Source organism: Salvelinus alpinus, chromosome 5 (assembly GCF_045679555.1).
Source record: "Salvelinus alpinus chromosome 5, SLU_Salpinus.1, whole genome shotgun sequence".
Classification (NCBI taxonomy): Eukaryota; Metazoa; Chordata; class Actinopteri; order Salmoniformes; family Salmonidae; genus Salvelinus; species Salvelinus alpinus.
In genome coordinates, this window is record NC_092090.1 from 94,321,811 (window position 1) to 94,610,168 (window position 288,358).

Sequence of the window (288,358 nt, forward strand, 5' to 3'; positions counted from 1 at the left end):
CATAATGATGGGTCTGTTCTACTAAAACCTGGACCATAATGATTGGTCTATTCTACTAAAACCTGGACCATAATAATGGGTCTATTCTACTAAAACCTGGACCATAATGATGGGTCTATTCTACTAAAACCTGGACCATAATGATGGGTCTATTCTACTAAAACCTGGACCATAATGATGGGTCTATTCTACTAAAACCTGGACCATAATGATGGGTCTGTTCTACTAAAACCTGGACCATAATGATGGGTCTGTTCTACTAAAACCTGGACCATAATGATTGGTCTATTCTACTAAAACCTGGACCATAATAATGGGTCTATTCTACTAAAACCTGGACCATAATAATGGGTCTGTTCTACTAAAACCTGGACCATAATGATGGGTCTATTCTACTAAAACCTGGACCATAATGATGGGTCTGTTCTACTAAAACCTGGACCATAATGATGGGTCTGTTCTACTAAAACCTGGACCATAATGATGGGTCTGTTCTACTAAAACCTGGACCATAATGATTGGTCTATTCTACTAAAACCTGGACCATAATAATGGGTCTATTCTACTAAAACCTGGACCATAATGATGGGTCTGTTCTACTAAAACCTGGACCATAATGATGGGTCTATTCTACTAAAACCTGGACCATAATGATGGGTCTGTTCTACTAAAACCTGGACCATAATGATGGGTCTGTTCTACTAAAACCTGGACCATAATGATGGGTCTGTTCTACTAAAACCTGGACCATAATGATTGGTCTATTCTACTAAAACCTGGACCATAATAATGGGTCTATTCTACTAAAACCTGGACCATAATGATGGGTCTGTTCTACTAAAACCTGGACCATAATGATGGGTCTATTCTACTAAAACCTGGACCATAATGATTGGTCTATTCTACTAAAACCTGGACCATAATGATGGGTCTGTTCTACTAAAACCTGGACCATAATGATGGGTCTGTTCTACTAAAACCTGGACCATAATGATGGGTCTGTTCTATTAAAACCTGGACCATAATGAAGGGTCTATTCTACTAAAACCTGGACCATAATAATCTGTCTATTCTATTAAAACCTGGACCATAATAATCTGTCTATTCTATTAAAACCTGGACCATAATAATCTGTCTATTCTACTAAAACCTGGACCATAATGATGGGTCTGTTCTACTAAAACCTGGACCATAATGATGGGTCTGTTCTATTAAAACCTGGACCATAATGATGGGTCTGTTCTACTAAAACCTGTACCATAATAATCTGTCTATTCTACTAAAACCTGGACCATAATGATGGGTCTATTCTACTAAAACCTGGACCATAATAATGGGTCTGTTCTATTAAAACCTGGACCATAATGATGGGTCTGTTCTACTAAAACCTGGACCATAATAATCTGTCTATTCTACTAAAACCTGGACCATAATGATGGGTCTATTCTACTAAAACCTGGACCATAATGATGGGTCTGTTCTATTAAAACCTGGACCATAATGATGGGTCTGTTCTATTAAAACCTGGACCATAATGATGGGTCTATTCTACTAAAACCTGGACCATAATGATTGGTCTATTCTACTAAAACCTGGACCATAATGATGGGTCTGTTCTACTAAAACCTGGACCATAATGATGGGTCTATTCTACTAAAACCTGGACCATAATGATGGGTCTATTCTACTAAAACCTGGACCATAATAATGGGTCTGTTCTATTAAAACCTGGACCATAATGATGGGTCTGTTCTACTAAAACCTGGACCATAATAATCTGTCTATTCTACTAAAACCTGGACCATAATGATGGGTCTATTCTACTAAAACCTGGACCATAATGATGGGTCTGTTCTATTAAAACCTGGACCATAATGATGGGTCTATTCTATTAAAACCTGGACCATAATGATGGGTCTGTTCTATTAAAACCTGGACCATAATGATGGGTCTGTTTTACTAAAACCTGGACCATAATGATGGGTCTGTTCTACTAAAACCTGGACCATAATGATGGGTCTGTTCTACTAAAACCTGGACCATAATGATGGGTCTGTTCTACTAAAACCTGGACCATAATGATGGGTCTATTCTAAACCTGGACCATAATGATGGGTCTGTTCTATTAAAACCTGGACCATAATGATGGGTCTATTCTATTAAAACCTGGACCATAATGATGAGTCTATTCTACTAAAACCTGGACCATAATGATGAGTCTATTCTACTAAAACCTGGACCATAATGATGGGTCTATTCTAAACCTGGACCATAATGATGGGTCTGTTCTATTAAAACCTGGACCATAATGATGGGTCTATTCTATTAAAACCTGGACCATAATGATGAGTCTATTCTACTAAAACCTGGACCATAATAATCTGTCTATTCTACTAAAACCTGGACCATAATGATGGGTCTGTTCTAAACCTGGACCATAATGATGGGTCTGTTCTACTAAAACCTGGACCATAATGATTGGTCTATTCTACTAAAACCTGGACCATAATGATGGGTCTGTTCTACTAAAACCTGGACCATAATAATGGGTCTGTTCTACTAAAACCTGGACCATAATGATGGGTCTGTTCTATTAAAACCTGGACCATAATAATCTGTCTATTCTACTAAAACCTGGACCATAATAATCTGTCTATTCTACTAAAACCTGGACCATAATGATGGGTCTATTCTACTAAAACCTGGACCATAATGATGGGTCTGTTCTACTAAAACCTGGACCATAATGATGGGTCTGTTCTATTAAAACCTGGACCATAATGATGGGTCTGTTCTACTAAAACCTGGACCATAATGATGGGTCTGTTCTACTAAAACCTGGACCATAATAATGGGTCTGTTCTACGGGGAATGAAATTGTGTCATAATGAATTACATGGGCAATGGAATTGTGTCATAATAAAATGAATGTGCTTGATTATGAGGGGATTAACCAATATTAATAAAACAGATTAAACGGGTAAGAAAAAAAATAGACCATAAAAAGCAGACTTGTTGAGTGCAGTGATTTACACACATGTTTCTTTATTCAAAGCAGCGCAGGACAAGCAGCATCTGTATTCCATTAAGGGAATGTTACTATGTAAGAGATCCAGAGGTTGACTTAGTGCAGTTTAAGGTTTTCTAACAACAGTCACACCTACTGTAAACATTGGTATGATAAAACGTTAACAATTAAATTCAGATTCCATTTCTATTGGCCCTAAAAATCAGTCCATAAATTAGAGATGATCCGTTGTCTCTTTTGGATTAAGAGCCGAGATGAAAGCACATTGTAGTGGAGAGCATTGGCAGAGCCATCCATGGTTTCGTCAGCAATAAAATGGAACGCATAGAAGCATGTAAGGAACATAACTGCAGTTTTTAACATACATTATTAAAGTCTTGGGTAGTTTGAAGGACTCCTCAATTGTAATACTGTAGGAACTCATGATATTTCTGGATTGAGCTGGTTGCATGGAAGTCTATTCCCTGGAGCTTCACGTCTGTTTTCTTCGGATTACTCTCATTTTAGGTCAAGAAGTATTTTCACATTTTCAGCTCAAATAAATGATGAGCTGATCCTTTCTATTTTTAATCTCTCGTGAATTCTGCAGATGTCCCAAGAAAGTGCTACAGAGGGGGGTGCGGACAGCTCTGTACATCACAGGGCTGAGCTTCTTCCCTGCCATCCAGGACCTCTATATCGAGTGATGTCAGAGAAAGGCCTGAAAAATGTCCAAATGTCCAAAGACTCCAGCCACCCGAGCTATACACTGAGTGTACAAAACAATAAGAATACCTTCCTAATATTCAGGTGCACCCATCTTTTGCCCTCAGAACAGCCTCAATTAGTCGGGGCATGGACTCTACGAGGTTTTGAAAGCGTTCCACAGGGATGCTGACCTATGTTGACTCCAATGCTTCCCACAGTTGGTTCAAGTTGTCTGGATGTCCTTTGGGTGGTGGACCATTCTTGATACACATGGGAAACTGTTGAGCGTGAAAAACCCAGCAGCATTGCAGTTCTTGACTTAAACCGGGGGGGGGCTACTGCCATACCCCGTTCAAAAGCACTTTTGTCTTGCCCATTCACCCTCTGAATGGCACACATTACACAATCCATGTCTCAATTGTCTCAAGGCTTAAAAATCCTTCCTTTATCTCCCCTTCATCTACACTGATTGAAGTGGATTTAACAAGTGACAACAACAAGGGATCATAGCTTTCACCTGGATTCACCTGATCAGTGTATGTCATGGAAAGAGGTGCCTGGTTTCACCTGGTCACTGTGTCATGGAAAGAGATGTCCTGGATTCACCTGGTCAGTGTGTCATGGAAAGAGGTGCCTGGATTCACCTGGTCAGTGTGTCATGGAAAGAGGTGCCTGGATTCACCTGGTCAGTCTGTATCATGGAAAGAGGTGTCCTGGATTCACCTGGTCAGTCTGTGTCATGGAAATCAGTGCCTGGAATCACCTGGTCAGTCCATGTCATGGAAAGAGGTGCCTGGATTCACCTGGTCAATGTGTCATGGAAAGAGGTGTCCTGGATTCACCTGGTCAGTCCATGTTATGGAAATAGATGTCCTTAAAGCTACCATATAGCAAACAGACCCGGAGCATCGGCTCTCCACCGAGACAGCTTCTACCCCCAAGCCGTGACTGCTAAATAGCCATAAATGAATGAAATGGTTACCTGGACTGTTTGCATTGACCCTATCTTGCATGGACTCTATGCACACTCACAAGACTATACAGTGCATTCGGAAAGACCGCTTTACTTTTTCAACATTTTGTTACGTTACTGCTTTATTCTAAAATTAATTAAATTACATTTTGTTTACATCAATCTACACACAATGCGCAGACCAGCTGGCTGGAGTGTTTACGGACATATTCAATCTCTCCCTATCCCAGGTTGCTGTCCCCACTTGCTTCAAGATGTCCACCATTGTTCCTGTACCCAAGAAAGCAAAGGTAACTGAACTAAATGACTATCGGCCTGTAGCACTCACTTCTGTCACCATGAAGTGCTTTGAGAGGCTAGTTAAGGATCATATCACCTCCACCTTACCTGACACCCTAGACCTACTTCAATTTTTTAATCTTACCTCATTTGCACACACTGTATATAGACTTTTCTATTGTGTTATTGACTGTACGTTTGTTTATTCCATGTGTTACTCTGTGTTGTTGTTTGTGTCGCACTGCTTTGCTTTATCTTGGCGAGGTCGTAGTTGTAAATGAGAACTTGTTCTCAACTGGCATACCTGGTTAAATAAAGGGTACATGTAAAAAAAAAAAATGTTTAATTGCTTACCGCCCCAATAGATTCACAGATGTTGCAATCGCCAATGCACTGCCGCCCCCAGGTGGTGAAGGTAGGAAACAACACCTCCACTTCGCTGATCCTCAACATAGGGGCCCCACAAGGGTGCGTGCTCAGCCACCTCCTGTACTCCCTGTTCACCCATGACTGAGTGGCTACGCACACCTCCAACTCAATCATCAAGTTTGCAGACGACACAACAGTAGTAGGCCTGATTACCAACAATGACGAGACAGCCTACAGGGAGGAGGTGAGGGCCCTGGGAGTGTGGTGCCAGGAAAATAACCTCTCACTCAATGTCGACAAAACAAAGGAGCTGATCGTGGACTTCAGGAAACAGCAGAGGGAGCACACCCTTATCCTCATCGACGGGACCGCAGTGGAGCAGGTGGAAAGCTTCAAGTTCCTTGGCATACACATCACTGACAATCTGTAATGGTCCACCCACACAGACAGTGTGGTGAAGGAGGTGCAACAGCGCCTTCTGGCTGTGGTAGCTACTAACAATGGTGGCTGTGGTAGCTACTAACAATGGAGGACATCTTGAAGAGGCACAATAGCGCCTCCTCAACCTCAGGAGGTTGAAGAAATTTGGCTTGGCACCTAAAACCCTCACAAACGTTTACAGATGCACAATTGAGAGCTTTCTGTCGGGCTGTATCACCGCCTGATACGGAAACTGCACCGCCCACAACCACAGGGCTCTCCAGAGGGTGGTGCGGTCTGCCCAACGCATCACTGGGGTCATATTACCTGCCCTCCAGGACACCTACAGCACCCGATGTCACAGGAAGGCCAAAAAGATCATCAAGGACAACAAACACTGAAGCCACTGCTTGTTCACCTCGCTATCATCCAGAAGGTGAGGTCAGTACAGGTGCATCAAAGCTGGGACCGAGACTGACAAACAGCTTCTATCTCAAGGCCATCAGACTGTTAAATAGCCATCACTAGGCGGCTTCCACTCTGTTACGTAACAATGCACCTTAGTCTGCTGCCCCGTACACATAGACTTGAAATCACTGGCCACTTTAATAATGGAACACTAGTCACTTGCATAATGTTTACATATTTTTGCTTTACTCATCTCATATGTATATGCTATATTCTATTCTACTGTATTTAGTCTATGCCACTCCGACATTGCTCATCTGAGTCAGTATAGCAATGTATGTTATTGATCTGTCAGTTTCCCTAGCTAATTCCCTACTTTTCACACTGATGCGGGATTAACAGCTCTACAGACTACACTGTCATGGTGCACAGTCAGTACACAACACAATATTGATGATGATGATGAATGGATACATATATGTTTGAATGCCCAGACATGTTCACATAATCTCAGACATAAAATACTGCAGTTTAAAATCTCTACAGGATCGGTGTCCCCCCCCTCCCGCGGGACGGTTGAGCTAACGTGCGCTAATGTGATTAGCATGACATTGTAAGTAACAAGAACATTTCCCAGGACATAGACATATCTGATATGGGCAAAAAGATTACATTCTTGTTACAGTTTTTTACAATCGCTAGGACCTATTTCTCAATACTTAGGTCACTTTTTCAAAACTTTTCACACAGTTCTCCTAGCCAACTTTCAGCTTGGCACAGCAGTTCATTTCACGTTCAAAATGCGCTGAAACTACCAAAACACTTCATACACGTCTCAAATCAACTCATTATTCCATAACACGAGCAAAGGTTGTCACTCAACAAGCACACGTTGTCACTCATAAAACAATGACCTAAACAACACTAACAACAGGTAGCATTACACAATGTTTTCTTTACAAAACAAGAATGACACCTCTCTACTGTTTAGAATTCACTGTGGTATATGTTACAGGAATTAATCAGACATGATGCAATATGCTTCAATATGTTTTATGTCATTTTTTGGCATTGAGTGATTCCAAAATACAATAATTTGTACATACACCATCTACAGATACAGTAGCAATACTAGTCAACCCTATCTTATGCATTTGGCCACAGGTTCTCATCCACGTCACATCTTATGTCATCTTGGACAATACACCTAGGAAAGAATCTTTTGGCGTGCCTGGTCCATCCCTGGCAGTCTTCTGCAGAAATGTCCAGGCATCCAGCGTTCATTGCGTCCAGGAGGGACATTTGATCATGTGGATGGTGGTCATAAACCTTCTACCTCCATGAGGAAAATAATTCCTCTATGGGGTTGAGGAATGGAGAGTAAGGAAGGAGGAAAAGTGACACACCATCCTGGGATGGGCTGCAAACCACTCTGTGACTGCACAGGAGTGGTGAAATGCCACATTGTCCCATACAATTACAAACGTTGGCCGATTTCGCCTCACTGCAACCCTTTCCTCACCTGGCACGACCCTTCCATAGAGGTCATCCAGGAATGAAATGAGAAGCTCGGTGTTGTATGGCCCAATTAGCGGTTTGTGTAACAGCAATCCATTAGAGGATATTGCTGCACACATTGTGATGTTGGCACCCCTCTGGCCCGGGACATCCACTGTGGCTCTTTTTCCAATCACATTCCTTCCTCGGCTCAGTGTTTTGGCCAAGTTGAAACCAGCCTCATCCACAAAGATGAATATGTGGGGTGTTTGCCTGGCTTCTGTCTCCATGACTCTCTCTCTAGTTAGGCTATTCCGGTAGTTTACATTATACCTTAAAACATGCCATTGTGTGTCTCTGCCCTGTTTGGTTTTGTTCAAAACCAGTTCTGTATTTTATAGTCCTCTTACCTGGACATATTGGTTCCTGAGTTGCTTGACTCGTTCAGAGTTCCTCTCAAAGGGGACAGTGTACAACTGCTTCACCCTGACTTGATGTTGTTTCAGGACTCTAGAAATATTTTTTATGCTTACCGTACATTGTCTGCCAACACTCGTCCCGAATTTCTGTGAGTTTTATGCCATTGTTTCTGATGACCATATCAACGATTGCAGTTTCCTGCACAGCAGTGAAAATCCTACCTCTCCCGCCTGTAGGAGGTAACCGTTGGGTCCTAAGCAGAAATACAAAAACAATTACAATTACACACAAGTAGGTTTAGAGGCTTTGCTCAATTTACTTCTGTAATGTTTCAGTCAGATGCCCTTGCAGAATGCACATCTTACCTGTTGTTTTGCCGGAAATTTCTCAGAATAGATGCCACTGTTGAGCGTTGCAGATTTGTCTGCACTCTCAGACCAGCCTCTCTCATTGATAGCCCAGGATTTATTACATGATCAATTATAGTAGGCCTAATCAAGAGCTGTAGTCTCAGATGAGATCTTCCTCTCAGTCTTCTTCCACCACGCGTACGTACTCCTCTCCCTCTCTCTCTCCCTCTCCCACTCCCAGCCACTCTTCTTACTCTGTCAGCCACTTCTCTCTCTCTGGCTGGGTCCATGTTTACATTACAGTACAGCATTATTCCTAAAATGTCCCCTTTTGTATAGATGGTCATGTAATTGAAAGACTAACACCTGGGTAGGTGTTCAGCTACAATGGGAATCAGCTGTGGTTGGTCTAATTGTTTTGATAGTTTTTCATTTTTAAGATTTGTAATATAAATGTATGTCTTATTCAATTTTGTGTTATGTTAGGTTTTGAACTTAAGTTTAACAGTTTTGAAAAGAGTATGTAAACATGTGCAAATTGGCCTGTAGGTACATAGAGTTTTGGTGGTGGTTGTGTCTGAGTGAGAAAATAATTCACGAAATTTGAAAGATGTAGTCATTGAATGCATTTTGTGCCAAAGCAATGAAAATGATCCAAAGTTTAGCCCACATAGACTGCTGTTGTGCTCACTGTGTGAAGAGTTTTGAAAAAGTGACCTAAGTATTGAGAAATGGGTCCTAGCGATTGTAAAAATAAAAAAATAAAAATCTAACTGCACTGTCTAATGTACAGTAGCTATTACAGTGAAAGAATACAATGCTATTGTTTGAGGAGAGTGCACATGTACTTGAAAATGTATCAATAAACCAATTAGCCACATTTGTGCAGACTTGATACAACATTTTGAACAGTAATGCAATGGTTAATTGGATCAGTCTAAAACTTTGCACATACACTGCTGCCATCTAGTGGCCATAATCTAAATTGCGCCTGAACTGCAATAATACATGGTGGCCTTTCTCTTGCATTTCAAAGATGATGAAAATAAGAAAAATTCAAACGCATGTTTTTTTCTTTGGATTATCTTTTATCAGATCTAATGTGTTATATTCTCCTACCTCAATTTCGCATTTACACAAACTTCAAAGTGTTTCCTTTCAAATGGTATCAAGCACTCGCAAATATATAGTTTTTTTCATGGCACACAAGACACCTGTGTAATTTGTGCCTGTCTCAGTGGACTAATCCATTGAGGAAGAAGCAGGGATGCCACGGTCCAAGAATATGGGGATTGTGACTCCGATGCACAAGGCACGTCTCTCCAGAATGCGCTCTCTCCTGCCATTTCGTGGGTATTCAGTGTTTCATAACTTCATTGTGTGCATTATTTGTTGTGTCAATTCCCCATTACTTACATCACCAGTAGAAGCCTACATTTACCGTTAATACCCATCCTTTATTATCTGCAATATTTGTTTGGTTATGGTAATTTACCACATACTACATAATACTACATAATGGTACTACTCCATACCACTGCTACATACTACTACTACAACATAATACTACTACATACTATTAGATACTACTACATAATACTACTACATACTACTGCATACTACCACATACTACTACTACATACTAGTAGATACTACTACAACATACTATTAGATAATACTACTACACACTACTACACACTACTACATACTATTTCATAATACTACTACAACACACCTCTACTACATACTACTACATACTATTACATAATACTACTACATACTATTAGATACTATGACATAATGCTATTACACACTACTACATAATAAACTCAGCAAAAAAAGAAACTTCCATTTTTCAGGACCCTGTCTTTCAAAGATCATTTGTAAAAATCCAAATAACTTCACAGATCTTCATTGTAAAGGGTTTAAACACTGTTTCCCATGCTTTTTCAATGAACCATCAACAATGAATGAACATGCACCTGTGGAACAGTCGTTAAGACACTAACAGCTTACAGACGGTAGGCAATTAAGGTCACAGTTATGAAAACGTAGGACACTAAAGAGGCCTTTCTACTGACTCTAAAAAAAACAAAAGAAAGATGCCCAGGGTCCCTGCTCATCTGCGTGAACGTGCCTTAGACATGCTGCAAGGAGGCATGAAGACTGCAGATGTGGCCAGGGCAAGAAATTACAACGTCCGTACTGTGAGACGCCTAAGACAGCGCTACAGGGAGACAGGATGGACAGCTGACCGTCCTCGCAGTGGCAGACCACGTGTAACAACACCTGCACAGGATCTTGTTATGTTCATACAAATATTTACACATGTTAAGTTTGCTGAAAATAAACACAGTTGACAGTGAGAGGACGTTTCTTTTTTTGCTGAGTTTACTACTACTACATATTACTACATAATACTACTACGTGCTATTAGATACTAATACTACACACTAATGCATACTACTACACACTACTACATACTACTAAATACTACTACATAATACTACTACATACTATTACATGCTGTACTACTACATAGTCCTACTACTACATAATAGTACACACTACTACATGCTACTACATAATACTACATACTACTACTACAGTACATACTACATAATTCTATGCTTTAATTGAAGCCTTCATAAACACTTTATAAGGCATAACTTCTTCAGAAATCATAAGCATGTCATGCTGTATGAAGGGTGGCAAAGCACCCTGTGTAATGATATCACCTTTTATGCAGTATGGCTTTGCTTTTTTATAACAACATCATGTGAAGCACTTATGTAGTGCTCATAAAGACTTCATGAATGACATATACAGCCTTTTTAAATTGTAGTTCATTCAAGTATGACCAGTCTTTTGCTATTTCCCCTCAGAAGGGGTAGCATGGGAACAGTACTTGAACAATTAATAATGTTACTGTGAGTTACAAAAATACTCTTAGGTCATTGCTACAAAAAATACTCTTAGGTCATTGCTACAAAAATACTCGTAGGTCATTGTTACAGACATACTCTAATGTCATTGTTATGGAAATACTCTTATGTCATTGTTACAGAAATACTCTCAGGTCATTGCTACGAAAATACTCGTAGGTCATTGTTACAGAAATACTCTAATGTCATTGTTATGGAAATACTCTTATGTCATTGTTACAGAAATACTCTCAGGTCATTGCTACGAAAATAATCTCAGGTCATTGTTACAGAAATACTCTGAGCACAATGAAAATCAGATTCCCTCACAGCCTCACCAAGAACAGTGTGTCTCTGAACATGCTGCATAATTGATACATATTCTAAAATACACCAGTAGCGAGCGCAAGGCAGCTATTTAAAAATGTGTGTGTGTCATATGCTTAGTGACAGCAATTCAAAGTAAATTATGTTATATTATTGTATATTATTGAATAATGTAATCATCTGAATCTGGACATTTCTAAATGGCTACTGGCAGCACAACCTGACTAGAATTATTCATTCATCATTTATTAATTAACTAACACATTATTACAGTCACAAAATGTACTGTAGTGTCCTGCAGTTTGAGCTAAACCAGGGTCAAAATCACACTGTTTCATTGGAGATCATTCAACCATCATAAAGGGTTTGGTTTATCATCAGTGTTTATCAGCATATAAACTTCAATTACCAGGAAAAGCCAATACACATTATTTCATCACTCTAATGGCAAAGCCTTTTTACTGAATGTCTGAACATCTTGCTGGGTTTTGGGGATACATGTCTGCTCCTATCTTTAGCTAGCGTCCCAGATCTCCTCTTCCAGAAGACAGCATTTGCATACTCCCTGTCTTGGATTTAAATGCATACAGGATTTGGTGTAAGGCGCGGCGCATCGGAATGAAGGGAGTTTCTACTGTTGTTAAATTCAAGCGATAAAGTGGTCAAGTGCACAATTTGGAAGAAGGGTGGAGAATTAGGTCACAGATGCAGTGGAAATGAGAGTAGATTGTGTATCCCTGCATGAACAGCTAACTGGCCCGTCTGGCCCAGGGCGTGGACGAACGCCATTGATTTGTAGCATTGATATTATTGGTAACACCCAGCGGGGGAGAAACCAGGTCAAAAGAGGAATGTTGGGATGCGATGTGGCGTGACATTGCAGATTCACAAAATAATCTCCCAGCTGTTGATTAAAATCAAATGTAACCTCTATGTCTACTATTCAATGGCATTTGGGGATGTGAAATCATGCTCCCTTCTCTGCTGGAGTGCCCTTTTGATCTCATTCAAGAAAGTAGCTGCTGCAATCTGTTAATGGACATGCGTGTGATGTGCACCTGGCTCCATAGTTGGATAGAGGGCGCACTTGGCCCAAACGCCTGTTTTTCGCATGGGCAGCGCCATTGAGGGCTTTCACCGTTTTGAAGTAGTAATCTGGATGGGACTTTCTATGGGTTAAGGAAGGATCAAAGGGCAAACATTCCATAACTCCAGGTGGCAGTAAATCAACAACCTTGGCTTTATACCTGTTCAGACCGCAGGTATAAAGCCAGATTTGATTTGAAGATCCATCCTGGCATGTCAACAAAGCTATATGAAAAGAAAATCTATATATTTTTGCAACCCAATAGAAACAAGTGAAGTTACAGTGCACGACAACAAACTGTAGGGTGATGCTCAAGTGTCATTCATCACAGGGATGTCAAAAGACTCATCCACAGGGATGTCAAAAGACTCATCACAGGGATGTCAAAAGACTCATCCAAAGGGATGTCAAAAGACTCATCCAAAGGGAATTCAAATAAACATCTCATAACAAACATCCAGAGTAATAAACAGTCAGATTTTCCCAAGCCATCAATAGGTTAAGAAATTATCCAACGGAGGCAGTTCCTGCTGTGATTCTTGTTCTGTTCTTCTCTTTCACAGAAGGAGCAGTCAAGAGAAGGACTAGGTGAGACTCAAGCAGCTTCAAATGTGTCAACAGAAAAGTGTGTGTGTGTGGTGGTGGTGGGGGGGTTCTTCTATACTTGTGGGGACATGAAATCTCCAAAAGTCCCCACAAGGATAGTAGAACAAAGAAAATGTCTCCCTTGTACGAACATTTCCCACATTCCCCATGAGGACAAAGGTTATTTTAAGCTTAATGGTTAGGGTTAGAATTAGGGTTAGGGTAAGAGGTTTAGGAGTTAGGTTAGGGTATGGGTATGGGTATGGGTTAAGGAAAATAGGATTTGGAATGGAAATAAATGTTAGGTTCCCACGAGGATAGAAGAACAAAATGTGTTCGTGTCAAACCACCATTTTCTTTCACTGACTATTTGTGGAGGCAATTTTGTGAAATAGTCCACGTCAACCAGTCATTTTATTCTTAGCAGTCAGAAGGGGAGTCATTATTCAAAGATTTGCAGTAGGCCACAGACAAAATATATGATGACAAAATATATATAACGACATCAAAGGAACATCAAAAGGAACACGGCAAAAAAACATCATCTTCACAAAAGAGGGAACTTAAAAGCTGTGGCAATGTCTTCATTGATTTCTGTGGAATGCAGCAGTTACCATAGCACAGTGCAAATAAAACGGTAACATATTAGCTAGATAACGACTACCTGTTTGAACTTCATTGAAATCAATCACATTTTTTATTCCAAATATCTATCATTAGCAATGTTCTCTGGACATTGAGTATTATTTTCTGTTTTAAATCAAACATGAACATTTTAGCAACAAAAACTTTCCCAAAATCAGACAAAATATCAACACAGAACATTGTCAGAATGTCCTTGGTGGTGAACTTGTTATTGCAGTAAGCCTAGGCCTGAGATGACATGCTAACTAAATGTACTATTAGTATATGCGGTTTCCAATACACACAACTGGGGAAATTCATCAGGTTCAAAACAGGAGCGACAACACAACTAAAAGGCTGACATGTGCAGTACATCATATCAAATGAAGAGGGTGATAGTGTTTTCCACACATTATTTTGGTTGACTTATATCAGGGTTTCCCAAAACCCATCGGAACCTCAAAGGGTGCACGTTTTGGTTTTCGCCCTAGCTCTAACCAGCTGATTCAAATAATCAGCTAATCATCAAGCTTCGATCATTTGAATCAGATGTGTCGTGCACCTCTTGGGGTCCCGAGGACCAAGTTTGGGAAACGCTGGGGATATTCTTCTGTGCAATAATGATAGTGTCCATCTGGCATATTTCTTTGTCGTAGAGAAAAAGCAGAGAGACATGGATACTGAAAGAGGAAAATGTCCTGATATCCAGACAGGGGAAAGAAAGAAACACCTAGACACTCACAGCTGATCTTCATCACCTTCCAGCAGTGGAGGTTGCTGAGGGGAGGACGGCTCATAATAATGGCCGGAACGGAGTAAATGGAACGGCATCAAACACCTGGAAACCAATGTGTTTGTTGTATTCGATACCATTCCACTGATTCCGCTCCAGTCATTACCACAAGCCCGTTCTCCCCAAATAAGGTGCCACCAAACACTAGCAACCTGCAAACAACTCACATGAATTGAAGTTAAAAACACTGTAGTCTATGGACTGGTTGATACAGACACCACAACACAACAATCACAATAACATGACTCTGTGTGCCAAGAGCAGGCTTAAAAAATACAACTAAAAAAAAAGGTTATTTTTCTACAAACATCATGTCACTTCATCAAAAACATCCTTCATTACTACATCTTTTGGTTCTCCAAATCATCCAATAAGGATGTAGAAAAAAATATATGGATATCGTCGAAACCATCCCATGAAATTGTCCTTCGGATGTCAAAGTTGCAACCTTACATTTTCAGGAAGTTCTAGCAAGGTCTCTCCACTCCAGTCTGGTTGCACTTGTGCTATTGGGTCCTTTGGTGAACGTGTCTTGCTGCTGAGTGGACAGAAAGCCCAAGGCCCGTGTTCACAAAGCATCGCAGAGTAGAAGTGCTGATATAGGATCAGGTTCCTCCTGTCATGCTTTCTCATCTAAAAGGCAAAACTGATTCTAGATCAGCACTCCTACTCTGAGATGCTTAATGACTACGGGCCCTGGACACACAGGACTTTTAGTTGGTACAAGTGTTGATGTTCTTGCCGTCGGCAGCGTCCTCCACTAGGGAGAGGTGGTAGTCGGTGGACAGGGTGAAGTGGGAGACGCAGCCCACCAGACCTCCACTGTACTGCCGGTTAGTGTGCAGAGCAATCTCCTTCATCCCCCCTAGGCAGAGCAGAGACAGGCATTAAAGTTCTAATCCTACTCATCTTCATCATAATTACAATATGACATTTCTGACCATGACTACCCTTATCATCACCATCATAACCATTATCAACACCATCACCCAAATTGCCATCACTATCATCACGATCATTTTCTTTGTCATCATCATCGTCATCACCATCATAACCATTATCATCACAGTCATAACCATTATCATCACAGTCATAACTATTATCATCACAGTCATAACTATTATCATTGCTGTTATTGCTATCTTAACCATCATCATATCATGATCAACACAGGTTGTACTAGCTTACATTTAGTCTTCCAACCATCAGACAGACAGTGGAACCGCCAGACAGACAGACATTGGAACTGAGGAACCACCAGACAGACAGACAGACTGACAGACGGACAGACAGACAGACATTGGAACTGAGGAACCGCCAGACAGACAGACATTGGAACTGAGGAACCGCCAGACAGACATTGCAACTGATGAACCGCCAGACAGATAGACAGACAGACATTGGAACTGATGAACCACCATCAGACAGATGACAGACAGACAGACATTGGACCTGAGGAACCACCAGACAGACATTGGAACGGAGGATGCAATGAGAATCCAGGAGACTATCCATGGAAGGGAAAGGGAAAGGGGAATACCTAGTCAGTTGTACAACTGAATGCATTCAACTGAAATCTGTCTTCCGCATTTAACATAACCCCTCTAAATCAGAGAGTTGCGGGAGGCTGCCTTAAATCGACATCCACGTCATCGGCGCCAGGGAAACAGTAGGTTAACTGCCTTGCTCATAGGCAGAACGACAGATTTTTACCTTGTCAGCTCGGGGATTCGATATAGCAACATTTGGGTTACTGGCCCAACGCTCCTACCCGCCAGGCTACCTGCCACGGCTGCACCTACTTCACTGCCCAGTCACTTTTAACGGGGACTAACGATGATTTAGTGTAAACTACACAATAGTTTCTTAAAAATACGATGACATTGCACTTTGGATGAAATCTTAATCAGCGGCAATAGAGAATGGAGTTAGTGGAACTGTCAGCCGGGAGGCACAGAACTTTCAGAGGTGGAGTGACGCGATGTGCAACCCCAGGAATAATATAGGTGACTACATAGCTGTGGTGGTGACATACCGACATACAAGACCCCGTTGACGTTCAGCTGTCTCATCTTCCCAGGTGACCTGCCAGTCTGGGCCCCATAGTCATCCACTGTCAGCTTCCCAGTCTGGCCATCCCTGAAGAACACACAACAACAGGAAGGACGCGCAACAGAATGACACACAGCGAGAGAGGGGGGGGGGAGAGATGAATGGATGAGAGTTCCAGATAGGAAGAGTGTAATTACTTCTTTCATTTTTCTAATCCCCCCTGACACTCATATAATGGATGTTAGCTCAATAAAATGGAGCTAAGCAGGTCATGAGAGAATCAATCCACTTGGACCCCAAATCTGGATGTATTCTACATAGAGGAAGGGCTGTACATTGATGGGGTCTTGGTGTACAATACATGTACATTTACTGTCATTCCTGTCATTTACTGTCATTTCTCAGGTCTTTTTTGTGGCCCATGATGCCGCTGTACACTGGCCTAGAGACTACATTGAGATACGCACATACATCAAGGCAGAGAAACACACACACACACACACATACATACACACACAGTTTTATGTCTATTTCCCAGACTTGTCTAAAGAAGTCCAATTGAAGCAATGAGACAGACCTCCAAATTCTTCCCAAATGTCTTAGACACTGCCTGATTCCATATGCACAAAATGTTTCAACGGAATACAAGATCAAATGGGAGATTAATCTACAATGTCATACAAGTTTGCCACCTGCAATAAGACACATTATGTTGTATTCCCAGAAACCCTGGTAGAATGTAAGGCATTTTTCTTATTTTAATTTCCAAGTGAGAAGGCATTGAAAAGCACCTGACAGCCTTTACTCTGTGCCACCTCCCATCGCTGAATGTTCCGTTGACGATCACATTGGCCACACCACTGCCCAGGTTATAGCTACAGACACAGGAAGACAACATTGGAATTAACTACTGCTACAATAATCCCACAGCCAAGAATGAAACAATGCACATACGACAAGGCTCAACTCAAAGGGTTGGTTTCCCAGATACCGATTATGCCTAGTCCTGGACCAACAAAATGGTGTACGGAGTCTACTTTTTAGTCTAAGAGTAGTTTTAAGGCTTAAGCTGGGATTCATCCTTTTCGGGGCTATGTACCTTTTAAAGGCAATGTTCCCGCATTTGTGGAGAATGCATTCACGGTAAATGCTGCATATGTTAATCTCAATCGGAAATTACCTTTAAATGCAAATTGCGCTATATTGCGGATCTAACACGAATCGCAATCAATCCTGGCCTTAATCTGTATCCAGGAAACTGTCCCAAAGATACGGAAAGAAAAGGCTGGGCAATGTTTTTACCAGCCTGGTCCCAGACCTGTTTGTGCTGTCTTACCACAGCATGACCAGAGGAGTTTTTCATTCTGCAGGAAGCGTTAGGGAAAGGGAAGGTGTGGACTAGAGGTCAACCGATTCTGATTTTTCAACGCCAATACCGATTATTGGAGGCCCAAAAAAGCAGATACCAATTAATCGGCCGATTTTTATATATATATTTGTAATAATGACAATTACAACAATAGTGAATGAACACTTATTTTTCCTTCATATAATACATAAATAAAAATACATTTAGTCTCAAATAAATAATGAAACATGTTCAATTTGGTTTAAATAATGCAAAAACACAGTGTTGGAGAAGAAAGTAAAAGTGCAATATGTGCCATGTAAGAAAGCTAACGTTTAAGTTCCTTGCTCAGAACATGAGAACATATGAAAACTGGTGGTTCCTTTTAACATGAGTCTTCAGTATTCCCAGTTAAGACGTTTTAGGTTGTAGTTATTATAGGAATTATAGGACTATTTCTCTCTATACCATTTGTATTTCATATACCTTTGACTATTGGATGTTCTTATAGGCACTATAGTATTGCCATCCTAATCTCTGGGGAGTTGATAGGCTTGAAGTCATAAACAGCGCTGTGCTTCAAGCATTGCGAAGAGCTGCTGGCAAACGCAGGAAAGTACTGTTTGAATGAATGCTTACGAGCCTGCTGCTGCCTACCACCACTCAGTCAGACTGCTCTTTCAATATCAAATCCTAGACTTAATTATAATATAATAAACACACAGAAATATGAGCCTTTGGTCATTAATATGGTCAAATCCTGAAACTATCATTTCGAAAACAAAATGTTTATTCTTTCAGTGAAATACAGAACCGTTCCGTATTTTATCAAACGGGTGGCATCCCTAAGTCTAAATATTGCTGTTACATTGCACAACCTTCAATGTTATGTCATAATTATGTAAAATTCTGGCAAATTAATTACGGTCTTTTTGTTAGGAAGAAATGGTCTTCACACAGTTCGCAACGAGCCAGGCGGCCCAAACTGCTGCATATACCCTGACTCTGCTTGCACAGAACGCAAGAGAAGTGACACAATTTCCCTAGTTAATATTGCCTGCTAACATTAATTTCTTTTAACTAAATATGCAGGTTTAAAAATATATACTTGTGTATTGATTTTAAGAAAGGTATTGATGTTCATGGTTAGGTACATTGGTGCAACGACAGTGCATTTTTCGCGAATGTGCTTGTTAAATCATCACCCGTTTGGCGAAGTAGGCTGTGATTCGATGATGAATTAACAGGCACCGCATTGATTATTTGCAACACAGGACAAGCTAGTTAATCTAGTAATATCATCAACCATGTGTAATTAACTAGTGATTATGTTAAGATTGATTATGTTTTTATAAGATAAGTTTAATGCTAGCTAGCAACTTACCTTGGCTCCTTGCTGCACTCGCGTAACAGGTGATCAGCCGGCCACGCAGTCTCCTTGTGGAGTGCAATGTAATCGGCCATAATCGGCATCCAAAAATGCAGATTACCGATTGTTATGAAAACTTGAAATCGGCCCTAATTAATCGGCCATGCCCGGTCAACCTCTAGTGTGGACTGAAGTGATGTGTAACGTCAGGGGTTCACCATTAGGGAAAGGGAAGGTGTGGACTCGAGTGATGTGTGACGTCAGGGGTTCATCATTAGGGAAAGGGAAGGTGTGGACTCGAGTGATGTGTGACATCAGGGATTCACCATTAGGGAAAAGGGAAGGTGTAGACTCGAGTGATGTGTAACGTCAGGGGTTCATCATTAGGGAAAAGGGAAGGTGTGAACTCGAGTGATGTGTAACGTCAGAGGTTCACCATTAGGGAAAAGGGAAGGTGTGGTCGAGGGGTGTGTGAGGTCAGGGGTTCACCTGAAAATGAGTGCTCCATCCTGCAGTCCTAAAGACAGGAAGTCACTGTTGGGCCTCACTTGGCTGTCGCCTCGCCATAGCAACAGACCATCCTTCGCAGTGCTCTTAAAGCGCATAAACATGTTGGTCCTGACACCCGAAACCCTGGGGTGGGAAACACACAGGATCTGTCAGCACAGAGTGGCACACTCAGCACTTTCCTTAAAATCCCACAAACCCTGAGGGCTTTCTAGTTGACTGGGTTATACTCACATTGGCTGACTGTGTAGTGTACATCATCTGACTAAAGATAATTACAGAAACTATGTCATGCAGTATAACTCAACTACTGCTGAAGTCATAGTATTTCTGTCTGAACCTAATGCTTCAGAAAATACTATTTTAGTGGTAGTGTTTTCTCTAAAGCACACGTACACGCACGCACGCACGCACGCACGCACACACACACACACGTAGACAAACCTTTTCAGGATTTCACGATTGTCGTATGTGAGGTAGCTGCGGCCAATGAATTGTGGAATCTCAATGGCCTCTGTGACAGCTGAAAAGAAAATAACATTTACACAATGTGGCCACTAGATGTCCTCCTAAGCATGGTACTAACTGAGGGGAACCGGGACACAGACAATGCTGCACAGGATAATGAACTGGGGTGTATTCATTAGTGCACACTGTAGCAAAATATTTTGCAACTGAACACGTTTTTCAACGAATTTGAGAGTTTCTGATTTACAAATTCATGAGTTCCTTCCTGGTTTTTGCCTGTTTGTTCTGTGTGGTTCCTAGTAAATATACCCTAGGTAAACAAAAAAAGTGTACAAACAGCATTATTAAAGTCTGATATGGTAGATGAACAGAGGTAGCCTAGTATTTACGAACATAATGGTGATTGAAAACTTACTGTTTAAACAGTAATTCCCACATTCTGCACAGCGAAAGCATAAAACAGATAAGATAACGGCTTAGGAGAGATTATGTTGTTCAAATATATTACATACATTAAAATGTACATTTAAATGCAAAATATTTTCCACCAAAATGTTGAAAATCTACCTTGTCATACGGAATGTAGCCTACAGAGTATAACTTGTGAAAAACGTGGACGTGGGAACAATTTATTTTCCGTCTCTCACCCTTCTGGCAGTGCCGGCCATCGTAGCCGAGAGAGCAGTCACACTCGTAGCCATCCCATTTGGGCCTGCAGGTGCCGCCGTTGGCACAGGGACTCTGCACACATGGGTGGGCTGCGTTCTCCACATTCACCCCCAGAGCAAAGTCCTTGGTCAGTGGGATGCTGCGGTCATTCAGAACCAGCTGACACAACAAGTAGAGGGGAGGGTGGGGGGGCAGGTAGATGAGGAGAACGTTAAATGAACAATCATTGTATTGTTTCCTTCTCCTATACGAACAAATTAATGAATGAAGTACTGAATGAATTAACAAACAAATGAATAAATTAATGAATTGAGTTGACCATTGTAAAATATATGTCAACTTGCCACAGTACACACATTAACAACAATCGAGGAGAAATATACACAAAAGTCAAAATACTGTGCAGATGGGCCATCCCAACACTTTAACATGTATTTGAAAACCCAAATCAGTTGTGTTTGTGGGATATCTGGCTCTTTATCTGGCTCTTCATCTGGCTCTTCATCTGGCTCTTTATCCGACTCTTTATCCGACTCTTTATCCGACTCTTTATCCGACCCTTCGTCTGACCCTTCGTCTGGCTCTTCGTCTGGCCCTTCGTCTGGCCCTTCGTCTGACCCTTCGTCTGGCCCTTCGTCTGGCTCTTCGTCTGGCTCTTCGTCTGGCTCTTCGTCTGACCCTTCGTCTGGCTCTTCGTCTGGCTCTTCATCTGGCTCTTCGTCTGGCCCTTCGTCTGACCCTTCGTCTGGCCCTTCGTCTGACCCTTCGTCTGGCTCTTCGTCTGGCTCTTCGTCTGGCTCTTCGTCTGACCCTTCGTCTGGCTCTTCGTCTGGCTCTTCATCTGGCTCTTCGTCTGGCTCTTCTCTGGCTCTTTATCTGGCTCTTTATCCGACTCTTTATCCGACTCTTTATCCGACTCTTTATCCGACCCTTCGTCTGACCCTTCGTCTGACCCTTCGTCTGGCTCTTCGTCTGGCTCTTCGTCTGGCTCTTCGTCTGGCTCTTCGTCTGGCTCTTCGTCTGGCTCTTCGTCTGGCTCTTCGTCTGGCTCTTCGTCTGACCCTTCGTCTGACCCTTCGTCTGGCTCTTCGTCTGGCCCTTCGTCTGGCTCTTCGTCTGACCCTTCGTCTGGCCCTTCGTCTGGCTCTTCGTCTGGCCCTTCGTCTGACCCTTCGTCTGGCTCTTCGTCTGACCCTTCGTCTGGCCCTTCGTCTGGCTCTTCGTCTGGCTCTTCGTCTGACCCTTCGTCTGACCCTTCGTCTGGCTCTTCGTCTGGCCCTTCGTCTGGCTCTTCGTCTGACCCTTCGTCTGGCCCTTCGTCTGGCTCTTCGTCTGGCCCTTCGTCTGACCCTTCGTCTGGCTCTTCGTCTGACCCTTCGTCTGGCCCTTCATCTGGCTCTTCGTCTGGCTCTTCATCTGGCTCTTTATCCGACTCTTTATCCGACTCTTTATCCGACTCTTTATCCGACCCTTCGTCTGACCCTTCGTCTGACCCTTCGTCTGGCTCTTCGTCTGGCCCTTCGTCTGGCTCTTCGTCTGGCTCTTTATCCGACTCTTTATCCGACTCTTTATCCGACTCTTTATCCGACTCTTTATCCGACCCTTCGTCTGACCCTTCGTCTGACCCTTCGTCTGGCTCTTCGTCTGGCTCTTCGTCTGGCTCTTCGTCTGACCCTTCGTCTGGCTCTTCGTCTGGCTCTTCATCTGGCTCTTCGTCTGGCTCTTCATCTGGCTCTTTATCCGACTCTTTATCCGACTCTTTATCCGACTCTTTATCCGACCCTTCGTCTGACCCTTCGTCTGACCCTTCGTCTGGCTCTTCGTCTGGCTCTTCGTCTGGCTCTTCGTCTGGCTCTTCGTCTGGCTCTTCGTCTGACCCTTCGTCTGACCCTTCGTCTGGCCCTTCGTCTGGCCCTTCGTCTGGCTCTTCGTCTGACCCTTCGTCTGGCCCTTCGTCTGACTCTTCATCTGACTCTTTATCTGACTCTTTATCTGACTCTTCATCTGACTCTTCATCTGACTCTTCATCTGACTCTTCAACTGACTCTTCATCTGACTCATTATTTTCTAGGAACTCTGGGACACATGCAGTAAGAACCTAACAACTGGGCTGCGTTCTGTACGAGAACACATAATGCAACGTTCAATTAAAAACAGAAACAGGTGATGTTCTGAACGACCAGCTGAAAAAAAAACGGGGAGGGGTTGGGTTGTGGCTTTGGGAACGCTGTCGGGAATAGCCCCTGCCCTTTAAATACGTTCACTCACTGCCTCAAGCCACACCCACCAAAACAGAGCAAACGTACCTCAAAGTCAAGAATGTTCAAGAAACGTGTCGTTCAGTACAAGACGTTACACAATGTAGCAAAGATGTAATCGAACTGAACGGACCCCCGGAGAGACTGTGGCACCCTATTCCCCTACATAGCGCACTGTCTTTGACCAGAGCCCTAAGGGCCATTTGGGAAGCAGCCGGTGTGACAGGGCAGGAGGTACGGCTGTTTCAGCCCCTCAACCTGACTCATCTATACAGAAACAGTACCTTCTGGATGGTGCCGCTGAAGGGGCGGAGCACGGCCGCGGCCCTCTTGGTTTTGTCATATTGTGGAACTCCGCCGATGTACAGAGGAGAGCTGCACTTGATCTGAGTGAAGGCTCCCTGGAGGAGGAGGAGTCACAGTACAGTCACAGTACAGTAGAGTCACAGTAGAGTCACCATAGAATAGAGTTACAGTGTAGTAGAATTACAGTAGAGTAGAGTCACAGTAGAGTAGAGTTACAGTAGAGTAGAGTCACAGTAGAGTAGAGTCACAGTAGAGTAGAGTTACAGTAAAGTCACAGTGGAGTAGAGTCACAGTAGAGTAGAGTCACAGTAAAGTCACAGTGTAGTAGAATTACAGTAGAGTAGAGTCACAGTAGAGTAGAGTTACAGTAGAGTAGAGTCACAGTAGAGTAGAGTTACAGTAAAGTCACAGTGGAGTAGAGTCACAGTAGAGTAGAGTCACAGTAGAGTCACCATATTCACAGTAGAGTCACAGTAGAGTAGAGTCACAGTAGAGTTACAGTATTCACAGTAGAGGAGAGTCACAGTAGAGTGAAGTCACGGTAGAATTGTTCCTTACCATGCCTCCTGACCTAGGTAAACACTGTGCCCTAGAGTTTTTACCTGGTCAGGTTACATGGTCAAGTGTAGGGATGTTGTGGTGAACATATTACAGGCAGTTATGAGAAATGTAAAATTCAGTAAAAATTGGACAAGAAAAACGCAGTAAAATTCCACGTGAGCATTGAGTCACGGTAATCTCCTTTTATGCACTCTGGACACAGTGGCAGAATAAATTCAACCACACATTTGTTTCATTACAAAACCGGAGAGCAACATCTGTCCGGTGAAGTCAACAAAACATATGGCATGTAACAAACAGTTACATGACCTACAGCATGGTCAAGCAAGGTAATGTTTCCCTACATTTTCGGACAACTAAACAACTATTGATTTAGAACCACAGAGAGTTACCACAAGTCGCAAAGAAAACAGGAGCTGCCTCCACTATTCCAGCACTATTTCAACATCATCTAATCTCCTCTGCTTAGTCTAATACAGTGACAACTAAAAGATACCAAAAACGATTTAGTCCAATCAATGTAAGCTAAATATGATGTGGCTGTCCATGGTATTGATTTCTGTGTGTGTTTGTGTGTGTGTGTGCATGTATGTGTGAAAACATGTGGATTTACTCTACTTGCCAATGCCATCCTCCTCTTTCATGTTGCCTAAACAGTATATGACTATTTCATACAGTACACGCTATTATTTGTTGTTGTCCTAGGTTACCTGGCTAAAATACTTGCTCGCTAGCTTAACTTCATGGGCAACGGCGCGCCAGGCCAGCTAGTTAACATTAGCATACTAAGTCTAGCTACATGTTGAACTTCCATCCTCTCAGGCCAGGGGCAAAACAATGTACGAATGTATGGTTGGATCAGATTCGCCGTTATAATCATTGGCCAGTACGGAGAATTAAGTACAACCACAAGTTCAAATCCCTATCGCCAAATGTAATGGCTAATTTAGGAAAGGGACGATTTTAGCTAGCTAGCCACCGGAGGACAACAACACAATGAGATGCAACAATTCAAAAAGAAATCTGTCAATAATGACGTGATGCTCATGATGTGATTGGTCTGAAGACAAATCCAAACTGGCTTCCCTTGACACTTTTTTTGTGTGCACCAGGACCAATCACAGCTGAGCTCACTCAGTTTAGCTGAACGCTGATTGGCTATTATTTTATATATTTCTTTATCAAGGGAGGCCAAATGCTCGCTGGCTTTCCTTCCATTCAATGCTATGGGCGGCAACAATGTTTTTGTGACTTTCTCAACTCATCGATAGCCTATAGTCGCATCATGCAGCCCATATATGTCTTGATTTCTAAGACATTCTAAGGTTTGTATCATTCACAACTAACGTTGCCAAAGAACTCTAAATCCAGAGTATAGGATCTGTTTCAAATGATCACTTACTAAACGTGTTCATGTTAATTAACGGTCAATTCATGTTAATTAACGGTCAATTACCGTGAGACAGACAGTCTTTTGCGTGACAATAACCGGCTGACAAAATGTTTTCTGGAAATCCCAATCGAACAATTCCCAGAATCAGGATAGAAAAGGAAGGACATCTGTAATTCTCCGACCAGGATTTCTGGAAAACCTGGGAATTTGGGGAAAGTTATTGGAAATGTCAAATCCTAGTCCAGTCCTGTACCTCAGCTATGCCCTCCATGGGCCTCTGGTTGTCCACCTGCAGGATGCCACTCTTGGCTGTACGAGACACCCGCAGCTCATGCCATGCGCCTATACTGACCTGCTCCTCACTCCTACACACACATGCGCACACACGCACACAGAGACACACATACGCATGTACATAAACAGACATAGACACACAATGACACACAGACACAGACACACACAGACAGGAAAAGCATGGGTCAAACAGTCATCATTTCCTATACATATGAACAAAGAGTTGCCAGCACAAGTCTACAAACACTACAAAACAGTCGTAACAAAGTCATATCTTGTAAACATAGATCTTTCAATGAAGCCTGTACCTAATGACAGACCCTCCAGAGCCACAGTCAAAGCGGAACTCCACGTATCCTTCCACCAGGTTGATGGCCAAGAAGTCCCGGCTGCTGGCGTCGTCGCTGTAGAGCAGCGTGCCGTCAGGACTGGTCGGCTGAAAGGTGATCTCAAACTCCATGAAGGACAGGTAACTGAGGAGGGACTGGGGCCAAGGGGCGCTGGCGTACGAAAACATGGTCTCGTTGAAGAGCGGCAGAGACAGCAGGAAACCTGGCAGTGGTTTGAGATAAAGTGACAGGTTTGGGATAGAGTGACAGGTTTGGGATAGAGTGACAAGTTTGGGATAGAGTGACAGGTTTGGGATAGAGTGACAGGTTTGGGATAGAGTGACAGGTTTGGGATAGAGTGACAGGTTTGGGATAGAGTGACAGGTTTGGGATAGAGTGACAGGTTTGGGATAGAGTGACAGGTTTGGGATAGAGTGACAGGTATGGTATAGAGTGACAGGTATGGTATAGAGTGACAGGTTTGGGATAGAGTGACAGGTTTGGGATAGAGTGACAGGTTTGGGATAGAGTGACAGGTTTGGGATAGAGTGACAGGTTTGGGATAGAGTGACAGGTTTGGGATAGAGTGACAGGTTTGGGATAGAGTGACAAGTTTGGGATAGAGTGACAGGTTTGAGATAGAGTGACAGGTTTGGGATAGAGTGACAGGTTTGGGATAGAGTGACAGGTTTGGGATAGAGTGACAGGTTTGGGATAGAGTGACAGGTTTGGGATAGAGTGACAGGTTTGAGATAGGGTTAGGGGAGAGGAGTTGGAAAATGTTTCAAAATCGAAACGCTGATCTATCTAAGTAGAATACAGGGTGTGGCTGATCTTTCTAAGTAGAATACAGGGTGTGGCTGATCTTTCTAAGTATAATACAGGGTGTGGCTGATCTATCTAAGTAGAATACAGGGTGTGGCTGATCTTTCTAAGTAGAATACAGGGTGTGGCTGATCTTTCTAAGTAGAATACAGGGTGTGGCTGATCTATCTAAGTAGAATACAGGGTGTGGCTGATCTATCTAAGTAGAATACATGGTGTGGCTGATCTATCTAAGTAGAATACATGGTGTGGCTGATCTATCTAAGTAGCATACAGGGTGTGGCTGATCTATCTAAGTAGCACAAGAAAGAAACATGTCTATGTCTGATGTCAAGTATGATTGAATGGGCAGAAGTCAGTATTTAATATCTACATTTATTCACAATTGGCATTATACAGTTTGTGTTGTAGAGAAGTACAGTATGATGTATCCCAAATAGCACCCTATTCCCTACACAGTGCACTACTTTAGACCAGAGCCCTATGGAACCCTATTCCCTACACAGTGCACTACTTTTGACCAGAGCCCTATGGGCCATTTGTGACGCAGACTAGAGGACAGAAAGATGACTCACTCTCTTCACAGAGCATGCCTCTGAAGCCCAGAGGGCACAGACAGATGTACCCGTCCGCTCGGTTGGCAAAGCAGATCCCTCTGTTGTCGCAGGTGATCATCTCACACACACTGTCACTGCAGTCACCTGGAGAACAAACGGAAAGGATACACACAGGCGCTGCAGGGTTTAAAGAAACAGTACACAACAACAACAACAACAACAAAAGGTGTCCACTGTTAATACAATCCCAAGAAATTGTGCAGTCAAGTTTTCACTTTCAGAACAAAGCTACATTTCTGATGATGTGTTTTGTGTTTTATGATGATGATGAACTCTCTCTTTAACTGCCCCAAACTCTAAATGAACTATCCCTTTAACTGCCCCCATCTCTAAATTAACTATGCATTTAACTGCCCCCTAAGTCTAAATGAACTATCCCTTTAACTGCCCCAAACTCTAAATGAACTATCCCTTTAACTGCCCCCATCTCTAAATTAACTATGCATTTAACTGCCCCCTAACTCTAAATTAACTATCCCTTTTACTGACCCCTATCTCTAAATGAACTATGCATTTAACTGCCCCCTAAGTCTAAATGAACTATCCCTTTTACTGCCCCCTATCTCTAAATGAACTATCCCTTTAACTGCCCCCTAACTCTAAATGAACTATCCCTTTAACTGCCCCCTAACTCTAAATTAACTATCCCTTTAACTCCCCTCTAATTCTAAATGAACTATCCCTTTAACTGCCCTCTAATTCTAAATGAACTATCCCTTTAACTGCCCCCTAACTCTAAATGAACTATCCCTTTAACTGCCCTCTAATTCTAAATGAACTATCCCTTTAACTGCCCTCTAACTCTAAATGAACTATCCCTTTAACTGCCCTCTAATTCTAAATGAACTATCCCTTTAACTGCCCTCTAACTCTAAATGAACTATCCCTTTAACTGCCCCCATCTCTAAATTAACTATGCATTTAACTGCCCCCTAAGTCTAAATGAACTATCCCTTTAACTAACTGAACTATCCCTTTAACTGCCCCCATCTCTAAATTAACTATGCATTTAACTGCCCCCTAAGTCTAAATGAACTATCCCTTTTACTGCCCCCTATCTCTAAATGAACTATGCATTTAACTGCCCCCTAAGTCTAAATGAACTATCCCTTTAACTGCCCCCATCTCTAAATTAACTATGCTTTTAACTGCCCCCTAAGTCTAAATGAACTATCCCTTTTACTGCCCCCTATCTCTAAATGAACTATCCCTTTAACTGCCCCCTAACTCTAAATGAACTATCCCTTTAACTGCCCCCTAACTCTAAATTAACTATCCCTTTAACTGCCCTCTAATTCTAAATTAACTATCCCTTTAACTGCCCTCTAATTCTAAATGAACTATCCCTTTAACTGCCCTCTAACTCTAAATGAACTATCCCTTTAACTGCCCTCTAATTCTAAATGAACTATCCCTTTAACTGCCCTCTAACTCTAAATGAACTATCCCTTTAACTGCCCTCTAAATCTAAATGAATTTACTTGTACAGTCAGACTTGACCAATAGATGGAATGTGGATGACACTACCACAGACGAAGAGCCAAGCGTAAGTGAAGTCTATTTTTTTCACTGCTGTCTATCCCTATTCTACATACCATCATTATGGGATGGGATGTGTATTTCATATCATCTTTCTTTGGACGAATCACCGCATTGATTTCACCTATGTGGTGCTACAGTGTGAGTTACCACTTTGACACAGAGTGAGAACCAGCGGTGCATCTCCCTCGTTCTGTCGACTCTCATCAACATTGACTGTCCATTCAACTCCACACCCGGTATAAACGCACTAATCAATATGGTGTCTGACTGTTGACCTACAGAAAGCCAGACAACTCTCCAGCTCAAATCTGACCTGGGGACAGATTCATTCCACAGACATGGCCAAAGACATGGGATGATGGACTACAGTACATCAGAATATTCATGGTAATTGGACAAAGTGACATTTCTGTGAGAAGTGCTAGAACTAAAACTAGAGGTAAAAGACTACGATTATAAGACTTGAATGAAAAACATAAAGAAACATCAGAAACCATTGGGAATGAAGAGGATATATAAGCTAGCTAGACATCCAGACGTGTATGGATCGGACCCCGTCCCTTACCGATGTCTGCCCCGCTCAGAGCGCTGCCTAGGGGCCAGGGTCTGAGATCCGTGGCCTTGTTGTTGACGGTCAGGCTCTGGATGCAGCCCTGAAAGCCCCGGTTGCTCCCTGTGGCCCTGACCAACCAATAGGCACTGGGAGCCCCTCCCACGTACAACGGGCTTCGGAATGTGATCTTGGTGTACTGTCCCTGTGGGGGAGAAAGAGAGGGTCAACCATTACAGTCAAGCAAATCTATAGCTAATCCTGGCAAAACATAAAGAGAGAAATAGAAAAAGTGATGCACCAAAGCTCTCTAATGAGAGGGATTATCACCTGTCAATCATGGATGTGTGCATCCCAAATGACACCCTATTCCCTATATTGTGTACTACTTTAGACCAGGACTGGCACCCTATTCCCTACATAGTGCACTACTTTTGACCAGAGTCCATAAGGAAGCCCATCGGGCTATGGTCAAAAGTAGTGCACTATGTAGGGAATCGGGTGCCATTTGATACACAGACCATTATAGATCATACTTCTATCTCAGTGAAATATCGACCCAATCTAAAATATTGCTGGCTCCACTGGTGTGTTCTGCCCTCACCTGTGAGCGTCCTGAAACGGGCGTATCGTTGTCCATTCTCAGCCAGCCACTCATGCCGTCCCTGAATACGGTGACAGTGTGCCACTGTCCCGGCACCATGCGAGTCTCGCTGACTATCTGAGCTGCCCCAGTGCCACAGTTAAACCTGCAAAACCACAACACATTGTCTGTCTCCCTCGCCACAACCACACTGACCCTATCACAGCATGCCTAATCTCTGTCACACAGTCTGGGATGAATTTTCCCCTAAGTACAGATCTAGAATCAGCTTCTCCTCCCCCAATACTAATCTTAATTATTAGTGGGGGAAATGCAAGACTGGCACAAGATCAGCATCAAGGGGCAAATTCACCCTACACCCTGACAAACCCGCCGCAACCACACTGGTCACACACCTGTAATGCAGCTTGCCTCGTACAAGAGCCAGAGAGGTGAAGTCTCCACGGCCATGCTCATTCTCCCCACAGTACAGCAACAAGCCATCCTCCGAGTCTGCCTAACACACAACACACACACACAGATACAGACGGAAATACACACACACACACACATGCACGGACCACACACACAGACACACAACCAGTGGTATGGTACTGTACCTTGAATTCAAGGGTCATCTGAAATGTCTGGTAAGAGTTCTTCAGAGGTTCAAAGGTCATGTGGGAGTGGCCATAGAACCTTGGGAACTGCACCGTCACTCCTGGCAAACACAGAGCAGGAAACACCAGCTCATCACTGTGTTTTACAATGGCATCGATCAAGTCAGTGCGAACATGCAACACACTCAACTGAATTCAAATACTGGGGCTCAAAAATTTAGGAGTGCAAGGCAGAACCAGGTGGAAGATCATGATGGTATTCATTAGGGCACACCGTGGCAAAAGGCTTTACAACGGAAAGCAAAAAGAGCGTTGGTTATTGGACAAGCTCAGGTATAGTCCATCCTTGTTTTAGTTTGTTTCTTCTGTTTGGTGAATAATGAATACGACCCAGTTGAATATAGGTGAAACACAAACATATTTGAAACTCTGACCCCCCCCCCCCCCCCCCTTCTCCCTGTGCTCCACGTGATCAATTTATGTTCATGACACAGAATTAGGCCTACACCAGAGACACCCTATCCACAGACCCTATCTCCACTAGAGAGACGTTTTCAGAGAAAGAGAGGACACAGATCATTTCCAGAAGGATGTCTATAGACCCAAACTCAGCCACTGTCTCTGGGGTACCCCCCCCCCACCACCACCAATTACAGAGGATAGAACGCTCCGATTGCACAGGGTTGATCCATTCTCCCACGAGGAGAGGGGTTAAAAACACTCAATAAAGTCAGTCAAATTATTGTCAGGGTTTATAAGACTCAGGAGATAAGATGCTTTGAGTATATTTCTGAGGAGGAGCAGGAAGAGGAGAGGAGGAAGGGGAGAAAGAGGAGGAGCAGGAAGAGGAGAGGAGGAAGGGGAGAAAGAGGAGGAGCAGGAAGAGGAGAGGAGGAAGGGGAGAAAGAGGAGGAGCAGGAAGAGGAGAGGAGGAAGGGGAGAAAGAGGAGGAGCAGGAAGAGGAGAGGAGGAAGGGGAGAAAGAGGAGGAGCAGGAAGAGGAGAGGAGGAAGGGGAGAAAGAGGAGGAGCAGGAGGAGGGGGAAAAGCAGGAGAAGAGGAAAAACAGGAGGAAGAGGAAAAACAGGAAGAGGAGCAGAAGTAGAGGAAGAGCAGAAGGAGGAGGAGCAGGGGGAGGAGCTGGAGTAAGAAGAGCAGAAGGAGGAGGAGGAGCAAGAGGAGCAGAAGAAGAGGAAGAGCAGGAGGAAGAGCAGGAAGAGGAGCAGGAGTAAGAGGAGCAGAAGAAGAGGAAGAGCAGGAGGAGGAGAAGCAAGAGGAGGAGAAGCATGAAGAGCAGGAGGAAGAGGAGCAGGGGGAGAAGAAAGCTGGCAAGTCCCTGTCCTAATCCAAGGTCCAAGTCCTGTCATCACAGGGTTAACTCCCCCTGACCTGACCTGACCTGGACTGACTCACCGTAGGAGCAGATGTCACCACTGCGGCCCAGGTTGCAGTGGCAACGGGAGCCTCCGCTGTCGTAGTCACTGAGGCAGAAGCTGTCGGGGGGGCACACCGTGTCCTCACAGGCTAGGTCGTAGAGCCTGGGCACGGGGCCCATCCACTGGGTCATGGGGGGCGTGGGGGTGGTGGGGGAAGGGCTGTCGGTGGTGGGGCTCATGGTGATCAGCTCAGGGGTGACGGGGGTAAGTGGGGAGCCCAGCTCTGGGTCAGAGGGGGGTGAGGGGAGGAGGATGGCGTTGGGTGCGGCCGTGCCCATCCTGTAGATGACGTTCCCGCCTGGCTGAGAGGACGGCGTTCCAGACCGGGAACGGAGCTGGGATCTCTGGTTGTCACCGTTGGGAATGGCAGGGAACGGCTTCAGCTTCGAAACGGCAAGATGGAGCAAGATGCCACGGTTAGTTTAGTTTGCTGGATTAGTTATTGGACAGACTGGGTGCATGCCTAAAACAAACAGTGTTGCCAAATGTATAGTTATACTTATAGAGCTGCTTTCCTGGACCCAAATTAACCCTATTCCTGGACCCAAATTAACCCTGTTCCTGGACCCAAATGAACCCTATTCCTGGACCCAAATGAACCCTGTTCCTGGACCCAAATGAACCCTGTTCCTGGACCCAAATGAACCCTGTTCCTGGACCCAAATGAACCCTATTCCTGGACCCAAATGAACCCTGTTCCTGGACCCAAATGAACCCTGTTCCTGGACCCAAATGAACCCTGTTCCTGGACCCAAATGAACCCTATTCCTGGACCCAAATGAACCCTATTCCTGGACCCAAATGAACCCTATTCCTGGACCAAAAACCAATCTCAATGGATAATCTACATTGAAAGTGCTTTTTGAAAAAGGAAACTGGAACATACGGTTGTTAAATATTTGCCCTGAGAATAGCTTCCGGATTGGGATATGACTGAGATAAGGATAAGATTGGTAGGGTGGCTTTCCTGGGTTTCTAGGGCCCCTGTGACCGATCTAGGGTGAATTTGCTCCTAGACACTGATCTTGGGACAGTTTTTCCTTTCCCCCACTAATGGTTAAGGTTAGGATTGAGAGAGGGTAAGATGATCCTAGATCTGTACCTAAGGAAAACTTAACCCCAGAGCCCTGATGTACATGATGACCCACCTCCTCAATGAAGACATCGTAGTCAGAGTCGTCTATGTCAAATCCGTCTTCATCTTTGATCTTGCCGTCTGTGATGTAGCGCTGGCCATGGCCGCTGCTGCCAACCTCTGCTGTGCCTATGGATATGGACACTATTATGTATAGAATTAAATCGATACCGTGTACAGTACAAGTAACAATATCGGCATCATGAGACTATGACAAGAGCACAGTGAGTCACAATGTCACAGTTAGTCTGACTCTCCAGACAGATGGACAGGTGGGGGGACATAGAGTTGGAAATAGCTGCCCATGCTAACACAGGCCTTGTGGCAAGTACTCTATCCAACTCTATGGTGGGGACTTGGTCGAGTGGGCAGCAAACACACAGGGAGCCCATGGTGCTGAGGATGATAATGATGATTAGCTAATAAATGTTGGTGGATGATCCCCTTTATAGGGATTGATGATATACAGTAGTAGCCTGGTCCTAGATCAGCTTGTGCTGTCGTGTCAAAGTCATGACAAGGAGTTTACATAATAGCACAAACAGATCTGGGACCAGGCTAATACAGTAGTTGTCCCAGGTCTACCTGTCACAGTGTAGAGAGCTTGTTTCACCACATACTGGAACCTGTCCCCCAGATATACGACTGACCATGCAGACAGAGACCAGGCTGAGTCCGGCCAGACAGTAGGAAACAAAAACACCATGATGTTTAGAATCCCCAACCTAAATGTTTTATTTCACATATAATGCTGTGTGTTTGTGTGTGTGTGTGTGCAGAACAAACTCAAAATAATTACTCCTCACCATAACGTAGGAGTCAGGTAAGGTTACTACTGACCATAATGTAGAAGTGGGGTAAGGTTACTACTGACCATAATGTAGGAGTGAGGTAAGGTTACTACTGACCATAATGTAGGAGTGGGGTAAGGTTACTACTGACCATAATGTAGAAGTGAGGTAAGGTTACTACTGACCATAATGTAGGAGTGAGGTAAGGTTACTACTGACCATAATGTAGAAGTGGGGTAAGGTTACTACTGACCATAATGTAGGAGTGAGGTAAGGTTACTACTGACCATAATGTAGGAGTGGGGTAAGGTTACTACTGACCATAATGTAGAAGTGAGGTAAGGTTACTACTGACCATAATGTAGGAGTGAGGTAAGGTTACTACTGACCATAATGTAGGAGTGGGGTAAGGTTACTACTGACCATAATGTAGAAGTGAGGTAAGGTTACTACTGACCATAATGTAGGAGTGGGGTAAGGTTACTACTGACCATAATGTAGAAGTGAGGTAAGGTTACTATTGACCATAATGTAGAAGTGAGGTAAGGTTACTACTGACCATAATGTAGGAGTGGGGTAAGGTTACTACTGACCATAATGTAGGAGTGGGGTAAGGTTACTGCTGACCATAATGTAGGAGTGGGGTAAGGTTACTGCTGACCATAATGTAGGAGTGGAGTAAGGTTACTGCTGACCACAATGTAGGAGTGAGGTAAGGTTACTGCTGACCATAATGTAGGAGTGGGGTAAGGTTACTACTGACCATAATGTAGGAGTGAGGTAAGGTTACTGCTGTCCATAATGTAGGAGTGGGGTAAGGTTACTATTGACCATAATGTAGGAGTGGAGTAAGGTTACTACTGACCATAATGTAGGAGTGGGGTAAGGTTACTATTGACCATAATGTAGAAGTGGGAATAAAATGGGTTGTGTTTAGTAAGGAGAAAACTTTTTAAATCAGAGTGAAAACAGAATGAGTCCTCAATGTGTTATGGTAAAGATGAGTGGCATTAAAATGATCCTGCCCTCTTTATTCTTTGTTTTATGGGAGGGAACTACAAATAAGACAGTGGGGATGTGTAACGCCCCCCTCCCTGCCTCCCTCCCCTCACGTGCCCCATGTTTTTGGTCATGCAGGGAGGTAATTTGGAGATATGGGTGCTAGTCAAGTCCTGTACAAACCCGCCCTTCCCCGCGGGGGGCAAACCTCCCCCATCCCCCCGCTCTTAATCCTGTCTGATGAGGCCAGGGCGTAACCCGATTTTCGCCCTGTGAGGGGGGGCAGGCTTGTGACGCAGTGTGTTGGGACAGCCTCTCTTAAGATGCTTCATTCAGTCCAGTTTAACCCTGTGATTGCCACCATGTGTCGGCGCGCCAGCCGTCCACCCACATGGCTCTAGGAGTTGGATTGACAGGACAACAGGCCCCACAGTCCTCGTCACAACATGGCATCAGGAACCTCTCTCTGTTCTATAAAGGGTTAAACTTGTCTCCAGTACCTATTTGGGAGTCTTACCTCCAACCTGTATTTATAACCTTATGTTTACCTAATACAGTGTGTGTGCAAACAAACAAAAAACACACTTCCATACTTGCCCACGCACACACACACCAGAGTAAAGCATACTTGCTAATGTTTGCCCATAGACTGCCAGTCTACCATGGCCCCTCTCTCCCCTATAAAGACAGTACTGATCCGGAGCCTCGGGTTATCTCTGGCAGCCTCCTAAATGGCATCCTATTCTCTATATAGTGCACTACATTTGACCAGGGCCCATAGGGATCTGTCAAAAGTAGTGCACTATGTAGGGAATAGTGTGCCATTTGTGACACAGCCCCTTTCTCTCTCATGTCAATATCAATCAGCCCATAAACCTCCCTTCCCCCCCCCCACCACACCAATTGTAATTTACATTATAACAATAGGAAAATACAATTCTCTGGACCCGGTCTAAGTCTATCGCTTTATCTCCATAGACTTAAAGAAATGGACAGAAAACACATACGCTCTCTATGCATGCACACCTCTCTCTCCGTGCGCGCGCACACACGCAGGCACGCACGCACGCACACACGCACGCACGCACACACGCGCACACACAGTGGCGGGGCAGTTACCAGGGGTGCGGATGGGGTTGTTGATGGCGCTGGGAGGGCTCACTCCATGGACGTTGGCGGCTCGGACCACAAACTGGTACTCCGTGTCGGGGCTTAACCCTTTCAGTACCATGGAGTTGGCTTCAATGGGCTCCCTGATGTAGGTCCACTCTGTGTCCATCTCAGGCCTGTATAGAGGAGACCATTCATATAGGAATTACACTGGTGCACTGACTAAAACACTATTCAGAATATAAAACATTGAGAGAAAAAAATTATATCTCATGAAATAATGCATTTATTTATTTTTTTAAACTGGGAGGAATATGGAGTGTGCAACTTAATTCATGGTCTGTGTTAGTCTGCACCTTGTTAACGGGCGTGTTTCTCCAGCTTCATGCTCTACTTAACTAGAGGGCCACTGACTGCATAACTTCCAGGTTATCTTACAGGGTTCTCACCACGCACTGCACACCTGTCCTGCACACTTCCAGTCCCAACACGGTTCACAGGTCAAAGTTGAGTCTCAACACAGATCGTCTTAACACAGAAACACAACTCATTCTCAACTGATTGGCAGGCAACACCGGGATAGTGTTTTCAGCAAATGTTCATATGAAATTGAAAATATGCTGTGGTCTAAAAATATAAGAGATACGTATATTGATGTAGCTCCATTTAAACAACCGTTTCTACCTTTTTTCAAAGTTGCCATTTGATATTAGAATTCGGGCAACGGATCAACCCAAATCCAAGTATCTGCTTGTTCTAGCAGGCGTGAAACAGTATCTTACTCTATTGGCTGGGAACATGAGGATATTACAAATCAGACAATTTGCTTGGCAGGGTGAGGTGATCAGAGTTGAACATGTACAGCTGGTACTTTTAATACTGTCCATCTCGCTTTCCTCAAGTCAATGTTATTTTTTAAATCAATACTTCTCATTTTAAATGGACTGTGTGAAGAAAACGGCTGTTCAAATAGAACCACTGTAGTTTGGTAGAGTTGAGAATTCAAACTGAAACATGCATTCTAGAGTGGAACAAATCTGCAAAAAGGTATAAAAACATTACTGTCTTCAGAGGGCTAGTCTTTTCTTTCTTATTTTTCTCCCCAATTTCATGGTATCCAATTGGTAGTTACAGTCTTGTCCCATCGCTGCAACTCCCCTACGGAGTCAGGAGAGGCGAAGGTCGAAAGCCTCCAAAACACAACCCAACCAAGTCGCACTACTTCTTGACACAATGCCCACTTAACCCCAGAAGACAGCCGCACCAATGTGTCGGAGGAAAACACCGTACACCTGGCGACCGTGTCAGCGTGCACTGCGCCCGACCCGCCACAGGAGTCGCTAGTGCGCGATGGAACCCTCCCCTAATCACTCCTTCCGTGGCCTCCAACTGCTCTTACACGCTAGCAAAACCAAATGCATGCTTTTCAACCGTTCGCTGCCCGCACCCGCCCGCCCGACTAGCATCACTACTCTGGACGGTTCTGACCTAGAATACGTGGACAACAACAAATACCTAGGTATCTGGCTAGACTGTAAACTCTTCTTCCAGACTCATATCAAACATCTCCAATCCAAAATCAAATCTAGACTTATCCAAACTTACCCTCGTAAAACTGACTATCCTACAGATCCTCGACTTCGGTGATGTCATCTACAAAATAGCTTCCAATACTCTACTCAGCAAACTGGATGCAGTATATCACAGTGCCATCCGTTTTGACACAAAAGCCCCTTATACCACCCACCCACTGCGACCTGTATGCTCTAGTCGGCTGGCCCTCGCTACATATTCGTCGCCAGACCCACTGGCTCCAGGTCATCTACACGTCTATGCTAGGTAAAGCTCCGCCTTATCTCAGCTCACTGGTCACGATAACAACACCCACCCGTAGCACGCGCTCCAGCAGGTATATCTCACTGGTCATCCCCAAAGCCAACACCTCCTTTGGCCGCCTTTCCTTCCAGTTCTCTGCTGCCAGTGACTGAATTGCAAAAATCGCTGAAGCTGGAGACTTACATTTCCCAAACTAACTTTAAACATCAGCTATCTGAGCAGCTAACCGATCGCTGCAGCTGTACATAGTCCATCTGTAAATAGCCCACCCAATCTACCTACCTCATCCCCATATTGTTTTTATTTACTTTGCTGCTCTTTTGCACACCAGTATCACTACTTACACAACATCATCTGCTCATCATCATCTGCTCATCTATCACTCCAGTGTTAATCTGCTAAATTGTAATTACTTTGCTACTATGGCCTATTTATTTTCATACCTCCTCATGCCATTTGCACACACTGTATATAGACTTTCTTTTTTTCTATTGTGTTGACTGTACGCTTGTTTATTCCATGTAACTCTGTGTTGTTGTTTCTGTCGCACTGCTTTGCTTTATCTTAGTCAGGTCGCAGTTGTAAATGAGAACTTGTTCTCAACTAGCTTACCTGGTTAAATAAAGGTTAAAGAAAAAAGTAGAAGACTGACTAGAATTGTTTACCGCTAGCGTAAGCTAAATAGTCACTGTATAAACGTACCTGATGTAAGCAACAAGAAAGTGTAGAACTGGTGCACTTCCCTCACTCTCACCCTGTGTCCACGACAACGCAAGCTCTGTGTCCGATACGGCCGCGACAGTGGGCTGAGTGGGAGGGGACGGAGGCATACACATCTCTGCGGATGGGAAAGAACAACCCTGTCATGTGACATTTAAATGTCCCGCTGAACTCAATGTAAGATCATGCTCGATTTACAAAGTCAAATAAATTCATCCTAGAGGGGGAATTACAAGGAAGGAAACAATAAACAACAACAGGAAGAAAATTAATATACCACAACATACTGCATACCATACATGATATTAATATACCACCACATACTGTATACCATACATGACATTAATATACCACCACATACTGTATACCATACATGACATTAATATACCACCACATACTGTATACCATACATGATATTAATATACCACCACATACTGTATACCATGCATGACATTAATATACCACAACATACTGTATACCATACATGATATTAATATACCACCACATACTGTATACCATGCATGACATTAATATACCACCACATACTGTATACCATACATGATATTAATATACCACCACATACTGTATACCATACATGATATTAATATACCACCACATACTGTATACCATACATGACATTAATATACCACCACATACTGTATACCATACATGATATTAATATACCACCACAAACTGTATACCATACATGATATTAATATACCACCACATACTGTATACCATACATGACATTAATATACCACCACATACTGTATACCATACATGATATTAATATACCACCACATACTGTATACCATACATGACATTAATATACCACCACATACTGTATACCATACATGACATTAATATACCACCACATACTGTATACCATACATGATATTAATATACCACCACATACTGTATACCATACATGATATTAATATACCACCACATACTGTATACCATACATGACATTAATATACCACCACATACTGTATACCATACATGATATTAATATACCACCACATACTGTATACCATACATGATATTAATATACCACCACATACTGTATACCATACATGACATTAATATACCACCACATACTGTATACCATACATGACATTAATATACCACCACATACTGTATACCATGCATGACATTAATATACCACCACAAACTGTATACCATACATGATATTAATATACCACAACATACTGTATACCATACATGATATTAATATACCACCACATACTGTATACCATGCATGACATTAATATACCACAACATACTGTATACCATACATGACATTAACACAGGGTTTCTTGTACTTTTTCTGCACACAACTAAAAAGTTGACACTCGAAAATTCAGGGGATCGAACTTGGAGAATGTATATTCCTTAGTTACCGCTGTGTGTTCATTATTCACAAAATGTTAGGTCCCGCTGGTTATCCTTACACACAATAATGTAGAAGGAGTAAAAGCTTCTTAGTTGACACTGAAAGGTAGTGTTCTAAAAAACGAATCTTAGTTTGTTTGATAAGATTACAGATTTTCTCAAGGGACCTCATTTGAGTTTCAGACCCCACGTTTGGGAACCACTGCATTAACATATCAAATCAAATCCCATTTTATTGACCACATACACATGGTTAGCAGATGTTATTGATCACATACACATGGTTAGCAGATGTTATTGGCCACATACACATGGTTAGCAGATGTTATTGTGAGTGTAGTGAAATGCTTATGCTTCTAGATCTGACAGTGTAGCAGTATCTAACAGGTAATATCTAACAATTCCACAACAAAACCTAATATCTAACAAATTCCACAACAAAACCTAATACACACAATCTAGTAAAGGAATGGGATAAGAATATATAAGTATAAAATATATGGATAAGCAGTGACAGCACACCTCAGACAGGTCTAGCTTGTAGAGTAAAAATAAAAAAATAAAAATACAGCACAGTATTGTGGTCACCTTTGCTGTCACCTCTGCTGTCACCCTTGATTACCTTGTAAAGAAGTGCTGATGTCCCTGGGCATGCTAGGTCGGCCCTCGCCTGCCCATCCATACGCACCAACACTAACTCTGTACTGGGTGGCAACTTTAAGGTTACCAATGTCCACATCCTAGGAAAAAGGGTGAGAGAGAGTATAGTAAGCTTGTCTGCTCTGAAACTTGGGGTCCTTTAGTAGTGGTTTCTTTGCAGCAATTTGACCATGAAGGCCTGATTCATGCAGTGTCCTCTGAACAGTTGATGTTGAGATGTGTCTGTTACTTGAACTCTGTAAAGCATTTATTTGAACTGCAATTTCTGAGGCTGGTAACTCTAATGAACTTATCCTCTGCAGCAGAGGTAACTCTGGGTCTTCCTTTCCTGTGGCGGTCCTCATGAGAGCCAGTTTCATCATAACGCTTGATGGTTTTTGCGACTGCATTTGAAGAAACTTTAAAAGTTCTTGAAATTTCCCCGATTGACTGACCTTCATGTCTTAAAGTAATGATGGACTGTAGTTTCTCTTTGCTTATTTGAGCTGTTCTTGCCATAATATGTACTTGGTCTTTTACCATCTTCTGTATACCAACCCTACCTTGTCACAACGCAACTGATTGGATCAAATGCATTAAGAAGGAAAGAAATTTCACAAATTAACTTTTAACAAGGCACACCTGTTAATTGAAATCCATTCCAGGTGACTACCTCATGAAGCTGGTAGAGAGAATGCCAAGAGTGTGCAAAGCTGTCATCAAGGCAAAGGGTTGCTACTTTGAAGAATCTCAAATATAAATATATTTTTATTTGTTCAACACTTTTTTGGTTACTACATGATTCCATATGTGTTATTTCATAGTTTTGATGTCTTCACCTTTATTCTACAATGTAGAAAATAGTAAAAATAAAGAAAAACACTTGAATGAGTAGGTGTGTCCAAACTTTTTACTGGTACTGTACATACAAAGGCTGTGGATAAGATTACATTAGACAACAATTATGTAACTTTAAAGTTTTACACTCAAATATGTTTGGCACAAGTAGCACAGTTCTGTCTGAATACTACTTACAAAACTTGCTTGTCCATCCAATTGCCCCTAAGAGAGAATAAGAGCCAAAATAATAAATAATAAATTATGTTGGATTAAGTAGGATAAAACAGTCAACTATTTGTTTTCCAAGAAACATTATGTGACCTACTCAAAACGGATAAAAAAACGTATACTTTTAAAAGAATTCCACCAGATGCCTAATCATCTACTTCTATCACCCATTTATTTGTTCAATTACTGTAAGGACAAATCCATACTGTTAGAATTACTGTAAAGGACACGTCCATACTGTTAGATTTACTTTAAGGACACATCCATACTGTTACAGTTACTGTAAGGACAAGTCCATACCATTAAGGTTACTGTAAGGACACGTCCATACTGTTAGAGTTACTGTAAGGACACGTCCATACAGTTATAGTTCCTGTAAGGACACGTCCATACTGTTACTGTAAGGACATGTCCATACTGTTATGGTTACTGTAAGGAAACATCCATACTGTTAGAGTTACTGTAAGGACACATCCATACTGTTACTGTAAGGACATGTCCATACTGTTACAGTTACTGTAAGGACAAGTCCACCATACTGTTACTGTAAGGACACGCCCATACTGTTACCGTTACGGTAAGGACAAGTCCATACCATTAAGGTTACTGTAAGGACATGTCCATACTGTTAGAGTTACTGTAAGGGCACATCCATACTGTTATGGTAACTGTAAGGACACATCCATACTGTTACTGTAAGGACATGTCCATACCATTAAGGTTACTGTAAGGACAAGTCCACCATACTGTTACTGTAAGGGCATGTCCATACCGTTAAGGTTACTGTAAGGACACGTCCATACTGTTATGGTTACTGTAAGGACACGGCCACACTGTTATGGTTACTGTAAGGACACGTCCATACATATACAGCTAACAGTATCACTGCCATCACTCTGAGGAGAGGACACGTTACTTACGGTGGTCAGCATGTCCAGACTGAGAGGCACCTCCAGCGTCACGGCAGTACTCACTGGCCGACTGTTCCTCATCTCTGTGTAGAACACCTGACAAACACACACATACATACGAACGCACACACACACACGCACACACAGCCTGTGTTCAAGATTGTGCAGTATACTATCGTCAGGCTTAGAAAATGTACAAGGTGGCAACAAGGTGAAGTGCCCTTCTGTGAAGTGGAGAGAATGGTAAGTGGGATAGTGTATGGCAGAGGGTGCGTGTGTGTGTGTGTGTGTGTGTGTGTGTGTGTGTGTGTGTGTGTGTGTGTGTGTGTGTGTGTGTGTGTGTGTGTGTGTGTGTGTGTGTGTGTGTGTGTGTGTGTGTGTGTGTGTGTGTGTGTGTGTGCGCACATGAATGGTATGTATGCAGGTGTGTGTGTGCATGTGCGTGTGCGTGTGTGTGTGTGTGTGTGTGTGTGTGTGTGTGTGTGTGTGTGTGTGTGTGTGTGTGTGTGTGTGTGTGTGTGTGTGTGTGTGTGTGTGTGCGCACATGAATGGTATGTATGCAGGTGTGTGTGTGCATGTGCATGTGCTTGTGTGTGTGTGTGTGTGTGTGTGTGTGTGTGTGTGTGTGTGTGTGTGTGTGTGTGTGTGTGTGTGTGTGTGTGTGTGTGTGTGTGTGTGTGTGTGTGTGTGTGTGTGTGTGTGTGTGTGTGTGTTTGTTTGTGTGTGTGTGTGTGTTTGTTTGTGTGTGTGTGTACGTGTTTCACAGCTAAAGCCTGGGTCCAGTACAATAAGGTTCCCGTTATGTGAATGAGGAGCAGAAACAGTATCCTCTCTTCTCTTTATGTGAATGAGGAGCAGAAACAGTATCCTCTCTTCTCTTTATGTGAATGAGGAGCAGAAACAGTATCCTCTCTTCTCTTTATGTGAATGAGGAGCAGAAACAGTATCCTCTCTTCTCTTTATGTGAATGAGGAGCAGAAACAGTATCCTCTATTCTCTTTATGTGAATGAGGAGCAGAAATAGTATCCTCTCTTCTCTTTATGTGAATGAGGAGCAGAAACAGTATTCTCTCTTCACTTTATGTCAGTTTGAGAGGAGAAACAGGAGCATCAATGCTTCTTGATCCACGATGGTAATGAGGCCTTAGCTGACGTTCACCACAAGGTCATCAGACTGCTGTCAAATAAGAAACACTGTGTGTCCCAAATGGCACACTATTCCCTACTTAGTGTACTACTTTGAGTAGTGATGGGGGAAACATCGATACAGTTACATATCACAATGTTTATATATTTAAAAAAATATATATATACACACTGAACACACAGATCCATAGATTAGGGCCTAATGAATTTATTTTAATTGACTGAATCCCTTATATGAACTTTAACTCAGTAAAATCTTTGAAATTGTTGCATGTTGGTTTATATTTTTGTTCAGTGTATGTACAGTTAATTCGGAAAGTATTCAAACCCCTTGACTTTTTCCACATTTTGTTACGTTACAGCCTTATTCTAAAATGTATTAAATCGTTTTTTTCCCTCATCAATCTACACACAATACCCCATAATGACAAAGCAAAAACAGGTTTTAAGAAATGTTTGCTAATTTATAAAAAACTGAAAAATGACATTTACATAAAAATTCAGACCCTTTACTCAGTACTTTGTTGAAGCACCTTTGGCAGCGATTACAGCCTTGAGTCTTCTTGGGTATGACGCTACAAGCTTGACAGACCTGTATTTGCGGAGTTTCTCCCATTCTTCTCTGCAGATCCTCCCAAGCTCTGTCAGGTTGGATGGGGAGCGTTGCTGCACAGCTATTTTCAGGTCTCTCCAGAGATGTTCTATCATGTTCAAGTCCAGGCTCTGGCTGGGCCACTCAAGGACATTCAGAGACTTGTGCCGAAGCCTCTCCTGCATTGTCTTGGCTGTGTGTTTAGGGTCATTGTCCTGTTAGAAGGTGAACCTTCACCCCAGTCTGAGGTCCTGAGTGCTCTGGAGTAGGTTTTCATCAAGGATCTCTCTGTACTTTGCTCCGTTCATCTTTGCCTCGACCCTGACTAGCTACCAGTCCCTGCCACTGAAAAACACCCCACAGCATGATGCTGCCACCACCGTGCTTCACCATTCGGATGGTGCCAGGTTTCCTCCAGACGTGACGCTTGGCATTCAGGACAAAGAGTTCAATCTTTGTTTCATCAGACCAGACAATCTTGTTTCTCATGGTCTGAGAGTCTTTGGGTGCCTTTTGGCAAACTCCAAGCGGACTGTCATGGGCCTTTTACTGGGAAGTGTGTTCCGTCTGGCTTCTCAACCATAAAGGCCTGATTGGTGGAGTGCTGCAGAGATGGTTGTCCTTCTGGAAGAGTCTCCCATCTCCACAGAGGACCTCTAGAGCTCTGTCAGAGTGACCATCGGGTTCTTGGTCACCTCCCTGACCAAGGCCCTTCTCCCCTGATTGCTCAGTTTGCCCGGGCGGCCAGCTCTAGGATGAGTCTTGGTTGTTCCAAACTTATGCCACTGTGTTCTTGGGGACTTCAATGCTGCAGACATGTTTTTGGTACCCTTCCCCAGATCTGTGCCTCAAAAGAATCCTCTCTCGGAGCTCTACGGACAATTCCTTTGACCTCACGGCTTGGTTTTTGCTCTGACATGCACTGCCAACTGTGGGACCTTATATAGATAGGTGTGTGCCTTTACAAATCCTGTCCAATCAATAGAATTTATCACAGGTGGACTCCAATCAAGTTGTAGAAAAATCTCAAGTATGATCAATGGAAACAGGATGTACCTGAGCTCAATTTGAGTCTCAGGGTCTAAATACTTATTATTATTATTATTATTTTTTTTTTGTCAATTTTATAACATTTCTCAAAACTTGTTTTTGCTTTGTCATTATGGGGTATTGTGTGTAGATTGCTGAGGAATTTTTATTTATTTAATCAATTTTAGAATAATAAAAAGTTAAGGGGTCTGATGACTTTCCCAAAGGCACTGTAAATATATATTTTTTGCTAGGTAGCGTTAGCAAGTGCTAGTAGGCTGTACCTACAACTAAACTATATTTTTGATCCTGTAGCATGTTTTCCATCTTCAATAGTGGTTCAATATGTCTTTTATTTCTATGACTTCTCCATGACTAATCAAAACTCATGTTCTCATGTTCTCTCTGCAGCAAACATCCACCACCGTGCTTATTATGGAAAGGGGGATACCTAGTCAGTTGTACAACTGAATGCATTCAACTGAAATGTGTCTTCCACATTTAACCCAACCCCTCTGAATCAGAGAGGTGTGGGGGGCTGCCTTAAATCGACATCCACGTTTTCGGCGCCCGGGGAACAGTTGGTTAACTGCCTTTTCCCGGGACATATAGTGAGCAATATGTTTGGAACATCGTATAGAATCATGAGAATCGCAATACATATCGTATCGGTACCTAAGTATCGTGAGGTCCCGGGCAATTCCCAGCCCTACTTTTGACCAGGGCCCAGAGGGCTATATAGTAGTGCACTATAAAGGGAATAGAGTTCTGGTCCAAAGTAGTGCACTATAAAGGGAATAGAGCTCTGGTCCAAAGTAGTGCACTATAAAGGGAATAGGGCTCTGGTCCAAAGTAGTGCACTATAAAGGGAATAGGGCTCTGGTCCAAAGTAGTGCACTATAAAGGGAATAGGGCTCTGGTCCAAAGTAGTGCACTATAAAGGGAATAGAGCTCTGGTCCAAAGTAGTGCACTATAAAGGGAATAGGGCTCTTGTCCAAAGTAGTGCACTATAAAGGGAATAGAGCTCTGGTCCAAAGTAGTGCACTATAAAGGGAATAGGGCTCTGGTCCAAAGTAGTGCACTATAAAGGGAATAGGGCTCTGGTCCAAAGTAGTGCACTATAAAGGGAATAGGGCTCTTGTCCAAAGTAGTGCACTATAAAGGGAATAGAGCTCTGGTCCAAAGTAGTGCACTATAAAGGGAATAGGGCTCTGGTCCAAAGTAGTGCACTATAAAGGGAATAGGGCTCGGGTCCAAAGTAGTGCACTATAAAGGGAATAGAGCTCTGGTCCAAAGTAGTGCACTACAAAGGGAATAGGGCTCTGGTCCAAAGTAGTGCACTATAAAGGGAATAGAGCTCTGGTCCAAAGTAGTGCACTATAAAGGGGATAGGGCTCTGGTCCAAAGTAGTGCACTATAAAGGGAATAGGGCTCTGGTCCAAAGTAGTGCACTATATAGGGAATAGGATGCCATTTGGGATGCTACCATTCACACAGTTGCAGATAGAGACAGTTATGCTTGACCTCAAGTCATGTAACATTAAACAAATAAGTCTGCTTGAAAACATCCATCTGTTATGGGTAGTGAACTGCACACCGCGTTCCATGTACTGTGTATGGTCACGTTCCAGACCCACTACATTGCTGTCGAGCTGATGCGGGTATCAGATTGCAATATCATATGATGTGCTCGGCTGATATGTTAAACCAGGCACTGTGAGATGTGACAGACGACTGCAAAGTGGTCGGCCTGAAACGTGACCACTGTGTTGGTGTATGTAAGCCAATTGTTACCTTGTAGCCTGTGATGGTGCTAACATGACGCCGGGGCATCTTCCAGCGCACACTGACGGCTGTGCAGTTCACCATCTCCAACTGGATGTCCAATGGAGGGCTGAGGCGCTCTGTATGGGCCAGGAAATGATGTCATCACAATGGGTCAAAGTGAAAAGGCAGTGGGACTCATTAGAGGTTACAGGTCAATCACAATCCAAGAAGCAACAAGTAAGAGTGATCTACAACCAATATGTAATCATAAATACAGTACAAATACTGTCCCTCTGTGAATGAGTTCAAGAGTCAAAACGCACACATGCTGTTATAAAAATGATGTGTTTGACTGCCGCAACAGATACACTGCTAATATTTGACATGACAATGCATCTGCAGACTACCAGAATTTTCAGAAGACCTAATGAATCTCTTCATATAATGCCCTTCTGAGTAAGCACCCATAGAATAAAGCTCTGATGCAAGTCTGGGGTGTGGAAGTGACCAAAATAATGGTGTCATTCCACACCCCAGACTTCCGAGGTGATTTAATTTATATTTCAGACAGCACCTTTAATAAGGCTTATTGAATGATGACACAAAAGATGCATTCGCTCTGCCATGGCTAATAATCACAATCAGACCCATTCTTCATGGTAAATTCCTTGTGATGCTGATGGTCTCATTGGTCTTTGCCTAATTATTTTCCCTGATGTGAAAGTGTGGAGAGTTAACACTTGCGTCATCAGTGTGGCTCCTGAAGAGGACACATAACTTGGTACCCTTTCTGTCTGAATGGATCTCTGAGCGCTGAAATGGCATCCTATTCCCTATATAGTGCACTACTTTTGACCATTGCCCATGGGTAGTGCACTATGTAGGGAATAGGGTGCCATTTGGGATACAAACAGACCCAGGCAGCCAGAATAAAACACTACATAGTAGATACATGTACCAAAACTTCCACTATGACTCACTTGCTGGAACCTAATGTCAGCACTGCACTTAGAACAGACCTTTCCAGAGCAGTGAGAGGAGAGGAGAGGAGGGGAGGGGAGAGGAGAAGAGGGGAGGGGAGGGGAGGTGGAGAGGAGAAGAGGGGAGGGGAGGTGGAGAGGAGAAGAGGGGAGGTGGAGAGGAGGGGAGGGGAGAGGACAGGAAGGGAGGGGAGAGGAGAAGAGGGCCAAGCAAGGACATATTTCCACTGGGGTAAATGTCTGATAGGGAGCAGACCTCCATGGCCAAATGGAAAGGACATGTAGGGAGCCTGCACTGCTCTCTGAGCAGAAAATGCCGCATGTGAAGTTGACTTGTTCCTGTCCCCAGGTGCACTCGAGTAGGTCATGTAGAACTGATTCTTAGAATCAAATTTAATAGAATTGAAATTATAGAATAGAATAGAATGCTCATGGATCTCCAAGCAGACAGTACATGATGTGATAATGTGGGGGTCTGCAGTAAGATGTAGTGGTTTAGGATAGTTTTTAGGATGTTACAAAGCATTTCCCCGGTACGTTACACCAAGACTGTGCAGCGTCTAGGATAAAAAAGCCCCTTGTTGTCACACAAGAGTTTGTCAATCATCATTTTTTCCCCCTTTCCTCAAGCTACTATGTTTTTCTGAAGAAGACAAAAAGGCAACTTTGCAAGACTTTAAGGCAGGGTTCCCCAACTAGCCTTTTTAAAGAGGGTTCCCCAACTGGCCTTTAAGGCAGGGTTACCCAACTGGCCTTTAAAGCAGGGTTACCCAACTGGCCTTTAAGGCAGGGTTCCCCAACTAGCCTTTTTAAAGAGGGTTCCCCAACTGGCCTTTAAGGCAGGGTTCCCCAACTGGCCTTTAAGGCAGGGTTCCCCAACTGGCCTTTAAGGCAGGGTTCCCCAACTGGCCTTTAAGGCAGGGTTCCCCAACTGGCCTTTAAGGCAGGGTTCCCCAACTGGACTTTAAGGCATGGTTCCCCAACTGGCCTTTAAGGCAGGGCTCCCCAACTGGCCTTTAAGGCAGGGTTCCCCAACTGGCCTTTAAGGCAGGGTTCCCCAACTGGCCTTTAAGGCAGGGTTCCCCAACTGGCCTTTAAGGCAGGGTTCCCCAACTGGCCTTTAAGGCAGGGTTCCCCAACTGGCCTTTAAGGCATGGTTCCCCAACTGGCCTTTAAGGCATGGTTCCCCAACTGGCCTTTAAGGCAGGGTTCCCCAACTGGCTTTTAAGGCAGGGTTCCCCAACTGGCCTTTAAGGCAGGGTTCCCCAACTGGCCTTTAAGGCAGGGTTCCCCAACTGGCCTTTAAGGCAGGGTTCCCCAACTGGCCTTTAAGGCAGGGTTCCCCAACTAGCCTTTAAGGCAGGGTTCCCCAACTGGCCTTTAAGGCATGGTTCCCCAACTGGCCTTTAAGGCATGGTTCCCCAACTGGCCTTTAAGGCAGGGTTCCCCAACTGGCCTTTAAGGCAGGGTTCCCCAACTGGCCTTTAAGGCATGGTTCCCCAACTGGCCTTTAAGGCAGGGTTCCCCAACTGGCCTTTAAGGCAGGGTTCCCCAACTGGCCTTTAAGGCAGGGTTCCCCAACTGGCCTTTAAGGCAGGGTTCCCCAACTGGCCTTTAAGGCATGGTTCCCCAACTGGCCTTAAAGGCAGGGTTACCCAACTGGCCTTTAAAGCAGGGTTACCCAACTGGCCTTTAAGGCAGGGTTCCCCAACTGGCTTTCAAGGCAGGGTTCCCCAACTGGCCTTTAAGGCAGGGTTCCCCAACTGGCTTTCAAGGCAGGGTTCCCCAACTGGCCTTTAAGGCAGGGTTCCCCAACTGGCCTTTAAGGCAGGGTTCCCCAACTGGCCTTTAAGGCAGGGTTCCTCAACTGGCTTTTAAGGCAGGGTTCCCCAACTGGCCTTTAAGGCAGGGTTCCCCAACTGGCCTTTAAGGCATGGTTCCCCAACTGGCTTTTAAGGCATGGTTCCCCAACTGGCCTTTAAGGCATGGTTCCTCAACTGGCTTTTAAGGCAGGGTTCCCCAACTGGCTTTTAAGGCATGGTTGTTGTTGTTGTTGTTGGACATATAAGACCATAAAAACACTAATAAATCAGCTCCAAGTGATTTTAATTTTGGCAATCTGTTCCAAAGTATTCCTACGCATTATAGAGAGATATATGTGACCATGCAAATGTAAGCAATGTTTGAAATTATTATGTTTCAGTCAAATATTATATCTGTTTGGGCTTCTTGCGGTCAATTTGAAGTCTACAAACTATTTGTAATTATGTTCCGGTCCACTGACCAGCCGCTCAAATAAAAATCGTGCAAAAACGGCAGCTGAATCTAGTTGATGATCCCTGCTTTAAGGCTAAATTAGGAGGAGTCCGTCGTTCTTCAGATGCCGCAGTACTCCTACACTCTTAGAAAAAAGGGTTCCAACAGGGTTCTTCAGCTGTCCCCATAGGAGAACCCTTTTTTCCAGTTAGAACATTTTTGGCTCCAGGTAGAATCATTTTGGGTTCATGTAGAACCCTTTGTGCAAAATGGTTCTACCCGGAGCCAAAAAGGATTCTTCGAGGGGTTCTCCTATGGGGAAATCCAAAATAATAATTTTAGGTTCTAGATAGCACCTTTTTCTTCTAAGAGTGTCGACTGTGTCTCAAATGCCACACTATTCCCTATGTAGCACTATGTAGGGAAAAGGATGCGATTTGGGACGCTGCCCCAGTCTTGTGTTTTAGAGGGGATGTGATTCATGTGGACACGTCCCTGTCAACCTCCTCGTAGAATGTGATCAGAATGACTGGAAACACACCGCAGAATACAAAGACATACAGCCGTCGCCGCCCGAAAGAGATCAGGATACAAGCTGTGTGTCAGAAACAACTGCTCTGAGTTCAGTCTACACTACAGGGAGATATATAATAGTGTCAATCCAAAAGGCTTAGAGGTCAGGCGGACAGAGCAACACACTATCACAGGAAATAGAGAAAGTCACAGTAGACTAGAACCCAAACATTGTAGCACTTAATATCCCTGAAAGACATATTTGTTGTTGATGATGAGGGTATGCTCCGATATACTCCTGCTGACCAACATCAGGTCACCAAGCTGCAGTAAAATGAACACACTGAAAACATTCTGAATGTTCCTCTATAGTGATAATGATCACTGATGGCCAGCGAGCAGGCCACAAGTTAACGGTTACTAATTGAGATAAATGTCAAATGACTAACTGACTTAAATAACACCTGTGAGGTGTTATAAAAGTAGGCTGGGTTTCTGTATAAGCACTTTGTGACAACTGCTTATGTAAAAAGGGCCTTATAAATACATTTGATTGATTGATTGATTGATTGATTGATTGATTGATTGATTGATTGATTGATTGATTTAACAACAGAGTAAGGCACATCCAAGGATGTCGTTCTTTGACTGCTACTATTACAGTAAGAGAGACATTTTAACTTGGAACTCATTTTAGTCAGTCTGGTGCAGTAAGTTTACATCACATTATACTGTAGGTCTGGTGCAGTAAGTTTGCATCACATTATACAGTAGGTCTGGTGCAGTAAGTTTACATCACATTATTCAGTAGGTCTGGTGCAGTAAGTTTACAATACATTATACAGTAGGTCTGGTGCAGTAAGTTTACATTACATTATACAGTAGGTCTGGTGCAGTAAGTTTACATCACATTATACAGTAGGTCTGGTGCAGTAAGTTTACATCACATTATACTGTAGGTCTGGTGCAGTAAGTTTACATCACATTATACAGTAGGTCTGGTGCAGTAAGTTTACATTACATTATACTGTAGGTCTGGTGCAGTAAGTTTACAATACATTATACAGTAGGTCTAGGGCAGTAGGTTTCGGCTACCAGACTCTTGTAGACACATTTTTTTACCAGAGTAATAGACGTCACTCTGCAATCGTATCACTTTGTTAATAAGTACAAGAGGGCACATTTTTATGTTTTACGTTTCAAGGGCTGTGCATTTTTTATGACGCATGTAATACAGTGGTTAGACAAACTGTAGCTGGTAAGGGATGTGTAAAATGGAGGAAGGGAGGTGTAACGCCTCTGTGTGCCCATTTAATAACAAATGCAGCATGTGTGCTCAGCACAGGAGTCTTTGGGTATCCAAAGGTCCTCATGTGGTAAATCAAGGCATACAACATTATGTACACCATATATACCATGTTCCTCTAGACAAGCTCTCTCCTATTCTCTCCTCCACTACTACTCAGTATAAATTGTGTACTTCTGCAAATCCCCTTCCTCACTGACAGAAACAACACTGACATGTGCCTGGCACTTGGCAGCTAGTATGAGAATGTGTCTGTCACCTAGCATGATAATGTGTCTGTCACCTAGTATGATAATGTGTCTATCACCTAGTATGATGACACAGACTTGTTTCAGATTAGCGTTATTATGAGTTTATTACCATATAGTAATATGGCTAATTGTCCTACTGTATTCCAAAACATGTAACAATTCATGTACTATGTGGAAATGACAATCAGAAAATTGGTCATAGTTCCTTTTGATTCTGCAGTAAATGATGTAGGCCAAATGAATATTCACAAAATTATAATATGTATGAATTTCTCTTTGATGTTTATTAAAATCAGAAGAAACATCTCTTGACCAAGGCCTACATATCAATCGAGAATATGATCAATAGTCAACTTACCCGATCTTCGAACGTTGGTCCTTTTCGCAGAAAAAGAAACGTTGATCATGCATATTGAAAAAAACAATATATAAAAAACGCTCCTCTGTTTACTGGTAAACTCCATATCTTTTTCTAAAGTTAAAAAGGTCAAATGGTCATTTTAGGCTACATGCAACAACAAAAAACTCCTTGCGTTTAATTATAAGAACTGACGAGAGACGCAACTGATCAAAGTTTCTGATGACAAAGACAACTAGTCATTCAAAGTTCCTCACAACCTGCTCCCAAAGAACGCAAATGAAAAGGTAATTATGTTTGGAAGGCAACTGAGGTTTGACACGGATAAGATTGTAAGCTATTAAGATCAGTTGAACGCACCACGAGTTACTGTGACATTGTCGACGGCAAATGGAGACAAGTGTCCTGCGTAAACGTAAAAAAAAACACAATCTGGAATTCCGAGTTCGTACTAATTTTACGCGCGACACTCTTCTTCTTGTCATTCGTCTTGTGATTTAGAAGTTTGCGAAATGGCAGAGGAGAGACGAAACGTGGGGACATTTAGAGCTAAGAGGATAACAGGAGTCTAATCCACCCAGCTGGAGACTTGGCAGCTCACTACAGCCACTCAGACTAATATAGAAACACACTGACGCGCGCGTAATAGAAAACAAATAAACCATGAATTCATTAATTGAATTCAATATTTCATATGAACTTTTAAAGAGAAGTCGGTTTTAATAAAGGTATTGTAGCCTGCCATAGGTATGTAGTGCTGACTCTAATTTCAAAACAATGACTCGCTGACTCGGGTATAACTAATTTGACCATGTAAGAGGACTGATTGGTAAACTCAATTGTCTTGAGGGAAATTACTTGGGTTCTCTCGCTGTGTGTTAATGCTCACTGATAGATACGTTTTCTGGGGAGATCAGCCACATGGCTTAAGTAAATTTGCCAATTCCCCCCCCCCCCCCCCCCCCATAGAATAATCCCATGAAGAACTCATGTCTTATTTCGCCGGGAAATGTATTATTATTTTATTGAAAACAGAGGCCATCTTGCAAAGCCGTGTAGCAATTGAAACAGCTCTAATCGAAACGAAGGAACATGTGAAATGTAGAATTAGGAGGTTAATATTTGCTGTAGCGCTGCATGTTGTCTAGTATAGCGCTCTCTCACACACACACACACACACACATCGGAACCCCATAATGGATAGGATTAATAACTACCTCCGATCATTTTAATAACATAATAAATCCAATCAAAGCTCTTCATAGGATAGAAGATGTCTACTCTGTTGTGATAATCCTACTCATCATAAAGTTCAGAGGCTTCCTTTCTATTCCTCCACCAAATGTCCCGTATCAAACCGTTTGAATTATTCCATGATGTGAGTCCCAAATGTCCCGTATCAAACCGTTTTAATTATTCCATGACGTGAGTCCCAAATGGCACCGTATTCCCTATATATTAGCTACACTACTTTTGACGAAGGCCAATAGAGCTCTGGTCACAGTAGTGCACAATATTGGTAATAGGGTGCCATTTAGGACGTAAATCTATGTCAAACACATTATATTATTCTAACATGGCACAGATACACCTTGCTCGGTGTAAAATCCACGTTGTGGGATTAGTCTGTTAAATCTACACTGAGAATGTCAATGACTGTTCTGTGGTCAGTCTTATTAACACTCCTCTTCAACCTCTATTATCTTTCCCTGCAGGTCACCACAAATGTAACCTTCCTTGCCTGGGAAGGAAATGAGGAATCACAAGGAGAAGTCGAGAGGAAATTGTTGAATTCATTACCCGAGCACAGAAATATTCAACTATTTTTCCTCTATAGGGTTATAGGAGAGTCAAGTTGATCTCTTATTTTCTAATGAAACCAAGATAAGAAAGTCGAATAGAAAAAATGAAAAAATGAAAGAAAGTAAAATAGAATGAGATACAGTCTAGGGTTAGTCTACACTGAGTAGACAAAACATTAAGAACACCTACAGTCTAAAGTTGGTCAACACTGAGTAGACAAAACATTAAGAACACCTTCAGTCTCGGGTTAGTCTACAATAAAAATATGAAGAACACCTGCTCTTTCCATGACATAGACTGACCAGGTGAATCCAGGTGAAAGCTATGATCCCTTATTGATGTCACTTGTAAATCCACTTCAATCCGTGTAGATAAAGGGGAGGAGACAGATTAAAGAAGGATTTTTAAACCTTGAGACAACTGAGACATGGCTTGTGTATCTGTGCCATTCAGAGGGTGAATGGACAAGACACAATATTTAAGTGCCTTTGAACAGGGTACGGTAGTAGGTGTCAGGCAGGCGCACTGTTTTTTTTCAAGAACTGCAACGCTGCTGTTTTTTTAACGCTCAACAGTTTCCGGTGTGTATCAAGAATGGTCCACCACCGAGAGGACATCCAGCCAACTTGACACAACTGTGGGAAGCATTGGAGTCAACATGGGCCAGCATCCCTGTGGATTGTTTTCAACACCTTTTAGAGTCCATGCCCAGGTGAATTGAGGCTGTTCTGAGGGCAAAAATGCAAGTATTCAGACCTTTTGACCTTTTTCACATTTTGTTAGGTTACAGCCTTATTCTAAAATTGATTTTTTAGAAATGTTTGCTGATTTATATATATTTTTTAAATGGAAATATCACATTGACAGTGGCAAGAAAAAGTATGTGAACCGTTTGGAAATACCTGGATTTCTGCATAAATTGGTCATAAAATTTGATCTGATCTTCATCTAGGTCACAACAATAGACAAACACAGTCTGCTTAAACTAATAACACACACACAATTGTACGTTTTCATGTCTTTATTGAACACACCGTATGAACATTAACAGTGCAGGGAGGGAAAAGTATGTGAACCCTTGGATTTAATAACTGGTTGACCCTACTTTGGCAGCAATAACCTCAACCAAACATTTTCTGTCGTTGCGGATCAGACCTGCACAACGGTCAGGAGGAATTTTGAACCATTCCTTTTTACAAAACTGTTTCAGTTCAGCAATATTCTTGAGATGTCTGGTGTGACCTGCTCTCTTGAGGTCATGCCACAGCATCTCAATTGGGTTGAGGTCAGGACTCTGACAGGGCCACTCCATAAGGTGTATTTTCTTCTGTTGAAAACATTTTGTTATTGATTTACTTCTGTGTTTTGGGTCATTGTCCTGTTTCATCACCCAACTTCTGTTGAGCTTCAATTGGCGGACAGATAGCCTAACATTCTCCTGCAAAATGTCTTGATAAACATGGGAATTCATTTTTCCGCCGATGATAGCAAGCTGTCCAGGCCCTGAGGCAGCAAAGCAGCCCCAAACCATGGTGCCCCCTCCACCATACTTTACAGTTGGGATGAGGTTTTGATGTTGGTGTGCTGTGCCTTTTTTTCTCCACACAGTGTTGGGTGTTCCTTCCAAACAACTCAACTGTAGTTTCATCAAACCACCGAATATTTTGCAAACCACCGAATAACATCCAGGTGCACTTTTGCAAACTTCAGATGTGCATAATGTTTTTTTTGGACAGCAGTGGCTTCTTCTGTGGTGTCCTCCCATGAACACCATTCTTGTTTAGTATTTTACGTATCGTAGACTCGTCAACAGAGATGTTAGCATGTTCCAGAGATTTCTGTAAATCTTTAGCTGACACTCTAGGATTCTTCTTAACCTCATTGAGCATTCTGCGCTGTGCTCTTGCAGTCATCTTTGCAGGACGGCCACTAGGGAGAGTAGCAACAGTGCTGAACTTTCTTCATTTATAGACAATTTGTCTTACAGTGGACTGATGAACACCATGGCTTTTAGAGATACTTTTGTAACCCTTTCCAGCTTTATGCAAGTCAACAATTCTCAATCTTAGGTCTTCTGAGATCTCTTTTGTTCGAGGCATGGTTCACATAAGGCAATGATTCTTGTGAATAGCAAACTCCAATTTTGTGAGTGTTTATAGGGAAGGCAGCTCTAACTAACATCTCCAATCTCGTCTCATTGATTGGACTCCAGGTTAGCTGACTCCTGACTCCAATTAGCTTTTGGATAAGTCATTAGCCTAGGGGTTCACCTACTTTTTCCAACCTACACTGTGAATGTTTAAATGATGTATTCAACATAGAAAAATACTATAATCTATTAGTTTAAGCACACTATGTTTGTCTATTGTTGTGACTTAGATGAAGATCAGATCAAATTTGATGCACAATTTATGTAGAAATCCAGGTAATTCCAAAGGGTTCACATACTTTTTCTTGCCACTGAACATAAGTATTCAGATCCTTTACTCAGTACTTTGTTGAAGTACCTTTGGCAGTGATTACAGCCACGAGTCTTCTTGTATTTGGGGAGTTTCTCCCATTTTTCTCTGCAGATCAACTCAAGCTCTGTCAGTTTGGATGGGGAACGTTGCTGCACAGCTATTTTCAGGTTTCTCCAGAGATGTTCGATCAGGTTCCAGTCTGGGCTCTGGCTGGTCCACTCAAGGACAGTCAGAGACTTGTCCCGAAGCCACTCCTGTGTTGTCTTGGCTGTTTGCTTAGGGTCGGTGTCCTGTTGGAAGGTGAAACTTTGCCCCAGTCTGAGGTCCTGAGTGCTCTGGAGCAGGTTTTCATTAAGGATCTCTCTGAAACTTTGCTCCGTTCATCTTTGCCTCGATCCTGACTAGTCTCCCAGTCCCTGCTGCTGAAAACCATCCCCACAGCATGATGCTGCCACCAACAGGGATGGTGCCAGGTTTCCTCCAGACGTGACGCTTGGCATTCAGGCCAAAAAGTTCAATCTTAGTTTCATCAGACCAGAGAATCTTGTTTCTCATGATCTGAGAGTCTTTAGGTGCCTTTTGGAAAACTCCAAGAGGGCTATCATGTGCCTTTTACTGAGGAGTGGCTTCCGTCTAGCCACTATCATAAAGGCATGATTGGTGGCGTGATACAGAGATGTTTGTCCTTCTGGAAGGTTCTCCCATCTCCACAGAAGAACCCATCGTGTTCTTGGTCACCTCCCTGACCGAGGCCCTTCTCCCCCGATTGATGAGTTTGGCTGGGCGGCCAGCTCTAGGAAGAGTCTTGGTGGTTCCAAACTTCTTCCATTTAAGAATGAAGAAGGCCACTGTGTTCTTGGGGACCTTCAACGCTGCAGAAATGTTTTGGTACCCTTCCACAGGTCTGTGCCTTGACATAATCCTGTCTCGGAGCTCTACAGACAATTCCTTTGACCTCATGGCCTGGTTTTTGCTCTGACATGCACTGTCAACTGTGGGACCTTATATAGATAGGTGTGTGCCTTTCCAAATCATGTCCAATCAATGGAATTTACCACAGGTGGACTCCAATCAAGTTGTAGAAACATCTCAAGGATGATCAATGGAAACAGGATGCACCTGAGCTCAATTTTCAGTCTCATACTGTAGCAAAGGGTCTGAATACTTACGTGAATAAGGTATTTCTATTTTTATTATTTTATACATTTGCTAAAATTTCTAAAAAACTGTTTTCGCTTTGTCATTATGGGTAGTGTTTAGATTGCTGAGGATCATTTTTTCCTCTTAAAAGGGTTAGGGTTACAATGTAGATGCCTCCCGTATGGATGTATCCTTTTAAAAGGGTTAGGGTTAGAATGTAGATGCCTACCGTATGGATGTATCCTCTTAAAAGGGCAGTAATTATTATTTCTGACTATTACATACCGGCTGTGATTGGATGTACCGCTGGGCGGCGCAAAATTGGCCCAGCGTCGTCCGGGTTTGGCCGGAGAAGGCCGTCATTGTAAATAAGAATTTGTTTTTAAATCACTTGCCTAGTTAAATAAAGGTTACATTTAAAAAAATGTAATTATGTATTGATAATTACACCATACTTAAATTCCATTTTTTTGGAATACATATTATTCTTGTATTGGATTGACTATTCACAAGATACTTTCGTCGAACTATTGTTCACAACCACACTGAATATACCATCCTCATAGAAAAAGCCTCTATGGCCTCTACTTCTCCGGTCACATTCCTACAGCACACATCAAATCAGACACAATTCCTTATTTTGTAAACCAATGTCTTTGTTCATTATCACATCTTTATAGGATCCTGTGGTGCCCCTGGCTACTAATGTGGCATCCTTGTATTCAATTTAGAACTCCCCCGAGAAAAATGCTAAAGAGCAAGCATGTGTTCCAAATGGCACCCTATTCCCTACGTAGTGCACTACTTTTTTTACCAGAGCCTTATGGGCCATGATCAAAAGTAGTGCACTAAATAGGGGAAACGGGTGCCATTTGGATTGCAATGATCTCTAACGCCTTGCATACACATCATATCTCCCTGCAAATTAAGACGTCAAATTCAGGAACCAGCACCAAACAAACTAGCTTGATGATCTGTGCAATTGTTATAAGCTCTGAGGAGAAAAGATAACATTGTTGTTTGTCATTAAAGTTCCATACCCATATACCCAAACCACCCAGTCATCAGTGTTATGGCTTTTTCTCATCTGTCTTCACCCAGCAGTATGGTTTCTCTGTCTCTAGGGGGTGGTAGACGGTGCTCTGGGTTTGGCAGAGTGAGAGTTCACAGTAGTATGGTTTCTCTGTCTCTAGGGGGTGATAGACGGTGCTCTGGGTTTGGCAGAGTGAAAGTTCACAGCAGTATGGTTTCTCTGTCTCTAGGGGGTGGTAGACAGTGCTCTGGGTTTGGCAGAGTGAGAGTTCACAGCAGTATGGTTTCTCTGGTTCTAGGGGGTGATAGATGGTTGCCTGGCTACCCAAACTCCTTGCTACGGCCAAACGCTACACCACAGACGTTAGTTTCTTCTCCGCAATGACAATGAATCTGGATATGAGTACCTCCCTAATGATTTCTAGAATGGAAATCCATTCTAGACCATCTGATTGGTCCCAGAAACTGATGAGTTGGGCCAGAGCCAGGACACACGTGGGTAAATCGCAGTTTAGAAAATTCGGCATTGGCTTTGATACTCTGATTGGTTGGAGATGATCCAATCGCTGATGACTTTGTTTTGTACAACACCACTCATTTTGACATCACCACAAACAACTTCAATGATGGCAGTCTCAAGTTGAAGCTTGTAGTGAACGATAGAGCAGGGGAAGAATTCAGTTTGAGTCGTCAGATAGATGGTGGGGGGGGGGTGTCACAACAGTATGGTAGATATAGAAAAATAGGCCCAGGCATTTCTAATTTCCTTTTTACCTTAAGGCCCCCACAACCGGACCATTTTTTCCCTCGAAGCCCCCACTATTAGCCAAATAATGCTAATTCTACACAGGTAAGGCAGGTAGTGGTTAAGCGCGTTCGGCCAGTAACCGAAAGATTGCTGGTTCAAATCAATGAGCCGACTAGGTGAAAAATCTGCCGATGTGCCCTTGAGCAAGGCACTTCACCCTAATTCACCCCACTCTTATCCAGTCGCTCTGGATAAGAGTGTCTGCTAAATTATTTCAATTATAATGTAAAATGTAAAACCTCCCAGAGTCCATTTCTTCTGGCCAGGCCTAACCCTGCTGGAAACAGGACATCTGCTCTGATGAGATACAGCCAAGAAACCCAATGCACAGGTTCTAGACTACACAACCTGGAGGAGCAAGCACGAAATCTGGCAATAGTTGACATGTCTTATTGAGAAAGTTTATATAAACTAAAAGGTGAGGACACCTAACAACAAAGTCTGACCACCATCTTTCTGTGTCATCCTCAATGATTTTATGTCTGCACCTTGTCTGTGATATGTGTTTATAAAATGATCAAATAAACATTTGACCCAAAAAAATGGTTAGCAGTGCTGCACTGTCATGGAGTTATCATTTTATTAAGGTCATTGCTGGGAATACGGCGTTTTCGCCCCCGTCCCGCTCTCTAGAAATATATTTCTCAAACTATAGATCAAGTGATCAAGTTATGCGCATGTGTTATTTTAAGCACAATTATTTTTCTATGTAGCTGCCGCTCACACTCCACACCTCGCTTCACATTTCTCGCTTTACTCACCCTCTTCTGAACCACTAGATTATGTCTCTGAATCATATTTCTGAACAGCTGAAATAAAAACCCTGCAGCGATATGAACGAACATTCACGCATTTTGAAGGCTACAACCTTCTCCGCCTGCTGTAACGGATATTGCCGTTAAACAAGCAGGCCGCGGTCTCTACACATTGCATTGGAGCAAAAACAATCTTCGTTTTGTGTGATGATGTAGGTCTCTTTGTAATCTTTGTAGTTGCTGCCATATCTTAGCCACTAGTCAGAGTTGCTGAAAAATAACATGACAACACTGGCTGCCAGTATGCCTCCTGCTTAGCCAATGTTTGTGGTGATGATGAAAATAATAAGACTACATCGCTAATTAGACTGCGTGTCTGTGGGCGCGTTTGAGTGGTAAGGCCTAAGCAACCGACTGTAGACTAAAGTCAAGGAGTGTAGTCGTGGAAGGTGCGAAAGTTGGACACGAATGTGGTTTTCCAACGGCAAGGCTCAGATCAACATGGCAGCGTTGCCATTGTTTATTAAAGTTTTTCTTTATAATATCGAAATTAACATGCCCTCATACACTGACAAAAATGTCAATCATACACTACAAGACCAAAAGTATGTGGACACCTGCTCGTCGAACATCTCATTCCAAAATCATGGGTATTAATATGGAGTTGGTCCCCCTTTGCTGCTATAACAGCCTCCACTATTCTGGGAAGGCTTTCCACTAGATGTTGGAACATTGCTGCAGGGACTTGCTTACATTCAGCCACAAGAGCATTAGTGAGGTCGTGCACTGATGTTGGGGAATTAGGCCAGGCGATGGGGTTGAGGTTAGGGCCCTATGCAGGCCAGTCAAGTTCTTCCACACCGATCTCGACAAACCATTTCTGTATGAACCTCGCTTTGTGCACAGGGGCATTGTCATACTGAAACAGGAAAGGGCTTTCCCCAAACTATCGCCACAATGTTGGAAGCACAGAATCGTCTAGAATGTCATTGTATGCTGTAGCGTTAAGATTTCCCTTCACAGGAACTAAGGGGCCTTAGCTGGAATTCAGTAGTGAGTGTTACAACCAAGGACAGACAATTCTTATGAGCTACGTGCTTCAGAACTCGGCAGTTCCCTTCTGTGAGCTTGTGTGGCATACCACTACGCAGCTGAGCCATTGCTGATCCTAGAAGTTTCCACTTCACAATAACAGCACTTACAGTTGACTGGGGCAGCTCTAGCAGGACAGAAATTTGTCAAACTGACTTGTTGGATAGGTGGCATCCTATGGTGGTGCCTTGTTGAAAGTCACTCAGCTCTTCAGTAAGGTGATTCTACTGCCAATGTTTGTCTATGGAGATTTAATGTCTGTGTGCTCGTTTTTATACACCTGTCAGCAACAGGTGTTACTGACATAGCCAAATCCACTAATTTGAAGGGGTGTCCACTTACTTTTGTGCCTTCGGTAAGTATTCAGATCTCTTGACTTTTTCCACATTTTGTTACATTACAGCCTTATTCTAAAATGTATGAAATAGTTTTTCCCTCATCATTTTACACACAATACCCACAAAGCAAAAACAGGTTTTTAGCCATTTTTGCTAATTTATAAAAAATAAAAAATAAAAAAAAATATCACATTTACATAAGTATTCAGATCTTTTACTCAGTACTTTGTTGATGCGCCTTTAGCACTGATTACAGCATTGAGTCTTCTTGGGTATGACGCGACAAGCTTGGCACACCTGTATTTGTGGAGTTTCTCCCATTCTTCTCTGCCGATCCTCTCAAGATCTGTCAAGTTGGATGGGGAGCGTTGCTGCACAGCTATTTTCAGGTCTCTCCATGTTCGATCGGGTTCAAGTCTGGGCTCTGGCTGGGCCACTCAAGGACATTCAGAGATTTGTCCCGAAGCCACTCCTGCGTTGTCTTGGCTGTGTGTTTAGGGTCATTGTCCTGTTGGAAGGTGAACCTTCACCCCAGTCTGAGGTCCTGAGTGCTCTGGAGCAGGTTTTCATCAACAATCTCACTGTACTTTACTCCATTCATCTTTCCCTCAATCCTGACTAGTCTCCCAGTCCCTGCTGCTGAAAAACATCCCCACAGCATGATGCTGCTACCATCATGCTTCACCATTCGGATGGTGCCAGATTTCCTCCGGACGTGACGTTTGGCATTCAGGACAAAGAGTTCAATCTTGGTTTCATCAGACCAGAGAATCTTGTTTCTCATGATCTGAGAGTCTTTAGGTACCTTTTGGAAAACTCCAAGCGGACTGTCATGTGCCTTTTACTGAGGAGTGGCTTCCATCTGGCCAGTCTACCATAAAGGCCTGATTGGTGGAGTGCTGCAGAGATGGTTATCCTTCTGGTAGGTTCTCCCATCTCTACAGAGGAACTCTAGAGCTCTGCCTGAGTGACCATCGGGTTCTTGATCACCTCCTTGACCAAGGCCCCTCTCCCCCGATTGCTCAGTTTAGCCGGACGGCCAGCTCTAGGAAGTGTCTTGGTGGTTCTAAACATCTTCCATTTAATAATGATGGAGACCACTGTGTTCTTGGGAATCTTCAATGCTGAAGAAATGTGTTGGTACCCTTCCCCAGATCTGTGCCTCGACACAATCTTGTCTCGGAGCTCTACGGACAATTCCTTCGACCTCATGGCTTGGTTTGCTCTAACCCGAAAGCTTATAACAAATCCCGCTATGCCCTCCGATGAACCATCAAACAGGCAAAGCATCAATACAGGACTAAGATCGAATCGTACTACACCGCTCTGATGCTCATCGGATGTGGCAGGGCTTGCAAACCATTACAGACTACAAAGGGAAGCAAAGAGCTGCCCAGTGACACGAGCCTACAGTACTAGACGAGCTACACTACTTCTATGCTCTCTTCGAGGCAAATGGCACTGAAACATGCATGAGAGCACCAGCTGTTCCGGAAGACTGTGTGATCACTAGGGATGGGTATCGTTAAGATTTTAACAGTATTGCTACTCTTACTGTTACTGCTTATCAATCTGTACTTTAACGGTATTCTTATCAGTTATTTTTGTTATTTTTTACTAGAAAAACAAAAAACAAATTAAGAACAGAATTAACGTTGCTTTATTTTCTGAAATGTTAAATAAATAAAATAAACAATTATTTACAACAAAAGAAACAGCAATGTTTTGAACAAATCACTATTATAGACTAATGTTGTGATGATGGAAATGTAAAACAAATGAAATAAACAATATTTTCCTGCAAAAGAAAAGACAGTGTTATAGAGCAACACGGGTGGGGCATGCAGGTAGGCTGCAGAAGATAAGACAGTCGTGTAGAGCAACACGGGTGGGACATGCAGGTAGGCTGCAGAAGATAAGCCAGTGTTATAGAGCAACACGGGTGGGGAATGCAGGTAGGCTGCAAAGGACTAGCAGTTCTTAGCAGTTCTCTGGAGAAAGATCAACATATTTGCCTTCTCTGGCAGAAGTCGGGACCTCTCCTGGCTTAATGTGTTCCCTGCAGTTGAAAATACCCTCCTGCAAGGTGTGGAGGCTTGAGCACAGAGGTAGCTTGTTGCAATGTTTTTGAGGAGGGGCAGAGTAGCTCTCTTCTCCCACCACCACTAAATCACCGGCTCTTCAGCCATGGGGATGGGAGGCAGGCCTTTGTAGAGCTCGACCTCTAGGTCAACATGCTCGCTGAGGGTGAGGGACGAGGTGTCCTGTTGGATCGTCAACCTCAACTCTCTGTCCTCCTCTGAGAACAGCTCCTCCAAGGCACTCCTTGTTTTGTACAATGGAGGGACTGTGTCCTCCATTTCCTCTCCTTCTCCTTCAGACTCCTCCTCCTGTTGCTGGTGCTCTGTGTCTGTCTGTTCCGGCTCCTCTGACAGCCCCGGTGTTGCTCCTGTCACATTGACCTCAACAGTTGTCTTCCTCAGCCTGTCCCAGGTGGCGTCACTCACCGGCCTCCCTTTAAATCTGCGGTCCATTGCTGTGGCCTCATTCAGGAAGGGTTGAATGTACTCATCCTGATAGGGCTCAGAGAGGTTCTCCCACAACCTTCTCTTTGATGGTTGCCACAAACGTTGTATCTTCATGCTTCACAGTGAAGTGCTCTTCCAGTTTGTGGAGGATGGGTTTGATCTGTCCACAGGTCACATTCTTTTCACATGACACACAGAGTGTGGATGTATAGAGGATTCTCATGAGCTGGACAAACTCCTCAGCCTTATGGAAGTCCTCCTCCTTCAGACGGTCCAGGTTTGACAGAGTCGAAAGCCTTGGCCAGGTCGATGAATAAATCTGCACAGTAATGTCTCTTATCGATGGTGGTTATGATATCGTTTAGGACCTTGAGCGTGGCTTAGGTGCACCCATGACCAGCTCTGAAACCAGATTGTATAGAAGAGAAGGTACGGTGGGATTCGAAATGGTCAGTGATCTGTTTATTAACTTGGCTCTCAAAGACCTTAGAAAGGCAGGGTAGGATAGATATAGGTCTATAGGAGTTTGGGTCTAGAGTGTCTCCCCCTTTGAAGAGGGGGATGACAGCGGCAGCTTTCCAATCTTTGGGAATCTCAGACGATACAAAAGAGAGGTTGAACAGGCTAGTAATAGGGGTTGCAACAATTTCGGCAGATCATTTTAGAAAGAAAGGGTCCAGATTTCTAGCCCGGCTGATTTGTTGGGGTCCAGATTTTGCAGCTCTTTCAGAACATCAGCTATCTGGATTTGGGTGAGGGAGAAATGGGGGAGGCTTGGGCGAGTTTCTGTGGGAAGTGCAGGGCTGTTGATTGGGGTAGGTGTAGCCAGGTGGAAAGCATGGCCAGCCGAAGAAAAATGCTTATTGAAATTCTCAATTATAGTGGATTTATCGGTGGTGACAGTGTTTCCTAGCCTCAGTGCAGTGGACAGCTGGGAGGAGACTTTACAGTGTCCCAGAACTTTTTGGAGTTTGTGCTACAGGATGCAAATTTCTGCTTAGCCTTAGCTTTCCTAACTGCCTGTGTATATTGGTTCCAACTTCCCTGAAAGGTTGCATATCACGGGGGCTATTCGATGCTAATGCAGAACGCCACAGGATGTTTTTGTGCTGGTCAAGGGCAGTCAGGTCTGGAGAGAACCAAGGGCTATATCTGTTCCTGGTTCTACATTTTTTAAAAGGGGCATGCTTATTTAAGATGGTGAGGAAGGCACTTTTAAAGAATGACCAGGCATCCTCTACTGACAGGACGAGGTCAATATCCTTCCAGGATACCCAGGCCAGGTAGATTAGAAAGGCCTGCTCGCTGAAGTGTTTTAGGGAGCGTTTGACAGTGATGAGGGGTGGTCGTTTGACCGCAGACCCATTACGGATCCAGGCAATGAGGCAGTGATCGCTGAGATCTTAGTTGAAAACAGCAGAGGTGTATTTGGAGGGCAAGTTGGTTAGGATGATAATATCTATGAGGGTGCCCGTGTTTACGGATTTGGCGTTGTACCTGGTGGGTTCATTGATCATTTGTGTGAGATTGAGGGCATCAAGTTTAGATTGTAGGATGGCCGGGGTGTTAAGCATTTCCCAGTTTAGGTCACCTAGCAGCACGAGCTCTGAATATAGATGGGGGGCAATCAATTCACATATGGTGTCCAGGGCACAGCTGGGGGCAGAGGGTGGTCTATAGCAAGCGACAATGGTGAGAGACTTGTTTCTGGAAAGGTCGATTTTTAAAAGTAGAGGCTCAAATTGTTTGGGCACAGACCTGGATAGTAAGACAAAACTCTATAGGCTATCTCTGCAGTAGATTGCAACACCGTCCCTTTTGGCAGTTCTATCTTGTCGGAAAATGTTATAGTTAGGGATGGAAATTTCAGGGTTTTTGGTGGCCTTCCTAAACCAGGATTCAGAGCAGAGTGTGTTAAAGCAGTGAATAAAACAAACTTAGGGAGGAGGATTCTAATGTTAACATGCATGAAACCAAGGCTTTTACGGTTACAGAAGTCAACAAATGAGAGCACCTGGGAAGTAGGAGTGGAGCTAGGCACTGCAGGGCCTGGATTAACCTCTACATCACCAGAGCAACAGAGGAGGAGTAAGATGAGGGTACGGCTAAAGGCTAACAGATCTGGTCGTTTAGTATGTTCGGAACAGAGAGTAAAAGGAGCAGGTTTCTGGGTGTGATAGAATAGATTCAAGGCATAATGTACAGACAAAGGTATGGCAGGATGTGAGTACATTGGAAGTAAACCTAGGCATTGAGTAATGATGAGAGAGAGATACTGTCTCTAGAGACGTTTTAACCAGGTGATGTCACTGCATGTGTGGGAGGTGGAACTAAATGGTAGGTTAAGGCGTATTGAGCAGGGCTAAAGGCTCTACAGTGAAATAAGACAATAATCACTAACCAGGACAGTAATGGACAAGGCATATTGATATTAGGGAGAGGCATGTGTAGCCGAGTGATCATAGGGGTCCAGTGAGTGGTTGGGCTGGCTGGAGACACGGCGATTCAGACAGCTAGCATGCCAGGGCTAGCAAGCTAGCAGACGGGCCTTAGAAGGACGTTGCGACGGAGGAAAGTCTGTTTTAGCCTCCGCCTACATGATGTTGGTTCCTGTTTCAGTCATGTCTTTGGTCACGTTCGCGTGGGTCAAACAAAAACACCTTAATGATTGGTTGACGATAGAGCCTCCCACAATGCAGGCGATGGCTGAAGGTTGAAGAGCAACTGCAGAAACTTGCAGTAGACTGCAGTCAACCTTTTAACTTTGATCACATGATTTCCGTTAAGTCGGACAATTTTTATCCCCATAATGCAACACGTTTTAAAAGGCGGTGACCTTGCGAAAGTGATATGCTGGAACGTGCCCTGTGTCTTGCTTATGTTGGATATGTTGCCTCCCCACTTGAGTTTTGCATTGGGGCAAAAAACTATTTGTGAGTTTGTGCGAAGATGTTGATCATGTCTATTATATACAACATGTAAATACAACCACTGACTTTTTCCTAATTTGTGTTGCTCAACTCAGTGTGTCAAGGCCACTACGTCTCCAGTTGAGCAACACAAATTAGGGAAAAAGTCAGTCATTGTATTCAATAAAAGTTTTTATTAAAAGTATGAATTTCAACACCTCCTAGAAGAACTGTAGTTGTACAGGACAAACATAGGTACAGGTAAGCATTTTCAGAATTTACCGTTATTTAAAAAAAATATGTTTTTTGTATTTTACCCCCTTTTTCTCCCCAATTTTGATCTTGTCTCAAGGTCGAGTCATACGTCCTCCGAAACATGACCCGCCAAACTGCGCTTCTTAATACCCGCCCGCTGAACCCGGTAGCCAGCTCCATCAATGTGTCGGAGGAAACACGTTCACCTGATGACCGAGGTCAGCCTGCAGGCGCCCGGCCCGCCACAAGGAGTCACTAGATCGACATGAGCCAAGTAATACCCCCGCGGCCAAACCCTCCCCTAACCCGGACAACGCTGGGCCAATTGTGTGCCGCCCTATGGGACTGCAGATCACGGCCAGGTTGTGATACAGCCCGGGATCGAACCCAGGTCTGTAGTGACGCAGAACATACATTTTTACAAGAATTGACCGATGATGGCTCAATGTTGTTGCTAGCAAATCGCATGACCAGTTAAGCCTAACTCCCCTCCTAAAAAAAATAACATGAAATCGTGCTTCTGCTTAATAGCCTACTGAGGCATGGAACGCAATATCCGAGTTGACCATGTCCTTTGTATACAACATTAAGTTTGTAGGCTACACCAGACCTAGGTGTTCATTGCCGATCAAGAAAGGGGAAGCGGCAGGGGACCGAGCACTGAGCAGCAGCTAAATAGGCAGAAGAGTGGGTGTAGACAGCGGAGTGGGCAGCAGCAGCAGCAGCAGCATAAACATCTCAGTATCTTTAGCCATGGCAAATCGGGTTTCCAGAACTGCCACCACTCCGTTTTATTAAACACAACAAACACATTATGAATATTAGGATTGTTGTTATGATTATTTCAGATGAATGGCCTTAACTGACCCTGGGGATTAGTAGATTAATCCTCCATCATGCAGTAAGGGTGTAATAATTGGTTGACCTGCAGTTGCAGAGTTTGACCCCCTAGTGATGTCATGATGCAATCAAAGAATGAAATCATGAAGAAAAAAAAAATCTAAAATCCTGCATGTGTATTATAGAACTTTATCAAAACAGAAAAACAACTTTCAGTCTGTTAGTAAGAGTCTGCTTCTGAACAAGTGCAATGTGTATGGAGATGGAGAGATCCCAGCTAACCAGTTTTGGTTCCCAGAACATTGTGGAAAAACAAAGGAGAACCTTTAGGCAACGTTACAGGAACGTTCTGTACTAGCTGGGATAGACCTTTACTCTGTCTGAATGGGATAGCCTGTAGTTCACAGGATCATCATAGAGACAGGCTGATAGAATCCTACTTCGTTCCCTGTGGATTACTTCCTAATCTATCACTGTCAATAAATCTCACAAGGGAGATTATACAGTACATTGAAAAGATTAGAAGGTGCCCTAGCGTCAAGGTGACCATGTGCTTGTGTATTGGTTAAATTAACTCCTCAGCTTGAAATACCACCACCCGTGCTATCAAATTGCAAGCTTTTTGGTGGCGCAGCAGACTAAGGTGTTGACAAGAGGGCAGTCACATTTGTTCCCGAGACAGAGGATCCAATATTGAAAGCCAGTGTGGGCTCATGAGGAACGAAGTGGTACTGTTAAGCAAGCAGCGTGGCGCCTGTTACACTCAGGCCTCTGTATCGTCTGCATGCAACGATATGAACAGGCGTATCACACATCTGTTTGTTGCCTACAAGCAGATAGGTGTTTGTCCCCTGTAAATCCAGTGTCTGACCTTTCTGACTTGTTTCATATCTATATTTTTTGTCTCAGAAAGAACAAGCAAAGCCAGAATGTAACAGGCCTAGATACACAACCGCTGGTCTCTAAAAGGTAATGAGATAACACAGTAAACCCTTCATGTAAAACTACCTTCAACTCCTTCTTTGCTGTGATATTATTTGCTTCCATATAAAATATCCTAGTCTGCCCTCTAGTGGACTTGAACTGTAAATGTAAATGTTTCTGAAGGTAAAAACCCCTGAATCAATAAACCAATTGACTTTCCCTGAAACAACCATAAAAAAAAACACCAACACCCCTTGCCTGTAGAATGACATCCTAAACTCCTGCTACATGTACATCCATATTAGATATGAAGAGGAGAAAACTGTAGGCTAGGATGGTGATGAGTGAGCTATGCCTCGTGCAATGGGAGGTCATCATTTGGCCACTGTGGTTTCAAAATAACACCACTTGACCTTGTCCTCCCCAGCCACGTTATGTTTCCACCTACAATCTGGTTTGATCTAGCGTGAATCCAAAATTGTGTCCTATTCCTTACATGTAAGGGCTGTCCCTACTACAGCAACCCTTGTCTGCTACCTGAATGTCTCAATAACACAAAGACCCACATGATATCTGGTGGGAACGCAGCCCTCCAATGGGAATAACAGTGATTGCTGTCAAGATGACACTTCTAGCTAACTAATGAACGTCCATGTTGAGATCTTGAGAGGATAGTTAGTTGTGGCTATTATTCCTTTCCGTCTCATATTTCTCAAATGAATAGCAACACCTCACGGCACAACGCCTTTCCCCTATTTGACCTAGATAGTTTGTGTGTATGTATTGATGTGTAGGCTACGTGTGCCTTTTTTAAACATGTATGCAGTTCTGTCCTTGAGTTGTTCTTGTCTATTGATGTTCTGTATTATGTCATGTTTCCTGTTTTGTGTGGACCCCAGGAAGACAAGCTGCTTTCGCAACAGCTAATAGGGATCCTAATAAAATACCAAATACCAAGATGTCATAAAATCAAGACGGAATTACGAGAAACCTTCAGGACCATTTTTTAGGCCTACTTGAAGACTAATAAAACATGAACTGTAATAATGGGATGATCTAATGATATTTATTTGCTGTAAAGCATCTTCGTCTTATTAACTTCAACTTGAGATCTATCACTTTCCCTGGTGTGTTATCGTCATCACACTCATAATAAACTTCGTAATGGCTGCACTTCAAAATGGCTGTGTTTCAAAATGGCTGTGTTTCAAAATGGCTGCACTTCAAAACACGCAGATGGAAGCATACAGACATACGCACACACATACAGTCCATTCAGAAAGTATTCAGACCCCTTCCCCTTTTACACATTTTGTTACGTTACAGCCTTATTTTAAAATTGATTAAATCAAAAAATGTATCATCAATCTATACACAATACCCCATAATGACAAACTGAAAACAGGTTTTTAGAAATGTTAGCAAATGTACTAAAAATAAAATACAGAAATACCTTATTTACATAAGTATTCAGACCCTTTGCTATGAGACTCGAAATTGAGCTCAGGTGCATCTTGTTTCCATTTATCATCCTTGAGATGTTTCTACCACTTGATTGGAGTCCACCTGTGGTAAATTCAATTGATTGGACATGATTTGGAAAGGCACACACCTGTCTATATAAGGTCCCACAGTTGACAGTGCATGTCACAGTAAAAACCAAGCCATAAGGTCGAAGGAATTATCCGTAGAGCTCCGAGACAGGATTGTGTTGAGGCAAAGATCTTGGGAAGGATACCAAAAACAGGTCTGCGGCATTAAAGGTCCCCAAGAACACAAGTGGCCTCAATCATTCTTAAATGGAAGAAGTTTGGAACCACCAAGACTCTTCCTAGAGCTGGCCGCCAGGCCAAACTGAGCAATCAGGGGAGAAGGGCCTTGGTCAGGGAGGTGATCAAGAACCTGATGGTCACTGACAGAGCTCCAGAGTTCCTCTGTGGAGATGGGAGAACCTTAGAAGGACAACCATCTCTGCAGCACTACACCAATCAGGTCTTTATGGTAGAGTGGCCATACAGAAACCACTCCTCAGTAAAAGGCACATGGCAGCCCGCTTGAAGTTTGCCAAAAAAAACAAGATTTTCTGGTCTGATGAAACCAAGATTGAACTCTTTGGCCTGAATGCCAAGCATCACATCTGGAGGAAACCTGGTACCATCCCTACGGTGAAGCATGGTGGTGGCAGCATCATTCTGTGGAGATGACTGGGAGACTGGTCAGGATCGAGGGAAAGATGAACGGAGCAAAGTACAGAGAGATCCTTGATGAAAACCTGCTCCAGAGCGCTCAGAACCTCAGGCTGGTGCGAAGGTTCACCTTCCAACAGGACAACGACCCTAAGCACACAGCCAAGTTAATGCAGGAGTGGCTTCAGGACAAGTCTCTGAATGTCCTTGAGTGGCCCAGCCAGAGCCCGGACTGGAACCCGATCGAACATCTCTGGAGAGACCTGAAAATAGCTGTGCAGCAATGTTCCCCATCTAACCTGACAGAGCTTGAGAGGATCCGCAGAGAAGAATGACAAGCAGACAAGCTTGAAGACTCGAGGCTGTAATTGCTGCCAAAGGTGCTTCAACAAAGTACTGAGTAAAGGGTCTGAATACTTTTGTAAATGTGGTATTTCAGTTTTGTATTTTTAATACATTTGCTAAAAAATCAAAAAAATAATGTTTTTGCTTTGTCATTATGGGGTATTGTGTGTAGATTGGTGAGGGGGAAAAAACAATTTAATACATTTTCGAATGCTTTAACGTAACAAAATGTGTGAAAAGTAAAGGGGTCTGAATACTTTCCGAATGCACTGTATATACAGTGGGGAGAACAAGTATTTGATACACTGCCGATTTTGCAGGTTTTCCTACTTACAAAGCATGTAGAGGTCTGTCATTTTTATCATAGGTACACTTCAACTGTGAGAGACGGAATCTAAAACAAAAATCCAGAAAATCACATTGTATGATTTTTAAGTAATTCATTTGCATTTTATTGCATGACATAAGTATTTGATCACCTACCAACCAGTAAGAATTCCGGCTCTCACAGACCTGTTAGTTTTTCTTTAAGAAGCCCTCCTGTTCTCCACTCATTACCTGTATTAACTGCACCTGTTTGAACTCGTTACCTGTATAAAAGACACCTGTCCACACACTCAATCAAACAGACTCCAACCTCTCCACAATGGCCAAGACCAGAGAGCTGTGTAAGGACATCAGGGATAAATTGTAGACCTGTACAAGGCTGGGATGGGCTACAGGACAATAGCCAAGCAGCTTGGTGAGAAGGCAACAACTGTTGGCACAATTATTAGAAAATGGAAGAAGTTCAAGATGACGGTCAATCACCCTCGGTCTGGGGCTCCATGCAAGATCTCACCTCGTGGGGCATCAATGATCATGAGGAATGTGAGGGATCAGCCCAGAACTACACGGCAGGACCTGGTCAATGACCTGAAGAGAGCTGGGACCACAGTCTCAAAGAAAACCATTAGTAACACACTACGCCGTCATGGATTAAAATCCTGCAGCGCACGCAAGGTCCCCCTGCTCAAGCCAGCGCATGTCCAGGCCCGTCTGAAGTTTGCCAATGACCATCTGGATGATCCAGAGGAGGAATGGGAGAAGGTCATGTGGTCTGATGAGACAAAAATAGAGCTTTTTGCTCTAAACTCCACTCGCCGTGTTTGGAGGAATAGAAGGATGAGTACAACCCCAAGAACACCATCCCAACCGTGAAGCATGGAGGTGGAAACATCATTCTTTGGGGATGCTTTTCTGCAAAGGGGACAGAACGACTGCACCGTATTGAAGGGAGGATGGATGGGGCCATGTATCGCGAGATCTTGACCAACAACCTCCTTCCCTCAGTAAGAGCATTGAAGATGGGTCGTGGCTGGGTCTTCCAGCATGACAACGACCCGAAACACACAGCCAGGGCAACTAAGGAGTGGCTCCGTAAGAAGCATCTCAAGGTCCTGGAGTGGCCTAGCCAGTCTCCAGACCTGAACCCAATAGAAAATCTTTGGAGGGAGCCGAAAGTCCGTATTGCCCAGCGACAGCCCCGAAACCTGAAGGATCTGGAGAAGGTCTGTATGGAGGAGTGGGCCAAAATCCCTGCTGCAGTGTGTGCAAACCTGGTCAAGAACTACAGGAAACGTATGATCTCTGTAATTGCAAACTAAGGTTTCTGTACCAAATATTCAGTTCTGCTTTTCTGATGTATCAAATACTTATGTCATGCAATAAAATGCAAATTAATTAATTAAAAATCATACAATGTGATTTTCTGGATTTTTGTTTTAGATTCCTTCTCTCACAGTTGAAGTGTACCTATGATAAAAATTACAGACCTCTACATGCTTTGTAAGTAGGAAAACCTGCAAAATTGTCAGTGTATCAAATACTTGTTCTCCCCACTGTACATTCATGTTACATATACATCACAAATGCTGCTCTCATACTTTTATTTAGTATTGCTAATACTGCCCAATTTAAACACTGGCGCCCCCAATCCCTCCCTTTCTCTATATGTTTATTAAATATTGGACTATACATTGTGTCTTCCTGTATTATACTTATGCTGAAATGTTAATTATATTCTAATGAGCCATTTGACTTCATGTTTGTATTCTTATCTTTTATTATGTCTTATTGTTGTTGCATTGTCGAGAAGGAACCTGCAAGTAAGCATTTCGATGGACGGTGTGTCTACCATGTGTATCTACCATGTGTATCTACCATGTGTATCTACCATGTGTATCTACCATGTGTATCTACCATGTGTGTCTACCATGTGTATCTACCATGTGTATCTACCATGTGTGTCTACCATGTGTATCTACCATGTGTATCTACCATGTGTATCTACCATGTGTATCTACCATGTGTATCTACCATGTGTATCCTGTACATTCAACTAATTCAATTGAAACTACAGTATGTGAGGTAAAAGCAGCATGAGCTCTGTGTCTGTTAGCAACAGCAGCAGAGCATGGTATGTCTCTCAATAGGCCTCCTGAGTCAAGTCTACTACACAACACTGTTGCACTTCTGCTCCTGAACCCAGGGAACCAGCTGGACCTTAACACCAGTACATGTGGTGTGGATTACATCAACATCACCAGTGGCCACTTTCTCCCCCGTTTAATCACAGCCCCATTACAACTGTCAGATCGTCCCTCTAGGAAGCCGAGTACAGCAGGGCTGCATCCCAAATGGCACCATATTCTCTATATCGTGCACTACTTTTAACCAGGTTCCCCCTAAATTCACTACTGTATCGAGGGAATAAGGTGCCATTTGGAACGTATCCCCAGGAGTTTCATGTTAGAGGCATAATGGAGGTAAATGCCCCTTACAATTAGCCCGTGTGAGTGAAATAATACCTAGACTGCCTGTCGGCCTCCATCAGTCTTGTTGTGTCCCAATTTATCTTTCCTAACCACGTGCACTTGTTCACTTCCCTTCGTGGATTTGAAGGGAAATTAACGATGTATGGAAACTCCCACTAGCCTATGCCGACACCAATCCAACGCTTTTAAACTTGTGGGGAGTAGAAAACGATTGCACACTTCAGGAGGAAAGAGATATCATTGGGACACCCCCCATTGAATCCAGCAGGGGAGGAAGTGGGTGTCTTCTTTGTGGAGTTGAAGCTTGGCATGAGGGTAATTGCTTTGTTTTTTTCTTTCTTTTTTCAATCAGCAAGGAGTCTAATTGGTGAAAAGGGGACTCTAATGACTAGACTTGCTGTTGCACCCATCGGCAATGTACAGGGTACAATGTACAGTACTTTATATGGGAATTGCATTTGTATAACCAGTGTGTCCCACTGGTTGATGCTTATTCATAAAACCCTCTTAGGCCTCACTCCCCCCTATCTGAGATATCTACTGTAGCCCTCATCCTCCACATACAACACCCGTTCTGCCAGTCACAATCTGTTAAAGGTCCCCAAAGCACACACATCCCTGGGTCGCTCCTCTTTTCAGTTCGCTGCAGCTAGCGACTGGAAAGAGCTGCAACAAACACTCAAACTGGACAGTTTTATCTCCATCTCTTCATTCAAAGACTCAATCATGGACACTCTTACTGACAGTAGTGGCTGCTTCACATAATGTATTGTTGTCTCTACCTTCCTGCCCTTTGTGCTGTTGTCTGTGCCCAATAATGTTTGTACCAAGTTTTGTGCTGCTGCCATGTTGTGTTGCTAACATGTTGTTGTCATGTTGTGTTGCTAACATGTTGTTGTCATGTTGTGTTGCTACCATGTTGTGTGGCTACCATGTTGTTGTTATGTTGTGTTGCTACCATGCTGTGTTGTCATGTGTTGCTGCCATGCACTCTTTATGTAGTGTCGTGTTGTCTCTCTCGTCGTGATGTGTGTTTTGTCCTATATTTATATTATTATTTATTGTTTTTAATCCCTGCCCCCGTCCCTGCAGGACGTCCCTTTTGGTAGGCCGTCATTGTAAATAACAATTTGTTCTTAACTGACTTGCCTAGTTAAATAAAGGTTAAATAAATAAAAATGTTTTAAAAAGTGTCACTTTGGTAACTCATACCACTGTATCTCCAGATCTCGACCCAGTGAACCCTGAGACAATGGAACGTCACGATTCTGCCCCCCTCACAGCTTTCGTCAATTAACATTTGGTGAATAAACACGATTTAACTGGAGAAATATGTCTTACTGATAGAAAAGTGGTAATATTTTTTTCTGACTGGGAGGTTTTCATAGGAAAAATAATGAATGTATTTTCTATAGACAGAAATACACAAAATACTGACGTTTACTGGCCTCAGTGAGTGACTGGAAAAAAAGTGCACTGAGAACGAATGTGGTATTCCAAAATGTTGATCTATATATCCTTCTACAGGACAATATCTTCCCTGAAACAATTGATCTTCAGGCCATTAGGATCCAAAGGCCTTGACAACATTACAGCCTTTAGTTATCTCTGGACTTTGTAACAAACATATGAGGTGAATGCAGTTGTGTAAAGTACTTGAGTAAAAATACTTTAAAGTACTACTTACAGTAAGTCGTTTTTTGGGGGGTATCTGTACTTTACTTTGCTATTTATATTTTTGAAAACTTTTACTTCACTACATTCCTAAAGAATTGTTTTTACTTTTTACTCCATACATTTTCCCTGACAACCAAAAGTACTTGTTACATTTTGAATGCTTAGCAGGAAAAGAAAATGTTCAAATGTACTCACTTATCAAGAGAACACATGGTCATCCCTATTTCCTCTGATCTGGTAGACTCACTAAACACAAAACGCTTCGTTTGTAAATGATGTCTGGTTATCTGTACATTTTGAAAACAAGAAAATGGTGCTGTCTGTTTTACTTAATATAAGGAATTTGAAATTATTTTTACTTTTGATACTTAAGTATATTTAGAACCAAATAGTTTTGGACTTTTACTCAAGTAGTATTTTACTGGGTGACTTTCACTTTTACTTGAGTAACTTTCTATTAAAGGTAACTGTCCTTTAACTCCAGTATGATAATTGGGTACTTTCTCCACCACTGGGAGAATGATGTTGAAGCCACTGCAACAAACATATGACGTGAATGATGTTGATGAAGCCAGCGTGATCTAGGGCATTTACAAAGAACAGCATCAAGGGTGGAGCAGAGCAACCACTAAACATTGACATCTCTCTCTGGGAAAAACAAATGCTGAGCCAGAGCAGGTCAATACTATGATGTGATACTTCATCTTCAAATTTAGCATATGGCAATTTTGGCAAATGCCAAATGGGTTGGTCCATATTCAGCCCAATGAGCCAGTCTACATTGGGGGTTTTGCACAAAATGATGATTAATTAGCTGATGACAGTAGAGAGGACTGTACCTCTGACGACAGTAGAGAGGACTGTACCTCTGCCGACAGTAGAGAGGACTGTACCTCTGACGACAGTAGAGAGGACTGTACCTCTGACGAGAGTAGCGAGGACTGTACAATGATGTCAGTAGAGAGGACTGTGCCTCTGACGAGAGTAGAGAGGACTGTACCTCTGACGAGAGTAGAGAGGACTGTACCTCTGACGAGAGTAGAGAGGACTGTACCTCTGACGAGAGTAAAGAGGACTGTACCTCTGATGAGAGTAGCGAGGACTGTACAATGATGTCAGTAGAGAGGACTGTACCATGATGACAGTAGAGAGGACTGTACCATTATGACAGTAGAGAGGACTGTACCTCTGATGCGAATAGAGAGGACTGTACCTCTGAGATAAAGAGAGGACTGTACCATGACGAGAGTAGAGAGGACTGTACTATGATGACAGTAGAGAGGATTCTACCATGATGACAGTAGAGAGGACTCTACCATGATGACAGTAGAGAGGACTGTACCATGATGAGAGTAGAGAGGACTGTACCATGAAGAGAGAAAATAGGACTGTACCTCTGATGACAGTAGAGAGGACTGTAGCATGATGACAGTAGAGAAGACTGTGGCATGATGACAGTAGAGAGGACTGTACCATGATGACAGTAGAAAGGACTGTACCATGATGACAGTAGAAAGGACTGTACCATGATGACAGTAGAGAGGACTGTACCATGATGACAGTGGTGAGGACTGTACCACGATGACAGTAGAGAGGACTGTACCTCTGATGACAGTAGAGAGGACTGTACTTCTGATGACAGTAGAGAGGACTGTACCATGATGACAGTAGAGAGGACTGTACCATGATGACAGTAGAGATGACTGTACCTCTGATGACAGTAGAGATGACTGTACCTCTGATGACAGTAGAGAGGACTGTACCATGATGACAGTAGAGAGGACTGTACCTCTGATGACAGTAGAGAGGACTGTACCATGATGACAGTAGAGAGGACTGTACCATGATGACAGTAGAGAGGACTGTACCTCTGATGCATGCCTGATATGAAAAAGATCCTTTCATCATCCTCTCCTTCATTTTTTATTCCGTTATTTTTAACAATGTGACATTAAGTAAGCCTTATCTGAGCCAGAATGGCCCATCGGTCATCTCCTGTTTCTGTAGCGTGAGTGAGGCAGCTTGACGTACAAGTACACCCCCTGGACAAGGTGAAATGGAAGGCACAAAAGCCTTGTGATAAACCAAGGCCTATCTTGACCACTAAGCTACAGAGACACAGCAACAGCTCCAACTCTGGCCCTGCAATTTGGATGCCTGTCAGGCACTGTGGCTGCTGGTAGCATTTAAAACCTTGGAAAGTGGCCAACACTAGTAAACTTCTTTAATTGACTTCTACAAGACTACACACAAGTACAAGCCTATAGTACTTTGACAAATAGAACATAACTCGAAAAGACAAACACTGATCATTTGTGAAGTCCTTTGTACATGTGGAACATGACAACACAGGGATATCTCGCTGAGATATACCCCAAACCAGGGGTATTCAACTATTACCTTACGAGGTCCTGAGCCTGCTGGTTTTCAGTTCCACCTGATAATTAATTGCACATACCTGGTGTCCCAGGTCTAAGTCAGTCCCTGATTAGAGAGGAACAATGAAGAAAAGCAGCAGAACTGGCTTCGAGGTCTAGAGTTGCGATTGAGGGTCCTAAACTATTAAGCTAAATGTGGATAGGCCTATCTTGTCACTCCCTGACCATAGAGAGCCCTCTGGGTTCTCTATGGTGTTTTAGGTCAGGGTGTGACTAGGGGGGTTTCTAGGTATTATATTTCTATGTCGGTGTGTGTATGGTTCCCAATTGGAGGCAGCTGATGATCGTTACCTCTAATTGGGGATCATACTTAGTGTGTCCTTTTTCCCACCTGAGATGCGGGATATTGTTTTGTATGAGTGCCTATGTGCGCTACGTATTTCACGATCGTTATGTCTTTATTGTTTTGGAAGTTTCACTACCATTAAAATGTGGAACTTTACTCACGCTGCGCCTTGGTCCAATTATTCATGCGACGGTCGTGACAGAATATCGCACCACTACAGGACCAAGCAGCGTGCCCAGGAGGTGAAGGAGATTTGTTCATGGGAAGAGATACTAGGTGGATGCGAGACCCTTCCTTGGCCGAGTTGCCGAGGAGTAAAGGAGGACCGCGGCCACAAACAGCCCAAGGGCAACCCCAAGTTTTTTGGGGCGGGGGCACAAGGGGCGGTCGGCCGAGCCTAGGAGAGAGACAGAGACCGTCTGGGAGTCGATGGAGCAGCGTGAGGAGGGATATCAGAGAGAGATGTTGGCTAGGAGTATGCTGCAGCGCAGGCGTTTTGAAGAGCGTGTCATCAGTCCGGTGCAACCTGTGCCGGCTCCACGCACCAGGCCTCCAGTGCGCCTTTCCAGCCTGGTACGTCCTGTGCTGGCTCCCCGCACTCGCCCTGAAGAGCGTGTCATCAGTCCGGTGGAACCTGTGCCGGCTCCACGCACCAGGCCTCCAGTGCGCCTCCTCAGCCCGGTACGTCCTGTGCCGGCTCCCCGCACTCGCCCTGAAGAGCGTGTCATCAGTCCGGTGCAACCTGTGCCGGCTCCACGCACCAGGCCTCCAGTGCGCCTCCTCAGCCCGGTACGTCCTGTGCCGGCTCCCCGCACTCGCCCTGAAGAGCGTGTCATCAGTCCGGTGCAACCTGTGCCGGCTCCACGCACCAGGCCTCCAGTGCGTCTCCTCAGCCTGGTACGTCCTGTGCCGGCTCCCCGCACCTGCCCTGAAGAGCGTGTCATCAGTCCGGTGCAATCTGTGCCGGCTCCACACTCCAGGCCTCCAGTACGCCTTCCCAGCCTGGTACGTCCTGTGCCGGCTCCCCGCACCTGCCCTGAAGAGCGTGTCATCAGTCCGGTGCAACCTGTGCCGGCTCCACGCACAAGGCCTCCAGTGCGTCTCCTCAGCCCGGTATGTCCTGTGCCGGCTCCCCGCACTCGCCCTGAAGAGCGTGTCATCAGTCCGGTGCAACCTGTGCCGGCTCCACGCACCAGGCCTCCAGTGCGCCTTCCCAGCCCGGTACGTCCTGTGCCGGCTCCCCGTACTCGCCCTGAAGAGCGTGTCATCAGTCCGGTGCAACCTGTGCCGGCTCCACGCACCAGGCCTCCAGTGCGCCTCCTCAGCCCGGTACGTCCTGTGCCGGCTCCCCGCACTCGCCCTGAAGAGCGTGTCATCAGTCCGGTGCAACCTGTGCCGGCTCCACGCACCAGGCCTCCAGTGCGCCTTCCCATCCCGGTGCAACCTGTGCCGGCTTCACGCACCAGGCCTCCAGTGCGCCTCCCCAGCCCGGTACGTCCTGTGCCGGCTCCCCGCACTCGTCCACCAGTGCGTGTGTACAATCCGGAGTCTCCAGCGGCGGTCTACAGCCCAGAACCTCCAGCGACGATTCACGGTCCGGAGCTTCCAGCGACGGTTCACGGTCCGGAGCTTCCAGCGATGGTCCACGGCCCGGAGCTTCCTGCGCCGGTGCCATGGCCGGAGCCTTCCTCTGCGCCGGTGCCCAGTCCAGGCACAGCGTCCAGTCCCGCTCCATGGCCGGAGCCTTCCTCTGCGCCGGTGCCCAGTCCGGGCATGGCATTCAGCCCGGCTTCATGGCCGGATCCGCGGTCTGAGCGGGTGCTACATCCCGCACCGGAGCCACCACTGACGCAAGTTGCCCACCCTAACCCTCCCCATCTAGTTTCAGGTTTTGCGGTTGGAGTCCGCACCTTTGGGGGGGGGGGGGCTGTCACGCCCTGACCATAGAGAGCCCTCGGGGTTCTCTATGGTGTTTTAGGTCAGGGCGTGACTAGGGGGGTTTCTAGGTATTATATTTCTATGTTGGTGTGTGTATGGTTCCCAATTGGAGGCAGCTGATGATCGTTACCTCTAATTGGGGATCATACTTAGTGTGTCCTTTTTCCCACCTGAGATGTGGGATATTGTTTTGTATGAGTGCCTATGTGCGCTACTTACTTCACGATCGTTATGTCTTTGTTGGTTTGGAAGTTTCACTATCATTAAAATGTGGAACTTTACTCACGCTGCGCCTTGGTCCAATTATTCATACGACGGTCGTGACATATCTCAGAACACCGTATTAAAGTTACAGACAGACAGGGTTGTGTTTGACTAGAAACAAAGACCTTCTGTGGAAAATGTGCTTTTATTAATGATTTCTTGTCTAATACCACGCAAACCATCTAAATGACAGACTACAAAAGGGAAGCATTGCCGTGAGCTGCCCAGTGACACGAGCCTACCAGATGAGCTAAATTACTTCTATGCTCGCTTCGAGGCAAGCAACACTGAAGCATGCATGAGAGCATTAGCTGTTCCAGATGACTGTGTGATCACGCTCTACACAGCCGATGTGAGTAAGACCTTTAACATTCACAAGGCCGCGGGGCCAGACGGATTACCAGGATGTGTACTCTGAGCATGCGCTGACCAACTGGCAAGTGTCTTCACTGACATTTTCAACCTGTCCCTGACCGAGTCTGTATGTCTGTCAACATGTTTCAAGCAGACCTCCATAGTACCTGTGCCTAAGAACACTAAGTAGCCATGAAGTGCTTTGAAAGGCTGGTCATGGCTCACATCAACACCATTATCTCTTTTGCATATCGCCCCAACAGATCCAGAGATGATGCAATCCCTATCGCACTCCACACTGCCATTTCCCACCTGGACAAAAGGACAAAAGGAAAACCTACGTGAGAATACTATTCATTGACTACAGCTCAGCATTCAACACCATAGTGCCCTCAAAGCTCATCACTAAGCTAGGGACCCTGGGACTACCCTCTGCAACTCGATCCTTGACTTTCTGACGGGTTGTCCCCCAGGTGGTAAGGGTAGGTAACAACACATCTGCCACGCTGATCCTCAACACGGGGGCCCCTCAGGGGTGCGTGTTCAGTCCCCTCCTGTACTCCCTTTTCACCCATGAATGCATGGCGAGGCACGACTCCAACACCATCATTAAGTTTGCCGACAACACAACAGTGGCAGGCCAGATCATCGACAACGATGAGACAGCCTACTGTATAGGGAGGAGGTCAGAGACTTGGCCATGTATTGCCAGGACAACAACCTCTCCCTCAATGTGATCAAGACAAAAGAGATGATTGTGGACTACAAGAAAAGGAGGACCGAGTACGCCCCCATTCTCATCGACGGGGCTGTAGTGGAGCAGGTTGAGAGCTTCAAGTTCATTGGTGTCCACATCACAAACAAACTAAGATGGTCCAAACACACCAAGACAGTCGTGAAGATGGCATGACAAAGCCTATTCCCCCTCGGGAGACTGAAAAGGTTTGGCATGGTTTCTCAGATCCTCAAAAGGTTCTACAGCTGCACCATCGAGAGCATCCTGACTGGTTGCATAACTGCCTGGTATGGCAACTGCTCGGCCTCCGACCACAAGGCACTACAGAGGGTAGTGCGTACGGCCCAGTACATCACTGGGGCCAAGCTTCCTGCCATCCAGGACCTCTATACCAGGCGGTGTCAGAGGAAGGCCCTAAAAATTGTCAAAGACTCCAGCCACCCTAGTCATAGACTGTTCTCTCTGCTACCGCACTGCAAGCGGTAGCAGAGCGCCAAGTCTAGGTCCAAAAGGCTTCTTAACAGCTTCTACCCCCAAGCCATAAGACTCCTGAACAGCTAATCAAATGGCTACCCAGACTATTTGCATTGCCCCACCCTCCCACGCTGCTGCTACTCTCTGGTTATTATTTATACATTGTCAATTTAACTCTACCTACATGTACATATTACCTAAATGACCTCAATTAATCTATATACAGGAGGTACCGGTACATTGACTCTGTACCGGTAACCCTGTATATAGCCTTGCTACTGTTATTTTACTGCTGCTCTTTAACTATTTGTTATTTTTCTTTTTTTACTTAACACTTATTTTTCTTAACTGCATTGTTGGTTAAGGGCTTGTAAGTAAGCATTTCACTGCAAGGTCTACACCTGTCGTATTCGGTGCATGTGACAAATAACATTTGATTTGATATAAATGTTTATTCCTCTGTAAAAACACAAGTTACTTCTTATCATAAGTAATTTGAGTTCACAAAATGGACTCTTCTCAAGGGCAATTCCATTATCATGTATTTATGTTGTGGGTTGGTTATGGACTCTTTTGTTCTGTATCTGGGAAAATATAGGCCTAGAATTTTTATCCTGGATGACATGAATCCAACTACAGATGTTTTTTGTCAGTGGAAAGTAAAAGTCCCGGGGTAGTTTCACCTCGTACAGATCTAGGATCAGCTTCCCCTCTCCCAATCCTAACCTTAACCATTAGTGGGGAAAATGCTAACCTGACCCCAGATATTACATTCATAGAATAATTCATTATATTTCTAGGATTGTCAAACATTCATTAACCATGTGCCCACATTTGTTTTTCAGTTAAATCCTGAAACTGTTTTCACTATCTCCCTGACATTTCGGCCATTCTTATCTTCACATTATCAAGCCATGTGTTGAGATAACCATCAATATGTCATATCAGATCTTAAGTTACAATTCCTTTGAAATTGCAGTAATCAGATGAACTCACATAACATGACATTGTAATGACACAATGTGTCGTGTTACAAATGGCACCCTATTCCCTTTATAGTGCACTACATTTGTAGGGCTCTGGTAGCAAGTAGTGCACTAGATAGGGAATAGGGTGCATTTGGCTTTTGACAAAACCATGGCGTTTTTATGTACTGTATAGTGTTTGATGTTGAGGTAGGAAAATGCTGTTCTAAACATAACGTGTGTACAAATGGCTTTTCAATTGACCAGTTGTGCTCTTTACGGCTGGGTGGGTGTACACAGTAGATTCACCGTAAACAAGTTTAACGACATCTGGCAAAAGGACACTTGACACGCACGCAATGACACACAAAGTCCCTGACCACTCTGTTCTTTGACCTGGTATATGGAGACCGTGATACGGCATCAGGAGGCGACTCCCCCTATACAGCTTCATTCATGGCAAAGTCCTAAGCTTACTCATTAACACTCCTCCTACACCTCTTCTCTCTAGCCAGTGTTTCCAACAGAGTTTCCTATAGGCGGGGCAAAGGCTTTAAGCAATATTCCAAACGGCCAAATATTGACACCAATCTGAAATTCTCAAGTCAAACTTTGGAATTGGGGCAGGACTTCTCTCTGTATAAAGAAGTCATTGCTTCAACTAAGTTCCTTAAAGACTAAGACAGATCGTCTTCCTTCTCATGGAGGTGTGTTTTAGGTTAAATGTCTAAATTACACCGATTCTTAGCAGGATTTTCAGTCCAGTGAAGTCATATGATACCCACCCGAGGTAAGCGATATACGTCCACAATTACTCCCCTGATGGGAAATGTTATCTGCTGGTCAAGCTCCGGTTAGAGTTCAAGCTCAGAAGGCAGAGAAATAGGTCGTCAAAGCCTCGCTTGGCGAATTTTAGTGGGAACGTGACCAAATATTTCAATAAAATCTTCGTAAGAGTTGATTCCTTTCTCTTTCTAAACATGCCTCACCGAAACATAAATCTAAAGCTCAGAAATTCAAGCTGAAGAGCATCTAGTGCTCTGTGAGGAACTGCTCCTGTCTTTCTGTGCTCAGGCATTTTGGTAGAGGGACTTGTTCATGAGCTCCCTCACTCTCGCCGTATGAAGCAACTGTTGTAACAGAGTGAGCCCTCTCCTTTACTATCAGCATAAAGTGATCATAACCCCTTAAACTGTAAGCCTCACATTTCATTTGGACCTTTATCCATATGACAACATGGATGATGATTGTGGCTGTCCTGGGTCTGTATAAGATGGATGTCATATCATGATGACATAGGGTGCCGTTCGGGCAATTTAAAGTATTGTTCGGGGCCTTATTTGTGGAGTAACTGTTTTTCTGGATGATTTGTGACGTTTTATTTTGTGCTTCCAATGACTCTGTTTTTGTATTTTAATGTACAGTGCATTCGGAAAGTATTCAGACCCCTTTCCCTCATCAATCTACACATAATACCCCATAATGACAAAGCAAAAACTGTTTCAATTTTTTTTGCAATTTTTTTTATTTAACTAAAAAAACTGAAATGTCACATTTACATACAGTACGAGTCAAAGGTTTGGACACTCCTACATGTTGAGATGTGTCTGTTACTTGAACTCTGTGAAGCAATTATTTGGGCTGCAATTTCTAAGGCTGGTAACTGTAATGAATTTATTCTCTGCAGCAGAGGTAACTCTGGGTCTTCCTTTCCTGTGGCGGTCCTCATGAGAGCCAGTTCTTGAAGTTTTCCGGTTTGACTGACCTTCATGTCTTAATGTAATGATGGACTGTCGTTTCGCTTTGCTAAATTTGAGCTGTTCTTGCCATAATATGGACTTGGTCTTTTACCAAATAGGGCTATCTTCTGTATACCAACCCTACCTTGTCACAAAACAGCTGATTGGCTCAAACGTATTAAGAAGGAAAGAAATTCCACAAATTAACTTGAACACAAGGCACACCTGTTAATTGAAATGCATGAAGCTGGTTGAGAGAATGCCAAGAGTGTGCAAAGCTGTCATCAAGGCAAAGGGTGGCTACTTTGAAGAATCTAAAATATATTTCAATGACAGCCTGCCAAAAGGCAAAAGGCCTCCTGCAGGGACAGAGGCTGCGATTTAAAAAGAATAATAATAATATTGGACAAAACACATCTCAACAAGAGAGACACCACAACACTACATAAAAAGAGCGCTAAGACAACAACACAGCATGGCAGCAACACCATGCACAGTAATCACATGGAAATGAAAGATATCCTAAATGCTAAATCCTAAATGACCTCAAAACAACTGTAAAATAGGCCTTTAGTGCAAAATCATAGTATCTCCAGGAAATGTGTAATATGCATCTTTAAACTAACTGGAGTTATGAGTCTCTTCTTTAATCCGATGTCTGCAACCACATCATATTAACAACATTTGAGAGTGGATTCATAAATACAGTTGCCTACGGTCTTCAGTATTTCTCTTGAAGACAACCACTGCAATCTACTTCAATAAAGTATGTTGGGCCATTTCTCATGTTAGATGGTGCGGAGAGCAGCACACTAGAGAGGGCGGATTACGAGACGTCAGCACTCCCCAACCCACTGTATAAATCTGCTCCACCCGTTGACTCCCTCAACACCAAGACCAGTAGGAGCTGCGCGGAATTCTGAACAATGAGGACCACCAACACTAATCTCGAAGCTAGTTTACTTCACACTAACTGGTTTACCTACCTTGAGAAAGTCTTAAACCAAATGGAATTTTACTAAACAACAACTATGGTGTAGATGAAGCATTTTCTTCTTCATTGGACATAATTCGCATTGGACATCGCATAGGCTACCAGTTGATTCCATTCTTAGTTCTCGAACAATCATGGCACTTTCGGTCTTACTGTTGCATGGCACATGTGCTTATTAACCAGTTTTGATGTTTTATTCTTTATGCCAAGCAGTTATTATTGGACAATTTGTAGAAGTGTAGAGTAGTAGAGTGACTGACATCTGGAATTTAGGGGAAAAAACGGTCGCTTCGCAGCGCATGGACAGGTTGTCATCGTGAAATTGGATTGAAATTCTATATTATCCTAATTGTTAAATCTGTCAATGGATTTTAGATATTGAACTCTAAAACATATTAATTTTGTATTCAGAATCTTTAAAAAGTTGGCATGGACCTGATATAAATTGAGGATAACCATCACCCATAGGTTTATCGCCAAGGGAAAATGTTTACTCGGTATTTATGTTCCAACGGGAATTTCTTTGACCCAGGGCAGGTTCCACAATTGGACTAAGTTCTACAATGAAGTTATGGGACACCCTTACCACCTGTTTCGTGCTGCTGAGCAGCGTACATACGAGCCCTCTCCGGAACCGACAGTCCACAAAAAGAACACGCGCTTCAGAGAGTCTCCATGACTTCCCGCCAATGCATCTCAGTATATTTTCAACCAAAAGTCCAGAAACAGCCGACAGGGAAGAGCTATCTGTAGAAACACAATGTAAGTTCAGACATTCTCATTTCTGGAATTAAATCTTGCTATGTAAGTAGGCCACGTCACTGACTTGGCTGCAATAGGCCTGCCTCTTGGTCGGACTGGTTTTGAACTACACATTTAACAGTGTTATTTGTTTCAGAAGCAAGAATATTTGAATAGATCACTCCCAATGACATAAATACAAAATATCAATTGAAGGGCCTGAGTTCCCGCACTAACACCCTGGACCAAAGCTAGGTATCAGCTAGGTGCACTTATCAGATGACAGGACCAGTCAATAACTCTAAAATCACACGACTCTCTGTCAGATGTAAAGATGCACTCAAATATATCGACACCCTTGCACAATTCACTATTTATTCTAAAATAGCCATTCAACCAGTTTTGAAAAGAGAAAACCGAACATTCTGCTCCATTGACACAATATTTGACCACAATCTGTAGGATAATCTCAAAGAACATATCATGTAGCCTATTGGTACACAAAATATTGTAGTTTCATGGGAATTCCCTCTCCACACTTTGTGTGCATAAATTCTATACAATTTCTGTGAGAAGTTTTAAAAGTGTATACTGCTGCGGATGAGGTATGTACCCAGTCTTTTCAGGATGTGCATAGTATATACCGCAGACTCTAATTTGCTCTTTTTTCTCTCTGACAGATAACATGGATGAGCTTCAGCCAGAGCAGTTTGAGGATGTGGTGGATTTCATCAAAGTCACCATCAGTAGACTGAAGAGCTCGTTACACCTGGACACGGGCTCAAGGATACGAATGAAACGAGAGAGAAGGAAAGGAGGGAAGGGAGCAACCAGAGGAAAGGACCAGAGGGAGAGGTCTGGGAGCGGACGAGGGAAAGGGGGCAGAGGACAAGGCTGTCTGCTCAAACAGATCCACCTGAATGTGACGGACCTGGGTTTAGGTTATCAAACCAGCGAGGAAATGATCTTCCGGTACTGCAGCGGGCCTTGCAGGATCTCGGAAACCAACTACGATAAAATCGTCAACAACCTCACCCAAAACAAGAGGCTCCTGCCCGAAACACCGCCTCACGCTTGCTGTCGACCAGTCGCCTTTGACGATGACCTGTCCTTCCTGGATGACCACTTGATGTACCATACAATGAAGAAGCATTCTGCCCGGAGGTGTGGCTGTGTCTGACCTCCGACCTGTGTCACTAAGAAGAGAGTCAATAGTAGTGAGAGGACATGGCTTGGATGAAAAACTAAGATACATTTTGTAGAGGCCATCCTAGACCCATTGAAGGTACATGAAATGAAAGGGCCTACCAATGCTTTGTGTTGTTGATAGGATGATTTAGGAGGCATGCCATACCTCTCCATTGATAATTGTATCCCACCACTAACTGATGACGTCAAAATCATACTGACTCTATGGATGGTTTTAGATGCTGACAATGGACTTAACATGTACAACAAATACTGAATTACAATGTGTACAATATTTAGAAAGATTTAATTAACTTATTCTTATTTATTACAGTTTTTATAATAAAGGAATTATCTTCTTGTTATTTATTTCTATGTAATTTCCTCGATAAGTGCCAAAGGTTTAAGTCATGGATAAAAGTGCATATTATAGGGTTTTGGGGAGAGTAGGCTATTCTATATCCTGGGCCCAGTTTTTTTTAATGCATAGAAACAGAATGAATAGAACGGACAAATCGTTGACTTGAATGTGGGCTCCCGTTCTATTTCTATGCATTTAATCCTATCCGATGTGCGAAATCCACACAGATAACTTTGGAAAAACTGCACCCTGGGTACAGTACCAGTCCGTTTAACATGGCCTGTGTGTCGTCAAATATTGTCCTCCCGCATCCTGCTCGACTTCGATATAACCATAGTGGTTCCACATCATCATCAAAAAACATATTAGTCCCCATGCCAGCCAAAAGAGACCTGCTATCCTGCTCTGGTCTTCAAGGTTTGTGTGCTTGTGCTTTAGTCAGTTGATTGTGTGTTTTTTTTTGTTCAGACTAGTGCGCTTGTCTGAATTTCAATGATATTATTCTGGTAAAAAAAAAAGGGAAGGTGTTCTTTATTATTCAGGGTTGAAGAGTTGTGTGCTGATCTTATTAAGTTGTATTACTGAACCAAAGTTCTCAAAACTATTTTTTTATACATTATTTGTTTTTTTTATAACTTTGTATTGGTTCCAACCGGTGTCAATGGGTGACAGCTGCATGTTAATTCATAGGCCTATGTCATCTTTAAATTAGATCACTTTTCTTTTCCATTTTATATTATTAGTCATTTAAAATCGTTAGCTGGTTGTAATCAATACTCAGGAATCTTCTGGCTAGCATGTTTGAAGAATGTATCAATGCAAGTGGAAACAGATTGTAGAGAGGTGCATTAAACAACATGATAGGTGAATGAGGGGAGAAACACTCTCTCTTCCCATGCTTTTGAATACACCACTAATAGGCCTACAATCCAATTCCACATTGCTACATTTTCCAAAACTACTAGCCAAAATATTTTGGACGGCACTAAATAGGTCTATCCAGCAAACTAATTTAAAAGGGTTTGGATGAAATGACTACACCCTAGGTTTGACAACACCTTTAAGATCCCGCGCTGTACAGATCCTCCCTTTTTGAGCTCTGTAAACCTTATGCAGTTGAGAAACAGAGTCAGATTAGTACTATCAAATCGGTCCTTAGACATTGCATTGTTAGACTCAGGGCTGTGCATCACTCCTGTGCCCCAATCAGGACCCACTGCCCTCTATGGATGCCCTAATGACATCATTTGCCTCTCCACTCCTTATGGAATCTTATGACATGTCTGTCATGTCTGATACTGATGACACGGTCTGTGAGGATAAAGCTTTGTGGATTATACTACAGGGCTGCTTGATGAGAGCTGCTTCACTGGGTATTACAGTCCTCAATGGGTTTAGTTCAGTGACGTCTGATCCCCTAACTGGCTGCATGCTAACCACTGGGGACTTTGCTATGATCCTTTAAAAGTATAATATTGATCTGAACAATTATTTTGTACGCCTGATTCCCACTGTAGGGCCGACCCGAATCGCACTGCGCTGGCTTGGACATCTTCTTAACACATTGTCCTCTCCAACACTGTTCCAACAACTATGGTGGATGTGTAACCAGGCCAGACCAGTACATCTCGGCTTGGCCCTGTACTGTGAACCAGACTTTACTATCTGCAAATACATAGGCAGGTCTACATAGTGGCAGGTCTACAAAGAGAGTGGTCTACATAGAGAGAGGTCTACACAGAGAAAGGTAGGTCTACACAGAGAGAAGTGGGTCTTTATAAATACGATTGATTGATTGGTCTACACAGAGGTAGGTAGGTCTACACAGAGAGAGGTAGGTCTACACAGAGAGAGGTAGGTCTACACAGAGAGAGGTAGGTCTACACAGAGAGAGGTAGGTCTACACAGAGAGAGGTAGGTCTACACAGAGAGAGGTAGGTCTACACAGAGAGAGGTAGGTTTACACAGAGAGAGGTAGGTCTACACAGAGAGAGGTAGGTCTACACAGAGAGAGGGAGGCAGGTCTACACAGAGGTAGGTAGGTCTACACAGAGGTAGGTAGGTCTACACAGAGAGATGCAGGTCTACATAGAGAGAGGCAGGTCTACACAGAGAGAGATCTACACAGAGAGAGGTCTACACAGAGGTAGGTCTACACAGAGGTAGGTAGGTCTACACCGAGAGATGCAGGTCTACATAGAGAGAGGCAGGTCTACACAGAGAGAGGTCTACACAGAGAGAGGTCTACACAGAGGTAGGTAGGTCTACACCGAGAGATGCAGGTCTACATAGAGAGATGCAGGTCTACATAGAGAGAGGCAGGTCTACACAGAGAGAGGTCTACACAGAGAGAGGTCTACACAACGGTAGGTCTACACAGAGAGGTCTACACAGAGAGGTCTACACGGAGGTAGGTAGGTCTACACAGAGAGAGGTCTACACAGAGGTAGGTAGGTCTACACAGAGAGAGGTCTACACAGAGAGAGGTCTACACAGAGGTAGGTAGGTCTACATAGAGAGAGGTCTACACAGAGAGAGGTCTATACAGAGGTAGGTCTACACAGAGAGAGGTAGGTCTACACAGAGAGAGGGAGGCAGGTCTACACAGAGGTAGGTAGGTCTACACAGAGGCAGCCGTTTCAAAACGGCATTGTCTGTTTCATCAGTGTTGTCTGTTTCATCAGTGTTATTTTAGACCAGGAGAGAAAACCACACAAAGGGACTAAAATAATGTCCAAAGCAGTAGGAAGAAGAATAGAGAAGGGAGAGAAGGGTCAAATGAAGTCCAATCTTATCAGATGGAGGAAACAGGTAAGCTTTCATGTGAACGGAGTGACAACACAAGAGGGAGGTGAAGATGGAGGGAGGTGAAGATGTAGGGGTGTAGAAGAGGTGGAATAGAAAACATGAGATGTAGTGTGGTTGACATGTGATCCAGCCCTCCCCATCCCCATGGCCTTGACACAATGACTCAGCCCATCAACACAACAGAGGAAATAATTACACGTCCAGGAACAAAGAGGTGACCAGATCGTTAGATGAGCTACACCACGGACTATTGTTAGGGTATCGTAGGCCACTTGTAAATGAAGGACAATACCCAACGACTGAACCTAGACACCCAGTCCAACTGCTATCTGGTAACAGAACACAGCTGGTGGCGAAGCAGGTGCTAAATACATGTATGAGCGAAAACACACTCCTTGTCCCTGGGGGGGGGGGGATTTCAAAATAGCTTTTTCAGATACAAACGGCAATTTCTATAAATCAGGACAAAATGGTTGATGATCAGTAGACTTGGCTCTCTCTGACGCTGCCATGCGTCAATGTGTGAAAAGACAAAGAATGTGCAAAAATGACCTCAAACATGAAGTGGGAGGATGATAACATCAGATGGGGGGGGTGGGGGCGGGGGGTCAAGCCAAGGGGGATATGAAACACAGGGACCATAAGGCTGTGCGTGACTGGGTTTCACAACTCTGAAATCTTTCAACGTGAGTCAGTTGTATGGGAATATGGGAAGAGTCGGGGCTAATATGGCCACAGCACCAGAGGGTGACCAAGGGATGACCAGGGGGTGACCAGAGGGTGACCAGGGGGTGACCAGAGGGTGACCAGGGGGACAACAAGCTGATTAGTTTCCTGGATGTCTGTCCTCCATCCACAGCCCACCCTTTCACCAGTCCTTAGCTGCAGTTAGATCTCACCCACAGCCCACCCTTTCACCAGTCCTTAGCTACAGTTAGATCTCACCCACAGCCCACCCTTTCACCAGTCCTTATCTGCAGTTAGATCTCAACCACAGCCCACCCTTTCACCAGTCCTTAGCTGCAGTTAGATCTCACCCACAGCCCACCCTTTCACCAGTCCTTATCTGCAGTTAGATCTCAACCACAGCCCACCCTTTCACCAGTCCTTAGCTGCAGTTAGATCTCACCCACAGCCCACCCTTTCACCAGTCCTTAGCTGCAGTTAGATCTCACCCACAGCCCACCATTTCACCAGTCCTTAGCTGCAGTTAGAACTCACCCACAGCCATACAGTGAGTCAGTCTCACCATTACTCTTACATATGCCCCCACCCCCACCACCTCTCACTACAGAGGTCAAACCCAGAGCAAGCCACAGTATCTCTCACGCAACCCCACTTGTCTACTTAAATGACTTGTCTAGTTTCCTTAGATGTTATCTGTTTAGTATCATGCCTTATTTCTTACATTGGAACAAGGTTTTGTAACATATAGATATTCCATGATTATGTAGAAATTACTTCCAACTTTACAGTAATAATACTTGTTTTGGCTGCCTCTTATTTTCTGATGAGGTGTGAAATGTAATGTAACCTTTTTCAGGTGAGCGTCAGTCAGATGTCTGACTCAAAGCAGGCTTATTAAATATTCAGGTGTGCCAAGCCGGGGGAAACCTGAGTGTCTCACACCTGTGTAACGCTAAGGTGTCTCCCACAGTACAACCAGCTCCCCTCTTACACATAGACTGACTGAATTCAGTCAGAATGTGTCAAGTTCCCCCCATGGACTGCTGTGTGTCATTGTCATTATACTATATGTGTTTAAGTGTGTATCCGTGTATATCCGTGTATATCCGTGTATATCTGTGTATATCCGTGTATATCCGTGTGTGTGTGTGTGTGTGTGTGTGTGTGTGTGTGTGTGTGTGTGTGTGTGTGTGTGTGTGTGTGTGTGTGTGTGTGTGTGTGTGTGTGTGTGTGTGTGTGTGTGTGTGTGTGTGTGTGTGTGTGTGTGTGTGTGTGTGTGTGTGTGTGTGTGTGTGTGTGTGTGTGCGCTGTGTGTGTGTATACCTGTCTGTTTTTTCTGTGTGTGTGTGTGTTTTTACGCACGTGTGAGACTGTAATTTAATGGAAGCCCTTAAAATTGAGTAACACACACACAAACACATACAAACACACAGAGAGAGACAGAGATAGAGAGAGAGACAGAGAGAGACAGAGATAGAGAGAGAGACAGAGACAGAGAGAGACAGAGAGAGACACAGAGAGCGAGGAAGAGTGAGTGAGAGAGTGAGAGAGAGAGAGAGAGAGGAGACAAAGTGACTTTCCATTCGGGAGCCTGGTTGTCTCTGCGGTTCATAGTTAATTGCTCACAGGAGACAGGAGCAGTGTTTGGTGGAAACTGTCCATACTCCTCCTGCACAGTACATTAAGCAAAGAGGTTACTGCTGACGGCCTGTCTCTTTCTCTTTGGAGTGAGGGGCATGGTGCCGTGCCATCCAGCAGCACACAGAGCCACACAGAACTCTGGTCAGTGTGGGAAGCACTTCTCCCGGGCGTGACAGTGAGGTGGCCTGCCTCTCCTCTCCTAGGCCACATGACCAGCAGCAGCACAGCAGAGTCACAGAGGAGACAAACTGTCCTCTAGCTGCCCTTTGGGGGGTCTGATGGAAACACAATCAGAGGAGAGAAGAGGGGACGGGAGAGGGGAGAGGAGGGAGGAGAGAGGAGAGAAAATGGGACGGGAGAGGGGAGAGGAGAGGAGGGAGGAGAGAGAGGAGAGAGGGGACGTATCAGAATTGATGCCCTGGTACAACCCCTGTTAGCCTGGGACTGGAGCATGGGCCCCCATGACGACACCCTATCCTGTATGGGCTCTGGTCAAAAGTAGTGTACTACATAGGGAATAGGGTGGCATTTAGGATGCAACCGTGGACTACGGTGTCACTACAGCTCAGAGTTCCAGGAGAAAAAAAGAGTTCATTAAGAGAATGACGTCTCGTCTTTACACGATTGAGAATCGAGTTTCATTAAGCAGATGCTTGACGGGCAACGCTTGGTCTTCATTAGGCATTAGGATGAGGTCCGAGACAGATACTCCAACCTGACTGAAAACATCAAAGGCATGTCAACAAATCATTTTTACTGGTATTCGTTTGCATCGTACACATTCACTCATCGGACGGAAGGAACACCGAAGGCCTTCCAAACAAGACGTCTCCGACAGAGAATGTGTGTCCTCACCAGGGTGTTTTACAATCAGGGTTTTACAACCGGTACAAACAATTGGGGGCGGCTGTATGAAACCGGTAAACTCCCTCTCCTGAACAAAGCGGATAAATTATGCGTTTCTGGATGTAGCGGGAAGGATAGGATGAGGTCTGGATGTAGAGGGAAGGAAAGGATGAGGTCTGGATGTAGAGGGAAGGAGAGGATGAGGTCTGGATGTAGCGGGAAGGAAAGTAGGAAAGGATGAGGTCTGGATGTAGCGGGAAGGAAAGGATGAGGTCTGGATGTAGCGGGAAGGAAAGGATGAGGTCTGGATGTAGCGGGAAGGAAAGTAGGAAAGGATGAGGTCTGGATATAGCGGGAAGGATAGGCTGAGGTCTGGATGTAGCAGGAAGGAAATTTGGAAAGGATGAGGTTTGGATGTAGCGGAAAGGAAAGGATAATGTCTGGATGTAGCGGGAAGGATGAGGTCTGGATGTAGAGGGAAAGAAAGGATGAGGTCTGGATGTAGCAGGAAGGAAAGGATGAGATCTGGATGTAGCGGAAAGGAAAGGATGAGGTCTAGATGTAGCAGGAAGGATAGGATGAGGTCTGGATGTAGAGGGAAGGATAGGATGAGGTCTGGATGTAGAGGGAAGGAAAGGATGAGGTCTGGATGTAGCGGGAAGTAAAGTAGGAAAGGATGAGGTCTGGATGTAGTGGGAAGGAAAGGATGAGGTCTAGATGTATCGGGAAGGAAAGGATGAGGTCTGGATGTAGCGGGAAGGAAAGGATGAGGTCTGGATGTAGCGGGAAGGATAGGATGAGGTCTAGATGTAGTGGGAAGGAAAGGATGAGGTATAGATGTAGCAGGAAGGATAGGATGAGATCTGGATGTAGCGGGAAGGATAGGATGAGGTCTAGGTGTAGCGGGAAGCATAGGATGAGGTCTAGATGTAGCGGGAAGGATTGGATGAGGTCTGGATGTAGCAGGAAGGATAGGATGAGGTCTGGATGTAGAGGGAAGGAAAGGATGAGGTCTGGATGTAGCGGGAAGTAAAGTAAGAAAGGATGAGGTTTGGATGTAGCGGGAAGGAAAGGATGAGGTCTAGATGTATCGGGAAGGAAAGGATGAGGTCTGGATGTAGCAGGAAGGAAAGGATGAGGTCTGGATGTAGCGGGAAGGAAAGGATGAGGTCTGGATGTAGCAGGAAGGATAGGATGAGGTCTAGATGTAGCAGGAAGCATAGGATGAGGTCTCGATGTAGCGGGAAGGATTGGATGAGGTCTGGATGTAGCAGGAAGGATAGGATGAGGTCTGGATGTAGAGGGAAGGAAAGGATGAGGTCTGGATGTAGCGGGAAGTAAAGTAAGAAAGGATGAGGTTTGGATGTAGCGGGAAGGAAAGGATGAGGTCTAAATGTATCGGGAAGGAAAGGATGAGGTCTGGATGTAGCAGGAAGGAAAGGATGAGCATCTTTTATCATCATCATAATTTGGAAAGGATGAGGTTTGGATGTAGCGGAAAGGAAAGGATAATGTCTGGATGTAGCGGGAAGGATGAGGTCTGGATGTAGAGGGAAAGAAAGGATGAGGTCTGGATGTAGCAGGAAGGAAAGGATGAGATCTGGATGTAGCGGAAAGGAAAGGATGAGGTCTAGATGTAGCAGGAAGGATAGGATGAGGTCTGGATGTAGAGGGAAGGATAGGATGAGGTCTGGATGTAGAGGGAAGGAAAGGATGAGGTCTGGATGTAGCGGGAAGTAAAGTAGGAAAGGATGAGGTCTGGATGTAGTGGGAAGGAAAGGATGAGGTCTAGATGTATCGGGAAGGAAAGGATGAGGTCTGGATGTAGTTTGAAGTAAAGGATGAGGTTTAGATGTATCGGGAAGGAAAGGATGAGGTCTGGATGTAGCAGGAAGGAAAGGATGAGGTCTGGATGTAGCAGGAAGGAAAGGATGAGGTCTGGATGTAGCGGGAAGGAAAGGATGAGGTCTGAATGTAGCGGGAAGGATAGGATGAGGCCTGGATGTAGCGGGAAGGAAAGGATGAGGTCTGGATGTAGAAGGAAGGAAAGGATTAGGTCTGGATGTAGCGGGAAGGATAGGATGAGGTCTAGATGTAGCGGGAAGGATAGGATGAGGTCTAGATGTAGCGGGAAGGATAGGATGAGGTCTAGATGTAGCGGGAAGGATTGGATGAGGTCTGGATGTAGCAGGAAGGATAGGAGGAGGTCTAGATGTAGAGGGAAGGAAAGGATGAGGTCTGGATGTAGCGGGAAGTAAAGTAGGAAAGGATGAGGTCTGGATGTAGCGGGAAGGAAAGGATGAGGTCTAGATATATCGGGAAAGAAAGGATGAGGTCTGGATGTAGCAGGAAGGAAAGGATGAGGTCTGGGTGTAGCGGGAAGGAAAAGATGAGGTCTGGATGTAGCGGGAAGGAATGTAGGAAAGGATGAGGTCTGGATGTAGCGGGAAGGAAAGGATGAGGTATAAATGTAGCAGGAAGGATAGGATGAGGTCTGGATGTAGCAGGAAGGATAGGATGAGGTCTAGATGCAGCGCGAAGGATAGGATGAGGTCTAGATGTAGCGGGAAGGAAAGGATGATGTCTGGATGTAGCGGGAAGGAAAGGGTGAAAGGTGAGGTCTGGATGCAGCAGGAAGGAAAGTAGGAAAGGTGAGGTCTGGATGTAGAGCGAAGGAAAGGATGAAAGGTGAGGTCTGGATGCAGCAGGAAGGAAAGGATGAAAGGTGAGGTCTGGATGCAGCAGGAAGGAAAGTAGGAAAGGTGAGGTCTGCGCTAGCTAAGGGAAAGGAAGCTGGTCAAAGGAGAACATATTACCCTGATGAAAGCAGCTTAATAGTATCCAGCTGTTCAACCTCTGTGTGTGTCTGTCAGTCTGTGACGTCATCAGTCAGGGACAGAAACACCAACATGCCCTGGCCCCTGACCCATCTAATCAAGTAAGAACAGCTCAGCACTAACACTTCATTGAGCCTGGTTTATGTGTAATCCAAACCTTTTTTCTTGACCAAACAAGATGTATACAGTGTAATACAATTAATTACCATTTGGGTTTAATTCAGATTGTTATCAGGGCTCAGTCTGATATCGTTCTGCTCAGGTCTTTTCATCCATTCTAGTATTGAAGTGAATAACAGGATTGCTTTCAATTTGGGCCAACTGTTCATTAGAGAATTCAGGTGGTCATTTATCTCAATTTGTAGTGAGCAAAGCAAACCTACTTCTAGTTCTGGGTTCCACATCATGGTCTTCTAAGTAATGTTGTTGCAGCCAAAATGGACACACCCTGACCACACCCAACTTCTGTTGGTTCCTGTCTGGATCCAGCCAATCAAAGTCAACTAAACTATGCTAGATTAGGACATTACCTTCCAAACTCAACAGTATGTATAATGTGTGCGCTTCTGCAAAAACACAGCTAGCTAAAACAACATTTTATTTTACCCACAGCGGCTGCCCTAGTTACGGCTAGTGACATTGAGACTTTTCACCCCGGGGTGTGCGGGGAGTTGAGGCCGGGGCGATCGTGCACAGTTCAGCCATGTCAGGTGTGATTGGGCTGGATTGACGGCGGCTGGGCTGGCTGTGTTTTTAGCTCTGCTCTCACCTGGGTCACAGAGGAGAGACGAGCCCTGTAGAGGGAGGCACAGTGAGGAAAGCCTCTAATCTCCCTCCATAAAACAGCCAGACCCCTCACTCAACTCCCCAGGAGAGGAAACATCATCTCTCCACAGATCTGTTTCTTTTAGCTCTCCACGTCATATCACAGCACTGGGCCTAGCTGGCTGGACTGTTGCCAGGTCTCCTATCACACAGCACAGGGCCTAGCTGGCTGGACTGTTGCCAGGTCTCCTATCACACAGCACTGGGCCTAGCTGGCTAGACTGTTGCCAGGTCTCCTATCACACAGCACTGGGCCTAGCTGGCTGGACTGTTGCCAGGTCTCCTATCACACAGCACTGGGCCTAGCTGGCTAGACTGTTGCCAGGTCTCCTATCACACAGCACTGGGCCTAGCTGGCTGGACTGTTGCCAGGTCTCCTATCACACAGCACAGGGCCTAGCTGGCTGGACTGTTGCCAGGTCTCCTATCACACAGCACTGGGCCTAGCTGGCTAGACTGTTGCCAGGTCTCCTATCACACAGCACTGGGCCTAGCTGGCTAGACTGTTGCCAGGTCTCCTATCACACAGCACTGGGCCTAGCTGGCTGGACTGTTGCCAGGTCTCCTATCACACAGCACTGGGCCTAGCTGGCTGGACTGTTGCCAGGTCTCCTATCACACAGCACTGGGCCTAGCTGGCTGGACTGTTGCCAGGTCTCCTATCACACAGCACTGGGCCTAGCTGGCTGGACTGTTGCCAGGTCTCCTATCACACAGCACTGGGCCTAGCTGGCTGGACTGTTGCCAGGTCTCCTATCACACAGCACAGGGCCTAGCTGGCTGGACTGTTGCCAGGTCTCCTATCACACAGCACAGGGCCTAGCTGGCTGGACTGTTGCCAGGTCTCCTATCACACAGCACTGGGCCTAGCTGGCTGGACTGTTGCCAGGTCTCCTATCACACAGCACTGGGCCTAGCTGGCTGGACTGTTGCCAGGTCTCCTATCACACAGCACTGGGCCTAGCTGGCTGGACTGTTGCCAGGTCATCTCTCTCCTTCCTTCTCTCGCTCATTGTGACTGCCTCGTTAGATAAAGAACGTCTGAAACCCCTTCACAAACAACACTCCAGCATGCAGAGGACTTCAACATGGTCCCACTGTCAAATGACCAAACCGTCATAGATGGTTGTAATTAGCAGTAACTTTTTGCTTTTGTTACTGTAAAATGAGAATAAAACGTGCCTGTCTCTTCGATTTTTTTTTAACACCAAAATAATTACAATGTGGGGAAACGAATAATTAATTAATATGAATAATTCCTACTGTGATGTGTTTAAGAATGGTGCACACAAATAGTTGACCTGAATGGCGTGTGAATGGAAAAAGTTCCCGGAATAGTTCCTCAAAAGTCTTTTCAGGGGATTTGGAGGTTGTGGGTGTATATAGTATAATCTTTAGATAAAAGGTAAGGGGTAAGCGCTACACTATAGAAAGTTTTGTGTTTATCCAAAGCATTCTTGTCTGAGTGTATGATGGCAGTGGGCTGGTTAGTTTACGTTAGACTGAGTTACTGTCAGGTCTAGGAGCGGGAGAGGTCTGCTCTGAGGGGGAAGACCCAGTCAGCCCCATCACTGTTCTGAGGGCGAAGAGCCAGTCAGCCCCATCACTGCTCTGAGGGGGAAGAGCCATTCAGCCCCATCACTGCTCTGAGGGCGAAGAGCCAGTCAGCCCCATCACTGCTCTGAGGGCGAAGAGCCAGTCTGCCGCATCACTGCTCTGAGGGCGAAGAGCCAGTCTGCCCCATCACTGCTCTGAGGGCGAAGAGCCAGTCTGCCCCATCACTGCTCTGAGGGGGAAGAGCCGTTCAGCCCCATCACTGCTCTGAGGGCGAAGAGCCAGTCTGCCCCATCACTGCTCTGAAGGCGAAGAGCCAGTCTGCCCCATCACTGCTCTGAGGGGGAAGAGCCGTTCAGCCCCATCACTGCTCTGAGGGGGAAGAGCCAGTCTGCCCCATCACTGCTCTGAGGGGGAAGAGCCAGTCAGCCCCATCACTGCTCTGAGGGCGAAGAGCCGTTCAGCCCCATCACTGCTCTGAGGGGGAAGAGCCAGTCTGCCCCATCACTGCTCTGAGGGGGAAGAGCCAGTCAGCCCCATCACTGCTCTGAGGGCGAAGAGCCAGTCAGCCCCATCACTGCTCTGAGGGCGAAGAGCCAGTCAGCCCCATCACTGCTCTGAGGGCGAAGAGCCAGTCTGCCCCATCACTGCTCTGAGGGCGAAGAGCCAGTCTGCCCCATCACTGCTCTGAGGGCGAAGAGCCAGTCTGCCCCATCACTGCTCTGAGGGCGAAGAGCCAGTCTGCCCCATCACTGCTCTGAGGGCGAAGAGCCAGTCTGCCCCATCACCGCTCTGAGGGCGAAGAGCCAGTCAGCCAGTCAGCCCCATCAATATGTTATAATTAGCCTGCTATGCGGGATGAAGTTTCCCCTGGTACAGATCTAGGATCAGCTTCCACAATCCTAACCTTTAACCATTAGTGGGGAAACATGAAAAACTGACCCAAGGTCAGCGTCTAGGGGCAACTTCACTCTACTCCGTAACCTAAATACTGCTCCCCAAACAGAAAGCACAACCATTTATCAGCAGATCCTTCAAAGATAGCCCACCTTATCTAAACCTGGGCTCCCACGAAGGATAAGAGAGGGGGTTAGGGGAGGCAGCATGCATCATGGCATGTATATTGGCTATAAAGGAACTACTGCAGCACCCATTATAATTATTATGGGAATAGTGGTGAAGTCTCTAATCTGGAGAGGGAAGATAACATTGCTGCTCACCTAGAGCTCTAAAAGCCCTTTCCTCCGACTCTAGTGTCATCAAAATGCTGCTTCTGCCTCATTTTAGATTACCTTTTCATTCTAACTCTTTCAGCTCTCGCTCTAAGTCGGAGTGGGGGAGGGCTATATCTCACAGGTTGAACCAGACCACAGACAAAGTGTTGTAGAGAATGTGCTCCTCGAAATCACATCAACAGCATCGTATAATCACAGATAGAGCCATCAACAGCATCGTATAATCCAACAATAAAAACCAAAAACATTGCTACATGCCACAAAGACATACCATTGGGCCAGTGCAGCCATTCATTTCTTACTTAGACACATCTACAGCAATATAGGGCTTCCTATATTTACAGTAAGCATTGCAAGACTGATCAATTATTTGAGAAGTTAGGGAAGTTCGTAAGCATCAGATGAAGTTCCTCAAGTCTGCTTACTGTGAGAATCTACCAGTGGGTTACTCTGTGGACTTACAGCAACATTATAGATGAAGAATTTCATTTTGTCTTCCAAAAGTCATGATTTGACAACATACATCACCAACATACATAAGCTTTGCTGACTCCCTGAAATAGCAGAATGCTGTATTTAAGAACAGTGGCTAATTCAGACCTTTGTCAATCAGTACAGGAGTGGTAGACTATGGAGCTGTCTGACTGTACAATCGCGAACACTGCCATCATCAAGCTGAAATGACGGATGTTTTGAGAGGACTGCTAATGTTTGCATTAGTACAGAAGACACCATGAAAGTTCGTCATGACCCCGACATTGAGACAGAGGACCTCATCTTAAGCAGGACACCGGGGCACTTAACAAATACCAAAGAGGAGCCTCTACTCAGTCTACAGATCTGCTGCAGTGTGGCTAGGGCTGCTGTGTGTTCTCCTACTGGCTGGGGTCATAGGACTGGTTCTCTACCACAACAAAGTTAAAAGGTGATTTTGAGCAGGAGATTCTGCTTCAGAGAGATGAACTTCAGAAGAGGTTTGATGATCTGGTGCAACGGTTACACCAGGGATGGATTGATGATCTGGTGCAACGGTTACACCAGGGGTGGATGGATGATCTTCACCTCAAGACTAGATTAAACCTCTAAAATGTACTACCGCTCCACTGAGAAGAAAACCTGGGATGTGAGCAGACAGGACTGTCGTAAGAGAGAAACAGCAGAGAGGAACCGGACTTGATCTATGGATTGAACAAGCATGTCTGGATTGGTCTGACTGACAGAGAGAACCTGGAAATGGATAGACAGCAGACCACTATCTACAGCATACTGGGCAGGTATGGACAGCAGACCACTGCCTACAGCATACTGGGCAGGTATGGACAGCAGACCACTAACTACAGCATACTGGGCAGGTATGGACAGCAGACCCCTAACTACAGCATACTGGGCAGGTATGGACAGCAGACCACTAACTACAGCATACTGGGCAGGTATGGACAGCAGACCACTACCTACAGCATACTGGGCAGGTATGGACAGCAGACCACTAACTACAGCATGCTGGGCAGGTATGGACAGCAGACCACTAACTACAGCATACTGGGCAGGTATGGACAGCAGACCACTATCTACAGCATACTGGGCAGGTATGGACAGCAGACCACTATCTACAGCATACTGGGCAGGTATGGACTGCCGACCACTATCTACAGCATACTGGGCAGGTACGGACAGCAGACCACTAACTACAGCATACTGGGCAGGTACGGAAAACAGACCACTAACTACAGCATACTGGGCAGGTACGAACAGCCGACCACTATCTACAGCATACTGGGCAGGTATGGACAGCCGACCACTAACTACAGCATACTGGGCAGGTATGGACACCAGACCCCGATCTACAGCATACTGGGCAGGTACGAACAGCCGACCACTATCTACAGCATACTGGGCAGGTAAGGACAGTCGACCACTATCTACAGCATACTGGGCAGGTATGGACAGCCGACCACTATCTACAGCATACTGGGCAGGTATGGACAGCCGACCACTATCTACAGCATACTGGGCAGGTATGGACAGCCGACCACTATCTACAGCATACTGGGCAGGTATGGACAGCAGACCACTACCTACAGCATACTGGGCAGGTATGGACAGCAGACCACTAACTACAGCATACTGGGAAGGTATGTACAGCAGACCACTACCTACAGCATACTGGGCAGGTATGGACAGCAGACCACTATCTCCAGCATACTGGGCAGGTATGGACAGCCGACCACTATCTACAGCATACTGGGGCAGGTATGGACAGCCGACCACTAGCTACAGCATACTAGGCAGGTATGGACAGCAGACCACTAACTACAGCATACTGGGTAGGTATGGACAGCAGACCACTAACTACAGCATACTGGGCATGTATGGACAGCAGACCACTATCTACAGCATACTGGGCAGGTACGGACAGCAGACCACTAACTACAGCATACTGGGCATGTATGGACAGCCGACCACTATCTACAGCATACTGGGCAGGTATGGACAGCAGACCACTAACTACAGCATACTGGGCAGGCAGAGAGCCTAATAAAGGTTAGGTTATGGAAAAAGAGGACTGCACAATCCTCGCCTTCCATCAATACCCTGTGATGAACAGGGAGGATGGACTATATACACAGTATACTATATACGCACGTGCTCCACAATGTCTTTGTCTAGTCTCCCACCAGTATTTGTAAACTCGCTTTGCTAAGAACCCTGAAATAAATAATTTGATATTGATTAAATGTTGTTTATTTCCTTGTCACACCCCCCCCCAAAAAATGTTTGTTCTGTTGTGAATTTACAAAAGTAACACCTCAACAACGAAAGCAAAGGTGCAGTACGTGTGCAGTGCATTGTGTCATATCCTCAAAATATCTATATTTACAGTGGCTTGTGAATGTATTCACCCCCTTTCGCATTTTTCCTATTTTGTTGCCTTACAACCTGGAATTCAAATAGATTTTTTTGGGGGGGGTTGTATCATTTGATTTACACAACATGCCTAACACTTTGAAGATGCAAAGTATTTTTTATTGTGAAACAAACAACAATTAAGACAAAAAAACTGAAAACTTGAGCGTGCATAACTATTCACCCCGCCAAATTCAAAACTTTCTAGAGCCACCTGTTGCAGCAATTACAGATGCAAGTCTCTTGGGGTTTGTCTCTATAAGCTTGGCTGTCACGACTTCCGCCGAAGTCGGCCCTTCTCCTTGTTCGGGTGGTGTTCGGCGGTCGACGTCACCGGCTTTCTAGTCACCACCGATCCATTTTTCTGTTTCTTTTTTTATTTTGTCTGTATTATACACACCTGGTTTCAATTCCCCTATTATGTTCCCTATTTAACCCTCTGGCTTTCATTTCTGTTTTGTCCGTGATTGTTTGTTACGTTAGTGGTTGTTGTATTTTCTTATATGTTTTGTAATTATTCCCGTTGTGGAATTTTGCTGAGATTTTGAGTAAACGTTTTGTGTTTCGCTCAACACTGGTGTCCTGCATTTGACTCTGCTACTTCGCCGCACACAACCCTGACAGAATCACGGACCAAACTTCAAATGGAGTCAGCAGGCGCAGCCAGCCCCTCTCTCCCAGTCGAGGAGCAAGTTCAACAGCACGCGACCATGTTACACAGTTTAGGGACCGCGATGGATCGCGTGCTGCAGACTATGGACCGATGGGAGAGAGGAGGTCTCCCGGTAAATCATACCCCATCAACCCCACCCACGCATCTCCCTACTCCACCGGTCATCCCTCCATCGTCAGGACCCAGTGGGATTCGGCTCTCGCTCCCAGGAGCGTATGACGGTACAGCCGCCGGGTGTCAGGGGTTCCTCCTACAGTTGGAGTTATACCTGGCAACTGTTCATCCGACCCCTTCAGGACGAGAGAGAGTGGGCGCCCTCATCTCCTGTCTGACTGGTAAGGCCCTGGAGTGGGCCAACGCCATCTGGGGAGGAGAGGGTCAAACCCTGGATGACTATGATGACTTCTCTCGCCGCTTCCGGGCGGTCTTTGATCATCCACCTGAGGGGAGAGCGGCGGGAGAGCGTTTGTTCCATCTCAGACAGGGGATGAGGAGCGCTCAAGATTTCGCCCTGGACTTCCGTACTCTGGCCGCTGGTGCGGGATGGAATGAGCGGGCCCTGATCGATCACTACAGGTGTAGTCTACGAGAGGACGTTCGTAGGGAGTTAGCCTGCAGGGACACCACTCTTAACCTGGACCAGCTGGTGGATTTATCTATCCGGCTGGATAACCTGTTGGCCTCCCGCGGACGTCTAGATCGGGGTCCGCCCGTTCCATTACCCAGCCCCTTGGATCCTACACCGATGGAGTTAGGAGGGGCTGCTAGTAGGGAGACCGGAGGGAGGACCACTCCATGCACCAACTGTGGACGCAGAGGGTTAGGGTTAGGGATCCCTATTATTCCTGTTGATGTTCCCTTCCCTGTACATGCCTTAGATAGTCGTCCTTTGGGGTCGGGGCTGATTGGGGAGGTCACAGCGCCCATCGCTATGAGAACGCAGGGGGATCACGAGGAGAGAATTAGTCTCTTCCTGATCGACTCTCCTGCGTTTCCTGTTGTGTTGGGTCTTCCCTGGTTGGCCTCTCATGATCCGATTATTTCGTGGCAACAGAGGACTCTCAAGGGATGGTCTTGTCAGTGTTCAGGTAGATGTGTAGGTGTTTCCTTAGGTGCCACTACGGTGGAAAGTCCAAACCAGGTCTCCAACATGCACATTCCTCCCGAATATGCCGATTTGGCACTCGCCTTCTGTAAGAAGAAGGCGACTCAATTACCACCCCATCGACCGGGGGATTGTGCGATAGATCTCTTGGTAGACGCTACACTTCCCAGGAGTCACGTGTATCCTCTGTCACAGGAGGAGACGGTGGCTATGGAGACATATGTCACCGAATCTCTGGGACAGGGATACATTCGGCCTTCCATCTCACGTGTCTCCTCGAGTTTCTTTTTTGTGAAGAAGAAGGATGGAGGTTTGCGCCCGTGTATTGATTATCGAGGATTAAATAAGATCACGGTAAAATACAGTTACCCGCTACCACTCATAGCCAGTATGACCGAGTCATTACACGGGGCGCGCTTCTTCACAAAATTGGACCTCAGGAGCGCTTACAACCTGGTGCGTATTAAGGGGGGAGATGAGTGGAAGACAGCATTTAGCACCACTTCTGGGCATTATGAGTACCGAGTCATGCCGTACGGGTTAATGAATGCTCCATCAGTCTTCCAATCATTTGTGGATGAGATCTTCAGGGACCTGCACGGGCAGGGTGTAGTGGTGTATATAGATGACATTCTAATATACTCCGCTACACGCGCCGAGCATGTGTCTCTGGTGCGCAAGGTGCTTGGTCGACTGTTGGAGCATGACCTGTACGTCAAGGCTGAGAAATGTCTGTTCTTCCAACGATCCATCTCCTTCCTAGGGTAACGCTTTTCAGCATCAGGGGTAGAGATGGAGAATGACCGCATTTCAGCCGTGTGTAATTGGCCGACTCCAACCACGGTAAAGGAGGTGCAGCGGTTTTTAGGGTTTGCCAACTACTACCGGAGATTTATCCGGGGTTTTGGTCAGGTAGCGGCTCCCATTACCTCACTGCTGAAGGGAGGACCGGTGCGACTGCAGTGGACAGCTGGGGCGGACAGGGCTTTTGGTCACCTGAAGGCTCTGTTTACCTCGGTTCCAGTTCTGGCTCATCCTGATCCTTCCTTAGCATTCATAGTTGAGGTGGACGCGTCCGAGGCGGGGATAGGGGCTGTGCTGTCTCAGCGTTCGGGTACGCCACCAAAGCTCCGCCCCTGTGCATTCTTTTCGAAGAAGCTCAGCCCGGTGGAGCGAAACTATGATGTGGGGGACCGGGAGTTGCTGGCTGTTGTCATGGCTCTGAAAGCGTGGAGACACTGGCTTGAGGGGGCTAGACACCCTTTTCTCATTTGGACTGACCACCGCAATCTGGAGTACATCCGGGCAGCGAGGAGAATGAACCCTCGCCAGGCAAGGTGGGCCATGTTTTTCACCCGTTTTGATTTCACCCTTACCTACAAACCAGGTTCCCAGAACGTTAAGGCAGATGCACTGTCCCGGCTGTATGATACAGAGGAGAGGTCCACAGATCCCACTCCCATAATTACAGCCTCTCGCCTGGTGGCACCGGTGGTGTGGGAGGTGGACGCGGACATCGAACGGGCGTCCCGTACAGAGTCCATTCCACATGACTGTCCAGCGGGGCGTCTGTACGTTCCGTTTGATGTCCGCGATCGTTTGATCTGTTGGGCTCATACATCACCCTCCTCTGGTCATCCTGGTATCGGTCGGACGGTGCGCTGCCTTTCTGGGAAGTACTGGTGGCCCACTTTAGCTAAGGACGTGCGGGTTTATGTTTCCTCCTGTTCGGTATGTGCACAGTGCAAGGCACCTAGACATCTGCCCAGAGGGAAATTACAACCCCTTCCCGTTCCACAGCGACCATGGTCACACCTATCGGTGGATTTCGTGACGGATCTTCCCCCGTCGCGGGGTAACACCACGATCCTGGTCGTTGTGGATCGGTTTTCTAAGTCCTGCCGTCTCCTTCCTTTGCCCGGTCTCCCTACGGCTCTACAAACTGCGGAGGCTCTGTTCACCCATGTATTCCGGCACTACGGGGTGCCTGAGGATATAGTTTCTGATCGGGGTCCCCAATTTACGTCTAGAGTCTGGAGGGCGTTTATGGAACGCCTGGGGATCTCGGTCAGCCTTACCTCAGGTTTCCACCCCGAGAGCAACGGGCAGGTGGAGAGAGTAAACCAGGATGTGGGCAGGTTTCTGAGGTCCTATTGCCAGGACCGGCCGGGGGAGTGGGCAGCTTACATCCCCTGGGCCGAGATGGCCCAAAACTCCCTCCGCCACTCCTCTACCAACCTATCACCTTTTCAGTGTGTGCTAGGTTACCAGCCGGTCCTGGCACCATGGCATCAGAGCCAGATTGAGGCTCCTGCGGTGGATGAATGGTTTCGGCACTCAGAGGAGACTTGGAACGCTGCCCACGTACGGCTACAACGTGCCATCAGGAGACAAAAGGCGAGTGCCGACCGCCACCGCAGTGAGGCCCCGGTGTATGCACCGGGGGATCGGGTCTGGCTCTCGACCCGAAACCTACCCCTTCACCTGCCCTGCCGGAAACTGGGTCCGCGGTTTGTGGGGCCATTTAAAGTCCTGAGGAGATTGAACGAGGTTTGTTATAGGTTACAACTCCCCCCTGATTACCGTATTAACCCCTCGTTCCATGTGTCTCTCCTCAGGCCGGTGGTGGCTGGTCCGCTCCAGCAGTCTGAGGTGCGGGAGGTTCCTCCGCCCCCTCTTGACATCGAGGGGGTCCCGGCGTATAGCGTAAGAGCCATCATGGATTCTAGGCGTCGGGCGAGGGGCCTTCAGTACCTCGTGGAGTGGGAGGGGTACGGTCCGGAGGAGAGATGCTGGGTACCGGTGGAGGACATTCTAGATCCTTCTATGTTACAAGAGTTTCACCGTCTCCACCCGGATCGCCCTGCACCTCGCCCTCCGGGTCGTCCTCGAGGCCGGTGTCGTCGCGCTGCTGGAGCCGCGCGTCAAGGGGGGGGGTACTGTCACGACTTCCGCCGAAGTCGGCCCTTCTCCTTGTTCGGGTGGTGTTCGGCGGTCGACGTCACCGGCTTTCTAGTCACCACCGATCCATTTTTCTGTTTCGTTTTGTTTTGTCTGTATTATACACACCTGGTTTCAATTCCCCTATTATGTTCCCTATTTAACCCTCTGGCTTTCATTTCTATTTTGTCCGTGATTGTTTGTTACGTTAGTGGTTGTTGTATTTTCTTATATGTTTTGTAATTATTCCCGTTGTGGATTTTTGCTGAGATTTTGAGTAAACGTTTTGTGTTTCGCTCAACACTGGTGTCCTGCATTTGACTCTGCTACTTCGCCGCACACAACCCTGACATTGGCACATCTAGCCACTGGGATTTTTGCCCAATCTTCAAGGCAAAACTGCTCCAGTTCCTTCAAGTTGGATGGGTTCTGCTGGTGTACAGCAATCTTTAAGTCATACCACAGATTCTCAATTGGATTGAGGTCTGGGCTTTGACTAGGCCATTCCAATACATTTAAATGTTTCCACTTAAACCATTCAAGTGTTGCTTTAGCAGTATGCTTAGGGTCATTGTCCTGCTGGAAGGTGAACCTCCGTCCCAGTCTCAAATCTCTGGCAGACTGAAACAGGTTTCCCTCAAGAATATCCCTGTATTTAGCACCATCCATCATTCCTTCAATTCTGACCAGTTTCCCAGTCCCTGCCGATGAAAAACATCCCCAAAGCATGATGCTGCCACCACCATGCTTCACTGTGGGGATGGTGTTCTCGGGGTGATGAGAGATGTTGGGTTTGCGCCAAACAAAGCATTTTCCTAGATGGCCAAAAAGCTCAATTTTTATCTCATCTGACCAGAGTACCTTCTTCCATATGTTTGGGGAGTCTCCCACATGCATTTTGGCGAACACCAAATGTGTTTGCTTATTTTTTTCTTAAGCAAAGGCTTTTTTTCTGGCCACTCTTCCGTAAAGCCCAGCTCTGTGGAGTGTACAACTTAAAGTGGTCCTATGGACAGATACTCCAATCTCCGCTGTGGAGCTTTGCAGCTCCTTCAGGGTTATCTTTGGTCTCTTTGTTGCCTCTCTGATTAATGTCCTCCTTGCCTGGTCCGTGAGTTTTGGTGGGTGGCCCTCTCTTGGCAGGTTTGTTATGGTGCCATATTCTTTCAATTTTTTAATAATGAATTTAATGGTGCTCCGTGGGATGTTCAAAGTTTCTGATATTTTTTCATAACCCAACCCTGATCTGTACTTCACAACTTTGTCCCTGATCTGTTTGGCGAGCTCCTTGGTCTTCATAGTGCCGCTTGCTTAGTGGTGCCCCTTGCTTAGTGGTGTTGCAGACTCTGGGGCCTTTCAGAAGAGGTGTATATATACACTGAGATCATGTGACAGATCATGTGACACTTAAATAAAGTCCAGCTGTGTGAAATCTAACTAATTATGTGACTTCTGAAGGTAATTGGTTGCACCAGATCTTATTTAGGGGCTTCATAGCAAAGGGGGTGAATACATATGCACACACCACTTTTCCGTTATTTGTTTTTTATAATTTTTTGAAACAAGTACTTTTTTCATTTCACTTCACCAATTTGGACTATTTTGTGTATGTCCATTACATGAAATCCAAATAAAAATCAATTTAAATTACAGGTTGTATTGAAACAAAAAAGGAAAAATGCCAAGGGGGTGAATACTTTTGCAAGCACTGTACCATGGGCCCAACTGACACACTATTTCCTATATAGTGACTTTTGACTTCAGCCCTATGGGCAAAATAAGTGCACTATAAAAGGGAATATGGTGTCATTTGGCACACAGTCCATGACATTTATTTTTATTTAGGCTATCTTTTGACAGGGAAGACATATTGAGACCTAGGTCCTGTATAATAGGTTTTAAACACAACATACAGTGCATTCGAAAAGTATTCTGACCCCTTGACTTTTTCCACATTTTGTTACGGATGTTATGGATAAAAAAAAATATTAAATCCTCATCAATCTACCTCCTAGACAGGATTGTGTCGAGGCACAGACCTGTGGAAGGGTACCAAAACATTTCTGCAGCATTGAAGGTCCCCAAGAACACAGTGGCCTCCATCATTCTCAAATGGAAGAAGTTTGGAACCACTAAGACTCTTCCTAGATCTGGCTGCCCGGCAAAACTGAGCAATCGGGGGAGAAGGGCCTTGGTCAGGGAGGTGACCAAGAACCCGATGGTCACTGTGTCAGAGCTCCAGAGATCCTCTGTAGAGATGGGAGAACCTGCAGAACTCTGCCAATCAGGCCTTTATGGTAGAGTGGCTAGATGGAAGCCACTCCTCAGTAAAAATGCACATGATAGCCCGCTTGGAGTTTGCCAAAAGGCACCTAAAGGACTCTCAGACAATGAGAAACAAGATTCTCTGGTCTGATGAAACCAAGATTGAACTCTTTGACCTGAAAGCCAAGCATCACGTCTGGAGGAAACATGGCACCATCCCTACGGTGAAGCATGGTGGTGGCAGCATCATGCTGTGGGGATGTTTCTCAGCGTCATGGACTGGGAGACGAGTCAGGATCGAATGAAAGATTAACGGAGCAAAGTACAGAGAGTTCCTTGATGATAAACCTGCTCCAGAGCGCTCAGGACCTCACTGGGGCAAAGGTTCACCTTCCAACAGCACAACAACCCTAAGCACACAGCCAAGACAACGCAGGAGTGGCTTCAGGACAAGTCTCTGAATGTCCTTGAGTGGCTCAGCCAGAGCCCGGACTTGAACCTGATCGAACATCTCTGGAGAGACCTGAAAATAGCTGTGTGGTGACACTCCCCATCCAACCTGACAGAGCTTGAGAGGATCTGCAGAGAAGAATGGGAGAAACTCCCCAAATACAGGTGTGCCAAGCTTGTAGCATCACACCCAAGAAGAATCAAGGCTGTAATCACTGGTCAAAGCTGCTTCAACAAAGTACTGAGTAAAGGGTCTGAATACTTATGTAAATGTGATATCATTTTTTTTATTTTATACATTTGCAAACATTTCTAAAAAACAGTTTTTGCTTTGTCATTATGGGGTATTGTGTGTATATTAATTATTATTATTTTATTAATACATTTTAGAATAAGGCTGTAACGTAACAATATGTGGAAAAAGTCAAGGGGTCTGAATACTTTCCGAATGCACTGTATGTATGTATGTATGTATGTATGTATATCTATACACACATTAACATACAAAAACACAGTCATGGGAAGCACAAATAAAGCATCACAAATCACCCAGAAAAACATTTACATTCATCCACAAATAAGTCCCCAATCAATACTTTAAATTGCCCAAACGGCACCAGAACATAAAGTTGAAATGAATTTTGTTCCAGCAATACGGTGCATTAAAACTAAAAACAGATTTACCTAGCTCGGTGGGGAACAGTTAACCAGTCCTGTGAACAGACGGGTTAGGCAACTGAGTGTCTGTACTTCAACAGCAAAGTTAGATAAGAGGGAAGTTTATGATTTAGGGCCTTGTAAACAAAAAGGGAGTAATGTAGAGATCTACGGTCTTTAGCGAAGTCCAGCCAACCTTTTGATACAGGATACAGTGATGAGTATCAAAACTGTCACCTGTAACAAAACTAAGAGCATTATGGTAGATGGCATCCAAATGTTTAAGAGTAGTAGCAGCTGCACTTTGATAAATAATATCACCATAATCAAGAACAGATAAAAAGGTTGACTGAATAATCTACTTCCAGACATGATCTGTTTCTGGAGAAAAAAAACAGGACAGCAGATATGAGTAATAAACGTCATTTACTCAAATATTCACAAATACAACACAATAAATTGAGCCCACAATAACGGACCGTATTACAAACAAACAATCACTCAGTCAAACAAACAACCATGGGGGAACAGAGGGTTAAATAATGAACAAGTAATTGGGGGATAGAAACCAGGTGTGTAAGACAAGGACAAAACAAATGGAAAATGAAAAGTGGATCGGCGATGGCTAGAAGGCCGGTGACGTCGACCGCCGAACGCCGCCCGAACAAGGAGAGGGACCGACTTCGGCGGAAGTCGTGACAGCTTCTTAACCAGCTCATCTATATGTTTTTAAATGTCAAATCCATATCAATCCAAATGCCTAGGTATTTATATGCGGGAACACGTTCGATTGGAGAACCATCTAATGAGTTAACATGTAGTTCATCTGAAACATTCTTACAAGAGTTTAAATAAAACATGTATTTAATTTTGCCCGTATTAAGCACAAGTTTTAAATCAGCAGGCGGGGCAATAGCATACATAACAGTATCTTCTGCATATAGGTGACGTTTACAGTTAACAGAGTGACCAATGGTGTTTAAATAAATAGTGAAGAGAAGAGATCCCAAAATCGGCCCCTGTGGTACACCTTTATGCACGTCAAGAAATTCAGACTTAACCTCTTCAATCACGCTGGTCTGAGTTCTGTCACTAAGATAATCATGAAACCATGAACAGGCGTCAGAGCTCAGGCCTATCGAGGACAACTTAGTCAATAAAATAGCGTGATCAACAGTATCAAGAGTTTTGACTGGTCCACAAACAAACCAGCACATTTCTTTTTAGTGTGTAAAGCATTGACAAGATCATTAACTACTAAAGTGGTAGCTGTATTAGTGCTATGCCCAGGACTAAACCCTGATTGGTTTACATTCTAAATACATTTCTCAGATAAAAAAAGAGCAAAGTTGTACATTTACCAACGATTCTAGAATCTTAGCTGGACAAGGAAGCCTTGAAATGGGGCGATAATTAAGATCTCTACTATCCCTGTCCTTATGGAGTGGCAGAACAAGAGCTGAATTCCATACTTTTTGAATATTTCCTGATAACAATGATAAATAACTAATGTGGGTTATTGAGCCAACAATGATGGGAGCTGCACACTTAAGCAAACCTGGATCCAATTGGTCAGACCCCTGTGGATTTCTTGTTGTTTATTGCTAGCAAAGCATTCAGGATGTATTTTTCTGTAAATATCCTAAAAGAAAAGCTTTGACTATCATTTCTCTGATCATTCAGCAAGTTTCCCCCTATCAGCATCCAGCCCAATATCATTGTGAATAGGCTGAGAAGTTATTCCAAAGAGAGAGCCCGCTGAAATAAATTGGTGATTAAATGCATTAATAACAGTTTTTTTTCCCATAATGAGGCCAGTGTCTGAATGAATTTGTTGTGGCAGAAAGGATGCAGAAACCTTCAGGGATTTGACAGTTTTCCTGAATTTAGCCGGTTCCCATTACAATCTGAAAGAGTGGTTACATAATAATCAGATTGAGCCTTTCTGATTTGTCTTACACAATGACTCCTCAGTTGCTTAACAGCTTGCCAGTCCGGGCCTAAGCACGTGTTCCTGGCCTTGATACAAGCGTGATCTCTTTTATTAGTGACTTCTGATCATTCTGGAGTGTACCAGACATTCAATCTACATTTAACCCGTAATTATCCACAATAGTATTAAAGAGATGCTAAATCAGGTTCAGGGATAGAGGAAATACAATCAAGGTCACATCTGTTTCCCCCTCGGGTTAATGGGTAAGGGTTAGGGGTGAATGGTATGGTCCCTGGAATGGAACTAACTGATCCAGAAAATAAGTGGCAGTGATCACCAGAGTTCAAACTGCGACTCATAGCCCATTTTACACAGAACTGGACCAGCAGGATAGGGAGGCCAGGGGACTGGACAAGAAGGATAGGGAGGCCAGGGAACTGGACAAGAAGGATAGGGAGGCCATGGGACTGGACAAGAAGGATAGGGAGGCCATGGGACTGGACAAGAAGGATAGGGAGGCCATGGGACTGGACAAGAAGTATAGAGAGGCCATGGGACTGGACAAGAAGGATAGGGAGGCCATGGGACTGTACCAGCAGAATAGGGAGGCCAGGGGACTGAACCAGCAGGATAGGGAAGCCAGGGAACTGGACCAGCAGGATAGGGAGGCCATGGGACTGGACAATAAGGATAGGGAGGCCATGGGACTGGACCAGCAGGATAGGGAGGAAAGAAACCTGGACCAGCAGGATAGGGAGGAGAGAGACCTGGACCAGCAGGATAGGGAGGAGAGAGACCTGGACCAGCAGGATAGGGAGGAAAGAAACCTGGACCAGCAGGATAGGGAGGCGAGAGACCTGGACCGGCAGGATAGGGAGGCCAGGGAACTGGACCGGCAGGATAGGGAGGTGAGAGACCTGGACCAGCAGGATAGGGAGGCCAGTGAACTGAACCAGCAGGATATGGAGGTGAGAGAACTGGACCAGCTGGATAGGGAGGTGAGAAAACAGGACCAGCAGGATAGGGAGGTGAGAAAACAGGACCAGCAGGATAGGGAAACCAGTGAACTGGACCAGCAGAATAGGGAGGCCAGTGAACTGAACCAGCAGGATATGGAGGTGAGAGAACTGGACCAGCAAGATAGGGAGGCCAGTGACCTGGACCAGCAGGATAGGGAGGCGAGAAAACAGGACCAGCAGGATAAGGAGGCCAGTGAACTGGACCAGCAGGCTAGGGAGGCCAGTGAACTGGACCAGCAGGCTAGGGAGGCCAGTGAACTGGGCCAGCAGGATAAGGAGGCCAATGAACAGGACCAGCAGGATAGGGAGGCCAGTGAACTGAATCAGCAGGATAGGGAGGCCAGTGAACTGGATCAGCAGGATAGGGAGGCCAGTGAACTGGACCAGCAGGATAGGGAGGCCAGTGACCTGGACCAGCAGGATAGGGAGGCGAGAAAACAGGACCAGCAGGATAAGGAGGCCAGTGAACTGGACCAGCAGGCTAGGGAGGCCAGTGAACTGGACCAGCAGGCTAGGGAGGCCAGTGAACTGGGCCAGCAGGATAGGGAGGCCAGTGAACTGGACCAGCAGGATAAGGAGGCCAATGAACAGGACCAGCAGGATAGGGAGGCCAGGGAACTGAACCACCAGGATAGGGAGGCCAGTGAACTGGATCAGCAGGATAGGGAGGCCAGTGAACTGAATCAGCAGGATAGGGAGGCTCGTGAACTGAATCAGCAGGATAGGGAGGCCAGTGAACTGAATCAGCAGGATAGGGAGGCCAGTGAACTGGATCAGCAGGATAGGGAGGCCAGTGAACTGGATCAGCAGGATAGGGAGGCCAGTGAACTGGATCAGCAGGATAGGGAGGCCAGTGAACTGGATCAGCAGGATAGGGAGGCCAGTGAACTGGACCAGCAGGATAGGGAGGCCAGTGAACTGGACCAGCAGGATAGGGAGGCCAGTGAACTGGATCAGCAGGATAGGGAGGCCAGTGAACTGGATCAGCAGGATAGGGAGGCCAGTGAACTGGATCAGCAGGATAGGGAGGCCAGTGAACTGGATCAGCAGGATAGGGAGGCCAGTGAACTGGATCAGCAGGATAGGGAGGCCAGTGAACTGGGCCAGCAGGATAGGGAGGCCAGTGAACTGAACCAGCAGGATAGGGAGGCCAGTGAACTGAACCAGCAGGATAGGGAGGCCAGTGAACTGGATCAGCAGGATAGGGAGGCCGGTGAACTGGATCAGCAGGATAGGGAGGCCAGTGAACTGGGCCAGCAGGATAGGGAGGCCAGTGAACTGGATCAGCAGGATAGGGAGGCCAGGGAACTGAACCAGCAGGATAGGGAGGCCAGGGAACTGAACCAGCAGGATAGGGAGGCCAGGGAACTGAACCAGCAGGATAGGGAGGCCAGGGAACTGAACCAGCAGGATAGGGAGGCCAGGGAACTGAACCAGCAGGATAGGGAGGCCAGGGAACTGAACCAGCAGGATAGGGAGGCCAGTGAACTGGATCAGCAGGATAGGGAGGCCAGGGAACTGGGCCAGTAGGATAGGGAGGCCAGGGAACTGAACCAGCAGGATAGGGAGGCCAGGGACCTGAATCAGCAGGATAGGGAGGCCAGGGAACTGAACCAGCAGGATAGGGAGGCCAGGGAACTGAATCAGCAGGATAGGGAGGCCAGGGAACTGGATCAGCAGGATAGGGAGGCCAGTGAACTGGATCAGTAGGATAGGGAGGCCATTGAACTGGGCCAGCAGGATAGGGAGGCCAGTGAACTGAACCAGCAGGATAGGGAGGCCAGTGAACTGAATCAGCAGGATAGGTAGGCCAGTGAACTGAATCAGCAGGATAGGGAGGCCAGTGAACTGAATCAGCAGGATAGGGAGGCCAGTGAACTGAATCAGCAGGATAGGGAGGCCAGTGAACTGAATCAGCAGGATAGGGAGGCCAGTGAACTGAATCAGCAGGATAGGGAGGCCAGGGAACTGGATCAGCAGGATAGGGAGGCCAGTTAACTGGATCAGCAGGATAGGGAGGCCAGTGAACTGGATCAGCAGGATAGGGAGGCCAGTGAACTGGGCCAGCAGGATAGGGAGGCCAGTGAACTGAACCAGCAGGATAGGGAGGCCAGTGAACTGAACCAGCAGGATAGGGAGGCCAGTGAACTGGATCAGCAGGATAGGGAGGCCAGTGAACTGGATCAGCAGGATAGGGAGGCCAGTGAACTGGGCCAGCAGGATAGGGAGGCCAGTGAACTGGATCAGCAGGATAGGGAGGCCAGGGAACTGAACCAGCAGGATAGGGAGGCCATGGGACTGGACAAGAAGGATAGGGAGGCCATGGGACTGGACCAGCAGGATAGGGAGGAGAGAAACCTGGACCAGCAGGATAGGGAGGAGAGAGACCTGGACCAGCAGGATAGGGAGGAGAGAGACCTGGACCAGCAGGATAGGGAGGAAAGAGACCTGGACCAGCAGGATAGGGAGGCGAGAGACCTGGACCGGCAGGATAGGGAGGCCAGGGAACTGGACCGGCAGGATAGGGAGGTGAGAGACCTGGACCAGCAGGATAGGGAAACCAGTGAACTGGACCAGCAGAATAGGGAGGCCAGTGAACTGAACCAGCAGGATATGGAGGTGAGAGAACTGGACCAGCTGGATAGGGAGGTGAGAAAACAGGACCAGCAGGATAGGGAGGTGAGAAAACAGGACCAGCAGGATAGGGAAACCAGTGAACTGGACCAGCAGAATAGGGAGGCCAGTGAACTGAACCAGCAGGATATGGAGGTGAGAGAACTGGACCAGCAAGATAGGGAGGCCAGTGACCTGGACCAGCAGGATAGGGAGGCGAGAAAACAGGACCAGCAGGATAAGGAGGCCAGTGAACTGGACCAGCAGGCTAGGGAGGCCAGTGAACTGGACCAGCAGGCTAGGGAGGCCAGTGAACTGGGCCAGCAGGATAAGGAGGCCAATGAACAGGACCAGCAGGATAGGGAGGCCAGTGAACTGAATCAGCAGGATAGGGAGGCCAGTGAACTGGATCAGCAGGATAGGGAGGCCAGTGAACTGGACCAGCAGGATAGGGAGGCCAGTGACCTGGACCAGCAGGATAGGGAGGCGAGAAAACAGGACCAGCAGGATAAGGAGGCCAGTGAACTGGACCAGCAGGCTAGGGAGGCCAGTGAACTGGACCAGCAGGCTAGGGAGGCCAGTGAACTGGGCCAGCAGGATAGGGAGGCCAGTGAACTGGGCCAGCAGGATAAGGAGGCCAATGAACAGGACCAGCAGGATAGGGAGGCCAGGGAACTGAACCACCAGGATAGGGAGGCCAGTGAACTGGATCAGCAGGATAGGGAGGCCAGTGAACTGAATCAGCAGGATAGGGATGCTCGTGAACTGAATCAGCAGGATAGGGAGGCCAGTGAACTGAATCAGCAGGATAGGGAGGCCAGTGAACTGGATCAGCAGGATAGGGAGGCCAGTGAACTGGATCAGCAGGATAGGGAGGCCAGTGAACTGGATCAGCAGGATAGGGAGGCCAGTGAACTGGATCAGCAGGATAGGGAGGCCAGTGAACTGGATCAGCAGGATAGGGAGGCCAGGGAACTGAACCAGCAGGATAGGGAGGCCAGGGAACTGAACCAGCAGGATAGGGAGGCCAGTGAACTGGATCAGCAGGATAGGGAGGCCAGGGAACTGGGCCAGTAGGATAGGGAGGCCAGGGAACTGAACCAGCAGGATAGGGAGGCCAGGGAACTGAATCAGCAGGATAGGGAGGCCAGGGAACTGAACCAGCAGGATAGGGAGGCCAGGGAACTGAATCAGCAGGATAGGGAGGCCAGGGAACTGGATCAGCAGGATAGGGAGGCCAGTGAACTGGATCAGTAGGATAGGGAGGCCATTGAACTGGGCCAGCAGGATAGGGAGGCCAGTGAACTGAACCAGCAGGATAGGGAGGCCAGTGAACTGAATCAGCAGGATAGGTAGGCCAGTGAACTGAATCAGCAGGATAGGGAGGCCAGTGAACTGAATCAGCAGGATAGGGAGGCCAGTGAACTGAATCAGCAGGATAGGGAGGCCAGTGAACTGAATCAGCAGGATAGGGAGGCCAGTGAACTGAATCAGCAGGATAGGGAGGCCAGGGAACTGGATCAGCAGGATAGGGAGGCCAGTTAACTGGATCAGCAGGATAGGGAGGCCAGTGAACTGGATCAGCAGGATAGGGAGGCCAGTGAACTGGGCCAGCAGGATAGGGAGGCCAGTGAACTGAACCAGCAGGATAGGGAGGCCAGTGAACTGAACCAGCAGGATAGGGAGGCCAGTGAACTGGATCAGCAGGATAGGGAGGCCAGTGAACTGGATCAGCAGGATAGGGAGGCCAGTGAACTGGGCCAGCAGGATAGGGAGGCCAGTGAACTGGATCAGCAGGATAGGGAGGCCAGGGAACTGAACCAGCAGGATAGGGAGGCCATGGGACTGGACAAGAAGGATAGGGAGGCCATGGGACTGGACCAGCAGGATAGGGAGGAGAGAAACCTGGACCAGCAGGATAGGGAGGAGAGAGACCTGGACCAGCAGGATAGGGAGGAGAGAGACCTGGACCAGCAGGATAGGGAGGAAAGAGACCTGGACCAGCAGGATAGGGAGGCGAGAGACCTGGACCGGCAGGATAGGGAGGCCAGGGAACTGGACCGGCAGGATAGGGAGGTGAGAGACCTGGACCAGCAGGATAGGGAAACCAGTGAACTGGACCAGCAGAATAGGGAGGCCAGTGAACTGAACCAGCAGGATATGGAGGTGAGAGAACTGGACCAGCTGGATAGGGAGGTGAGAAAACAGGACCAGCAGGATAGGGAGGTGAGAAAACAGGACCAGCAGGATAGGGAAACCAGTGAACTGGACCAGCAGAATAGGGAGGCCAGTGAACTGAACCAGCAGGATATGGAGGTGAGAGAACTGGACCAGCAAGATAGGGAGGCCAGTGACCTGGACCAGCAGGATAGGGAGGCGAGAAAACAGGACCAGCAGGATAAGGAGGCCAGTGAACTGGACCAGCAGGCTAGGGAGGCCAGTGAACTGGACCAGCAGGCTAGGGAGGCCAGTGAACTGGGCCAGCAGGATAAGGAGGCCAATGAACAGGACCAGCAGGATAGGGAGGCCAGTGAACTGAATCAGCAGGATAGGGAGGCCAGTGAACTGGATCAGCAGGATAGGGAGGCCAGTGAACTGGACCAGCAGGATAGGGAGGCCAGTGACCTGGACCAGCAGGATAGGGAGGCGAGAAAACAGGACCAGCAGGATAAGGAGGCCAGTGAACTGGACCAGCAGGCTAGGGAGGCCAGTGAACTGGACCAGCAGGCTAGGGAGGCCAGTGAACTGGGCCAGCAGGATAGGGAGGCCAGTGAACTGGGCCAGCAGGATAAGGAGGCCAATGAACAGGACCAGCAGGATAGGGAGGCCAGGGAACTGAACCACCAGGATAGGGAGGCCAGTGAACTGGATCAGCAGGATAGGGAGGCCAGTGAACTGAATCAGCAGGATAGGGAGGCTCGTGAACTGAATCAGCAGGATAGGGAGGCCAGTGAACTGAATCAGCAGGATAGGGAGGCCAGTGAACTGGATCAGCAGGATAGGGAGGCCAGTGAACTGGATCAGCAGGATAGGGAGGCCAGTGAACTGGATCAGCAGGATAGGGAGGCCAGTGAACTGGATCAGCAGGATAGGGAGGCCAGTGAACTGGATCAGCAGGATAGGGAGGCCAGTGAACTGGACCAGCAGGATAGGGAGGCCAGTGAACTGGATCAGCAGGATAGGGAGGCCAGTGAACTGGATCAGCAGGATAGGGAGGCCAGTGAACTGGATCAGCAGGATAGGGAGGCCAGTGAACTGGATCAGCAGGATAGGGAGGCCAGTGAACTGGATCAGCAGGATAGGGAGGCCAGTGAACTGGATCAGCAGGATAGGGAGGCCAGTGAACTGGGCCAGCAGGATAGGGAAGCCAGTGAACTGAACCAGCAGGATAGGGAGGCCAGTGAACTGAACCAGCAGGATAGGGAGGCCAGTGAACTGGATCAGCAGGATAGGGAGGCCAGTGAACTGGATCAGCAGGATAGGGAGGCCAGTGAACTGGGCCAGCAGGATAGGGAGGCCAGGGACCTGAACCAGCAGGATAGGGAGGCCAGGGAACTGAACCAGCAGGATAGGGAGGCCAGGGAACTGAACCAGCAGGATAGGGAGGCCAGGGAACTGAACCAGCAGGATAGGGAGGCCAGGGAACTGAACCAGCAGGATAGGGAGGCCAGGGAACTGAACCAGCAGGATAGGGAGGCCAGGGAACTGAACCAGCAGGATAGGGAGGCCAGTGAACTGGATCAGCAGGATAGGGAGGCCAGGGAACTGGGCCAGTAGGATAGGGAGGCCAGGGAACTGAACCAGCAGGATAGGGAGGCCAGGGACCTGAATCAGCAGGATAGGGAGGCCAGGGAACTGAACCAGCAGGATAGGGAGGCCAGGGAACTGAATCAGCAGGATAGGGAGGCCAGGGAACTGGATCAGCAGGATAGGGAGGCCAGTGAACTGGATCAGCAGGATAGGGAGGCCATTGAACTGGGCCAGCAGGATAGGGAGGCCAGTGAACTGAACCAGCAGGATAGGGAGGCCAGTGAACTGAATCAGCAGGATAGGTAGGCCAGTGAACTGAATCAGCAGGATAGGGAGGCCAGTGAACTGAATCAGCAGGATAGGGAGGCCAGTGAACTGAATCAGCAGGATAGGGAGGCCAGTGAACTGAATCAGCAGGATAGGGAGGCCAGTGAACTGAATCAGCAGGATAGGGAGGCCAGGGAACTGGATCAGCAGGATAGGGAGGCCAGTGAACTGGATCAGCAGGATAGGGAGGCCAGTGAACTGGATCAGCAGGATAGGGAGGCCAGTGAACTGGGCCAGCAGGATAGGGAGGCCAGTGAACTGAACCAGCAGGATAGGGAGGCCAGTGAACTGAACCAGCAGGATAGGGAGGCCAGTGAACTGGATCAGCAGGATAGGGAGGCCAGTGAACTGGATCAGCAGGATAGGGAGGCCAGTGAACTGGGCCAGCAGGATAGGGAGGCCAGTGAACTGGATCAGCAGGATAGGGAGGCCAGGGAACTGAACCAGCAGGATAGGGAGGCCAGGGAACTGAACCAGCAGGATAGGGAGGCCAGGGAACTGAACCAGCAGGATAGGGAGGCCAGGGAACTGAACCAGCAGGATAGGGAGGCCAGGGAACTGAACCAGCAGGATAGGGAGGCCAGGGAACTGAACCAGCAGGATAGGGAGGCCAGTGAACTGGATCAGCAGGATAGGGAGGCCAGGGAACTGGGCCAGTAGGATAGGGAGGCCAGGGAACTGAACCAGCAGGATAGGGAGGCCAGTGAACTGGATCAGCAGGATAGGGAGGCCAGGGAACTGAACCAGCAGGATAGGGAGGCCAGGGAACTGAATCAGCAGGATAGGGAGGCCAGGGAACTGGATCAGCAGGATAGGGAGGCCAGTGAACTGGATCAGCAGGATAGGGAGGCCATTGAACTGGGCCAGCAGGATAGGGAGGCCAGTGAACTGAACCAGCAGGATAGGGAGGCCAGTGAACTGAATCAGCAGGATAGGTAGGCCAGTGAACTGAATCAGCAGGATAGGGAGGCCAGTGAACTGAATCAGCAGGATAGGGAGGCCAGTGAACTGAATCAGCAGGATAGGGAGGCCAGTGAACTGAATCAGCAGGATAGGGAGGCCAGTGAACTGAATCAGCAGGATAGGGAGGCCAGGGAACTGGATCAGCAGGATAGGGAGGCCAGTGAACTGGATCAGCAGGATAGGGAGGCCAGGGAACTGAATCAGCAGGATAGGGAGGCCAGTGAACTGGATCAGCAGGATAGGGAGGCCAGGAAACTGAACCAGCAGGATAGGGAGGCCAGTGAACTGGATCAGCAGGATAGGGAGGCCAGGGAACTGAACCAGCAGGATAGGGAGGCCAGGGAACTGAACCAGCAGGATAGAGAGGCCAGGGAACTGAACCAGCAGGATAGGGAGGCCAGTGAACTGGATCAGCAGGATAGGGAGGCCAGGGAACTGAACCAGCAGGATAGGGAGGCCAGTGAACTGGATCAGCAGGATAGGGAGGCCAGGGAACTCAATATGACCCTGTTCTTGTGCCGGGATATTGGCTCTCCCAAACCATCACACACCCCTGCTACATGGAGAGCTGTCTGCAACCCCAAACGGCCCCAGGGCGTGCAGCTGAGCCCTGAGATATGGGATGCTCCTTGACAGATGCGCCCTGGCCACTCGCCCCAGTAGCATCCTGGGGGAAATATTTAGCCTGGCACCAGTAGCATGCTGGGGGAAATATTTTGCCTGGCACCAAGAGCATGCTGGGGGAAATATTTTGCCTGGCACCAGTGGCATGCTGGGGGAAATATTTTGCCTGGCACCAGTGGCATGCTGGGGGAAATATTTTGCCTGTGTGAAGGGAGACTAATAGAGTGTCATTCTATCCTGTCATGCCAAGGCTGCAGTGGTAAGACAAATCAAGTATTTAACACAAAGACACAGACAACATACACTAACATGGCCAGTGGCTTCTGACTAACAGATGGAGTCATTCCACGTCAAATCAACAAGCCATAGCATCCCACTATTGCATGTTTTTTTTGTGATCAAGTGTATATTTTCATCTCATGTTGATGGTATAGTGTCAAAATCTCTGTGTTCATTTGACATGGAATGACACAAAATCGATTAATCAATAAATACCATTTTCATAGTCTCATCTACAGCAGCACAGTACAGCATACACCCTGACGCCCAGTTGTTCAGAATACAAATGACATATAAAATATCACTACTTGACATTTAAAAATAGGGTCAAGTTTAACTTTGTCTGATTAAAATCAAATCAAATTTTATTTGTCACATGCGACAAATACAGCGAAATGCTTACTTACAAGCCCTTAACCAACAATGCAGTTCAAGAAATACAGTGAAGAAAATATTTATCAAATCAAATGTTATTGGTCACATACACATGTTAATGCGAGTGTAGCAAAGTGCTTGTGCTTCTAGTTCCAACAGTGCAGTAATATCTAACAATTCCACAACTACTACCTAATACACACAAATCTAAAGGGATGGAATAAGAATATGTACATATAAATATATGGATGAGCGATGGCCGAGCGGCATAGGCAAGATGCAATAGATGGTATATCATACAGTATATACATATGAGATGAGAAATGTAAGATATGTAAACAAAGTGGCATTATTTAAAGTGACTAGTGATCCATTTATTAAAGTGGCCAATGATTTGAGTTTGTATGTAGGCAGTAGCTTCTCTGTGTTAGTGATGGCAGTTTAATAGTCTGATGGTCTTGAGATTGAAAAACAGATTCTCTCTCGGTCCCAGCTTTGATGCACCTGTACTGACATCGCCTTCTGGATTGTAGCAGGGTGAACAGGCAGTGGCTCGGGTGGTTGTTGTCCTTGATGATATTCTTGGCCTTCCTGTGACATCGGGTGCTGTAGGTGTCCTGGAGGGCAGGTAGTTTGCCACCGGTGATGCGTTGTGCAGACCTCACTACCCTCTGGAGAGCCTTGTGGTTGAAGGTGGTGCAGTTTCCGTACTAGGCGGTGATACAGCCCGACAGGATGCTCTCAATTGTGCATTTGTAAATATTTGTGAGGGTTTTAGGTTACAAGCCACATTTCTTCAGCCTCCTGAGGCTGTCACCCTAATAAACTGAAGTTTTAAAAATTTGAATAAAAAGTAACAATAAAATAACAATAACGAGGCTATATACAGAGGGTATTGGCACCAAGTCAATCTGCGGGGGTTCAGGTTAGTTGAGGTAATTTGTACATGGTATGGGTAAAGTGACTATGCATAGCCAATCAAAAGCGAGTAGCAGCAGTGTACTTTCAAAGGGAAGAGAGGTGTCAATGTAAATAGTCCGAGTGGCCAATTTGGCTTGGGGGTAGAAGCTGTTAAGGAGTCTTTAGGACCTAGACTTGGCGCTCCGGTTTGTACATCTAGTCAGCAAGCGACAACTACTGTAATGTTATCTTCCTCTAACCTTCCACCAACTTGTAATTAAAATGAATGGAAAACTCCACAGAGGTGTCATTCATCACTTGTTTTGTTCCAGACAGGGTCAGGCTCAGAACCTAATCACACACATTCACCGAGACATAAAGAGAACCGCTGTCTACAACACACAGGAAACATGTTGAAGACAGGCATAAAATTAACACTTCTATTCACACAGACATTTGAGAGAGTGTTTCCAAGAAATCTGGACATAGAGTTCAGAAGAACAGGACACCTAAACACGCAATTGAACTACATAGTGAAACAACGGAGTATCTCCTCAGACAAGTATAGATAGATACTGAAATGGATATAGAAATGTCAGAGCGGTTCATAATCTAAGACAAATTTCAGCAGGACAAAATGTTACTCGAGAGCTTTTGACAAGGGGGCAAAGAGAGTGACAGTTGCTCAGGGTTGTGGTCACACAGAGGCAGGTTAAGAAGAATTCAGAGTGTTTTCCTCTCTCCATCTGTAGAACACATCACTTCTGTCTGTCAGGGGACAGACGGGGGAGACGATTAACCCTAATAACATTCAACATTAACACATACCAGGATGTCTGTCATGAACATGACATAGTACCTGTTGAAAACCACAGATACCTCATGCCAAAATAGCAAATGGATGACGTCATCAAGCTTCCTGTGTGTGTCGCTGTGTTCGTGGTGCTTAAGAGGAAGGGACAGATCCCTGGCTGCTCTCTGTGTCTCTAGAGAAAAATGCTACATGAAAGAGCATTCACCGTAGCTGTGCTATTGACTTCCCTGGTCGAGGTCAGCAACAGAGCATATTAATAATTCATGTTCTGTGTCTTTGGCTCCAATGACCCAGGGAAGAGAGGCTAATGCATCATGCAGTGAGTGCTGTGCTGTTGGCCACAGCCCCATGAGGGTTCAGTGGGAAGGTGTTTCCTCCTTCCTCTCTAACTCAACCATAGTGGAGGTCTTCCAGGTGGATCTGTGTCTTTTTAGGGGGTCAACAAGGATGAAGAGCTATTGTACCAGTGTCAAATAGAGGCCAACTAGGCATCGTGCCACTGTCTAAATCTTTTAAATACACTCATTTACTGCAATGTGAGTGAAGCCTTTACCAATATTTCACTGAACGGGGCAACGGGGCCGCTGAATCCAATCTGACCCCTGACCTTTTGCATGCCTTAAACAACTTTGTTAGCGGGTGACTGAGAAGAAGTCTTTCACACCTACGTTATCCTCACCGTACACTTAACATCTGCCCTGACAGCTTCTACGACCACAGACAAACAGACAGCATAGTGTGAATACTTCTGAGGTATTTTTTAAGTGATTTGTTTTTCACTCACAACGAACATAAACGAAGTGTCTTACATCCAGTAACAGGGTGAGGACAGCATTAGTCTGGACAGCTCCAGTCCTATATAGCTAGAAAAGGCTTGTGATTAGGGACGGTAACACTTTATATATGTTGCCTGTTTTGCATGTTATTTTGGCATTAATACGTGTCACATATCAATTTGTAAACAATGTAAAAAAATATATAAAGCTGCATACAAAAATGGTCACTTTTTTATTTTCTTAAGGCAGCTCCAAAATGCAGGTGTTTCAGCCTAACTCAGTGCTTTCTGTGGTGGTGGGGCAGCCAGCAGAAAATACAGTGTTGAGCCGTGAATGGCTCAGGGTTCTGTAACTCGTGGGAACACTACGTCACCGCAAAATCTAACGGGAGAGCTAAAAAATTGTAGCCCCTTGGGTGCTGCCATAGTTACATTAGAAGTGCCCATCCAAGAAGGCTCCATGTCATTGGCCACAGATAAAATGATGTCAAATCATGTTATATGTAGAGTAGCTTTGATTGGACTGAACATGTCAACATCATACTTTCAAAATCTTAGCTAGCAACTTAGCAGTCGTCATCATGAATCAAGTGGACAATCTACTGGCAAATTATTTTTAATCCTTGTCATATGAAGAGAAATAATGAAGAGAAATTATAGCTAAAATGTATCAGTGCTCCTCGGCCATTGGATAAACATTACACAAGTTGGAAATCGCAAATTCAACAATGAGTGGTTTAGAAGGAATCAGTGACAGTGGCTAACTGCAAGCATTGCAAAGCCATCACTAGCCTGCTATTCAGTGGAGTGGCTGTGTGGTCCCAAGTCTGGGATTAAGGAACTCTTTTCCAAGTTTAAAATGATAAAAATTCAACATTGGCCATGCTGTCAATGAAGCATGATTTGTGCCGTGCTCAAAACAACTTAACTCGGAACTACGAAAACTTGAGTCTGGAATAAACGAGCTCCGACTGGGAAAAAATATTTTGAACGGTTCCAATTTGGAATTGTAAATCCGGCATCTTTCCAGAGCTACGAACTGAAGATCACTGACATCATCATGATTCAACCTTGTCCCCCCCCCCCCGAGTTCCCAGTTTTTTTGAAAGCACCATAACATTTTGAGAATGTCAGACTTTGATGACAAAATTTGCCCACGAAGGACCATCGCACCACCTTCCTGTTCAAGTGAGCACAAGATCCAGAAATGTATTGTATGCTGCTGCATAAATGTAATATGCGAGAGAGATGTGTATACTGTAGCTAAGAAAGTAATACTAAGGGGTGTGTAGTAAGCTGTTAGTAGCCCATGTGCCTCACCCTAATAATTTGGTATATTTACCCCTCTTAATTTCACCTACTGTTCTGACTTGGTGGTGCACATGTAGCCTATAACATGTTATAGAAAAACGTAATCATCGAATATTGTAAAAGCTGTCATTGTCTGCTTATATGCCCCCTTTATTTATCCTACGACTCTGACTTGGTGTACAGGGATAACACTGAGAACAGCCCATGTTCTGACTCTTATCCTCTTGTCATCCCCTTATGCCATAGTTTGTGCATCTCAATCGTCATTAGAAACCACATTTGTTAAGCAAGTCAGTCAAATCAGCTATGTTTTTAAAAGGCAGTAAATGAGGCTGAATGAACTGTTTCGCTGCCAGACAAGGCTCCGCTGATAGTCAGGTGTAGCAGTGGTAAGACGTTGGAACAGCTTTATGTAGGCCATTTGTGGGCACCGTTTGTCACCGTTATTGTACAACTAACACATTGTTTAGTGTTGTGTAGTGGATTGCTGGCACGCATCCCATGTTTGTTTTTTTCTTGCCCCACCAAGATTTACGTAATAAAATCCTCCTTGTTTACAAAGCGTGTATGTAGTGAGTCTGCCAGAAAATATGCAATAGAGATGACAAGGGATGTTCTCTTGATAAGTGCATGAATTGGACCATTTTCCTTATAAGAGAGTTATGGGATAAACAAACATACATTGGATAAACAAACATACGGTCAATAATACAATAGAAAAATATTTATACAGTGTGTGAAAATGTAGTAAGATTACGGAGGTAAGTCAATAAATAGGCCGTAGTCTCAAAATAATTACAATTTAGAAATTAAACACTGGAGTGATAGATGTGCAATTAGAGATACTGGGGTGCAAAGGAGCAAAAATAATAATATGGGGATGAGGTAATTGGATGGGCTATTTACAGATGGGCTGTGTACAGGTGCAATGATCGGTAAGCTGCTCTGACAGCTGATGCTTAAAGTCCGCTGTCAGGGGAGGGTTTGGCCGGCAGGGATGTTCTTGACCCAACACGCACTAGCGACTCCTGTGGCGGCCGGGCACAGTGCACGCTGCCACGGTTGCCAGGTGTACGGTGTTTCCTCCGACACATTGGTGCGGATGGCTTCCGAGTTAAGTGGGTATTGTGTCAAGAAACAGTGTGTGGCTTGGTTCGGGTTGCGTTTCGAGGTTCACGGCTCTCGACCTTTGCCTCTCTTGAGTCCGTAAGGGAGTTGCAAGAGTAACTACCAATTGGATACAATTTTTTTTTTTTTAAGGTATCAGAGAGCATGGTTGTATTCATTAGTGCACACCATAACAAAACATTGGTTTCTAGTGAATACACCCCACGTATAGGTCATAGAGACCCAAAATAATAGTCCTGTTCCATTTCATTATGTGGTGCAGCCTAGGGTATGTCTATGACTGAGTATGTGAGTCTAAAAGGAAGACGTAAATGTAGGTACAAACCAACAAACTATTTAGGCCATAGTTTACATTGTATTGCATGGACTAGACACTGTTGTTATGAGTGGGTAACGTGTCTATATCTGAATAAGCATGAGTGGGGGGGGGAAACAAAACATTTAAAACGGAAATATTGGGGATACACATCTTTATTTAAAGCATCACAAACTGCAGCGAAAAACAAATAACCATAATATACATTTCACCCAACCAGAAACTGCTCTATTTTAAATCTAGATTTACACTGCCCTCTAGTGGCTCATATGAGAAACACCACAAGACAACATTAAAATACTTTACAAAGAGGTTTAACGCCCATTATCTAACCCGGGGGTACTTGAACAAAGTAAAACTCCTATTTAAACATATTTTCTACCAGCACCCAATACAGTCTTCTCATCTGGTCTCACAAGTTCCCAATGCTTTAGAGCAGTGACCAGGGAAACTGCAGAAGATGGCGCGGCCCTTTGGAACTGATGTTATGCTCACTGTGGTCAGTAAAGACGTCACTTAGAAGAGAAGAAAAGCTGCACTCATCCCAACAGGCAAAACTGGTTGTCAATGATGTAATTTCAACTAGTTTCTGTTGTCACAACGCCACTAAACCATGTTTTGCCCGCTGGGATGGTTCCAATGGACTGAATGGAATAACCAGGTAAAGAGTTAGAGCTCATGTCAGCTTTTATAGTAAAGCACGAAACTACATGCTGTTTACTTTAGCGATGAAGCCCTCCATAATGTCCTTCATCTTCTGAATGTCCACCTCGTCCTCCCGGAAGGCGTCCGTGTACACCCTGTCTACTCGCTTGTGTTGATCCTCTAAGAATTTCTGGAAATGATCACAATGTGAAATTCAGGCTCAGAAAGACAGTCATTGTCAAATCAAGTTATTGTAAAAGGGAATATCAAGGCAAGGAATAAAATAAATATTTAAATAAAGGCGAGATGTGCACGAAGTCAGTGGCTTTGTGAACGACAGGTTAGGGGCAAGATGGAGACTGACCTCTACAATGGACAGGTGGTTGGCAGCCGTGGTTAACACACTGGCAAGGTTGTTAACCACAGTCCGCCGCTCCTCATTGGTTTCTTGCAGGACAAGATGGTACCTGTGGAGTAGAAAGACAAATACTGTGGTGGTGGGTGTATTTTTAGATATGTACAATGAAAACAAACTTCATGTGGTTGTTAAATAATTGTAAAGCCCAGAACATACCTTAAACAAATAAAGTAGCCTAGGGCAGGAGAATATCTCATGTTTCTGTAGCATGAGGCAGTTCGACGTACAAGTACACCCTCTGGCCAGGACGTTTGTCTATCCCCAATCCTTTTTTTTTATGCCGTGTCTGCCTTTGATTAGGTCACTGCACACCCCCTTCAGTGGGTTTCACGTGACACACACACACACAACAGCGGCATTGCACAAAGCAAGCTATTGTAAGGATCGTACCCTTTTTAATTTTGACTAAAATGACACTCAAATCAAACTGCCTGTAGCTCAGGATGATAACATTTGAAAGGAAACACTTTGTGGAAAAGTGAAATTAATGTAGGAGAATAACACATTAGATCTGGTAAAAGATAATACAAACAAAAAACGTTTTGTTTTAATCATCTTTGAAATGCAAGAGGCCATAATGTCATATTGCAGTTTAGGCACAATAGATTATGGCCACCAGATGGCAGCAGTGTGTGTGAAAAGTTAAAGATAGATTTTTATTTTATGTCACCTTTATTTAACTAGGTAAGCTAGTTGAGAACTTGTTCTCATTTACAACTGCGACCTGGCCAAGATAAAGCAAAGCAGTGCGACACAACAACAGAGTTACACATGGAATAAACAAGCATACAGTCAATAACACAAGAGAAAAAAAAAAAAATGGGGAAAAAAGCTATACAATGTGTGCAAATGGCATGAGGTGGTAAGGCAATAAAGAGGCCATAGTAGCAAAGTAATTACAGTTTAGCAAATTAACACGAGTGATAAATAGCAGATGATGTGCAAGTAGAAATACTGGTGTGCAAAAGAGCAGAAAGCAAATAAAAACAATATTGGGATGAGGTAGGTAGATTGGGTGGGCTATTTACAGATGGGCTATGTACAGTTGCAGCGATCGGTTAGCTGCTCAGACAGCTGGTGCTTAAAGTTAGTGAGGGAGACAATAGTCTCCAGCTTCAGTGATTTTTGCAATTCGTTCCAGTCATTGGCAGCAGAGAACTGGAAGGAAAGGCGGCCAAAGAGGTGTTGGCTTTGGGGATGACCAGTGAGATATACCTGCTGGAGAGCGTGCTACGGGTGGGTGTTGTTATCGTGACCAGTGAGCTGAGATAAGGCAGAGCTTTACCTAGCATAGACTTAAAGATGACCTGGAGCCAGTGGGTCTGGCGACAAGTATGTAGCGAGGGCCAGCCGACTAGAGCATACAGGTCGCAGTGGTATAAGGGGCTTTTGTGACATAACGGATGGCACTGTGATAGCAAACTGGATGCAGTCTGAGTAGAGTGTTGGAAGCTATTTTGTAAATGACATCGCCAAAGTCGAGGATCGGTAGGATAGTCAGTTTTACAAGGGTATGTTTGGCGGCGTGAGTAAAGGAGGCTTTGTTGCGAAATAGGAAGCCGATTCTAGATTTAATTTTGGATTGGAGATGTTTGATGTGAGTCTGGAAGGAGAGTTTACAGTCTAGCCAGACACCTAGGTATTTGTAGTTGTCCACATATTCTAAGTCAGAAACGTCCAGAGTAGTGATGCTAGCTAGTCGGGCGGGCGTGTGCAGGCAGCGAACTGTTGAAAAGCATGCATTTGGTTTTACTAGCGTTTAAGAGCAGTTGGATGCCAAGGAAGGAGTGTTGTATGGCATTGAAGCTCGTTTGGTGGTTAGTTAACACAGTGTCTAAAGATGGGCCAGAAGTATACAGAATGGTGTCGTCTGCATAGAGGTGGATAAGGGAATCATCCGCAGCAAGAGCGACATCATTGATATATAGAGAGAAGAGAGTTGACCCGAGAATTGAACCCTGTGGCACCCCCATAGAGACTGCCAGAGGTCCGGACAACAGGCCCTCCGATTTGACACACTGAACTCTATCAGAGAAATAGTTGCTGAACCAGACGAGGCAATCATTTGAGAAACCAAGGCTGTTGAGCCTGCTGATAAGAATACTGTGATTGACAGAGTCAAAAGCCTTGGCCAGGTTGATGAAGACGGCTGCACAGTAATGTCTCTCATCAATGGCGGTTATGATATCGTTTAGTACCTTGTGCCTGGCTGAGGTGCACCCGTGACCAGCTCGGAAACCGGATTGCACAGCGGAGAAGGTACGGTGGGATTCGAAATGGTCAGTGATCTGTTTATTAACTTGGCTTTCGAAGACTTTAGAAAGGCAGGGCAGGATGGATATAGGTCTCTAACAGTTTGGGTCTAGAGTGTGTCCCCCTTTGAAGAGGGGGATGACAGCGGCAGCTTTCCAATCTTTAGGGATCTCGGACGATACGAAAGAGAGGTTGAACAGGCTAGTAATAGGGGTTGCAACAACGGAGGCGGATAATTTTAGAAAGAGGGTCCAGATTATCTAGCCTAGCTGATTTGTACGGGTCCAGGTTTTGCAACTCTTTCAGAACATCTGCTATCTGGATTTGGGTGAAGGAGAAATGGGGGAGGCTTGGGCGAGTTGCTGTGGGGGATGGAGGGCTGTTGATCGGGGTAGCCAGGTGGAAAGCATGGCTAGCCGTATAAAAATGCTTATTGAAATTCGATTATAGTGGATTTATCGGTGGTGAGTGTTTCCTAGCCACAGTGCAGTGGGCAGCTGCTCTTATTCTCCATGGACTTCAGTGTCCCAAAACTTTTTGGAGTTCGAGCTACAGGATGCAAATTTCTGTTTGAAAAAGCTAGCCTTTGCTTTCCTTACTGAGTGCGTTTATTGGTTCCTGACTTCCCTGAAAAGTTGCATATCACGGGGACTATTCGATGCTAGTGCAGTCCGCCACAGGATGTTTTTGTGCTGGTCGAGGGCAGTCAGGCTATATCTGTTCTTAGTTCTACATTTTTTGAAAGGGGCATGCTTATTTAAGATGGTGAGGAAATTACTTTTAAAGAACGACCAGGCATCCTTGACTGATGGAATGAGGTCAATATCCTTCCAGGATACCCGGGCCAGGTCGATTAGAAAGGCCTGCTCGCAAGTGTTTTAGGGAGCGTTTGACAGTGTTGAGGGGTGGTTGTTTGACCGTAGACCCCTAGCGGATGCAGGCAATGAGGCAGTGATCATTGAGATCCTGATTGAAAACAGCAGAGGTGTAGTTGGAGGGCAAGTTGGTCAGGATAATATCCATGAGGGTGCCCATGTTCACAGATTCAGGCTTGTACCTGGTGGGTTCCTTGATCATTTGTGTGAGATTGAGGGCATCTAGCTTAGATTGTAGAACTGCCAGGGTTTTAATGAAATACCCCAGTTCAGGTCACCTAACAGAACGAACTCTCAAGACAGATGGGAGGCAATCAATTCACATATGGTAACCAGGGCACAGCTGGGAGCTGGGGGGGGGGGGTCTATAAACAGCAAATCCAGTAAAGGATGGCAATACTGAACAATATTTTGTATCAAGTCTGGCCAAATGTGCTGAATTGGTCAATTGATACATTTTCAACTACATAACTATAGAGAACATACAAAAATGATATGGTAATACAACATTTAAGTTAACACACTCGCAGGAATGTCATACATGATCTATCATTAGCTTATACACTAACTTTCACACATCTAGATGGCCAGGCAGGGTGGGTGGGGCGCCAGAGGCAGCAGGGGTTCAAACTGTAGAACCCAGTCCCTAAATTTGAATATAAAAATTGATTTTATCAAACAAAACTATGCTACATTTTATCTCTGGGACCCTGAGGATGACAAATTAGAGCAAGATTACTGAAGTAAATGTATTTACCAGAGGTGAATGTATCAAACCAGTTGCCATAAGAGTTTTGTTGTTGTGCACTCTCAAACAATAGCATGGTATTTTTTTCACTGTAATAGCTACTGTAAATTGGACAGTGCAGTTAGATTAACAAGAATTTAAGCTTTTTGCCCACATAAGACATGTCTATGTCCTGGAAAGTCTATGTCCTGGTATAGGGACACCCATCCTGTAGAGCTTAAATTGAGGAGGAAGTTTCTCTTAACTAAATGGCTACTCCCTACATCCAGCTCAGCTGGACGTAGGGAATATAGGTTGACCTTTCAATCCTGGAACGACAGCCTCTTCCTCCTCAGGAGTTTGAGATGGCGGCATATACCCTCAAAGTTACACAGCTGCACCATTGAGAGCATCTTTACTGGCTGTATCACCGCTTGGTATGGCAACTGCACTACCCTTGATCTCACGGCGCGTAGGTCACTGTGGCCGAGCTCCATGCCATCCAGGACCAATATATCAGGCGGTGTGAAAGGAAGGCCAGAAAAAAAACGAAAAAAACCTCCAGCCATCCAAATCACTAACAAACTACGCTGTTACCACATGGCAAGCAGTATCAGAGCAACACCAACAGGCTCCTGAACAGCTTCCATAAGCCATAAGAGTGCTAAATATCTAACAAAATGGATACACAGACTATCTGTATTGATACCTTTCATTTTTGAGCCGACTCTACGCACACTCAACACACACACTCGCGTCATTGGCTAACACACATCCTGATGCCTAGTCACCTTAGCCCTATACACATCTATCCCTACAACTCCAGTATCCCTGCACATTGTAAATATGGTATTGGAACTGACCTTGTATATAAAACAGTAGCTTACTTACTCGTGTTATTCATATTTAAATCTTTCGTGTTTCTTTTCCTATTATACTTTAGTAGACAATTTTTACTACCGATATGAATTACTGCAATGTTGGGAAAGAAAGGCATTTCACGGTAGTTGTGCACGTGACAATAAAACGTGAAACTAAGCCCTGTTGCTCTCACCATTGTGATTTGGTCCAAAATAATTGGTAGGAGGACCACTACTCACTGTTGCTGTGCAGCTTTCAGCTGCTCCACAGACTCGTCATAGCCCAGGGTCACCTTCTTCTCCAGCAGCTTGCGGTGGGTCTCCACAGACTCCATCTCAGCAGACCACTTCTGCTCCTCATGGGCAATGTCCTAAACACACACACGGAGAGAGGGATGTCATTTTTCTATTTGATAAAAAACACAATTTAACCACAGATGTGGACACAATACATTTAAAATAATTGAGGAGAACAAGAAAAGTTGTTTCCATTATGGTCCTTATAAGACAATGAGCTGTCTAGTAAAACCTTGGATGGACCAATGATGACACCAGTGATTCACATAGACACCACTTCCTGACCAATAAATGACTAGACTGTAACATTATTTCAGATGGGTTTCTGTATACAATATTCAAACATTTGTAATATTGAAATTATAACGCACCTGCATGTCTTGTTCGAGCTGCTCGTCGAGCCTACGGATTTGCTCTCTCAGGTGTTTCAAGTCATTCGCTTTATCTGAAATATTGGAATTCACCTGAAAGAGAAAAAGATCCATGCTCAAATGTATTTTTAAATGGGACAAAACCTTCGTACTTCTAAGAAACACAGCGAAATGTCTCGGTACCTGTTCTATGGACTCCTCCAGGCTTAGTTTCATGTCTGTCAGCCGTCTAAACTCCTCGTCCACATCAGTGATCAGTTTCCTCAGTAGTTGCTGTAGAGAATAAGCCACAGAATTAGGTCCAGATACAACACACACCTGTTGTAATAAAGCGATTGTTCGATGAGAACTAAATCTCCATACCTGAATCTGTGTTCTGCATTGAACCATGGTGGACGGTCCGTATTCTGTGGAGGTCCTGATCTCAAAGTCGTGGCCGCACGCGTTTTCGGCAGACACAGGGATGAGCTTCAGTTTTCGGGCAAGCTTGTGGTACTCGGCCAGCTTCACTTCGGCCTAAATCATTAGCAGTGGTTAAGACTGAGAAGACGGTTCAGCACTGGCTCATAGCTAGCTAGTCATTAAAATAATCAAATACTTATTGAACCTTTGTTTACCAGACAGATGAGTATAGAATGCAGACGTATCAGGCCAGCATCCTATTCCTTACCGTCTCCTTGGCCTTGGCCAGAGCGATCTCCTCGTTCCACATGTGCTGCTCGGCCTGCTCCAGGCTCTTGCTCAGGCTGTTGATGGTCTGCTGCAGCTCCCTCTTCTCCCAGTTGATCCTCTCAATGTCTGCCGGAGTGAACTTCTGGGTGGACAAGATGTGTTGGAGCCGGGACTCCTCCTGTTTTAGGGTCTCCACTTGCAGTCCTACACAGGACAAAAAAGGGCAGCGGGGGGATGTTAACGTTTCAGGATTTCCAGGAGAGTAGCAATTTTTAAAAAGGTATATTTTAATGGATTTTCAGATTTCATTTAAACAGATAGAATGAGAGGATGAAGTGGGGACAGACAGAGAAATTATGTGTCAAAGGGTAGTAGACCACATATACAGACACTGTAGAAAGAGAAGTGTCCTGGAGGCTGCATCAATACCGCAAGACCAGCCAAGCCACGAGAGTAGCAATGTTTGGTCATGGTTTTTTACCCGATGCTTCCAGCTCCTCGGCCAATCCAGAGGCTTTGTTCTCCAGGTTGGCTTTGAAAGACTCCAGGTTACTGCGATAACTCTGCAGCTTCTGCAGGTCTGTCTGAAGTTTGACTTTCTCCGTTCTTTTGACCATCAATCGGTCCTGCTCCAAAGTTAATAAAATGGTTACAAATACAGTGAATCAAATGGCTCTGTTCAAACGTAATTGGCACTTTTACGGCTCATCGACTGCTTAAACTAGGTGAGATGTGTACAATATTCAGTCGCAGTACATGGAAAAATCTATAAATACAGTGCATTCGGAAAGTATTCAGACCACTTGACTTTTGCCACATTTGTTACATTCAAAAATAGATTAAATTGTGTTTTTCCCCCCTCATCAATCTACACACAATACCCCGTAATGACAAAGCAAACACGTTTTTATCAATTGTAGCAAATTTTTGCAAAATAAAAAACTGAAATATCACATTTACATAAGTATTCAGACCCTTTTCTCAGTACTTTGTTGACGCACCTTTGGCAGTGATTACAGCCTCGAGTCTTCTTGGGTACGACGCTACAAGCTTGGCACACCTCTATTTGGGTAGTTTCTCCTATTCTTCTCTGTAGATCATCTCAAGCTCTGTCAGGTTGGATGGGGAGCATCACAGCACAGCTATTTTCAGGTCTCTCCAGAGATGTTCTATTGGGTTCAAGTCCGGGCCACTCAATATTCAGAGACTTGTTGCCCGAAGCCACTCCTGCGTTGCCTTGGCTGTGTGCTTGTTGTCCTGTTGGAAGGTGAACCTTCGTCCCAGTCTGAGGTCCTGAGCAGGTTTTCAGCAAGGATCTCTCTGTACTTTGCTCCGTTCATCTTTCCCTCGATCCTGACTAGTCTCCCAGTCCCTGCCGCTGAAAAACATCCCCACAGCATGATGCTGCCACCACCATGCTTCACTGTAGTGATAGTGCCAGGTTTCCTCCAGACGTGACGCTTGGCATTCAGGGCAAAGATTTCAGATCTTGGTTTCATCAGACCAGAGAGTCTTGTTTCTCATGGTCAGAGTCATTTAGGTGCCGTTTGGAAAACTCCAAGCGGGCTGTCGTGCCTTTTACTGAGGAGTGGCTTCCATCTGGCCACTCTAGCATAAAGGCCTGATTGGTGGAGTGCTGCAGAGATGGTTGTTCTTCTGGAAGGTTCACCCATCTCCAAAGAAGAACTATGGACCAAGGCCCTTCTCCCCCGATTGCTCAGTTTGGCCGGGCAGCCAGCTCGAGTCTTTGTGTCTTCCATTTAAGAATGATGGAAGCCACTGTGCACTTGGGGACCTTCAATGCCGCAGACATTTTTTGGTACGCTTCTCCAGATCTGTGCCACGACACACCATCTTAGTCATTATGGGGTATTGTGTGTAAGTTGATGAGAGAAAATATTTTATACATTTGAGAATTAGGCTGTAACATAACAAAATGTGGAACAAGTCAAGGTGTCTGAATATTTTCCGAATGCACTGTATATACAGTCCTCAGATTCAAAGGACTAACCGTTTGGCTTTCTTTCTCCAGTCGCTCAACCTCATCACTCAGCATCCTGTACTTCTCCTCCATGGATGCGAGAAGCCCTTCGTCAACGTTGTAAAGTCTCTCTGTAGATATAAGTTGGCGTTTTATGCGCTTGTTGCTGGTTATTTGTATATGTTCATTCGGAAGGAAAAGGCACAACTCACAATTAAAAACAATGAGTTTGTCATCACTGCTTACTTAGTTTAGCAAGATAATCTGCATCCTCTTCATCAAACGTATCTGCTCCTTGCATGAACTTGTTGTAGGTTTCAGCAGTGTAGTCCAGAAAGAGCTAGAAACGGAGGGGAGCGTGCAGGGTCAAATAGAGGCCTAACATCCTAATTGGTTTTGTTGTGAGTAAGTTGGCTCTGTACCTTGTTGAACTCAACCCCGTCCTCAATCTCAGCGCTTCCGTCAGAGAAATCAGCAAAGAGCAGGTCCTGATCACTCATACTGCAAAAGATCTGCAAAACAACCAGAACTAATTCAAGGAAAATAAATTCAAGGAAACATACAGTATTATACAGAGCCACGATTGCATGGAACTACCGTCCATCTTATATGGCGCAAGTGGACAACAAACCTGGTTTCAAAAAAACTAATAAAGTAACCGTTCACGGCACAAGGCCTCTGCCCCATGTGACCTAACTTTTTTGTTCATGTATTGACAAGTTTAACTAATAGATGCACACACAATACATGTTAATATTTTTAAATATGTCAATTGTAAAGGATTTCGTTATGTCGAAGCCCAGTAAGACTAGTGGTCGCCATTTGCGTCGGCTAATGGGAATCCTTATAAAAAATGTTTTTATAAATCTCTCATTATTCAAACCTTCATTTAGACAGTTAATATTATTAATGAGTTTAGAGATTAGGGAGTATTCTACTATACTAATACACACCTTCACAGTATCGATGAGCCAGACAACAGCCCCCAAGACCTGTGGCCACGTATGTGGTGCCCCCACAGAGTACATGGAACTTTTGGAGAGAACAAATGGATACCTGCCATCAGAAATATACAGTCAGTATCCTAGAACGAGGAAGGGGCTAGCGTACAAAAACAGCAAATGATCACATCTGAGTCCCAAATAGGGCACTATCTTTGACCAGGGCCCATAGTGATGCCATTTGGGAGACAGGCAATTTTTAACATGTATGGCAGAATGAGCTCATTGTTTACAAATTTAAATGTAACCTTTATTTATCTAGGCAAGTCAGTTAAGAACAAATGTTTATTTACAATGACGGCCTACCGGGGAACAGTGGGTTAACTGCCTTGTTCAGGGGCAGAACGACAGATGTTTTTTTTTTACCTTGTCAGCTCGGGGATTCGATGCAGCAACCTTTCGATTACTGGCCCAACACTCTAACCACTATTTACCCCAAGTCTTTGAGAATCCTGGGGACCTCTTCCTCCACTTTGGAGGTGGGCATCTGGAAGGTGGGGTCCAGGAGGCAGTAGATGAACTCAAAGATCTTTAGGAACTCCTTGGTGGAGGGCGACTGGAGAGACTTGACTGACATTGAACCCGGAAAGCCCTTCTCTGACAGAAACTAGAGGAGAACGAGGGAAATTATGGGTCTTTGTGAAGGAGTGCTGATCTAGGACCAGACCCCCCCCCCCAGTTCATAGAATCTTATTCATGAGGATGTAAAAGTGACAACTGCTCCAAGAGCAGCACTCCTACTCTGAAATACTTTATAAGTATTCAGGCCGGTCTTGAAAGACTTAAAAGTTCAGTGAGATTCTGTTTTAGAAATCTGTGTATATTAGGACTCCATACCTCACACAACTGTCTGATGCACTGCTGAACATAGGCCTTATCGTGTAAGGGACGGGGATCCTTCATCTTCTCTGTACCGCCAAAGGTGCTGTTGTGTGCCATGCCAGCCCCACTGGTCCTGAAAAGAGTTCAGATTTTTAGCATTCATGGTACTACTTAAGCCTCGTTCACATTGAAGTGATTCAAATCCAATTTTTTTGCATATCTGATTCAAATATTATTATTTTTGGTATTTCAAGTCACAAATCTGATTCCTGACCATGAGGTGTCAATGGTGAAATCTGATTGATTTGCCCTTGTGGTTTATCGACTGTTTGGCATATCTTGTTATTTGCTATTTTGTCTGTTGACAGTTTTGACAAGAACATGTGGTAGATAACTAGCTTTTTAATTGTTTACAAACAAATTAGTGAACGTGCTATAGCGTTAAACATCTACCTAACTAGTTAGTTGAATTATGTGGCTAGCCAAAAAGGACTTGTTCTGAAAGATGGATCACCTTGTCCTTTGAGGCTTTAAAAAGGTGTTCTGACACTGATTTTGAACATTCAAAGCAACAACCCTGGCAGGCATTATTTTCACTGTAGATTTTGCTACATAACTATGGGATCAATATCATGCCAAATGTAAATCGCCATTCCACCACTTTTGACTTGCATTTGTAAATCTATATATTGCATTAGATTATTTTTTATAACTGCAGATATGCAGGTCATTTCCAAGGGCCTTAAGTAAAACGACTGCCATAAAGACAAAACGTTCACGCGAAGAAAGCGATGTAGTCATTGAAAAAAAGTCGATCCCATTGATGCCGTTGACACAGATCACTTGTTGCTGCGGAAAAGGAGCCAGTGAAGGGGGTGAGGGTAACCCGTGTGAAATGGCTAGCTAGTTAGCGGTGCGCGCTAATAGCGTGTCAATCGGTGACGTCACTCACTCAGAACTTGAAGTAGTTGTTTCACTTAATCTGCAAGGGCCGCGATTTTATTGGAGCGATTGGTAACGATGCTTCGAGGGTGACTGTTGTCAATATGTGCAGGGGGTCCCTTGTTCAAGCCCAGGTTGGAGCGAGGAAGGAAGCAATATTGTTACAAAGTCTGATCCCATATCCTGCCCTCTACCTTTCGCATGCCTCTCCTGAAGAAATGGTTGGAGGCCTCAGGAACACTTATGTCTCCTTAATGCTCATCGTCTGTACAGCACAGCTGTAAATTATTATAATCATTTACAATATGACATAACCTTCACATTTAGTGGCGCTATCACACTGGCCAGCTAATTCAACTATATGGGTGGCAAACGGGTGTACACAGCAATAGTGTTGCAAATAAAGTAATCTAGAGCCTCTTATTAGTATTTTTATTTTATTTTTAATCAGGTGACCTAATGGAGTTGCAGGTTTGCCATATCTGTCATGTTTGCGCATATCTCTCCTATGTGCAAAACTTTATGGCAGTCATTTTACTTTAGGCCCTTGGAACTGACCTGCATATCTGCAGTCATAAAATAATTCTAATGCAATATATCGATTTACAAATACAAATCAAAAGGTGTTTGTGGATTGGTGATTTACATTTGGCATGATATTGATTCCATACATAACTTCTAAGTGATAGGAAGCACGAGCTCCACCACCAATCAGCTTACACCACTGCGCACAACCACCATTACTATGACAACTAGCATAGCCATGTCAGCAAATGAATGCTGTCTGAACACACAAATCCAATTTGGACACATTTAACTTGCCGTTTGGACAGTCACTATTCCAAAACAGATTTGAAAGTGTTTCTCCCCTCATTCACCTATCATGTTGTTTAATGCACCTCTCTACAATCTGTTTCCACTTGCATTGATACATTCTTCAAACATGCTAGCCAGAAGATTCCCGAGTATTGATTACAACCAGCTAACGATTTAGCTGGTTGAGCATTAAGGCCTGCAGTGTGAGCATGTCCAGAGCTACAATAAAAACATGTACTGTCAGAGGGACTCGAGGACTGGAGTTGGGAACCACTGAACTTGGCAGTGTGAAATGGCTCCCAATCATATGGATTCACTAACAGGAATAGTCTTTGTCTCGCATGGTGACAGTGATAGAGAACTAGGTGTATAATGGTATTTTCTGCAGTGTAGGGACTTACCGACTACCAAAAAAGCTGGTTCTTCTCTCGGATGTGACAGACTGGGGTTTAGGAATGTTCAACTTTCCGAAGGATTGTTTGCTGTGAACAAATATTGATATGCTCATTGTATTAGCAAATCCATATCCCATATTTATGACAGGCAGTTAAAGCAACTTCCATTGACGTTGGTTTGAACACTAACCTCTGCGGTGTTGCATAAACCATGCTCATTCTGTTGCTTTCAACTCTTTGAGGGAGCTCAGAGAGCCTACTGCTGGATGCTCGGTTCATTCTGGATCTGGTGAAAGAATGAAGACATAGCCAGCTAAATACATATAGGCTATACATGGATAGCCAGGTCAGTTAATGTTTAAATAGGATAGCAAATGTTTCCCAAACCAGTCAGCTAACTGCAAATGCCTTCATATGAACAATGAAAGATGGGCACACTAGCAGGGTGACATTGTACCGGATTGTGCAGGACAGTCCCGCATTTTGTCCCACAACCAAAAATTCATGTCCTATTCATATCCTGAAAGAAAATGATCTCTACAATAAATGCTAATAAAAATAATTTGTTTATAAGATCTTGTTACCATGGAAAGGAAAATACCTGTGTATTTGTGGAGAAATCACCCTGATTAACTCTTTAGTTATATCCCAGTTTACCTTTTAACTTATGGCCTTGCCTACACCTAGCAGTGTGTTTTTTTATAATATTTTATTTGGAACAGCAAGCCAAACAAAATTAACTGGGCCTATTTATTATAATGAATATGAATTCAAAAGACAGAAATGAAATATTAAAACATTAGACCTCTCACTAAAGGTTTTAGTCATACAAAAGTTACACTTAAATCCAAACTGGTTCTCCCCCTCCCCACTTTATTCAGATTACCTCTCACTTTCAGTTATTTGAAAATGAAATAGTCCCCAAAATAGTTGCTATTGTTAAAACAAGCCATAGAAAGTTGGTTGCAACAAATTCTTAAACTCAAATATACTAATTGATCAATTTAACATTTTGGGGGGGAATTAAACAGCATAATCAATTTAAATTATATCATAAATAGGACTGGTGGAGTTGTCACACATGCAGCTAACAAGAATATGGAAATGTCTCCTATTCCCCAAATTACAAACAGCATTAATGCAAAAATGGAGGGAGAAAGGAAGGAACTTGTCTGTTAGCCCTCCACTAAAGACAAAAACTGGTTAAAAAGAAAATTGTGATGAATAAAACTAGTTTAGCAAATTTCATTTAAAGACCAAAAAAAGGTACAGCTGTACCCTAGATTGCAAAATAGTTGGGAAGAGATTGATGTACCAATTCCATGCCACATGGATAATGAACTGATACAAAACACCAGATTCAAAACTTTAGGTTTTCAATTTAAATTATACAAAAATTCTTGCAAACAATAGAATGTTCGATATTAGGAATACAACCATCCCAGCAAATTTTGCTGCGAAGAGACAGAATATTCGATCATTTGTTTTGGTACTGTCCATATATAGCTTGTTTTTGGTCACAGGTTCAGGAATGGCTGATGAATTGCAACATTTAAGTGGAGGTAACTCTGCTGGGTGACTTGAAAAGTCAGTCAAAAAATCAATCAATAATATAATACTGTTAGCAAAAATGTTTATTTAATCTACAATCTGTAAAACACTGAGAATAGAAAGGTTCAGAACTTCTGTGAAACATCACAGCAGTTTAAAAATATATGGCAAAAATAAATTGGATGGTATTCAGAGAACGATGGGAAGGGTTGAGGGTAGCTGAAGGGTGGGACTAAAAATAACTAAATGTAAAACACACCGTGTCTGTAAAATGTATATAGCATGTATCAGGGCTAACCCATTCCGATCGGTTGTTGGTGGACCAAGATTTTTTAAATCGAGCAGTGGCAAATGTAGGCCTATAAAAATGTGCCCATTTGGGGATTTGATACTATTTAAGATTGTCGTAACTCACCATCTCTGTGGAGCTTCTCAAAGTCATTTTTTCTTTGCCTCAAAAACCAAGTAAAATAAGTCTGTTTTTACAGCCACTGAGAATGACAATAGTTCCTCAACGTAGCCTATTTGAAAAATCTTTCCAGCTCTCTCCCTTTCGATAACCACTCAGCATAAAAAGGGGGGGGTCATGCTCTGATCTGGTAGAAATGTCTAAAAAGGCCGGATTACTTATCCCTTGAGCAAATAACCTAAAGCTGTGTGTGTCTGGAGAGCACTGACTCAGGAATAGTTTAAACACCAGCTTCAAGTTCATTGCAGACAGGTCATACAAAACTAGGTTGTCGTGCCCTCTTGACGACTGTCTTGGTGTGGTTGGACCATGATAGTTTGATGGCGATGTGGACACCACATCGCCATTGAAGCTCTCAACCTGCTCCACGACAGCCCAGTCGATGTTAACAGTGGCCTGTTCGGTCCGCCTTCTCCTGTAGTCCACGATCAGCTCCTTTGTCTTGCTCAAATTGAGGGAGAGATTGTTGTCCTTGTGTCACAATGCCAGGTCCCTGACCTCCTCCCTATAGGCTGTCTCATCGTTGTCGGTGATCACTTGTGTCGTCAGCAAAATTAATGATGGTGTTGGAGTCGTGTTTGGCCATGCAGTCGTGGGTGAACAGGGAGTACAGGAGGGGACTGATCCCCAGTGTTGAGCATCAGCATAGCAGACGTGTTGTTGCCTACCCTTACCACCTGGGGTCGGCCCGTCAGGAAGTCAAGGATCCAGTTGCAGAGGGAGGTGTTTAGTCCCAGGGTCCTTAGCTTAGTGATGAGCTTTGAGGGTACTATGGTGTTGAACGCTGAGCTGGAGTCAATGAATAGCATTCTCACATAGGTGTTCCTTTTGTCCAGGTGGGAAAGGGCAGTGTGGAGTGCGATTGAGGTTGCATCTGTGGCTCTGTTGGGGCGGTATGCAAATTGGAGTGGGTCAAGGGTATCTAGGAGAATGCTGTTGAGGTTTTTTAAGTTAACTAGGCAAGTCCTTTAAGAACAAATTCGTATTTACAATGACGGCCTACACCGGCCAAACCCGGATGACGCTGGGCCAATTGTGTGCAGCCGGCCAGTTGTGATACAGCCTGGATTCGAACCAGGGTGTCTGTAGTGATGCCTTAGACCAGTGCGCTACTCGGGAGCCCCCGAGTGAGCCATGACCAGCCTTTAAAGCTTCATGGCTACCGACGTGAGTGCTACGGGGCGGTAATCATTTAGCCAGGCTACCTTTGCTTCTTTGGGCACATGCACTATGGCGGTCTGCTTGAAACATGTAGGTATTACAGAGACTCAGTCAGGGTGAGGTTGAAAATGTCAGTGAAGACACTTGCCAGTTGGTCTGCCATGCTGCGAGTACACATCCTGGTAATCCATCAGACCCCATCAGGCTTTGTGAACGTTGACCTGTTTAAAAGGTCTTGCTCACATCGGCTACCAAGAGCATTATCATAGTCTTCCCGAACAGCTGGTGCTCTCGTGCATGCGTCAGTGTTGCTTGCCTTGAAGAGAGCATAAAAAGGCATTTAGCTCGTCTGGTAGGCTCACGTCAACTGGGCAGCTCGTGGCTGGGTTTATTTTTGTAGTCCGCAATAGTTTAAGCCATGCCACATCCAACAAGTGTCAGAGCCGATGTAGTAGGATTCAATCTTAATCCTGTATTGACACTTTGCTTGTTTGATGGTTCGTCTCAGGGCATAGCGGGATTTCTTATAAGCATCCCGCTCTTTGAAAACGGCAGCTCTAGCCTTTAGCTCGATGCGGGTGTTGCCTGTAATCCATGGCTTCTGGATATGTAAGTACGGTCAATGTGGGGACGACGTCGTCGATGCACTTATTGATGAAGCCGGTGACTGAGGTGGTATTCTCCTTAATGCCATTGGATGAATCCCGGAACATATTCCAGTCTGTGCTGCAAAACAGTCCTGTAGCGTAGCATCCGCGTCATCTGACCACTTCCGTATTGAGCAAGTCACAGGTGCTTCCTGCTTTAGTTTTTCTTGTATGCAGGAATCAGGAGGATAGAATTATGGCCATATTTGCCAAATGGAGGGCGGGGGGGAGCTTTGTATGCATCTCTGTGTGGAGTAAAGGCAGTGTAGAGTTTTTTCCCCTCTGGTTGCACATGTGACATGCTAGTAGAAATTCGGTATAACGGATTTAAGTCTGCCTGCTTTAAAATCCCCGGCCACTAGGAGCGCCGCTTCTGGATGAGCATTTTCTTGTTTGCTTATGTCCTTATACAGCTGGTTGAGTGCGGTATTAGTACCAGCATCGGTTTGTGGTGGTAAATAGACGGCTATGGATAATATAGATGAGAACTTGTTAGTGGAATTAAATAATTCTTACAATATACTCATTAATTAAACTCAATCTGTCTATCTATAAGAATTTGTAAGATACTTATCAACATAAAATAGACAGGTTACAGTCATATCAAAACTAGACAATAGTGTTTATTCTCGGAGCAAGCTCCCATTTGATCATAAACACAGGTTTATATACAATATATGACGTCATAGATTACAGAATGAGTCTTATTGTCCTAACAAATAGAAAACAGGTTCAAAAGTTCATTCTAACCTCACAGGACACTCACATGAAACACCATATAATAATTTATCCTGAAGGCTCACTATAATTGATTACCACTTTAGCAGACAACTCAAGATAATGAAAGACCTAAAAAGTGACCCACAGCCTTATCTAAACATCACAGGGCTAAGTTGGGTCAGTTCAACCAGAGTTTAATGACCCTTTCTGCTTACTTTATAACCCACAACACAAATATCTTTTCACCAGGCATGCAGAGTTCAATTTGTTATATTTTTATCTAAAGCTAGAATTTGTTTTAACTATTTATTAACAAAATTCCTAACAGAACTCTTGATAGGTATTCTACCTCATGATAAGCTGTAGACTCAGGCGAGCTATATCACAATACTTTTTTAATATTAGACATAGCGCACCAGCTGCTATTGACAAATAGACCCCCGCCCCTTACCAGACGTAGCTTCTGTCCTGCCGGTGCACGGGAAATCCCTCCAGGTCTATATTATCCGTGTCGTCATTCAGCCACGACTCAGTGAAACAAGATATTACAGTTAATGTCCCGTTGGATGACCTACGATCAAGATTATACTACCGTTTTGTTTTCCAATGATTGCACATTGGCCAATAGAACTGATGGTAGTCGAGGTTCTCACTCGCCTACAAATTCTCAGAAGGCAGCCCGACCTCCGCCCCCTTTTCATTCACGGAAATGACTGGGATTTGGGTCCCTTACCGAGAAAGTGGTATATCCTTCACGTCAGACTCGTTAAAACAACAAATATTCTTCCAGTTCGAGTTGAATAATCGCTGTTCTGGTGTCCAAAAGTAATGTTCGGTCATAAGAGATGGTAGCAGCAACATTATGTACAAAATAAGTTAAACGTCACAACAAAAAACAAAATGTAATAGCACAGTTGGTTAGGAGCATGTAAAACGTCAGCCATCCTCTCCGGAGCCAAAACAGTCACTCAACAAGTCCATGTCAGCTAAATGTTTTAGATTAGATAATCTAGCAGCCAGCTAATTTACCAAACTGGTAGTAAGCATGGTCCAATTACCAACCCTGGTGGGATCCATTGATCATCAATTATCAGAAACTGCAAACATTTGCCTCCAACCCATGACAAAATGTGTAGAATTGAAGGAAATTAACACTACAACTCTTCACTGTCACAATGGGGGCTGCTAAAATGTTTTGCTCGCAATGTGGGTACATAGACCTACAAGCCAATAATGCCACTCGAGTTTATTTTTGTGGCCCCCACCCCCATCGAAGTTGCCCATCCCTGGTTTAGATCAAAGCTGAATCAATGTCTTGGAAGATCAATGTTTAATTAGTATTCTAAATAACATATCTCCTAAGAAATTGTGTTTTGGGGGTTTAGGACACTAGCTGAAGAGTACATAAAAAAAGATATAATGTGGCCAAAGCTCAACAGCGTGAGCCACTGGACAGAATGTGCTTTGATTTACATCCCTGTAAGTGAGCATTTCTCCTTTGCCAAGATAATCCATCCACCTGACAGGTATGGCATATCAAGAAGCTGATTAAACAGCATGATCATTACACCAGTGCACCTTGTGCTGGGGACAATAAAAGGCCACAAAATGTGGTTGTCACAATCCAATGCCACAAGTTTTGAAGGAGCGTGCAATTGGCATACTGTCTGCAGGAATGTCCAACAGAGCCGTTCCCAGAGAATTTCATCTTAATTTCCCTATCAAAAGCCACCTCCAATGTCGATTTAGAGAATTTGGCAGTACATCCAACCGGCCTCACAACCTCCAAATCCAGCTTCTTCACATGCGGGATTGTCTCAGGAAGGTAGGGGGGGGGGGGGGGGGTGCTGAGGAGTATTTCTGTCTGTGTGGAACAACTCATTCTGATTGGCTGGGCTTGGCTCCCCAGTGGGTGGAACTGGCGCCAAAGTTGGTGGGCCTATGCCCTTCCAGACCCACGGCTGCACCCCTGCCCAGTCATGTGAAAGCCATAGATTAGGGCCTAATGAATTTATTTACATTTACTGATTTCCTTCTATGAACTGTAACGCAGTATAATCGTTTAAATTGTTGCATTTATATATTTAAGTTCAGTATAGTTTGTTAACACCTTCTGCTCACAAAACAGTCATTCAAGAAGATTTAAATGCATATTCCCATGAAACTGAATGAGATCAAATGATCAGTTTGGACATGTCGCTGGTAAAACATGAAGAATTATCATTCACGATTCACAGTGATGATGCCATGGCCCCATTTTGAAATTAGATATGCCTAATATACGTGTTTGAGGCAACTTGTGGTCTTGCGACTATGTGTGGGCATAGGCAGACGTTAAGAGATAACGTCATTTACATTTGTATTGCTCTCCGGCACCTAAAACATTGCTGCTACACCATAAGCGGTATTTGTGTGTGTGAGCGGGGAGGGTTACTGTAGGTTACAGGCCATGACTGCTAAATAGCTGAACTTACTATTGGAGTTGACCTCTATTTTATTATTCTTTTTTCACCACCTATGCAGTCACAGGGCCCTACACACAGACTGATACTCAAACACATCACTCAAATCATTTGCTCACACGCACATAACTACATTTATACACTACACACCCACATATGCTGCTACTACTATTATGAGTATATATATCACACACCAGTCAAAAGTTGACACCTACTCATTCAAGGGTTTCTTTATTTTTACTATATTGTAAAATAGTGAAGACATCAAAACTATGAAATAACACATGGAATCATGTAGTAACCAAAAAAGTGTTAAACAAAACAAAATATATTTTAGATTCTTCAAAGTAGCCACCCTTTGCCTTGATGACAGCTTTGCACACTCTTGGCATTCTCAACCAGCTTCACCTGGTATGCTTTTCCAGTCTTGAAGGAGTTCCCACATATGCTGAACACTTGTTGGCTGATTTTCCTTCACTCTGCGATCAAACTAATACCAAACCATCTCAATTGGGTTGAGGTCAGGTGATTGTGGAGGCCAGGTCATCTGATGCAGCACTCCATCACGCTCCTTCTTGGTCAAATATCCCTTATACAGCCTGGAGGTGTGTTGGGTCATTGTCCTGTTGAAAAACAAGTGATAGCTCAAACCAGATGGGATGGCGTAACGCTGCAGAATGCTGTGGTAGCCATGCTGGTCAAGTGTGACTTCAATTCAAAAATAAAATTACAGACAGTGTCACCAGCAAAGAAACCCCATTCCGTCACACCTCCTCCATGCTTCACGGTGGGAACCACACAAGCGAAGAGCATCCGTTCACCTACTCAGCGTCACAGACACAGCGGTTGTATCCAAAAATCTCAAATTTTGACAAATCAGACCAGAGGACAAATTTCCACCTGTCTAATGTCCATTGCTTGTGCTTCTTGGCCCAAGCAAGTCTCTTCTTCTTATTATTAGTGTCCCTTAGTAGTGGTTTCTCTGCAGCAATTCGACAATGAAGGCCTGATTTACACAGTCTCCTCTGAGCAGTTGATGTTGATAAGTGTCTTACTTGAACTCTATGAAGCATTTATTTGGGCTGCAATTTCTGAGGCTGGTAACTGATGAACTTATCCTCTGCAGCAGAGGTAACTCTGGGTCTTCCTTTCCTGTGGCGGTCCTCATGAGAGCCAGTGTCATCATAGCGCTTGATGGTTTTTGCAACTGCACCTGAAGAAACTTTAAGTTCTTGAAATGTTCCTGATTGACTGACCATGTCTTAAAAGTAATGATGGACTGTCGTTTCTCTTGCTTATTTGAGCTGTTCTTGCCATAATATGGACTTGGTCTTATACAGAAGATGACCCTACTTGGTAAATCTCCCCTATCTTGTCACAACAAAACCGAATGGCTAAAACGCATTAAGGAGGAAAGAAATTCCACAAATGAACTTAAGACACCTGTTAATTGAAATGCATCCCAGGTGACTACCTCATGAAGCTGGTTGAGAGAACGCCAAGAGTGTGCAAAGCTGTCAAGACAAAGGGTTAAACAAAGGGTTAAACAACTCTAAATTATATTGATTTGTTTAACAATTTTTTGGTTACTACATGTTTCAATGTGTTATTTCATAGAATAATAGTGAAGACATCAACTATGTCGAAAATAGTAAAAATTAAGAAAAACCCTTGAATGAGTAGGCGTGTCCAAACTTGACTGGTACTATATATCCTGATGCATAATTCACCTTAACATATCTGCCGCTAACGAGCCAGTATCCATCCCTAAAATTGTAAACAGTGTAGATAGTTATATATCTGGTGTGTTTTTGTTCCGCCTTCTTATTTTTTGTATTACATTGTTATCGATGACTGCATGGTTGGGGTTTACAAGAAAAGCATTTCACTGTACTTGTGCATGTGACATTAAAACTACACTGTCCCGTAAAATCTTCCTGTTGTCTCGCATTTGAGTATTTTAAAAAGTGGTCACCCTACCGCTAATGTTCTCAAAAACGCAACGCGACATCAGTGGGGAAAATGTACACCTTCATGACACTTTCACATGCAAATACTTCCTACTTTATTTCTTGTGATAACGTTGGCTAGTTATATTTTTGAACGAAAAACATTCCACTGGGGCAACATACAATTAAAAACTACTGTTAGACTTGAAAAACACAAGCTAAATTACAACTAATTTAGCCAACTAACTAAAGTTAATTTACATAGTCTCTTAGAATTTGCCTGGGGTATTACAATTAAATATTTCTAGCTATAAATGAAATGCAACAACCCATTGAGACGTCTTTCAAACAAATACGTACCTTTCCATTTTCGATAATTTTGAAATAATCCGTTTAGAAACGTCTGTTTCACCATAAATAACTAAAGAGTAAAAAAAAAAGTTCCGCCTGCAAATTTAAACAAAACGGACGATCTTCTTCTTCGGAAGAGTTTATCGGCGGTTGGCATCCAAAGTTATGGTGCATTACCGCCACCTACTGTACTGGAGTGTGGGTCAGAGACAGGTTGAGGGGGTTGTCCAGGGGGCTCTGGGATACCGGAACAGATTGAGAAAAATAGTGTCAAAAACAAAGTAGCAGCTAAATAGCCTTCAATCTATGGTGGTAAAACGGACAGAACTCTCCAAGGTGCTAATTAATTCAAAGCATTTTAGACTGCAGTATGCCCACATACTTGAGTATAATTGAGCCTAATTTTCTAGACATCAAGGTACAGCAACATTTTCAGAAGACACTGTAGAACACCCGCCATATGCACACATACTCAGTTGTGGGGCTTACAAGACCCGATTTTTCATTTAATTTACAAGACATCAATGTAGCAGCAGAATGAATATCAAAAATATCTAAATATAACTTCAAATAAAACAAATCAATGTAGGCTACCTTTTCTTATTGTTTGTTAGTTTGGCTTTCCCACGATTCAAATTCAGTAGGGAAAAGACTAGGCTAAGTGACGTGATTATGTAGGGACCTCTTCACAAGCTGACTACCACTACCAAGACCTGTGTCAAGATCAGTTACTTACCCCACTGGCCCTCCCCATAACCTCTATGTTCAAATAAGAGAGCAGGTCTGGAATCAGTGTGGCAGGATAGGATGATTACATAGAAGGATCACTAAGCTTTTACATGATGGTCTTTCTGGGAGGCAACTTGATGTAATTCTGATCCCGTTTATTAGAATGTCTACAGTGCAAACAGTTAATAAATCATAATTAATAAATCATGCCACGAGAGGTAACGGTTAGCAGATGTTATTGTGAGTGTAGCAAAATGCTTGTGCTTCTAGTTCTGACCGTGCAGCAATATCTAACAATATCTAACAATTCCACAACAACTACCTAATACACACAAATCTAAGTAAAGGAATGGAATACGAATATATACATATAAATATATGGATGAGCAACAACAGAGCGGCATAGGCAAGGTACAATAGATGGTATAAAATACTGTATATGTACATATGAGATGAGTAATCCAAGATATGTAAACATTATTAAAGTGGCATTATTAAAGTGACTGGTGATCCATTTATTAAAGTGGCCAATGATTTGAGTTTGTATGTAGGCAGCAGCCCCTCTGTGTTAGTGATGACAGTTTAATAGTCTGATGGTCTTGAGATAGAAGCTGTTTTTCAGTCTCTCAGTCCCAGCTTTGATGCACCTGTACTGACCTCGTCTTCCGGATGGTAGCGGAGTGAACAGGCAGTGACTCGGGTGGTTGTTGTAGGTGCCGGAACAAACAAAGTCAAACCTGAGAGGTGCCAGATCCTGTTGGATGGGGAGTATCGCTGCACAGCTATTTTCAGGTCTCTCCAGAGATGTATGACCGGGTTCAAGTCTGGGCTCTGGCTGGGCCACTCAAGGACATTTAGAAACTTGTCCTGAAGCCACTCCTGCGCTGTCTTGGCTGTGTGCTTGGGGTTGTTGTCCTGTTGGAAGGAGAACCTTCGCCCCATTCTAAGGTTCTGAGCGCTATGGAGCTGGTTTTCATCAAGGATCACTCTGTACATTTCACTGTTAATCTTTCCCTCAATCCTGAATCGTCTCCCAGTACCTGCTGCTGAAAAACATCACCACAGCATGATGTTGCCACCACCGTGCTTCACCGTAGGGATGGTGCCAGGTTTCCTCCAAATGTGACGCTTGGCATTCAGGCGAAAGAGTTCAATCTTGTTTTCATCAGACGAGAGAATCTTGTTTCTCTTGGTCTGAGAGTCCTTTAGGTGCCTTTTGGCAAACTCCAAGCGGGCAGTCATGTGCCTATTACTGAGGAGTGGCTTCCATCTGGCCACTCTACCATAAAGGCCTGATTGGTGGAGTGTTGCAGAGATGTGGTCTGAATATACTTTACAAATGTACTGTATTTATAGATTTGTCCATGTACTGCGACTGAATATTGTACACATCTCACATAGTTTAAGCAGTCGATGAGCTGTAAACGTGCCAATTACGTTTGAACAGAGCCGTTTGATTCACTATATTTGTAACCATTTTATTCACTTTGGAGCAGGACCGATTGATGGTCAAAAGAACGGAGAAAGTCAAACTGCAGACAGGCCTGCAGAAGCTGCAGAGTTAACCTGGAGTCTTTCAAAGCCAACCTGGAGAAGAAAGCCTCTGGAATGGCCGAGAAGCTGGAAGCATCTTTCAAAGCCAACATAGAGAACAAAGCCTCTGGATTGGTCGAGGAGCTGGAAGCATCGGGTAAAAAACTATGACCAAACATTGCTACTCTCGAGGCTTGGCTGGTCTTGCGGTATTGATGCAGCCTCCAGGACACTTCTCTTTCTACAGTGTCTGTATATGTGGTCTACTACCCTTTGACACATCATTTATCTGTCTGTCCCCACTTCATCCTCTCATTCTATCTGTTTAAATGAAATCTGAAAATCCATTAAAATATACCTTTTTAAAAATTGCTACTCTCCTGGAAATCCTGAAACGTTAACATCCCCCCGCTGCCCTTTTTTGTCCTGTGTAGGACTGCAAGTGGAGACCCTAAAACAGGAGGAGTCCCGGCTCCAACACATCTTGTCCACCCAGAAGTTCACTCCCGCAGACATTGAGAGGATCAACTGGGAGAAGAGGGAGCTGCAGCAGACCATCAACAGCCTGAGCAAGAGCCTGGAGCAGGCCGAGCAGCACATGTGGAACGAGGAGATCGCTCTGGCCAAGGCCAAGGAGACGGTAAGGAATAGGATGCTGGCCTGATACGTCTGCATTCTATACTCATCTGTCTGGTAAACAAAGGTTCAATAAGTATTTGATTATTTTAATGACTAGCTAGCTATGAGCCAGTGCTGAACCGTCTTCTCAGTCTTAACCACTGCTAATGATTTAGGCCGAAGTGAAGCTGGCCGAGTACCACAAGCTTGCCCGCAAACTGAAGCTCATCCCTGTGTCTGCCGAAAACGCGTGCGGCCACGACTTTGAGATCAGGACCTCCACAGAATACGGACCGTCCACCATGGTTCAATGCAGAACACAGATTCAAGTATGGAGATTTAGTTCTCATCGAACAATCACTTTATTACAACAGGTGTGTGTTGTATCTGGACCTAATTATGTGGCTTATTCTCTACAGCAACTACTGAGGAAACTGATCACTGATGTGGACGAGGAGTGTAGTCGACTGACAGACATGAAACTAAGCCTGGAGGAGTCCATAGAACAGGTACCGAGACATTTCACTGTGTTTCTTAGTACGAAGGTTTTGTCCCATTTTTGGGGTGTTTTTTTTTACATGGTCTCTTTCTCTTTCAGGTGAATTCCAATATTTCCGATAAAGCGAAAGACTTGAAACACCTGAGAGAGCAAATCCGTAGGCTCGACGAGAAGCTCGAACAAGACATGCAGGTGCGTTATAATTTCAATATTACAAATGTTTGAATATTGTATACAGAAACCCCTCTGAAATAATGTTACAGTCTAGTCATTTATTGGTCAGGAAGTGGTGTCTATGTGAATCACTGGTGTCATCATTGGTCAATCCAAGGATTTCCTAGACAGCTCATTGTCTTATAAGGACCATAATGGAAACAACTTTTCTTGTTCTCCACATCTGTGGTTAAATTGTGTTTTTTATCAAATAGAAAAATGACATCCCTCTCCGTGTGTGTGTGTGTGTGTGTGTGTGTGTGTGTGTGTGTGTGTGTGTGTGTGTGTGTGCGTGTGTGCGTGCGTGCGTGCGTGCGTGCGTGCGTGCGTGCGTGCGTGCGTGCGTGCGTGCGTGCGTGCGTGCGTGCGTGCGTGCGTGCGTGCGTGCGTGCGGTGCGTGCGTGCGTGCGTGCGGTGCGTGCGTGCGTGCGTGCGTGTGTGTGTGTGTAGGACATTGCCCATGAGGAGCAGAAGTGGTCTGCTGAGATGGAGTCTGTGGAGACCCACCGCAAGCTGCTGGAGAAGAAGGTGACCCTGGGCTATGACGAGTCTGTGGAGCAGCTGAAAGCTGCACAGCAACGGTGAGTAGTGGTCCTCCTACCAATTATGAGTAGTGGTCCTCCTACCAATTATTTTGGACCAAATCACAATGGTGAGAGCAACAGGGCTTAGTTTCAAGTTTTATTGTCACGGGCACAACTACAGTGAAATGCCTTTCTTTCCTGACTGACATTGCAGTAATCAATATCAGTAGTAAAGTATTATACTAATGTAAAGTAGGGAAAAAACACACGAGAAATAGAAACATGAATAACATGAGACAGTAAATAAGCTACTTTTTATATACAGGGTCAGTTCCAATACCATATTTACAATGTGCAGAGATACAAGGGTTAGACTAGCGTCCTGTCCATGGGGTCAAGCTGCCTCACGCTACAGAAACAGGAGATATGCTCCTGCCCTATGAGCCGTTCTTTCCCGAACAATGCTACTTTATTTGTTTAAGGTATGTTCTGGGCTTTACAATTATTTAACAACCTCATGAAGTTTGTTTTCATTGTACATATCTAAAAATACACCCCCCACCACAGTATTTGTCTTTCTACTCCACAGGTACCATCTTGTCCTGCAAGAAACCAATGAGGAGCGGCGGACTGTGGTTAACAACCTTGCCAGTGTGTTAACCACGGCTGCCAACCACCTGTCCATTGTAGAGGTCAGTCTCCATCTTGCCCCTAACCTGTCGTTCAGAAGATGAAGGACATTATGGAGGGCTTCATCGCTAAAGTAAACAGCATGTAGTTTCGTGCTTCACTATAAAAGCTGACATGAGCTCTAACTCTTTACCTGGTTATTCCATTCAGTCCAATGGAACCATCCCAGCGGGCAAAACATGGTTTAGTGACGTTGTGACAACAGAAACTAGTTGAAATGACATCATTGACAACCAGTTTTGCCTGTTGGGATGAGTGCAGCTTTTCTTCTCTTCTAAGTGACGTCTTTACTGACCACAGTGAGCATAACATCAGTTCCAAAGGGCCGCGCCATCTTCTGCAGTTTCCCTGGTCACTGCTCTAAAGCACTGGGAACTTGTGAGACCAGATGGGCAGACTGTATTGGGTGCTGGTAGAAAACATGTTTAAATAGGAGTTTTACTTTGTTCAAGTACCTCTGGGTTAGATAATGGGTGTACTGTTTAACCCTTTTTTGTAAACTATTTTATTGTTGTCTTGTGGTGTTTCTCATCTGTTGAGCCACTAGACGGCAGTGTAAGGCTAGATTTACAGTACAGCAGTTTCTGGTTGGCTGAAATATATACTGTTATTTTGTTTATCGCTGCCGTTTGTGATGCTTTAAATAAAGATATGTATGTACAATATTTCCATGTTTGTTTGTTTTTTTGCCAGTCATGCTTTTTCAGATATAGACACGTTACCGTTACACGTTACATAACAACAGTGTCTAGTCCATGCAATACAATGTAAACTACGGCCTAAATAGTTTTTGCTGGTTTGTACCTACATTTACATCTTCCTTTTAGACTCACATACTGAGTCATAGACATACCCAAAGCTGCACCACATAATGAAATGGAACAGGACTATTATTTTGTGTCTCTATGACCTATACATGGGGTGTATTGCCTAGAAATCAACATTTTTATTTTTTTCAAAACATTTTGCTACGGTGTGCACTAATGAATACAACCCTGCTCTCTGATACCTTTGCATGTGGTAAGTTCATCATTGTCTGCATACCTCTCAAGAAGACCACGCCACTGATGAGTCAATTCTGCTAAGCGCCCATTACAATCTTTAGCTATGCCTCTGAGCAGAGCAAATCAAATGTATTTATATAGCCCTTCGTACATCAGCTAATATCTCAAAGTGCTGTACAGAAACCCAGCCTAAAACCCCAAACAGCAAGCAATGCAGGTGTAGAAGCACGGTGGCTAGGAACAACTCCCTAGAAAGGCCAGAACCTATGAAGAAACCTAGAGAGCAACCAGGCTATGAGGGGTGGCCAGTCCTCTTCTGGCTGTGCCAGGTGGAGATTATAACAGAACATGGCCAAGATGTTCAAATGTTCATAAATGACCAGCATGGTCAAATAATAATAATCACAGTAGTTATCGAGGGTGTAGCAAGTCAGCACCTCAGGAGTAAATGTCAGTTGGCTTTTCATAGCCGATCATTAAGAGTATCTCTACCGCTCCTGCGGTCTCTAGAGAGTTGAAAACAGCAGGTCTGGGACAGGTAGCATGTCCGGTGGACAGGTCAGGGTTCCATAGCCGCAGGCAGAACAGTTGAAACTGGAACAGCAGCAAGGCCAGGTGGACTGGGGACAGCAAGGAGTCATCATGCCAGGTAGTCCTGACGCATGGTCCTCGGGCTCAGGTCCTCCGAGAGAGAGAAAGAAGGAGAGAATTAGAGAGAGCATACTTAAATTCACACAGGACACCGGATAAGACAGGAGAAGTACTCCAGATATGACAAACTGACCCTAGCCCGCCGACACATAAACTACTGCAGCATAAATACTGGAGGCTGAGACAGGAGGGGTCAGGAGACACCCTGGACAGGGCCAAACAGGAAAGATATAACCCCACCCACTTTGCCAAAGCACAGCCCCCACACCACTAGAGGGATATCTTCAACGACCAACTTACAATCCTGAGACAAGGCCGAGTATAGCCCACAAAGATCTCCGCCACGGCACAAACCAAGGGGGGGCGCCAACCCAGACAGGAAGATCACGTCAGTGACTCAACCCACTCAAGTGACGCACCCCTCCTAGGGACGGCATGAAAGAGCACCAGTAAGCCAGTGAGCACTCTTTTAAAAAAACATATATCTATAAATACAGTATATATTCCTCTGATGTGTTAGAAATGCCAAAGCCGATTTCTGGTCCCAGTCCGTCCCTGGCTGTAGTCTTCATTAAACTACAGCAACAAGGACCAATGCCCTCCAACTCCACTTAACTATGGATTCTAGTGGGTTGTAGTAAATTCAGATTCCATTGTTGGTGGCACTAATATCACTCCATAACCAACTTCCTGCTTGAGAGTTACTGATGTTACAAATTTGATAAAGGACTGTCCTGTGTGTACAATCCTGTACGTCTCCAGTGGTGTCAAGTACTTAAGTAAAAATACATTAAAGTACTACTTCGCTACATTCCAAAAGAAAGTAATGTACTTTTTACTCCATACATTTCCCCTGACAACCAACATGTATCGTTACATTTTGAATGCTTGGCAGGACAGGAAATTCGTCCAACTCACGCACTTATCAAGAACATCCCCGGTCATCCCTACAGCCTCTAATCTGTCGGACTCACTAAACACACATGCTTCATTTGTAAATAATTTATGTCTGAGGTTGGACCCTAGCTAAAAGAAAGAAAGAACATGGTGCAGTCTGGATTGCTTTATGTAAGGAATTTGAAATTCTTTATACTTTTACTTTTGATACTTAAGTATATTTTAGAAATTACATTTACTTTTGATACTTAAGTATATTTTAGCAATTACATTTACTTTTGATACTTAAGTATATTTTAGCAATTACATTTACTTTTGATACTTACTTTTGATAGTATATTTAAAACCAATTACTTTAACTCAAGTAGTATTTTACTGGGTGACACACTTTACTTGAGTCATTTTCAGTTAAGTTATCTTCACTTTTACTCAAGGTTGACAATTGGTCAGTTTTTGCACCACTGCCACTCTGGTTAACGACGTGAAGCTCATCAAAACACCAGGGATCTCAGTGAGTCATCCCACACTGGTTAAGGACGTGAAGCTCATCAGAACACCAGGGATCTCAGTGAGTCATCCCACACTGGTTAAGGACGTGAAGCTCATCAGAACACCAGGGATCTCAGTGAGTCATCCCCACTCTGGTTAAGGACGTGAAGCTCATCAGAACACCAGGGATCTCAGTGAGTCATCCCACACGGCAGGCTGTGTCAGCTGCTGTATCTGGTGCCCGTTGAGAAGGATGATGACACGAGCATGACTCACTCCTGCATTCATCCTTCAGTCAACATAACATACAGCCCAGGTCGGTGACGTTGTCTGAACAACATGGGGTTGGGTTTCTAGTCTGTTACCTACTTACCTGTCTGGGATGTGGTTCAGCGGGAGGAGCTTAACGTGAGGCTGTACAGAAATGGGACCGGTTATATGGCACACGACCCGGTCCATCTGTAGACTGGTCTAAATAAGGCATTTTGCACTAAAATGATAATTGTTTGGCTAATAATGGGGTCTTCAAGGCCCATTTCTGGTCCCAGTCCGTCTCTGACTGTATAGCTATCTTTGAATGTTAATATTACAGCCTATTTTGTCGTCAGTATAGGCCCGGCGTACTGAGCTTTATACTAAATATGTAGTATTACCCAAGATATGATATTTCTTGTTTATATATGTATAGATATTTATTCTAATACATCTCATAGTATTGGAGGTTGAATAGATGCTTTGCATAAGGTGCTGTTGGTTGGTAAACAATGTCATGTGCTGTTACAACTGTAGCCAACATACCACATCCTGTAGGAAGGAGAGATGCTCTGGGATAGACCCCTTGTTGTGTTCTTCCTGTAGGAAGGAGAGATGCTCTGGGATACACCCCTTGTTGTGTTCTTCCTGTAGGTAGGAGAGATGCTCTGGGATAGACCCCTTGTTGTGTTCTTCCTGTAGGAAGGAGAGATGCTCTGGGATACACCCCTTGTTGTGTTCTTCCCGTAGGAAGGAGAGATGCTCTGGGATACACCCCTTGTTGTGTTCTTCCTGTAGGAAGGAGAGATGCTCTGGGATAGACCCCTTGTTGTGTTCTTCCTGTAGGAAGGAGAGATGCTCTGGGATACACCCCTTGTTGTGTTCTTCCTGTAGGAAGGAGAGATGCTCTGGGATAGACCCCTTGTTGTGTTCTTCCTGTAGGAAGGAGAGATGCTCTGGGATACACCCCTTGTTGTGTTCTTCCTGTAGGAAGGAGAGATGCTCTGGGATACACCCCTTGTTGTGTTCTTCCTGCAGGAAGGAGAGATGCTCTGGGATACACCCCTTGTTGGGTTCATCCTGTAGGAAGGAGAGATGCTCTGGGATACACCCCTTGTTGGGTTCATCCTGTAGGAAGGAGAAATGCTCTGGGACATATAAAGATAATTCGTAAAAATCCAAATAACTTCACAGATCTTAATTGTAAAGGGTTAAAGCACTGTTTTCCATGCTTGTTCAATGAACCATAAACAATTAATGAACATGCAGCTGTGGTACGGTCATTAAGACACTAACAGCTTACAGATGGTAGGCAATTAAGGTCACAGTTATGAAAACTTAGGACACTAAAAAGGCCTTTCTACTGACTCTGAAAAACACCAAAAGAAAGATGCCCAGGGTCCCTGCTCATCTGCGTGAACGTGCCTTAGACATGCTGCAAGGAGGCATGGGGACTGCAGATGTGGCCAGGGCAATAAATTGCAACGTGGGGAGAGACAAGACGGACAGCTGATCGTCCTCGCAGTGGCAGACCACATGTAACAACACCTGCACAGAATCGGTACATCCGAACATCACACCTGCGGGACAGGTACAGGATGGCAACAACAACTGCCCGAGTTACACCAGGAACGCACAATCCCTCCATCAGTGCTCAGACTGTCCGCAATATGCTGAGAGAGGCTGGACTGAGGGCTTGTAGGCTTGTTGTAAGGCAGGTCCTCACCAGACATCACCGGCAACAGCGTCGCCTATGGGCACAAACCCACCGTCGCTGGACCAGACAGGACTGGCAAAACGTGCTCTTCACTGACGAGTCACGGTTTTGTCTCACTAGGGATGATGGTCGGATTTGCGTTTATCGTCTAAGGAATGAGCGTTACATCGAGGCCTGTACTCTGGAGCCTGATCGATTTGGAGGTGGAGGGTCCGTCATGGTCTGGGGCAGTGTGTCGCAGCATCATCGAACTGAGCTTGTTGTCATTGCAGGCAATCTCAACGCTGTGCGTTACAGGGAAGACATCCTCCTCCCTCATGTGGTACCCTTCCTGCAGGCTCATCCTGACATGACCCTTCAGCATGACAATGCCACCAGCCATACTGCTCGTTCTGTGCGAGATTTCCTGCAAGACAGGAATGTCAGTGTTCTGCCTTGGCCAGCGAAGAACCCGGATCTCAATCCCATTGAGCACGTCTGAGACTTGTTGGATCGGAGGGTGAGGGCTAGGGCCATTTCCCCCAGAAATGCCCAGGAACTTGCAGGTGCCTTGGTGGAAAAGTGGGGTAACATCTCACAGCAAGAACTGGCAAATCTGGTGCAGTCAATGAGAAGGAGATGCACTGCAGTACTTAATGCAGCTGGTGGCCACACCACATACTGACTGTTACTTTTGATTTTGCCCCCCCCCCCCCCCCCCTTTGTTCAGGGACACATTATTCAAATTCTGTTAGTCACATGTCTGTGGAACTTGTTCAGTTTATGTCTCAGTTGATGAATCTTGTAATGTTCATACAGATATTTACACATGTTAAGTTTGCTGAAAATAAACGCAGTTAACAGTGAGAGGATGTTTCTTTTTTTGCTGAGTTTATGTTTTATCCAGTCGGATAAACAATCCAAACAGCCTACCCGACCGCTCAGAGGCGTTCGCATGGTCCTAAAGCACACTGTTGCCTCGTTTTAGATCACATTCCACTGATAAAACTGGGGGGGACAAACATGCAATTTCAGAAGGTGGGGGGGGGGGGGGGGGGGCATGTCTGTCATTACTACGCCTAGAATCACACAATAAATGTCAAGACAAGTATCTTCAATGTTGGGACTTCTAGACATTTCATTTAAAATAACTTCTTCTGAAGCTATTTGAACGCTTGGGTCAAACTGTAAACAGCACTTAGAGAACTACTTTGACAGGCGTAATGAGGAGAGATGAAGTGAGTATGAGTGGAGCCGGCCTGTGATGGATAAATTCCACCCTTCACCGTGGCTGCAGTCCAGCTCCTCTGAGAGGCTGGAGCTTCTCTGAGAGAGGGGGGGGGGGGGCTCCTCTGAGAGGGGAGCTGCTCTGAGAGGCTGGGCCTCCTCTGAGAGAGGGGGGAGAGCTCCTCTGAGAGGGGAGCTGCTCTGAGAGGCTGGGCCTCCTCTGAGAGAGCGGGGGGGGCTCCTCTGAGAGAGGGGGGGGGGCTCCTCTACATTTACATTTAACATTTAAGTCATTTAGCTGACGCTCTTATCCAGAGCGACTTACAAATTGGAAAGTTCATACATTTTCATCCTGGTCCCCCGTGGGGAATGAACCCACAACCCTGGCGTTGCAAGCGCCATGCTCTACCAACTGAGCCACACGGGACCTCTGAGAGGGGAGCTGCTCTGAGAGGCTGGGCCTCCTCTGAGAGGGGGGGGGGGCTCCTCTGAGAGGGGGGGGGGGCTCCTCTGAGAGGGGAGCTGCTCTGAGAGGCTGGGCCTCCTCTGAGATAGGGGGGGGGGGCTCCTCTGAGAGAGGGGGGGGCTCCTCTGAGAGAGGGGGGGGGGGCTCCTCTGAGAGAGGGGGGGGGGGCTCCTCTGAGAGAGGGGGGGGGCTCCTCTGAGAGGGGGGGGGGCTCCTCTGAGAGGGGAGCTGCTCTGAGAGGCTGGGCCTCCTCTGAGAGAGGGGGGGGGGCTCCTCTGAGAGGGGAGCTGCTCTGAGAGGCTGGGCCTCCTCTGAGAGAGGGGGGGGGCTCCTCTGAGAGGGGAGCTGCTCTGAGAGGCTGGGCCTCCTCTGAGAGAGGGGGGGGGGGGGGGCTCCTCTGAGAGAGGGGGGGGGCTCCTCTACATTTACATTTAACATTTAAGTCATTTAGCTGACGCTCTTATCCAGAGCGACTTACAAATTGGAAAGTTCATACATTTTCATCCTGGTCCCCCGTGGGGAATGAACCCACAACCCTGGCATTGCAAGCGCCATGCTCTACCAACTGAGCCACACGGGACCTCTGAGAGGGGAGCTGCTCTGAGAGGCTGGGCCTCCTCTGAGAGAGGGGGGGGGGGCTCCTCTGAGAGGGGGGGGGGGGCTCCTCTGAGAGGGGAGCTGCTCTGAGAGGCTGGGCCTCCTCTGAGATAGGGGGGGGGCTCCTCTGAGAGAGGGGGGGGCTCCTCTGAGAGAGGGGGGGGGGGGCTCCTCTGAGAGAGGGGGGGGGCTCCTCTGAGAGGGGGGGGGGGCTCCTCTGAGAGGGGAGCTGCTCTGAGAGGCTGGGCCTCCTCTGAGAGAGGGGGGGGGGGCTCCTCTGAGAGGGGAGCTGCTCTGAGAGGCTGGGCCTCCTCTGAGAGAGGGGGGGGGGGCTCCTCTGAGAGGGGAGCTGCTCTGAGAGGCTGGGCCTCCTCTGAGAGAGGGGGGGGGGGGCTCCTCTGAGAGAGGGGGGGGGCTCCTCTGAGAGGCTGGAGCTCCTCTGAGAGGCTGGATAAAGTGTTACCGTTCCTAATCACAAGCATTTTCTAGCTATATAGGACTGGAGCTGTCCAGACTAATGCTGTCCTCACCCTATTACTGGATGTAAGACACTTCGTTTATGTTCGTTGTGAGTGAAAAACAAATCACTTAAAAAATACCTCAGAAGTATTCACACTATGCTGTCTGTTTGTCTGTGGTCGTAGAAGGTGTCAGGGCAGATGTTAAGTGTACGGTGAGGATAACGTAGGTGTGAAAGACTTCTTCTCAGTCACCCGCTAACAAAGTTGTTTAAGGCATGCAAAAGGTCAGGGGTCAGATTGGATTCAGCGGCCCCGTTGCCCCGTTCAGTGAAATATTGGTAAAGGCTTCACTCACATTGCAGTAAATGAGTGTATTTAAAAGACTTAGACAGTGCCACAATGCCTAGTTAGCCTCTATTTGACACTGGTACAATAGGTCTTCATCCTTGTTGACCCCTTAAAAAGACAGATCCACCTGGAAGACCTCCACTATGGTTGAGTTAGAGAGGAAAGAGGAAACACCTTCCCACTGAACCCTCATGGGGCTGTGGCCAACAGCACAGCACTCACTGCATGATGCATTAGCCTCTCTTCCCTGGGTCATTGGAGCCAAAGACACAGAACATGAATTATTAATATGCTCTGTTGCTGACCTCGACCAGGGAAGTCAATAGCACAGCTACGGTGAATGCTCTTTCATGTAGCATTTTTCTCTAGAGACACAGAGAGCAGCCAGGGATCTGTCCCTTCCTCTTAAGCACCACGAACACAGCGACACACACAGGAAGCTTGATGACGTCATCCATTTGCTATTTTGGCATGAGGTATCTGTGGTTTTCAACAGGTACTATGTCATGTTCATGAGAGACATCCCGGTATGTGTTAATGTTGAATGTTATTAGGGTTAATCGTCTCCCCCGTCTGTCCCCTGACAGACAGAAGTGATGTGTTCTACAGATGGAGAGAGGAAAACACTCTGAATTCTTCTTAACCTGCCTCTGTGTGACCACAACCCTGAGCAACTGTCACTCTCTTTGCCCCCTGGTCAAAAGCTCTCGAGTAACATTTTGTCCTGCTGGAATTTGTCTTAGATTATGAACCGCTCTGACATTTCTATATCTATTTCAGTATCTATCTATACTTGTCTGAGGAGATACTCCGTTGTTTCACTATGTAGTTCAATTGCGTGGTTAGGTGCTGTGGTGACCCGTGATTCAAGGCAGGTGTGGTGAAGACCCACCTGTTTTGAGCCCCATCTGTTCAGCAAAAAAAATAAAAAACAGTTGTTGCCTGTTTTGCATGTTATTTTGGCATTAATACGTGTCACATATCCATGTGCAAACAATGTAAAAAGCTCTGACTGAGAAAATAATGACAGACTTTGATGCCAAAGTTTGATGACAAAATTTGCCCACAAGAAGGACTGCCGTGCCACCTTCCTGTTCAAGTGAGCACAGCACAACAAGGTGAGTCCAAAAATGTCTTGTTTGCTGCTGCATACATGATGTAATATGTTCTGTGGCCTCCCTATCATGCTGGTTCAATTCCTTGGCCTCCCTATCCTGCTGGTTCAGTTCTGTGGCCTCCCTTTCATGCTGGTTCAATTCCTTGGCCTCCCTATCCTGCTGGTTCAATTCCTTGGCCTCCCTATCCTGCTGGTTCAGTTCTGTGGCCTCCCTATCATGCTGGTTCAGTTCCCTGTCCTCCCTATCCTGCTGGTTCAGTTCTGTGGCCTCCGTATCCTGCTGGTTCAGTTCTGTGGCCTCCCTATCATGCTGGTTCAATTCCCTGGCCTCCCTATCCTGCTGGTTCAGTTATGTTGCCTCCCTATCATGCTGGTTCAGTTCTGTGGCCTCCCTATCATGCTGGTTCAGTTCCCTGTCCTCCCTATCCTGCTAGTTCAGTTCTGTGGCCTCCCTATCATGCTGGTTCAATTCCCTGGCCTCCCTATCCTGCTGGTTCAGTTCTGTGGCCTCCGTATCCTGCTGGTTCAGTTCTGTGGCCTCCCTATCATGCTGGTTCAATTCCCTGGCCTCCCTATCATACTGGTTCAGTTCTGTGGCCTCCCTATGATGCTGGTTCAGTTCCCTGTCCTCCCTATCCTGCTGTTCCAGTTCTGTGGCCTCCCTATCATGCTGGTTGAATTCCCTGGCCTCCCTATCCTGTTGGTTCAGTTCTGTGGCCTCCCTATCATGCTGGTTGAATTCCCTGGCCTCCCTATCCTGTTGGTTCAGTTATGTGGCCTCCCTATCATGCTGGTTCAGTTCACTGTCCTCCCTATCCTGCTAGTCCCTTCAGAGGAGCTGGACTTCAGCCACGGTGAAGGGTGGAAGTTATCCATCACAGGACGGCTCGACACATACTCACTTCATCTCTACTCATCAAGTCTGCCAAAGTAGTTCTCTAGGTGCTGTTTACAGTTTGACCCATCAAGCCTTCAAATAGCTTCAGAAGAAGTTATTTTAAAAGAAATGTCAAAAAGTCCCAACATCGAAGTTCCATGTCTTGTCAAAAACGACTAATCTTCTAAAAATATTTAATGGTTAATACATTTCTCATGTCCCTGGTTGACCCCTTAGTCAAAACAGTAATGTGAAACCGATACTTATAAACACTGGGTATAGTATCCAATTTACAGAACCACAAATGGACAGTGACTAAACAGTAAACAACTACAGAAGCGGACATAACCCAAAGCATGGCAACACAGAAACATCAGGATGAACACAACAAAGGGTGTATCCCAGAGCATTTCTCCTTCCTGCAGGAAGAACACAACAAGGGGTGTATCCCAGAGCATCTCTCCTTCCTACAGGATGACCACAACAAGGGGTGTATCCCAGAGCATCTCTCCTTCCTACAGGAAGAACACAACAAGGGGTGTATCCCAGAGCATCTCTCCTTCCTACAGGAAGAACACAACAAGGGGTGTATCCCAGAGCATCTCTCCTTCCTACAGGAAGAACACAACAAGGGGTGTATCCCAGAGCATCTCTCCTTCCTGCAGGAAGAACACAACAAGGGGTGTATCCCAGAGCATCTCTCCTTCCTACAGGAAGAACACAACAAGGGGTGTAACCAGAGCATCTCTCCTTCCTGCAGGAAGAACACAACAAGGGGTGTATCCCAGAGCATCTCTCCTTCCTGCAGGAAGAACACAACAAGGGGTGTATCCCAGAGCATCTCTCCTTCCTACAGGAAGAACACAACAAGGGGTGTATCCCAGAGCATCTCTCCTTCCTACAGGATGAACCCAACAAGGGGTCTATCCCAGAGCATCTCTCCTTCCTGCAGGATGTGGTATGTTGGCTACAGTTGTAACAGCACATGGCATTGTTTACCAACCAACAGCACCTTATGTAAAGCATCTATTCAACCTCCAATACTATGAGATGTATTAGAATAAATATCTATACATATATAAACAAGAAATATCATATCTTGGGTAATACTACATATTTAGTATAAAGCTCAGTACGACGGGCCTATACTGACGACAATATAGGCTGTAATATTAACATTCAAAGATAGCTATACAGTCAGAGATGGACTTGGACCAGAAATGGGCCTTGAAGACCCCATTATTAGCCAAACAATTATCATTTTAGTGCAAAATGCCTTATTTAGACCAGTCTACAGATGGACCGGGTCGTGTGCCATATAACCGGTCCCATTTCTGTACAGCCTCACGTTAAACTACTCCCGCTGAACCACATCCCAGACAGGTAAGTAGGTAACAGACTAGAAACCCAACCCCATGTTGTTCAGACAACGTCACCGACCTGGGCTGTATGTTATGTTGACTGAAGGATGAATGCAGGAGTGAGTCATGCTCGTGTCATCATCCTTCTCAACGGGCACCAGATACAGCAGCTGACACAGCCTGCCGTGTGGGATGACTCACTGAGATCCCTGGTGTTCTGATGAGCTTCACGTCCTTAACCAGAGTGGGGATGACTCACTGAGATCCCTGGTGTTCTGATGAGCTTCACGTCCTTAACCAGAGTGGGGATGACTCACTGAGATCCCTGGTGTTCTGATGAGCTTCACGTCCTTAACCAGAGTGGGGATGACTCACTGAGATCCCTGGTGTTCTGATGAGCTTCACGTCCTTAACCAGAGTGGCAGTGGTGCAAAAACTGACCAATTGTCAACCTTGAGTAAAAGTGAAGATAACTTAACTGAAAATGACTCAAGTAAAGTGTGTCACCCAGTAAAATACTACTTGAGTTAAAGTAATTGGTTTTAAATATACTATCAAAAGTAAGTATCAAAAGTAAATGTAATTGCTAAAATATACTTAAGTATCAAAAGTAAATGTAATTGCTAAAATATACTTAAGTATCAAAAGTAAATGTAATTGCTAAAATATACTTAAGTATCAAAAGTAAATGTAATTGCTAAAATATACTTAAGTATCAAAAGTAAAAGTATAAAGAATTTCAAATTCCTTACATAAAGCAATCCAGACTGCACCATGTTCTTTCTTTCTTTTAGCTAGGGTCACACTCCAACCTCAGACATAAATTATTTACAAATGAAGCATGTGTGTTTAGTGAGTCCGACGGATTAGAGGCTGTAGGGATGACCGGGGATGTTCTTGATAAGTGCGTGAGTTGGACGAATTTCCTGTCCTGCCAAGCATTCAAAAGGTAACGATACATGTTGGTTGTCAGGGGAAATGTATGGAGTAAAATGTACATTACTTTCTTTTGGAATGTAGCGAAGTAGTACTTTAACGTATTTTTTACTTAAGTACTTGACACCACTGCAGACGTAAAGGATTGTACACACAGGACAGTCCTTAATCAAATTTGTAACATCAGTAACTCTCAAGCAGGAAGTTGGTTATGGAGTGATATTAGTGCCACCAACAATGGAATCTGAATTTACTACAACCCACTAGAATCCATAGTTAAGTGGAGTTGGAGGGCATTGGTCCTTGTTGCTGTAGTTTAATGAAGACTACAGCCAGGGACGGACTGGGACCAGAAATCGGCTTTGGCATTTCTAACACATTAGAGGAATATATACTGTATATATGTTTTTTAAAGAGTGCTCTGCTCAGAGGCATAGCTAACCGTCGTAATGGGGGCTTAACAGAATTGACTCATCAGTGGCGTGGTATTCTTGAGATGTCTGCAGACAATGATGAAATTACCACATGCAAAGGTATTACATTTACATTTAAGTCATTTAGCAGACGCTCTTATCCAGAGCGACTTACAAATTGGAAAGTTCATACATATTCATCCTGGTCCCCCCGTGGGGAATGAACCCACAACCCTGGTGTTGCAAGCGCCATGCTCTAACAACTGAGCCACACGGGACCACGTATCAGAGAGCAGGGTTGTATTCATTAGTGCACACCGTAGCAAAATGTTTTGAAAAAAATACAAATGTTGATTTCTAGGGAATACACCATATGTATAGGTCAGAGACCCAAAATAATAGTCCTGTTCCATTTCATTATGTGGTGCAGCCTAGGGTATGTCTATGACTGAGTATGCGAGTCTAAAAGGAAGTAAATGTATGTACAAACCAACAAAAACTATTTAGGCCGTAGTTTACATTGTATTGCATGGACTAGACACTGTTGTTATGAGTGGGTAACGTGTCTATATCTGAATAAGCATGACTGGCAAAAAACAAACAAACATGGAAATATTGGGGATACATATCTTTATTTAAAGCATCACAAACTGCAGCGAAAAACAAATAACCATAATATACACTACCGTTCAAAAGTTTGAGGTCACTTAGAAATGTCCTTGTTTTTGAAAGAAAAGCAAATTTTTGGTCCATTAAAATAACATAAATTGATCAGAAATAGTGTAGACATTGTTAATGTTGTAAATGACTGTTGTAGCTCCCAGAAATTGCCAAGAAACTGAAAATCTGGTACAACGCTGTGTACTACTCCCTTCACAGAACAGCACAAACTACCTCTAACCAGAATAGAAAGAGGAGTGGGAGGCCCCGGTGCACAACTGAGCAAGAGGATAAGTACATTAGTGTCTAGTTTGAGAAATAGATGCCTCACAAGTCCTCAACTGGCAGCTTCATTAAATTGTACCCGCAAAACACCAGTCTCAATGTCAACAGTAAAGAGGCGACTCCGGGATGCAAAGAAAAAGCCATATCTCAGACTGGCCAATAAAAAGAAAAGATTAAGATGGGCAAAAGAACCCAAACACTGGACAGAGGAAATCTGCCTAGAAGGCCAGCATCCGAGAGTCGCCTCTTCACTGTTGACGTTGAGACTGGAAGTGATGGTTGCAGATAATGGGCCTCTGTACGCCTATGTAGATATTCCATAAAATACCAACTGTTTCCAGCTACAATAGTCATTTACAACATTAACAATGTCTACACTGTATTTCTGATACATTTTATATTACTTGAAAATGGACCAAAAAAAAGAAGCTTTTCTTTCAAAAACAAGGAAATTTCTAAGTGACCCCAAACTTTTGAACGGTAGTGTATATTTGGCAGGTAGCTTAGTGGTTAGAGCGTTGGGCCAGTAACCGAAAGGTTGCTGGATCGAATCCACGAGCTGACAAGGTACAAATCTGTCGTTCTGCCCTGAAAAAGGCAGTTAACCCACTGTTCTCCAGTACGCTGTCATTGTAAAATAAAAATTTGTTCTTAACTGACTTTCCAAGTTAAATAAAGGTTCAATTTAAATTAAAAATATATTCAGCCAACCAGAAACTGCTGTACTGTAAATCTAGACTTACACTGCCCTCTAGGGGCTCAACAGATTAGAAACAAGACAACAATAAAATAGTTTACAAAAAAGGGTTAAACAGTACACCCATTATCTAACCCGGGGGTACTTGAACAAAGTAAAACTCCTATTTAAACATGTTTTCTACCAGCACCCAATACAGTCTTCTCATCTGGTCTCACAAGTTCCCAGTGCTTTAGAGCAGTGACCAGGGAAACTGCAGAAGATGGCGCGGCCCTTTGGAACTGATGTTATGCTCACTGTGGTCAGTAAAGACGTCACTTAGAAGAGAAGAAAAGCTGCACTCATCCCAACAGGAAAAACTGGTTGTCAATGATGTCATTTCAACTAGTTTCTGTTGTCACAACGTCACTAAACCATGTTTTGCCCGCTGGGATGGTTCCAATGGACTGAATGGAATAACCAGGTAAAGAGTTAGAGCTCATGTCAGCTTTTATAGTGAAGCACGAAACTACATGCTGTTTACTTTAGCGATGAAGCCCTCCATAATGTCCTTCATCTTCTGAATGTCCACCTCGTCCTCCCGGAAGGCGTCCGTGTACACCCTGTCTACTCGCTTGTGTTGATCCTCTAAGAATTTCTGGAAATGATCACAATGTGACATTCAGGCTCAGAAAGACAGTCATTGTCAAATCAAGTTATTGTAAAAGGGAATATCAAGGCAAGGAATAAAATAAATATTCAAATAAAGGCGAGAAGTGCACGAAGTCAGTGGCTTTGTGAACGACAGGTTAGGGGCAAGATGGAGACTGACCTCTACAATGGACAGGTGGTTGGCAGCCGTGGTTAACACACTGGCAAGGTTGTTAACCACAGTCCGCCGCTCCTCATTGGTTTCTTGCAGGACAAGATGGTACCTGTGGAGTAGAAAGACAAATACTGTGGTGGGGGGTGTATTTTTAGATATGAACAATGAAAACAAACTTCATGTGGTTGTTAAATAATTGTAAAGCCCAGAACATACCTTAAACAAATAAAGTAGCATTGTTCGGGAAAGAACGGCTCATAGGGCAGGAGCATATCTCCTGTTTCTGTAGCGTGAGGCAGCTTGACCCCCTGGACAGGACGCTAGTCTAACCCTTGTATCTCTGCACATTTGTAAATATGGTATTGGAACTGACCCTGTATATAAACAGTAGCTTATTTACTGTCTCATGTTATTCATGTTTCTATTTCTCGTGTGTTTTTTCCCTACTTTACATTAGTATAATATTTTACTACTGATATTGATTACTGCAATGTCAGTCAGGAAAGAAAGGCATTTCACTGTAGTTGTGCCCGTGACAATAAAACTTGAAACTAAGCCCTGTTGCTCTCACCATTGTGATTTGGTCCAAAATAATTGGTAGGAGGAGCACTACTCACTGTTGCTGTGCAGCTTTCAGCTGCTCCACAGACTCGTCATAGCCCAGGGTCACCTTCTTCTCCAGCAGCTTGCGGTGGGTCTCCACAGACTCCATCTCAGCAGACCACTTCTGCTCCTCATGGGCAATGTCCTAAACACACACACACACACACACACACACACACACACACACACACACACACACACACACACACACACACACACACACACACACACACACACACACACACACACACACACACACACACACACACACACACACACACACACACACACACACACACACACACAGAGAGGGATGTCATTTTTCTAAATGATAAAAAACACAATTTAACCACAGATGTGGATACAATACATTTAAAATAAATGGCTTCATCAATAAGTGCATCGATGACGTAGTCCCCACAGTGACCATACGTACATACCCCAACCAGAAACAATGGCAGCATCCGCACTGAGCTAAAGGCTAGAGCTGCCGCTTTCAAGGAGCGGGACTCTTAACCTGGAAACTTTTAAGAAATCCCGCTATGCCCTCAGACTAAACATCAAACAGGCAAAGCGGCAATACAAGCTCGAGTCTTACTACACCGGCTCTGACGCTCGTCGGATGTGGCAGGGCCAGCAAACCATTACAGACTACAAAGGGAAGCACAGCCGAGAGCTGCCCAGTGACATGAGCCTACCAGGCGAGCTAAACTACTTCTATGCTCGCTTCGAGGCAAATAATACTGAAACATGCATCAGAGCACCAGCTGTACCAGAAGACAGTGTGATCACACTCTCCGCAGCCGATGTGAGTAAGACCCTTAGACAGGTCAACATTCACAAGGCCGCAGGGCCAGACGGATTACCAGGACGTGTACTGCAAGCATGCGCTGACCAACTACATTTTCAACCTCTCCCTGTCCGAGTCTGTAATACCAACATGTTTTAAGCAGACCACCATAGTGCCTGTGCCAAAGAACACTATGGTAAACCTGCCTAAATGACTACCGACCCATAGCACTCACGACTGTAGCCATGTGCTTTGAAAGGCTGGTCATGGCTCAAGTCAAAACCATCATCCCAGAAACGCTAGACCCACTCCAATTTGCATACCGCCCCAACAGATCCACAGATGATGCAATCCCTATTGCACTCCACACTGCCCTTTCCAACCTGGACAAAAGGAACACCTATGTGAGAATGATATTCATTGACTACAGCTCAGCATTCGACACCATAGTGCCCTCAAAGCTCATCAATAAGCTAAGGACTCTGGGACTAAACACCTCCCTCTGCAACTGGATCCTGGACTTCCTGACGGGCCACCCTCAGGTGGTAAGGGTAGGTAACAACACATCCGCCACGCTGATCTTCAACACAGGGGCCCCTCAGGGGTGCGTGCTCAGCCCCCTCCTGTACTCCCTGTTCACTCATGACTGCACAGCCAGGCACGACTCCAACACCATCATTACATTTGCCAATAACACAACAGTGGCAGGCCTGATCAACGACGAGAGCCTAGAGGGAGGAGGTCAGAGACCTGGCCGTGTGGTGCCAGGACAACAACCTCTCCCTCAACGTGATCAAGACAAAGGAGATGATTGTGGACTACAGGAAAAGGAGGACCGAGCACGCCCACATTCTCATCGACGGGGCTGCAGTGGAGCAGGTTGAGAGCATCAAGTACCTTGGTGTCCACATCACCAACAAACTAACATGGTCCAACCACACCATGACAGTAGTGAAGCGGGCACGACAAAACCTATTCCCCTTCAGGAGAGTGAAAAGATTTGGCATGGGTCCTCAGATCCTCAAAAGGTTCTACAGCTGCACCATCGAGAGCATCCTGACTGGTTGCATCACTCCCTGGTATGGCAACTGCTCGGCTTCCGACCACAAGGCACTACAGAGGGTAGTGCAAACGGCCCAGTACATCACTGGGGCCAAGCTTCCTGCCATCCAGGACCTCTATACCAGGCGGTGTCAGAGGAAGGCCCTGAAAATTGTCAAAGACTCCAGCCATCCTAGTCATAGACTGTTCTCTCTGCTACCACACGGCAAGCAGTACCGGAGCGCCAAGTCTAGGTCCAAGAGGGTTCTAAACAGCTTCTACCCCCAAGTCATAAGACTCCTGAACATCTAGTCAAATGGCTACACAGACTATTCACATTAAATAACTCTACATACATGTACATACTACCTCAACTAACCGGTGACCCCGCACATTGACTCTGTACCGGCACCCCCCTGTAAATATATTGATATTTTTTACTGCTCCTCTTAATTACTTTTATCTCTTATTCTTATCTGGATTTTTTGAAACTGCACTGTCGGTTAGGGGCTCGTAAGTAAGCATTTCACTGTAAGGACTACAACGGTTGTATTCGGCGCATCTGACTAATACAATATGATTTGAGGAGAACAAGAAAAGTTGTTTCCATTATGGTCCTTATAAGACAATGAGCTGTCTAGGAAAACCTTGGATTGACCAATGATGACACCAATGATTCACTTTGTCACGCCTTCCTGACCAATAAATGACTAGACTGTAACATTATTTCAGAGGGGTTTCTGTACACAATATTCAAACACTTGTAATATTGAAATTACAACGCACCTGCATGTCTTGTTCGAGCTTCTCGTCGAGCCTACGGATTTGCTCTCTCAGGTGTTTCAAGTCATTCGCTTTATCTGAAATATTGGAATTCACCTGAAAGAGAAAAAGATCCATGCTCAAATGTATTTTTAAATGGGACAAAACCTTCGTACTTCTAAGAAACACAGTGAAATGTCTCGGTACCTGTTCTATGGACTCCTCCAGGCTTAGTTTCATGTCTGTCAGTCGACTACACTCCTCGTCCACATCAGTGATCAGTTTCCTCAGTAGTTGCTGTAGAGAATAAGCCACAGAATTAGGTCCAGATACAACACACACCTGTTGTAATAAAGCGATTGTTCGATGAGAACTAAATCGACATACTTGAATCTGTGTTCTGCATTGAACCATGGTGGACGGTCCGTATTCTGTGGAGGTCCTGATCTCAAAGTCGTGGCCGCACGCGTTTTCGGCAGACACAGGGATGAGCTTCAGTTTGCGGGCAAGCTTGTGGTACTCGGCCAGCTTCACTTCGGCCTAAATCATTAGCAGTGGTTAAGACTGAGAAGACGGTTCAGCACTGGCTCATAGCTAGCTAGTCATCAAAAAAATAAAATACTTATTGAACCTTTGTTTACCAGACAGATGAGTATAGAATGCAGACGTATCAGGCCAGCACCCTATTCCTTACCGTCTCCTTGGCCTTGGCCAGAGCAATCTCCTCGTTCCACATGTGCTGCTCGGCCTGCTCCAGGCTCTTGCTCAGGCTGTTGATGGTCTGCTGCAGCTCCCTCTTCTCCCAGTTGATCCTCTCAATGTCTGCCGGAGTGAACTTCTGGGTGGACAAGATGTGTTGGAGCCGGGACTCCTCCTGTTTTAGGGTCTCCACTTGCAGTCCTACACAGGACAAAAAAGGGCAGCGGGGGGGGGGGGGGGGGGGGGTGTTAACGTTTCAGGATTTCCAGGAGAGTAGCAATTTTTAAAAAGGTATATTTTAATGGATTTTGTTTAATGGATTTTGTTTTGTTTAAACAGGGAATGAGAGGATGAAGTGGGGACAGATAGAGAAATGATGTGTCAAAGGGTAGTAGACCACATATACAGACACTGTATCAAGAGAAGTGTCCTGGAGGCTGCATCAATACCGCAAGACCAGCCAAGCCACGAGAGTAGCAATGTTTGGTCATGGTTTTTTACCCGATGCTTCCAGCTCCTCAGCCAATCCAGAGGCTTTGTTCTCCAGGTTGGCTTTGAAAGACTCCAGGTTACTGCGATAACTCTGCAGCTTCTGCAGGTCTGTCTGAAGTTTGACTTTCTCCGTTCTTTTGACCATCAATCGGTCCTGCTCCAAAGTGAATAAAATGGTTACAAATACAGTGAATCAAATGGCTCTGTTCAAACGTAATTGGCACTTTTACGGCTCATCGACTGCTTAAACTAGGTGAGATGTGTACAATATTCAGTCGCAGTACATGGAAAAATCTATAAATACAGTGCATTCGGAAAGTATTCAGACCACTTGACTTTTGCCACATTTGTTACATTCAAAAATAATTTAAATTGTGTTTTTCCCCCCTCATCAATCTGCACACAATACCCCGTAATGACAAAGCAAACACGTTTTTATCAATTATAGCAAATTTTTGCAAAATAAAAAACTGAAATATCACATTTACATAAGTATTCAGACCCTTTTCTCAGTACTTTGTTGACGCACCTTTGGCAGTGATTACAGCCTCGAGTCTTCTTGGGTACGACGCTACAAGCTTGGCACACCTCTATTTGGGTAGTTTCTCCTATTCTTCTCTGTAGATCATCTCAAGCTCTGTCAGGTTGGATGGGGAGCATCACAGCACAGCTATTTTCAGGTCTCTCCAGAGATGTTCTATCGGGTTCAAGTCCGGGCTCTGTCTGGGCCACTCAATATTCAGAGACTTGTTGCCCGAAGCCACTCCTGCGTTGCCTTGGCTGAGCGCTTGTTGTCCTGTTGGAAGGTGAACCTTCGTCCCAGTCTGAGGTCCTGAGCAGGTTTTCAGCAAGGATCTCTGAGTACTTTGCTCCGTTCATCTTTCCCTCGATCCTGACTAGTCTCCCAGTCCCTGCCGCTGAAAAACATCCCCACAGCATGATGCTGCCATCCCCATGCTTCACCGTAGTGATAGTGCCAGGTTTCCTCCAGACGTGACGCTTGGCATTCAGGGCAAAGATTTCAGATCTTGGTTTCATCAGACCAGAGAGTCTTGTTTCTCATGGTCAGAGTCATTTAGGTGCCGTTTGGAAAACTCCAAGCGGGCTGTCGTGCCTTTTACTGAGGAGTGGCTTCCATCTGGCCACTCTACCATAAAGGCCTGATTGGTGGAGTGCTGCAGAGATGAGTGTTCTTCTGGAAGGTTCACCCATCTCCAAAGAAGAACTCTGGACCAAGGCCCTTCTCCCCCGATTGCTCAGTTTGGCCGGGCAGCCAGCTCGAGTCTTTGTGTCTTCCATTTAAGAATGATGGAAGCCACTGTGCACTTGGGGACCTTCAATGCTGCAGACATTTTTTGGTACGCTTCTCCAGATCTGTGCCTCGACACACCATCTTAGTCATTATGGGGTATTGTGTGTAAGTCGATGAGAGAAAAGATTTTATACAATTGAGAATTAGGCTGTAACATAACAAAATGTGGAACAAGTCAAGGTGTCTGAATATTTTGCGAATGCACTGTATATACAGTCCTCAGATTCAAAAGACTAACCGTTTGGCTTTCTTTCTCCAGTCGCTCAACCTCATCACTCAGCATCCTGTACTTCTCCTCCATGGACGCGAGAAGCCCTTCGTCAACGTTGTAAAGTCTCTCTGTAGATACAAGTTGACGTTTTATGCGCTTGTTGCTGGTTATTTGTATATGTTCATTCGGAAGGAAAAGGCACAACTCACAATTAAAAACAATGAGTTTGTCATCACTGCTTACTTAGTTTAGCAAGATAATCTGCATCCTCTTCATCAAACGTATCTGCTCCTTGCATGAACTTGTTGTAGGTTTCAGCAGTGTAGTCCAGAAAGAGCTAGAAACGGAGGGGAGCGTGCAGGATCAAATAGAGGCCTAACATCCTAAATGGTTTTGTTGTGAGTAAGTTGGCTCTGTACCTTGTTGAACTCAACCCCGTCCTCAATCTCAGTGCTTCCGTCAGAGAAATCAGCAAAGAGCAGGTCCTGATCACTCATACTGCAAAAGATCTGCAAAACAACCAGAACAAATTCAAGGAAAATAAATTCAAGGAAACATACAGTATTATACAGAGCCACGATTGCATGAAACTACCGTCCATCTTATATGGCGCAAGTGAACAACAAACCTGGTTTCAAAAAAACGAATAAAGTAACTTCACGGCACAAGGCCTCTGCCCCATGTGACCTAACTTTTTGGTTCATGTATTGACAAGTTTAACTAATAGATGCACACACAATACATGTTAATGTTTTTAAATATGTAAATTGTAAAGGATTTCGTTATGTCGAAGTGCAGTAAGACTAGCAGTCGCCATTGGCGTCGGCTAATGGGGATCCTTATAAAAAATGTTTTTATAAATCTCTCATTATTCAAACCTTCATTTAGACAGTTGATATTATTAATGAGTTTAGAGATTAGGGAGTATTCTACTGTACTAATACACACCTTCACAGTATCGATGAGCCAGACAACAGCCCCCAAGACCTGTGGCCACGTATGTGGTGCCCCCACAGAGTACATGGAACTTTTGGAGAGAACAAATGGATACCTGCCATCAGAAATATACAGTCAGTATCCTAGAAAGAGGAACAGGCTAGCGTACAAAAAAACAGCAAATGATCACATCGGAGTCCCAAATAGCACCATATTCTCTATATAGGGCACTACCTTTGACCAGGGCCCACAGTGATGCCATTTGGGATACAGACCATTTTTAACATGTATGGCAGAATGAGCTCATTGTTTACAAATTTAAATGTAACCTTTATTTATCTAGGCAAGTCAGTTAAGAACAAATTCTTATTTACAATGACGGCCTACCGGGGAACAGTGGGTTAACTGCCTTGTTCAGGGGCAGAACGACAGATGTTTTTTTTTTACCTTGTCAGCTCGGGGATTCGATGCAGCAACCTTTCGATTACTGGCCCAACACTCTAACCACTATTTACCCCAAGTCTTTGAGAATCCTGGGGACCTCTTCCTCCACTTTGGAGGTGGGCATCTGGAAGGTGGGGTCCAGGAGGCAGTAGATGAACTCAAAGATCTTTAGGAACTCCTTGGTGGAGGGCGACTGGAGAGACTTGACTGACATTGAACCCGGAAAGCCCTTCTCTGACAGAAACTAGAGGAGAACGAGGGAAATTATGTGTCTTTGTGAAAGAGTGCTGATCTAGGACCAGACCCCCCCCCCCAGTTCATAGAATCTTATTCATGAGGATGTAAAAGTGACAACTGATCCTAGAGCAGCACTCCTACCTTGAGATACTTTATAAATATTCAGGCCGGTCTTGAAAGACTTAAAAGTTCAGTGAGATTCTGTTTTAGAAATCTGTGTATATTAGGACTCCATACCTCACACAACTGTCTGATGCACTGCTGAACATAGGCCTTATCGTGTAAGGGACGGGGATCCTTCATCTTCTCTGCACCTCCAAAGGCACCAAAGGCGCTGTTACGAGCCATGCCAGCCCCACTGGTCCTGAAAAGAGTTCATCAGATTTTTAGCAATAAGGCCTGCATTGTGAACATGTCCAGAGCTACAATAAAAACATGTACTGTCAGAGGGACTCGGACTGGAGTTGGGAACCACTGAACTTGGCAGTGTGAAATGGCTCCCAAAAATATGGATTCACTAACAGGAATAGTCTTTGTCTCGCATGGTGACAGTGATAGAGAACTAGGTGTATAAAGGTATTTTCTGCAGTGTAGGGACTTACCGACTACCAAAAAAGCTGGTTCTTCTCTCGGATGTGACAGACTGGGGTTTAGGAATGTTCAACTTTCCGAAGGATTGTTTGCTGTGAACAAATATCAATATGCTCATTGTATTAGCAAATACATATCCCATATTTATGACAGGCAGTTAAAGCAACTTCCATTGACGTTGGTTTGAACACTAACCTCTGCGGTGTTGCATAAACCATGCTCATTCTGTTGCTTTCAACTCTTTGAGGGAGCTCAGAGAGCCTACTGCTGGATGCTCGGTTCATCCTGGATCTGGTGAAAGAATGAAGACATAGCCAGCTAAATACATGTAGGCTATACATGGATAGCCAGGTCAGTTAATGTTTAAATAGGATAGCAAATGTTTCCCAAACCAGTCAGCTAACTGCAAATGCCTTCATATGAACAATGAAAGATGGGCATACTAGCAGGAAGTGGGGGTCGCTTACTAGGGAGACATAGTCCCGGATTGTGCGGGACAGTCAGGCATTTTGGCCCTTTGTCCCGCAACCAAACATTAATGTCCTATTCATATCAAATCCACGATAATTGAGAATTTCAATCAGCATTTTTCTACAGCTGGCCATGCTTTCCACCTGGCTAACCCTGCACCCCCCCTGCACAAGGTCCTAAACGATATCATAACAGCCATCGGTAAGAGAGGGCCTGTTTGTCCCTGTCTGGGGGTATCATCGGATGGGGCCACTGTCTCCTGACCCCTCCTGTCTCAGCCTCCATTATTTATGCTGCAGTAGTTTATGTGTCGGGGGGCTAGGGTCAGTCTGTTATATCTGGAGTATTTCTCCTGTCTTATCCGGTGTTCTATGTGAATTTAAGTATACTCTCTCTAATTCTCTCTTTCTTTCTTTCTCTCTCTCGGAGGACCTGAGCCCTAGGACCATGCCTCAAGACTACCTGGCATGATGACTCCTTGCTGTCCCCAGTCCACCTGGCCGTGCTGCTGCTCCAGTTTCAACTGTTCTGCCTGCGGCTATGGAACCCTGACCTGTTCACCGGACGTGCCACCTGTCCCAGACCTGCTGTTTTCGACTCTCTAGAGACAGCAGGAGCGGTAGAGATACTCTCAATGATCGGCTATGAAAACCCAACTGAGATTTACTCCTGAGGTGCTGATCTGTTGCACCCTCGACAACTACTGTGATTAGAATTTTTTGACCATGCTGGTCATTTATGAACATTTGAACATCTTGGCCATGTTCTGTTATAATCTCCATCCGGCACAGCCAGAAGAGGACTGGCCACCCCTCATAGCTTGGTTCCTCTCTAGGTTTCTTCCCAGGTTTTGTCCTTTTTAGGGAGTTTTTCCGAGCCACCGTGCTTCTACACCTGCATTGCTTGCTGTTTGGGTTTTAGGCTGGGTTTCTGTACAGGACTTTGAGATATCAGCTGATGTAAGAAGGGCTATATAAATAAATTTGATTTGACAATACTGTGCAGCTGTATTCATCGACCTGGCCAAGGCTTTCGACTCCGTCAATCACCACATTCTTATCGGCAGACTCATCAGCCTTGGTTTCTCAAATGACTGCCTCGCCTGGTTCACCAACTACTTCTCAGACAGAGTTCAGTGTGTCAAATCAGTGGGCCTGTTGTCCGGACCTCTGGCAGTCTCTATGGGGGTGCCACAGGGTTCAATTCTCGGGCCGACTCTCTTCTCTGTACACATCAATGATGTCGCTCTTGCTGCTGGTGATTCTCTGATCCACCTCTACGCAGACGACACCATTCTGTATACTTTGGACACTGTGTTAACTAACCTCCAGACGAGCTTCAATGCCATACAACTCTTCTTCCGTGGCCTCCAACTGCTCTTAAATGCAAGTAAAACCAAATGCATGCTCTTCAACCGATCGCTGCCCACACCTGCCCGCCCGTTCAGCATCACTACTCTGGACGGTTCTGACTTAGGTATTTGTAGTTGTCCACATATTCAGGTGTCTGGTTAGACTGTAAACTCTCCTTCCAGACTCACATTAAGCATCTTCAATCCAAAATGAAATCTAGAAAAGGCTTCCTATTTTGAAACAAAGCATCCTTCACTCATGCTGCCAAACATACCCTCGTAAAACTGACCATCCTACCGATCCGTGACTTCGGCGATGTCATTTACAAAATAGCCAACACTCTACTCAGCAAATTGGATGCAGTCTATCACAGTGCCATCCGTTTTGGCACCAAAGCCCCATATACTACGACCTGTATGCTCTCGTTGGCTGGCCCTCGCTTCATATTCGTCGCCAAACCCACTGGCTCCAGGTCATCTATCTCTGCTAGGTAAAGCCCCGCATTATCTCAGCTCACTGGTCATCATAGCAGCACCCACCCGTAGCTCGCGCTCCAGCAGGTATATTTCACTGGTCACCCCCAAAGCCAATTCCTCCTTTCCTTCCAGTTCTCTGCTGCCAATGACTGGAACGAACTGCAAAAATCACCGAAGCTGGAGACTATTGTCTCCCTCACTAACTTTAAGCACCAGCTGTCAGAGCAGCTCACAGATCACTGCACCTGTACATAGCTCATCTGTAAAAAGCCCATCCAACTATCCCATCCCCATACTGTTATTTATTTTGCGCCTTTGCACCCTAGTATCTCTACTTGCACATTCATCTTCTGCACATCTATCACTCCAATGTTTAATTGCTATATTGTAACTATTTCGCCACTATGGCCTATTTATTGCCTTACCTCCCTCATTTGCACACACTGTATATATACTTTCTCTATTGTATTATTGACTGTATGTTTGTTTATTCCATGTGTCACTCTGTGTTGTTGTTTATGTCGCACTGCTTTGCCTTATCTTAGCCAGGTTGCAGTTGTAAATGAGAACTTGTTCTCAACTAGCCTACCTTGTTAAAGGTTACATATTAACTGTAACTCAGTTAAATCTTTGCAAGTTTTGTTCAGTATAGTTTAACACTATCTGCTCAAGAAGCAGTAATTCAAGAAAATACAAATTCTCATGAAACTGAGATCAAATGACAAGCATGCAGACGCAGTTTGGACATTCCGCTGCTAAAATGTGAATAATCATCATTCACGCTTGACAGTGATACAATGGCCTATTTTTTTTAATTTAAATTAGATAACAATATCCGTGTTTAAGACAACTTGGTGTATTACATAGTTATTTAATACTGCATTGTTGGTGTTAGAGCTTACAATAAAGGCATTTCACTGTACTTGTGCATGTGACATTAAAACTTGAAAACTACACTGTCCCGCAAAATCCTCCTGTTGTCTCGCATTTGGGTATTTTTAATGTGGTCACCCTACCGTTACCCCTAACGTTCTCAAAAACTTAAAGCAACATCTGTCGATATTCGTGGGGCAAATGTACACCATGTTACTTTCACATGCAAATACTTAATTTATTTCCTGTGATATAACGTTAGCTAGCTATATTTTTTCAACGAATGACATTCCACTGGCGAAATATACAATTAACGTACTTACTAGACTTGTAAAGCATAAGCTAATTTAGCAAACTAGCTAACGTTAGCTAGGTAATCTGTCAGAATTCGCCTGAGGCATTACAAATAATTATTGCTAGCTATAAATTAGATGCAACAACCTATTGAGACGCATTTCAAATAAATACGTACCTTTCCATTTTCTATAAAAGTAAAATAATCCGTTTAGAAAATGTTGCTTCCTCGTAGGTGGTTAACGAGTCAAAAAATCCGCCAAAAACTCTAAACACAACGGACACTAGTGACGACATGACTTTCGACGGAAAGCGCAATGGGTCAGATGGGACTTGCGTTCAAGTTCAAAGCGATTTGCTACGTTTTAAGGGTTCCAAGCGGCACACAATAAATGAGCATACGTTTCGTTTTCAAACAATTAAATAAGTATTTAACACTTTAACAAGACAAGTGACAAAGAGAAGTAGAAAATTTATTGCAGTATTTGTTCCACCATAAGGACTAGGATCCCATTGTTCTCTTACAACTAGGGTGACCTTATACAACAAAATCTACCTTTACAAAATATCATCCTGCAAGTAGCCCACAGATACTGCATGCGTGGCTTGAAATATAATAAATTATACCCAGAAGACTCTGCCATTTAACAGCATGGACAATTAAAAGTAAACAAAAATCAGATCTCAGAGAATATCTAAGCTAAAGAAAGCCACCGGGTACTAGTTTAAATTCAAAAAACACTTTAATAAGACCATCAAAAGGACTAATTTCCAACATTCACGTAAGATTTTATTCTATTTTTTTTTCCTTTACAGATGTTTTTTTCGGAGATATAAACATTTGTAGTTTTCTGTGTTAAACCTATAATACAGTGGGAGTAGAAATGAAACAACTAGGTTCTGCTGCACAACAGCGAAGGAGCCTCCAACAATGTTTTAGTAACATTCCCTCTGGTTTGGCGGTGGGTGGGTGGATGTGATCGTAGAAATAGGGGGTGTTGGTTCAATGCAGGGTTCATTAACTGGAAGTCCCCTCCTTGGCAGCGTACAGTGACCGTAAAGTCTGCGCCACTTTGTTACTCAGTTTGTGGTTACTGGTCAAGGCGATTTTTTTGTAAATGATGTCAGACTCCTTAATAGTGTCCACCCAAGGCACCGTTTTGCGTCCGTCCCGTTTCTTGGCGTCGGCCCAGGGGCCAGAGTAGGAGCCGGACATCCAGTGCACGCTGTAGCCTGTGCTGATCTTCTGGATGACCCGGGCGAGCTGCGGACGGTCCTTGTGCTTGGGGCAATGGATGGCGATGACGTCCATAGAGTCCACACTCTCGTTGAGGTTCCCGGGGTCCCCTGAACGTCTCGCCCGCCGAGAGGACTGAGGAGAGAAGAGGCGGTTACATTCGAGCTCTAGCCTGGGTACATACAGGAGTTTATTCGGGCTGGGTTACAGAGCTATAAATATTCATCTAGGGATTAAAGATACCAAATTCCAAGATTAGGCTATTAAACAGTATGCTTTAGTGCATCTTGGACGCTTTACAGTGCCTTCAGAAAGCATTCACACCCCTTGACTTTTTGCACATTTTGTTGTTACAAAGTGAGATTAAAATGAATTTAACCGTCTTTTGTCAACGATATATACCAAATACTCTGTTAAAGTAGAAGGAAAATTCTAACTTTTGTAAAACATTCATAAAAATAACACTAATATATCTTGATTAGATAAGTATTCAACCCAGAGTCAATACATGTTAGAATCACCTTTGGCAGCGATTACAGCTGTAAGTCTCTAAGAGCTTTCCACACCTGGATTGTGCAACATTTGCCCATTATTCTTTTCAGAATTCTTCAACCTCTGTCAAATTGGTTGTCGATCATTGCTAGACAACCATTTTCAGGTCTTGCCATAGATTTTCAAGCATATTTAAGTAAAAATTGTAACTAGGCCACTCAGGAACATTCACCGTCTTCTTGGTAAGCAACTCCAGTGTATATTTGGCCTTGTGTTTTAGGTTATTGTCCTGCTGAAAGGTGAATTAATCTCCCAGTGTCTGGTGGAAAGTAGACTAAACCAGGTTTTCCTCTAGGATATTGCCTGTGCTAGTAGCTCCATTCAGTTAATTTATCCTGAAAAACTCCCCATGGCCTTAACAATTACAAGCATAACCATGACATGATGCAGCCACCACCATCCTTGAAAATATGGAGAGTGGTCCTCAGTAATGAGTTGTATTGATTTGCCCCAAACATAACACTTTGTATTCAGCACATAAAGTTAATTTCTTTGCCACATTTTCTGCAGTATTACTTTAGTTCCTTGGTGCAAACACAATGAAAAATGTGTTATTGTGTGCAGGCTTCCTTCTTTTCACTCTCAATTAAGTTTGTATTGTGGAGTAACTACAATGTTGTTGATCCACTCTCAGTGTTGTCCTATCGCAGCCATTTAAACGAACTGTTCTAAACTCATGGTGAAACACCTGAGCATTTTCTTTCCTCTCCGGCAACCGAGTTTGGAAGGACGCCTGTATCTTTGTAGTGTAATTATTAACTTCACTATGCTCAAATGGTGTACTATTTAGGCTTGCCTTAACAAAGGGGTTGAATACTTATCGACTGAAAAACATTTCAGGTTTTCGCTTTTAATTTGTAAACATTTCTAAAAACGTATCACTTTGACATTATGGGGTATTGTGTGAAGGCCAGTGACAAAAAAAAAAATCTATTTACTCCATTTTAAATTCAAGCAGTAACAACGAAATGTGGAATAAGTCAAGTGGTGTGAATCCTTTCTGAAGGCACTGTATGTATTTAGTGGTAAAGGCTGGTAAAGGAAAAGCTCGGCTGTGGGTCTCACCCCAGGGTTTCTCTCATCTTCGTCACTCTCGTCATCCTCATCGTACTCTACTGGTGCAAGATGCCCGTGGCCGGCCCCTCCAAGCAGTGCGTTTATGGCTTTGTTCCGGATGTTGGTGCTGGCCTGTGCTGCCTCGCCCTCCTCGTCCTCCTCATCTGGGTCCAAGTGTTCCATCAGGGTTTTGAACTAGTGGGACAAGAGAGGCAGAGGATTATCGGGTCATTCCATGTGCACGTTTTTTTTGTAACATCCATCCACATTTTCTTCCGATTCATACATTTGTGCTACAAAAGTAGTGAAGACTTGAAAATGTTGAAAAGGGACCTGAAAATGACTAGCTACAAAGTAGAGGCAGTAGAACTCTGTCCGTAATTGGGACATGCAGGTGGTGCCAAAGCCTAACACTCACATCCAGGTACTGCTTGACTATCCTCGTCTTGATATCGTGAGTGAACACCACGTTGGCCCAGTTGTTGGACAGGAAGTCGATGGTCTGTCGGGGCTTGAAGTGGACGTTGGTCTTCCTGTTCACCGCCTTGTCGTACACTTTGGCCGACTCAGTCGGTGAGTACTTCTGGATTTTGCTGCAGACAAGGAGAAAGTGAGTCAGTTGTCCATTGTGCATTAATTATCTGAAGTCTATAGCCACATCAAATCAATCAAATGAGTGATCAAGGGGAGTTCAAAAGGGGTTTGTCATAGCCAGTTGACAATCAATTAATTTTTAAAGAGATTTTGCACTCAAAGATTGAGCATTTGAACCTGGGTTCAAATACTACTAAAAATAATTTGCTTTAGCCTAACAGGAGTATTTGAAAGGATTTAGAATAGTATTTGAACCCACATCTACCTATAAACCTTAGTAGGGATGTCATGTGTGAGGCACTTGTAATTGGTTTTATATGTTACGTTATATACACCTGTCTGAGAAGCTGTAAAGGTTCTTGAGGTGCTGTTTGAGCACGAGGAGCAGCAGGATGCCCTGCGAGGCATTGGCAAAGTCCAGGAGCGGCGTGGAGTTCTCAGGCAGTCGCCGCATCACCCGGTCCACATCTTCCACGTCCAGGTCTTCCAGGTCTAAATCCGACTCAGAGCTGGGTTCCTCCACAGCCACCGGCCTCTTGGACTTCTTAGGCCGCCGCACCACCTCATCATCATCATCAGGGTTTGAGTTTTCATCGCTCCCAGGGGAGTCACAGATCTCCTCGTCCTCCTCCCCGCCAGAGCCGTTCTTTGACTGGCGCTCCTTTTTAACTTTGGGCTCGCGGCGCCGCGGCTCCTTCAACAGAGACTGGGGAGAGAATGAGAGCAGGGAATCTGTCAGCAAATTGTCTATTTGTGTGAATTCTAAAATGGGTACTGTGTATGGGTACTGTGTGTGTGTGTGTGTGTGTGTGTGTGTGTGTGTGTGTGTGTGTGTGTGTGTGTGTGTGTGTGTGTGTGTGTGTGTGTGTCTTCACAAGTATATTTGATCATGTTAAGATGGGCTGGATACATTACATTAACAATGCTTTATCTGATAAAAACTAGGTAATTGCATCCGCCGTGGAGCCCAGTTTCATAATATTACCATATGTCCTAGCTGCCTGTCGTAGTTTTGAAGTAATCCCGAAAAAACAGGCCTTATTTTAGGGAATTTTTCACCCTCCCAGCTCCCATTAGTTCTATTGAGCAGCGTGGCACGAACTTGCCTTCCAAACATTCTATTAAACAATAAAAAACTAAACTACTCATGGAACAATGGTTGTCCCATTATTTCCTAACGGGAAATATAGGCATGTCTGTATTTCGCCAAATATCTCGCAATGTGTATAGATTTTTTTTTTATACACTTGATAGCATTTTAAATCATGAGAATCTCGTCTTTCTAATTATGTAAGGCTGGACAGTGTATTCCCTTGTCATCAAACGCTAGACCAGAAATAGTCCGAAGTTGCCATTTTTTCCCTACTTCCTCGTTATGCAGACATAAGCACACTTGGCACCATCGAGGTGGGGAAGATTACTTTCAACAAGTTATTTTTCAGTTCCATCCTAAGAACAGATTTTGGCTGTAAAATAAAAAAGGATACATTTTTTTGTGCCATTTAAGCAAAATAGAATTTTAAGCTTCACTCCAGTCAAAACATGCTCTGCGAACGTTCCATTCCATTCCTTTGCTATGGGCTAGTGTTCCAGCTTAGCCAACATTCTTATGCCATTTTCAGCCTTGGGTGAATTTTGACTAGTTCTATTGTCCAGCCTAGTTAAGAGCGCAAAGGTTTGTGTCTGTGTGTGTGTGTGTGTGTGTGTGTGTGTGTGTGTGTGTGTGTGTGTGTGTGTGTGTGTGTGTGTGTGTGTGTGTGTGTGTGTGTGCGTGCGCCTGACCTCTTTGAAGGTCTGCAGCAGGTTGCTGCCGGACACAGACAGTGTGATGTCTATGTGGTGCATAATGAAGAGGGGTTCCTCCTGGCTCTGGTAGGGGAAACAGGCCAGGTTGTCGGCTATGAACAGCAGCATGTTCACGTCAGTCTTCTGTACAGGCACAAGATACACAAACCATCAGTCAACACACATACCAACAACACACACGTTCACACTCATATGCTGCCGCTACTCTTTTCTTTAATCCTACTCTTATCTATCCTGATGCCTAGTCACTTTACCCTGCCTTCATGTACATATCTACCTCAAATACCTTATTATTATTATCTATCCTGATGCCTAGTCAATTTACCCTGCCTTCATGTACATATCTACCTCAAATACCCTGTATGTAGCGCCACATTGATCTGGTACTCCCTGTATATAGCTCCACGTTGATGTGGTACTTCCTGTATATAGCTCCATTCTTGTGTATTTTATTCTTCGTGTTCCTATTTTAATTCAAATCTAACTCGGCATTGTTGGTTAACCTTTTGTCAATAGGGGGAGCTGTTAGCATTATTTTTTTTTTTACATTTCCAAATTAAACTGCCTCGTACTCAATTCTTGATCGTACAATATGCATATTATTGTTATTATTGGATAGAAAACAGTCTATAGTTTCTATAGGAGTTGAAATTTTGTCTCTGAGTGGTACAGAACAATTTCTACAGCACTTTTCATGACAGGGTTCAGATTTCAGAAATTTTTACCTCTGATCTGGGGTCTGTTTATAAGGCCACAGTGAATGCTATGAAGAAACCGACACTACCTACGTCTTCCTCTGGGTGTCTGTACGTCATCACGTTTTCAATGAAGTCTATGGGACGTTCACAGCCATTATAAATGACAAAAATGTACAGAGACCCCTCTTTCTCAACGTGCGCCTCAAGCGTGAAGGCCATCGGACCTGCCTCGTTCCAAATCGTTTTCTAACCAGCAGTATTTCTCCGGTCATGTTTTCAGTCGTTATAGTTGTTAAAAACATCATAATGTAGTGAATTTTAACCGTTTTATATCAATTTATATCCGTTTAGTGCGATTTTGAGGAATTTCTTTGTCGTGCACTCTGAAAGTTTGGACACGCTTTAGGGTGTCGGTCGTTGGTGATGGACATTTCGAAGGACAGAGGACATCTATCGACCAAAAGACGTTTATAACATAGAAAGGATACATTGCCCAAGAATATGATGGAAGATCAGCTCAAAGTAAGCAATATTTAATATGATAAACCGTGTTTCTGTCGAAATATTTTAAACGCATACATCGCCATTTTGTTTGGTATAGCTTCACTTGGCCAACCCTGTATTGAAAAGTAAGGATAATTTTAAAAATGTAAATCAGCGGTTGCATTAAGAACTAATTTGTCTTTCGATTCCTGTCAACCCTGTATTTTTTAGTCAAGTATATGATTAGCTTTTAATTAAACTAGATCACTCTGATAGATGACGTCAGACATATTGAGGCTTGATTTCCTAGTATTTTCATTGTGTAACCACGGTTTTGTATGGCTAAATATGCACCTTTTCGAACAAACTGTATATGTATGTTGTAAAATGATGTTACAGGAGTGTCATCGGAAGAATTCTGAGAAGGTTAGTGAAAAAATTAATATCTTTTGGCGGTGATTACGTTATAGCGCTCTTTGCCTGGAATCGATGCTCTGGTAACGTTTTCACATGTGGTATGCTAACTTATCGATTTATTGTGTTTTCGCTGTAAAACGCTTAGAAAATCTGAAATATTGTCTGGAATCACAAGATCTGGGTCTTTCCATTGCTATGCTTTGTCTATTCTTATGAAATGTTTTATGATGAGTAAATTGGTCATACACGTTGCTCTATCTAGTAATTCTAGTGGATTTGTGATGGTCGGTGCAATTGTAAACTGTGATTTCTACCTGAAATATGCACTTTTTTCTAACAAAAACTATCCTATACCATGAATATGTTATCAGACTGTCATCTGATGGTTTTTTTTATAGGTTATTGGCTATCAATATCTTAGTTGAGCCGAATTGGTGATAGCACCTGAAGGAGTAAGAAACTGATGGAGTTAGAATAGTGGTGTATTTTGCTAACGTGTTTAGCTAATAGATTTACATATTTTGTCTTCCCTGTAAAACATTTTAAAAATCTGAAATGGTGGCTTTATTCACAAGATCTGTATCTTTCATCTGGTGTCTTGGACTTGTGATTTAATGATATTTAGATGCTACTATCTACTTCTGAAGCTATGCTATCTATGCTAATCAGTGTGTGGGGGGTGGGGGGTGCTCCCGGATCCGGGTTTCTGAGGCAGTAAAAGTTAAGGGCTTGTAAGCAAGAATTTCTCTGTAATGTCTACACCCGTTGTATTCTGCACGTGACAAATAACATTTGACTTAAAACAATAGTAATTTTCCTTAACCTTTATTTACACAGGAAGCCTATCAGAAGGGAGACCTGGCCAACGCTGTAAGAAAACAACAACATAAATCTAACTAGCAAGCAAATAGTGGATTGATGAAGAGGTGGGGTTGGGATGAGGAGACTCACGGAGCTGTCGTCAAACAGGTTGAGCAGGGAGATGAGGAAGGCTCGCCGGTGCTGCCGGTTCCCTCGGACCATGGAGAAGAGGTGGGCGCAGAGGGCCGAGGTGGTCTCGTCATGCCGGAAGCCTCGGATGATGCTCTTGCGGGACGCCATGATGGCCTGCTGCACCTGGTAGGACATCTTCATCCCAGCCACTGCCTTCATCTGTAGAGGGGAGACGCGTCGTCAGCTAAAGCTGATAACACCAGGCCCAAATGGCACCCTATCCCCTATATAGTGCACAACATAAAACCAAGGACAATAGGGCTCTTGGTCAAAAGTCGTGCACTATATAGGGAGCCATATATGACGCATCCTTTGGTCACCCGGTGAGGGGTTCAAGACGCAGGGTTAACCACCTTCGAACTGTATGGGAGGAGTTTGAGGATAAATGGTTAAACGTTTGAGGTGTGCTACCATTTAGAGTATGGACTCACGTGAATGAATCCGGTGTACTTCTTGTCGATCTCCACCAACTGCTGGTCCGCTTTGTTTCTCATACTGGGCTCGGGGTCCGTTCCCATGGCGATGAGGTACGGTACACACTGGAGAAAAGACACTGGTCTGAGGGAAAAACATCCTAACAGGGGTTCGAGGGAAAAACATCCTAACACAGAGGGTACGAGGGAAAAACATCCTAACACAGAGGGTACGAGGGAAAAACATCCTAACACAGAGGGTACGAGGGAAAAACATCCTAACAGAGAGGGTACGAGGGAAAAACATCCTAACAGAGAGGGTACGAGGGAAAAACATCCTAACACAGAGGGTACGAGGGAAAAACATCCTAACACAGAGGGTACGAGGGAAAAACATCCTAACAGAGGGTACGAGGGAAAAACATCCTAACACAGAGGGTACGAGGGAAAAACATCCTAACACAGAGGGTACGAGGGAAAAACATCCTAACACAGAGGGTACGAGGGAAAAACATCCTAACACAGAGGGTACGAGGGAAAAACATCCTAACACAGAGGGTACGAGGGAAAAACATCCTAACAGAGGGTACGAGGGAAAAACATCCTAACACAGAGGGTACGAGGGAAAAACATCCTAACACAGAGGGTACGAGGGAAAAACATCCTAACACAGAGGGTACGAGGGAAAAACATCCTAACACAGAGGGTACGAGGGAAAAACATCCTAACACAGAGGGTACGAGGGAAAAACATCCTAACAGAGAGGGTACGAGGGAAAAACATCCTAACAGAGAGGGTACGAGGGAAAAACATCCTAACAGAGAGGGTACGAGGGAAAAACATCCTAACACAGAGGGTACGAGGGAAAAACATCCTAACACAGAGGGTACGAGGGAAAAACATCCTAACACAGAGGGTACGAGGGAAAAACATCCTAACACAGAGGGTACGAGGGAAAAACATCCTAACACAGAGGGTACGAGGGAAAAACATCCTAACAGGGGTACGAGGGAAAAACATCCTAACACAGAGGGTACGAGGGAAAAACATCCTAACACAGAGGGTACGAGGGAAAAACATCCTAACACAGAGGGTACGAGGGAAAAACATCCTAACACAGAGGGTACGAGGGAAAAACATCCTAACACAGAGGGTACGAGGGAAAAACATCCTAACACAGAGGGTACGAGGGAAAAACATCCTAACACAGAGGGTACGAGGGAAAAACATCCTAACACAGAGGGTACGAGGGAAAAACATCCTAACACAGAGGGTACGAGGGAAAAACATCCTAACACAGAGGGTACGAGGGAAAAACATCCTAACACAGAGGGTACGAGGGAAAAACATCCTAACACAGAGGGTACGAGGGAAAAACATCCTAACACAGAGGGTACGAGGGAAAAACATCCTAACACAGAGGGTACGAGGGAAAAACATCCTAACACAGAGGGTACGAGGGAAAAACATCCTAACACAGAGGGTACGAGGGAAAAACATCCTAACAGGGGTACGAGGGAAAAACATCCTAACAGGGGTACGAGGGAAAAACATCCTAACAGGGGTTCGAGGGAAAAACATCCTAACACAGAGGGTACGAGGGAAAAACATCCTAACACAGAGGGTACGAGGGAAAAACATCCTAACAGGGAGGGTACGAGGGAAAAACATCCTAACAGGGGTGTGAGGGAAAAACATCCTAACACAGAGGGTCCTCTTTTTACATTAGAAAAAAAACCTCCCCCCTTTAAATTTTATTTTTATTGTGATAGCCTATAGTAAATAAAACACCAGCTTGATTTTGTTTAATTTGAGGGACCTTGGAGCATGTTGATTTGAATCTAATTTCCTGACATTCTACGTAGTCTAACCAGAATTATGACATTTTCTAGGTGGGCTATTTGACGATAATAGATAAGGAAAATAAAGATCCGATTTCCCCAAATATTATTTAGCTAATGTTTTTATTATGATAATTTATATGAACCCTCAATTTAATTATACATAATATTTTACAGAAAGTGATTCAATCAATTGATAGCGAGTCACACATTGCATAAAATTACTTTCCAAGCAAAGTCCAATTTCTTTGACTCCTCGAATTTAGGTCATAGCTCAGCTTCTGAATGTCAGAGAGAAACCAAATATATTCCCAGCTTTTTTTGCCCAAAGCATTGCTGACTTAAGCGTAGTTTTAGATCTGTATAAACAATTGCGAATTGTATAAAACATTTTTCAAAAACATCCTAGCACAGGGGTATTCAACCGTGTGTCTGCGGAGGTACCGCAAGGGGTTCGAGAAAAATATATACAAAAATTACTTTAAAAATATATGTTTTTTAGGAATATCGCTTGCAACAACAGAATAAACTAAGTTTGAATTACATATCTACAGCAGAAAATAGGATATACTCTTTCTAAATGTAAACTTCAACTAATATTGAGCAGATTACACTGAAAAAGCAATCGTGAATAGGCTACCCGTGCCGCTGGCTATTGGTTAAGCTTTCTTGACATGGACATACAGTATGGCTAACTTTTGTTTAACAACCTAAACAGCTGCTCTTAGTAGTTGCTTTTGGAGTTACCTTACTGGCTAATAATAATAATAATAATAACACTTCCTCTTCCAATTATCTACCAAATCTTTTCATTTTAAAAATGTTGATTGCTTCTCCTTGCCATCATCAAAAAGTTTTGCTAGCGTATGATGGAGTCCCCGGGACGCCGGTTTGCCTGGGAGGGGGTCCCTGGGCAAGAAAAGGTTTTAGACCCCCTGTGCTAACACACTGGTACGAGGAAAACATCCTATGGAATGGGCACTTCATTCCAATATTCTCCCAGTAAAGAAAGAGTGTCACAGACAGGGTTATAGACTGCCAAAACGCTTAATTTTGTTCCAAACAAGCATTGTTTACCTGCACGGGGTGGATGAGGCCCTGGTTGAGAGTGAGTGCGATGACGTTGAGGGCAAAGTGGCGCACGCTGGACTGGGTGTGGAAGAAAGCTTCCAGCACCTGCTTGAGGTACAGCTGCATGATGGAACTGCTCATGCCCGATGAGATATCCCCCATCTCCTTCAGGTCCTCCTGCTTAGACAGCTTCTTCCCTGCATGACGAGAGACAGACAGAGTCACCAACGGCTGGAGACACAGCAGCACACATGATAAAGAGAAGACTGCTACCAAACCGTTAAGGCTCTGTTTGACACGTACGGCATAGGATTGGGAATATTCATTTGTCACGTTAAAAGGGGCAATCTGAAAAAACATTTTGATCTCATGTATGGTTGAGTCCTTGCTTCCATAGCTCTGCCTATGAATTTGAGTGGTTATATTTATCCAGCCCCATCCCTAAACTGTTCTCCAAAACAGCAGCTGGGTGTCTGTTGTTGTTTGAACAGATCAGGCTATGCAAAGGCTGTGAGACTGTAAGAGGGTGTGCGAGTGGGTTGGTTTGGCATCGGAGCAGGCGGTGGTTACTCACAATGCTGGTCAGCCTCCTGCATGCGCGAGTCCTCCTCCTGCAGATAGGTCTGCAGGTTCTTCAACACCTGGATCTTCAAGTTGACCGAGGTGCTCCTGTCGGCCAGGATGCCGTTGTACAGGGTCTTCACCTCCGGGGAAAACATCTGGCTAGGGTACATGATCACCAGGAAGCCTGTGATGGAGCACAGGATAGAAGACCACGGGTGTATTCATTAGTTCACACCATAGCAAAACATTTTGCAACAAAAAAGAAAAACAAGCAGGTCTTATTGAACAACTTCAGGTAGGTCCATCCCCATTTCATGCCGTTTGCTTTCTAATGAACATACCCCTGGAATTCATAGCGACCCAGAACAAAACCGCTAACACGAGCTACCATACAACAGATTGACAATGCAGGACTGCGTTCAGAAAGGCACAACGTTGTAGAATGTTCAAATAGACATAGATAGATATGTTGGTTTGGCATAATGTAATATAATATTCAAACGTGTAGAATAAGGAATCAACTCAGCTCTACTCATAACATTCTACAATGTTGGCCTACTGAACGTTGGGCCAGGTCCAATTTTAGAAGAGGTGAGGAGGAATCAGAAGGTGAACCCAGCAGGCCATGGGGCGTGGCAAGTGGGCGTGATATTTTACCTAAGCCAATGATAGCCTTGGTCTTCACCTCCTCATCTTCATGTTTGGTAAAGTAGAGCAGCAGCTCCAGCACCTTCTCTTTGATTACCACCTGGACAGAACAGCCCGAGGAAAAAGAAGAGATTATGATTGATGTAGTCAACCCAGGTTGGAAGCTTAGAAAAGTTACTTCTTATTCCCAGTTATTTTACATACATCCATATGACTGGAGTTCCAGAGTGTGGTTTGAATTATAAATGAGTCCTTTACCTTGGTGATGCCCTTGAACTCCTCCATGTCGAACTCAAAGTGTCGACACAAGGCTCCCACGGTGAAGAGGGAGCGCAGGAGGGCCGGCTTGTTGGCAGCCAGAGCTGTACTGTTGGGATCTTCCTGGTGCTGCGTCTTCAGCTTGGTCAGAGCACCTTCACAGAACACGGCTGGATTATACTAGATATTCTCTAGATGATTTGAAATGCATTGTATCCACAACGTGTGTGGCTGAATTGTGTTGTTGAATTGTCAAATCAATCAAATTCAAAAACACCAGCGTGTTGTGTGTCAGTCATAACACAGACAGAGCTTGAACACACCAGGAGTAAGCTGAGGAGATGGTGTGTGTGTGTGTGTGTGTGTGAACTCACCGTAGTATCTGTTAAAGCAAGACCACACAAACTTATAGTTGTGGGTCACCTTGTTGACCACGGCGCCGAGGCAGCTGACACAGTGTTGGACAACCTGGCAGAGGCCGGAAGGAGGGGGGGGAATATGTTCAGTTTGGCAACAACAACACTACCATCAAGCCTAGTAAAAAGCATGAGCTCATTTTAAATGTGTAGTGCATGAGATCCAACATTCAAGCAATTTCTTCAAAATTCACAGAAATCCCAGTTGGGGAATGAAGCAGGCAATCAAGAAATCGTTCAACAAATATTTCTGGAAAAGCTAGGAATTCTGGGAAAGTTCCTGGAGTTTTTGCAAGCCTATATCCAGAACACTAGGACTCTACGCACCGTCATGCCATATTTGATGATGAGTTTCATGAGGTCTTCCTCGATGGTGGTGAGGAAGGTCTCAGAAGGGTGCTCCATCAGAGGGATCACCAGCTCCAGGATCTTGGCCACGTTACAGATCACCATGAAGTCGCTGGCGTTCTGCACCACAACACAGCAGTAATACTCAGGTTTCCATACAATCTTTTTATGCGCATAAGGTATTAAATTAAAATAAAAAAGTCATGACAGGCCTGATGGAAACAGCAAATTTGAACGGTAAACTTTCCAAATGTCGACAAAACAAAATACACTTGACAAAGTGGGATCTTCGTGTCAGTAAAATTAATTATGCGAGAAATGTCAGTGGAACGGCGTTATGTGCAAATATTGATATAATAACCATCATATCAAAGTAAACTTGAGTCACGCGATAACATGTTGTGTGGTCCTCCCACAACGTCTCGGGAAAACATGCCGTTTATTAAACTACAGATGAAATAAGTTCTGATGAACTTCACAGGGTGGTGAAAGTGAAAGATGAGCTTGATGCTACGTTCAGTAAATATCTAGGGTCTTGTTCTGGTTAAAATAATCTTGCTCTTAATAATCTCATCATGTAGGCTATACCTGCACCGTATCTGCACGCTGTTGGCTAGAGAGCACGTGCCAATACCACAGTGGGCACATTTGCTATTTAACGCAAAATGTTTAGTGACAAAACCATCAGTAGAGTTGAAAATGTGATCGAAACCCATTTAACTTGTGTATTTTTTTATTTAAATCGGTACGTGGGAATTTAAATCGCAGGTTATTTTTATGTGCCCTACATCATCACGCACAGCCTTCTATCCACAAATCAATTTGATGGAAAAACATCTCTGGTGGGGAATTAGCATATTATTTTTATGCAGATTTTTGAATATTCACATGAAAATGTGTGGCCACTTGGATGGAAACCTAGCTTATGATACAATCACAATAACAATTAATACAATCACAACACTAGGGGTGACTTTCTTCACACTGTAGTCTGAAATGTGCATTTTACAATAACACCACAGAACCATCCAAACATTTCAACCAGTACCATTATGTTCTCTCTCATTATGTGGAATTGTTATCGTATACTGTATGTAAATTACTTGTTAATTATTTTGTATATATATATTCTGTATAGACCTATTCTACCTCCCAAGTGGCGCAGCGGTCTAAGGCACTGCATCTCAGTGCTAGAGGCTTCACTACAGACCCTGATTCGATTCTAGGCTGTATCACAACCGGCCGTGATTGGGAGTCCCATAGGGCGGCGCACAATTGGCCCAGTGTCATCTGGGTTAGGGTTTGGCCGGGGTAGGCCATCATTGTAAATAAGAATTTATTCTTAACTGACTTGCCTAGTTAAATCAAATGTTGAGATCAGCACCATTTTACCAGGTCAAATTCTTGGTACATGCAAATGTACTTGGCAAATAAAGACGATTCTGATTTGATAGGTTTTGCGTCGCAACTTTTTTTTTGGGGGGGGGGGGGGGGGGGACCACGAGGGCTCTTTGGGATAATCTCACATTGCACTTGGTGGTCAGGTAGGGTTGCATGGTCATGGCGTGTTTGACGATGAGCTGAGCCCGGATCTTGCTGAACAGGAAGAGAGTGGTGATGCAAGACACCAGGCGGGTAGAGTTCACTCCTTTACTTTCTGAAAGGGAACAAGAATCACGTTACATTAAAGAAATCCCCTCACGGGCCACCAGTTTGAAAGCCCTGTGTTAAAGGGATAGTTCACTCAAAAACTAGTATTTTAGTTCAGTTCAATATTTTGTTCGTAAGTCCACTGTTAATACAACCCCTCAAAAAGTGTTCATGTCAGAGGTCAATCACTCAAAAAGTGTGCATGTCAGCAATCAAGTTCTCAAGATGGAGAGCACTTTCAGTACAAAGCAAAAACTGTGATTGTTTTTTTGACGGATTTGTTTATGAGTGATTAGTTTCAGTGATCTATCCTTTTAAAGTGTCCTCTGGAATTGGCGGGGGAAAACAAGTCAAAACAAGACTGAGGCAAGTTACCTGTAAGAGACTCCTCGTATTTGAGGATGTGCTCCACAAGATTGTCCACGAGCTGCACACAAGCCTTCTGGGCCGGTTTGTAGGCAGCGTCTTCCTCCACTTTCAACAGCTGACAGAGGAGAGAAGTGAGCAGAAAGACAAGGAGGTTAGTAGCCCCAACGGCACTCAAAGAGATGCATTCTGGTGAATACGACAGGGCGGCGGCACTCCGACAATAAAAAATAAAGACACTTACATTTTGAAGGAGTTGCTCGAACCAATCGTAGCCTGTGTCTTTGCATGCCGTGACCTGCAAAACACATTGAGCATGTTAATGATCGCACAATCCAAGATGCAGTCGGTGTTGGACAATAAATCAGAACATCTGCAAAATGACTCATATGTAAATAATACATCAAATGATTTGAGTTTAGCTTGATGACAACAGCGTTAACGTGCACTCACCACGTCAGTAATGTTGAGAATCTTCCTGGTCATAGTGTCTTTGTCGTGGGCCGGTGTCGGGGTGAACCACAGCTTCTGGAATGTTTCGTTGACTAGTTTCTGTCATAGGGACAAGTATCACAGTTGAGTCAATATGTCACACATGGAGACAATGAAGCTTCAAGTTCTTACAGGAGGTAAATGTGTATTTTATTGTCTCATTGTCTTTAAATTTTTACCTGCACTGTTGGAGCATAAGAATTTCACTGTACCCCGATGCTGATATAATCGTAGGGTACAGTGACATTCTTATGCTGTGCATGTGATTAATAAACTCATCTAATCTACCGTGTAGACAGCTTCCTCTCAGAATACACAACTACTCAACGAGCGGACAATGCCTCAGTTAAAAAGGTCCATTATAACGTTTTGCGTATGACTGATTCCAGATAGGAATGTTAGTTATAGAACTGCCATTCTCATTGAATGTAAGTCAGATAAGCGGTAGATTCATTCTATCCGCCATATTTCTATGCTTCCCCTGCGTAAGTAATTTTTTAAATTATTTTTTACTTTTGTTTATGTACATCAGCTTCAAACAGCTGAAAAAAAACAATATTTTTTGGTTATGGAAAATATACATATCCTGTGTAAAAAAATATTTCACATCAGTTTAGATGGTATAATGATTCTCTACACAATACACCGCTTGTTGTGTCACAAACTGCAATAAGACAAACATGAAAATGTTTGACTTTTTAAATGTTTTATATTTCTACACATTGCACCTTTAAGCCTAGAAACAATAGGGTCTGTAGTTTTTCCTGGTCAGGATCAACTCTGGGCCCTAATGATAAGAACAGTACCTTAATGCCCTCCTCGTCGTTGACCCGACGGATCATCCTCACACACATCTCTGTAATCTTGTTGAAGGTGGGCTGCTCCAGACAGATATCTCTCAGGATCTTAATCACCCTCTTCCTCACGCTGATGCCCGTGTCCTGAGGAAGAGCATGCAGAAACTTACTGACCGTCTCGTATCTCAAGTATACAACTTCAAAAAGTAAAGGCTGTACATTTTAACTTAGCGCCAGTGGTGGGTGCAATGCTTTTATTTAGCCAATAGGTGGCAGTGGAAGACAACAAATGTGCATGAACATGAGGTGAACTATCCATAAAGTCTCAGATGGATTCGAGTGCAACAACACTTTTCAGCTGAGATTGCTTTTTCAAACACTTGGGACGTGTGCGTTGTGGTGTGTGCGTTGCGGTGTGTTGCTCGGGGCTCACCAGTATCCTCTCGATAAGCATGTCGTAGTACTGCTCGGTGAGCTGGGGTCGGCTCAACACGAAGCGGCCCAGAAGCTCCACGGCCGCCTCGCGCACGCTGGTGGAGTTGTCCATCAGACGGCCATGCACCCCGCGCTGCATGTCCAACTGCACACACAGCCAGGGGAAGACAGGGTTAAGGGAACACCACACAACAAAATATACCTTTTTTTTGTATTTTGTTCATTCTGTCCACTGTTAACGCACCATGTCATCCGTCAAGTTTTAAAATTAGAACATACAAAGGAAAAAATCATATGATGTTGCTTACACACTGTCACAGGACAAGACTGGCCACACATAATACACTCTTACCCTGGAAAGAATGCTAGGGTCCACGGAAACCACCTCAGACAGACATTTCATGGCTTTTGTCCGGACAGCGATTGCACTCTCCCCCAGGACTCGCAAGATCTAGAGAGAGAGAGAGAGAGAGAGGGTAAGAGAGAGAGAGAGCGAAGAGAAAGAAAAAGGGAGATGAGAGAGAGAGTGAGAAAAGCCACGGTGTTGCTCATTGTTACTCACTGCCTGGCAAGACAGAGCATCATAAAGATGGAGAGCTGATCTGAGATCAGGTACGACCCTCTGTCCATACAATGGCATTCATTATGATCTAAAAGATGAAATTGATGGAAACTAGATCTATACTCCAACTCTGAGAAGCATTTTGATTACGGGCCCCGAGTTCATTTAACAGCTTCAAATCAAACATTATTTAAAACCACAACTCTATACAGTAAAACCACAAAATAAAGTAAATAAATTAACAGAAAGCAATAAAGCAGATGAATAAAAACAACATGCATGTGGGTTTCTTGCCTGGGTTAAGTAAATATCAAAGCTCTGGGCGAACGGCCTCATGGAGGCTAAGTAGCGGACGATGAGGCAGGAGTCGTCGTAGTCCACCGTGTCAGAGTTCATTCTGGCAACACAGAACCGGTTGGGGAAAACAGATTTAGTATTTACATCATCCACTGGGGACATCTCCTTTCTTATTTAACCAGGTACAAGTTCTCATTTATAACCGCGACCTGGCCAAGATAAAGCAAAGTACGACATAAACAACAGAGTTACACAAACAAACGTACAGTAAATAACACAAAGGAAAATAAAGATTTTTCTATTTATGTACAGTGTGTGCAAATGTAGAAGAGTAGGGAGGAGGGTAAGGCAATAAATAGGCCCTAGAGGTAAAAATAATTACAATTTAGCATTAATACTGGAGTAATAGATGTGCAGATGATGTGCAAGTAGAGATACTGGGGTGTAATAGAGCAAGAGGGTAAGTAATAATATTGGGATGAGGTAGTTGGGAGTGCTATTTACAGGTACAGTGATCAGTAAGCTGCTCCTTCACATCAGGCTATACAACAGCTGTGTTACAGAGACGGTTCAGCGAGGAGCGTCCGGTCGCATCGAAATATAATAGATATATAATTACAATGATTAACACTTTCACTGGGTGGTCTGACCTAGGGTTGTGCAGGAATACAGATGTTCATATCATAATACCATCCGTCTCCCATGTTTGGATATTTACACGTTTGTGAATGAGAGACATTGTGAACACAACAGTTATGTTGCATGCTTTTCTGCTGGAACAGCAGCTCAGGAGCTACGCTGAGATGACAAGCCAGCTAAACCACACAGCTGGTCACACCCGCTTCCACTTCCTCCTGTTGTACTTACAAACAAACAAACACGTGACTGGCTCAACTGTTGTGATTGAACTACGGTAAGATGTATCATTGAAACGGAGTATGTGAGCGGAGCAGAGCTGGAGAGTCGGGCATTCTCCCCTGCAGCGCTCACTTCACGAGCGCTGCAGGGGAGAATTTAGTAGTATTTATCTACTAAAACGTTTTGCTCATTTTTGTGCTATTATCAATACTATAGGCCATAACCGATGTTGGCCCAATAGGCCTGGCATATTCCCACGTTCAAGGAGCTTTCCGTTTTGATTGGGTTATTTTGCCTAAAAACCTTTAGGCCTAACTATAAAAAAAAATAAAACAACTCTGCATCCCTGCCCAGCCTGGCAAGAATGGCCCCAAGGGTGTTAATCATCCCCAGTGGCTCTGCAAGTGTGGAGAGGATATTCTCCACTGCTGGCCAGCTCTCCAGGCACCATCACTTGAGCCTGAAGACAGACGTGGTTCTAAAAATTAATTCAGAGCCTGTATGCATAATTTATAGACTATAATGATTGACTACAAAAAAATGTTAAAATGCCGCATGCTTTATGTCCCTACCAGAATATTGTGTCACACTGGCAAATGCTTCACAATGTATTTCTTTGTATGTTATAGCCTTGAAATAATACAGCCTAAATCATTCAGGCTCCCTGTCTGGCTCCTGAACTATTTACAGTGTTTATATGCTGTTTAAAAGGACATGTAGCCTATTTGAAATGATGTGCGCTTCTTAAATTCACCTTTTCATGTTTTTTATTCAAATACATTTCATTCAAATCATATGGTTTGGATTCAAAACAAAAATGGTAGGTCCAGGTAGTCACAACAATAGATGGTGTTGGTTAAATTGGTATTTTAATGAATGGAGTGAATATGGAGCAGCAGTTTATTTTCTTGTGAGCGTGGTTAGCGGAGGGGTTGGAAAGGACGTGGCACGCGATGACCGGGATTTCCAACCACACAACTCCGCTCAAATACTCTGAATGTAAGATAATGTGACAGGAGAACGGGATCTGATTCCTCTCCTAGCATATTTCACTAGTTGACTGCAGGTTAACTTAAAAAGTATACAAATAGTCAAATGTATTGAACAAGAAATAGTTTCAATAGTACTGACGGTAGTAAAAAAAACTATTTCCAAATACCTCGGGACAGACAGACAGACACACGTGCAGTACCTCAGGGTGATGAAATGGGAGGGGACCGTCTTTATGATCTTGCGGAGGAACTTCTTGCGCGCCTCGGCTCGCTGCATGACCTCCCCAATGGTCTCGATGTCCTTGGCGTGGTGGCCAGGGCCGTCCGACGAGTCCTCTTCCCGGTCCCGTTTCTGGCTCTTCATGGTCTTCTCTGTCTCTATGGTGGTGTCGCGGAACCACTGCGCTATGTAGAACTTCCTGGCAAACTGGCAAAGGCAAAGTACACAGTTAGTAGAAGGAAATCTCTAATAAATATATTATTTGTTAAGCATCTTTTCATTCCAAAAATAATCTCAAAGTTGATCAAATAACAAGATTGAGCGTAGTGGTGTAACACAAACTGACCAATAGCGAAGGGTCGGTCTCTGTGTTCTCCTCCATGTAGTCCAGAAGGGCTTTCTGCAGTTGCTGGGTCTCGTCGTCACCTTGGGTCTGTGTGGGAAAAGGAAAAATGTAAATGTTCCACCCCTTCTGCGCCTCTGTTCTCCCCCCCGCTTCCCCACTCTGCCATTCTGGTTGGTTGGCCGCCTTCAAGTCGTGTCCACCTCTGAATGCAGCATGAGAAACAGCAGTCATGTTGTTCCCTACCTCTTTCAGGATGCGGTCAATGGATCGCTGGTCCATCTTGCTGGTGACGGCATCTTTGCGCAGGCGAGCGGCCACCGTGCCCAGATAGTCCAGGGAGGCAACCCTCAGGGTCATCTCCGTCTGCTTGTTACTAAACTGGTGCACCTGTGAGTGAGTGAGTGAGTGAGTGAGTGAGTGAGAGAAGGGTACAGAGAGGGAGGCAGGAAGGAAGAGAGAGAGAAGGGCGTGAGGAGCGGAAGGGATGGAGGGAGAGAGAGGTGGTGGGTCAAGGCCTCCTCTGAGGTAGATGCACCAAGCAGAACAGTAGACAGTTGGACTAGTATAGTAGTATTACTGTGTTTGTAATTACTGCCTTTCGACAGGGAAAGTAGAGCGAATACTCCAAGACCAACAAATAGGATTCTGCCCGACAAATACAGCAACATTGTAAATATGGAATGACCTATGGTAGATGTAAAGTTCATGTTTTAAGGATCACTGTATGTCTGTTATTACGGTGCTATCACTCTTATTAGTGCGCCTGCACAAGAGTCTCGTTGTAGATGAACCTGGTCTGAGTGCAATGGCAACCATGTATAGTGCTAATACGGTGGAGTTAACGTTGTTAAACTGGAACCTTGTCGTTGTGTCATTTTGAATTAACATTGTAGTTATTAACCATCCTCTGCTACCAATGTGACACCTCGCTTCGACGAGAAGAGGTCCTAAAAAAGTTGGGAAAATGAACTTGGAATCTGGACAATGGTTAGTAATCTGGACATTAAAAGGCGAGCAATATTGTGGTGGTATTATCGTTCGAAGGAAGAGCAAGATACAGCACTGGAAATATCCATTGAGGATTGGAACAAGGATGACGGTATGAGAACTTTGATTAGAACACTGGATGCGGTGTGTCTTAAAGAAGAGAAAGACGGTGCCGATGAGACATATTCAAACTTTTGACAGTGTTACTAAAGACATTTTGGTTGCGTTGACGGACTACATCATTGATTTCGAACAGATGTACAATAGGATGCTCAAGTACGAGATTGTTCTCCCGGATGCAGTGTTATCTTTCAAGTTACTAGATACTGCCTGTCTGGTTGGTAGGGAGAAACAGTTGGCTTTGACTGCTTGTACTGTGCTGACTTTTGCTTCAATTTAGTCGGGCACTACATTTCTGGTGAAAAGACGTCTGTCGCGCCGATAACAGATGGAATGCAAGTGAGTGACACTGAGCAGCAGAGAAAAGGCTCCAAAAAGTCATTCTCAAGACAACCAGACGAGGGCGCCATTGCCCGGCACAAATCCACTGGACAGGTATGGAAGGAGATCAACATGTGCTATTTGTCAAAGCACTTACCATTGTGTTTAAGACTGTCCTCATAAAACATGAACAAGTTTAAACTAACAGAGGAAAATGTAAACAGAGATAGAGCAGTGTAACATTACACTGTTTTCAAACCAATCTGCTTCTGATACGGAGATCTTTATATTTGAATCGTTAGGATCTGCTGTGATTGATACGGCATGTAAAACACAGTTTGTGGTGCAAAATGGCTGGACAGCTATGTCAGTTAACTAAATATGAAAGACGTACAAAATATGATTGACACACCAAGCAACAGAGCTTTCAAATTTGGAGATGGGAGAATCGTCAATTCTAACAAGAGAGTCAAGACACTAAGAGTCACATTGAAACAGAGGGGGTCCCTACAGATATCCCCTATTAAGTAGGGTTGCACATTTTGGGGGATATTCAGGAGGTGGAAACTTTCCGTGGGAATTAACAGGAATATGGGAATTAACGGAAATACAGTGGGGAGAACAAGTATTTGATACACTGCCGATTTTGCAGGTTTTCCTACTTACAAAGCATGTAGAGGTCTGTAATTTTTATCATAGGTACACTTCAACTGTGAGAGACGGAATCTAAAACAAAAATCCAGAAAATCACATTGTATGATTTTTAAGTAATTAATTTGCATTTTATTGCATGACATAAGTATTTGATCACCTACCAAACAGTAAGAATTCCGGCTCTCACAGACCTGTTAGTTTTTCTTTAAGAAGCCCTCCTGTTCTCCACTCATTACCTGTATTAACTGCACCTGTTTGAACTCGTTACCTGTATAAAAGACACCTGTCCACACACTCAATCAAACAGACTCCAACCTCTCCACAATGGCCAAGACCAGAGAGCTGTGTAAGGACATCAGGGATAAATTGTAGACCTGTACAAGGCTGGGATGGGCTACAGGACAATAGCCAAGCAGCTTGGTGAGAAGGCAACAACTGTTGGCACAATTATTAGAAAATGGAAGAAGTTCAAGATGACGGTCAATCACCCTCGGTCTGGGGCTCCATGCAAGATCTCACCTCGTGGGGCATCAATGATCATGAGGAATGTGAGGGATCAGCCCAGAACTACACGGCAGGACCTGGTCAATGACCTGAAGAGAGCTGGGACCACAGTCTCAAAGAAAACCATTAGTAACACACTACGCCGTCATGGATTAAAATCCTGCAGCGCACGCAAGGTCCCCCTGCTCAAGCCAGCGCATGTCCAGGCCCGTCTGAAGTTTGCCAATGACCATCTGGATGATCCAGAGGAGGAATGGGAGAAGGTCATGTGGTCTGATGAGACAAAAATATAACTTTTTGGTCTAAACTCCACTCGCTGTGTTTGGAGGAAGAAGAAGGATGAGTACAACCCCAAGAACCCATCCCAAACGTGAAGCATGGAGGTGGAAACATCATTCTTTGGGGCTGCTTTTCTGCAAAAGGGGACAGGACGACTGCACCGTATTGAGGGGAGGATGGATGGGGCCATGTATCGCGAGATCTTGGCCAACAACCTCCTTCCCTCAGTAAGAGCATTGAAGATGGGTCGTGGCTGGGTCTTCCAGCATGACAACGACCCGAAACACACAGCCAGGGCAACTAAGGAGTGGCTCCGTAAGAAGCATCTCAAGGTCCTGGAGTGGTCTAGCCAGTCTCCAGACCTGAATCCAATAGAAAATCTTTGGAGGGAGCTGAAATTCCGTATTGCCCAGCGACAGCCCCGAAACCTGAAGGATCTGGAGAAGGTCTGTATGGAGGAGTGGGCCAAAATCCCTGCTGCAGTGTGTGCAAACCTGGTCAAGAACTACAGGAAACGTATGATCTCTGTAATTGCAAACAAAGGTTTCTGTACCAAATATTAAGTTCTGCTTTTCTGATGTATCAAATACTTATGTCATGCAATAAAATGCAAAGGAATTACTTAAAAATCATACAATGTGATTTTCTGGATTTTTGTTTTAGATTCCGTCTCTCACAGTTGAAGTGTACCTATGATAAAAATTACAGACCTCTACATGCTTTGTAAGTAGGAAAACCTGCAAAATCGGCAGTGTATCAAATACTTGTTCTCCCCACTGTATATGCAAATTAATATTAATACCATTAAAATCAAATCAAATTTTATTAGTCACATGCGCCGAATACAAAAGGTGTAGACCTTACAGTGAAATGCTTACTTACGAGCCCCTAATCCAACAATGCAGTTACCCACCAAAAAACAGATAAGAATAAGAGATAAAAGTAACAAGTAATTAAAGAGCAGCAGTAAAATAACAATAGCGAGACTATATACAGGGGGGTACAGAGTCAATGTGCGGGGGCACCGGTTAGTTGAGGAGTATGTACATGTAGGTAGACTTATTAAAGTGACTATGCATAAATGACAACAGAGAATAGAAATGGTGTAAAGAGGGGATGAGGGGGGGCACTGCAAATAGTCTGGGTAGCCATTTGACTAGATGTTCAGGAGTCTTATGACTTGGGGGTAGAAGCTGTTTAGAACCCTCTTGGACCTAGACTTGGCGCTCCGATACCGCTTGCCATGCGGTAGCAGAGAGAACAATCTATGACTAGGGTGGCTGGAGTCGGACAATTTTCAGGGCCTTCCTCTGACACCGCCTGGTATAGAGGTCCTGGATGACAGGAAGCTTGGCCCCAGTGATGTACTGGGATGTACGCACTACCCTCTGTAGTGCCTTGCGGCCGGAGGCCGAGCAGTTGCCACACCAGGCAGTTATGCAACCAGTCAGGATGCTCTCGATGGTGCAGCTGTAGAACCTTTTGAGGTTCTGAGAAACCATGCCAAATCTTTTCTGTCTCCTGAGGGGGAATAGGTTTTGTCGCGCCCTCTTCATGACTGTCTTGGTGTGCTTGGACCATGTTAGTTTGATGGTGATGTACAGCCCCGTCGATGAGAATGGGGGCGTGCTCGGTCATCTTTTTCCTGTAGTCCACAATCTCCTTTGTCTTGATCACGTTGAGGAAGAGGTTGTTGTCCTGGCACCACACGGTCAGGTCTCTGACCTCCTCCCTATAGGCTCTCGTCGTTGATCAGGCCTACCACTGTTGTGTCATCGGCAAATATAATGGTGTTGGAGTCGTGCCTGGCCGTGCAGTCATGAGTGAACAGGGAGTACAGGAGGGGACTGAGCATGCATCCCTGAGGGGCCCCTGTGTTGAAGACTAGCGTGGCGGATGTGTTGTTACCTACCCTCACCACATGGGGGCAGCCCGTCAGGAAGTCCAGGATCCAGTTGCAGAGGGAGGTGTTTAGTCCCAGGGTCTTCAGCTTATTGATGAGCTTTGAGGGCACTATGGTGTTGAACACTGAGCTGTAGTCAATGAATAGCATTCTCACATAGGTGTTCCTTTTGTCCAGGTGGGAAAGGGCAGTGTGGAGTGCAATAGGGACTGCATCATCTGTGGATCTGTTGGAGCGGTATGCAAATTAGAGTGGGTCTAGGGTTTATGGGATAATGGTGTTGATGTGCTTCGAAAGGCTGGTCATGGCTCACTTCATGGATACAGACGTGAGTGCTACGGGTCGGTAGTCATTTAGGCAGGTTTACCATAGTGTTCTTGGGCACAGACACTATGGTGGTCTGCTTAAAACATGTTGGGTTTACAGACTCGGACAGGGAGAGGATGAAAATGTCAGTGAAGACACGTGCTAGTCGGTCAGCGCATGCACGCAGTACACGTCCTGGTAATCCGTCTGGCCCTGCGGCTATGTGAATGTTACTTACTCACATCGGCTGCGGAGAGTGTGATCACACAGTCTTCCAAAACAGCTGGTGCTCTCATGCATGTTTCAGTGTTATTTGCCCCGAAGCTAGCATAGAAGTAGTTTAGCTCGTCTGGTAGGCTCGTGTCACTGGGCAGCTCTCGGCTGTGCTTCCCTTTGTAGTATGTGATGGTTTGCAAGCCCTGCCACATCCGACGAGCGTCAGTGCCGGTGCAGTACAACTCGATCTTAGTCCTGTATTGACGCTTTGCCTGTTTGATGGTTCGTCGGAGGGCATAGCGGGATTTCCTATAAGCTTCCGGATTAGAGTCCCGCTCCTTGAAAGTGGCAGCTCTAGCCTTTAGCTCAGTGTGGATACTGCTTGTAAACCATGGCTTCTGGTTGGGGTATGTACGTACGGTCACTGTGGGGACGATGTCGTTGATGCACTTATTGATGAAGCCAATGACTGATGTGGTGTACTCCTCAATGCCATCGGAGGAATCCCGAAACATATTCCAATCTGGGCTGGCAAAACAGTCCTGTACCGTAGAATCTGCATCATCTGACCACTTTTTTATTGATCTTGTCACTGGTTCTTCCTGCTTTAATTTTTGCTTGTAAGTAGGAATCAGGAGGATAGAATTACGGTCATATTTGCAATCCACAATGTCCACCTCTTGAACATCAGACTCTGGAAGTGTACTTCACCAGACTGCCAAGAACCTTGCCCTCATCCAGGCCAAGGTGGCGAGACATGGTAGGGATGACACCATAGGCCTTGTTGATCTCTGCACCAGACAGGATGCTCTTGCCAGCATACTTGGGGTCCAACATGTACGCTGTGGTGTGAATGGGCTTCAGGCAGAAGTCTTCATGCTTTTTGATGTATTTCAGAACTGCTGTTTCCTCTACTTGGAGCAACAGTGAAGTGGGCAGGGCAGTACAGATTTCTCCTTTTACATCTGCAAGCAGAGTCTGAACATCAGACAGGATGGCATTGTCTCCCTCAATCCATGCAATGGCTACTGCTATAGATTTCAGGAATTTCAGGCTGCTTACCACTCTCTCCCAAAATACATCATCCAGGAGGATCCTCTTGATGGGGCTGTCCATATCGGAAGACTGTGATATGGCCATTTCTTGGAGAGACTACTTCCCCTCCAGGAGACTGTCAAACATGATGACAACACCACTCCAACAGGTGTTGCTGGGCAGCTTCAATGTGGTGCTCTTATTCTTCTCACTTTGCTTGGTGAGGTAGATTGCTGCTATAACTTGATGACCCTTCACATACCTAACCATTTCCTTGGCTCTCTTGTAGAGTGTATACATTGTTTCTAGTTCCATGATGTCCTTGAGGAGCAGATTCAATGGATGAGCAGCACAGCCAATGGGTGTGATGTGAGGGTAGGACTCCTCCGCTTTAGACCAAGCAGCCTTCATGTTCCCAGCTTTTTCTGTCACCAGTGCAAATACCTTCTGTGGTCTAAGGTCATTTATGACTGCATTCAGCTCATCTGCAATGTAGAGACCAGTGTGTCTGTTGTCCCTTGAGTCTGTGCTCTTGCAGAAAACTGGTTGAGGGGTGGAGATGTAGTTAATTATTCCTTGCCCATGAACATTCGACCACCCATCAGAGATGATTGCAATAGTCTGCTTTCTCTATGATTTGCTTGACCTTCACTTGAACTATGCATCCAGCAAATGAGTAGATGTCTGGTGGAGGGGTGTATGCTGGGCGAAGAACATTCAGAAATTTCTTCCAATACACATTGCCTGTGACCATCAGAGATGAACCAGTTGCATACACAGATCGAGCAAGACATTCATCAGCATTTCTATGACTACGTTCCTCCATTGAGTCAAAAAAACTTCAGATTCCAGGAGGACCATGAGCTGTTGTTATCGATAAGGTGTCTGATTCATCATTTTCACCTCGAATAGAAGTAGAGGGACTTTAGTCAGAGGTTGCTTGTCGTGAGCGCTGAGGGAACTTTATGCACTTGGCCAGATGATTCTGCATCTTTGTTGCATTCTTCACATATGATTTGGCACAGGATTTGCAAATGTACACAGCAATTCCTTCTACATTAGCTGCAGTGAAATGTATCCACACATCAGATAGTGCTCGTGGCATTTTCCTGTATGGATGAGAAGAAAATGAGTAAAAAAAACAACAAATACAATTCCAAGTATAGATAAATAGTTAGTTACAACTAAACAACTAATTTGTAAGATAAATGTTTTAAAATGAAACATGTATGGAAACAGGTGAATTAACACTCCTCAGCAGGCTCAAGCAAGCTAAACCACACATGGTAGCAAAGACTAACTAGCAGAAATTGTTAAGTAAGAAAGTATTTGAACAGACTTTGCTGTAGGCTACTATTTACTAGTTAACAAAAATTAATGTCATATAAAATATATTTACCCCAACCAGTATTGTAATGAAAACTTACCAGAAAGCATGTAGTTTTTGGCTCAGACAGTGTAGTAGTGTGGCCTCAAAAGCATCTCATTAGTGTGCAAGATCTTGAGAATCAGCTGTACATGTGATGGAAGTGCACTGCACATCTGATGGAAGAATGCAATGTGCATGCAGAGTGTTGCAATTCCATTGAATTGGGGATAGTTTAACCAAAATATGCCACAAGAACTAGAATTGCCCTGTGTATCCCACAAAAAAGGTTCACTGTTATAAGGTAACTTTTTGATGAATTTAAGCAAAATTCCCAAAATTCATGGAAAGTTTCCGACCCTTTGCAACCCTACTATTAAGTTAAGCTTCCCGCAAAAAGGCAGGTGCTGTACTAGACACAAAAAATGAACAGGCAGTGATGTTTAAACAACCAGTGAACCTTTAACTTACTATCTCAGGCCACTATTGTGTAAACATTTTAGACAAAGACATCACAGAGAGTCCATATAAAAATGAGATTCTGACGGACACAGAACATGAATACAAAGGAAAAACATTAAAAAAAATATTGTTAACTTCAAACAGTTTGGACATGCTACAGTTGACATACTTCAGAAAATCACTCAGCAGTTCTGGGAATAATAATGAGAGTATTTCCATTCTACGGCAAATGGTTAACAGTTGTGAAACATGTCAGAAATACAGCAAAGGTAAGCCCAGATCAGCTGTTGCTTTGTCACCGGCTTCCAAGTACAATGAAACAGTGGCTGTAGATCCACATGAGCTAGGACCAAGTGTGTGGTATCATCACATAATCTACCACTTCACACGTTTCAGTGCTGGAAGCATTGTGAATACAAAGAAACTCAGTGAAATCATCAAGCACTTAATTTCACTCCTGGATAAGCGTGCATGGCCCACCCCAGAAATTGTACTGTGACAAAGGAGGAGATCCAATAATAATAATAAGAGAAATATCTGAGAAATTCAATATGGAAGTAAAGACAACTGCTGCATACAGTCCATGAAGCAATGGACTTATGCAGAGACAAACACTCAGAGATTATGCTGAAAGTGAAGCAAGACAATGGATGTGACTGGAAAACAGCCCTAGATTGGGCTTTGATGGCAAAAAACTCAATGCACAATGTTCATAGTTACAGCCCATAGCAACTAGTGTTGGGCAGAACCCTAACCTTCCCTCTGTACTGGTTGACAAGCCACCAGCACTAGAAGGGACCAGTGTGAGTGCATGGGGGTGGGACAGCACCTTTCAGCACTACATGCAGCATGAAAAGCGTTCACCGAAGCAGAGTGTTCAGAGAGAATTCGCAGGGCTCTGCGTAAACAGATTCAACCCACCGATGAGAAGTACGAGACTGGAAACCAAGTGTACTACAAACGAGTTTGACTGTCAAGAGTGGAAAAGGACCGGGAGTAGTCATTGGCCAAAATGATGTGGTGATATTTGTGAGGCACCATTGTCAGATTGCATCACTCAAGATTGAGGAAAGTAAATGATGATCAACAAGATGGAGGAAATGTTGCTGAGAATCAGCCTCATAATGAAAATGACAAAAAGGACACATTAACAGACACAAACCTACCGGATGTCCCATCCTAGGATATGAACATTAACTGACACAGGAAATGGAGCAGAGACCTTCAACCATGACACAGGTAATACTGTTGAGCGTTCAAATGAGGAAAACATTCAAAAACAGCCACATGTGTTAAGACAACATGGTTGTTCCAATCTGAAAACTGGACAAACTTGAATACATGGACAGAGAAAGTGGTATTCCACATACAGCAACCGTCATTGGCCGAGCAGGAAAAGCTAAAGGAAAACACCAGAACTGACACAACTTGCAGTTCATCCACCTCTGGCCTGCTCGCCTCCCTACCTCTGAGGAAGTACAGTTCCCGCTCAGCCCAGTCAAAACTGTTCGCTGCTCTGGCACCCCAATGGTGGAACAAACTCCCTCACGACGCCAGGTCAGCGGAGTCAATCACCACCTTCCGGAGACACCTGAAACCCCACCTCTTTAAGGAATACCTAGGATAGGATAAAGTAATCCTTCTAACCCCCCCCCCCCTTAAAAGAGTTGGATGCACTATTGTAAAGTGGTTGTTCCACTGGATATCATAAGGTGAATGCACCAATTTGTAAGTCGCTCTGGATAAGAGCGTCTGCTAAATGACTTAAATGTAAATGTAAAAATGTACTCTGAACCAGCTACACTTCCTGGTACAACAGGGTCAGCTGACCTGTCACTTGAAGATCTCAGAATTCAACCAATGGAAAATTGTGAAAAACAGAATGACATTCAACATGATGATGTACTTGAAACAAAGGACATGTCATTTGACTCAGCTAAACTAGATGAGCTCAGTAATTGGAGGAAAGATTTAGTGTTTGAGGAAGTCAAAGACATTGGCCAAAAATGTGAGAGGAGCTGGCTGCTAAACAACTCCCAAAAATTGCACCCGACATTCACCTCAGTCACTCAGATTGCTGCTGACAGAGATCTGCCAGAAAAAAAATAGAAACTTCATCCATTGACATCAAATCTGAATTTTTGCAGGGAACAGAGCTGTCAAGGGACATTCACATCCGACCTCCGCCTGAAGCTAAGAAACTGTAGAATAGTGTGGAGTGCAGTTTATACATATGAGATTAGTAATGCTAGATTCGGAAACATTATTCAAGTGGCTAGTGATTCCTAATCCATGTCTATAGGCGGCCGCCTCTGATGTGCTAGTGATGGCTGTTTAGCAGTCTGATGGCCTTGAGATGGACCAAGAGAAGCTGTTTTTCAGTCTCAGCTTTGATGCACCTGTACTAACCTCACCTTCTGGTTGATAGCGGGGTGAACAGGCAGTGGCTCCGGTGGTTAATGTCCTTGATGATCTTTTTGGCCTTCCTATGGCATCAGGTGCTGTAGGTGTCCAGGAGGGTGGGAAGTTTGCCCCCAGACCGCACCACCCTCTGGAGAGCTTTGCGGTTGTGGGCAGTGCAGTTGCTGAACCAGGCGGTGATACAGCCCGACAGGATGCCCTCAATTGTGCATCTGTAAAGGTTTGTGAGGGTTTTAGGTGTTAAGCCACATTTATTTTGCCTCCTGAGGTTGAAGAGCCACCTGAGGATCAAGAGGCGCTGTTGCGCCTTCTTCACCACACTGTCTGTGTGGGTGGACCATTTCAGTTTGTCAGTGATGTGTACTCCGAGGAACTTGAAGCTTTTCACCTTCTCCACTGCGGTCCCATCGATGTGGATGGGGGGGTGCTCCCTCTGCTGTTTCCTGAAGTCCACGATCATCTCTTGTTTTGCTGACATTGAGTGGGAGGTTATTTTCCTGACACCACACTCCCAGAGCCCTCTCCTCCTCGTAGGCTGTCCTGTTGTTGTTGGTAATCAAGCCTACCACTGTTGTGTCATCAGCAAACTTGATGATTGAGTAGGAGGTGTGCTTGGCCACGCAGTCATGGGTGAACAGGGAGTACAGGAGGGGGCTGAGCGCGCACCCTTGTGGGGCCCCTATGTTCAGGATCAGCGAAGTGGAGGTGTTGTTTCCTACATTCACCAACTGGGAGCGGCTCGTCAGGAAGTCCAGGACCCAGTTGCACAGGGCAGGGCTCAGACCCAGGGCCTCGAGCTTGATGATGAGCTTCGAGGGAACTATGGTGTTGAATGCTGAGTTATAGTCAATGAACAGCATTCTTACATATGTATTCCTCTTGTCCAGATGGGACAAGGCAGTGTGCAGTGTGGTGGCGATTGCATCGTCTGTGGCTCTATTGGGGCGGTAAGCAAATTGAAGTGTGTCTAGGGTGGCAGGTAAGTTGGAAGTGATATGATCCTTGACTAGTCTCTCAAAGCACTTCCTTATGACAGAGCTTTCTTAGGTACAGGGACAATGGTGGCCATCTTGAAGCACTGGGGAAGGGAGATTGAATATATCTGTAAACACACCAGCCAGCTGGTCTGTGCATGCTCTGAGTACGCGGCAAGGGACACCATCTGGGCCGGCAGCCTTGCGAGGGTTAACCTGCTTAAATGTCTTACTCACATCGGCCACGGAAAACGAGAGCCCACAGTCCTTGATAGCGGGCCACGTCGGTGACGCTGTATTATCCTCAAAGCGAGCGAAGGTGTTGAACATGTCCAGCAGCAAGACTGTGTCAGCAACGTGGCTGGTTTTCCTTTTCTAATCCGTGATTGTCTGTAGACACTGCCACATACGTCTCGTGTCTGAGCCGTCGAACTGGGACTCAACTTTGTTCCTATACCGACTTTTAGCCTGCTTGATTGCTTTGCGGAGGGAATAACTACACTGTTTGTATTCTTCCATATTCCCAGTCTTCTAGCCATGGTTAAATGCGGTGGTTCGCGCTTTCAGTTTTGCGTGAATACTCCCATCTATCCACGGTTTCTGGTTGGGGTAGGTTTTAATAGTCACAGTGGGTACAACATATCCTATGCTCTTCCTGATAAACTCATTCATCGTATCGGTATATGTGTCAATATTATTTTCTGAAGTTACTCTGAACATATCCCAGTCCGTGTGATCAAAACAATCTTGAATTGTGGATTCCGATTGTTCAGATCAGTGTTGAATAGTCCGTACCACGGGTGCTTCCTGTTTGAGTTTCTGCCAATAGGAGGGGAGGAGCCAGATGGAATCGTGGTCCGATTTGCCGTATGGAGGGCGGGGGAGGGTCTTATATGCATTCTGGAAGGTAGTATAGCAATGGTCGAGCGTTTTAGCAGGGCGAGTACAACAATCAATATGTTTTCGTCAAATTTGCTTTGTTAAAATCCCCAGCTACAATATAAACCGCTGTGGCTATTATTGACGAAAATTCTCTCGGGTAGCTTGAGAAGTACAAATAAAAACTGTCACACAACTCATCTGTAATGGGTAACGTAAATAATACTTGGAACCTTTAAATATTTTCCTGAAGTTTAATTTGTCTTTAAAGTAAAGTGGGAGATTGTTAAGTTCATGTTTTAAGTATCACTATATTTCTGTTATTACGGGTGCTATCACTTTTATTAGTGCGCCTGCACAAGAGTCTCGTTGTAGATGAACCTGGTCTGCGTGCAATGGCGACCATGTATAGTGCTAATACGGTGGAGTTAACGTTGTTAAACTGGAACCTTGTCGTTGTGTCATTTTGAGTTAACAGTAGACAGGCAGCCAGCCAGGACTCACCAGCAGTCTGCCTAACAGGCTCAACAGTAGCTCCGCAGCGGGCCACTCTGGCTTGTTGACCGTGGAGAGCAGGTCCTGGACAAAGTTCTCAAACAGAGGCCTGTAGTCCTCCTCGCTCCCCTGCTTACTGCCACACCTGGCCACGACAAAACACAGAAAGAGAAAGAAGAGGGAGAGGCGCTGTTAGGTGGACATTACACTAACCACAGCCGATGTGGTCATGAGGAGATACCAACAAAGAGAGGGCAAACTGTCTGGAGATGAAAGACAATCTTACTTTTTGAGGAACACCGAGAGGAAGTTCTGGGCTGTCCTCATGGCCGTCTCGTAGTTGTTGGTGATCAGCAAGTCCTGATCTACCTAGAACAAATCAAACATTTATGGAAGATTGTTAAAATAAGGATACTCTTCACTAGGAAAGTCAGTTTTGAGATTCTTAGTTTCAAAAATATATCTGTGACCATAGAGTTGGAGAGGGTACAGTCGTGGCAAAAAGTTTTGAAAATGACACAAATACTAATTTCCACAAAGTTTGCTGCTTCAGTGTCTTTAGATATTTTTGTCAGATGTTACTATGGAATACTGAAGTATAAATACAAGCATTTCATAAGTGTCAAAGGCTTTTATTGACAATTACATGAAGTTGATGCAAAGAGTCAATATTTGCAGTGTTGACTCTTCTTTTTCAAGACCCCTGCAATCCACCCTGGCATGCTGTCAATTAACTTCTGGGCCACATCCTGACTGATGGCAGCCCGTTCTTGCATAATCAATGCTTGGAGTTTGTCAGAATGGGTTTTTGTTTGTCCACCCGCCTCTTGAGGATTGACCACAAGTTCTCAATGGGATTAAGGTCTGGGGAGTTTCCTGGCCATGGACCCAAAATATCAATGTTTTGTTCCCTGAGCCACTTAGTTATCACTTTGCCTTATGGCAAGGTGCTCCATCATGCTGGAAAAGGCATTGTTCGTCACCAAACTGTTCCTGGATGGTTGGGAGAAGTTGCTCTCGGAGGATGTGTTGGTACCATTCTTTATTCATGACTGTGTTCTTAGGCAAAATTGTGAGTGAGCCCACTCCCTTGACTGAGAAGCAACCCCACACATGAATGGGCTCAGGATGCTTTACTGTTGGCATGACACAGGACTGATGGTAGCGCTCACCTTGTCTTCTCCGGACAATCTTTTTTCCAGATGCCCCAAACAATCGGAAAGGGGATTCATCAGAGAAAATGACTTTAACCCAGTCCTCAGCAGTCCAATCCCTGTACCTTTTACAGAATATCAGTCTGTCCCTGATGTTTATCCTGGAGAGAAGTGGCTTCTTTGCTGCCATTCTTGACACCAGGCCATCCTCCAAAAGTCTTCGCATCACTGTGCGTGCAGATTCACTCACACCTGCCTGCTGCCATTCCTGAGCAAGCTCTGTACTGGTGGTGCCCCGATCCCGCAGCTGAATCAACTTTAGGAGACGGTCCTGGACTTTCTTGGGCGCCCTGAAGCCTTCTTCAGAACAATTGAACGGGTCTCCTTGAAGTTCTTGATGATCCGATAAATGGTTGATTTAGGTGCAATCTTACTGGTAGCAATATCCTTGTGAAGCCCTTTTTGTGCAAAACAATGATGACGGCACGTGTTTCCTTGCAGGTAACCATGATTGACAGAGGAAGAACAATGATTCCAAGCACCACCCTCCTTTTGAAGCTTCCAGTCTTTTATTCGAACTCAATTATCATGACAGAGTGATCTCCAGCCTTGTCCTCGTCAACACTCACACCAGTGTTAATGAGAGAATCAATGACATGATGTCAGCTGGTCCTTTTGTGGCAGGGCTGAAATGCAGTGGAAATGTTTTTTGGGATTCAGTTCATTTGCATGGCAAAGAGGGATTTTGCAATTAATTGCAATTTATCTGATCACTCTTCATAACATTCTGGAGTATATGCAAATTGCCACCATACAAACTGAGGCAGCAGACTTTGTGAAAATGTATATTTGTGTCTTTCTCAAAACTTTTGGCCACGACTGTACACCTTCCACAAAGCCCAGTTGGACATTGGTGGCGCCATTGAATTGGGACCTCTTTCTAACTCTATGGTGTTACATTTAGGGGAGGCTGTGTGTTTTGGTGCATTCAAGACAACCCCGGAAAAATAAATTTAAAAATCATACAACTCGGAAATCCAAGTCGGAAACTCAGGCATCATCCTAGAGCTTCAACTTCTCTGACCTAAAGATCACTATGTGAGCTTGTTTTATCCCGAGTTTACAGTGGTCATGATTACACCATTTCTCTGCGTACCTTGCTGTTGTACTCGTCCTCCATGGCGTCGCGGTCGTTTGGGAGGTGTACCACGCACTGAATGAGCTGTAGCACCAGGGCTGTAACCATTTGGATGTACATGGGCTCGCCGTCCCTGTCGCTGCTGTTCAGCCTGCCCAAACAACCAACAGCATTTCAGAGTTATTAGTTGATTTACTCCCTTTATTTAACCAGGGGGTGTATTCGTTTGTGCACACCGTAGCAAAACGCTTTGCAACGGAAAAAAATGTGCGTTTCTTAAGTGTTCAGGTATGCCCCGCCCCGTTTTGTCCCGTTTGTTTCCTAGTGAATACACCCCAAGTCTTTCAAGACAAATTCCATTTAACTGCAACGGTGAGTTTTGACACAGTGGGGAAAATGTTTATATGACATGATTTTGTAGCACCTCTCCTTCCTATGTTATATGGGTCTTGGTTATGGTTCTATTTTACCTGAAGTTGCGGAGACTGCGTTTGCTGGTGGGCAGTCGGGCCAGAGATGTGAAGATCTCTTCCAAAATCAGCTGCCTGTGCTTCTCATAGCGGGAGAACACCTAGCCACGGACACAAGGTTAAGGTCAATCTAACACAGCGTTTCCCAAACTCGGTCCTCTGGATTCCAAGAGGTGCACGTTTAGTTTTTTTGCCCTAACACTACACAGCTGATTCAAATGATCAAAGCTTGATGATTAGTTCATTTGAATCAGCTGTGTAGTGCTAGGGCCCAAAAACTAAATGTGCACCCCTTTGAGTCCTGAGGACAGAGTTTGGGAAACCCTGATCTAACACTTTGTTTGAATAAATCATGCTTTTAGCCACCTACAAAATTACATTTGGAGTGAAATGACCTGCTAGAATTTACAGCTCACACCGATGCGACCTATAAAACAAATATAAAATTCTCACTCTGGAGCCTTGGAAGGGAACACTTACCGCTGTCACCAGCTTGATGGCACACAGCTGCAGCTCACTGACACTCTCCACAAAGAAAGGGGTGATGCCCATTGAGGAGATCTATCACACACAGACAGACAGACAGACAGACAGACAGACAGACAGACAGACAGACAGACAGACAGACAGACAGACAGACAGAGAGAAGACAGCAGGGAGAGAGAGAGAGAAGACAGCAGGGAGAGAGAGAGAGAAGACAGCAGGGAGAGAGAGAGAGAAGACAGCAGGGAGAGAGAGAGAGAAATAAAAAGAATAGACGATTATTGCCGAGGTCCTGTCTTAATGTGGGTTACTGATTAATGCAATGATCCAAACATCAGAGGCAGGTTTGAGGAAAGAGGGAGAACTGGCTACCTGGAGGATGGTGGTGTCGGTGAGCAGCTGAATCTCCAGCAGCTCAGAGATGTTGCTGACCATGTCACACACCTTGTTGTACAGCATGACAATGACCCGCTGCTTGTGGGTGGAGCACTTGGCCCGCTTGGCTTTGGAGCTCAGCAGGCCACCTGTTGCAGGGGACGAGAGAGTGATGCGCTGCCGTCTTGAACAAATTGCATCTCAAAAATAGACCACTTTGGAAATACACTTTTTTTCATTCTTATTTTCATGTGTTCATCTTCTGGTGTTCGAAAATCAAATGGAAAACAATTCCATTCAATGTGACCCACAGTCTGATTGTAAACAGCAGAACACATTCTCTACGACTACGTAGTTGTCACAAGACAGGCATAATGGCTGAGGAAATTGGTGAGGGCGTTTCAGACGAAAGCACGCGTGTGTGTGTGTGGTTATAAGGGGTTATAAAGCTAGCTGACCTCCGTGAGGGTCCACCCTGTAGACAGGGTCGTACTGGGGGTAGAGGGTGTTCTGCAGGTGGAACTTGGTGTACTGGAGAACCCTCTCGATCACGTCCTCCATGTATACCGCCTTGGGCATGTGGGCGGACGTCATGATGTTGAGGGCCGTCAGACAGGCGTCGGCCGATTTGGTCACGCGCTCCATAATGAGGTCTCGCCACAGCTTCTCCTCATCTTCGTCGTTGTCCTGCGTGTGTGTGTGTCATCAAAGAAGGGGTGGGAGACAGGAGCAGAGTTCAGCCGATCAAACAAAATGCTTACGGAGTATAGGCTTATCGGTAGTGGAGAACAAGTGATCCCCAAAGTTGTAATGTATTAGTGTGGGAAGAAGACACTCACGTGGCTCATGAGTGTCGAGAGCCTGGCCCCATCCTGGATATTTTTCTCCAGGATATTCAGTACCTTCACCAGCTTATCCGACGGCATCTGTGAATCAATCGATTTCAAGGAAGAGATCCAAGAAAGTGAGATACATTTGAAAGGTACTCGAACAGGGCCATGACATCAAGAACAAGTGGAAAAAGCCTACCCTGCAGGTGATGCCCATGGCCTTGATCTTGGCCGACTCGCTGCCCAGCTCGTTCAACTGCTGTTTACCCAGCAGCAGCTCCTGAGGGATCTCATCGTCGTCTATTAATTAAGGATCAGAGAGAGGAGGGTTTCAAATATATAGGGCTCTACACTGAGGGAACTGGCTAGAGGACATTAAGTTAGATTAACAACAGAGAAACCGTAGAGAGATCTAACTTACCCATCTGCGTGAAGTCCACATCTTCCAGATTCTCTAGGATGTTGTCAACACTGGAGGAGAATCTTTTGAATGTGGACGAGTCCATCAGTTCTAAAAGGCAGAAAGTCAACGTCATCGGTCATCATAATTCATCGTTGTATAGCAACATGATAGTTTGCAATCAAAATGGTAAACCAATGAACAGCTACCCTGGTGAGTGAGCTTGGGCTCATAGGCTTTCCTCTTTTTCTGAATCTCTTTTTTCTTCATCTGCCTGGCAACTGAAAGAGATAGAAAGAGCATCATTTCATTTCAAACAATATTACATTAATCAAAAGTCCCTTAACCATGTTAATGCTCTGACCACAACAGAAACATGCAAAAACAACCAATTCCTATGATTAACAATGTTAAATAATGCAAATATGTGCAAACAATATTTGTGAACAAAGGTTGCATTTCGTCATTATAATAAGATAGGAAGCAATGTGTGAAATTCGCTGTGGAGCTCAAGTAAAATCACAAACCCACAATGCAATGCTCTCTCTCTGGACAGGGCCACGGGTGCCTAGACTGCAGCTTGCTGATAGCTAGGTAACGTTACTGTCAGCGTCCAAATGTTGAACAATCTTTTTCCGAGTCATGTCTTTCGATTTTTTTTGAATGATGTTCACTGAAGCACACACCTACAAGTTTAAGCTTAGGCATAAATCTAGCTAGCTACAGTAGCTAGCTATGTAGCTTACAGTAAGCACGTTGTCCCTTGATCAACCTAATGTAAGCATGAAATGTCTATAAGCTATTAAAATGTAGTTCATGTGTAATCAGTTCGACGCTAGAAGGACAGCTAGCTATATTTCACGTTTCAATGAAATTGCAGGCGGGCTATAGGCAGTAGATAGCTACCTACGGTTGGACTATGTGGCTTGCTAGCGACTATGTGGCAAATTAGCACAAGCCAAGCACTGTGCTAAACAGCTGCCTGTCTGGAGAACAAGGAGGTACATAGATAGTAGGGGTGTGCCAAGTACTCAGACAAAACGAGTATCATAAGGAACATTTTCCAAATACGATTATGACATGTATTTTTTTAAATTATTTGTCACCGGGAAAAATACATTTTCAGCTGCCAGCGCACATCTCTTTCACTCAATGTGAAATTCTGTGTGCTCCAAACAGCTATTGGCTAGTTCTTCCGTCTGTAATGAAACAGGCGGGGGCATCGGTTGAGCCTGCTGCAACGATTGGATTAGAACAAGCCGCTCTCCCGCTGATCACACGCACAGTCACCCGTCTCATGGCACAAGTCACCCCTTCTCCAAACATCGTGTATGAATCAGAATCCGTGGCTTGTTATTGTTGTTCAACATAGCAAAGTCGACAGGAAATAACTGAGGCCATATGGTTGTTTTGGTCTACTTGGTGTTGTTTAGTAGGCCCTAGGCTACTTTGTCTGTCCGTAAAATTATTCCATTGCTGACGACGTCTGTTATGTTGTGATCCAAGCCCATGCTTGTTTGCTATTATTATTTATTCTCAACCAGGCACGTTTACCGAGCGACAGATCATTAGAAAATAAAATGACTAATGTAGATTGTTTATTTGGATTGTACAAATGTTGTGGCATAAATGTCAGGAGAGAAAAGTTAGGCTCCTCTCGAAAGTAAAAAATATATATATGGGGCAAGAGAATTAGCCCACCTATCTAAATCTGTCTAGAATAAATGCAGTCTGTAATAGCCAGCCATGCATTAGCCTATTTATTAGCCTTTAGTCTTTATTAAATCACTGATAATGGAATAGGACTAATTAAATAAATCGTACGCATTGTCATCTTTCAGGGTCGTTTACCTTTGAACAATGTGTGAATGAGTGAAGGAACATAACGATGTGCTCCGAGATGCACTCTGAGTGATCGAGCAGTAATGAAGGAACATAACGATGCACTCTGAGTGATAGAGCCATAATGTGCACTTGAGATATTGGCTTTACCGACATTTAAAGCACACTTCCGGGTTTTCCGATCACAAGTAAATCCGATTACGAGTATCAAGTGTGATAAAACAGATACAATTTCGACAAGACGAGAATGCCGTGATAGCCAGTGGTGTAAAGTACTTAAGTAAAAATACTTTAAAGTACTACTTAAGTCTCCTGAGTGGCGCAGTGGTCTCAGGCACAGCATCTCCGTACGGGAGTTGCAGCGATGGGACAGGACTAACTACCAATTGGATACCATGAAATTGGGGAGAAAAAGGGGTAAAAAAACAAAACATCTAAAAATATATTTTTATTTTATTTTTTAAAGTTAAGTAGTTTAGGGTATTTGTACGTGGCAATTTATATTTTTGACACCACTACATTCCAAAATAAAAATATGTACTTTTAACTCCGTACATTTTCCCTGACACCCAAAAGTACTTGTTACATTTCGAATGCTTAACAGAACAGGAAAATGGCCCAATTCATACACAGAGAAAGTCCCTGGTCATCCCTACTGCCTCTGATCTGGCGGACTCACTAAAACACAAGTGCTTCGTTTGTAGATGGTGTCTGAGTTTTGGAGTGTGCCACTGGCTATCTGTAAATACATTTTTTTTTAAACAAGCAAATCGTGCCGTCTGGTTTGCTTAATATAAGGAATATGAAATGATTTATACTTTTACTTTTGATACTTAAGTATATTTAAAACCAAATACTTTTAGACATTTACTTTAGTATTTTACTGGGCAACTTTCACTGAAGTTATTTTCTACTCACGTATCTTTCCTTTTACTCAAGTATGACAATTGGGTACTTTTTCCACCCTTGCAGATAGCTACTTCTAACAAAATATTATGCCATCTACTGGCTGTGTGTAATGCAGTAAAACTTGCTAACTATCTAAAAGTGCTTGGCTGGTGATAGCATCGTCGCTAGCTAGTTTGCCATCCGAAGCAGGTAGCTGGGGATTGTATTAGCTACCTAGCTATAGTGAATCCAGCTAGCTAGATAGACAAAGCTTTGCCTATTCCTCTCTGCCCCAGCTCACTCCTTTCGCAGCGTGTCATCATAAGCAACTTCGCAGTGCATGATGGGAGAATACAGCTCCTACTGTATTCCACAAGCGTATGGGACAGTCTATTTAAGAATTACAAATAGCTAAACTGGCAGTCATAAGTCAGTCAATGCAGGTTAGAGGGAGGGAAACTCACTGTCACTCATGCTGGGTGGGGGCGACTCCTCATCAGAAGAGTCACGGTAGCAACTGCCTGAGCCTCTACGTCCCTCTTGGAAGCCCTTACTCCGCCTATGCTCCCCAGAGCCCCTCCTCTCCCGCTCCGGCTCATACTCCCAGGCCTTGTCCCCCCGGTTCTTCCTCTGGCGCTTCCTGGCAGCTGTGGAAAGACACACACACACTCAACTCAGCACGGAGTCACTACGGACTATTCTATACATGGTGTTGTTGACTGAGAACCCTGACAGACTGGACTGCATATTGTCTATAGTTTACTCACATTCCCCGTTGGAATCGTCATCTGAGTCGACCTCTGTGTACTTGGGCTTCTCTTTGACCGTACTCCGCTTACGCTTGTTCATCTTCACCCTCTCGCACAGCGGCATGGTGGACTCCATCTCCGCCAACAGTTCAGGAGGAAGCTCTTCCAGCACAGACTGGTCTAGTCCACCTACAGGAAGACGGTGTCATAGGGTCTTATTGAAGAAGAGGCTGGCAGGGGACAAGCTATAGCCCGTCGACATGCGAGTAATTCATTGAATAACCTCAAAACAAAGTCCGAATTCCTTTATACAGTAGATGAGTTGACTACAGATTATTATTCACCAAATATTTAAACATGGTGATCACATTGAGAGAATGAGCGCCCAACCGCAGCCATCTTACCTTTGCCTGACTTTCCTGAGAGGAGCCTGTTCTTGCCAGACTTGGAGCCGTGACGATCCTTAACCCTGATGATCCTCTGCACCTCATCAAAAGAGAGCTTCTGCAGCACCACGACAGGCTTGGGCCTCTTACTTATGTGGTCCACTAGCCCCCGAACCCCCAGCCGCTCCAGCTTGACCCGGGGCTGGCCCCAGCCTTCTGCCACGTCCACAGCTCCGCCGTCCCGCTTCATCTTGGGGATCACAAAGTTCTTCAGACCCCCAGACCCTTGCCCCCCCAGCAGGTAAGCAGGGAACTCTCCTGACTTGCTCTCGGGCTGTAGTTGTTTGTGTCCATCTGGGCGGTTTCTGGCCGTCTCTCCTCCGCTGGGGGACCTGAAGCCGGGTCTGTCGCTGCGAGGCCGCCCACTGGGGTCAAAGCCACCTCCACGGCCCTCCTGTTTGACCCTGGGGCTGTCCGGCCGGTAGCGCTCCTCTGGCGAGCGCCTGTCTTCATTCCTGTGCCGCCTCTCCCGGTCTCTGTCCCGCCCGTGCTCTCTGCTCGATGACTTAGGTGTGTCAGGGCGCCGGTCTTGCTTTCCGTCATGCCGGTGCCTGGAAGGCTCACGGTGGTTGTCGTGTTTGTCCATGCTGTTCTTGATGACCTCGGGTCGATCGTCGGCTTTGAGCCGGAGCACCCCGGCCGTGTCGGATCCCTCGGCTGCAGGGCCCTCGGCAGGCTCCTCGGGCCAGCGTTGCGCCTCCAGGGCTGGGATGGGCGCAGCCATGCAAGGGTCAAGCTGGCCGTCGGCCCGGCCCGCCTGTTGAAGGTCGATGCTGACCATGAGGGCTGGTCTGCTAGCTCCGTTTCCTGCCGCTGTAGCCTCCTGGGGGATCAGTTTGCCTGCATTTCCCCCGCCTCCGCTGCCTGGCGCACCGGTGGTGCCTGCGGTGCCCCCTGCTCCAGGCTCCAGTGGAAACGAGTCTTGCTTTCGCTTCTTCAGGGGCTTGTCTGGAAAGGAACAATCACAGGCACACAACTCCATTAAACTACAAAAGCCCCAGAAGTACAACAGTCAGAAATAAATGGAGAAATGAGCATGAAATCAGATGAATAGCACTGAAGCAAATCTACGAGACGAAGTCAACAAGAACAAATCCTTTTCTTTGAAAAGACAAGTAGATGTTGGAATGCATTTGAAAACACTCAAACTGACAAATACACTCCCATGCATTTTAAGGTGCGAGAGCTCCTTTTAGAGCTCTCTGAAAGCTATAAGATGTACAATTACTCTATAGAAGTAAAGAAATGCAGATGTTCATTACTTTATAGACTGAGCACCAGCCAAACAGGGCCTAAATACAGGGGGGTGATTACCTTATGGGGTGGGGGGGGTTACTGGTAGTATACACACCTTTATCCTGCACCTCTTTGGAGCAGCGCTCCCTCTCACTGGCTGACTCACGCTCTATCCTCTCAATCTCCGCCAGGGCGTCCAGCTCCGCCTCATCAAAAGGCGATGAGAGAGGGCCCTCCTGCCCTTTAATAACCCCCACGTTCTGCAGCACAGGGACCTGCTGGTACCCAAGCTCGCCCTCTAGGTCAGAGTTCTGATCCATCATGACTGGCAGCAGCTCACCAGAGTGGTCCTCCACCTCCTCCGACTTGACCCGTGACAGTGACAGCGTCAGCTTGGTGGTGTCCTTGGAGGGCGAGGTGACGATGTCGTATGCATCCTTGTCCTCTTTGCCCAACAGCTTCTTCTTCTGCTGTTTCTTCCTCTGGTCGGGAGACTCCAGTAGCAAGTCCGGAGGGCCTTCCCGGGGAGACATGTACGGTGGAGGAGACTGAAGGATGAGTGGCGGCCTAGAGCCAGCTGAAAAGACAGATAAAAGTGATGCTCACATTTATGTAATTAAGTTTGAAATGAAGGTCACCACAATTATAAGAAACAGAAAAGGCATCAGTCATTGCAACCGAGAATCTGGAGGTGTGGTAAATAGCATGAAAAGGGAGTTGGGCTGCCAAGGAAGGAGCTGGAGTCTGTCCTTGTGTACCTTTGGGTGTTCCTTCGTTTCCCACGGGTGAGCACCCAGGCTGAGGCGACCTCAGAGGGAACGAGGCGTTTCTCATGGAGGGGTCACTCTCCTACAGATGGAGACGGCAGAGTGAGTGACAGGGCATGGCTTCGTGAGAAAATCTGTATGAACGTTTTTTGTTTTTGTTTTGTGGGCTATGAAAGTTCCCTCTAGCATTTAGTCAGAAATACAGGGTAACATAATGACCCCATTACTATTGATACTGGATCTAAGTCATGGTTTGGAAGTGCGGGCGGTACCTCGTTCCCCAGTCTGTGGACTATACTCATGTAGTCCTCCTGTCTGTCTGGGTGGTGGTGGGCAGCGTTGGTCATCGGTCCCTTGTTCTCATGGATGTTCCTCATGCCCCCAGGGACCATGGGGCTGGCTACAGACAGTACACAAGTGACAGTTCAAATCACTCAATCGTGTCGCTATGATGGAATTACGTTCAAATTAACGCTTTTTGAGTCTTTGCTCGTATATCAATTATCGTGTGCATTTATTGTGGCTTACAGTCACAGTTACTAACAGTACACAATCAAATGTCTGAACAACAGTGTATTATCACCCACCAACACAAACGAGGCTTACCTTGTTGTATCTGTTGGTGCTGATTGTAGCTGGGCGGGTGAGGGTACTGCATGAACCCAGCTGGGCTCTGGGGAGTGTACGGGCTGGGCACAGGGCTGTTCTGCTGGGGGATGAACCGACTCCCTGAGCTCGACTGTGGGGAGACAAATCCCCGGCTGCCATGGGAGACAGAAGATCAGGAGACCAGGATCAGATGGTGTGCCAGTGTTTTTTCACTAGCTATGTGAAATTCACTAGCTATGTGAAGACAACCTAAAACATGTCAAACATCAGATTCTATTGAATGTAATTTGCTAGGATATATCAGAGGTCTGTGGCATGGTGGGGGGAAACCATGTATAGAGACATCACTCACCTGGATGGATTAGGAGACATTGAAGCCTGCTGAAAGTTTGCTGACTGGGCTGGGCTGCCATGCATGGAATTCTGTATTGGTTTGTACTGTTGCACCATCGGCTGCTGCATGACATCTGTAAACAAAAAGGACAACAAATAAACCCAAATAAATTGTTAAGACTAGTTAATTTGAGACAATATTAGTACCCAAGTAACTTGAACTAATAGTTCAATGGTCCAGTTTTGGGTATAAAACACAAATTGGTGGTAAAGATAGGGTCTTGATTAGATATACTAAAACGAACATTTCTACACCCAGTTCCTCTTACAGATTGGTAAATGCAGTGTCGACAACCAGCAGCTACTAAGCGTGAGTTTGAATAGTAAATCAAAAAGGTTGCACTATGCAAAATTCACTCTGCCTTTTCCTGGTTCCTAAAATTCAAAATAGTTCACCTAATTTCAGTTAATGTGACCAAACTATCAAGTATAGTGTAGAGAAACAATATCATCTAAACCACTCAAATGTATTTGCCATAAACAAAAATATTGTATTTTCAGCTGTTTGAAGCTGGTGTACAAAACAAAGTATGAAGTAAAACTGAAATTTAAAAACACAACGCATAGAAATAGCGCACATAGAACAGATCTACTGCTTCTTAGACTTGCTTTCAACGAGAATGACAGATCTATAACTCACATTTCTGTGAATTTGGTCAGGTCGCCCAAAGAAAGTGACATATTGCAGCTTTAATCCATTAGTCAATTGACAGAGTCCATAAGGATTTAAACAAATCAATTTGCTTTTTCTAAGAAAATAAAGATCTTAAAATGACAGCTTCCCCCTAACAGTAAAAAGCACCAAATTAGCCTTTCACTTTAAGATTGAGGGCAAGGTTTTGCCTTCTTTCTCAACTGGCCTACCTGGTTAAATAAAGGTGAAATAAAATAAATAAAATTAAAAAAACTCAAATCCATATCTGTCTTCAGTTTGTTTAGAGTAACATTTGTTTACAAAACAAAGTGCCCTTCAAAGTGTGTGTACTTTTCTCCCTGAAGATGCCGGGGTTCCTGGACAGCACCGTCTGCAGCAGCACCGGCACGTCGCCCTCTGGCTCATCACTGCCCAGGTTGTCCTTCAGCTCTCTGTGGGGGAAAGGCACCAGGTCATGTCAAACGTGTGCTCACAGAAAGACAGACAGACAGACAAGGCCATTGATGCAAAATATTTGTATCGTTGAACAATTAATGACTCGGGGTCGAATACTCACATGTGCTCTGTGGAAACCTGGTTAAGACCGTGGGCCAGCTGGGAGACCAGGTTCTCGTCCCGGCAGGCCAGCAGGCAGTTGACCTCCTCTGCGATCCTCCCATTGTAGAGCAGGCTTTTGGTGGTGGTGGCTGGGAGGGGAGAGGGCAGGGGTAGCTGATTCAACACTGCAACAGAGAAAGAAGAGGGACGCCGGTACATCAGAAACATATGTGTTTTATTGCGACAGTTCATCACATGATGTTACAGCTGTAAATGACAAATCTAGTGGTACATTCTGTGTGGAAGTGAAATAGAGCAGGAGGACTTACAGTCTGTAAGGCTAGCAATCCCAGCGAGAGTGGTGATGGGAACATGAGGCATATCCCCATTCATGCTGAAGGTGGGGGCGGGGCAGTGTGGCGATACACAGGTTGCTCAGCGTCACAGCCGCCAGACCAGTACTCACATCTCCTTTGTTCTGGAAGAGAAAAAGATGAGGGATTCACTGTAGGCTACTTCAAAACACAGGAGGGGCTGAAAAACATAATCCTAAACCCAATACGAGAAATAGCCCATACGTGTGACTCCTAAACCGTATCAATGCAGTCCATTTGAAATACCTTTCTGTAGGGCACTGTTCTGTATGGATTGAAACCAAGGACATTTCAGGAAGAAGTCCACAAGTCTGAGGGGGAAAAATTGCATAATTTTATTGAAAAAATGTATTGAAAAAGTCAGCTAAAAAATTATAATGATTTAAATGTAAAAGTGTCAACTAGCTCCTACTTGGCATGATGTTGCAGTTCATGTTAAAACCAATAGTGGAAAAACTTATATAAGTGTGGTGTTGGTGGGACATTTGGCTATGTTCTCTAATAAACTGCAGTCAGAGGTTACATTCTAATCACAACACATTGCCTTCTCATTATCAACAGAGCAGCTCAATGAATGGCCCAATGTTAGCCCAGGTGTTGAGTCATACTGCCACCCACTCATCAAAGCATTCACAGCCCAGAGCTGAGAAACCCATCAGACCAAAACAATGGCCCAAAACAAATGCAACACAACATATGTCACTGATTTGTCTCTTACAAACAGACCATGCTAAATCTATTAAGCTTTTTCATACTTCGAAAAGTAGATCTGGAACTGAAGTAAAAGCATTTTACACTGCTGCTACTGGCCATTTATTATTTATGCATAGTCACTTTACCCATACCTTCATGTACAAATTACCTCGACTACACTGTATCACCGCACACTGACTTGAAGGTACCCCCTGTATATAGCCTCGTTGTTATGTAATTTTATTGTGTTACTTTATTTTTTTTTAATTACTTTAGTTTATTTAGTAAATATTTTCTTAACTATATTTCTTAAACTGCATTGTTGGTTAAGAGCTTGTAAGTAAGCATTTCACGGTAAGGTTGTATTCAGCACATGTGACAAATAACATTTGATCTACTTGAGTCCAGGATTGTGCTGAACAATCAAACTACCAATAAATGTCATGATTCATCCACTATAACTGTAGGAATCTCTCTGGGCTCCTAGGTTTAATTCAAAATATTATTAATTTGGTCCAACACTTTCTACAGGGATTTTGGATTTAGAAAGAATGTCTTCAAACTCTAAACTTTAAGTATTTATTCTAAGAAAATAATGTTTGGTGTAGCCTCAGAAGATACTGATGGATGATTTGACAGAAACAAATATATTTGTTAGTGTAATATTGAAATCACACACAAAAAATAAACAATTTGACCCTAGCTTCCCTATACACACATACAGTGACAGTGGTCAGTAGCCTGCCATACTACTGACAGCTGGGAGACTGACAGGCCAGAGCACAAAGGAACAGATGCACAGTGATGACTTGGGGAGGGGGGGGGGGGGGGGTCATCGTCATCATCAATAATATTACGTGATCAACGCAATAGTGCTTGAAAACTTAAGGGGATTTTTTGTTATGCATTTCAACTAGAACAAAATCAATGGACATGTTTTTGCGCAATTTGTCATGTTTATGAACGATAGATAACTAGCTAACAGTACCGCGTTAACTGATGTTCACCAAACTAATTTAATAGTAGCTAGCTAATTGCCCACATGTCAAAGGTGAAATTTATAAAGGAGTAACGTTAGCTAACGTTACGTATTGAAAACATATGAGGTGGCTAAATAAAATCCTCAGTATTTATTAACATATTTTACGTTAGCTTGCTAAGTTAACGTTCTGTTCTAACGCTAACCAACCCACACAATATTATCCAACTCAATGTTGTTGATATATCGTTAGCCAACTGTCTAGCTAGTTACTGTAATCAATTAAATAATAGAATTAGATTACGTTAGCCTAGCTAACTAGTTAGCTATTTATCCTTACTTGTGGCAGGTCGGATTAACGTTTGTTAGCTAGCTAGTTAGCAAACAGTCGTTGCTATTTTGATTAGCAGTTAGTTACTAGCTACGTTGATCAACTACGCTAACTTTAGCTAACGTATCTAGTTAAACATAAAATCAGTAAAGTCCTTGCTAGCTAACTAGCTAGTTGGCTAACCATTTGGCCGTTGCGCTGGCCTAGTATCTCGACATAGATCACTATTTTACCAGACAAGCGATTTTATAATTCGGGTATAACGTTAGGAAGATATTTAACTGCCTGGTACTCGGGCTCGAGGCCTACCTACTAAGCGAGCAAAACGTACAGTAGTAGCAAGCTAGGAAGCTGTAATGATAAACATGACGAGGAGAGAAGCTAGCTAACGTTAACTCGCTACGTCAGTTAGCTAGCTAGCGAACTCCGTGAACAAACAATGCGACTTTTGTTTGAGAAATGGCTTATGAACATCAAACATTTATTCATAGTTTACATCTACACTTACCTTGTGATTTTAGCTACGCTAGATTGTCCTGGTCTGTGTCTCTCTAGCTCCCCCTTTCTTCTCTCTTGCTGCTCCTCCAACAGAACTCCGTTCTTGACTTGCCAGCTAACGTTAGCTGTCCAGCTAAACTAGCAGTCAACAATAATCTGGGTTGGGCAGATTCTTTCTTCTTCCGTCATACGCGGGTGAATGTTTGAACGGAAGTATATTGGGAAACATTCGTTCGGTGGAGTTTCTGTCGGTCTAAACCGACATGGATAAAACTGTGGCCAATTTCGCTTGTATGTGGGGGGAAAAAAATATGACGATTGTTGCGGTGAGACTTCTCTCTTAGAACAAAATGCCGACCGGAAGTGCCGCCGTCGGAGTGACCTCCATCGGCGCCAAAACGAAATGCCAAGTTTGAAGGAATCACCACTGTGTGGCGCTAGACAAACAAACCTGAAACAAACCCGCAATCTATTTTAAATAACTGAACGTAAGTGTTTATAGATGACTATGGCACTGTTTGACAGCATGCCCCTGGCAGTCATCTACTAAACACCCTGGAATGTGTCATTTCAGATCATAGGTCGCAAGATAAATGAGACAAGAAAAGCTAACGTTATGGGCAGGGATTTAAAACTCTCTGGGAATCCTCCAATGTACAATCTTAGAATTCAGCCCATTTTTTTAATGTTAAAATGATTTCACTCAATTTCATTCTTTGAATGATTTCCCAGGGAGTTTTCACTCCCATATCCCTGTTTCCATTTCCATCCCTGGTTATGGGTGATGGTGGAATGAAGGACCTTGTGTTCTTGTTGGGAATCAGTTGTTTTGTTTTGTTGAATCTGGTGTGTTAATTTTACGCTGCAACAAAAGCCTGCATCCCAATTTATCAGGGCAGGCTTGAAGAACACTAGCTAGGCCTACATGAAGAATGTTTGCATAATTGTTTATATTTGTTATAATAGGCCTATGAAAACAAGGTCATCGCATGAGGCCTGACAGTACAGTGTGCACAAACATTATTACATCTGTGATAAAGTGGAAGTTCTTCAACGGCTGAGGCGCAAACTCATAACCCTCAGCATAGGCCCACTCAAGAGGCATCATCAATAGGTCTACCACTGACCCAGAATAACCAAGGCATTTCTGGATCCGGGGCAACAGCAGACCTACTTCTAGGTCTCAGGATGCACTTATAGGCTTCTGCTACTAGGTCTACACATCCATCATTGGCCGACCCTCCATATGCTCTTTCTATTTTCAAAAGATTCCAATTTAAAGGCATATGCCCTGGAAATGTAAGCAGAGTCTAACTGTGTTACAAAGTGGTGGGTAACACGTTCACTTTATATAGTGTACCAAGAGTTTCCCCTTTGTTATGCCAGGCTGAATATGCCCGATATTGGAGGCTAAGCAGCAGGGTCGAGCCTGGTTAGTAGGGCCTGCTGTGATTGGAGACCGCCTGTGAATACCAGGTGCTGTTAGCTTTTTGGCCAGTAGAGTGCATTCTTGTATTAACTAACGGAATTTCAGCAGAGGGCAGCTTTTATTTATTACAATTTTTCTCAAATGCTAAAACACTAAAACCCATTGGCTGAACAAAGTTCTCAGTTGCCTGGACTCATTTAGCTAATTATGCAGTCTGTTGTCAATACCTTAAACCATTTCACATGGTAAAACACAATTTGCAGATCACTTAGACTTTTCAGCAAATCTCTAAACACATTCTCATTCTCAAAACACATTCTGCACTCTAACGCACATGTCATCCATACTGGTAAACACAAGTGGCAACAATCAAATACAAATAGAGAACACATGTCATTGATTGAACACAACCACTCAAAATTGATTTAACCTGTTTCAAATGATGCGACACAACCAATATAAGCCAGTTCAGAGAGCAAACAGGTTGTTGAAGGTGGGAAGGAGAAAGTCTGAGAATGGATAGAAGAAGCAATGTGAGAGGACGAGTGCGTATACGAGGTGGGCAACGAAGAGGAGGAGGAGGGCAAGAAAGAGGAGGACGAAGAGGAAGAGGAAGACAGAGTGGAAATATCTGATGAAATTCGAGCAACAGTTATAGACCATGTTCTTGTCCATGGACTGACAATGAGGGAAGCAGGACTTAGAGTGCAACCCAATTTGAGCCGATTTTCTGTGTCCACCATAGTAAGGACATTCAGAGAAGAGAACAGGTACAGTATACTACTGTATTTTTGTAATTGCAAATTTACTGTACTACACTATATGCAGCTGTTTCAATAGACATTTGTAAAGTTAATCACTATGTATTGTACTGCATGAATATGTTTTGTAACTGCACAACTACCTTTTGTAGAATTGCAAGGCTGCCACATGCAGGTGGAAGGACAGCTATATTCACTCGGGAGAAAGAGGCCGTTATAGTTGGCATGGTACTTCAAGATAATGCAATACGACTCAGAGAAATCCAGGAACGAGTGATACAAGACAACACACACTTCCAGGGAATCGACAGTGTGAGCATTTCCACAATTGACCGTGTCCTCCATCGTAACAGGATGCGAATGAAACAAGTATACAGAGTACCTTTTGAGCGCAACTCACCAAGGGTGAAAGAACTGCGAGCTCAGTATGTGCAAGTAAGTGTACATTCAGAAACATTTACTGTAATCCAGATTGTCTACAGTACTAACACATACTATGTGAATGACATTACTCTTCAGTACATACAATGTATGTGAATCAGAAGCCTAATTGTACTCTACAGTATAGCACTGTCTCTGTACGACTTACAAAATCCTACATACAGTATATTGTATTTCTACACAGACAATATTTGACTTGGAATCCTTGGACAGACCCCATGAGTTCATCTTTGTCGATGAAGCAGGCTTCAATCTAACAAAGAGAAGGAGAGGCCGAAACATGATTGGACAGCGGGCCATTGTTGAAGTCCCTGGTCCACGAGGTGGCAATGTCACAATCTGTGCTGCTATCAGCAACCATGGTGTTCTACATCACCATGTTACACTCGGGCCATATAACACCCAGCACCTTCTAAGATTTATTGCCAATCTAAGATATATTATATTTGAGCAGCAGGTTCAAGAGCTAAATGAGAATCCCATTCCCACCTATGTGATAGTGTGGGACAATGTCAGTTTCCACCGAGCTGCTCAGGTAAGGGAATGGTTTAACATCAGTGGGCAGTTTATAAACTTGTACCTCCCTCCATACTCGACTTTCCTGAATCCGATTGAGGAGTTTTTCTCCTCTTGGAGATGGAAAGTGTATGATAGACAACCCTACACCAGAGTAAATCTGCTGCAAGCCATGGATTTAGCCTGTGGTGATATAGGTGAGGAATCATGTCAGGGCTGGATACGGCACACAAGAGGCTTCTTCCTCCGTTGCCTCAGGAGGGACAATATTGCTTGTGATGTCGACGAAGTGCTCTGGCCTGACCCAGCCCAAAGACAAGAAGAAGCACATTGATCACATGTTTACTCCTTTGATTTTTGTCCCTTTTAGTATTGTATACTGTAGTACAGTGCATTGTAGGCTGTATACTGTACAATGGACAAATTGTATGGCCCTGAACATTGTGCTTTCCATTTATGAACAGTACTGACTGCTCAATAGATTTTGACTGGTTGCAGGTTCATATCAACAAAGAACAAGAATTACAGTATCACAGAGACAAAGGACAAGTTTGTGAGATGCAAGGTACAGTACTGTAAAAATAGGGGTACAAGGAGGAGGAAGAACAAAAAACTAAATTGCAAAGCAGAGTAGTAATTTCTGATCAATTTTGAGCTACTATGATAGAACATGTTTTCGTTCATCAAAAGACAATGATGGAAAAATATGAATATTTTTTTTGATTAAAAATGTACTTCTCCCAGAGAATTGTATGTTTTGAACAATGTGTTTTCTATTTTTCGGTGTATTGTTCACTGACTGCTTGAGTGTATATCATTTTGATCCCTTTGTTTATGATTTGAGAGCCGTGTTTGATTTTGAACACAGGTAAAACTGTTTTGAGGTGAATGTTTCATTTTGCGAGAGGAGTCAGAGGTTATGTAAATAGTGCTTGAAGATGAGGTTTAATGTTTTCAGGAAATGGAGCAAGGTTTCAGAAATTGTGTTTTAGCAATTGAGAAAAACTGTAATAGCAATAATATAATGTATTTTTATTTTACTAAATGTAGCCAGTACGTGCTTAATTCCCCATCCTAATATGATCCAAATAAATGATGTAATGTGGACGCTGTCCACTAAATGTGGTGCTGATTGTTGTGCTGTCACTGATTGTGTTGGTCATCTTGGTTATGTTAGTCTATCTCCCTTAACATTTTTGTCAGGATTCATTGTAATTTATTGTTTAAAAACTATGAATCTGTCAATCTCTATGTAAAGGTTTTTGTATTTCTGTGTATTTGACAGTCTCTCAATTGAATTCATTGAGCAATCAAATATTGAATTAGAATGTCAAAAGAGGAAACGCTTGCGCAGGGAGGGAATAGCAGCATCTTGGAGCCTTCCTTCCCTGTGTTGATGTGTAGTGAGTTGCTGGCTCACATAACGCCTGCGTTGGTTTCACTCAGCTCACACGGGGAGGAAGTAGAAGGAGGAGGCGGTCAGAGATGAAGGAGAAGCATAGAGATAGATAGAGGACTCATCTTTGCCTCCTTGCCATTATTGCGTCAGTGACCGCATGGGCAGCGCCATTGAGGCTATCTCCATTTTGGAGTAGTCATTTATCTTCAAGATTGACTGATCCCTCCTTTTCAGCCAATGAAGTTGGAAGTCCCACCCTGTTGACTACATTAAAATGGTGGAAACTCGTATTGGCGCTGCCCATGCTAACATGGCCTTTTGGCCACTAGAGGCCTCTATCATTCTTTATGAGGAGAAGCTACTTGTGAGCTACTTATACCCTGACCGGCTGAGCTACATTGGTTTCAGGAGGGGGAAGCATTTTGGAGCCTTCCTTCCCTGTGTTGATGTGTTGTAAATACTTTCGCCCTTAGTGGCTGGTCAGCTGCATTGGTTTCACTTAAGTCATGCAAGGAGGGAGGAGGAGCCTTACGGTGATAGGAAGGTATCCAATCGGAAGGTGTGATTACTGCAAGGAAATAGAGACAGTGGAACATGTGCTGATACAGTGTGGGGCCCAGTATGAGAGGGAAAGAGAGAGACTGAGATCCTGTTTGAGGGAGATGGGGATACAGGAATTGAGTTTAAAGGGCATACTGAGTAGAACATCGTAAAAAAAAAGTGTGGGCAGCATGAGAAGGAAAGAGAGAGACCGATACAGTGTTTTCTGTATGAAAGGGAAAGAGAGACTGATACAGTGTAGTCAGTATTAGAGGGAAAGAGAGAGATTGATACAGTGTGGGCAGTATGAGAGGGAAAGAAAGAGACTGAGATCCAGTATGAGGGAGAAGTGGCTACAGGAATTGAGTAGAACATCGTCAAAAAAATTATAATAATATTAAAATGGGGCTGGCAGGTAGGCTTTAGTCCCTCCCTTTCTCTGGTCTTTCTCAATGTGTTCCAGTACCTCAGAGCCCCCTGGATTACCCCCCCCCCCCCCCAACCGGTCTCTGGCCCACACTCTAGTACAGTTTGTAGCGTTAATGCACCATAATGTTGGATGCCAACCGTCGATAAAACTACATAAGAAGAAGAAGCAGCAGCAGAGGAGCTGTGCGCATGGAGGTAGGAGGAGGGAGTTAGTTGCCAACAAGACATGTTATTTTATGGCACAGGCTTTTGCGTACCACTTGGAGAGGGAACCTCTCAGTCAAAGAGAAGATGTTGGATAAATTACAATACTTTGGTGGCGGACAAAACTTAATCTGACAAGAGTGAGGATGAATTGCCTGCGGTGGGAGGTGTGGTGAAGATGGCCTAGGTTGAGCCTCTTCCCAATGATGATGAAGAGGATTCTGGCCCAGTGGGAGTGAAGTTTTTTTGGAGAGAATGGATCCTTGCCTTCTGGCGGATCCATATGTGATCCAGGTTGGGTGTAGAAGAGGTTGTGGACAGTTGAGTCAGTGAAAGTAACTCGAAGTGGACTCGTGATGATTTCTTGTGTTTCTTCCATGCAGAGGGAGCGGGCGCTCCAAACCACACACCTAGGGACAAGAACTGTGACTTGCTTTGCTCTCCGGAGCAGGGCGCCATTTAAAGGAATGTTAACTGGAGTGGCGTTAAGTGTTGAGGAGGATCAACTGAAATGGAAGATTCACGGTGTATGTGACTTCCACCATTTGGTGCGACGCAGACCCAGTGGGAGAGCGTGCTGAACAGAGAAGACACTGTCTGTTCGGCTGATGATCCAGAGTCTTTACCCAACCAAGTCAAGTTAGGATGTGTCAATTATCCTGTGAGAGCTGTTGTCCCGAACCTATTACGGTGTTTTAGGTGCCAAGCTTATGGTCATGTAGCAGCAGTGTGTAGGAGGGAGATTCCTAGATGTGAGAAGTGTGCAGGAGGGCATGAGACAAAGGAATGTGTAGTATTGGTGGGAAAAGTTGTGTGTGTAAACTGTAGGGGTACCCATGGTGCTGGAGATCAGAGGTGTCCGGTGAGAGAAGGGCAGGTTGAGGTTGCCAAGATCAGAGAAGTACAGAAGGTGTCGTATGCTGAGGCAGTGAAGAGAGTAGTAGAGGAAGATGGTTCCAGGGCGAGGGATCCTAAGAGGATCCCTGTGAGTAGGCCGAGGCCAATAGCGAGTGATACGAATAACATGTTCTTCAGTAAGTTTGGCTTCTTAACGTTCATAGCCATGGTTATTAACTGTACCACAGAAATGTCACAGAATATAGATGCTGTGGTGGCTGCTGCAGAGAAATACTTGAGATTACCAGATTTTACTGCAGAAGAGTTACAGGGGGTAGTGGTAGTGTTCTGTCCTCCCAGGCAGTTGGCCTGATGTAGGATTAGATAGGGTTAAATAGTGGAATGGAGTGGTGTTTTAATGAGGATTAGATATGAGTAAAAAGTGGGATGGAGTAGCGTTTATATGATGATTAGATATGATTAAAAAGTGGGATGGAGTAGCGTTTATATGAGGATTAGATGGTGTTTTTTTACGACGGCTAATAGTTTTTGTATTACCAAGTATAATTGATTGTACAGTAGTTGGCGGCATGCACCTCTTACGCTTGTTTGCCGACCGCCATAATACCATAGAAGAAGAAAAGGAAGAAGAAGAAGAACACGCAGGGGGAAAAGAGCAGCATCTTGGAACCTTCCTTCCCTGGGGTTTTCTAATTTGGGAAAAAATCCGTGCTCTCTCATCCGTGACCCAGAAACCGATAGGTGGTCGAGGAGTGTGTTAATTCATTTAGTAGGGAAACGGAAGACGGTCCATCCCTCCTCAGTAGCCTCCTTTTGGCGAGGAAGCACAAATGTATCCTAACTGAGTCCTTCATGGAAGAGTTTCGAAATCTGCCACACCCCCTTTGAATCAGCTATTGGTTTCTCAAAGGAGAAAAGCATGCAAACATTTAAAACCATACTCTACTTATGATATGATATGAAATGATATTCTACTTATGATATGATATGAAATGATATGCTCCTTATATGATATGAAATTATATGCTACTTAAGATATGATATGAAATTATATGCTACTTATGATATTCTACTTATGATATGCTACTTATCCCTTTATCTATAAAATGTCTTGCACAACTAGCTAAATTAGTTTTATCACTTAATACATTCATTTTGAGATTCCACTCTTAACTCATTTCATACAAGCACATTTCCATCCACTTTCCCTCCACTAACCAGGTTTGCATCCAACCTTTTTATGCGAGTAAAGTACATCCGATTAAATAACTTCATAACATGCCTAATGGAAAAAGCTACAGATGAAAGGCTACAGATGAAAGTTCTGATGAACTTCCCAGGGTGGTGAAAGTGAAAGAGGATGAGCTTGATGCTCCTTTCCAATAAATATGGAGGGTTTATTCTGGTGACATGATCATCAATCCTTGGCTGTCGTTCAGCAAATATAAATAATCTTACTATTTTGTCCATAATAATCTCATCACGTAGGCCAGGGGTGTCAAAGTCATTCCATGGAGGGCTGCTGGTTCTTCTCCTCCTTCCTCTTTTTCTTCTTCTTTATTTGGCAAATCACAAACAACTGGCAGGTGTGTACACCGCCACCTACTGTACTGGAGTGTGAGGCCGGTCACGACCTATCTATACCCCCATATTCTCTTAACTAACCCTGAATTTCTAATAAAATAAAAGAATTCCCTACAAATCTCACTACGACCATTACTCCCACCCAAAATACCACCCACTCCCTATTCCCGTCCAACATCTCTGACCCTATCAAACCACCTCTCCCTTTCTACATCATACATTTCACAAAATGATAATACATGATCAACCATTTCCTCTACCATACAGCCATTACACATTCCAGGACCATGTTTCCCTATCAATTTCAAAGATGAATTCAATCCCATATTCCTAATCTCATCCTACAAAACATAACCTCCTCCCTTCTGTTCCCATTATATGACACTATCTCCCGTACAGATTTCTTTGTACAATAAAATGTCTGCCCTTACTACTTTCATCCCATTGTCTCTGACAGCAATCTAACCTATTTTCCAGAATCAATGTTTTATTTTCCCCTCTACCCAACTGCACCCTTATATCCACAATATTCTTTCTCACTGCTCTTTTTGTTATTATATCTACTGTGTCATTTCCATTAACTCCTGTATGAGCTGGAATCCAACAGATCTGAATTTCAATACCATTTCTTTGTAACCCAAACAACAGCATCATTATTTCTACCCATAAATCCTCACGTTCTGACGTTCCAGATCTTAAACTATACTAAACTGATGCAGTCCCAACATATTACTAGTCTGCTTGGTTGCGCCTCCTCTATCCATTGGATTCCAACAATTATAGCAACCATTTCTGTTGAATATACAGATAAATCATTAGTTAGTCTCTTGCATTGATTAATAATAACATCGAACTCAGAAATAAATACACCTGCTCCTGTCTTCCCATTCATGGGATCCTTTGAACCATCTGTATACACTGCAAGACAAGAATAAAACATATTACTATTATATTATACCCACTATTGTTCCTACATTATCTTCTTCACACCACTGTTTATTTTCTTCTGTCAGGCTCAGATCAACATGGTGGCACATTTCCTATTGCCACAGATGGCCCTATAACAACATCTCTGAGTCCATATTCATCAACCCTTTTTCCAATCTCTGAGCCAAAACCCCTCTTTGGATATTGTTCATATTCCCAGCACTCTTCCAGTACTGTCAGTATATGATGGTCTACCGTACTACCCTTCAATCCAGTATGCCAGGGCTGGCTTAACTCTTCTCAGGGATAGTGGCATTTCCCCAGTATTTTCTTGTGAAGCCTCAACCGGTGTAGTTTTAAATGCACCACCGCACATCCTGAATGCCCTCGCTTGCATCCTATACTATTGACATCACTTCCTTCATTGGCAAAGCTTTAGTCCCCTCAGTACTAACTTTAACGAATGCATCAAGGCTAGTTCTTCATTTTATGAATCCACTCTGGTGTGGGCTTAATAGACCCCTATGTCCCAGATAATACATCAATCTGCCTACAATCCTACTGGATTTTGGTTTTTCCGTTCAATTAAGACCTAAACAACCAGATGAGGGGAATTCCTTACTAATTAGTGACCTTAATTCATCAATCAAGTACAAGGGAGGAGAGAAAACAGACAACCGGCCCTCCGTGGAATGAGTTTGACACGTGATGTAGGCTATACCTGCACTGTATCTGTTAGCTGATAGCTAAGGTACATGTGTCATACCAAAGTGGGAACATTCGCTATGGCTTAAAACACTTCATTTTTTGTGTGACAACACCATCAGCTGAAAATATGATGGAAACACATTTAACGTATTTTTTTAACAGGTACATTTTTTATTTGTTTATTTTATTTAACCTTTATTTAACTAGGCAAGTCAGTTAAGAACAAATTCTTATTTACAATGACGGCCAAACCCTCACCCTGACCCGGACGACGCTGGGCCAATTATGCGCCGCCCTATGGGACTCCCGATCACGGCCGGTTGTGATACAGCCCTGGATCGAACCCGGGTCTGTAGTGATGCCCCTAGCACAGCGACGCAGTGCCTTAGACCGCTGCGCCACTCGGTCCCCAAAAGTTATTTTTACGTGCATGTCATCATGCACAGCCTTATATCTGCAAAAAGATAGTTTGATGGAAACACATCTCTGGTGGGAAAGTGTGCAGACTGTTTTTATGCAGATTTGTGAATATTCACATTAAAATCTGTCACCAATTGGATGGAAACCTAGCTCATGAAACCGCTCGCATGTGCTGTGTGCATTTTAGAATGTTTTTTCTTCATTCCCCCTCCATGCTGGGTTCTTAACACCTCTATCTAGACTCCCACTGGGAGGAGGAGGAAGACGCATATGCAAGGAGGAAGGAGTAGCATCCTGGAAGGAGGGACATGTATATATTAAATATACACTGTATGTCAAAAATGTGATGTGAAAATATATACTTCCACAGTATGAGGTTGGTCTAATACTGTGAAATTGTGAAAATGATGATAATGCCCTTTTAGTGTAAAAGCTGTTTGAAAAGACTGCCTGAAATGTCAGCCTGTTTTGGTGGGATGAAGCTTTAACCTGCCTGGTGACATCACCAGGAGGTAAATTAGTTAATTGACCAATAAGAAATAGTTCCAAACCTCTCTGCCAATAATACCTAGTTTTGAGTTTTCCCCTCCTTACTCAGACCACTCCCAGACAGTCCCAGTAAAGTTCTAACTTGATAAATTGCTCTTTGCTAATTGAAAACAATCACAGTAAGGTACTTAATTGTTACCCAGAAATGATTTGATATAAAAAATAATAATAATAATTAAAACGACTGCATTTGACCTTTAAATATATTTTAGAAAAATATGTTAGGCCAATTTTAAATATGACATGTATCCTTAAAATGCAAACAAATATATATTTTAAATATATTTTTTGTATGTGAGTTCACACTGACAACAAGCTGGGTGCGTTTGAGGCTGAATCGCTTTAGAATATTGAGGTTTACTGAGGAGCGTTTGAAAATGAAGTGAAGAAGCAGTTATAAACATGTCCTCTAGATGTCAGCAACAACCCAGTTTATTCACATGTGTCAAAGCTAAAGTCTAATCCGTTCCTGATTCATTTGGGCCTTACTTACACACTCCAACAGAACCAAATTGTGACGTGGCACCTCCAGTTTCTCCCCTTCACATGACCATATGTCATATGTTTTGTACTTTTGGGATACGTGTTGAGTGGTAATCTACACTCTGATATTAGAAACCACACTCTGTTACAGGCTTATGTTCAAATCAATTACATTCTGTAGCTGCATGAATTACACTTTTTGATTGGTGATGAGTATTTTACACTGTGCCCATAGAGGGCGAATGTCATTTTTTTCTTCAAAATGGTGTATTTTAACCTACTGCATCTTACATAGTGCTGTCCAGGGGGAGTACTTGTACATCAAGCTGCCTCACACTACAGAAACATATACAGTGAGCTCCAAGACTATTGGGACAGTGACACATTTTGTTGTTGTTTTGGCTCTGTACTCCAGCACTTTGGATTTGAAATGATACAATGACTATGAGGTTAAAGTGCAGACTGTCAGCTTTCATTTGAGGGTATTTTCATCCATATCGGGTGAACCATTTAGACATTACAGCACTTGTTGTACAATCGTGAATAATGATGAGTGAGAAAGTTACAGACACACAAATATCATACCCCAAGACATGCTGACCTCTAACCATTACAATAACAGGGGAGGTTAGCATTTTATATCATACCCCAAGACATGCTGACCTCTAACCATTACAATAACAGGGGAGGTTAGCATTTTATATCATACCCCCAAGACATGCTAACCTCTAACCATTACCATAACAGGGGAAGTTAGCATTTTATATCATACCCCAAGACATGCTAACCTCTAACCATTACAATAACAGGGGAGGTTAGCATTTTATATCATACCCCAAGACATGCTAACCTCTAACCATTACAATAACAGGGGAGGTTAGCATTTTATATCATACCCCAAGACATGCTAACCTCTAACCATTACAATAACAGGGGAAGTTAGCATTTTATATCATACCCCAAGACATGCTAACCTCTAACCATTACAATAACAGGGGAAGTTAGCATTTTATATCATACCCCAAGACATGCTAACCTCTAACCATTACAATAACAGGGGAAGTTAGCATTTTATATCATACCCCAAGACATGCTAACCTCTAACCATTACAATAACAGGGGAGGTTAGCATTTTAGATCATACCCCCAAGACATGCTAACCTCTAACCATTACAATAACAGGGGAAGTTAGCATTTTATATCATACCCCAAGACATGCTAACCTCTAACCATTACAATAACAGGGGAGGTTAGCATTTTATATCATACCCCAAGACATGCTGACCTCTAACCATTACAATAACAGGGGAGGTTAGCATTTTATATCATACCCCAAGGCTCACCCACTGGTGAGCCTAGATTGAGCAAAAACAAAAAATATTCACTTTTATATATATATATATACAGTACTGTGCAAAAGTTTTAGGCAATTGTGAAAAAATGCTGTAAAGTAAGAATGCTTTCAAAAATAGACATGTTTTGAAGGCAAAGGGTGGTCACACCAAATATGGATTCGATTGAGATTTTTCATCTGTTCACTCACTTTGCATTTAGTTTATTGATAAATATAATCTATTAACATGTCTATTTTTGAAAGCATTCTTACTTTACAGCATTTTTTCACATCTGCCTAAAACGTTTGCACAGTACTGTATATACACTCCTCTCGCTACATTTAAAGTCTGTATTTCTATGCCAACGTGCGTATCATCATTTTCAAGAATATCAGATCACATGTTTTTTTGTTTAAAAAAAAAAGTAAAAGTAGAGAAAAGGACAGATGATAACACGAGGACACACAAAATGACACAGGTCTTTTAAGGTCCATGTTTTATTAAAAACTATACAAATAAAAATCTACATTTGTTTTCAGTTTCTTGGTGGATTTTTATGTTTGTCGTTAATTATTTGAAGAGCTAACAAACAAACATATCAAACATGACACAAAAATCAATTGTAAACAAATGGAACTCGTTAAATCTTTTCCAAAGTTTGTTTCACATAGCTTCCACTTATTAGCCGGTGTAGACATGGGATTTGGGCATGCTTCCTAAATGACACACTATTCCCTATGTAGTGCACTACTTTTGACCAGGTCCCATTGGGCTCTGGCCAAAAATAGTGTAATATAAATAGGGTACTACGTATATAGGGACTGGGGTGCCATTTGGGATGCACACAGGGAGTTGTTTAATAGCTAGGGAGGTTCTTAATAGCTAGGGAGGTTCTTAATAGCTAGGGAGGTTCTTAATAGCTAGGGAGGTTCTTAATAGCTAGGGAGGTTCTTAATAGCTAGGGAGATTCTTAATAGCTAGGGAGGTTCTTAATAGCTAGGGAGGTTCTTAATAGCTAGGGAGGTTCTTAATAGCTAGGGAGGTTAAAGGGGGCTCTTCTAGTTCTCAAAGGAATGTCTTTACAGAAACTTCACAGCCATCATCCTCCTAAAGTAATCTTAAACTCTTCAAATTCTATATATACATATATCAAAACCTTTTTTTCTATACAAAACAATTTCTAGCAAAAATATTGAGAAGAAATGTAAAATTCTCACTATATGAGTTTTAGAGCGTGATTACATTTTCTATTAGTTAATTCAATTTTCATGTTAATTCAAGTTGTATTTGTCGCACCTTTTGGGTATGTCACATAACAACCACATTCAATTCTACATTCTAGATTTTATTCTGCCCAATCATTACGACAGTATAACCATAGAACTGGGAACTACAATTTAATAGGATCTCGATGAGAATAATAGACTGAAAAGTTTAAAAGCAGAAAAGTAACAATTACCTTTAGTGCTCTATTTACAGCTGGCTCTAAGGAGGCGCAAGTGTCAAAGGCACGTTAGTTTGCAATTTCATCATGTAAAAACTGGCGCACTGGCATTTTCCATAGAAGGAGAGATGTGCCTTTTGTGCTGGTGAATGTCATATTTATTTCGTTTCCCCCCTATTTCGTTTACTTTGCTAGAAAACCAAGCACAACCTATCCTCCCTTTAATCAAGGCTGGTTTAGCAGGATCACATTGGTGCTGCTTTTTATCCTGGCCATTATCAAAGTAGCCTATGATTAAAGGTGCTTGAAATGGACTACCTGAATTTCGCTTGTTCAAGTAGACTATCCATCACCGTGTTCAAAGAGCGCCCCTTCTCCTATTACCGAAGACACGCTCCTCCAAATTATTCAGTCCCCATACAATGCTATGTTAATGGCCGATTTTTTTGAGAATCTACCTCGCACATAGGGAACGATACAATTGACAGGAACCTAGTATTTCGTTTACTGTAGATGTGCAAATGTTATGCGTGAAGACATTTAGGCCTGCGTGTGCACACAGTACCATGGAACGAAAGAAGCGATTTATGATATCATGCTTCTGACCCGATCCTATTTAGAAATATTGTTGTTTGAAAAACGTGTTGTTTAAAGTTTAATTTGATTAACTTGATAAACGTATTATTAAGATTCACCTTCCATGGGTTTATGGTGAGGCTGGTTTAAGGTTCAAATGCAATGCAATTTAATCTGCTATTTCTGTAGAAGTGCAAATATGATCTGTGAGATGGTTCCATAATGTTTATAAAACATTACATTTGCGAGCAGTATAACGGTGAGCGGACATGACCCTTTTCTCTTCATAATGGATCTTTATCCGGTTTGGATGCGCGTAAAACCCTCTCCATAGTCTAAATTGCTTGTCTGTATTATACGCCCAACGCAGCAATTACGGTGCCTGTAACTGTATTTAAATATAGCCTATTTAAAACAAGTTGTGGTTTCATTTTTATTAGAATTTGATTAGAATGATATACTGTCTTCTTTGGCTATATCAATAGCCTGGGGAATGTAATATTACTTATTGACTACGTTTTGCATGTCCATGTCCAGCATGAAATAAACAGTACACCTAGCCCCTATATTAGTGAGAACGCCTATGTTTAACAATGTATTTCCATATTGAAGAAATGCAACTAGATTAATGTGGACTGCAAACATGTTCAACATATTTAGCTAACATGGGGGCAGGCTATTTAAGGAACCAGGCTATAATGGACTAACATTTGAATTGGAGTTGATGACAACACAATACATAAAAGACCGTAAATGCACAACTTGACGCAACCATGGAGCATGTTCTGATTGGCCAGTGAGGAGCCAAGTCTCGACACACCCATAACTTGATTATTCATCAACACCCAGCCCTTTCATGCCACCGCCAGCTATTGCGCTCATTGCATTACGTTTGTTAAAATAGAGCCCTTTGACATCAAGGGTTTCACTATCAAATCATGACACTTGTTCAACCATAATAGGCATCCCTGTAATGTCTTTACACAAAAAGGCATGACCAAAATTGTAACATACAGAAATTGTTTATATTTTTGGTACGATTATGATTATGTGAAATTGTCATACTGTTCAACTCCCACCTCTAGTTGAAACTAATAGTTTGGCAGTTTTACAAACAAAAACCTCAATCTAAAAAGCTCTGATGCAAAGGGTTTGGCAACCTATTCTGGTTTGTCAGCCGTAAAAAAAAAAATGGCATAAGAGACAAAAGCAAGATGCAAAGACCACATCATTTCACATCTGATTTATCAAAAATAAATAATCTCTGTCAAACTGTTGAACTTTAAACACCATCAAGGGGTATGGTAAAGGCATCTTATGGAAGAGTGGCAGGGACCCTTAGTTATTCCCTACCCAGAAAACAGGGGACGTCCTGAGGACAATCAGCAACGTTCCCAGTTAGGTCTCTTAAGGGTTTGGGATGGTCCCAAGGGAACATTCTGTGGGGGACCTTTTTATAGTTCCTAGTTTGTCCCGAGGACGTTTTTAGGACGTTGTGTCATGGTTGCCTGAAGATCCCCTGAACATTCTTGGGATGTTGTGTCATGGTCCCCTGGAAGTTTTTGTCACGTGATGGTCCCATGTGTCCTGAACCATTATAAGTAATATAATGGTATGGCGGTTTTCAGGTAAGTGGTAGGTTGTTCATCTAAAATAGTGTAAAAATCTATAATCAATGATTACATTTGACATGATCACTTCGTACTGACTTTTTTTTATTTAATTTTAACTCACAACCTCTGGATTTAGGATATGCTGATCAGGGGGTGATGTGTAATGAAACTACAGGGGAGAACATTTCTTTGCGACCTTTAGGGGACGAACTGGAAACTAGACAAAAACCTCCAGGAGGGACCATGACACAACGTCCTGACAACTTTAGGTGACCATTTTGTGACATCCTGGGGATGTCCTAAGGACTCATTATTGTTTGCTGGGTATCTAATTCAGAAGTTCAACATTTTATGTATGTAATTCATACTAGGCACTTAAAACCATTGATTTACAGTAGGGTCCGAAATTGTTGACACCCATAAAGATCAGTGGTGTAAAGTACTTAAGTAAAAATACTTTAAAGTACTACTTAAGTAGTTTTTGGGGGGGAATCTGTACTTTACTATTTATATTTTTGCCTACTTTTACTTCACTACATTGCTAAAGAAAATAATGTACTTTTTACTCCATACATTTTCCCTGACACCCAAAAGTACTCGTTACATTTTGACAGGGAAATGGTCCAATTCACACACTTATCAAGAGAACATCCCTGGTCATCCCTAAAGCCTCTGATCTGGCGGATTCACTAAACACAAGCGCTTCGTTTGTAAATTACGTCTGAGTGTGCCCCTGGCTATCCGTCAATAAAAAAAAGAAAGAAAATTGTGCCGTTTGGATTTCTTAATGTAAGGAATGTGAAATGGTTTCTTTTTTATTTATTTGACCTTTATTTAACTAGGCAAGTCAGTTAAGAACAAATTCTTATTTTCAATGACGGCCTAGGAACAGTGGGGTAACTGCCTTCCCCCAGCTCGGGGATTCGAACTATACTTTTACTTTTGATACTTAACTATATTTGAGCAATTCCTTTTACTTTCGATACTTAAGTAAATTTTAAACCAAATACTTGTAGACTTTTACTCAAGTAGTATTTTACTGGGTGACTTTCACTTTTACTTGAGTCATTTTCTACGAAGGTATCTTTACTTTTACTCAGGTATGACAATTGAGTACTTTTTCCACCACTGTTAAAGATGAGCAAAAAATACTGTTAAAAATAATTAAAATACTGAGCTATGCTGTATGCTCCATTTCTTTTTTAAATTATATTATTTTGTACTAATACAATTGCTCAGAGAAATAGATATTGTTTAACGAGTAATAAAACAAATGTTTACCTCCCCTTGCGAAAATAATGGTACAGCCTTTTTCTAAAATGTGTTATAAGATTGGAGAACACATTGGGATCTTCGACCATTCCTCCATACATAATCGTTCCAGGTCCTTGATATCCGTTGTCTGCACTTATGGACTGCCCTCTTTGATTCAAACCACAGGTATTTTCATGTCAATCCATAAACGCAGATGAAGGATATCACGGATCTGTATGGATTCTGTATGGAGGAATGGTCTTCAAGATCCCTCCCAATGTGTTCTCCAACTCATAGAATATTTTATCAAAAGGCTCAGTGTCGTTACCCTCACAAGGTATTGAAAACAGGGGTGTCAATTATTTTGACCCTTACCTTTTTGAAAAAAGAATACATGACTTGTTAAACAAAATCTATAAGTATCTATAATTCTATAAGTATAAAATAATATAACTTCCCTTTTTTGTGCATACAATATAACTCGGTATTTTAATTATTTATTTGATACGGTCATTTTTGCAGATTTTTATCAACGGTGTTAATGATTTCAGACCCCACTGTATCTTCTTGATTAGATCAATATCAAGAAGTTATTCAATGAAATCTAATCAGCACGAACGGCTGCAGAAGTTATTCAATGAAATCTAATTACCACGAACGGCTGCAGAACTCTTGATCAAATAAAATACATCCTGTACATACTCTTGGTTCAGCTTCTTGGTCTAAACAAACAATATCATTTTTTTAGTGTTTTGAGGATTGATATGGGTTGCTTCCCTTTACCATGGGATTAAAAACACCACAGTGGTCAAACTGTGGTGCTACATCTTGGTCTCACTGTCTGGAGGCTTCTCGTTTTCATACTCGTTCTCGTGGGCGATGAGCTGGTAGGATTTCTTGTCTTTCTCTTCCACCACAGAGTTCCCCATCTCCGCATCCTTGGATTGTAACTCATGACGAGACAGATACTCAACAATACCTGTGCCAATCGAGTCTCCCAGCACGTTAGTGGTGGTACGCAACCTGTCTCTGTATAAAATGGAGGGAGTCCAGTTGTTAGAGATAATATACCGTACAGAAAGGGAATGTAACACTCAGAATATTACTCTTTCAGCTTTCCTACAAGGGACTCAATTTCAAAAATAATTTTTCTCCCCAAAGAAAAGGCAAGGTTTGCACAGAGGCAACACTTTGGTGTGAAATTTGGCAAAGGTATGCACTTTTTCTTAGAGAGAAAAAAACAGTTTATTTTCCATTGGAGGTTTGGCAAACTAAACCCAGGCGTATCATTTCACAAACTGGTAGACATTATTTGTATTTAATAGGATTTATTAGGGATGCCCATTAGTTCCTGCCAAGGCAGCAGCTACACTTCCTGGGGTGTATTAGGGATGCCCATTAGTTCCTGCCAAGGCAGCAGCTACACTTCCTGTGGTTTATTAGGGATGCCCATTAGTTCCTGCCAAGGCAGCAGCTATTCTACCTGGGGTCGAAATATATTAAAGCACTTACATTACATATAAAACCAAATATAAAACACTACATCATATAACATTATTACACCACTACATATCTACAATACAAAATATATAATACCCCTATACAACAATATTATGATTATCGTTGAACACAATGGGTATGTTTAAATAACCTCAGAAAATAAAAGTTGAAACGCTCAGCCACTAGATCCCATGCATGAGATCTCTAGAGGAATCACATGTCGATAGAATCAGAAACAGATGGATTCGGGAGAATGGAATGTGAAGGGAGTCTCACTACCTATACTGACTGAGTCTTCCCTAACGCTTTGGTTTCTGTCCAGAGATGGAAATTAAGCTAACCCGTTAGTCACTGGCTAGTTTTCAGACCAGGCTAGTAGAAAATATGCCAAAATATAGCCCGAAATCTGTCTTCTTAAATATGGCATGGCATAGATTTTGGACCCTTGGCTAGTGGAACAACACATGGGCTGGTAGAAACTGCAGTCTACTAGTCCAGCTGGTCAGGACCCCAAATCCTTCAATTCCATCCCTGTGTCTGACACTGTCCACACAGTAAATATCCAAACTTCTTTTGAAGATGATCATATCAGTCAAACTATAAATAATTGTCACAGAAAATAGACTGTACTCACAGGAACCAATCCACTGCAATGATGAGGGTGATGTCATCAGTGGGCAGTCCAACAGAGGTCAGCACAATCACCATGGTGACCAGTCCAGCCTGTGGTATCCCAGCTGCACCGATACTTGCTGCTGTGGCCGTGATGCTATTCCACAGGACAGAGAGACACAACCAAAGAAATAGATTAGATTAGATCAGGGTTTGCCGAACTCGGTCCTCAAAGGGTGCATGTTCTGTTGTTTTTCCCTAGCATTACACAGCTGATTCAAATAATAAACTAATCTACTGTGTAGTGGGGCGGCAGGTATCCTAGTGGTTAGAGCGTTGGACTAGTAACCGAAAGGTTGCAAGATCGCATCCCCGAGCTGACAAGGTAAAAAATAATCTGTCGTTGAACAAGGTAGTTAACCCACTGTTCCTAGGCCGTCATTTAAAATAAGTATTTGTTCTTTAACTGACTTGCCTAGTTAAAAAAAATAAAAATAACATACACTGTTTGGGGTCCCGAGGACATAGTTTGGGAAACATTGGATTAGATGAACACACTAGCTGCCAGTCCACCCGTTATGTCATTCTAGTTCTGTGGACACATCACTTCTGTAAGACACAGTGCAGTTAGATTAACAATAATTTAATCTTTCTGCCAATATCAGATATGTCTATGAACATTCTCCTGGGAAATGTTCTTGTTATTTACAACCTCATGCTAATCGCATTAGGCTACGTTAGCTCAACCGTTCCGTGGAAGGGACAACGATCCTTAACAAACCCTTGACTCATTCAGTTTCACGGAAACCAACCTCTGCCGCTCCTCCTTTTCCCAGAAGCTTACTAAATCCCAGAAAAATATATCTTAACTTCCATGAATTTGCATTGATGTTAGTGGGAGACTAAGCGTAGGTCATGATTCATCCCAAAGAGCTTGGTTAATGGACTGGATGGACATACCTTATAGTGAGGATCTGTCCAAAGTTCATGTCCATGTTGTTGACCTGGGCTATGAAGAGAGCCGCGATAGCTTCGTACAAGGCGGTGCCGTCCATGTTGATGGTGGCGCCCACTGGCAGCACGAAGCGTGTCACTCTCTTATCTATCCCATTGTTCTCCTCCAGACACTTAAATGTGATAGGCAACGTGGCTGAGCTGAGGGTGAACAGGAGGAAAGGCAAGAGAGAGAGAGAGAGAGACAGAAGAGACATTAGGAGTCAGAAAAGTCAGATCTACTGTCTATCACCATGACAACTCACCTAGATGAGGTCCCCAACGCGGTGATGAGAGCCTGTAGGATTCCACAGATGAAGACAAAGGGATTCTTCCGTGTGATCACAAAGTAGAGTGTGGGCAGTACCAGGAAGGCATGGATAGACAGGCCAATGATGACTGTTATAGTGTACATGCCCAACTGGCCGCCCGTTTCTGTGATGTCATCCATCTCCACTATCTTCCCAGCTATGAGAAACAGAATACCAACGGGTGCATACCTGATGCAAAAAAAAAAAGCAAAATAAATCCCACGTCAAATTTAGGCTCACAATACCAAGCGAGTGCTGATAATTAGCTACATCACGTTATTGTGGTACCGTCAAGATCAACACATTTCCACTATCACATAGTACACAACACCAAGTTCTACTTTTCTTATTTTTTGAAGTATTTTCTCTTTATTGGATAGATATAGAGGTTAATTAAATGGTGAGAGACCGGTACATTGAGATTTAAATTCCCAGCCACGCTTTAATTCCCAGCCACTCTGTAATTCCCAACCACCCAGTAATTCCCAATCAGCCTGCAACTCCCAACCAGCCTTTAATTCCCAGCCACTCTTTCATTCCCAGCCACCCTGTAATTCCCAGCCACCCTGTAATTCCCAGCCACCCTGTAATTCCCAGCTACCCTTTAATTCCCAGCCATCCTGTAATTCCCAGCCACCCTGTAATTCCCAGCCACCCTGTAATTCCCAGCCACCCTGTAATTCCCAGCCACCCTGTAATTCCCAACCAGCCCTGTAATTCCCTGTAATTCCCAACCAGCCTGTAATTCCTAACCAGCCTGTAATTCCTAACCAGCCTGTAATTCCCAGCCACCCTGTAATTCCCAGCCACCTTGTAATTTGAACGCTCCGGGGTGAGGAATCCCCTAGGTTCAAATTTAGGATCAGCTTCCAGTCCCACAATCCTAAAACTGAACCAAGATCAATGTCTAGGGGCAACTTCACCCTAAACCTAATTCAAACCATGCCTAACACTACACCACGCACCACATGATAATGGCCACCAGTCTCATGATAGCCTCGTTGAGACAGACAAAGAAGTCCTTGAGGGGCTTTCCCTGCTCCTTCATGCTGCCAATGATGAGACCGAAGCATATGGAGAACACGACCAGACCCAGGGCATTGACCCCGTTCACCTGCCCCGGGATGGGGATCACCTCCTCACGCATGATATGCTGCCCCTGGGTCCCGTTCAAGACGAAGAGGGTATCGTTCACCGTCATCTTCACATGGACCACTCTCTTTCCGTACTGCGTTTTAAACTGTAGGGCAAAGGTACAAAGCTTTATTGATTTTTGTTCAGTGTATATACAGTCTACTCAGAAAGTATTCAGACCCCTTGACTTTTCCACATTTTGTTACGTTGCAGCCTTATTCTAAAATGGATTAAATCGTTTTTTCCCCTTATCAATCTACACACAATACCACATAATGACAAAGCAAAAACTTTGCAAAAAAACCTGAAATATCACATTCAGACCCTTTTCTCAGTACTTTGTTGAAGCACCTTTGGCAACAATTACAGCCTTGAGTCTTTTTGGATATGATGCTACAAGCGTGTCTTGGACTATCAATAATGTGAAGACTGTTAAATTATCAAATCAATTCTCTATGTGTAATTATTACCTGATTAAACTAATCATGTAAACACCACGGGAAAATGTTATTTAAAGAGTTACTATTTCCAGAATTTAACTCTCTCAGATATTTTCACATCTTATCGATTACAGTCCCTTATTAATGTATTATTACCTCATCAGTCATATTCTGAATGTCGCAAACTCTTGGATATCAGCACGAACCCTAGCATAAATGATGAATCAGTGATATACCAATTGCTTAATTATTTATTTACTAACTAAATAATCACACAGAAGTACATAAACACACACAGGATAGGTTATACATTGGTTACTAACATGATACAATGAAAAGTCACTAGTGGACAAAACCGATATGACGGCTTGTTACACAAATTAAAAGGGAGGGGCAGGTGAGAAAGAGCGGGAGAAAAAACAAACGACTCCACTATTGTACACACAGCTGATAACTATGCTCATGGAAATGCTAATACTTTGTACATGAATGGCCGCTCATTCGAAAATAATTTCAATTTACATATTTACGATTGTATGCCTTTGCTGTCTCTGTTGAGATCGCCAGTCCATCTGCTGGAGAGTCAGTCGACAGAAAGTCTCTGGTTTGTCCCCCAGATCCTTTGTAGTTGTAGCGTCTGTCTGTTACAATGGATACGTGAGATGTACCAATGGTCGTTTGATAGGGAAATGTTCTCCTCTCGTCTTCGGTTGAGTTTCCTAGACTATTTTACATATACAGCTGCAGACTGTGAATGTGTATTCTTTAGTTTTGTAGAGATTTTCTTCTTCTCTGTTGAAAGTTTCAGAGTTCTAGCCATTACGTGCCTCTCAGCTCACGCTGTTGGTCTCGTTGGCCTAATGTAAATTTTGATGGAAGTGGGTTTTATACACTCTGGGAAAAGGGGACGTTCTATGACGCCGATGTCATTTCTGTGCTCATGTGGGCGTGGCCACTGACTTGGTGAAGACTTCAAATGAAAAACAATTCTCTCATTTAGAAGGCTTACATCACATTACATCTTCTCACAAATAGTTTCACATTTAATCATATACGTTCCTCCTGCGAGTCTGATAACGGGTAAATATATACAGTCAGAGATACAGTTATGTTGTTCTACCGTCTTTAGTTACATCACAAATTATTACCAAATTTGACAGGATTGTTCTTTAAATACCCATGGACCATTCCAAATGTTTGGAATACAGAAATACTGTTTACTGTACTGCAATGTCTCTCCCTGTGGTAACAAAGGGATTTAACTTCCATTGCTGAGAGTGGGACAGAGAGTTTTCATAAAACTGTGGAGAGAGAGACGGGGGGGGGGGGGGCCTATGATCCTTCCCCCAAGGGCACGTCATGACACTTGGCACAACTGTATTTGGGGAGTTTCTACCATTCTTCTCTGCAGATCTCCTCAAGCTCTGTCAGGTTGGATAGGGAGCATCGCTGCACATCTATTTTCAGGTCTCTCTAGAGATGTTCGATTTGATTCAAGTCCGGGCTCTGACTGGGCCACTCAAGGACATTCAGAGACTTGTCCCGAAGCCCCTCCTGCATTGTCTTAGTTGTGTGCTTAGAGTCATTGTCCTGTTGGAAGATGAACCTTCACCCCAGTCTGAGGTCCTGAGCGCTCTGGAGTAGGTTTTCATCAAGGATCTCTCTGTACTTTGCTCAGTTAATCTTTCCCTCGTTCCTGACTAGTCTACCAGTTCCTGCCACTGAAAAACATCCCCACAGCATGATGCTGCCACCACCATGCTTCACCGTAGGGATGGTGACTCGTTTCCTCCAGACTTGATGCTTGGCATTCAAACCAAAGCGTTCAGTCTTGGTTTCATCAGACCAGAGAATCTTATTTCTCATGGTGCCTTTTGGCAAACTTTTGGCAAACTCCAAGCGGGCTGTAATGTGCCTTTTACTGAGGAGTGACTTCCGTCTGGACACTCTACCATAAAGGCCTGATTGGTGGAGTGCTGCAGAGATGGTTGTCCTTCTGGAAGGTTCTCCTATCTCCACAGAGGAACTCCAGAGCTCTGTCAGAGTGACCATCGGATTCTTGGTCACCGCCCTGACCAAGACCCTTCTACTCGATTGCTCTGTTTGGCCGGGTGGCCAGGTCTAGGAAGAATCTTGGTGGTTACAAACTTCTTCCATTTAAGAATGATGGAGGCCACTGTGTTCTTGAGGACCTTCAATGCTGCTATAAAAAATGTTGGTTACCTTCCCCAGATCTGTGCCTCGACACAATCCTGTCTCAGAGCTCTACGGACAATTCCTTCGAACTCACAACTTGGTTTTTGCTCTGACATGCACTGTCTACTGTGGGACCTTAAATAGACAGGTGTGTGCTTTTCCAAATCATGTCCAATCAATTGAATTTACCACAGCTGGACCCCAATCAAGTTGAAGAAACAGCTCAAGGATGATCAATTGAAACAGGATGCACCTGAGCTCAATTTCGAGTCTAATAGCAAAGGGTCTGAATACTTATGTAAATAAGGTATTTCAGTTGTTATTTTTTATAAATTAGCAAAAATGTCTAAAAACCCATTTTTGCTTTGTCAATATGGGGTATTGTGTGTAGTGGCTGAGTGGCTGCTGCCAACATACTGACTCAACTCCAGCCACTTTAATAATGGACATTTATGGAAATGTATGTAAAAATGTATCATTAGCCACTTTAAACAATGCCACTTAATATAATGTTTACATACCCTACATTACTCATCTCATATGTATATGTATATACTGTACTCTATATCATCTACTGCATCTTGCCATCTTTATGTAATACATGTATCACTAGCCACTTTAAACTATGCCACTTTATGTTTATATACCCTACATTACTCATCTCATATGTATATACTGTACTCTATACCATCTACTGCATCTTGCCTATGCCGTTCTGTAACATGTAAAAATAAAATAATGTAAATGTATGTAAAATGTCGTTCGTAACATCCTTATCATTTATCGCCCTCCAGGTTCCCTTGGAGAGTTCATCAATGAGCTTGACGCCCTGATAAGTTCCTTTCCTGAGGATGGCTCACCTCTCACAGTTCTGGGTGACTTTAACCTCCCCACGTCTACCTTTGACTCATTCCTCTCTGCCTCCTTCTTTCCACTCCTCTCCTCTTTTGACCTCACCCTCTCACCTTCCCCCCCTACTCACAAGGCAGGCAATACGCTTGACCTCATCTTTACTAGATGCTGTTCTTCCACTAATCTCATTGCAACTCCCCTCCAAGTCTCCGACCACTACCTTGTATCCTTTTCCCTCTCGCTCTCATCCAACACTTCCCACACTGCCCCTACTCGGATGGTATCGCGCCGTCCCAACCTTCGCTCTCTCTCCCCCGCTACTCTCTCCTCTTCCATCCTATCATCTCTTCCCTCTGCTCAAACCTTCTCCAACCTATCTCCTGATTCTGCCTCCTCAACCCTCCTCTCCTCCCTTTCTGCATCCTTTGACTCTCTATGTCCCCTATCCTCCAGGCCGGCTCGGTCCTCCCCTCCTGCTCCGTGGCTCGACGACTCATTGCGAGCTCACAGAACAGGGCTCCGGGCAGCCGAGCGGAAATGGAGAAAAACTCGCCTCCCTGCGGACCTGGCATCCTTTCACTCCCTCCTCTCTACATTCTCCTCTTCTGTCTCTGCTGCTAAAGCCAATTTCTACCACTCTAAATTCCAAGCATCTGCCTCTAACCCTAGGAAGCTCTTTGCCACCTTCTCCTCCCTCCTGAATCCTCCTCCCCCTCCTCCCCCCTCCTCCCTCTCTGCTGATGACTTCGTCAACCATTTTGAAAAGAAGGTCGACGACATCCGATCCTCGTTTGCTAAGTCAAACGACACCGCTGGTTCTGCTCACACTGCCCTACCCTGTGCTTTGACCTCTTTCTCCTCTCTCTCTCCAGATGAAATCTCGCGTCTTGTGACGGCCGGCCGCCCAACAACCTGCCCGCTTGACCCTATCCCCTCCTCTCTTCTCCAGACCATTTCCGGAGACCTTCTCCCTTACCTCACCTCGCTCATCAACTCATCCTTGACCGCTGGCTACGTCCCTTCCGTCTTCAAGAGAGCGAGAGTTGCACCCCTTCTGAAAAAACCTACACTCGATCCCTCCGATGTCAACAACTACAGACCAGTATCCCTTCTTTCTTTTCTCTCCAAAACTCTTGAACGTGCCGTCCTTGGCCAGCTCTCCTGCTATCTCTCTCAGAATGACCTTCTTGATCCAAATCAGTCAGGTTTCAAGACTAGTCATTCAACTGAGACTGCTCTTCTCTGTGTCACGGAGGCGCTCCGCACTGCTAAAGCTAACTCTCTCTCCTCTGCTCTCATCCTTCTAGACCTATCGGCTGCCTTTGATACTGTGAACCATCAGATCCTCCTCTCCACCCTCTCCGAGCTGGGCATCTCCGGCGCGGCCCACGCTTGGATTGCGTCCTACCTGACAGGTCGCTCCTACCAGGTGGCGTGGTGAGAATCTGTCTCCGCACCACGTGCTCTCACCACTGGTGTCCCCCAGGGCTCTGTTCTAGGCCCTCTCCTATTCTCGCTATACACCAAGTCACTTGGCTCTGTCATATCCTCACATGGTCTCTCCTATCATTGCTATGCAGACGACACACAATTAATCTTCTCCTTTCCCCCCTCTGATAACCAGGTGGTGAATCGCATCTCTGCATGTCTGGCAGACATATCAGTGTGGATGACGGATCACCACCTCAAGCTGAACCTCGGCAAGACGGAGCTGCTCTTCCTCCCGGGGAAGGACTGCCCGTTCCATGATCTCGCCATCACGGTTGACAACTCCATTGTGTCCTCCTCCCAGAGTGCTAAGAACCTTGGCGTGATCCTGGACAACACCCTGTCGTTCTCAACTAACATCAAGGCGGTGACCCGTTCCTGTAGGTTCATGCTCTACAACATTCGCAGAGTACGACCCTGCCTCACGCAGGAAGCGGCGCAGGTCCTAATCCAGGCACTTGTCATCTCCCGTCTGGATTACTGCAACTCGCTGTTGGCTGGGCTCCCTGCCTGTGCCATTAAACCCCTACAACTCATCCAGAACGCCGCAGCCCGTCTGGTGTTCAACTTTCCCAAGTTCTCTCACGTCACCCCGCTCCTCCGCTCTCTCCACTGGCTTCCAGTTGAAGCTCGCATCCGCTACAAGACCATGGTGCTTGCCTACGGAGCTGTGAGGGGAACGGCACCTCCGTACCTTCAGGCTCTGATCAGGCCCTACACCCAAACAAGGGCACTGCGTTCATCCACCTCTGGCCTGCTCGCCTCCCTACCTCTGAGGAAGTACAGTTCCCGCTCAGCCCAGTCAAAACTGTTCGCTGCTCTGGCACCCCAATGGTGGAACAAACTCCCTCACGCCGCCAGGTCAGCGGAGTCAATCACCACCTTCCGGAGACACCTGAAACCCCACCTCTTTAAGGAATACCTAGGATAGGATAAAGTAATCCTTCTAACCCCCCCCCCCTTAAAAGAGTTAGATGCACTATTGTAAAGTGGTTGTTCCACTGGATATCATAAGGTGAATGCACCAATTTGTAAGTCGCTCTGGATAAGAGCGTCTGCTAAATGACTTAAATGTAATGTAAATGTTCTGTACCATCACTCATTCATATATCTTTATGTACATATTCTTTATCCCTTTACACTTGTGTGTATAAGGTAGTAGTTGTGGAATTGTTAGGTTAGATTACTCGTTGGTTATTACTGCATTGTCGGAACTAGAAGCACAAGCATTTCGCTACACTCGCATTATTATCTGCTAACCATGTGTATGTGACAAATAAAATTTGATTTGATTTGATTAGGATTTAAAAAAAAATCTATTTTAGAATAAGGCTGTAACGTAACAAAATTTGGAAAGTCAAGGGGTCTGAATACTTTCCCGAATCCACTGTATACAGGCAGGTAGATTTCTATGAAGAGATTAACAATGAAAAAACCAACACACTTTATTACATAAAAGACCTGGTCCTCTGTAGCTCAGTGGGTTGAGCATGGCACCTGCAATGCCAGGCTAGTGGGTTGGATTCCTGGGACCACCGATATGATAAATGTATGCATGCATGACTGTAAGTCTCTATGGATAAAAACATCTGCTAAATGGTATATGTTATTGTATAATATGTCATGTACACTGAGTGTACAAAACATTAAGAACACCTACTATTTCCATGACAGACTGACCAGGTGAAATCTATGAACTCTTTTTGATGTCAACTGTTAAATCCACTTCAAATAGTGTAGATGAAGGGGAGGAGACAGGTTAAATAAGGATTTCTAAGCCTTGAGACATGGATAGTGTATGTGTGCCATTCAGCGGGTGAATGGGCAAGACACAATTATTTAAGTGCCTTTGAAAGGGGTATGATAGTATGTGCCAGGTGCACCGGTTTGTGTCAAGAACTGCAACAACGCTGCTGGGTTTTTGACACTCACCAGAGTATCAACAATGGCCCACCACCCAAAGGATATCCAGCCAACATGACACAACAGTGGGAAGCATTGGAGTCAACATGGGCCAGCATCCCTGTGGAACGCTTTCTACCCCTTGTAGAGTCCATGCTCCAATGAATTGAGTCTGTTCTGAGGAAGGTGTTCCTAATGTTTGGTATACTCAGTGTATTCGCGATAAGCAGTGGACTCTGATATTCCCCTGTGGGTTATATTACTAGGCTTCGTTAATACTATCTGGATACGGCATTGTTCTGGGTTTCACATTGTTCCCTTCGTACAAATCTGTCAGTGAGATCGATGTACGGTCCAGGTTTACATTTTGGAACAGAAAAGGACTTACCTGCTGTGTGCAAGCTTGCACAATGTTTGGAGGGAACATGTTTCTAGAAGAGAGAAACAAACCAATAAAATCTCAATACTGAAAAAGCATTGTACTTGCTATTTATTTTCCTTTAAAGTGACAAACTGATCATTCATGTGAATGTAAGAGAAAATCAGAACAGAACAGCAACAGGAAGCAACAACAGAAGAGCAACAGGAAGCAAAGACAGAACAGCAACAGAACAGCAACAGGAAGCAACGACTGAACAGCAACAGGAAGCAACAACAGAACAGCAACAGGAAGCAACAGCAGAATAGCAAGAGGAAACAACAACAGAACAGCAACAGGAAACAACAACAGAATGACAACAGGAAGCAACAACAGAATGACAACAGGAAACAACAACTGAACAGCAACAGGAAGCAGTATAAAGTACAGTTGCGACTCTAACACAACACCAAGTGACCTCGTCAGCAAATTTCGGACCTCTTGGCGTAACGGTTAAGGTGTTGGGTTGACAATCGCTGGACCTGGGTTTGAGTCCCGGTCAGGGCACCACCCTGAATACTCAACAATAATTATGGCCTACCTGATGAGGTCCAGGAAAGCGTCAGCAGGGCTGACCTGCTCGATCTTCTGCTGATTTTTGAATTCATCCTTGGAGCCCTTCCCAGGGTGGATGATGAGCACCATGACGATGCCGATGAAGACTGCGATGACTGTGGTGGTCATGTAGTACACCACTGCCCGCATACCCATCTTCCCAGAGGCACGGCTGTCCAATGCTGCAATGCCTGGTGGTACAAAAAGACAGCCTGGTGAGTCAGTCTGAGAATAGAGAAAACACTTGACGACAATCCCAGACCTGTCCTGCTCACCAAGTTTGTGTCCCAAATGTCTCCCTATTCCCTCTATAATGACTAGGGCGCTATTTGGGACACAGCCCACCACTCTCCCCTGACTTTTTCTCACACAGGAATTGAAACTAGCTGTGACTTTCAGGCTGGACTGCTTCAGCTGGGTCACTGTACCTGAGTTTGAATCTCTTTGACGGGATGTAAACGATGTTAAAGTGAGATTTTTTTTTAAATTGTTATTCCGGGGAGGAAAACATACTGGGACAATGAGCTTGCTTCAATAGCAATGACGTTAGTTAGCGACATATTTTCAGTGTCAGCTGTCCTTATGGGGTATTCCCCCAGTTCAGCCTTTTGTGTGAATGAGATGTGATGCATGTGTTCTTTTCAGAGGTGCACTGTGTGACCCCTACATGGCCCTCTGTCCCAGTCGCTCTCCTCCGCTCTCCCCCTTTACACACTAATCTTATTGCCTGCAATTCTCTTTCTTTACTCCCCCCACCCCCTTTTTCCCTTTTGGACAACCCTGGGAAAACTTGTTGACTTAGTCCAGCTTGCACAGCTACATTGATTCTCCCCCGTCACTTTGGCAACAAGAAATGCAGCCACCGCATTTTCATCCTTGAGAGTGAAATAATTACTTTCTCATACAGAGAATGTTCATTAAACCAAAGTGCTGTACACCCTTAGGAAAAGGGTTCCAACAGGGTTCTTCAGCTGTCCCCATAGCAAGACCCTTTTTGGTTGCAGGTAGAATAATTTGTGGTTCCAGGTAGAACTCCTTTGGGTTCCATGTAGAACCCTTTGTGTAAAAGGTTCTACATGGAACTCAAAAGGGTTATAAATGGATCCAGAAGGGTTATTCAAAGAGTTCTAGAGGAGAGGAGCGTAGAGGAGACATTGTGATGTTAGAGCTATGCCAACTAAAATTCACAGCCATCCAGCACAATACCTATTCAGTTCCTATAGGTCCCGGACAATGAGCATGAGGTCATTAACTCTGTATAAGTTCTGTCCTAAATGGTACTCTATTCACTTAAAAGTAGTGCACTATATAGGGAATAGGGTGCCTTTTGGGGACGCAAACCCAGATCTCTAGCATTAGCACAACAGACAAAAGATAACTATTTATTTGAAGCCTGTCAGAAGTAGAAGTTCCCTGCAGGGTTCCTTCATGTATTGAACTGATGCAAATGCAGATAGTCTGATGCTCTATATTGACTTAGACCTTTTATGAACAGTGATTTTTATGACTATTTTTTTATGGCAATAACATCTTGAAGACAACTGATCGTGCCAATCAAGGCACTGTTTAGGCCTACATTGCCAACTGTGCATCAACAGTGTGGTGTTGACTTTAAAATGAGAGACTATACATACATCCAGATGAGCAAAACAGAGGCACAGTGTATTCAGAAACTATTCAGACCACTTGACTTTTTCCACATTTTGTTACATTACAGCTTTATTATAAAATTGATCAATTGTTTTTTTCTTCCTCATCAATACCCCATAATGACAAAGCAAAAAATAAGGTATTTTGCTTTGTCATTATGGGGTATTGTATGTAGATTGATGAGGGAAATAAAACTGTTTCATCCATTTTAGAATACGGTTGTAACGTAACAAAATGTGGAAAAAGTCAAAGGGTCTGAATACTTTCCGAATACACTGAGTTAGTGTAAAAAACGGATTAGCCTGATTTAAATAATGGACTAGAACTAACGAGTGGGTTCATGTGAGCAGAGGCCCCACCACACACCCCTTGTATGACCTCCATGACCCCACCCCCTATCTCCCCATTCATCCACCCACCCACCCTTTCAACCTCTGCACTTCCCTCTTATGTGGGGTCATGAAATGCCTGGCCACAATATGTTTTTTTTCTCTTCTAGAAAGCAACGGAAGGAAATGCAGAACATAAATGCAATGTGTAGTAAGAGGACAAGGAAGGAGAGCCATGAGGGCCCTCGTCACAAGCAAACCACACATAGCAGTAATTAGAGCAGCTGACGAAAAGAGGGAGAAAACGACAGAGGCCTCTCTCGCTACCTATGTCTCTCTCTCCCTCTCTCTCTCAATTCAATTTCAATTTCAATTTAAGGGCTTTATTGGCATGGGAAACATGTAAACATTACACTCACAGAAGTTCCAAAAGAATAAAGACATTACAAATGTCATATTATGTATATATACAGTGTTGTAACGATGTGCAAATGGTTAAAGTACAAAAGGGAAAATAAATAAACATAAATATGGGTTGAATTTACAAAGGTGTTTGTTCTTCACTAGTTGCCCTTTTCTTGTGGCAAAAGGTCACACATCTTGCTGCTGTGATGGCACACTGTGGTATTTCACCCAGTAGATGGGAGTTTATCAAAAAATTGGGTTGGTTTTTGAATTCTTTGTGGATCTGTGTAATCTGAGGAAAATATGTCTCTAATATGGTCATACATTTGGCAGGAGGTTAGGAAGTGCAGCTCAGTTTCCACCCCGTTTTGTGGGGAGTGTGCGCAACCTGTCTTCTCTTGAGAGCCAGGTCTGCCTACGGCGGTCTGCCTACTTTCTCAATAGCAATGTTCACTGAGTCTGTACATAGTCAAAGCTTTCTTTAAGTTTGGGTCAGTCACAGTGGTCAGGTATTCTGCCACTGTGTACTCTGCCAAATAGCATTCTAGTTTGCTCAGTTTTTTTGTTAATTCTTTCCAATGTGTCAAGTAATTCTCTTTTTGTTTTCTCATGATTTGGTTGGGTCTAATTGTGTTGCTGTCCTGGGGCATTGTGGGGTCTGTTTGGGTTTGTGTACAGAGTCCCAGGACCAGCTTGCTAAGGGGACTCTTCTCCAGGTTCATCTTTCTGTAGGCGATGGCTTTGTTATGGAAAGTTTGGGAATCGCTTCCTTTTAGGTGATTGTAGAATTTAACGGCTCTGTTCTGGATTTTGATCATTAGCGGGTATCGGTCTAATTCTGCTCTGCATGCATTATTTGATGTTTTACGTTGTACACTGAGGATATTTTTGCAGAGTTCTGCATGCAGTCTCAATTTGGTGTTTTGAATTCTTGGTTGGTGAGCGGACCCCAGACCCTCTCTCTCTCTCTACCTCTGTCTCTCTCTCTCTCTACCTCCGTCTCTCCCTCTCTCTACCGCCGTCTCTTTCTCTCTCTCTACCTCCGTCTCTCCCTCTCTCTAACTCCGTCTCTCTACCTCCGTCTCTCCCTCTCTCTACCGCCGTCTCTTTCTCTCTCTCTACCTCCGTCTCTCCCTCTCTCTACCGCCGTCTCTTTCCCTCTCTCAACCCCCGTCTCTCTCTCCCTCTCCCATCTAATGACTTGGAACAAACAAAATACTTTGAAGGACAGGCAATGTCAGAAATCATCTAGATATTACGGTACAATTTAACAGTAACATATTGGGATATACACTAAACAACATATGGATATTGGAAGGAAATGGAACATGCTGTTGTACATGTCGATCGAGATCCTTCCAGACATGCTCAGTGGGTGACAAGACTGAGTATGCAGGCCATGGAAGAACTGGGCCATTTTCAGCTTCCAGGAATTGTGTACAGATCCTTGCGACATGGGGCTGCGGATTATCATGCTGAAACATGAGGTGATGGCGGTGGATGAATGGCACGACAATAAGCCTCAGGATCTCGTCACGGTATCTCTGTGCATTCAAATTGCCATTGATAAAAAGCAATTGTGTTCGTTATCCATAGCTTATGCTTGCTCATAACATAACCCCACCGCCACCATGGGGCACTCTGTTCACAACATTGACATCAGCAAACCGCTCGCCCACCCGACACCATACATGCTGTCTGCTATCTGTCCGGTACAGTTGAAACCAGGATTCAACCGTGAAGAGCACACTACTCCAGCATGCCAGTGGCCATCGAAGGTGAGCATTTGCCCACTGAAGTCGGTTACGACGCCAAACTGCAGTCAGGTCAAGACGACGAGCACGCAGATGAGCTTCCCTGAGACGTTTTCTGACAGTTTGTGCAGAAATGTTTTGGTTGTGCAAACCCACAGTTTCATCAGCTGTCTGGGTAGTTGGTCTCAGACGATCCCACAGGTGAAGAAGCCGGATGTGGAGGTCCACGGCTGGCATGGTTACATGTGGTCTGCGGTTGTGAGGCCGGTTGGAAATACTGCCAAATTCTCTAAAACAACATTGGAGGCGCCTTATGGTAGAGAAATTAACATTAAATTATCTGGCAACAACTCTGGTGGACATTCCTGCAGTCACCATGCCAATTGCACACTCTCTCAAAACTTGAGACATTTCTGGCATTGTGTTGTGTGACAAAACTGCACATTTTTAGAGTGGCCTTATTGTCCCCAGCACAAGGTGCACCTGTGTAATGATCATGCTGTTTAATCAGCTTCTTTATAAGCCACACCTGTCAGGTGGATGGATTATATTAGGAGATCTGCTCACTAATAAGCATGTAAAAAATAAAAAAAATTAAAAATTGTCCACAGAATTTGAGAGAAATAAGCTTTTTGGAACATTTCTGAGATTATTTCAGCTAGTGAAAAATGGGATCAACACTTTACATGTTGCGTTTATGTTTTTGTTCAGAATAAGTGTCAAACCCTTTAAATGTTGTATGTCACAATATATTTAAATGTTTCACTCTTCTTACAATGTTGCAATCCGAAGTTGTATGTAACATATTTTGCACCATCAGAAGTCATATTAGCCATGCTCAACAATATCCATCCATTTTTATCACTACCATGTTTGCATTTGATGGGATCCCAAAAAGTTTCCCTACATTCTCTATATGTCGTAGTCTGAATCAAAGTGTTTATTTCAAGTCTCAATGTGGCAGCAACCCAATGTTAACATTGATGTCATTCTCTAACCATAGACTCCAATGTAGTCAGGCAACAAGAGTTTCCCATTTCATAGTGTAAATCAAACCCTGCAGCGGTTTTATGAGCCAATGACCAACGTAATGTTTCCTACAGCTGTTTAACACAGTATGCTAGATGAGGAAACACTTTCACAGATGTAATAATACTGATAAGATTATATATTTCCAGAAAATAATTGCCCATTATGCTCCTTAATAAAGTTATTCTCTTCTTCACTGTTTTTGGGGGTTTACTTTAGTCTACACAAAGTTCGCAGTATCAAAGAGACCCAAACATTTCCTTTCACTTTCAATGGATCTTTCCTCCATTGTCAAATTCTAAATTATAGATGAAATTACCACCAGTAAAAATGGGGGGAAAAACATCCCCCTCACGTTTTTAAAGTGTGAAATGCCTTTTTTTGGGAAACAGGCGGGAAACAGGCGGGAAACAGGCGGGAAACGTCTTACTGAAAGAGTTTCTTTTCATGAGGTGAGAGAAAGGCTGCTTTGTCTCTCCAGGCTGTCTCTGCATGTCCACCGTGACCCTTGACCCTACTCGACCCGAGTCGGAAGCTCCTGTTGGGTGAAGAGACTGGCGACCACACTGGAGCAGCACCACCTAGTCTCACAACAACCCCCTGTTCAGTTCACTCTTCCCCTTCATTACGCTCTCTCCATTCCATCTGTTCATCTGTAACTCAACACTCCATCACCTATCTTTACTCCCCCAAAACAGATCTGAAGGTTTATGCTCGATACTACAACTTCCCAGAGCTCAGTCTGAACACAGATCCTATTAAATTACAGGCTGGCTGGCTGGCTGACAAACATACTGTGCAGATGTACCTACAAATGCATTGATTAAAGATCCAATGCAGCCGTGTTTATCTCAATATCAAATCATTTCTGTGTAACAATTAAGTACCTTAGCGTGATTGCTTTCAATTCAAATGGTCAAAAATAAACAAAAATAGCTTTTTGCAAGGGCTGACTGGGAGTGGTCTGATTGGGGAAGGGAAAACTGAAAACGAGTTGTTATTGGCTGAGTGGTTTGAAACTCTCTTTCTTATTGGTCTATTAACTAATTGACTGCCTGGTGATGTCACCAGGAAGGCCAAAAGTCCATCACACCAGTCTTTTTAAACAGCTCTTACACTAAAAAGGAATTATCATCATTTTCACAACTTCACACTATTATTCTATTTGACATTTTAGTCATTTAGCCAGAGTGACTTACAGATAATGCATTAATTTTAAGATAGCTAGGTAGGACAGCCACATATCACCTTCATAGTAAGTACATTTTCAAATGAAGCATGTGTTTTGTTGGTCCACCAGATCAGGGGCAGTAGGGATAACCAGGGATGTTCTCTTGATAAGTGCGTGAATTAGGCAATTTTCCGGTCCTGCGAAGCATTCAAAATGTAATGAGTACTTTTGGGTGTCAGGGAAAATGTATGGAGTAGAAATTACATTATTTTCTTCAGGAATGTAGTGAAGCAAATGTAGTACTTTGAAGTCGGTGACACTCCCACGGGACGGTTGAGCTAACGTAGGCTAATGTGATTAGCATGAGGTTGTAAGTAACAAGAAAACATCCCAGGACATAGACATATCTGATATGGTTAGAAAGCTTAAATTCTTGTTAATCTAACTGCACTGTCCAATTTACAGTAGATATTACAGTGAAAGAATACCATGACATTGTTTGAGGAGAGTGCACAGTTATGAACTTGAAAATGTATCAATAAACCAATTAGGCACATTTGGGCAGACTTAATAAAAAAATTGAACATAAATGCAATGGTTCATTGGATCAGTCTAAAACTTTTCACATACACGAAAATCTAAATTGCACCTGGGCTGGAGTAGTACATTATGGCCTTTCTCTTGCATTTCAAAGATGATGGTACAAAAAAAATACAAAGGAACGTTTTTTTTCTTCTTTGTATTATCTTTTAACAGATCTATTGTGTTTGATTCTCCTACATTCCTTTCACATTTCCACAAACGTCAAAGTGTTTCCTTTCAAATGGTACCAAGAATATGCATATCCTTGCTTCAGGGCCTGAGCTACAGGCAGTTAGACTTGGGTATGTCATTTTAGGCAAAATTGAAAACAATGGTCTGATTCTTAAAAGGTTTTTAAGTATTTTACACCACTGTACATACTACAGGGATTTCTTGAAGAGCTTTGGTCTGAAAACACAGAGCTTTGTTTACTATCATGTATCATGTGACATTAGCTCAGAGGATATGTTAATGAAGAGCTGCATGGTACAAAGCATGTTATTATAGGCCAAGAGGACTTCAAGGGAACTGGGCCAGCCCTCTGTCACTCACTGTGAGCAACCACTCAGAGGTCACATGCATATCGCCCACTTCCTGTCAAATACAAACAAGCAGACACGACAAGGTACGAGCCCGTCCGGAAACATCACTGATGTTTTGGTTTGACTATGTACATTGGCTAAGAATTGGGACAAATAAATACAAATATCTGTCTTTGGAACATGACCCTCCTGTAAGGTCATTTAGAAGCACAACTGGACCCCAAAAAACATGCACTGGTAAACATGGAATACTGTTTGCTCTCAGGTTAGGTCCTAAATACCAACTTATTCCCCTAAATAGTGTACTTGGCCTGAATAAAAGAAGTTCACTATATAGGGAATAGGGTGCCATTAGAACGTGACCTCAGAGGTACATGGTAAAGTCAAGAAACAACAAAGAAAGTGTTCACCTAAATCACATAGCAATATCTATCAATATATACTGAACACAAATATAAACGCAACAATTTCAAAGATTTTACTGAGATAAAGTTCATATGAGGAAAATCCTTGGACATGCTGCCAAATTCTCTATAACGAAATTGTAGGCAGTTTATGGTCGAGAAATTAACATTAAATTCTCCGGCAAAAGCTCTGGTGGACATACCTGCAGTCAGCATGCCAATTGCACACTCCCTCATATCTTGACACATCTGTGGCATTGTGTTGTGTGACAAAACTGCACATTTTAGAGTGGCCCTTTCTTGACCCCAGCACAAGGTGCATCTGTGTAATGATCATGCTGTTTAATAAGCTTCTTGATATGCCATCTGTCAGGTGATGGATTATCTTGGCAAAGGAGAAGTGCTCACTAACAGGGATGTAAACAAGTTGTGCACAAAATTTGAGAAATAAGCTTTTTGTGCATATGGAACATTTCTGCGATTATTTTGATTTCAGCTCCTGAAACATGGGACAAACAATTTACATGATGCATAATATTGTATTAGTTAAGAGTTGAAAAGTGGCCTCTTCTAAAGGCTACAGTGCATTCGGAAAGTATTCAGACCCCTTCCCTTTTTCTACATTTTGTTACGTTACAGCCTTATTCTAAAATGGATTGAATAAAAAAAAAATCCTCAATCGTTCTACACACAATACCCCATAATGACATCACAAGACCCCATAATGACATCACAAACCCCATAATGACATCACAAAACCCCATAATGACATTACAATACCCCATAATGACAAAGCGAAAACAGGTTTTTAGAACTTTGTGCAAATGTATTACAAATAAAAAACAGAAAGCATTCAGACCCTTTGCTATGAGACTCGAAATTGAGCTCAGGTGCACCCCGTTCCCATTGATCATCCTTGAGGTGTTTCTACAACTTGATTGGAATCCACCTGTGGTAAATTCAATTGATTGGACATGATTTGGAAATGCACACACCTGTCTATATAAGGTTCCACTGTTGACAGTGCATGTCAGAGCAAAAACCAAGCCATGAGGTCGAAGGAATTGTCCGTAGATCTCAGAGACAGGATTGTGCGAGGCACAGATCTGGGGAAGGGTACCAAAACATTTCTTCAGCATTGAAGGTCCCCAAGAACACAGTGGCCTCCGTCATCCTTAAATGGAAGAAGTTTGGAACCACCAAGACTCTTTCTAGAGCTAGCCGCCCGGCCAAACTGAGCAATCGGGGAGAAGGGCCTTGGTCAGAGAGGTGACCAAGAACTCAATGGTCACTCAGACAGAGCTCCAGAGTTCCTCTGTGGAGATAGGAGAACCTTAGAAGGACAATCATCTCTGCACTATTCCACCAATCAGGCCTTTATGGTATGACAGCCTGCTTGGAGTTTGCCAAAAGGCACCTAAAGGATGCTCAGACCATGAGAAACAAGATTCTCTTATCTGATGAAACCAAGACTCAACTCCTTGGCCTGAATGCCAAGCATCACGTCTGCAGGAAACCTGGCACCATCCCTACGGTGTAGGATGATGTAACAGTATAGCTTCCTTCCCTCTCCTCGCCCCAACCTGGGCTCGAACCAGGGACCCTCTGCACACATCAACCACAGTCACTCAAAGATGAACTGAGCAAAGTACAGGGAGATCCTTGATGAAAACCTGCTCCAGAGCATTCAGGACCTCAGACTGGGGCGAAGGTTAATCTTTCAGCAGGACAATGACTCTAAGCACACAGCCAAGACAACAAAGGACTGGCTTCAGGACTAGTCTCTGAATGTCCTTGAGTGGCCCAGACAGATCCCGGACTTGAACCAGAACGAACATCTCAGGAGAGACCTGAAAATAGCTGTGCAGCGACGCTCCCTGTCCAACCTGACAGATCTTGAGGAGATCTGCAGAGAAGAATGGGAGAAACTCTCCAAATACAGGTGTGCCAAGTTTGTAACGTCATGCCCAAGAAGACTCGAGGCTATAATCACTTCCAAAGGTGCTTCAACAAAGTATTGAGTAAAAGGTCTGAAAATTTATGTAAATGTGATATACGTTTTTTATTTTGAACAAATTAGCACAATTCTCTAAAAACCTGTTTTTGCTTTGTCATTATGGGGTATTGTAATGTCAATATGGGGTATTATGTGTAGATTGATGAGGAAACTTTTCCTCTGTGTTTTTAGGGCCGTAGTAGCAGTTAATTTCTTATAGCTGCTTGTCCAGCTAAACCATTCATGTTCTCAGCAGTAGTATCGCAATAGTATAAACAATGTTGGTAGAGTTAAAGCCACGGTATGATCAGTGGGCACACTCCTGGATGAAGTACAGATCTAGGATCAGCCTCCCAAACGAAACCTAAACCATTAGTGGGGGGTGGGAAACTAAACTGACCCAAGATCAGCGTCTAGGGGTAACTTCACCCAACTCCAGTGTGGTGGAACAGGCGGTTCCTCGTCTCACCTGTGATGAGACTGGACACCAGCAAGGGAAGCACCAGCATCTGCAGCATCCTCATCAGCAGCTCTCCAGGAAATGAGAAATACTTCACCTCGCGGTAGGTCATCTTGTACGGCCGCAGGGCAAATCCCAGCCCTATACCTGTCAAATAAAATAAACAACCTCATCTATATAATAGTCTGACTGGAACAGATCCATGCAATTATCCATCCACAAAAATCCCACTGATTTATATCTCATTAAAGAGATCTACACTGAGTGTACAAAACATTAGGAACACCTTTCTAATATTGAGTTGCACCCTCCTTTTCCTTCAGAACAGTCTCAATTCATCGGGACATGGACTCTACAACGTGTCATAAGAGATCCACAGGAATGCTGGCCCATGTTGACTCCAATGCTTCCCACAGTTGTGTCAAGTTGGCTGGATGTCGTTTTGGTGGTCGACCATTCTTCATACACACGGGAAACTGTTGAGCGTGGAAAGACCCAGCAGCGTTGCAGTTCTTGACACACTCAAACCAGTGTGCCTGCCACCTACTACCATACCCTGTTCAAAGGCACTTATATGTTTCATCTTGCCCATTCACCCTCTGAATGGCACACATACACAATCCATGTCTCAATTGTCTCAAGGCTGAAAAATCCTTCTTTAACCTATCTCCTCCTCTTCATTTACACTGATTAAAGTAGATTTAACATCAATAAGAGATCATAGCTTTCACTTGGATTCACCTGGTCAGTCTATATCATGGAAAGAACAGGTGTTCCTAATGTTTTGTCCACTCAGTGTATATGTGATTTTAAAAAGGTTCCCTTTGTACGAAAACTCCTAACAGAAGTTGAGTATGTGTCCCAAATGGCACCCTATTATGCCTATATAGTGCACTACTTTTGACCAGAGCCTATGGTCGTAGTGCACAATATAAGGTATAGGGTGCCATTTGGGCCACTGTATTGGTGTGATCCTAATTTTAACATGACTCCAGGTGGCAGGGTTAGGGTTCAGGAAAGGAGGAGCAGGCACTTCAATTGACCCTTTCTCTGGGGGCTGTGTGGAATTCTATCACAGAGCTTTTTCCCGGCTGTGATCCTGCTGGGAAAGGCTAAGGGGTCAATGGGCAGAGGTTAGAGGTTAGTGAAGGGTTCCTCCACTCACTTCATCTGGCGCACCATTATTCTTCCCTGAGAGCATGAAGGCATGGTGGGAAGTTACACTGCTATCAGATGCACTGATGACACAGCGGATTATCAATCGTGACCAAATTGTCCCATTTTGTATGATGTGAGAAGGAGAATATGAAAACATCGATTCTAAGTGGATACCAACCTTCAACACAATGCTTTTTCAAAAAAATGTTAAGGAAATCTAATAATGTGTGTGTGTGTGTGTGTGTGTGTGTGTGTGTGTGTGTGTGTGTGTGTGTGTGTGTGTGTGTGTGTGTGTGTGTGTGTGTGTGTGAGAGAGAGAGAGAGATAGGATGAGGAATATGAGGAAATTAATACCAACTCTGTTCTTCCTGGCCCTTTCTCATTTTCTCAAACTAAAAGGCTAAAAGACACAACACTTGCCAATGATGACCGCAGCGACAGTGAAGATCACAAAGGCGTTTCTGCGGAAGAAACCCTTGACATCATCCTTAGTGACACTCTCCACCCTCTGCACAGCCTTCAGGGAACGGGACTGGAGGCCATCGCGGATCTGTCTGACTCGGCTTCGGGCCTGCGGGTTCTCCCCGTTGCTCTTGGTCATTGTTGCTGGTAGTGCTGTTGCTGGTACCACTATATTCCCAGCACCTGTGAGGATCTATAGATCCTGATTCTGTGTCTGGCTCCCCACACTGGTCTTAGAGCTGAGATGAGACAATCTGGGGAGGGAAGGAGGGTGGAAAATGTGAGAGAAGAAGAGGGCTATAATATGTATTTGTTTAATTCATGTTTTATTGTCACATACACCAGATAGGTGCAGTGAAATGCATTGTTTTACTGGGTCAGCCACCCCTGGAGCAAATTAGGGTTAAGTGCTTTGCTTAAGGCACATCCACAGATTTTTCACCTTGTCAGCTCAGGTATTCGAACCAGCAACCTTTCAGTTACTGCCACCCCAAATCATCACACTTACCAACCACAATCTCTGGACCAAAACCTGGTGCAAAGCCTGCCAGTGGAAATGTACCATAATGATCCATTGAAAAATCACTATTAAGTATCAGACAACTAAAACCTAAAAAACGGTACAGTATGTAGACCTACACGTTCCAATGATAATCACAAATGAAACTCTCAAGGGGCAAGTGGGAATGAACAGAAAGAAAAGGGAACTTTCACAAAAGCAACATCAAATGACATTGGATTGGATAATATTTTCACAGAAAGTAAGTCATAAGGGCCTCCCGGGTGGCGCAGTGGTCTAGGGCACTGCATCGCAGCGCTAGCTGCGCCACCAGAGTCTCTGGGTTCGCGCCCAGGCTCTGTCGCAGCCGGCCGCGACCGGGAGATCCGTGGGGCGACGCACAATTGGCCTAGCGTCGTCCGGGTTAGGGAGGGTTTGGCCGGTAGGGATATCCTTGTCTCATTAAACCAGCGACTCCTGTGGCGGGCCGGGCACAGTGCGCGCTAACCGAGGGGGCCAGGTGCACGGTGTTTCCTCCGACACATTGGTGCGGCTGGCTTCCGGGTTGGAGGCGCGCTGTGTTAAGAAGCAGTGCGGCTTGGTTGGGTTGTGCTTCGGAGGACGCATGGCTTTCGACCTTCGTCTCTCCCGAGCCCGTACGGGAGTTGTAGCGATGAGACAAGATAGTAATTACTAGCGATTGGATACCACGAAAAATTGGGGAGAAAAGGGGGTAAAATGTATTTAAAAATAAATAAATAATAAAGTCATATAACCTAAAAAAAAGTCATCTATCTATTGCCATCGATCTGATCACCAATAATTTACTTTTAGATTTCAGTTTTAGGTGAACATACTGTATGTACGTATACGAAATATATAAAATAAAGATGAATATATCTGAACTGAAAATATAAGGAATACAGACAGGTTCTTTATGTAGTAGCTGTTGTAGTGTAGGAGCCAGCCTGGTCTCATAGACTAGACGTAACACAGTAAATTTAAATCCGGGACGCTGAAATTAGCATAATATGTTATCTTTGGTATGGTTACATAAGACAGACGGTTACATATAACGAACGTCTAGCAATGCAAAGGTTGCATGTTCGAACCCTAACCTTAGCCCTAGCCTAGCTAACGTTAGCTACCCAGCTAACGTCAGTCATAACTATTTGAAATTCATGGCATTTCGTACGTTTTGCAAATTCGTAACATATTGTACAAATTGTAATTCGCGAGATGATATACGAAATGGATGATGGACATTAAAAAATTAAGACATACCATAGTAAATGTAACATATCATACAAATTGGTGTTTTCTTGATTTACTTTTACTATGTTACGTCTACCCCTGAGTCCAGGTTGGCTACATTGCTCAGGCTACAATGAAACAGCATAGAACTGAAGGAAGCAAAACTCCACTGCTTTAGTAATGCCACATGTGGAAGCACAGAATGCTTTTGTTCAGTCTGAGCTGCCAGATAGTGAGTAACCAATAGAAAGCAACCAATAGTAAACTGCCACATAGGTACTAACCAATAATGAGGGACGAGTAGTGAACTGCCACACAGTGACTAATCAGTAGTGAGTAATGAGTAAACAGTAGCACACAGCCAGTCAGATAAACACATTTTAAAAAGTGTGAAGAGAGTTGCTACTGTACCTTTAAACTTTGGGATACCTTCCTTAGGGAGTCATTTCTTGGCCTTTGCAGGGTTATTTGGGGTAAATCTCAGTCAATAAACAAGAGAGAAGAGTAGCTCTTTAAGTCGGATCTGGTGCAACCAGTGCTGGAGAGGAGGGATAGAGGGAATGAGGGAGAGAGGGAATGAGGGAGAGAGGGAATGAAAGGGCCAGTGAGCGAATGGAGGGAGGCGGTGCACAAAACTCTCACACTGCTGGAGGCTCACTGAAGAGGGAGGAGATTGTAATCTCCACCGAGGAACACCTCCCTTTCAGACAGAGGGGCTTGAGGAATAATGAGGTTTTGCCACAGCAAAAGAGGCCTTCTTAGTCTTCTTCTTTCACATGCTTTTCACGCTTTGTCAGTTCAGCTTGACTGGACATGAACAAGCAGAATCAGACACGAGACCAACAGCAGTGCTATAGCCATCCAGAATATGGATGGAGCTTCTTCGTCGCTAGACGTCCTCCTCCCAAATTCCAAGAAGATGACTCCCTCAGTCATGTGCAGTTGTGGTGATATTTGATATCCAGGTGGACGGTATGCTAGAAAACTCAGAATCAAGTGTAGAGTCCAAGCAAATATTGACCATGCTGCTGTGGTTTTATGCAACTTTACACTGAAAGAAACACAGGCCTAAAATACACAGTCAGATAGTAAAATAATCATTGCGAGGGACTTGAGGGCCGACGCTCAAACCACCAGGCTACTTGCCGCCCCATATGACTTACAACCTTGTAAATGAATAAAAAAATAAAAAAACATTGGTAAGAGGGAAAAATAATTGGCAGTGACGGTACAATACAATACAATACATATGCTCTTTCTAGACTACTGGCTACTGCATTTCCAAACTTACACATGCCTACGGAACAAATACACAGTAAGTCAAGGCAGTGACATAACAATATTGGCAGCGTTGAACAGCTAATCTGTTCTATTTAACGTTTCGCCTGATGTCTCCGGACCCTCGTCGTCTCAGTGGAGAACCAGTACAAAGAAGCCCTCAGTCAAGCTGTCAGGAACACCACAGTACATCTGAGCACAAGATCATTTGTCAGCTCCTGAGTGCCAAATTTCGGTGAGAATCCCCACAGTGCTGCGGTCGTCCCCTGGGGCTTGAGAACGTCTGGATGACTCTCATCACCTATAGTATACTGGACTGGCCAGCGCCTGGCTTATTAAACTACACTGGCTGGACTAGGGGCCACACTCAGGGGCCTCTCAGGGAAGAGCACAGCTATGGAAAGCTTTCTGCATTACAGGAAAACGAGTTTATGAGAGAAAAAGAAATACAGGACTGCTGATGGATAATAGAATATGAATCAGTTGTATGTCACATGTAAGATTTTCACCACATTTATACGTAAGTAATCAACACAGCGTTGATTCAGTAGACTGATCCCATATCTGTATAGCAAACTCAAACTGATCTGGGATCAGGTTATTGATTCAGTTGGTGAGTGATCAAGTTGTGGGTGACAGGAAGGAACCATCAAACCAATTAACATACAGATATGGCAGTTATGACATAGGCATTCTAATGATTAGAATACTGCTGTTCCTGCCTCCCGAGTGGCGCAGCGGTCTACCACTACAAACCTGGGTTCGAACCCAGGCTGTGACTGAACCCAGGCATGCCATGATCATTACACAGGTGCACCTTGTGCTGGGGACAATAAAAGGCCACTCTAAAATGTGTAATTTTGTCACACAACAAAATGCTACAGATGTCTGAAGTTTTGAGGGACCGTGCAATTGGCATGCTGACTGCAGGATTGTCCACCAGAGCTGTTGCCAGAGAATTGAATGTTCATTTTTCTACCATAAGCCACCTCCAACATCATTTTAGAGAATTTGGCAACCGGCCTCACAACCACAGATCAGGTGTATGGCCTCGTTTGGGTGAGCGTTTTGCTGAAGTCAACGTTGTGAACAGAGTGCCCCATGGTGACAGTGGGGTTATGGTATGGGCAGCCATAAGCTACGGACAACGAACACAATTGCATTTTATCGATGGCAATTTAAATGCACAGAGATACCATGATGAGATCCTGAGGTCCATTGTTGTCCCATTCATTCGCCGCCATCCTCATGTTTTAGCATGATAATGCACTGCCCTATGTCGCAAGGATCTGCACACATTCCCTGGAAGCTGAAAATGTCCAAGTTTCCTTAAAGTTCAGTATGATGTTTCCTTGATGTACAGTAGGGTGTTCCTTAATATTCTATGGTATTTCCTTGATGTACAGTAGGGTGTTACTTGATGTACAGTAGGGTGTTACTTGATGTACAGTAGGGTGTTACTTGATGTTCAGTATAGTGTTACTTGATGTACAGTAGGGTGTTACTTGATGTACAGTAGGGTGTTACTTGATGTTCAGTATAGTGTTACTTGATGTACAGTAGGGTGTTACTTGATGTACAGTAGGGTGTTACTTGATGTACAGTAGGGTGTTACTTGATGTACAGTAGGGTGTTACTTGATGTTCAGTTTAGTGTTACTTGATGTACAGTAGGGTGTTACTTGATGTACAGTAGGGTGTTACTTGATGTACAGTTTAGTGTTACTTGATGTACAGTAGGGTGTTACTTGATGTACACTAGGGTGTTACTTGATGTACAGTAGGGTGTTACTTGATGTACAGTAGGGTGTTACTTGATGTACAGTAGGGTGTTACTTGATGTACAGTAGGGTGTTACTTGATGTTCAGTTTAGTGTTACTTGATGTACAGTATAGTGTTACTTGATGTACAGTAGGGTGTTACTTGATGTACAGTAGGGTGTTACTTGATGTACAGTTTAGTGTTACTTGATGTACAGTAGGGTGTTACTTGATGTACAGTAGGGTGTTACTTGATGTACAGTAGGGTGTTACTTGATGTACAGTAGGGTGTTTACTTGATGTACAGTAGGGTGTTACTTGATGTACAGTATAGTGTTTACTTGATGTACAGTAGGGTGTTACTTGATGTACAGTTTAGTGTTACTTGATGTACAGTAGGGTGTTACTTGATGTACAGTTTAGTGTTACTTGATGTACAGTAGGGTGTTACTTGATGTACAGTAGGGTGTTACTTGATGTACAGTAGGGTGTTTACTTGATGTACAGTAGGGTGTTACTTGATGTACAGTAGGGTGTTACTTGATGTACAGTATAGTGTTTACTTGATGTACAGTAGGGTGTTACTTGATGTACAGTTTAGTGTTACTTGATGTACAGTAGGGTGTTACTTGATGTACAGTAGGGTGTTACTTGATGTACAGTAGGGTGTTACTTGATGTACAGTAGGGTGTTACTTGATGTACAGTAGGATGTTACTTGATGTTCAGTTTAGTGTTACTTGATGTACAGTAGGGTGTTACTTGATGTACAGTAGGGTGTTACTTGATGTACAGTAGGGTGTTACTTGATGTACAGTAGGGTGTTACTTGATGTACAGTAGGGTGTTACTTGATGTACAGTAGGGTGTTACTTGATGTACAGTAGGGTGTTACTTGATGTACAGTAGGGTGTTACTTGATGTACAGTATAGTGTTTACTTGATGTACAGTAGGGTGTTACTTGATGTACAGTAGGGTGTTACTTGATGTACAGTAGGGTGTTACTTGATGTACATTATAGTGTTACTTGATGTACAGTAGGGTGTTACTTGATGTACAGTAGGGTGTTACTTGATGTACATTATAGTGTTACTTGATGTACAGTATAGTGTTACTTGATGTACAGTAGGGTGTTTTCTTGATGTACAGTAGGGTGTTACTTGATGTACAGTAGGGTGTTACTTGATGTACATTATAGTGTTACTTGATGTACAGTATAGTGTTACTTGATGTACAGTAGGGTGTTTTCTTGATGTACAGTATAGTGTTACTTGATGTACAGTAGGGTGTTACTTGATGTACATAATAGTGTTACTTGATGTACAGTATAGTGTTACTCGATGTACAGTAGGGTGTTTTCTTGATGTACAGTAGGGTGTTACTTGATGTACAGTAGGGTGTTACTTGATGTACAGTAGGGTGTTACTTGATGTACAGTATAGTGTTACTTGATGTACAGTATAGTGTTACTTGATGTACATAATAGTGTTACTTGATGTACAGTATAGTGTTACTTGATGTACAGTAGGATGTTACTTGATGTACAGTTTAGTGTTACTTGATGTACAGTATAGTGTTACTTGATGTACAGTAGGGTGTTACTTGATGTACAGTAGGGTGTTACTTGATGTACAGTATAGTGTTACTTGATGTACAGTATAGTGTTACTTGATGTACAGTAGGGTGTTACTTGATGTACAGTAGGGTGTTACTTGATGTACAGTATAGTGTTACTTGATGTACAGTAGGGTGTTACTTGATGTACAGTATAGTGTTACTTGATGTACAGTATAGTGTTACTTGATGTACAGTAGGGTGTTACTTGATGTACAGTATAGTGTTACTTGATGTACAGTATAGTGTTACTTGATGTACAGTATAGTGTTACTTGATGTACAGTATAGTGTTACTTGATGTACAGTATAGTGTTACTTGATGTACAGTATAGTGTTACTTGATGTACAGTAGGGTGTTACTTGATGTACAGTTTAGTGTTACTTGATGTACAGTAGGGTGTTACTTGATGTACAGTATAGTGTTACTTGATGTACAGTATAGTGTTACTTGATGTACAGTAGGGTGTTACTTGATGTACAGTATAGTGTTACTTGATGTACAGTAGGGTGTTACTTGATGTACAGTAGGGTGTTTTCTTGATGTACAGTAGGGTGTTTTCTTGATGTACAGTAGGGTGTTTTCTTGATGTACAGTAGGGTGTTTTCTTGATGTACAGTAGGGTGTTTTCTTGATGTACAGTAGGGTGTTTTCTTGATGTACAGTAGGGTGTTTTCTTGATGTACAGTAGGGTGTTTTCTTGATGTACATAATAGTGTTACTTGATGTACAGTAGGGTGTTTTCTTGATGTACAGTAGGGTGTTTTCTTGATGTACAGTAGGGTGTTTTCTTGATGTACAGTAGGGTGTTTTCTTGATGTACAGTAGGGTGTTTTCTTGATGTACAGTAGGGTGTTTTCTTGATGTACAGTAGGGTGTTTTCTTGATGTACAGTAGGGTGTTTTCTTGATGTACAGTAGGGTGTTTTCTTGATGTACAGTAGGGTGTTTTCTTGATGTACAGTAGGGTGTTACTCGATGTACAGTAGGGTGTTTTTTTGATGTACAGTAGGGTGTTACTTGATGTACAGTATAGTGTTACTCGATGTACAGTAGGGTGTTTTCTTGATGTACAGTAGGGTGTTTTCTTGATGTACAGTAGGGTGTTTTCTTGATGTACAGTAGGGTGTTTTCTTGATGTACAGTAGGGTGTTTTCTTGATGTACAGTAGGGTGTTTTCTTGATGTACAGTATAGTGTTACTTGATGTACAGTTTAGTGTTACTTGATGTACAGTTTAGTGTTACTTGATGTACAGTATAGTGTTACTTGATGTTCATTTTTCAGCCTTACTGTGAATGTTTCTCATCCCAGTGGCTTTTACAAATGTAAAAGAATAAGCCGTAAACACAAACATTTGTCGTTGAGATGTCTATGTACATAATCCCAGCCTCACTGAGGTTCTGCCTGGAGGAAGGATTGAGCTCGCTAAGTCTCTTCATGCTGTAATGCTGTGGAGTCTGGTAAATAGATTCTGTCTGAAATGCGGAACAGAACAAATTCTGGTGTTTCTGTACTATCTGATCATGGGATGACAGTAGGGGCTTATAATGGCCATTGTCATCGCACGTCATGTGAATTTGAAGGGTGCTATCCCTGTGATTGACCGACAAATCAACATATTTGCATGAAAAATAATATTAATTCACTAATTATTTTAGATGAAAACGGTTCCATTACTAAGATGTCAGGGGTGGAAAGTGATTCATTCTAGGCCTGGCTGAGCAAGCAGAGTGAAGTAGACAAAATAATAGTTAACATTTCCTTAAGGCATTGTTCTCTCAAGATGAAATCAAAGTTCAAGTTTGTTCTTGTTTCACATTCGTATTTCAGTGTAAATTTCCACACCTCGTTTCATTTTTCTAATAGTTCCAGCTTGTTTGAGGGTGGGAACATGTTTGAGGGTGTGAAATAGGTGTGCATATTTACTTGGCTACCTGGGAGTTAGCTTTCCCTCCATGGTTGCATGTTCACTACAACTCAAACCCACTTTATGTCACTGACCACCTAATCCCCCAAGAAATAGGCTGTAATGGACACCGTCACAAAGCGTCCAAAACTAGCTTGTACACTGTATTACCCCACACCCTGCCCTCGATTTCAGTGTGTAAACGTATCCCTCTTTGTGGAGATATCCCCGGCTGAAGCTACCATAGGTGGGCTGGGGATTTGCCCCTCCCAGGGGGTGCTGAATCGGGGGCAGGTTATGGGATCCGTGCTCTACGGTGCCACTCTAGGGACCAGCAGCACTGTGCCCGCTTTGTCCCACAGCATCTTTGTGCCCAGGGTTTCCCATGGATCAAACTTCAAACAAAGGTCTCAACGTAGCCGTAGTCTGTTGTTTAGAAGAGTCCGGGACAAGGCAAGTGGGTTGTTCTCATATCTGAATGGACCCTACTTCATCTGCCCACGGCAGGTTACTTGTCTGTCTGAGAAACACACTCACATCTTCCTGTACATCACCAGAAATATCCAGTGTATTTCGTAATCTGCTCAGGAGGAGTCCATTTTCAGTTTCATTGGCAACAAGGGCTGAAGAGTTCCTCTTTCACAAGCCCATGGTGTAATTCTTATGATGCCAAGGGGAGTTATCAGAAACCCAGTAGCAGCCTTTGTTAGTGCCCTGTTTAAAGTTACCCTTCTTTAGAAAGGAGGAAAATACTGCTGATCTTTTATCCCCCATATTAAACTTGTATTGTTTGATAAAAAAACAATTGACATGAGAAGCCATCAGTATCATAAAATATCAAGGCATGACATTCTGGATAAAAACAAATCCTAAATCAGACAATAGGTTGTTCTGTGAGAATTCCTACTGCTTTCCGAGCCCAGCCTGTTTAAAGGGACAGTTCACCCAAATTACAAAATTACACAGTGACCAGGTAAACAAAACCAATCACACCTTGTCCATAGATGGCTTACAGGGCAAAGAAACCAATATGTAGTTTTGTAATTTGTGTGGACTATCCCTTTAACATTCTAAAAGATGTGGGCATGGCCTTGTGATTGAAACATAATAGAAAGAGGATGATAGTAGATATCCTTTATTAGAGAATAACATCTTAGGATTGTTCTTATCTGATTATATTGTTTTATTATAGTCATTGAACGTGTTCAAGTGAACTGCAACTCAGTTAGACATGTCATGTAAACTGCATTATTGTAGTATTTGTGAAATATAATTTGTGAATAAAGAAATATACCTATCATAATAGTTTGACATTTCTCTGTAGAAAGTAACACATTTCTCTGTAGAAAGTAACACATTTCTCTGTAGAAAGTAACGTAGAAAGTAACACATTTCTCTGTAGAAAGTAACACATTTCTCTGTAGAAAGTAACACATTTCTCTGTAGAAAGTAACACATTTCTCTGTAGAAAGTAACACATTTCTCTGTATAAAGTATATTAATAATATATCGTGGTGTAGATAATGTCATTAAAGTATCCACGTCAGCCTGGTTGTGAACCCAGAGACAGAGTGTGAACTACACCCCATTACATATATATTTTTAATGTCGTTCATATAGCTGCCGAAACTCACACGTGTCTTATTCTACGAACAATGAAACACTTATTACAGGGTGGTCTGCAGCCAGTCACACGACTGACTTGACCTCGAAGCTACTGGGATTCTCTTTTGTAAGTGAAACCTTTACGTGTAACGATGTTTGAGTTAATTGCGGGTTTTACGTGACAGATCGGTTTGTAAACAATCCTCCACAGAGATCAGCGTCACAAGGTTGACATCAGTGCCACCTGGTGGTTATCCTTAGTAAATTCATAAAAATACATTTGCGAACATTTCCCTACTTTTTCCAAGGTCTTTGACCTCTCATGGAAAATGTTAGCATCAACTTCCCTGCATGAATATGTGATTGAATAGGAAGGTCTAGACCAGCAAGTAATGATAAGTTGACTTGGCTGGAGAGAGAGGAGACTCGAGGCCATGGAGGTGGTAGAAATAACACATCTAATACCGAATCCTTCTAACTTGCGAGAGAGGAGGTTAAATCTTACATGCAAGAGCATAGTACACAATTAACGGCAGGGCAATTCTGTCTACCGTATGGTGATCAGAATAGCTCGGTATAATACTAATCTGAACCCTGGGGGCTAAAAGGCAAATAGCTTAAAGGCAGAGAGCAAATTAGTCTAGAGATTCTAAAGCAATTCTGAGTGCTATATACATGTACCATTACAAATGTTGGTTGATACAAAACTGATACAGCTTTCAGTTGAACAATGAGAACAGTGAAACATTTGCTACTTTGGGTACAGACAGTGTTCAGCAGCTTGAGCCAGTTCAAGGTCAGATTGAGTTGAGGCCTCTGTCCTGTGATCTGAAGCACAGATAAGTATTGAAAACAATTGTATACTTAGACCATTGGAGTTATGTGTGTTCTCTGAAGTATGTTATTCATGATATGATTGTAAGCGAAGACGTGTAAAAAGATGTGGCACATGGCTTGGGTTCTCCACCGTCCTCAAAGGATGTTTTCACCTCACAAATTGATTTGGAGACCTGGCAGTGCCACTCTGGCCAATGAGGTTCTTCTATATAACGACTAATCCCTTGCAGTCTGACAGGCTCCTTTGCCCTGTGTGTGTGTGTGTGTGTGTGTGTGTGTGTGTGTGTGTGTGTGTGTGTGTGTGTGTGTGTGTGTGTGTGTGTGTGTGTGTGTGTGTGTGTGTGTGTGTGTGTGTGTGTGTGTGTGTGTGTGTGTGTGTGTGTGTGTGTGTGTGTGTGTGTGTGTGTGTGTGTGTGTGTGTGTGTGTGTGTGTGTGTGTGTTACTGGGGAAGGGGGTTAAATTCAGGATGTAGACAGATGGCTTCACTAAGCTCCTGAGAGAGAAAGAGAGTGAGTGAGAGAGAGAAAGAGAGAGAGAGAAAGAGAGAGAGAGAGAGAGAGAGAGAGAGAGAGAGAGAGAGAGAGAGAGAGAGAGAGAGAGAGAGAGAGAGAGAGAGAGAGAGAGAGAGAGAGAGAGAGAGAGAAAGAAATATTGGCAGGATGGACCACATTTACTACTACCATGGAGCCTGATTGAAACCAAACTGCACAAACACACAGACCTACCAATTGACTGGATTTGCGCTCACGGTCATACAGGACACAAGCAATGGATGACCTACTTGAAGATTGGCCACAATCTCTGGACATTTTTGGATCATTATGGTTGAATTTACTCGGAGGTCCAGAGAGGGTGGATGACTGGAGTGTCTGTCTGCACCTGCTGGAACATCTCAGCTTGGACCTCATTGGACAACTAGACATTCTCCTGGAGGACAGAATGGTGTGTTTTAACTTTCTAGGGCCTCTGGGCTCTGAGGATGCCTATGTTTGGATGTTTTCACATTGCTGACTTGAATGCTATGTATCATGAGAGCAGGCCTGTGCCTGTATACATGGCATATACATGAAAAGGTCCCAGAAGACCTTAAAACAACCAGTCGTGTAAGCGTTCATAAAGTCTTCCAAGTTCCTTGATTAAATTTATGCAAAATTACATTCCACCTAAATGTAACATCAAATGGGAAGGTGATGAGAAACAGGAAGGAATGCACAGATTTAAATTGAAATCAGATCAAAGAAATGAGGCTGTCTCAGGTGGAATAGAGACTCAAATAGTATCTCAATGTAGGTGACTACATAGTAATGAGTTCCTCAACCACCTGATCATTTTCTTGGTGATGTATTTTTGTGACCCTGTAGAGCTCTGGAAGAGTCAGGATTAAATTAGCCTTTTTCTTAATAAAAGCCCTTTTGTTTGCACCACACTCCTGTGTCTTTACCTTTGAGTCATTTCCTGTGTCTGACCCCCCTAGACAGTGTAAACCCCTTGCACTGTCACAATGAGTGTCTCATGTAGAGATGTAGTCTCAGTTTACATACCTCTCAGTAGGTCTGTATCCCAATGCAAGTGTCTGAGGCTGGGATAAATGTATTACATCCTGTAGAAACCCATTCACGTGGTTTTAGGATGCCTACTTTACAGTTAGGCCTTCAGATTTGGTCTATAGCCATTGATCATTGAAGAATATAACTTTTAAAGGCTGTCTTACTCCATAACTCAGAACCCAAAATATATTCAGTATATATATTTTTTTCTCCATTGTTTGTAAAACATATCATTTTGATCTGAATGGTCAGGCCTTGCATCCATAAGCTCCATATACGAATTTGAGAGTGGTTACATTTTTCCAGCTCCATGTCCCATTAGTTCGTGTGGGTGTGGCAGGTTAAAGGAAATACTAATAGCCTGTTATACATTAAAAAGTATTAGTAAATTCATAGTATGTGAGGATCTTAAAACATCTAAGGTTAAGAAGATCATGCAGTCAGTATTAGTTGATAGATTGATAACATTTATATAATTCTGTTAAAATCCGTCAAGCATACAAAGGGTACGAATTGTGAGAGGAATGTGTAAACGTTATGTTGATTCCTTTATGTTGTCGTGGATAAAAGTGCTAATCTGTGATCTACTAAATGCTCTTAATCTATGAGCCTGAGATCGATTGCTCTGGTCTCCACTCAAGTTCACGGAGAATTCGCGGTCTTTTTCTCATTGCACTAAACGTTCAATGAGTAAACATTCAGTATCACTATCGTGATTCTTTCTACCCTTTTTCAGGTACATTATTGATGATTAAAAAGAGTAATTTAAATGTAATAACTTGATAACATGTCAAGAGTGTTTAAGGTTTGT

The 288,358-nt window shown here is 44.1% G+C and overlaps 8 protein-coding genes across 10 annotated transcripts; 3 read left to right on the plus strand and 5 right to left on the minus strand.

Annotated features, from left to right (window-relative positions):
• Positions 1-13,736: 13,736 nt before the first annotated feature.
• On the minus strand, positions 13,737-53,856 carry LOC139577256 (pikachurin). The gene is made up of 24 exons (XM_071404243.1): positions 53,300-53,856; positions 47,663-47,772; positions 43,110-43,196; positions 42,157-42,183; positions 41,105-41,222; positions 39,070-39,205; positions 36,541-36,707; positions 33,645-33,760; positions 32,474-32,879; positions 31,063-31,163; positions 30,859-30,959; positions 30,464-30,608; positions 29,875-30,064; positions 27,726-27,851; positions 26,305-26,548; positions 25,956-26,067; positions 23,727-23,843; positions 21,163-21,343; positions 20,931-20,954; positions 20,492-20,570; positions 20,030-20,173; positions 17,615-17,698; positions 16,807-16,910; positions 13,737-15,636 (listed from the first exon to the last, which is right to left on the minus strand). Exons 1-24 carry the CDS (start codon positions 53,403-53,405, stop codon positions 15,485-15,487), a joined length of 3,177 nt encoding a protein of 1,058 aa, XP_071260344.1. The 5' UTR covers positions 53,406-53,856; the 3' UTR covers positions 13,737-15,484.
• A 33,463-nt stretch (positions 53,857-87,319) lies between these two features.
• Positions 87,320-89,610, plus strand: gdnfb (glial cell derived neurotrophic factor b). Its single transcript, XM_071400218.1, has 2 exons — positions 87,320-88,159; positions 88,819-89,610. Exons 1-2 carry the CDS (start codon positions 87,961-87,963, stop codon positions 89,316-89,318), a joined length of 699 nt encoding a protein of 232 aa, XP_071256319.1. The 5' UTR covers positions 87,320-87,960; the 3' UTR covers positions 89,319-89,610.
• A 16,148-nt stretch (positions 89,611-105,758) lies between these two features.
• On the plus strand, positions 105,759-124,352 carry LOC139575369 (trichohyalin-like). Its single transcript, XM_071400283.1, has 7 exons — positions 105,759-106,296; positions 109,144-109,253; positions 109,446-109,573; positions 115,409-116,825; positions 118,287-119,495; positions 120,447-121,655; positions 124,017-124,352. Exons 1-7 carry the CDS (start codon positions 105,759-105,761, stop codon positions 124,350-124,352), a joined length of 4,947 nt encoding a protein of 1,648 aa, XP_071256384.1.
• A 6,026-nt stretch (positions 124,353-130,378) lies between these two features.
• On the minus strand, positions 130,379-152,763 carry LOC139577257 (kinetochore protein NDC80 homolog). Of its 2 annotated transcripts, none has more exons than XM_071404244.1 (17): positions 152,636-152,763; positions 143,507-143,602; positions 143,323-143,403; positions 141,179-141,296; positions 140,776-140,948; positions 140,294-140,396; positions 139,763-139,852; positions 139,587-139,680; positions 139,371-139,471; positions 137,841-137,985; positions 137,358-137,563; positions 137,051-137,203; positions 136,871-136,960; positions 136,688-136,780; positions 136,260-136,390; positions 131,251-131,353; positions 130,379-131,076 (listed from the first exon to the last, which is right to left on the minus strand). In XM_071404244.1, exons 1-17 carry the CDS (start codon positions 152,641-152,643, stop codon positions 130,948-130,950), a joined length of 1,914 nt encoding a protein of 637 aa, XP_071260345.1. In that variant the 5' UTR covers positions 152,644-152,763; the 3' UTR covers positions 130,379-130,947. The 2 variants fall into 2 exon arrangements, with proteins under 2 accessions (XP_071260345.1, XP_071260346.1); XM_071404245.1 differs by lacking the exon at positions 152,636-152,763 and adding an exon at positions 148,316-148,430.
• Positions 152,764-154,877: 2,114 nt separating this feature from the next.
• On the plus strand, positions 154,878-158,043 carry LOC139575251 (kinetochore protein NDC80 homolog). The gene is made up of 7 exons (XM_071400219.1): positions 154,878-155,045; positions 155,323-155,528; positions 155,683-155,835; positions 155,926-156,015; positions 156,105-156,197; positions 156,669-156,799; positions 157,332-158,043. Exons 1-7 carry the CDS (start codon positions 154,964-154,966, stop codon positions 157,474-157,476), a joined length of 900 nt encoding a protein of 299 aa, XP_071256320.1. The 5' UTR covers positions 154,878-154,963; the 3' UTR covers positions 157,477-158,043.
• Positions 158,044-170,837: 12,794 nt separating this feature from the next.
• LOC139577259 (kinetochore protein NDC80 homolog) lies at positions 170,838-184,570 on the minus strand. The gene is made up of 17 exons (XM_071404249.1): positions 184,434-184,570; positions 180,985-181,080; positions 180,801-180,881; positions 180,436-180,562; positions 180,033-180,205; positions 179,530-179,632; positions 179,001-179,090; positions 178,825-178,918; positions 178,609-178,709; positions 177,068-177,212; positions 176,562-176,767; positions 176,255-176,407; positions 176,075-176,164; positions 175,892-175,984; positions 173,289-173,419; positions 172,678-172,780; positions 170,838-172,503 (listed from the first exon to the last, which is right to left on the minus strand). The coding sequence occupies exons 1-17, from the start codon at positions 184,439-184,441 to the stop codon at positions 172,375-172,377; spliced, it is 1,923 nt and encodes a 640-aa protein (XP_071260350.1). The 5' UTR covers positions 184,442-184,570; the 3' UTR covers positions 170,838-172,374.
• Positions 184,571-184,707: 137 nt separating this feature from the next.
• Positions 184,708-233,815, minus strand: nipbla (NIPBL cohesin loading factor a). 2 transcript variants are annotated; one of them, XM_071404247.1, is made up of 48 exons: positions 233,445-233,815; positions 231,180-231,244; positions 230,889-231,037; positions 230,579-230,744; positions 230,353-230,453; positions 229,327-229,441; positions 228,972-229,126; positions 228,638-228,765; positions 228,357-228,447; positions 227,714-228,175; positions 226,321-227,310; positions 225,935-226,105; positions 225,632-225,814; positions 222,647-222,718; positions 222,459-222,548; positions 222,237-222,337; positions 222,047-222,133; positions 221,666-221,894; positions 221,205-221,356; positions 220,830-220,910; positions 220,350-220,450; positions 219,898-220,030; positions 217,874-217,956; positions 217,597-217,732; positions 204,909-205,052; positions 204,666-204,752; positions 204,300-204,526; positions 202,247-202,349; positions 201,743-201,841; positions 201,389-201,535; positions 200,965-201,099; positions 200,120-200,218; positions 199,911-199,964; positions 199,676-199,784; positions 199,177-199,307; positions 197,630-197,770; positions 197,261-197,354; positions 196,887-197,041; positions 196,638-196,728; positions 195,991-196,164; positions 195,423-195,613; positions 192,523-192,630; positions 192,050-192,250; positions 189,477-189,623; positions 188,030-188,400; positions 187,519-187,693; positions 187,110-187,295; positions 184,708-185,627 (listed from the first exon to the last, which is right to left on the minus strand). In XM_071404247.1, exons 3-48 carry the CDS (start codon positions 230,950-230,952, stop codon positions 185,274-185,276), a joined length of 7,614 nt encoding a protein of 2,537 aa, XP_071260348.1. In that variant the 5' UTR covers positions 230,953-231,037; positions 231,180-231,244; positions 233,445-233,815; the 3' UTR covers positions 184,708-185,273. The 2 variants fall into 2 exon arrangements, with proteins under 2 accessions (XP_071260348.1, XP_071260349.1); XM_071404248.1 differs by lacking the exon at positions 231,180-231,244 and having other exon boundaries at positions 233,445-233,796.
• Positions 233,816-251,362: 17,547 nt separating this feature from the next.
• On the minus strand, positions 251,363-277,558 carry LOC139577260 (excitatory amino acid transporter 1-like). The gene is made up of 10 exons (XM_071404250.1): positions 277,411-277,558; positions 275,205-275,500; positions 273,636-273,773; positions 263,291-263,495; positions 262,720-262,762; positions 255,285-255,559; positions 254,275-254,508; positions 253,976-254,170; positions 253,038-253,172; positions 251,363-251,932 (listed from the first exon to the last, which is right to left on the minus strand). Exons 2-10 carry the CDS (start codon positions 275,383-275,385, stop codon positions 251,725-251,727), a joined length of 1,614 nt encoding a protein of 537 aa, XP_071260351.1. The 5' UTR covers positions 275,386-275,500; positions 277,411-277,558; the 3' UTR covers positions 251,363-251,724.
• Between the last annotated feature and the right edge of the window lie 10,800 nt (positions 277,559-288,358).

Excerpts from the sequence above, each read along its gene's own strand:
- nipbla (XM_071404247.1), bottom strand. The coding sequence starts at position 230,952 with ATGAATGGGGATATGCCTCATGTTCCCATCACCACTCTCGCTGGGATT. Across the intron at positions 222,134-222,236 it reads CCATGGGCATCACCTGCAGG|ATGCCGTCGGATAAGCTGGT; the intron begins GTAGGCTTTTTC and ends ATTGATTCACAG. Across the intron at positions 199,308-199,675 it reads ATACGAGGAGTCTCTTACAG|AAAGTAAAGGAGTGAACTCT; the intron begins GTAACTTGCCTC and ends GTTCCCTTTCAG.
- LOC139575369 (XM_071400283.1), top strand. The coding sequence starts at position 105,759 with ATGGATCGCGTGCTGCAGACTATGGACCGATGGGAGAGAGGAGGTCTC. Across the intron at positions 109,574-115,408 it reads TACCTCGTGGAGTGGGAGGG|CCCATTTTACACAGAACTGG; the intron begins GTACGGTCCGGA and ends TGCGACTCATAG. Across the intron at positions 121,656-124,016 it reads TGAATCAGCAGGATAGGGAG|GATAGGGAGGCCAGGGAACT; the intron begins GCCAGTGAACTG and ends CTGGATCAGCAG.
- LOC139577259 (XM_071404249.1), bottom strand. Across the intron at positions 180,206-180,435 it reads GCATCAGACAGTTGTGTGAG|TTTCTGTCAGAGAAGGGCTT; the intron begins GTATGGAGTCCT and ends GTTCTCCTCTAG. Across the intron at positions 178,919-179,000 it reads ACGGGGTTGAGTTCAACAAG|CTCTTTCTGGACTACACTGC; the intron begins GTACAGAGCCAA and ends CTCCGTTTCTAG.
- LOC139577260 (XM_071404250.1), bottom strand. The coding sequence starts at position 275,385 with ATGACCAAGAGCAACGGGGAGAACCCGCAGGCCCGAAGCCGAGTCAGA. Across the intron at positions 262,763-263,290 it reads GCTTTCCTGGACCTCATCAG|AAACATGTTCCCTCCAAACA; the intron begins GTAGGCCATAAT and ends TCTCTCTTCTAG. Across the intron at positions 254,509-255,284 it reads CTGGTGGCCATTATCATGTG|GTATGCACCCGTTGGTATTC; the intron begins GTGCGTGGTGTA and ends TTTTTGCATCAG.
- LOC139577257 (XM_071404244.1), bottom strand. Across the intron at positions 139,472-139,586 it reads AGATTATCTTGCTAAACTAA|AGAGACTTTACAACGTTGAC; the intron begins GTAAGCAGTGAT and ends TTATATCTACAG. Across the intron at positions 136,961-137,050 it reads AATGCAGAACACAGATTCAG|CAACTACTGAGGAAACTGAT; the intron begins GTATGGAGATTT and ends TATTCTCTACAG.
- LOC139575251 (XM_071400219.1), top strand. The coding sequence starts at position 154,964 with ATGGCCGAGAAGCTGGAAGCATCTTTCAAAGCCAACATAGAGAACAAA. Across the intron at positions 155,046-155,322 it reads CGAGGAGCTGGAAGCATCGG|GACTGCAAGTGGAGACCCTA; the intron begins GTAAAAAACTAT and ends TGTCCTGTGTAG. Across the intron at positions 156,016-156,104 it reads TGGAGGAGTCCATAGAACAG|GTGAATTCCAATATTTCCGA; the intron begins GTACCGAGACAT and ends TTTCTCTTTCAG.
- gdnfb (XM_071400218.1), top strand. The coding sequence starts at position 87,961 with ATGAAGTTATGGGACACCCTTACCACCTGTTTCGTGCTGCTGAGCAGC. Across the intron at positions 88,160-88,818 it reads GCTATCTGTAGAAACACAAT|ATAACATGGATGAGCTTCAG; the intron begins GTAAGTTCAGAC and ends TCTCTCTGACAG.
- LOC139577256 (XM_071404243.1), bottom strand. The coding sequence starts at position 53,405 with ATGGAGTTTACCAGTAAACAGAGGAGCGTTTTTTATATATTGTTTTTT. Across the intron at positions 43,197-47,662 it reads GCACCATCACAGGCTACAAG|GTGTTCTACACAGAGATGAG; the intron begins GTAACAATTGGC and ends TGTGTTTGTCAG. Across the intron at positions 33,761-36,540 it reads CAACCCCATCCGCACCCCTG|GCACAGCAGAGGTTGGCAGC; the intron begins GTAACTGCCCCG and ends CCATATCCATAG.